This window comes from Numenius arquata, chromosome 2 (genome assembly GCF_964106895.1).
Source record: "Numenius arquata chromosome 2, bNumArq3.hap1.1, whole genome shotgun sequence".
In the NCBI taxonomy this organism is placed as follows: Eukaryota; Metazoa; Chordata; class Aves; order Charadriiformes; family Scolopacidae; genus Numenius; species Numenius arquata.
In genome coordinates this window covers 88,989,118-89,277,475 of record NC_133577.1, presented here as the reverse complement: position 1 = coordinate 89,277,475, position 288,358 = coordinate 88,989,118, and the positions used below count along the sequence as shown (strand labels likewise).

General features: G+C 39.0%; 2 protein-coding genes across 5 annotated transcripts in view; both read right to left on the bottom strand.

Annotated features, from left to right (window-relative positions):
* The window catches only part of PAWR (pro-apoptotic WT1 regulator), a 79,050-nt gene extending 2,331 nt beyond the window's left edge, over window positions 1–76,719 (bottom strand). The window contains exons 1-5 of the mRNA XM_074168903.1: window positions 76,222–76,719; window positions 35,009–35,137; window positions 14,496–14,530; window positions 5,675–5,822; window positions 4,201–4,305 (exon numbers count right to left, since the gene is read on the bottom strand). Of these exons, the coding sequence (XP_074025004.1) occupies window positions 4,201–4,305; window positions 5,675–5,822; window positions 14,496–14,530; window positions 35,009–35,137; window positions 76,222–76,719 (915 nt within the window). The remainder of the gene's footprint in view (window positions 1–4,200; window positions 4,306–5,674; window positions 5,823–14,495; window positions 14,531–35,008; window positions 35,138–76,221) is intronic.
* A 15,330-nt stretch (window positions 76,720–92,049) lies between these two features.
* Window positions 92,050–218,093, bottom strand: PPP1R12A (protein phosphatase 1 regulatory subunit 12A). 4 transcript variants are annotated; one of them, XR_012463706.1, is made up of 26 exons: window positions 217,740–218,093; window positions 170,492–170,622; window positions 152,137–152,255; window positions 140,845–141,004; window positions 138,856–139,000; window positions 135,861–135,935; window positions 135,335–135,423; window positions 135,048–135,205; window positions 132,245–132,372; window positions 129,278–129,394; window positions 128,637–128,852; window positions 127,442–127,536; window positions 124,299–124,421; window positions 122,300–122,461; window positions 121,695–121,871; window positions 118,531–118,621; window positions 117,401–117,598; window positions 117,044–117,212; window positions 114,888–115,006; window positions 114,099–114,164; window positions 107,401–107,558; window positions 106,589–106,693; window positions 105,628–105,675; window positions 100,905–100,955; window positions 99,017–99,178; window positions 92,050–94,439 (listed from the first exon to the last, which is right to left on the bottom strand). XR_012463706.1 is itself a non-coding variant. In XM_074166371.1 (25 exons), exons 1-25 carry the CDS (start codon window positions 217,974–217,976, stop codon window positions 94,353–94,355), a joined length of 3,108 nt encoding a protein of 1,035 aa, XP_074022472.1. In that variant the 5' UTR covers window positions 217,977–218,093; the 3' UTR covers window positions 92,286–94,352. The 4 variants fall into 4 exon arrangements, 3 of the variants coding, with proteins under 3 accessions (XP_074022472.1, XP_074022478.1, XP_074022486.1); XM_074166371.1 differs by lacking the exons at window positions 99,017–99,178; window positions 129,278–129,394 and adding an exon at window positions 108,627–108,643 and having other exon boundaries at window positions 92,286–94,439; window positions 107,401–107,542; XM_074166377.1 differs by lacking the exons at window positions 99,017–99,178; window positions 106,589–106,693; window positions 129,278–129,394 and adding an exon at window positions 108,627–108,643 and having other exon boundaries at window positions 92,286–94,439; window positions 107,401–107,542.
* Between the last annotated feature and the right edge of the window lie 70,265 nt (window positions 218,094–288,358).

Genomic DNA, 288,358 nt, shown 5'->3' with positions numbered 1-288,358 from the left:
GTGCAGGACCCTGCACTTGGCCTGGTTGAACTTCATGTGATTTGCACGAGCCCATCTCTCAAGCCTGTCCAGGTCCCTCTGGATGGCATCCCTTCCCTCCAGTGCGTCGACCGCGCCACCGAGCTTGGTGTCGTCGGCAAACTTGCTGAGGGTGCACTCTATCCTACTGTCCATGTCTCCGACAAAGATGTTGAACAGCACTGGTCCCAGTACCGACCCCTGAGGAACTCCACTCGTCACTGGCCGCCAATTGGACATTGAACCATTGACCACAACCCTTTGAGTGCGGCCATTCAGCCAGTTCCTGATCCACCGAGTGGTCCATCCATCGAACCCATGACTTTCTAATTTTTAGACCAGGATGTCGTGCGGGACAGCGTCAAACACTTTGCGTAAGTCCAGGATGTCTTTTGATTGAAGTCTGCAAAACCCTACTGTTGCCATGCTAGATTAAACATAAAACAATGGTAAAGGTTTTCTCTCTCTCATTCCTTCAAGTTGTTAAGCGGCGTTTGACATTCAGAGCCTATTTTCTTGTTCCTTTTTAGCGGGGTCAATCCAGAAGTATATGCTGAAGATGCTGTGTTTTATTGGTATCATAATTTTTAAAAGCCTCTTCAGTTTGCCAAGCCAAAATCCATACTACAATACTTTGCAATTACTTTATTGCTTTTGTAATGTGGAATCAAGAAACCATTAGCAGGAATGCCTTTGCCTCACAGAAGTACCGCTGGATGAATGACTTCCAGGAAAAGCATTGGACCACTCCGACATAACAGATACAAGAGACTATAACATCTAAACACAGAAAGTTTTGATGGATAGCTACTATAAATACAGTTTACTGTAACTGTAAGAAACACACTTTGTTTTCTCTCTTGTGTAGTTGGAAGGGACAACACTTTCAGTAAAATCATGGTTTTTTAGTTCAGCATACATAATACTGTATCTGAACTGGTTAACATAGCCATCAGATGCCTCAATTAAAGCACACCTAAAAACCTTCTGTTTAAAATACCTGTAATTTACTCAAAATAAAATAGTAAAAGTTTGTGAAATGTTTATGCTGCAAAAATAACATTCCAAAGATTACTACAAGTAAGCGTTTCTTGAATATGAGCTAGCAAAAATAACTACTGCAGTTTAAATATCTACAGAAACAATGGACCGAGAGATGCAGGTGTGGGTTTTGCCACTCTGAAATTTAAAGTTTCTTATTCAAAATTCAAAATTGCAACACTAATTTATGCAATAGCAGGAAAGCTTGGACTTCACATAGCAAAGGAACCAATAACTACACAACTGACACTAATTGGATTATAAATCCTGACAGACTCTCTCCAAACACCCATTTAACTACAATGACATCTTAGTGAGGGCAGAGATGACCAAGTGTAAACTAGTCAACAGTTGAACTTAGCCTACAAATATATAAATGTCTTGAGATGCCCTTCCCTTCAGACATTTGAGGCTTTTATGAAGCAATTACCCTTTTCTTACAAAAAACATGGCAGACCTACTTTTAGTGGCTAATGTACTGCAGTGAAAGAATGCCATTTATGGCAGAAAACCTCTTCCGTTTCTCTATATAAATGCAGCTCATGTTCTTTAAGTATCTTTGTGATGTACTGACTGATGTCAGTAGAAATATATTGGTACATTAAGTAAATATATATACTTAAAATGAGAAAACGTCTGCCAAGAAGTTTTCAGGATTCTTGGAAACACAGTTTTTCAAGCGTAACACAATATCTTTGCCAATCAAGGATGCACCCATGGTTACAGACTACATCTTCTAGAAAGAGCATTTCTGTAAATATGAGGACTGAGCAGTCAGAAAGCTATGCAATAAAATGGCATTTTAAGAAGTTATATAGGCTTTTTGACGTGAAATTCTTTCCATATCTGTGCAACTTAACATGCAATAACTGCATATTTTGATGACTAGAAAAGATGAAGCTATACCATGAATGCGTAGGTGGTCAAATTTAGAGACCCCTACTTAGATCGCCTTCCAGCAAAACTTTTTAAAAAGATCTCTGCATAAACTCACTAAGTGAAGTTTAGTCCTCAGGACATCCTTTTATCTGAGCAGAAGGCTGAAGATCACAGCTGCTCTTCCATGCAAAGCATCCCATCCTGATGCCAAATCTAGAGAATAACGTTCCATGAAGAACAGACACATGTCCAAGTGCTGGCTCTCATTATCTCAGTTATGATAATAAACCTTAGGCAAATATAACTGCCCTATTAACTTCCATAACCTGCTATCATGGGAATGATGCAGTATTTCTGTAGCTTTTCTTAATATTCTAAACCTTTTCTCTTTCCAAATTGACATGGATAGCCAATAAGCAATCACAAATCCAAGAGCTATTAAAAAAAAAAATAAAACCATAGCTGTTTTAATGGAAGCATCACTTGAAACATGGGTTCAAACTTTTGTAAGAAGACAAATTATTACACTGGTCATAAAGTCAAAAGGCAGTTATCTTGTCGTTAAGAAAAGTCCAAGGGATGCAAACATAAATAACTTGCACTGCAATTAAGCTAACAGACAATGTTATAGCTATGATAAATGCTGACCTGATGGAGAAAAAAAACAACACCCATTCTCTTCTGCATTTAAGAGAAGCTACCTAAGGAACACCAATAAGATGGCCTTGTAGATCTGATGGAAAAGTATCATTTTAGTCATTGCATAATAAAGAGGTTTTTGAAAGTACTATATTCTGTTTTACGTTTTCCTTCCACACAACAGGCAGAAATTGCTATCATACTTAACAGAGGCAAGGCACAGGCACCGCTTGGCTTTACTATAGATGTTCAAAGATGGTTTCTAGTCAGAAACTCAATGGATTTAATTTAGGACATCACACTTCTAATATAGCAGAAAAAGATAACATCCCTTCTAGAACAGCAAACCTCACAGTCAGTCATGGTCCTAAAACACAAGCTTTCAGTGATTTAAGTTCCTCTGATTTGTTCTTTCTGACCTCTGAGACAGGAAGTCAGGTGTGACCAGCAGTATTAAGTAGCTTTGCCATCCATTATGTAGAAGGAACGAACACCTGCCTTGACTGTAATAAGGTCATCAGCTTAGTGTGACAGATTCCTTGCAGAATCTAAGAACAGCATAAAGACCAATTCCTCAATTAAAATAGAAATCTCTCCAAAACAGACAAAACTTCATGTAAGTACATGATTAACTTCCAACTTTCTTTATAAAAAATAAAAGATATCTCATTTCCTTTCATTCTCTAAATTAGGTTGCAAATCTGTGAATGCTGTCCTCCTTTGTTATAAACGAATAGCGCAAAATGAAAGTTTGCCACTATGCACATAGAGTTATTACCTCCCTTCACTGCTGATTGACCAAAGCCAGTTCTGATTTTTTTTTTTTTCCTGAATTTTTATGGAAACGTCTGCACGGGACTAGTAGACACACATTTCCCTAGTACATCCAGGCTCTGCATCTCAGCCAGGAAGAGCAAGATGAGGTCACTAATCCACTCTATAAAAGAGTTCCAGTCTGCCCTTAAAATTGGGCCTAGTTAAGATTGGTATCTTCCATCAACTTTAAAACTTCTCTACCCCTCTTCTCCTGCCTACACACCTTGCCTGAGTGATCCTAGCCCGAGTCTCCTGCCCCCTGTCTTGTTCTGCAATACTTGGGAATCAACAACAAAGAGTATGAGAATGTGTGTCAGAATATAAAGCACTCTCAAATACTTTTAAGATCATCTAAACTATTATTAGTAATTAAAAGATGACTAAAATAAAATTTAATTTATAATTAATTGTCAAATAAAAGTACTGGGTAACAATTTAACTCAGAAAACTCTCAAAACCCCAAGTTAATTATTTCCTGGTATGCCAAGTACTGAATTTGGAAAGAAGAGGCAGTAAAGAACACTTGCTTTTATAGCCTTGTTCTACGAACATTTATAGTGACAAGAAACTTGGGTACTCCAATGACACAGAACTTACAGAAGTTAATCTTGACAAGCAGAAGTCACTTGGAAAAAATGTAACTTATTGACACGCCTCTTGAAAAGTTACACAAATACCAAAAAAAAACCCCACACTTAATTCTATTCTGACCTTGCCCAGTGGATGCAGGTGCCTGAAGAAGAGTACAGAGAATGCAGAGACTTTTATACCCTCTATATAGCACAATATAAGAAAGTATGTGCTTACTCTGTTTAATAAATCAATTTCTTCCTTCAGCTTTCCAATTACTTCCTCTTTGTCCTGTGTCATCTTCATTAATCTCGCATTTTCTTGTCTCTCCTTTGCAAGTTCCTAAAACCAGAATATACAATGAAGTTTGAAATTTAACTTTTGGTTTTAAGAGGAAGTTTTAAGTTATTACCATTTAAAACAAACAAAGAAGAAAAAGTCACGCACATGTAATTCCTTTTCTGCAGCAAGTCAAACCCATGTCCTCAAGCCCTTACATTTCAAGGAGCTAAAGAATCACGTTTAAGAAAATATTTTACCCACAGCAACCCGTGTGGTATCTCCGATTCCAGAGATAATGTTTTAATTAATATTTAACTTAAGCATGAACCCAAAATTGGATAGGGGCCCAAAAGAGAAGTAAGTAAATGTAAAGTATCAGCTCCTGAATTTGTTATATTGGGAGGGTTTGTCCTTTTTGGGGGGGCTCATGGGGTTTTTTTTAATACTACCTTTAACAAGGAATGAAGACTCACTGCTAGAACTGTGGGCCTGAATATGAGTAAAAATGAAAATGTCCATTAGGAATCCGGTAAATCAGGGTTCAGGATACTGAAAGAAAGCCCTTAAATCTTCCTCTATTTTCTATGTTACTGGAAGTTAAATTATTTCAGAATGAAGTTGATTTGGAAGGGAGGATTATGGTGTACTTCACTCAAATCAGGCTTCCCCAAGTCTTTAAAAAAAAAAAAAAGTGATTTCTACAAAATATGCTCTATCTTAATCTTTTCCAAGGAAGATCTATTCAAATTGTGTTTACTTAGTGACTTTCATACATAACGAATTCAAGAATATTTGGCAAGTTACTCACGAAAATCTACTTCAGAGAAGACAGAGAAGTCAGATTACACAGATGACATTATTTAGCAAAATACTATTTTAGGTGAAAAACTCAGCTTTAACACTATTACATTTTCCCAAAATTGTTTGTATGAAGAATGTCTGAAATAACGAAAACTTCATTTTAAACATGTATTTTAAATGTTTAAAACTTTAACAAACAACTGGAGAGCAATTAAATTTTATAATACTTCAGTACATTAAAAAATCCAAAACAAGAAGCAGATCAGAAACAGGCTTGCTAATTTTCTGAACAGCCAGTGAACCCTTCCTTCCCCAAGTTATTTGTGCTGTGTTGGTGTGTCATAAGGTATATATGAGAAGTACGCAGTGCACATATTTCTAAGTGTATTATCTTTACCTCAACTATTTCTCACTTATATACCAAATGAAAACTAAATATCTGTGATTAGAAAGTTCACATTCTTCTTAGTCTAACTCTTTATACATTTTATACATTTTTCTAGACGTAACTATCTGTACTTGAAGTGTTTAGCATCATTGCTACGTATTTTACTTGCAAATTTCCCCATGGTGTTTCAGAAGTACTTTATTTCAGATGTATGCCGTGCAGATGTTATGTGGTACTTACCCTTTCAAGTTCCTCAATTCTCTTTTCCAAAGCGTTACTTGGTATGGAACTGCCTGAAGAATTTGCATCCCTGCTGTATCTGCTGTAAGTTGTCCTTTCTGTTCGGGAATATCTATTTGGAGCATCATCTTCTGGTGCATTAGCTGTGCTACAAAGGCAAAGAGCAAATTAAACACTTAACAAAATGGAAATGATGGAAGTAACAAGTGCTTTCCAAAGCACTCAATGGGTCAAGTCTAATAAACTGCAGAGAACTTATTTCACAGCTCTTGTGTTGCTGAGAACTCACTGCCTCAGGGAGTCAAATACTTGGATAAGACAGCTCTCATCCTCATCAGTAGTAGAATATCAAGAGTAAAAACCTATCTGGTTTTTAAAGATTTAAAAGTTTTATGAATTGTGTGCATTAAAAACCAAGCTAAAAAACTTTATTTTAAAGAGCAAAGTACCACTAGGAAGTTTAAACCAAGCATCTTTTGAAGTAGATGAAAACATAAAGCATGAAAAACGAGTACACGTCCAAAATGTAAGAAGCTTACACATATCCACTGACTTTTCAGGAACTATGGATATGGCCTGTAAGGAACTGGAAAGCTAACCAAAATGAGAAAATGGCATGGCCCAACATATTAATTTCATGCCATTTCCAAATATTTTACTTCAGTACTTGGATACACAGCAGTTTGTCATAGCTCAGTTGGTAGGCACTCACTCATTAACTGGTGATATGTTTTTTTTTTTTGATCATGTGTCTATTCCTTAAAAATCACTGCCATGGAATCTTAACAGATAAGCACTGCAAATTCATATAAACTAGCTTTAAAAAAAGCTTACGTGTTCTCCATTTTGATTGCTATGTACAAATCCAGTGTTAATTAAAAAAAATATATGAGAAGTCAAGCATTTTCAAAGTCACAAATTTAAGTGTTCTTCCCATAGCTATTTCCTTCCTAATAGCAATGTTATTTACCTTCAGTGCAGAATCTAATGAATAATTAAGACCAGCCGAACAGAGTGCCCTGGGACCAGGCAGAAAGATACAGACCTTTCACTCCCAAATCCACTAAACCCACACTCCTTTGACTTTGAAAATATACAGCTAAACAGCCAAAAAATTAAAAAACCCTTGTTCAGTCTTCACCAGAAGAATTCAAATGCAGACACTCAAAAGCCACCTGGACATGGTCCTGGGCAACCGGCTCTACGTGGCCCTGCCTGAGCAGGGGGGGTTGGACAGGACACCCTCCAGAGGTCCCTCCCAACCTCAACCAGCCTGTGATTCTGCAAAATCACAAAGCTGAAACACATATACAGTGGCTTTGTAGAGTACTTAGGAAAAGAATGAAAAGCACTATGAGTATTCCTACAACAATTCCTTTAAAACGTAGAAGAGTGATTAATGTGTTCATTTAACAGTTTTGCATTTCATAACTCTAGAAAAACCCCGCTGACAATGTGCAAATCTAGATGGATACAGTGCAAATCAAAAGCAGGAGTATCTGGCAAAAGGATGTCTTTTTGTGGATATAAATATTGTTTTGCTCCAGTACGTGTGAAGTTTCCAAGGCACACTGACACAATTGTAAGGAATTTTGTAGCTTAATGTTATTACCATATTTAGCACTGTTTATTCTTCATCTAAAAGTTTTTTTAAAAAAAACATTTCTAGGACCGGATACGCATGTTGCAACACAACATAAGAGAAATATTTTAGCTTAACTCCATAAATTCTAGATTACTTAGCTTTCTGAAAGATGTGTTGTTTTGTCCTGTTAATGTCTCACAGATTGACCACACAAAAAAAGGCTCAATTTTTCATCACTCAAAAATGAAATCTTTTGCCAATACACTGGAGTGTCTCAACACAGGTCCAGTGAGTGATACTAGCAGATGCTCCCACAGGAAAGTTAGAAGAATGAATACCTGGATAGGAAGTGTTTCATTAATACTGAAAATTAAGACATTTTCTGTGTTTTCCCTGAAACTCACCCTCAAAAATTTCCTCACCTATTTCACTGGGAAGCAGACCCTAATCAACACATTCCCTTTCAGTATCTGCAAGTACGAAGGACATATCATGAAGACTTCTAGGAAACAGGATTTAAAAAAAAAAACATTTACAGAGCCACTAGTATGTAACCTAACACAAGAAATGTGTCCGTTACAAAGTTCATTATTTTGGCTCTTATAACCAAGGTCCAGTCCACAGCAACAGCAAAAAGGTACCATCTACCACATGGTAGACGTATCATTTGCAAAGAATGGAATTTTAGTCTTCAGATAGAATGTCATTATGCGAACCTCAAACGTGTAAGAAAAAAATACCTAGAATAATAATATCACTGAACTTGGTGCCTATGCTTTACTAAGAGAAAATACCTATCAACCAGCCCCAACAAAGATATCTCTATGGAAATAAACCTGTATATTTATATATATAAATAGATAAAGATCTATTTTATATTTATAAATATTTAATGACAATACTACTATTACTACTACTAATAATAATCATTATCATAATCATCATGTCCAAACTGAAAAGCTTTGCATACTCCCAAGAAAACAAAAAGGGTTTATGCCTTCTTTTGGCATGCATGTGACTGCAGAACCCGTTTAGTTTGAGACTGCAACTGAAACCTCACTTCCTCCACCTCTCAACTGAATATTTACAAATACTTACAATTTGGAAGTTGCTGGAATCTCATAAAAGGTATGAAAGAAAAGAAAGCCTATTGTCAGTAGCAGTACATTGGGTAAAAGTGGGCATTAGCACCAGATGAAAAATGATAGGGGTCTGAAGCTGAAAAAATTTAGAGTCACTGCTCAAGAATGCAGCTCCAAATGCATTCCACTTTTTAGCATTCAAGTAACTTACGCACATGACTGGTTCAACACTCACAGTTGGAACATCTAGCCACAAGCTATGACTGCAGGAAACAGTATTTTTAACATTATTTTTCAGGAAGAGTGTATGAGATTGTGTTTGTAGCCATATGTACACTGGATGAGAGCGCCCACCCTGAGAGTTACAAAGGAGAAAGCACCTGAATAGAAACATTCCTCACTATTGCTTCAAAAGGGCATGTTCGATAAGATGCTTAACAAAATTAAGACTTGTCGTTCCACTTACTTATTTTCAATTAGCCACTATCAAAATGTGTACTCATTTTAAATATGTATTCCTGTACTAGGATGCTGAAAACAGAAAACACTTTTGCAACTTAAGACAACTTGCTGCTTAAAGTTTTTTCTGGCTGTACTTAAATGAAAATTGTACAGCAAAATCAACCCACTCTTCTGTGTAAGAATACTATTACACAGAAACAAAAATTTGGTTTTGGAATGATGTTCTAGTCATCATTTCCTTTAAAATAAAACTAGTTATTCATACAGGGGGCAGGTTTAACAGCAATATTACAGAAAGGTGGAATAAATCTTGCTCCTTCCAACACATCTTTGGTTGTCTCAGTGTCTTCCTGAAGCACTGTCCAAACTGCAATTTCCTCCAATTAAAATCAACCAGTCAAAACCAGATTTCATTGATTTCAACTATGACACGTTTATTTTTATTGCCAGAATCTTGTAGCTACACTTGATTTGGAAACTCCTAATTAATTATGTCACTGCAATCCGGTGAGTTTTTAACAGCTGCTCTGGAAGAATGAGCAAAAGACAGTATTTTTATATAAGCCACCTTGGACTTCTGTTACTTCAGACTGCTAAGTCGAGTCGATGGCTTCCTGAGCTGAGCTAAGGGAAGGCGGTCTTGTCTTCTCGACAGCTGCACCTTCCTAGCCTCCTCCACTTTTCCTGGCTTTGGCCTTCAGGTGACCGAGTAGGAAACCGTTCAAGGAGCTGATACAGCAATCCAGCAAAAAGAAACCATCGACATCGACTTTCAGCCACGGTGGTTCCCTGAAGCATCACCCTGTCTAGCTGCGTGAGCACTGTCACAAGGGACAGTGAAGAACTGCAGCCGGCTCAACTTAGACCATCAAGAACTTCTGCAGAAATAAACCCTAAGTGTTTCTGCATTCTTGTAATAGCATCGGCTGAAAAGGAGATACAAAAGCCAAGAAAAGCACCTTGAGTGACTCCTGTCTATTTTAAGTGCTCATACCTTCACAGTCGTGGTCCTAACATAATGAGGTAGATGAGACAGTGCTTTAACAACCAGCCCTTGCTGCAAAACTCCCGAACACAGGCAAGTAGGCAAGTCTGGGCATGGTGTTATGAAACAGTATTTTGCAGCTGGATTTTTTTGAATTGGTGAGACCAAGGTTAGTGTGATGGAATGCAAATTGTTACAGTTCAAGTTTTTTAGTAATCTAAAAACACTGAGCAAGGTAAGTTCAGCAGCGTTCTTCAGAGCACCTCCAGTGAGTGCTCTGCAGCACTAGCTTCTCTTCTTGTGATCTCTTCTTCCTCATTTATTTTTCAGCTCTTGCACGAATGTTAAACTCGAGTACAATGTAGTCTCTTAGAATTAGTGGGCAAGGGTGTCTACCTGTTGAGTTCCATGTTAGTGTGCCGTACTATCCTAAAAGAGGGGAAAAAAAACCTCTCTGACATTTTTGTCTGGAAGCCATAAATCCATACCATATTGTATTCGTTTCCGCTAATAAGCAAACTTATAAAGGGAACACGCCCCTGAACCACTAAGAGATTTTAATCTAACTCTTTCTGTAAACTGATCCAGCCTGATCTGTCTGATCCATGAACCATGCAAAAATCTTCTGAGTTATTTTAAATCCTGATTTGCAAGGTTTTCTGTTCAATTCAAGACATTTCTACAAAGAGAAGCTAAACTGGTTCAAAATCTACAGACAGTCTTAAAAATAAGCTGCTAAAACAAATTCTCTGTGCTTATAAAAATATTCAGATGTGCACATACACATTTTGCTTCACTATTACATGCAAACAAACTTTTTAGTTCACAGAACGCAGGAAAAACGTAGTTCATGTTTACATGTAGATTACACTCACATATTTCAATAAACAGAAGAGAACTGGTCATTCTGTTGTTTGAGAAATCAGTGAGGACACCAACTATGCTGATAGCATTGGATCTGAATCGCAACCAGTTGTACGAATGGCAATGTGCTTATTGCTTTAAAATAACTACTCACAAAGCAGTGCAAAAACTGGTAGACCCAGTTAGGTAGACCCAGCAGTTTGGAATGGACGAGACGAGGCATATCACATTAAGAAATGCTTAGAGAAAAATGAAAGATGAGGAAGTTGATATGGGCTATTATAATTGAAGGATACCTACACATTTTAATCACATGAAGCTCACAGTCAGGGCAGATGGCTGATCACAACTCCCAGATACTCTCCTGAACCTGTCCTGTGGCCTTCACATCAGCATGGCCTTCAAGATTCTGCTCATGCTTTTAATAGATCCCACAGCACTACTCCAAATCACAACAGAACCATCACTTTCTTTTGAAAATATTTTTTGCAGTGAATCATCCAGCTACAAAGGAACTCCTCCAGAAACTTTTGGGGTGTAAGTGTGGAAATCTTTGAAGTGAATTCAGAAGACAGACTACAACTACAGACTAAGACCCTCATCCCAAGCCCTTGTTTACTTTACTGCATAAGGAGACAGGCTCAGTTTGCCCAAGTCAGCCAGAACAGAAGTAGAATAACACAAGAGCAGCCAGCAGAGCTCATTTGTAAACATGTCTTCCAGTCAATGGACACTCAGTGAACCGGGTTTCTCAGCAATGTCATATAAATATATAAACATGTAAATGTTTAACCATGGCTTGCTGCGTCCATATAAGGCAAAGCAGCCAGTGTGTCTGATTAAATAGGTAATAAAATCTGTGTAATTCCTTGAGGTCTACAACATATCGAGAACAGCAATTCCATGAAAACACACAGCACAGATCCTTCTTCTCTGATCTTAAGTCTCTTGTCTTGTCAGGTGCAGGAGGCTCAGTACCTCAAAACAGACATGAAAACAGCTATATGGGAAGGGAAAGGGAAGATACTGGAAGCTCAGGATTTATCAGTAACCCACAACTAGAAGTCCTGGAAGAAGATGACAGACGATGGAGAAAAAACAGGAAAAAAACACCAAGAAATCAGAAAAATAGCCAAGAGAAGACTAAGACCTCAATGGTTAAATATAAGGATGTAAGAGAAAGGGGAAAAGAGAGCAAAGGGTGCCTAACTGGGCCAGGAAATGGAAACCAGTGATGTGAAGAAAAATGCTGAGATGAAGAGATGTCACTTCTGATAAGGAACAACTGGGGAAGAGGGAGAAGGCAGAAGAGAAGAAGCAGGAGTAGTAAAGACAGAGGAAAAGGACCTGCATTCTTTCCATGGGGAGGGAGTCTATAACAGAGCCCAAGATTTTAGGTAAACATCTTTCCACTTTTGCTGTCATATGTCTATGAAGTCTAGTAACAGTCTCTTCCTCACCCACAAAGGGCTGACCACCTGCTGGCAGAGTAACATGAGTAACAGCTTCAAATGGGATCTCAAAGTGGTTGTCCCTATGTGAGAATGTGCTTTGCTCTCAGTTTGCTTTGAAAAGCTAAGGCAGTACACCCAAACTGTTAAAAGCACATTAAGTTGAACATATTTGAGGCTTCAAGCAGCTTATGGTCTCAATTCAGCCTTTTGGCATTCACATTCCAGTTCTAGGTGGAATCCCAGAACAGCCTTTTCAGTTTCCAAAAGAATTCTACTGTATTTGGGACTTAAGTGAGATCTGAGTGATGTGAATAAGAATTACTGTAGAGGAGGTGGTTTTCTATAAGACCTTCCCCTCACTGCAGATGTTGGCAGGGGCAAACAAGCCAAACGTTGTCAGAACAGAAGAGGATTCTGCTCCTGACTCCGTTAGCACTCACACCGGAAAGTGAAGCCACTGGGAGACATACTTTGTTCAAATACACTTACCTGAAAAATTACTTCAGGGGAGGTACGTATTTTCAAATATAGAGGAAAACCAACAGATACTGTTACCTCTAATCACAGTGAGCATTGTATACCTCATGGAGGTGCAGTTAGAATAAAACCCACTTAGTATTTCTGTGCACTGGACACTGAGCTGACTTCACAGGAAAAGAATGCTCTGTTTTTAACACGAGGTTTGAAGACTATGCAATGAGTAAGATAGATGGCAACATACATAACAAAAAAGTGAAGAGCAGCTCACAGCAAGTCTGATTCCTCCTGAATGTGATGCCAGTCCCGAGGAGGAAAGTTGACAAAGAATGTACATCCCACATATAACTAAAGCTGACTGAATGCAGACTGTACAAACAAGTCTTATTTTGGCATTTTCTGGCTTCGGAGTTTCCTATTTTTGCAATGCTAATCAGAAGAACTATCTTATTTTCAAATAAGCTATGAACGTGATTGTGCAAACTTCTATTTATTACTACCCCCAACACAACGAAGTTTTTGCAAGTGAGTATATACAGCATGTGAACAGAGTAAAGATAAAGTTTATGAAAAGCCACAAAGCACTATGACACACACCACTAAGTACTCAGCAGATACAAACAGCAATGAAATTCTGCATGAGGACTGAAGAGGGAGTGGAGACTGAACTAAAATATGTTTGATTAATAAGAAAGTAATAATGAAATTATACAGCTATTAAGGTTGTGACAGTAAGTCCACCCATTCTGCAATGACAAAGTGATTAAAAAAAAACCCCACAGCAATAAAAAGCATCACTCAGCCAGGCTTATGAGAACCCAGGAATATAAATATAAAAGACAGCACCCTCCTAAGAAATCTAAAGCATAAACAGGATAGGTTATTATTTTTTACCATGAGGGTGAAACACTGGAACAGGTTACCCACAGAAGTTGTGGATGCCCCATCCCTGGAGGTGTTCAAGGCCAGGCTGGATGGGGCTTTGAGCAACCTAATTTAGTGAAAGATATCCCTGCCCATGGCAGGGGGGTTGGACTAGATGATCTTTGAAGGCCCTCTCCAACACAAACCATTCAATGATTGTATACGTGAAGAAGTCTGAGGAATAGAAAATACACCAGTGAAGACTAGATAACTGTAGGTGTTCTTTGCACTTACTTCTACAGCCAGGATATGTATGCACAGATGAATTAACCACCTACGCATTTTACCTGAGTAAAGGATATCTAAAAAAGAATACATTCATGTGTCAAATAAGAATATGTTTACACAAATGCCTTGTTTCAGTTGATGTATTTTAGACCCCATGTTAACATTACATTTTCCTAGTAACTATGATAGCTGTGTTAGTATTAATTTCACATGGGCAAAAATTTCACACACTGGTCAGGTGCATCAAGAGCTTCTGAAATATCTTCCTGATTGAAGAACTTGAGTAACGATCAGGATAACAATTGGCTCAAAGACAACTAACCAATAGGACATGTTATATATGGGCAGCATCCCCTACAACTGAGACAGCAGTATAACGAAACCAGAGAAACTTCTTTCAGTATTACTGTGAGAGCAACGAAGTTATCTTCCTGTATTAAACTTCAGAAGACGGTGGTCCATAAATTAATTGTGAAACTAGTAGCTCCTAGGTAATGTGTAGTCAAGTTAGACATATACTTGGGAAACTGTTCTGCACTAGTAAGACCCAGCAAAATACTAGCTGAATTTATTTTAAAATAGGAACATAATAGAGGGGTTTGGGTAAGTTTGCTGCATCTCTTGGGTCCTTACCCCAAAATCAGACTATGTATCTACAGTAGCAGTATGATGGCCTCTACTACAAATACCCATTTGAGCAACTTCATTTCCTGCAGAACTAAATATGTAAAGAAATGTGTTGCGTGCAAAGATCTCATACCTTTTATACCTGCTTGAAACCATCCTGGAGGTGTCCTAAAAGAAAAAGAAAGGAAAAACTAATTAACATTTTTCATGTATTTGTATTTCCAAAATACTTTATCAGTCCATAGAAAACAAAGCCTGCAGTTAAGAGCAAGAAGCCCGTGCCTCAAACAGCTGCTGTACAACTCAGTTTTGCACTATTTTGCTGTCAGGAATAGACAGAATACCAGGATTATTGCCACCGTGTTACTGGTTCTGAACACCAGCCCAGAACCCTTAAACAACAGCTTCTGGTTACACCTTAAAACTGGATGCACCTACTCAGTTCCCCAGCATCCAGAGCACGCAGCTTACCAAACCAGAATACACCCTGCCATCAATACGCCTTCGCTACCACTACTAACACAAAACGCTTGTACGCTTTGACAGCTGCTCATCTACTTGTCCAAGAGCAGCAGAGCAAAACTGTTCCGATTCTTTGGCACCACTGCTATCCTTCTGGATGGAACAAAAACTGAAGCCGGCAAGTAGCCAGGGTTGAGACCCAATCAATTTATTACCTATCAGCTGGGTCACGGTAACTACAGGTATGCTCTTTGCCATGCTAACCCAGGTGTGGCAACCTGGCTCACCTCAGTTTCTCTCAGGCTATCCGAAGAGGTCCTCCCCTGGCATTTGCTGTTAAGCAGGTGGGCTAGAAGTCTGCAGGCAGATGTTGTCTGCACTCAAATGTCAGTGACTTGTCAAGCTACAGTAAACCAATTTTTAGATCGTTGCTTTCTAAGCACCTGCAGAGGCTTAATGCATTCTGACTACAAACTTAAAATACTCCTCTGCATCTCCTTTGATAGCTCTTTGGAAACGATCTTAACTGAAATTGCAAGAAACAGAATACATTTTAAATAAGAGCACAGATTTTAAATATGAGTTCAACAGTACAAGAGCTGTGCATCTGGCCCTTCAAAGATGCATACATGGAATACTTGCAGATTATGAGTTTTACCATATTTTTTCTATCTTAAGTCAAAGAATTTCATTACTTTTCAGATTCCCACAATGCAGTAAGATGATTTCACTAAGATTACATTTTGTTTGGGTGTTTTTAGGGTTTGGGGGGGTGTTCGTGTTTTTGTTTGTCTGTTTTAATTTGAAAAAAATTCATTACACTTTTATTCTGCCTCTGTAAAGATGGAAATGGAAACAAAAAGAACAGTGGGGGAAAAGGGCTCTTTATTGTTACACAATCCCTGAAAAAAACATCGATGCATTATGTACCAATGAGGAAACCTGAAAGAATATATTACCATCAATAATGCTATGCTCGTAGCTTCCCAATAGCAGACTGATCACAGAAAAATTAAGACATGTTTCAACTGGCAAACAGTGGTTCAGATTAGACAGAGTAAATCCACAAGTATTTTTCAGGATGTTGTAAGAACATGAACCGATTACTTTATTAGTCATAGACAACCCCCCCCCCCCCCCCCCCCCAAGCATCAGCAAACATTCGGTAAAAAGTCAGGAAAGACTATTTAAGGAGTTAATGAACTGAACAATTGCCTTCACTGGAAAAATAATGGCAAAGCATGAAATTCTGTGTATTTATGACACTAACTGCAGACAAAGGAATAAATCAGTTCTCAAAACAAGGTACAAGAGAAATTCCATCCACTCTGAAAATCCTACAAAACATTACACTACCTCCACGGATCAGTACAATATCTTTGTAAGTAAATAAACAAGCTAAACGAATAGGATAAAAGTAATATTTTATTAGAGAAAATAAAGTTGGCAAAAAATATTTGTATTACAGAAACTTCATCTTAAAGTGCATTTTATTTTATGAAGCATTTTCAGCTTTTGCAATATGTGCTACACCTTCACTAATATAAGCATAAGAACAATATTCAACAAAGTTAAGTTATGGGAATTATTTAAAGAAACCCACAAAGTGATGTAAAATTGCTGTTTTAACACTGATAACTACTTTATCATTGATGACAGCATCTGAAAAGTAGTAATTCAGAGCTATGAAGCAGCAACATAATTTCACCTCTAAAAGGGCAAGGATACATAATTTTAAATGGTACCAATTCTATTTTTAAAGTTTACTAAGGGTATGTTATCTTTTGAAAGGTCATGACAGTAGGGGGAGGTTTCTGAGGACTGGAAGGAGGTAAATGTCTCCAAATGTCTCCTGTCTCCAAATGAAGGAAGATCCAGGGGACTCCAGCCCAGTCCTTACCACAGTCCTTGAGTAGGGGATGGAACAAATCCTGAAGAACAAAAAGGTGAGATCAGCATGGATATATGAAGGGGAAATCATCACCCATTGACCTAACAGCCTTCTACAACAAGATGACTGGCCTAGTGGATGAAGGGAGAGCAGGTGATATTTATCTCAATTTCAGCAAGGCTTTCAACACCTTCCCACATAATATATCTATAGGCAAACTGCTAAAATATGGATCAGGTAAGTAGACTGTGAGGTGCAACGAAAAGTGACTGGACTGCCAGGCCCAAAGGGTTACGAACAGCAGCATGAAGTCCATCTGGATGCCAGTCACTTAGGGGTTGATACAGGCACCAGTACTATTTAATATCTTCCTTAATGACCCCAGTGATAGGACAAAGTGCACCCTTAGCAAGTTCACAGACTACACAAAACTTGGATGAGCAGTTAATCATACATCAGATGTCTGTGCTGCCACACAGAGGGACATTGACAGGCTGGAAAATGGGCTAACAGAGACCTCATGAAGCTCAAAAAGAAGGGAAATCCAAAGTCTTGCACCTGGGAAGGAATAATCCCAAGCACTTGTACATGCTGTGGACTGGCTGGAAAGCTGCTGCGCAGAAAAGGAGCTGGGGGTCCTGGTGGACACCAAGTTGAACACGAGCCATCAGTGTGCCCTTACAGCAAAGAAGGCCAATGGCATCCTCAGGATGCGCTGCCAGCAGGTCAAGGGAGGTGATCCTTCCCCTCTGCTCAGCCCTGGTGAGACCACAGCTGGAGTGCCAGGTACAGTTCTGCACTTCTCAGCATGAGGAGGACATACTGGAGAGACTCCAGCAAAAGGCCACACAGATGATTAAAGGTTTGGAGCATCTGACACTTGAAGAGAAGCTGGAAGTGCTGGGAATATTCAGCCTGGCGAAGAGAATGCTCAGGAGGTATCTTGCCAACGTGTATAAACACCTGAGGGGGTAAAGAAGATGGAGTCATACTCCACTGTGCCCAGAGAAAGGATGACAGGCAATGAACAGAAACTGAAATACAAGAAATTAGACTTAAACATAAGAAAATACTTTCTTACTGTGAGATTAAACACTGGAGCAAGTTGCCTAGTGAGGTTATAGAGTTTCTATCCATTATGGAGATAATAAAAATCCAACTGGCCACAGCCCTGAGCAATTTGCTATATAGCAAAACCCTTCATCTGTAAGGGTTGGACTAGAGACTTCCCAAGATACCTTCCAGCCTTAATGATTCTTTCTGTGCTTCTACTCTGCTCGTCTGATTTTCCCATCTGCATTCTTTTCTCAGCTAGTGAGTTAAGTGAGTTTAAGTCTCACTAACATCTGGCAGCTACAGAGGATTTCATTCTGCCCTCTCATACTGTTATCTAGGGACCTGCCAATCTGAATTTTTACACAGAGAGGACTGTAGCAGCCTGATTTTTAGCTTTAAAACAGTCAGCAATGGTCATTTGACTCTGATGCGTGTGAAGAGATTCAAGTAGTTTCATCTAATACATTAAGATACCTGTTCACTGTATATGCAAACTGAAATGCCGTATCAGTAGTATCAGTCACAGCTCTTGATGGTGATGGTCACAGAAACATTCTGGTTGTCCCATTAGCGATAGCCAAGTGGTTCTACTCTCTTTTTAAGCTTGGATGGAGAATGAGAAACACGTAGGTGACTGGGTCAAAATTTTGCCTAACTGGCTGTACGTACAACTCTGCCAATAAAGTGGGAACTCTGGTTCCCAGTTCTTACTTTTAAATCAGCTTCTTTTTCAGGAAAATGCTGAAGCCTTGAGGTTATGGCCATGCTTCCCGGTGAACATAAGCCTCTGTTTATGGTGAAAGGGAGAATTCACAAGAGAAGAAGAATTTGCATGTGACACTGCAGTCTAGTAGTGAAGCACACGTACCCTTGTACAAAAAAAATCTCTGGATCTTGGATGCTTATTTTCTACTCTAGACACCAAAGGGATGCAATGTATGCATTGCATACCCTCACATTTGCTAAGACCTTTCATATAGTAAATGCAAACATAAGCTGTAAAGCAATTCATATAACATAGACTTGTACATTTATCTCAACAGGAGACTTCTAAAAGTTTGGCAGTACTATTCAGAAAAGCCAGTTTTTCAGAAACAGAAAGCTGGGAAAGCAAACAAATGCTCAGGGACAAAGTACACAGCAAATACTCTCATTTGCTACAAATGACAGCTGTTAAAACTAAAAAAACCAATTAACTAGCCCTTTGTAACAGACGTTTCTACAGCAAGTATTAGTGGGTTCTATTTTTGTAGTTAAAACTAACTATGAACAAAAAGTTAAAAATACACATCTCTTGCATAAAAACCATTTCGTCTGATAACCAAATTAATACTGCAGATTTGGTAAATTGTGACTTTTATCATTTTGGATTATCTAATGTAAATGCAAACCAATCATCCCTTTAAGGTGATGATGCAAGAACCAGGGAAATACATTATTTCTGTTCTCACGTTATGAACGTCAGGGGGGTTGGAACTCTATCTTTAAGGTCCCTTCCAACCCGAACCATTCTATGATTCTATGACATACATCAGCATTGCTCCAGAAAAGTAGTCGTGCTCCCTTTTCATCGTGTCTACAGAAGTGTTTGCGCAGCCACGTATTAATGCATGACAGAGTGTGATCTAAGTGATAATACCCAAGGAAAAAGCAAAGATTTGTCTCATTCCACATGAGCTCCTTCATCTGATTCCCCACACAGCCTAACACACACACACCTGCTGCGCAAGAGAAAGAATGTGTAAGGGCAGAAAAGGCAGCTGAGACCACTTATATTAATGAAACCATTTACTGCCCATTAAATTTCTGTCAAACCAGGATGTAAGCAAGTTTGCTAACTCCCCTCTCTGCTCCTGGCTCATCTTGATATTTCATCTGGCCAATATAGAGATTACATAAACAAGCTGGTCATCAGGCTTTAAATAAATAGAGTCGTCTGTGTTTACAAGTGTCTGACAAAGATTTCCAGATGTTAAACCGACCCTATCATTACAAATCCGCTAGTTAAAATGTACTAACAAACATTGTTTTTAAACACGTACAAACTCTGGGCTCAGCTGGACTATGAAAACAGTTCACCGGAATCCCTTGAAAGACAATTTAAAAGTTTTGCAAACAATTAAAGCGAATTGCGTGGGTCAAATAAGGCTGCTGGGGTACGCTGGTATATAAACTAGCACATAGAATACATGCAGTGTTTTAGAATCTGACAACACACTAGTGTAAATTATGACTACATAACGATATTTCTGCGGCATGCAAGGTTAAATTTTTCCATATGCAATCCAAATATGGGCTTCCTACAAAGTTTCCTATACATTCTTCAAGATGTGAGCAGACAGAACTTCACTGCAGGGAGGAAGGAGGTCTATTGCTGGGGTTTCTTGCCTTTTTACATGTTAAGGAACAGGTAGATTCTATCTCCACCCAACCAATAAAGTTAACTCCATTCTCCTTCATGAGTCACGTCTTGATTAACTACATCTACTTTCCTGTTACATTCAATACAACCTTACATTGCCATTTCCCTGGAAATGGCAGTTACATATCTTCTGCAATGGAGACAAAGTTTCATTCAGATATTAAAGTGAGATAACAACTGAAAAGCAATTTTGATCCTAATACAAACAAGGAATAACTGCAGGTGTGAAAAGTAGGAGAAAGAAAGATGAAATACACTTCTTCCCCCTCCCATCAACATTCCCCAAAAGCAAGCACCTCTCAGGAGCAATAAAGTCACGGAGATACCAGTTACCTTCCATTCCTGATTCTAAACCACTTGGAAATTTCTAGATATGTTTTTTATGGAATGCAATACTAATTCAACTTTGAATGGAAATGTGTTCACCACTCGGGGTGGGGGAAATCTCCACTCATTTCTACAGAAACCATTCTTTCCAGAAGCACTCTAAGGTGCTTTCAAGAAGTTTACAGTGGCAATTATATCACTCAACTACTTGCTTCCCTTGTAGCTGTGCACTTCCTAGATCACTACTTGGACAGTTTACTTGCACATACAAAACCATCCCAGACTCCCTCCCCTTATTCTCCTAGCTGCCAAGATTTTACGTCTATTTCTGACATTCATTACATTTTATTTTTTCCTGGTGTGGACTTCCTAGAGATGACCTTAAACACTCTTTACTCACCCAATAAATCTCTTTTATATGCAGTCATTCTGAAAATGAGCTTTTATACCTAAAGCTGTTAAGAAAGCATGAAGTTATCACCACCTATTAATCAGTTACAAAATAAACTGAAACAGGAACCTGGTAAGATTAAACAAAAACAAAAGCTGACCTACTGTTCTTAAACGGCCTGACAAAATTTTTCGTATTTTGATCTTCCTTTGATTTGTACTCTGTCAAGTTGGAACCAACACATTTTAGGAGAGTCATGTTTAATTTACATCCAACTGCTCTTTTTAAAACATGCCATAATGAGTAACACATAACAGAATAAAACTTTGAGCAAGAAAAAGACATTACTGCATTCTAGAGATTAAAATGGAATTGCCAGAACTATTTGGTATTTTGGCAGCCAGATACTTAATTCCAGACCAGCAATACAGCACAACTTCTCCTGTGCGAAGCAGATGATACAGACAAGAGAGACCTACAAAAAGAACGTCATGGGGGAAAAGAAAAATTTGGTTTCTTTACCTGTACAAAAGAGAGGAAATTTAAGGTTATTATACCCTCTGGTCACATATTTCTGAAATACTGGATAATTGATTCAGATAAGCATTTTTAAAAGCAGAAAGGCAATGGCACTACAGCCTATACAAGGATGAAGCTTTCTTTAGGAAGGAAGCCGTAAGAGAAAATATAAAGGTAAATCCAGTAAGTAAATTAATCTGGTAAAACATCTGGGAGCATGGAGGGAGAGAGAGAGGGCAGATCCAAAGAGAAGACACCTCTACAGACATAGAGTAACCTAAAACCAAATTAGGACAGCACCACAAGTTACCAGTTCCCTAGACTGAATTTCCCAGACCCTTTCACTGCAGCCCATATGAAATCCATGCATCTCAAACAGGTTCCAAGCAGTCTCTTCTACCTCTTGACTATACAACCCTTTGGGGAGAAAAGCTATTCAATTCCTTTTTTCAAAAGGGAAATCCTGTGGGGTGTGTGTGTGTTTCCGGACTGTGGGTGAACGATGTCCTAGGTGAAAACACCACAGTTCTCTTTACCCGACAGAGCAGAGTCTCAGTGAACTACTGCACATCCACCATGCACGTGCACAGAGCCTGCTCATGTGCTGGTTTTGCTTTTCTGGAAATCAAGAGCAATGAAGACAACCACGCATAAACAGTTCTTCCCAAAACCTGCCAGGATCTGAGGGTATCTATGAGCTCTGCCTCAGCACTGGCTTCGTCTGGCTCCTGCGGTGACTCAAACATTCTCAGACACAGCCTGCCTGGGCACAGCACCCCGCAGTCATGGGGCATGTCCCTTTCTGAGCCCAGCCGAGGGGGAAGCGTGGGTCAAAGGCAGTCGAGTGCCTCGAAGAACAGCCAGCCAGGCTGCAGCAAGAGCAGCAACATCGACGTCTGCTGCAAAGACGCTCATGCTGACCTGACCTACTGAAATATATTTGTACCATGTTCTAAAAGTATTCTGTAGTACACACATTATCTGTCTCTAATTACTTTACAGGATAAAATCCAGCTATTCCAACTAATTATTGTTTGTCCAATTGTGAAGGACAAAAATCAAACATATTAGTACACCAATTATTAAACTGTGGCACATTTTAGGTCAGACTTATTTCATATCATGTTAATAGAATTTCAAAATCTTAACATAAGGGTTTTTATCTGTTCTTACATAATTCCATAGTTGCAAGAGTATGAATGTTTTGTATGAAGAAAAACCCATTAGAGTATGCAAGTTCATGGTGGTTTTTTGCCTAAAAACCATTATGAACTAAATCTAATGCCTAACATTTTGGGCTACTTCTTGGACAATATGATTTACAAATCTATTTGTATTTTTATACAAACAAATGCAGGATTTTAAAGTTTATTAGTTCTTATAGTTCACAGGGATCTCTTAATCAGTTTTAAAATAGATGTTAATAACACAAAATCCCAGAATGTTAAAGGTGATGAAAGGATGTTATATTTATATTACATATATTACATACTTACATATAAGTATTTTTATATAGTATCTTGTTAGATTGTAGCATTTTGTTTTCATGCTGATTGATAAACAGTCATGTGATTTTAAGTAAGACTATGGTATGTTTGCGATGTCATAGACATTTCAAAATTATTACTTGTAAAGCAAAACAAAACCAAATTATTAATTACAGATGAAAATTTGCTCAGAAAATGGAGACAACAACATGAGAGAAAATGAAAGAAATACAATGAAAATATGATTTCCACCTAGTGATCAGTCTATGTAGTGAGCTAAATCCCAAAGGAGAGGGGAAACAGAAAAAAAAAGATTGCAAAACCAAATTTCTGTCAGGGAGAAGTTAAGTGTCTTTAATTCTGTTCACTTACTTAAGTGAACCTTAACATTTTTATTTTTTTTTACAGCCTCATCTACTACCTTTAATTAATATGTAATTAGTAAGGACTTCAAACAAGAACTAACACAGGCATGCTAAAATGCCTGGGTGGAAGTGATACGTATTATCCCTGTGAAGCCAAAGGAGTTATGACTCATCTCCCTGTTTACATAGAGCCAGGAGGCCACGGAGAAACACTGCAAGAATGTCTAAGGAATCAAATCAGGCATCTAACAGGAAGGTAAGTATCCTCGATTCCCACCTATGAAGAAATCTATCAAGGACATTAGGTGGGAGGAAAAAATTAAAGAAATACCTGCAGGCAAAACAAGTAACTCCCAGGGAAGTCAAGTGTCATCAAGAAGTGTTTTCAAGAAGAAAACAGCTCCCAAAAATAAGGAAACAAGAAATACTCACTAAAATATATAAAGAAGAGTTTTTTCTTTATTTGTTATTCTCCATTTCTACACCCAAGCAATATTTGACACCAAAGAGCCAGCACAAGCATGTACAAGCAGGACAAGAGTTCGGGGCACTCAGAACAAAAGCAACGAAGGAGCTGATTAGATCAGGCTGACAAAGCCTGACTAGATCTCAGGTAACTCACTGAGAGAGCAGAGCTGGAAAAATCATCAGAAAGACAGTGATTATATCCAATATATGACCTTCATGGACCAATGTTGAATAGTCATAAACTGAAAATGTAGGCCTCCTCAAATTCCCTGAAAAGAAAGGGAACTTGGAAACACTTGCACAAAGCTCCCAAATTCAATGTGTCAGTCAGTCATAAAAAAATAAAGAATCAATCCGTTGCCAGAAACCTAAAGAACACCTCCAACATGTAAGCAGAAAGCACAGGATCTAAAGCACACAACTTGATGCTGAAACAGGAGAGCTTAAAAGACAGAATTCAGATGGACACAAACCTTTACAGCTCAGAGAAATTAAGAGAGTAGTGTCAGTTCTTAAGGGTCTTCTCCAACCCAAATGATTCTACAATTCCAGGGTCTCAAGTCACAGAAGAGCTAAGTCACAATATGAAACCCAGAGTAGAGATGATGACAGTGAAAATACAAACAGAATTTGCTGAAGTACATTATAGTATGTGTAAATATAAAATCCTGCATGGACTGATGTGCACAGCCCCTTCACAGCACACTACCCTGTGTCTACACACATACAAACAAACAAAACACAATTTCTCAGAATTATTTTCTATGGGGTTTGTCTCAGATTTTACAGATCATTATAACTTTTTCAACCTCACCTTTGAGGTGAGCTGCTCAAGAAGCTTGCCAAGCTGCTTCTTGACTCGTCAACACAGTGGTTTGCACACTATGTATTAGAAACACAACTTGTGATAAAACCAGCTTCTTCAGTGGAAACAGTTTAAAACAATGAACCATCCTGCCCACCTCTACTAGGTGCTGGTTCCAAGAAAAGAGAGGCCCAGTGAGTTTACCAGCAGAATGGGCCTGACAAGTTTCTACTAACAAAAGCGTAAATGGAGGCTGGCAAGCCAGGAACTACTTTATGGCCCCAAAGCCAAGTGACACAGTCGCCACATCCATACTCCAAAGCACTCGACAGTGGGTCTCCTCCGTGCCCCATGTAGTGTCCCTAAGAAATAATAATCTGTAGGCTCCACTCCCCGTTAAAAGCATCTGAAATAGTGTGAGGTCTGAACTACAGCCCAAAGTGGTGTTTTCATAGTGTGAAACCTAGGTCTGTGTTGCACATCCCAGCGTGTTGATTAAGGGCATGCAGCTGTTTCTGAGCTAGCAAAAGCTAGGAATGTCCTCATAGCACTACACAGGCAGCCAAACCTGGTGCTGTGATGTTCCTACTACATGTGGGGACTGGTTTCTGGCACAGCATTCCTCAAACAGTCCCCAAGTATGATACAGGAGAGCACTAAGGAACATGAACCAAAGCCATGCCAGAAAACCTTGCTAATAATTAAGCCATAGGCTCTATCAGCAGGGCAGTGGTTGAGCCCACACCCAGATCTTGCTCTTTTTAGCAGTTTGAACTTAGTCAGACTGTCTCCACCAAACAACTCTGAATTCCAGATTCCTCCTCCCTCCTGAGCCATCACATTAATTACACCAGACTATAAGGATGTAGAGAAGCAGGCTCCCCCCACATCCTCAACACCACTATGGAGCAGGAATATGCAGCCTCTAAATGCACAAGCACATCTGAGTAACTACCACTATGATACTCTAACTTAGTATGAATAACCTGAATGTATGATCCACCTTATAAAAATGTTTCACAACTATTACTATGTCTGTTTCTGCAGAGCTGTGTAAATTTTTGCTCATCTTTCTGCAACAGTAAATTGTCTCCCCTCTCCACCTGGCATAAAGACATTCAGCAGGGATCCCCTTGGTCCATGTAGGTTCTTGCAAAAGAGCATCTTCCTCCTTGTACATACCCTGCAAATACTTACAACTTCATTTTCTACGCTTCAGACTCGTTCCTGGAATGAAAGCAGTATTAACTAAAATTGTCTCTGTAGAATAGAATAGCAGAAGAGTTCAAGAATCAGGAGTATTACAGTATCTTACAGAAGCTTTTGATATCAGTCAAGCTGTGTCATCTATATGTACAAGCAGATATGGCAGGATGTCCTTCCTTTTTCGATAAATTTGTCTTTACCACAGGACTCTTCTTCCCACAGAAACCTCAGCTGCACTGTATCATTATACTCCAGGGGATCACCTTTTCTTTTCCCCAAGAAATTTTAAAAGAAGACTGGGAGGAGATACCTGCTTAAATAACATAATTTTTGACACCTGAACAGAATTTCCATATTGACTTTTTCAGAGATAAAACAATCTTCTCAAACCAGCACTCAGCTGAGTTAAAAGCGATGCCAGCCCAAAGAAGAAAGCGCATGGGAAAGTGGCAAAGAAAATGAATTCCTTCATATGAGGCCCCTGCTGACTGCTCAAAACATTAGCTGGGAATTCGAGAAACTGCTTTCTATTCCTTCTGGGCATATAAAAGCTACAAACCAGTGTATAACACCAACTAATGGACCTGCTTATACAATTCTGGAGCATAACTTGATGAACTCACTAGTGAAAGAAACAGTGCAAGAATGAAACAAATGCCTGCTCATACAGGCTGAGTACATGGCAGCAACATCTGTAGATAAGAAAAAAGAGAAGAAAAGTAAAGAAAGGGGGGAAAAAACTTAATGGAATGATCACAACTGAACTGAGGAGATAATACAAGAAAGAAATCACAACGTACACACATTACTTCCCCCTTGATCTGCACAAGGATTTAGAAAGCACCTGAAGAGCAGGCTGTGCTGAAACCCCTGCAGTTCCCAGGCACAGCAGCCAACCTAAAGCAGGAGTAAGAAGCCGCCACACCACCTCGTCTTCACAGGTTGAGGCTTCGATCAGTTTTAGTTTTCATGCAAGTCCTGTGATGAACAGTGCAGAGGCTCACAAAACCGAGTGTTCAATTATAAGAGACTTCATTGGCACATTTAACTTTATTTACTGGGAATGAAATGCATTCCTGAAACAAAATTTTAAGCTTAAACCACTTAGCCACCAAATTAAACTTTACTGAACACAGATGTTAAACACGTTCATAATTTTGTATTTCTTTCTAAGAAAAGCAAAGTTTGCTTGTCAAAGGTAATAAAATTTATGCTGACAATGACCAAGTACTAAACACTAATGATCCCTTCCACAAACAAACGGAAAGATTTCTCTTTTTGATCAGTTGTCAACTGCCATATGTTGATAACTGTGTATTAGTATTTCCCTACAAGAGCGGAAGCCAGATGACTCAAAGTAGGGATGCCCAACCTGCACCCTCAAGGCTACCCATCGCTGGCCAAACAACTTCATCTGGCTCGTAGCCAGTTTACAGCCACCCGCTTTCCCTCTGGGTCTGACATTAGTAACTGCTAGCTCTCAGCTTCTCCATTTCTTAGGGGCAAAGGGGACTGTGATTTCCCTGCTAAGCACTTTCCGAAAGCAGCAGTATCAGATAGCGCACACACCATATAGTTGAATCAGATTTGCTGAGCACATGCAGATCCTTTGGGAACGTAAACCCCACTGAACATGCATGGATCAGCAGCACTACGCATAGGCACACATATACTAAATTTGCTCACATAAGAGGAGAGGAAGAGGATTTTGGCAGAGAAACCTATGCTGCTACAACAATGTCTATTGCACAGCCCATTCGGCTGAGAAATCCAGACTCCACTGTTTCAAAACTCAGTTTCTATTAAAACACACACACACACAAAGTTTAACTAAAAACTAGCAATCTCATTTTTGCAGAACAACTCACTCACTGTCTTTAAAGCCTCCAGTTATATCAAATGAGACCATCATGCAACATTACTACTCCTAAACTCGGAGAAGTTACCTTGCGGATTAATTAAAAAAGTAATACATGGGGTGGGCTTTTTTCCAGCCTCCAATAATATAGGCAGAAAAGCATTTAAAGAAAACTAAGACTGCAAAGTCACCAATTCAGAATGGGTCAGAATGCTGTTGACTTAACGCAACTTTCACTCAAATTCCTACAACAACATGCATCATGATACTGCTTTCCTGACACCGCCACATGATGTATTTTTCCACAAGATCTCTTAGGTGGAACTCGAAGAAGAGCACTCAGCAAGCAGCGTTCAGTATTTTGCGTTCACTTGTTTTTCACGAAGTGGCCACCATGCCTTATTCACTGCCAGTAACATAGTCAAACTGCTCTGGATACAAGCCCATATTGCTAGATACTATTTGAGTGATGGCCTGATCATACATGATCATGGAAAGATGGAATTGCTGTGTTCCTTATACAGGAATAATTTAGGTCTCCCAAGCCACACCAACCATGGCAGTCAAACCTCTGAAGCACCTGGTTCATGTCCTGAACTGTACAGGTCAGCAAATTCCCTGCAACTGATGTCACTTACTTTAAAAACACTGCACACACAAGACTGAATTTAGACACAAATATATTTTTAAAATTAAGTGATATTTTAATACTTAAACAACATTGAATTTGAATACTTTTTAACCCATTTTTATGGGAACATTGTTAGACATACAGTAAGATTTCCTCACGAGTCTTTCTATTGCATTCACTATTATTGCTTAAGTGCTTTGCGAGTACTAATGACTCTTTCCATACTACCTCTATGAAGTGGATCAGATTCTTAATCTGCAAATAGAAAGCCCAAGTTGAGTATTATCCGGTAATTAACTCTCAAATATTAGAGTGTCACAACCTGATGCAGAATTACATACAACTTCATATACTCAAACACAGATCCTCCTAATTTACATATTTCTGTATTTTAATTTTACTTATACCAATATTATGATCACATTATTATGTAAAATAATCCCTGGCCTAACATCTGAAGAAATATAGCACAGAAAATAAAACACAGGCCTCAATACACTTGGGCATGCCCTGCAGTATGACTGCATTTTCTCTATGGACAGAAACTAACACCCAGTAACATCCTGACACTATACTTAATAACTATTACTCTTGAATGCACACACAGAGTTCTGCTTTGCAAGAATTACATGAAACCTAGATTCAAAAAATCTTCGAAAAGCGGTGGTCATGTATGAATAGATATGATTATCATTACCACATACTTTGTATAATGAGAGTAATTGCAAAACGATGCTGTATGACATTACACTGCTGCGCAAAATAAAAAGCCAGGAAATGCAAAATAGACAGGTATAAACTGCAATGCGAGTTGAGAAGCTTATTGGCAGCACACTCTTGGCATAAGATTCAAGTACAAAACTGGGGAAGCTTGTGTCGAGCAGGTTTGCAGGTGTGTGTCCTAACGGAGACACGCATAATAGCTCAGTCCCCTGCATTCCTTGCAGTTTGTCACACAGCTAAGAAGTCACTAGACTTTTATTCCCTAATTTTATTTTATTTACTGCTTTCAGCATAGCTTATAAGGTGCCTCTATTAAACATTTACAGCTTTGTAATGCTTTGTCTCACTGCCTCAGAAAATTTCAACGTGTTGGGTCACATCTAAAGTAAAGGATGGTATTTAAGCAATCTGAACTGCACCAGAGCACTTCCGTGGGAGTATCTTTGGACTGCGGTCCTTTTAGAAATTGCCTGCAATGTTCTGGTGAAACGTTAAGCTTTTTTAGAACAAAAGGTTAAAAAAAGATTAGACGTGGTTTTCCTTCAATTTTCAGAGACTCTTGGAGGACTTATGACTAAATGCACAGGTCATAATTAAATGGTCAAGCTAATAAGTTTAGATGACTTCACCAGACATCCAACCTATTCACTACTGGAGTTAAGTGCGATGAACCCAATCTGCTGTGGCACAATTTTATAATTATACCACAAGGAGAATGCTGATTATCACAGAATGGTTCAGGTTGGAAGGGACCTTAAAGATCATCGTAGTTCCAACCCCCCTGCCACGGGCAGGGACACCTCCCACTAGAGCAGGTTGCTCAAAGCCCCATCCAGCCTGGCCTTGAATACCTCCAGGGACGGGGCATCCACAACTATGTAGACATTTCATCCTATCCTCACCTCCAATCAACAAAGGTATTAGCTAATTGCTACACTGAACAGAATGATTATCCAAGCATCTATCACAAACTAATCTCCTGCAGAGAACAAGCTGCATTGCTGCTACAGAGAGGAGTGAGAGCAATCCAAGATACTACGGCGTATGGAACTTGGTGTCATGAGTTGAAAATGAGAGCAACTTCTCCTTTTGTTGTCTTGGATTAATAGCTCAACAGGAATTCAGTACTAAGGTCAAGCTTTAGCCTGTCTACGAATCCACATAATTCGAATTTATTTCAAGAACAGGATACAACATATAACATAAAGAGAAGGTTCAGTGCCACAAATGAAGTGACATTTTTTGTCTAACATATTTGCCTAGGGTTGACTGTGATTCAGTGCAGATGCCTAACTGTCTCAAATGTATCTTACAAAGTTGTATCTTGCATAAAATAATTTGGGAAGATTCAACATCTTAAAATTTCTTGAATTTCTTGTTGGTGCACAAGGCCTTGTATATGCTTACTGGTTTTGAGTATTGGCATAATAGTAGCATTTTTCCACTTTCTGGAATTCAGCTGGTCTTCTAAGAGACTTAAAAAAATCATCAGTAAGCTAATCATTTTTCCAGTCAAATCTTGTAGGTTTTTTGATGCATATTATCTTTATACTGAGTACATAATCTTCAATTATGAAAAAAGATGTTCATTACCCTGAACATAATTTCTGTCCAACTGCAAGGAAGCCATTGCTATCAAATAGTTCTGCACTAGTTTCAATTTTACAATTGCTACTAAGCAAGAGCTAGATTTATATCATTGCTAGGCTTCACTGATTCCTAAAATGGTAACTTTAGTAACTTAAAAGTAGTTAACTTTAATTATTCTTATCCTTAGCATTACAAATGTTTAGCTTATTTTAAAGAGTTCTAAGCTTCAATACATATTACTCTTAGCCTGCGTTCCCATGTGCATCAGTGAGTAGTCCACAGCACAGTGACCCACAAGCCGAGAACCACTGAAACGCAGCATTAAAAGCAGGAGACAAATCAAGCAAGGAAGTCAGAGCCAGGTGTAATGCTTGTTTTGTGTTTGGGAGTGGATTTAGTTGTTTCATCTGGTGAGGTGGGGCTTTCCACACTATCTTTTGCAAAAGTTAAGTTGTGACTGTAATTGTTTTTCAATGTTTATAATGTTGCCAGACCTATTATCTTCCATATTTCCAACATAAAATAATTCACAGAATCACAGAATCACCTAGGTTGGAAGGGACCCTTTAAGATCATCTAGTCCAACCAATGAAAAAAAAAAAAAAAAAACCACCAAAAAACCCCCCCACACACACAACACACCACACACAACCCACACACACACCACCACACCACCCAACACTAATCCATATCCCTGAGCACCATGTCAACTCCTCTCTTGAATACCTCCAGGGATGGTGCCTCAACCATCTCCCTGGGCAGCCCATTCCAATGCCTGATAACCCTTTCAGTAAAGAAATATTTCCTAATATCTAACCTGAACTTCCCCTGGCGTAACTTGAGGCCATTACCCCTTGTCCTATCATCTGTAACTTGGGAGAAGAGACCGACCCCCGCCTCTCTAGAGCCTCCTTTCAGGTAGTTGTAGAGAGCGATAAGGTCTCCCCTCAGTCTCCTCTTCCCCAGACTGAACAACCCCAGCTCCCTCAGCCTCTCCTCGTAAGACTTGTATTTGAGAATGTGATTTCAGCCAAGTAGTTCTGCTTCAGGAAAAATACTCTCAGGCCTCGTATACTTTTACATCTATTCGTAAACAAATCACGTATCTCAGTGCTTTGGATCAAGGACTTCAAATTCAGCCAGTTTTCAAAAACTGCATTTTGCCCATGAGAAGAATAACAGCATCTTCTGACAACGTTAAAATACAACTGAAAGATCAGGTTAAGGATTGGAAACAAAACATTATTCAGCAACATATTTATGCATCGTACATTAAATCAATATTGATTGTCTTTTTTCCTGTAAAATTATCACAGTAATTATTTATTTACCAATTTCATAAAATGATTAACAGAATGGACAAACCAGTGAACACATTTGTAACTACAGAAATGTATTCTGCTTAGTAGGTAGAACTAGAACAGATATTGGTCAATGGCAACTAGAATTGACCAAATTATAAGATCTAAAACATAAATTCTACTTTTAAGAACAGAATTAGGCTTAACTGTTGCACAGAGTAGAATCAAAAGGAAACTAAGTCATCACAGCTGAAATAACACTGCTGTCAAATTCTGTCCAAATTGGGCAAGTTGTAAGTCTTCTAATAAAAAGCGAGTTGACACAGTCAGTAATAAACTGATTAAGTCTGAGCAGCTACAACTTTCTAAGGTTCCATCTGTTCTGTACATGTGCCATCCTGGGTCTTTGCCAGATCTGAGGCCTGGGACTCTCTTCTGTATTGTCAGTGACAGGACACCCCTGCTGGGCTCTGTCAACAAAGAAGTAGTGCCTGTTTGAATACGGAGGTGACAAACTTGGAACTGTGTAGGATACAATTAATACAGACAGCCTGGTAAATAGAAACTGAGATTGCTGGTCAAGCAGAATAGAAAAATATGGATTAAAAAAAAAAAAAAAAGGGGGGGCATGGGAATACAGCCAAAGCGTTATGTAATAATACCACTAGTGGAAACTAAAAGTGACAACTTTCAGAGTATTTGTTGAAGTTAAAACAGAGTGAACACAATAAGAAAGAGTCTAACAAACAACTTGGAAAAATGAATGAGGATTCCTGCCAAAGTATCTGCAAAGACAATAGATCAAGTTATAAGAGGCGTGCTCAGAGGAAACAGTTTCTCTGCAGAAATATTTTTGTTGGTGTTCATCACGGAAAAGCATGGTAAGGATCTCCCATCAGAGCACTTCTTCATGGAAGACTCAAAGGGTCTGTTTCAAACAGAAGTGCTGGTAGAAATTAAAAACAAATTAACAAAATGAAAAAAAAAAAACCTAGTTGCCAGAATGAGAAGTTATTAACTCCTTAAGCTCTGAAGGAGCTACTGATGATACTGAAAAATATAACACCTGAACTACACAAGATTGTATATAATCTCTTAGTTTAAGCTGCCCTTGTACCAGTGACTAACATAATCGCTATCTTTAAGAAGATTCTAGAGTAGAGAAGAGAACTATAGACCATTAAGCTTGATATTTATACTGAATAAAGTGGTGCTAATAAGTCTAAAACAATTAGTGAATAAGTGAGTAAATATGATATAGTGTGAAAGAGTCGCCAGGGCATTCGTAACACAGTGACACTTCACAAATCTAGTGCAGCTTTTTAAGTCAAAAAATGTCCACAAGAGAAAGCTGGTTGGCAGCCTACTGAGTTTCAAAAAGGCATTTCCCAAAGCCTCTTAAAGAAATTAAGCCACACTGGCATGTGGAGTTAATGTCCTTCCACGAATAAATCACTGGTGAAAAGATAGGAAATAATGGTGGGCCCTGATGGGCAGCTTTTACAGTGGATGGAGTATCCAAAAAAGTTCCATGGGAATTTGCTCTGGGACCTGTGCTTTTCGATGTATTCAGGAAGGAGGTGTCTACAGATGCTACTCAGAACAGAGAAGATGAAGGTCAAATGTGAAAACATGCAGGATTTCTCTATCAGGAGTGGCTGGGAGGTGAAACAGGAGATGAAAATTAGGGTACATAAGCACAAAGTGAGACAAAAAGGTAAACATACTTCTAAATTTACATATGCATCCATCTCAAGCATGCTGTTATCACTCACAGATAATGCCAAAATGTTAAGTTATACACATACAACAAAAATAGTAAACTCGGTGCTCAGCAGACAAACAGGCAGATATCAGGAATTGTCAGAAAAGAAACAGAGAACGAAACAAAAAACTCCATTAAACCACTTTACAACAGCATGCTGTACTGAACTCTTCAGTTCTGTTTCCTGATCCCAAATAAAATATAGTCAAACCAGAAAAAGTACAGTATGTTACTGAATATCTCCTGTACAAGGAACAACTAAATAAAACAGAATTCTTCAGCCTGGAGAAGAGGCAGCTGAGAGGGGCCACGCTCCCTCTGCAGCACTAGGTCACAGAAAGAGGAAGCAGTTGTTCCCCACGTCTTCCACTGGGACACCTTGCTGAAATCACATGGAAACAGATGGCAAGTGACAGGTTCAACTTAAACAAAAGGAGACTGTTCTTCACATTCCAGGTAATTAAGCTGTAGACCTCTTTGCCATAGGCTCTTCTCAATGTTAAACACATCCATGAGCATATGAAAGACTGGGAAAAATTTTAGAAAGAAAGTGCATCCAGACCCGCTAAATTCAGTGACGTCTTCTCTCTGGTTATAGATGCTTTAAAAACTATCACCATGTGCTTGCTCTGTTGGTATTTGTTCCTCCTTCTGTATGTGCTATTGCCACTGTTAAGAGTCAATAGGCAGAGAGAGATGGACTCAGGCCTGGGTTTGCACATGTCCTTAGGTAATAGGAGGACAAACAAGATTGGTTAAAGAGACTAAGGGCACAAAAGAAAAAAGATAGAACACTTGCCACAGGTAGCATAGTATGGATGAGGGGTGTACTGGGCATAACTGGCAAGGTTTATCGGTAGGGAGGTGCTGCAGGACTGAGTGTAACCTGTAGCAAGGTGACTGGACAACAAACAAAAAAAAAGGGAGAAGAGGTTTCACAGAGGCAAGGGGTGTTTTCCTCAAAAGAATTCCTAGAATCAGTAATTAGAAGTTTGTTACTTGACAATAAATTAAATTAGGAAATTGGGTCCTGATTTGAAAAGTTTACATCCCATTAATTGAATATTCTAAAGCTTTTTTTCACTTGAATCTCCAGATTTCTCTTCCTATCATTAAATAGTAAGTTTTATGGAAAACTTCAACACTGCTACCTTCATAACCCCTAGAAAAATAGAGGATTCTGTTGTCAGAATCGGGTTTCAATGTGTTGAGTTTGGGGAATGGAACCTCATACTTTATTTTTAGTAATGTGACAACTCCTGAACTTCATGTTTGTTTCCATATAGGTTATAATCTACTATTAATTAGGAGTACAAAGAAGGTGGTATGAATTTTAAAACTGAGTAAAATATCAAAATGAGCAAGTGTTAAGAACTCACCTGTAGTAAGTACGAGCCAGAGGTATCTGCACTGGAACTTTCATTTTGTATCGTATTCTGTTGGGTAATAGCATCCTCCTTCTTGCGCTCCTTCTGCCCTGCTTCGTCATCTTCATATTCATCGAGGCTCTAAACCCAAAAATATTCAGTTATAAAACAGTCTTTGTACGTTGCATCATATGCTTTCCATATTTCACAAAATTCATGCATCAGTGAGTATTTTCAAAGATTAATTTCGTATTTCAGAAAAGGTTAATTAATTGTTTAAATGCTTTTCTTTCCATGGATATTGATATCTCCGATACAAGAATAAAGATTGACAACTAACTGCTTTTTCTTAATCACAAAAATAAGAAATAAACAGATCCAACTTGACAAAGCTTTAGGCAATGTTGACCAAGTTCAGTGCTAATCCTGCTGCGAGCAGGAGCTTGGACTACACCTGAGGTCTCTTCCATTTGAATGATTCTACAATCCCATTTGTCAGAAGCAATAATTTTACCTCTATGTAAGAGATTTTGAGGAAGTACAGAAAAGGAAAAAAAGAGTTAATTGTACACTTCACTCAACAGCTGACCTTTTTTGACACAGTGGCATCTGCTGAGATTGAAGTGCCAGTCTGAATCACCTATCTTAATTTTGCTCTCCTTGGTTTTGGTTTTGTCTTTGCAAATTTACCACTGAAAATTAGTCATTTTCAAATTAGTTGGATAGTCATTAATTACTAACAATTAACACATATATAACATTTTGGCTCTTCATCACAAATGTTTCATACCAGACTTGCTGCAATACTTGATTCAAAAGGATTAAGTTTCTAAAGCACCGACTGCTGACAGGTGAGAGACAGCAGAAATAAATAAATAATCGGTAACGCTGCCTCAGTTCTAGCTCAGAGCCACGCTGAGGCCAGGGTAGCAGTGTGAGGACTCAACCAGCTTTGAACTAAGTCAGCTTTGTCTACATTGGTCTATTAGTTTAACAGACACAAATTTACAGAAAGAAAAAGCACAATCTCATGTTTGGAAGACCAACGTCAAGCAGACTTGAAGCTCAAAAAAAATCTGACCACAACATCACAAGCTGTTTGCCAGCGCTCTGCATTAAAACAAGGGGTGTGTGAGACCCCGCTCCAAAAACCCAGGGAACTAACCATTCTAAGGTACCAGAAAAAGCTTCTGGATGTATGTGTAACAGCTTGAGAAACAGAGAACAGGGCTATAAGAGAAGAAAGATGCATGTCAAATTATTCCAGTGGAAGTTTCTAATGCATAAAAAAGAAAATCACTATTCTGAGGCTTAGATACTGACAATCTCTGACATCACCTTATCCAAAGAACACAAAACTAACCAAAAGCATGTAATGAGAATGCTGGAATGCAATATTTTTTAAAAAGAAAATCAGTGTTACTTACTAATTGAAAAGAGCACTAGTATATAAAAAAACCCTAACTGTGGCTGCTCCAAAGCAAACAGTATGGCGATTGAAGCGCTAGAAAACTGACAAACTAGAAAGCTATATGTTTCCAAAAGTGAACATAATAAAGTGAACATAAGTGAACCTGACTAAATGCCATTTAAATTCTCTACAGTAGCACTCATGGCAGAACCCTAATGCAATTTCACCAGTATACTTCTAATCCACATTGTAATGCAAGTGATGTAGACCTCTCTACTTCTACCACTAAGAAAAAGCATATGAAAGATTATTACAGCTGAATCATTACACATTTAAAAACACTTTCAGTGAGTGGTCTTTTCAAATAAAATAATTATAAATGAAAAAAATGAATTTCATTCTCTCAGGTCCATTTTTAACAGCATTTAAAAAACACTGTCATGGCACATTCTAGGCCGTATTGATCTTTAAATCAACATCCTCTACTTTTTATAAACTGTAAAGCTTAAAAAGTTTGGTTAACGTAAACTGAAGTCTGTATCCTAATTTATCTCATTATCCTAATAATCCGTTCTGAAGTGACAAAATAAGAAATAATGAGCCACTACTGCAATTAGAAATGGAGTGATCTTCAGCCCTTACAAAACCAGCCTTGTTCAGAAAGAACTACAAGACTCACAGATGGTCTCACATGAATTAAGACTAATGTCATGCAGATGAAGAATGATACCGCGTTAGAAAAGCATAAAAACTTTTGGATTGTTGTTCCAGCCTCCACGTTGTTCCTGTAGGAGAATGAGGATTCCAGACAAACTCAAAGGACAAAAATAGTTTGACATCAGTTTGGATAAGCTGCCTCTAATTACTGTAGGAGAAAGCCAAACTGGAGACAGAAGAGACCGGTAATCTTCACACACCTCAAAAAAGCTTTGGATCTTCAAGGAACAACATTCTTTAAGGAGAAGGATACAGCTCAAATTACAATACTGTAGGTAAAAAAAAAAAAACCCAAAAAAAACCCGAGCCTTTGTATCGACTAAGTAGACAACTGCTCCTTTCTTCACAAGTTCTCTCTTTCAGGTACATGCTTCTCATAAGCTTTCCAGAGACCATCAGTATTCCACAGAAATATTCTTTTCTGAATACAGTTACATCTGTAAGAAAGAACGCTCTTCTCTCTTTCGATGCAGGATCACCTGCTACTAACTATTCTCTTAGCAGTTTTGGACAGGAACAAAATGCCATCATCTGACATGAAACTGCCAGCCACAAAATCTTAAACTAAGCATTTTCAGTTCGGATTTGCCAGCGATTCATAACTTCCAAAGTTAAAGGCTTTCTTCCCAAGCATGGAACAGTTAGCCGCAGTTTACGTAAACCTCATTTGGAACGTACAACCTGCTTTGAAGGCTGCCGGGGCTTGCTCCCGCCCCACTTCCCTTCACCGGAGCAGGCCCTGAGCCAGCGGGAGCCAAGAGCAACCCGCAACAGAAGCGGCGGGTTTTTATTACTCGTTACAGATGAGGTAGAAGAGTCACGAACAGGTTGTTCCTCACCATTTGCAGCCGATGCGGCACACTTGGCCAGGGCTGCCAAAGCCCTCCTGCCCTAAAGCAAGATTATACTGGTTACTGTCGCTGATGTTCTGTGGTTTCCCAAACACAAAGGTCATGTTCCCTTTAGATACTGACACACACAGACATGCACATGCCCACACACTAATTTAAACAATGTCCGTTTAATGTCTGCTGAGCACGAGTCAACACGATAATACCTACAGAATTTTAACTTTCTACTAAAGTAATTAAGTTTTGCTTCAGTGACCATTAGCCTTAATCAGGAAATCCATTTGTTTTGACTCAAGATGAAATAAGCTGTCTTATGCAAAATAATACTTTATATTCAATATTCTGCTTATGTACTTCCCATTAGCTTCAGTCAGATTGCTAATCTTAATGCTATTTATATTCTAGGCTAACTTTTAGAGTAATAAAAAAATCAACGAAAGCCAAGTTTCAGTTGTCAGATAATTAATTATTATTGAAAAATTATAAACATACAAAGTGTGGTTACAGACTTTAAAAAACTTTTTTGTTCAAACTGCCCTGCAGCTGAAACTGCCTCAGCCCACAGGACGTTTCAATCAGATGCATTACTGCATTGCTCGCGTTGCGGGCTCCTCTCAAACACTCCACTTTGCTTTAGAAACCAGTGTCATGTCACTGAAAAAGACATAAATGCAGTAATTACTTCCTCTGTCAGTACAGCGGAGAAATGGGACTTGTAACCACCGAGGTGCAATTCTGGCCCATTATATAATTCTCTCTGTCCATTCCCTTCCCCCGGCTTTTTTATTTTGCTGCTAGGCACATACCATTTCAGATTCTTATTTTCCACTAAAATCATCTGAGTTTTGTAGAGCAGATATTCAATGTGACATTCCCACATCTGATCTTAATATACGGAATCCACAGAAATTCTTTAGGTTTTCTAGCATTTCAGTACATGTTTGAAGCTGTAGTATAAACATTTTTCTGTAAACCTCTAGTATGGAAAATACAAGCAGAATAAGATGCTTTCAAAAGAATCAGACTGATGAAGGAAACGGCCACAAAGATATCCCCGCATTCCAGCGCACCACCAGCCTGCAGTTTAAGGAGACATTGTACAAAGCACATTTCTAATGACTCCCTGCATTGCTTCCTATAAACATTTGTGCATTGCTAAGGACAAACACAAATTGGGGAGAGACTGTCTCTTCCACGAGAACAAGAGGGATTCCTACATGCAAAAGATCAGTTTCTGAGCGCACACGAGCTGAGTCAAAATGTCACTATCCCCATCCCCCTTCCTGCACCAACTTGCTTTTCGCCTTGCAGTTCTGCTGGCCGAGCACATACCTAAGAGCTTCCCAATTCATTTCATGAAAGGTCAGGCAGGTTAGCTTCAGCAGTTTTAATTAGCCTGGCTGATTTTGCCTGAACCAGATGCAAGCCCATTCAAACAATTTATTTCGCAGAACTCCATGGATGGTTGCGCTACATCAGCTTTTTGAAAATGATGAGCACTTGAGATAGTAACATATTTAACCAGTACAGCAAGATGTGCAAGCAGATACATACTCTCAGTAAAACCCTGTGTTCAACTTCACATTGGGCAATAAACAGAAGATCTACAACACAAGCACCATCAGTTATCTTGGCTTTTTTTCAGCTTCTTAACCATGCTAACAATCTAGGAGAGGAAACAAATCTAGGCTTCTTCCCGTTGCCCCAAAATGACTTTGAACAATTAATTTACCTTTTTTTTTTTAAATCAATTTCACTGCAAGAATAGTTTCCATGTTTAGTAAAATTTCAAAGTGCCCTACCACAACTTCGTATCCAGATGCTGAAAAAGTGCCACGGTTTCTATTAAATGTAAACATTTCCTAAAAACTTCCACTGTAGAAATACAAGACAAGATAGAAGAATTTCTTTTAACTCTGCAAAAAATGTAAGTAGGCAATTAACTATAACAAAATACATTTTGGGGATCAACATTATTTTTCCCTCAGCTGGCCATTGACAGAAGCCTGGAAAAGTTAACTGCAAACTAAAGACGACTATTTTACACATCATTTCTTTATAATCACTCTTCTTACTGCAGCACTGAGAACCAAATGCTTCCTCTCTGTGCACAGCTCTGATACTTGTTAAATACCATGGTCCTACCTTTTTGCACAGCATCAAACCTTTCTGTCGTCACCTCCCAAAACACACAGCAAATACAAGTAAAAATCCCAAACCTCAATGATTTATTACCTTTCCCCTTCAGAAATACTACTTTTAATCATACTTTTAAAGCACATTTTATTACAATGTCCAGACAGCATCCAAAATATTTAAGTAAAATGGGTTTACAGTAATACAGTATCTTATTAGAACAACAGTATAACTGGAAAAATCACATCTTTTTCACTACAAGCCTCTCATCAGGTTTAGCTCGCTTAAGTTCCTTACAAGTTGAAAAACATCCTTATAGAGGTGAAAAGAGCTAAAGTTATTCATAGGAACTATCTAAAACCTACAAACACTTTTATGGATATGGATTACCCAGTAAAACATTATATTTTCTTAAGAATAACTGACCTTAATTCTTATGTGAAGAGAGTCCAAAAAAGGATAATAAACTCGCACACCTTATCTGAATGATCTTTGTGCACTTCTAAAAGCCTACGTATCCAAATGGAGCGGTCCAATGTCAACAATGAGTATGATCACAAGCATGGATTTTTAACCCAGAAAAAGAATAAAGGCAGGAATCTTTGGTATCCAAGATCAAAAGAGACCTGAATGCAGCAATAGGTCAGTGACCAGCAGGTGGGCCGGAGCACAGCTGACTGCAGCCATAGGATGTGCTCATCCTTGACCAACAAAGCCAACAAAGCAAACCAAAAAGATGAGCATCACTTAAGAGATCAATGAGATGCACATCTTGCTCTAACAGAACTCATAGCATTCATGATTATAAGTCACATTTACATTTTATTTGAACTCTATCCCTTTCTCACCCATAAAGAGCATTTCCAACTGCCTGCTTTTAATACTTAATTATATTTCAGAGAAAATAGTTTTCAATCTCTAAATCCACTCAGAAATGTTTCTGGGGAAAAAAAACAACATACTTTTCTGTATTAGAGCAAAATAACAAAGTATTTTGAATTCTTTTAAAGCTTTAAGTAAACCATCAACTACATCAACACTAGAATGCCAATTATCTCTCCATTATAATAACAAAAAGCAGCTATGTTTGCAGTTTGTTATTCAGCTAAATACACTGTTTGGCCACCACTGTCTTCAAACATGCCACAAGAATGGCTTCAGAAGTCAAATGTTTAACTTAGACTAATCGCCAAAAAATCCTTTATCGCAAGGCTTGTCAAGAATGATTGGTGGAAATGCTCACTTTAACTACTTAGTATGTGATATTAATATTGAAGCCACAGAGTAAAATGTCAGGGATGCAAAAGAAATTGCGAAAGACAAGCTACCTAGCATTATTAAAATGCTTCTAGTAAAGAAAAACATAATTATGGATTGGCAAGCTATCCGAATTAAGCACCAAACTATTCAATACTACTCTTGAGGTTAGCATCATAGACCCTCTTCTGATTAACCATCTAAGAACGGAAGTACCAAACAGCAGAACTGACTGAAGATCCTTATGCAAAGAAGTTAAGCTGCTGGCACTTGTATAACGACTCATCCAAAAGAAGTACCAATGCCCTGCTCTTAAAAAGAAAACAAAAACCAACAGCAAATAAAGGGGGCTAAGAAAAAAGCAGCCAAATCATCGCCTTGCTGTTGGTATGACCTACAGGCAATTCCAGTGCACCTGACTACAGATATACACAGAAACACTAACAGGAGCCCAGATTTAGATACAGCACAGCTCTATACACTAAGAAAAGTGAGATTAAATGTCCCCCTCCTTTTTGAAACTTGGTACACTGCTCCTCTTACCTCTGTGTTCTAATCAATTTTTGCTACTGACAACACATCTCTTCCCCCTTCTGCTCATGGTTTATATATGGTATCCAGTTAACGAAGACTACATTCTCTACACAGAAATCACTAATAGCATTGAACACACAAATCTAAAAGTTATAGGAATGCTCCCAAGAAACACATAAACCAGGGAGAAAGGAAAAAAATAATAATCATAATTTTGCTCCAAAGTGGAGTCAGTCACCAAACCCATCTCCTTACCCTCCTAATTAACATTCTGAAATGATGCATCCTGCCTAATGAAAAGATCGAGAACCAGTGGCTGAGCAGAAGAAACCTGGCGAAACAAAGTTTGCCTCTTTCAGCCAGGAGGAATAAGAAATAGGTTTTGAGGATATCTGTACTATTCACAGAAGGAATATTTCTCAGTTTGCACCATGCCATACACGTTAGGAAAAAACAACAGCAGGCTGCAAGAACTGAAAAGAGAACTTGTCCTGGATGTATAGAAAACAAGCTACAGTATTCAGAGCACGCCGCTTTTCCTATAAAACTTGCTCCTGTACTAGATAGGATTCCTGGAGATACTGGTCTTAGAGATAGTGTAAACCGTCTGAAATGGGAGTAGTTCCCCCACCGGGAACAACGGCTGAACAAAAGCCACTCAAAGAACAGTTAGATAATGGAGTTAAAATGCCTGTAACCACCATCATTCTGACTTCCAAGCCATGTACTTCTGCCAAAACTAAGCAAATAGAAACAATGCTCCAAAAGAAAGAAAGATGCATTGTCACGTAGATAAAGACCATACAGATTGATCACCCTTCTATTTAAAGCCAGAAGAGCAGCAAGAGAAACAAGTCTTGGAGAAGATCCACACACTATTTTCAAAACAGAAGTCTTCCTTTAAATGTGACAATGTAATATACAAAGCATCCAATTTGTGTTTTCTTCCCTGGTACACCTATCTGGTACTTTCAAAAAGAAATAGAGATGACATCAGTATTTGAGTAATGTTCTGAAAGGAGATCAAATAGGTTAATCAGTGTACTGTATTTCTAAATATCCTGTCCTCTGAAGCATGACCTTTGTAGAAATTAATATTGTCTAAAAATTAAATGCAATTTGATATTCAACTGTTTTAGGTTAAGTACAGTGCCTTCATAGGTTTGATTAATTGACATTTTTCTTTTTTCTACCCAACTGAATCTCACTCAATGTTTACACACAGTGGGTGTAGGATTGATCAAACTAAACAAAGCCAAAGTGGCTGCTGACAACCAAGTGAGCACGGACAAGCCACGACAATAGACTCAGAACCAATTCCAAGGGAATAGGAAAATTTGGGCACAACACTTTTTTGAGAGTTTTACTGTATTTCTCATCTGGCAGTGGGATCTTCTGAATTAACACAAAAACTGATAAAAATATCAACCAGGTTCTCTTCTCTGTCAGTTGTTTCTTTTTGAGTCGTAATATAAATAGCTGTTCTACCTAAAGAGATATGAGGACTCTACACTCAGCAGTGGGGCAGAAAGGGAAAGGAACTACTGAAAAAGCACATTAAACAGGATAGGCACATATCCAGATAATAGCTGTTGAATTTGACTTTCAATAAGTGCTTTTGAAGCCTGCAACGTTGATGTCAAGAATAGAGACAGTGGTGATAGAAGTCATGCAGATAAAGCACATCTGAGGCGCTGAAGTTTGCTAGGATGGCAATTCCCAGAGATGATTAAAAAAGTTTAAGGTTGCTGCTACAGTCAATATTGTAACTATTTCTTGGGAGAACACCTCATACATACAAGTTAATCCTAGGAACAGTGCTCTGAAGCTGTTTCCCAACCTAGACTGCCGCGATCACCCTGTAGCTCTGCATCTGGAAGGAAGGCCTCTTCCACACAGGCTCTGCCAGCACTTCTTTTTTTTTAAAAAAAATAAATGTCCCGAGGCTCCTGAAGGAAATCCAGTCCACGTTCTTACAGTGCAATTCCATGTCCCAACAGCGTAAAAGTCTTCTGTCACAAGCATTTGTACCCCTGCTTCTTATGGAAACTGTGCTCAGCAATCACAGCTCTTTTGTCCCCATACTTTTTGAAGTCACTAGTGATGGGAAGAATGAGGGGGATGGTGGTGCTGTGTTCCAGACAGTAATAAATAATAATAGATTAGTATCTTTAAGATTGGAAAGTTGCACAAGTGCGGGGTTTATTTTTTTAATTCAAGTTTGCTAAGAGTGAAAGATGCAGATTAGCTGCCACAGTAATTCAAGGGTTAGACAAAGGAGGCAGTTACCCTTCCACCTGAGCAGTCAGCGCTGTATACAGCCCTGAACCAGCCCAGCAGGTGTTTGACTCTTCCCATTCAAAGGCTCTGTGAGGAACTGAGGGAACTATAGGATTGACTTACGAGTGAGGAGGAGAAAGCGTGGGAGACAGAAAGAGCTGTGGGAAAGGATCACAGAAAGAACATGCAGCTGATGCCTAGTGAGAGGGAGCTACGCAAGTAAACTGGGATTACAGCAGAAAAAATAAGCAAGCAAGCAAGCAAGGAACACATCTGTTTCAATTGGTCTGAGAAGCAAAACTACACACTGTATTTTGCTGAGGTCTTTCTGTCACTGTCAGAGTGATCTGCCTAATTTCCCCTGCAGCACTCACCCAAAATCTTTACATTGTGATTACCAGACGTAAGACACAGCTGGACGTATCCTCTCCCAGAAGATAAGGAAAATTAGGACTTAGGATGTGAGCATGCAGATAGACAAGACTTGGCCACTCAAGAGCATTTCATGTGCACACTTTGAGCTTACAAAACAGTGCCAGCAGGTTCAAGCACCTTAGTGCAGCAGCATCATTTGCATATGGTGACCTCAAAACAGAGAAAAACATGCATAGACACAAAAACAAATCAATCTGGGTGTGAGGAAATGTAGTACAGGATCGTAATGGGAGGAATGAGTCACGTCATACAGGTGGTTCAAACAACTGCACTCACTGGAACCTTGCACTGCTGTAATGCATTGCCTAAGAGATATGGTATTTCTACATCAAATCAAACCAGAATAAAGCAGGAATAAAGCAAGCAGGGAAAAAGCTGGATAAATAAAAGCCTATATTCCAAGCGCAGAAAAAGCTTGTACAAAAAAGGCAATTTTCCATTAGCTTTTTTAATTATTGAGTGACTGATATGGTTTTGGGGGGTTTTAGTTATACAGTTACTTGCATACAATATAGCGTAAGTCTTGGCCAGATCTGCAGCGAACAAGAAGTTCTTTGCATGTCAACAGATCTACCTTTTCAGGCCAGACTGCTCAAGCAAATCATTAAGATTTCAGCTTACAGGTATTTGTTTTCTTGATTCAAAACATCAACCATAACACGCATTTCTCAACTGCAAAATAGAAATAATGGGTGAAGTCCTCTTTACTGAAGTACTCGGAAATCTACCCATTAAAGACATCTGGGAAATTTTTTTATGTGCTGGCATGGATCTGTTCTGTGCTCTAGACCCATGGCACCAGCAAGGGTCTCCCTTGCTGAGGCACAGGATAAAAGGGCCATGATCCCCTCCCCCCCTATTTTCTAAGGAGCTTAAAGAGAGCCTAAGGTTAAGGTTAAGACTGATACACAAATTAACGTGCATCGTCTTCTCCGTGGTAACTGTTCACGCGCCTTGTTTTCTGTAGACCAAACTGTAGTAAACACAAGGTAATTCAAGCTTTACCATCCCCCAGTGAAAGAAAGTTAAACAATTTTACATCTCCTGTAGGTACCACCGGGTAGGAGCATTCACAGCGTTACCATGGAGCAGCCCTGAGCCATTCATGTGCCCAACCCGACAGTACAGGGGACAAGGAGAGGAATTAGCATGAGCTGACAACACTAGAGATGGGATTCAGAGCTCAATTCATCTTCTGCAATAACTTATCACTGCCAAATGATACTTTAAATCAAGAAAAAAAAAAAAAACACAAAAAACCACACAACTGGTTTTAAGGATCTGTATCACAAAAAAAAAAAAAACTTTGAGATAAAATGATGCTCCAGTAGGGGACTTCATGTTGTAAACAGGGAGGAAAAAAACCACCAACCACCAAAAACCAGCAACATCAACAAAATAAATCCCCCAGCCACTGCTACACTTGCACTCCAATCCAAGTAAGTAAGGAAGTATCCGAGGAGGAGTCAGGACTGAGGATTCTGCTGTTCACGTTATTAAAACGTGCTTTTAATTTTCAGACTACAAGCTAAAGCCTGTAATAATGTCACTTGGAAAACAGAAGGCTGAGCGAGCATCTGAGGGTGAAAAGGAATGTTTTCACAGGCGCAGTTAGTAAATACCACTGGCTCCTGCAGACATTCTTCCTTAAATGGAAATTAACGTTGCTTTAGGTTAGAAAAAAACCCCCATCTGATACAATAGAAGCGATAGGCTAGCTATTAACCTTTTAGCACCTGTGCTAAAAGACACAAGAATTAGCAGAAGGCTTTATATATACATTACTTTTTGTTCAAAAAAAAATATAAAATCCTTCCCCTTCCCTGCCACAGGATTCCTTTCTGCAGATTTGGAAGAGTAAGGAATCCAAAAGTCTCTCAAACACTATAAAAACAATGTGGAAATAAAAAGTCTCTCTGCATATCTGTGACTAACTGTATGAGGGCACTAGACAATTTAAAGAAAGGAAACTACTCCAGATAGAATCAGAACTGAACCTTCACCCTAACGTTGAGCCAAACTTTATTTGGACGCTGAAATAACTCTGCATTGCTTTGATTTTATTTTTACTTCTTATTTTTTATTTTCACATGTCCCCCTGCAATTGCGTTTTCCAGCCAAGAAAACAAGACTGTTCTCCCTCCCCCAAGATTCCTAACAAATTGAACATGACGGACAAGGGCTGAGGCTCCACAACAGCTTAAATTAGCCTGTGTCCATTCAGCCCTACTCCAGCTCTCCCTCTTTCCTGCTCCTGCACATGGGCACCCGCCATGCACCATCTCCATCTGAGCCGGACCACCTCCCCTGACGCAGGCAAGTCACGTCAGGGTAACTTACTAGCAGAAAACTAACCCTGTAAAAAGGGAATAGTCTCTCCTAACGCGTTGGTCTAGCTAACTATAGGATTAAATGAGTGCCAGAGTCCACACAGGCAAGGCAGGTAAAAACCAAGGGTCCAAAGCAGCCCTGACACGGGAAAGGTTAAACTCTCACAAAATTAAAACCTCAGCATTTCAAACCAGAGAAATACTCAAGTACTCATCTAAAAGCACATACTAATGTGAAACATAATATTAACTATTTTGGAACAGCGTCCCTGATAATAGTAAACACCATCTATTTTTAAGGAGAACCAAACTGTTCATTCAGAGTTCAGAGCTCAGATGTGTGGCCAAGGGCACTTCTTTAACCTGCAGGTTTCATGGGCCGCAGAACAGTCTTCCCCTTGTGACCCGCTCGGTTGCTATTACTGGAAGTAGCAAGAAGAGGACTGCTACGGAGCTGCAGGGCTCATCCATCCCAACGCAAGAAGTTTCACCACCACGCCACATAAAGACACAGCCCCATGTTATGACTCCTAAGGTAAACAGGCCCATCAAGAGTCACAGACAGGGGATTAACATGCTCCTCCTTACAGCCTGACTCCACACACAGTTTGGCCATTGTAACTGAAATAATTAAACTGCAACATAAAATATAAATGGATGGAGAGACAAGCTGGACTTCTTAGCCTGGCTTTTCCACCACGAACAGCATGAACTCAGAAATACCTACAGACTGGTCAAACAGCCCAGCCTTATCTTCTGCCCATCCTGGAGCCTCCATCACCCTGGCACAATGTTTAGCTGTTCAGGAAGCAATCCCACTGTAAATGAATTCCTCGAAACTATTATTGTATTATTTTCAGACCTGACACTTCCCTATTAAAAAACAGGTGTCCACACACAACAAAAGGGACAGCAGAAAACCGGGGCCCACTAGACCTAGCCTAAGTCCTTCTGAAATTTGTATCAAATTATCCCCTCTCTTAGCACAAATATGCAAAAATGTCATTAAAAGATGTATAACTTGTATACATAGCATTCCTTATATTAGTAATTTCTCCTGCTAACATATGCAAGTAATTTTAGGAAGAAACATCCATTGATATCAAGACCACAGAGATCATAACACAGCTATGCCCTATGTATGAAGGTTTTGGTATTCTCTTCCTATTAAGTAAAATTTTCCATTTTTAAATGGAACTCCTTTTTCTTAAAACAATTAGAGCTCCACCCACACTTCATGGTTTTTTTTTACTGTACTTCTGACATGGATTTGTAATAAGATAAAAAAGAGAGCATTTTACCAATTAAGCTGTAGTAGTTTATGCCTGAAATATAAATCTGGCCCAGGATTTTTTCTCGCTGTGAATCTGAAAATGTGAAACAGATTAACATTTGGCTATCTTTATTTATATATAATGGAGTACCTTATTAACTGGAGCTGGGATAGTAAAAGGCTCTGACTCTCTCCTACAGCTGCTTTTCAATTTATGGTTTGTCTTTGAAGACTGTTTTTAAAAACGGTAAAGAAGGAAGGAAGACATAAGTACATCTACACATCGTCATATCAAACACCCACAAAGGCTTCAACAGTCATTCACCACTGGTAAGAAATGCTGTAAGAAAGGATTTCTCCCAGAAGTACAGTTAACGTTATAAACAACTCACTGGCTCAGTGAGAGCAAAATATCACCTTGCCAATAGGATGCAGTCTGATTAACTCATGTATCTCATTGAACCTAATAAGACCTTGTTGCAAAAACAACAAATACATTACACAAAAAAAGAGCAAACAAAAAGCCACATACCAAAAAAAGCACATAGATCAGTCTGCCTAGAAAAGCCATCTTCATCACCGGAGATCTTAAAGAATACATCAATGTCAAATGTGAGGGATAACACAGGCACAAGGATCCTGTTGGGACAAGATGACAAACTAGATGATTCTTCAAGGTCCCCTGCAGCCTAATTTTCTAGGCTTTTATAACCGTAAACTCTTTGTGGGAAAACTTTCAGTGGACACACATATAACAAATAAGGATAACAATAGTGTGGAAGGTAACAGTATGAAAAAAGAAAAATAAAAGGTTGTTCTACACCTGCTTTGCTCTCAAACAGGTTCCTGCTCATCCCTGCAGTAAAGAATGCTGGGATGATCAAACGTTTCCCTGAATGAGAACAACTGCTCTCATGTCATTTTGGTGTACAAAATTTTTATTTATTTTTTTTTTAAAAGCACAGAATAGCAGTTCTTAAGTTATCTTAAGTATTAACTTCAATTACTACTAGTTTATCATATCTACTGAAGAAACTGTTCCATATCCATTTCCCTTGCTTATTTAGTCAAAATTTCTACCTTTCTTACAACCTCTGCCTTCCCATTAACTCAAGCTGTTCACAAGAAGACTACAATAGACTTCTGCGATGAAGGTCTCAAAGATCCAGTTAAAATCCCAGGAAAAAAAGATCTGCTAAATTGCACTGTCTCTTCTTTAGTCAAGAGAATTAAATAAAACAGATCTCCCACTAACTAGCCTGGAACTGGCATCCACTCAGCATCTGCTGATCTAGATTTATGCTCCTGGATTTGCTTTTTTAATTATAATAATAATTTTATATGCAAATTTTCTGAAAATTTCTATAGTATTCCAAGGTTTCTTAGAAACCAGTATTACTGGACCAGAGAGTACTTTGGTCAACTACTGAGTCAAGTTACCTGGATGTGCTCATTTCAAAATTTTTATCCTTCCTGGAAACGATCTAACTCCGTGGAAAACCCTCTTTTGATGTGAATACCCACTCCTGTTTCCACCAGGCAGAAAAGAGAAATATTTCTTGACAAGTACTCCTAATGGCAAGCACTCATCACTGTAGCATAATACTACCCATCTAACATGAAAGACAAACCAACATGACTTAGATTACAACCAAATAATTGCCTGAGGAAAAAATGGCACATTGAAGTGTGACAAGATCCTCCAAATGAAATACAGCACTTGGCCATTGCCATGCTACCAGACCTCTGAACTGAAAGGATTCATTTTAAGTATCCAAATCGAAACAAACCCCTTTTTTTGCATTGTAATGCCCTAACAGCACACCCAGTATCAGTAACTATACTTTAAGTGAGAAAGGCAAGCTAGAGGCACAAAACCCAATACTAACACTATCACAGCTGATGGCTGACCATAAATCAAATCTAGAGCAATCAGTCCCTGGCAGATCTCTCGGGCAGATTAATTCAGCTTCTACTTGAAGGACAGGTCCAATCCAACCTGTAGTGGTCACAGCTCTCAGTAACAGATGCTGCTGTGCACTTCCAGAGGAAAGATCCGAAAGCCACTGGTTAAACCATCTCATCTATCTGTGCGTGGAGCCAAGAGCTGGAAACACTGGGGATTTATCTGACTACATTGGCTTTGATACACTACTTATTTATAAGCTTTTTTAAAAGACACAAGAATTGTAATTATTTTTTTTCTTTTTAATCAATCCAACAGGTTTTTTTATTTATTACACTCCTACAGTGCTTTAATTTGTGGTTTTCTTCCAATGCCACCCTCCACTGAGCTGCACTACTGGCAAAGCTAACCATGCTAAGCTTCTAGTTACTCAACAGTGCAGACTAAACATTTACCTCTATTTGCCACAAAGCACATGCACTATTATAGTCTATTCTTATAGACAAAATTTTAACTGAAGTATTTGTAAAGAATGCCTATTTTGAAACACAGCTTTCAATTGCTCTGTGAAACCCTTTGGCAAGGATACTGTGCATTCCTAGGAGGATTTAAATTAAGTTTGCTGCAGAACAAAACCTGGGTTACGGATAGTAACTTGGATACAGTCACACACACACAAAAAAGAGAACATTCTCATTCCTCCTGATCTTCTTACTTGAAAAACACAACCATCAACATGCAAAGTCTGTTTTAATAAGACAATGTGAGGGGGCTTTTCGTAAGTGAAAAATACAGCAATACTGTTTCAAACCAAATGACACCTGTTTGTACTTCTCAAAACTACTACAGAATCTAAGTTTTTAAAATCCTACAATATTTGAAGTTGAAGCTGCTAGTTTTAAACTGATGTGGAAAGATAATTTTACATTAAGGCCTGGAATTCTACATCTCGATTTCAAATGCAATTCCTGATTTTTTTTTTCATAGTATTAGAGACATGCTTGTCTTAAAATGATTTCTTATTTGTTCATTCCAATCTGATTTTCCCCCTCAGCCTATCAGTAGGGAATCAGAATAAAAACAGGTCTTAACATAAAAAAGAAACTTAAAACAGTCTCGTTAAGTTAAATCTTCTCAGCATTCAGTTCCCATCTTCTAGGGAATCTTCATATACATGATAATTAGTTTTCTGAAAGGGTAAGGCTTAAATGTCATTTCTTTGTGTTGTAAATTCTAATTATTCATAGTAAATAAATTAGTGATACTCTTTTATTGCTTGAAGCAGTGCAGAAGCTTGAACTAATCATACAACTGGCAAAAATTAGGAGTTCCCAAAAAAGGAAGTAAAACTTCATTCTTCACATTCCAGTAGACTTTAAAAGGGCTCCATTAACACTAACGGGGAAAGGGCCAGTGACCTAGAATTTTACTCATGGTCCAAACTATTAACGAAGTCTGAAGAATAAAGAGTAATGGGTATTCAAAATCCAACTCCTGTGATGTAGCAGGAGAATGAATAAGCTGTGCTCTAATTTACTCTGACATGCAGCACATCATGGCTGCAGAAGCAGTATGTTAGAACAGACCATCTTTCAGGAGTCACATTCTTGGGAAATGGCTGATTCCTGGGGATTCTCACACGACCTTTAGTTTCATAGCAAAATAGTAAAAAAAAACCAAAAAACAATATAATCAAACAACTCTTCTTACACACAAGTCATAAAGAAAGAAAAGGAGTTGGGGGGCAGGGGGGAGAAGTGTTATTTGAGGAGGAGACCATAAAATCAAATGGATTTTATGACTACTCTAACATTACTATTGAAGACTACTGAGCCTTACCCCATCTGCAAATTTTACATTATGGACATCATGTTTATTCACTACTGGAAGACAGAGCCAATCTGAGTATGCCCCTTAAAAAACTACCACAAACTGTCAAAGAAAGAGACTTTTACGCATGTCAATAGCCAGCTCTTGTTCCCTAGCACACGTTTTATTGATAAATAAGAACAATGAGAAGTATCAGGGTGACAAAATTACTTTAAACTTTCCCCAAATTGCTTTTGGGCTCCACAACTAGGTCAAGCACTTTATTCATGAACAAGCCATTCCACACCGTTCTGATTAACAAAGCAAGTGCAGATTTCATTTTTGTACTGCCCAAGTATAGGTTTAATATCAGCATGACTAAAGAATCAAATCAAAATCAAATGATGGACCTTATTTTCAACCCAGGAACAAAGAACAACTTCGCCACCAGAAAGTACATATTTGAGGATTCATATTGCCCATTAAGGGACACCCATTTTGACACATAATTTAGAATTTGGCTTTCTGAAAGGAAACCAAGGACACCATTCTTGAAAACACCAAGCTGAGTGATGCTTCACAAACAGTAGCATCATTCAACTTCCAAAATCATCCTGTAAAAAAAAACCCCACTATGCAGACCAGTGTATATCTAAACTTCTCTTAAAACAGCTAAGAAAGAAGAAATGTTCTTCTTAAAATACTGTAGTAAGTATTTTTCCTTATCAGCAGACAGGCAGCAAATAATTTTTATCAAAACAAACACTATCAGAATGATTAAGATGCTGGGATGGACTTGAAAAGTTACGGTATTTTTCTACTGGTCAGAATAAACATTTAATGCTGTTTTCACATTCAAATTTAAACCTCAGCTATCTGTAACTGGAGAACAGATATATTTGTATGTGTGTTCCATAATTCGCCAAGATTATGAGTCTCCTAGATGGCTGCTGCGAGCAATAGCAGAATTCTTTAAAATACTAGAAATATGTGAATACATATCTATCCAAATAAACATTGACTATTTTTGTTACTAGAAATACTTTTGGTTCTGTTAGCAATTAAAATGCTTCAGTTTAAGGAATGAGGAATAACCTAAAAAAGTATTTCCTTCTTAGAATTACTGTATTGGACATATCCTTTCTGGATCCACCTTGATTCCATCCTTGAAAGAACAGTTGAGTTAAGCTCCCCAGGCCCCAGAAACATCTGGCAAGAAAAGGATCTCAGAAAAATGTAAACTTTAACTAGCTTCTGAAAAAGAATTATCTCTCTCAATGTAATTGTCTTTGTGTCTTTTTCCTTAAAAAAAAAAACCCAGTACTTCCTTCCTAAGACGATTCAAGCAAAATGTTTTATGATTCAAAGCTCTGTGCAAAGAAGGCTTCAGGCACAAATCCAAAGATGCATCCAAAAAAAAAAGTGCAGAAGCAAACAATTTGGCAAAAAAAATCCAAGCAAACAACTAACCAGATGCATTTGTTAAGATGAATGTGTAGAAAAGTTCTCCTAAAATATACAAAGCCGAAGTTTCTGGTTTGAAACAGCCAATTGATATGCTACTACTCATTAGGAGAATGGAGAAAGATGGACTATTTAAAATTTACACACTTTATCTGGATAGATGTATACTTCTTCCTGCATCATCTGCTTAGTAAGTTACCCACCTCCAAAAAGCAAGCTGCCCTATCCAAAGGTTTCTTTACTGTTCCAACACTTACTCTACACCCTACGTGCATATTTATACACATACATATACAGTCAAGTCACAACTTATATTACACACCACATGACAAGGACTGTATATTGAGCAAGGAATTCTGAATGCACCAAATCCAGTGAAGGTCAGGTTCCAAAGGATTTGTGAACCGATGGTTCACTGAAATCAGATCAAAGTTGACAAACTCAGAAATCTCGCTCCTTTGCATAAATTGTTTTCTGCTGTTTTCTGGCAATGCATTCACTTAGATTACATTTCCTTCTCTTACATATTAATTGGCTCTCTTCTTTTCTTGGCCTTCCGTTACGGAATTTGTCAGAGCTTTATTACTACTGAAAGTGGCAACTTTCTCAGATTTAAGAAAAAGAAGAAATGGGACTCATGGGTTAAACCACAAAATATTACTTCTACCACTACTTTCCCAATAAAGAAAGAAGTTATCAACCATATACCTGCCAACCCCGTTCGTTTTCTAAAGATAAGAGGCAATTTGCATGCTTTTCACATAGATGCTCTATAAATCCTATTCCCTGCGTACGGCTGTGTGATCTTAGTGAGAAGCCAAGGGACACATGGGTGCTGCCTTTAACTATTCATTTTGCATGGCACTGAAATAAGTCCAGTGAAGGCCATTTGAAAAGGTATACTGGATGTATGAGTCCAATTGTCTTTCCAGTACACGAGTAAGACCCAGCTCCAAAATTGATCAGCCTACAGTACTAATGACTTCACATCCATTTTCCCCCTGATTTTGAAAGGCTGCTTTCCTAGGTTCCTGAGCAGGACTTGTGAGGAAAGGTGATACAAATGGAGATAATACAAACGTGAATTCAGCAAAACTTCATAAACTGGATTTGAATTTGTCTACAAAACATATTGTTTATTGAAGTCCAAAAGATACCTACCACCATTAAACTAACTTATTTTTCACAATGACTGGTGTACAGCGAGGCACATTAGGCCAACTGTATTTTCATTATAAAGTAACTTCTCAAGATGATTTTCCCAAACAAGTAAACCTGCAGTCAATAACTAGAGTAAGCAGTGGGTGTACTGACAAAGGCAGATCTATGCCAGAAATTAACTGATAGTAAATATTTTATCAAAATTAGGAACCAAAGACAAAAATAATGAAAATATGTGGCCAAAGCATAGCAGCATAAAATAAAACTGGTAAAGCCTGCCTTGGTAATTAAGGCTGCCCTCAAATTAAGTTCAAGTAAAAAAAACCACACAGCTCAGTGTATTTTAATTTTATTTGGTTCTCAAAACAAAACGCACTTAAACTTCCTAGCAGACCTTAACATCTGGAAGTGACACGCCGATTTCTGTTACAGTACTCGACCTGTGGGTACAGCACGGTGATTTCCAGTGTGTACGCTTCACAACACCTTTCCCCCTCGCTATTTAATATCAAGCGATGACTATCAAGGGACATTTTATGGGGATTAACCAGGCAGCCGCCAAATGGCTGAAATGGGTAAGCGGCCAACGCCAATTCCTTCTGCCTCATTACAGGCACATTTAAGTATCTTACAGCATAAACTAAAGCGTAAAAAAAAAAAATTATTTAAAGACTCTCCACTTTGCTTTGCAGTTCTCCTTCTAAATAAAACAGTTGAGTGGGAATTGTTCCTTCACGTTATCTTTTGTCCTGGTTTTTGTGCTGTTGCTGATGACATGCAAACAACTTAAGTCACTCCAACAGAGAAGCAAGTGACCGTGTGAACTGAATTCCTGACAAGTTCTTGTTGGATCAGCTGATGGCAGCAGTAGACATTTAGCCATATTTCAGCAAGAACTGACTCAGCCATAGTGCCATCTTCAAATCCAACATTCCCTAAAAATCAAGGGATTCAATCCAACTGCTGTGTACAAAACATTCTGAGCAATAGATGAAATATTTAGAGGACAAGATTATGCTTTGAAAAATAAAAAGAGCCTTCTGGAGATACATGGCTTTTTATAAAGCTCTTAGAAATAAACCCACCTTTCAAGGACGGTTCCATCTTTTGAAGAGGATTGGTCTTCAAAGTAAAAAGCACTCATCTATAAACTCATTAAAATTATAAGCAGCAAATGCATTTAAGCAGAAAATAAGCACATTCTTGAAAAGCTTCCCAATTAAAAAAGCCAACCTAAACATCCATGATTACACTTCCACCTATTTATACCGTAGAGTTTCAAAGGTGTTAAAACATTGGAGCAAAAACAAGAGAAAAAAAAACCCTAAACCAACAGCAAATGTTTATTTTTTTCAAACCATTTTGCAATTTGCAAAGTGATTTTTAATTTAAGAGCAAAATCTACACATACTTTTTCATCCCAACACTACCAGTTCTGTGATCCCTTGTAACACATTGTCTGAGTGAAATACATTTAAATATCTCCAAAATATCCCCCTGCCTCTTGCCACATTCCCTTCTCCCCCTCCTCACATTTTCAGCTAATACTTTGACATTACTGGCCTCACTCAACTCAATCCTGCAAATTCCTGACATTCATGTCTTCTTAATCTGAAACGTAACTTGAGGAGATGGTTAACATTTGACCTTTGCTCTACCTCAGACATACCTGGAGACAAAAAAAAAAAAAAAAAAAAAATTGAAGGCATGCAATGTGCATTCACAGTCTGAAAGGATGTTTTATTTTAAAGTTCCCAGCACACAGTCTTTAAAAAACCCAACTCATTAAAACTTCAAAAGGTAATTGAATGAAAATTCCCCTAGAAGCATAGTTTTGCATAAAGATTGCAATTGTACTTACACGAAGAATGAAGACCTCAAGCAATAAATAAGAAATAAATCTGTAGAAGTATACACCCAAGAGTCATGGTGAATTTAAGAATTAAATGGCTACCATACTAATGAAAACACTCAATCTCATTTAATTAAATTGGATACTATGGCAGAGAATGAACAACAATAAATCATACATTGATTACAGAAGTAGACATGGTACCTAACAGGCTATTAAGAAAATTAGTCAGAAACAAATTACTAAGACAAATGGAGTATCAGGTTAGGAGACAAATCAGAAATAAAGCAGCAAGCTGCTTCTGCAAAAAATCTAATCTACCTGCTTGCTCTAAATGAAGCTAAGCAAATAGTCAAACACAGTTCCCCCTGCCCTTTTCTTTCCCCTTTAACAAATAAGTTTTAAAACTGAATCTTAAAGGTTATTCTAGCTTTTAACCCTACTTTTTACCCTTTTCCTACTTTCCTTCATTACACACAGACAGAATAAGGAGTTTAGAAGCTTGCTTGCTGCACTTTAAATGGATTATTCTCTTTCTTCCCCCCTTCAATAAGTGAGGATTTTTTTGTTGCTCTATTTTGGGAAAAAGATTTACTACGAATCAAATCCTCTCAACGATCAATGAGGAATGTTGTACTGATATCACATATTTTTACCTCAAATGAACTTGTTCGGGCATACAAGCTTCATATCCTTTCTCTTCTTTTAATTACTAGGGCATACGCCTGCCAGTATCTGGCAGTGCCAGAATTTTGAGGGAAGAAAGAAAAGAAAGGGTTGGAATACCAGGGATGAACATGATTGTTTAATGAGCCGATGTCTCTTTGCTAGGAGATAGTCCCCATTTGCTGTTATCTCTATTGGCTTCAGGCATTTTGTTTGTCATACAGTTTAGGCATGACTGAACATGCCATTTTCAGATTGTTCTTGTTAAATAAAACCTGCTGCTACCACTGATTAAGGGAATGTCTTTTTACAGACATGATGTATGACATCTAAAATTTTAGTCAAGTACTGAAAAGTAAAAAATAAGGTGAATAATTTTCTTTTTTTTCCCCCAAGAAATTTTCACTTACAATTGCATTTTTCAAATCAGCCTCTACCAAGCAAAATATTTTAAGGTACAGATTTCCGTAACTACAAGCCAAGTAAACTGCAAAAACTTTGTTTTCAAACAAGCTTCCCGTACATGTAAAAAAAGGAGCAGACAGAATGTATTTATTTAAAGTCTTCTTTGGAAGGGCTGCCTATCACAGAGAAAACATGCCCTTCATGATTCAAAGCTAAGGCCCTTCCAAATCAAATCAGCTGCACTTATTTCGGTTCAAGCTTAGATGCAGAGCTGATTTCAGAGTCAGGTGGCCATCTCCACACACCAACATCTGTGACCTACCACTGAATTCTTTACACTTCTTTGTCTGGACAGGCTGCTTCCCGCCTCACCCAGTCCACTCTTGTACATCCCATTTACCACACCAGTACCATTCCCTCTAAGCTCACTTCTTACACCCAGCCATCTATTGAAGTTCATAGCATGCTGACTTACAAATAGTTTGTACATGTGAAGAGAGCTAGAAATGTATGGTTTGTAATGTTAACATTCTAAATTTATTATTCTAACACTAATATCAGCAATATGTAAGCTGCACTTAGTAACAAATGAAAGATGACTTCATTTATTTCTCAAGCTCTTCTTCAAACACAAATCCTAACACTAAAAAAATAAAGTATCCCTCCCCCACTATACTGTGATATTTTAGGGGATTAATTCATTATTAATTGAATTAATTGAAGTGCAGCTTCCTAATAAACAGTGTCACAGTGGAAGAACCATCCCTGCATGAAAGAAAAATCTGAATTTGTGAAGCTGAATAAAAGCAGGTCATAATAGAAAAAAATCCACTTTGAACTGTGGAAAAATAATTTATAGGTACTACTTCCTTTTTGCTAATCAGTAACTTTTGATACGAATAAAATACTAGCCCAACAACAGATCCTGGTTCATACAGTCCCTCCAAACTTCAACCAGAGTCCTGCTATGCAGAACCACTGACTGTGGCAAACTAACCAAAAAAAAGTCTCCTTAGCTTTTGTTTCAGATTTAGATGACTACACTAAACTATTCATTACATAAATACTACCAGTTCGATTTCTCAAATTCATGGGGGAATAAAGAGATATACATTTAAAATTTTACATTTTAAATACTGCTCGTATAAACACAACCAAGCAAATTTTAGCTTGGATTCATATACATTTATATGAACTAAAATTTTGGTCACCTGTAGTTTAAGAATGCCTGTAACATGCTTTCCATTTCAGAACCTTTAATTAAAAAACACTGTATACACAAATTGACTGGAACACACTTTTCTTTCTCCCTTCTGACACTCAAATTTTGCCACTTTACTCGCTCTTTGCCATGTGCTCACCCATTCTTCCAACACGAGTTTTGTCTGTCACATACTAGCTTTGGAAAATTAAGGGAGAATCCGGTTATCTGGTTATTTCAGATTTTAAACGGTTAACAGTAACCGCAGCCCAGCTTGTTTTTTTCCAGGATTCTTCAAAAAAGTTTATCTCAGTCTCAGAATTATGAAGAAACCCAAAAGGCTCTATAAACACAATCTCGTATGTATGTATGAGCACTGGATACATCACGCATTCAACAGACAAAAAAAGAGCAAAAGAAAATGAAGATAAAAATAAACCAAAGGACGACACAAAAGAAAATCATATAGGAAACATTACCAAAAAAAAAAAAGTTTCTTCACGTTAGGTTATTGACTAAAGTTCTGATGTTCTAGCAGCAAAGAGAATTTAATCTGTTCTAATCTTCTATTTCTTCGATTTATTATGGTAAATAAAGTATAATGATCAATGATGGCAGTAATGAAGCTGAGACATGAACTTGTGCATTTGAACACTTAGTAGCTTTTAGTTTTCTTGTTAATAAAACCTATTACAGCAAGGGTGACGTTACTCAGATAAATAATCCATTCTTATACCTGTTTAGTGAGCTGCCTGTTATTTCTCGTGTTAATCAATTCTCTACAGATACTGCAACCAGTAGTCCTAACAGAAAAGAAAATCCACAAAACTGTCTCTTCTAAACTATGTCTCTAGTTGGCTATCATTCCTTATCATCTGCTTTTTTTAAATATCAGGACATTTGTGATCTTTGTCGAAGTTCTGTAATGTATTAAGGGATCTCCACATTTTTTAATTTATCCTTCAGTTTAGCCTTTTTTGTTATTTACTACAACTCCAGTAAATCTACTTTTTTTAAAAAAATTAAAAACACCCAAACAAGTTTAAAGAAGGTTTTTACAGGCATATTTTTAAAGGGGCAGAAACACATTTTCAGGTATATCTTTACCATTCCATTCTGCCAAAGTGGTACAAGAGACATTCCTTGTAGTATTGCTGCTTCCAAACCAAGGTTTGTGACACACAGACCTCAAGTACACGACTCAATGCAAGATTTGCACTGATTTAAAAACATAGCTGTACTTACGCAACGTAGTGGCAAGTCACTAAACCCTCTTGAAGTGGGAAGCAACAGTGACATCCAAAGGTCCGAGAGTCAGCTTGAACATCACTGCATCACATTTGCACACCCACCTTTCCCAGTACTTCTAGATGGAGCCACATTAGGTCAGCGTGACTGATTAACCACAAGTTCACCAGTGCAGCAGGACCACCACGGTGCTCCCGGATCAACCTAAGTGGGATCTCAAAGCAGAACAACAATCCTCAACCTAAACTCATAAGCTGTACCAACTTCCACAAAGCTGTAGGGATGTCTACACTCATCATAGCGGAATAGATAATTAACTGATAGTTTACAGTGTAGAAAATTCACGCTGCGGATCTCAGTTTCCAGTCTCTCTGAGCCAGCTAGGAGAAAGTGCTGAAAGCTTTAGAATGTATAAACATGCAAATAATCTCCAAATCTTTCTAAATAAACAAAACACACACAAAAATTTATGAAGAATCAAAAAGGGAAGCAGAATGGTAGCTGGGAATATAACATGTTAATATACCCATTTCTAATTTTTTGGTTTGAGTCTCAAACATTCTTGCATCTTATAAAAAATGTAACATGCTAGGAGAAGTGGTTTCTAGTGTTGAGCTGCTTAGCAACACCTGCGTTCAAATAGCCTCTGGCTAAGTTTGACAAAAACTGATCTGACATATGACGAGCCCAATTTTTTTTAATCAAAAGGAAGAAGCAAACCCACAAAATGGGATTATATTAAAACACCCATTTATGTTTTAGACTAAAGAAGACTGTCAGATAATGGGATGCTCCTCAGTTTCTGCCTCAGGCTAAAAATAACTCCTACATTCTGCTGTAAAAGTCAACTGCCTGAAGTGTCTTTATTTCATGCAGAATAATTATGATGCACATCACCTTCAATAGAATACAAGATATCTTCACATGCACTCACTGTACAAGTTTTCTTAATTTTTAGTTTACTTCCCTTTTCACAAAGAATTACCTTTAGGGTTTCTATGTTTTTCTAGCCATAGGAGTTCATTAAGAAGTATTAAGGACTCTGTCCTTTTTCAATTCTTTTGGTTAGTAACAGATCAGAAGAGAAGAGAAGAGAAGAGAAATAGGCTGAACAGAAAATTCTTCCACAGATGTGTTAGGACCAACTAAACTCTAACTATGCCATTATTCAGAAGTGTCTGAATGGAGGCCCCTAAATATTTGATTGTCAAGTGCGGGCTCCTAATTTAGTTGACAAGTACATTCCAAGTGCCCGATTCCAATATACATCACTGGAATGCTTCATTAGAGAACTTATCACACCAAATGCATGCTACTTACTTAAACATTCAGATGCAGACCTCCAAATTTGAAAAATTATCTCATTTCTGAGTTTACCAGGGTATTTAATACCTTTGTGAAAGAAATGTGACTTCTTTGTGAAAGAAGTGCTTCATTAATATGACATCATTAATGTGAATTCATTAAAGTGACATCAATATCATCAGACTTCCAGCAACGCTTTGCCACTGTAGTACAAACTTCCCTAATACCCAGGTCTGTAACATCCTTCAGAGTGTGATTGCATGCTGTTCCCATCTCATTTTTTTCCTCCTCAAAGCAGAAGCCTACAATGTGTTATGCTCAGATTTCATGAAAAGAAAATGAGAAATCTGTAAACTAATAATGTAAGGCCCAAATATATCATTTAACCTCTTCTCAGCGTACTACAGCAGTAATGAATGTAATTTAAAACAACAAAAAAGAAGGTTTTTTGACATCAAATACTAATGTGGAGCATCTCAATTCACCACATTGCCTTTTTTTCTTAAAGGACAAACCCAAAGGACTGCTCTGCAAAACCTGTCTGTGCAGTCAGTTTTTAAATCATTCAGCTTGTCTCAGTATCTTACAGATGTTTGTAGCTTTTGTCTGACTGAAATGACAGCGTCATGCAATTATCCTTTGAAGCACAACATTACACAGAAAAAACTAAATCTTTCATCTTGGAGTTAATACATTAATTTAAGTAGCGCTTTTTCACATAAGGATCCGAGATCTTTTATAGGTAGGAAGAAAATGGAAAAGCTAAACATGGCTCTGTAACGGACAGAAGTTCAGCAATGATTTAGAACAGGTCTAGAACACAATCTGCTACAGGACCGAGCACTTCCAGGTTCCACTCCACCTCCCACATTCCAAAATACCCAGATCTTTACTCAAACCAGACTTCACAGAAAACTTCCGATTTAAGTATGTAAGAAGTTACATGACTATTTACATAAAAGCCTACAATACCTAGAAAAAAAAAGCCTAGGAAAAAAAAAAAAAAAAAGAGAGAAAGATATGCTTTTGACTTTCTGTTCTAGAGGCAACTCCAGTAGTAACCAGCTTCAGGAAAAATTACTCATTGTTAAATGGTACCTCTGAAATTATAATCGTTTGAGTAACAGTATGAAGAATAGAGCAAACATGCAGGGATCTTCCCTGGGTTCCAGGTTACACGTGCTGAAATTGTGTTTCTACATTCTAAAGAATGTGTGCCATATAACACGGGATGAGGAGAAAGGCTCTGAAAGGCTGAGAGAGCTGGGACTCTTTAGCCTGGAGAAGAGAAGGCTGAGGGGAGACCTTATCGATGCTTATAAGTATCTGAAGGGTGGGTTGAAGGAGGAGGGAGCGAGACTCTTTTCAGTGGTTGCCAGTGAGAGGACGAGGGGCAACGGGCACAAGCTGGAACATAGGAGGTTCCACTCAAATATGAGAAGAAACTTCTTCACAGTGAGGGTGACAGAGCCCTGGAACAGGCTGCCCAGGGAGGTTGTGGAGTCCCCTTCTCTGGAGATTTTCAAGACCCGCCTGGATGCAGTCCTGAGTAACAGGCTCTGACATGCTCTGGGCAATCCTGCTTCAGCAGGGGAGTTGGACTAGATGATCTCTATGGTCCTTCCAACTCTAATTAAATTCAGTGAAAAATTCAGTGAAATTCAGAGAGCTAATCAGTTAACTAAGGTATTAGTAAGGCATTGCCAAGTACTGTTGTCTGACCGGTGATCAGTATGACTTTCGATACTCGGCTTCAAGTTGAAAACATAAAAGATTGAAGTCATGCTACTATTTCAGGTGGGATTTAGTATACAAAAAAATTAATAAGCCCCATCAGCACAAATAAAAAATAACTGCTGCCAAACTAAGAACAACTACCTTAAAATACTTTTTTTTTAAAAAAAGGGGCTAGTAAGGCTGACCTAGCTCTGACTTGGCAAAGCATGGCTTAGTTGATCAATAACAATAATGAATATTTCCCAGCTTAACCTGCGAAGATAAAAAAGTGCTTTTATGGAAGAAATTGAGATTATATTTCACATCATTGACTAGTCTGTTCATTGCACTTTGGAAGAATTATTCAGATGAAATTAGTTCTAAAAGCTCTTAGAGCAGACTAAGAGTTCTTAGAGGCCTTTCTAAATGGCTAATCACAGTACACTGCTCTTTGAAGAGCTTTTTTGAAGTTAGGTTTGTTTAATAATCTGCTTCAGGGTACCAGAACATTAATGAGCTTCTAAAGTTGCAATAAAGGTCATCTTTCATAAGCTCAAAAGATCTTGAAGAACTTACTTATTTTTTAAATTCAGGAACATATCAAATTCAAAAGCTTCATATTCCTGGTCAGAAAAACAACTGTTCTTTAAAAAAAAAAAAGGGGGGGGCGGAGGGGAGGGAAGAGAAAAGCTGCTTTGTAAAAAAAATAAAAATTATTTAGCATAACAGTTTCCTGCTTCTAACCTAAAAAAAAGTATGTAAATACGTACCTAAACACTGAAGAGGACAAGAAGAAACATGCAAATAACTTGTTTCTCATTTGCTACCATCTAATTTAGTACTCAGTATCAAAAACTTCTCTACCTTTTCCAATTATAAAAGATGTAGGTCAGCTTAATTTCCTTTAGTGCTGCTGGCTCCAAAGAGGAGGTAAAACAAGACAAAAAGCACTATGTAAACAGTTAAGAAACTATTTTAAACCAATGACCCATTCAAGAATGAATATCGCTTTTGTTTATTTTGCCACTTCAATCATTAGGAGCTAGCTTATGTAGCTCTTATCCATGTACAGTTTGTAAACACAGGAGCCTCAGTCTGTACACGTAGCAATTTCTACATACAAGCAAAAAAAATTCAAGTGATTGGCAATGCTCAAGTAATTTTCCCCTTCCTCTCCCTAGAACAAAATACAGAAGTGAAAAGACAAAATATACAAAAAAACCAAACGTCAACATTTTTAAGCTCAAGCCAACTGTTTATCTGGTAGGGCCTGGATACTTCTAGATGTTATAGCACACAGGCTTCTTATCTGAATTACTACACAAGTAAGAGATTGGGTTTTATAACTAAAGAGGACATTACAGAAGAGATGGTTATAGAAAATAATTTGCTGTTTTGTACTAAACAACCACATGCAGTTGGTTCAGGTAACAAGATATTTATGTTTCCACTTCAAAGGTCTTTAATAAGAAACTTATTTCAAAAGTCTGCCCTTATTACAAATTCTGGTAAACTAAAAGGACCTGGTTAGTGAGGTCACCTGAACTTGGCTGCACAAGAACTTTTATGAGGATCCAGAACTTCTCATTGAAAGTGGTACAACAGTCAGGGCCTGTATCTTAAGAGAAGAGCATATAAAAAAATGTCTTAACCAGTCTGGATGAATAACCTACTTCCAAAAACAAAAGCCTACCAGGGAACATGTGGTGAATGGATCAGCCAAAAAACCCTTATCTTCAGATACGGTTCCACAGGAGCTTAAGCCAAGGTTTACATCAGATGAACCATCTTCCTCAATAGATAAACCACAAAAATCTAAAAGTTAAGTGCTTGCACAGAGCGAGGAAAAGCATCACAGTCCCCCTCCAGTAAAAAAAACCAGTCCTAAGGGACAGCAGTAGATTGATGGCTGTAAGTAACAGGTTGTCAAACAAGAACAAGAGAATAGACCAGAGATCCTGGCAAACAAAACAAAATTAAATTAGAAAATGCCTTTTAGTCATTATGACAGCCTTGCTCTAGAATAACTAGTGAACAAGGATCATGCCATGGGGATAACAGGTACCACATTAGGTTCTTTGGGGGAAGAGGAAGAAATTATAACCATAAAAAGGTGGCTCATCATATATAAGGGTTCTTAGAAACGCGGACTTCATTGCCCAATGATTTTTTTTGTATGCTAACAGTCTACACAGGTTCAAGAGGAGACCGAATGAGTACTTGGCAGATAAATATATAGAAATTAAAATGAATTTAGTAACCTTCATCTGTTGCTGCAAGTCTTCAAGATGAAAACTGCCAAGAGGCTAGAAAACTAATTCACAGCAAATACCTGATAAGATTTCTACATTGGTTTTCCTTACTCTGTGTCTGTTTATGGCCACTGTAGGCGCAGTGGCTAGGTGGCTCCTAGTCAGATGCACTATAACCACTCTTATTTTCTTGCAGTGCAAAGAGGAAAAATTAAACTAGAGCTTTACAAATCCATTAAATGCACCTTATTTGCATAGAGTAGGAAGAGACTGGTCTGGGCGACTGCAGGTTCCAACTGAAATCCTATGTTGGTGATTGGAACTAGATGATCTTGAAGGTCCTTTTCAACTTAAACCATTCCATGATTCTATGTTCCTACAAACACTAGACTGTGTATTGCATGGAAAAAAAAAAATATCATAAAATACACTGCAGACAAGTAGGACATGCATAGGTTCCTGTGACTCGGAAAAAGAATTAGCAAGGGCAAAAAGTGCTGAGAGGAGGAAAGGTGAAAGATGGGACATCCCAATTGCTGCTTGCTTGGCTTCTGCCTACCACTCTGGTCTCTGCTCATTGATGTACTTGTCTTAGACACTATATACACAGACAAACAGCAGTTACTCTACAATACTTTTTCCACATCTGTGTGCTGTATGCATTCTGCCTGCCCAGCTATCATGCCTCTGTGCCTCAGATCTCATTACAGCACCTCTTATTTCTGCTGAATGAAGCATACCTAGGTTGTTGCTCTGCCAAAAAACAAAAAGCATCTTTTTTCCAGTTGTCCCAGGCAGCCACCAAGTATAGAGCTAGGCTCTTTGCAGCAGTGCATGCCAGAAGACAATGGACATAAATTTAAAGGAGAGAGGTTCTGACCAAAAGAAGGGAAAACACTTTCATAATAAGAACAGTCAAGTACTGGAAGGGTTGCCCAAAGAGGCTGTCCTGTCTTCATTCTTGGAGGTTTTCAAGACCTACCTGGATAAAACCTTGAGAAACCAAGTTGGATTAAGGACCTCCTAAGATTCCTTCCAGCCTTAATCACACTTAGATTCAATGTCTACACACAGAAAGCACTCAGTGCTGCCCCAGACAATGCTTCTACAAGTCTCTCACCTACTAAAGTCTCCAACTTGAAGATTCAAAACATTAGTTACCTATAGAGGCTTCAGATCAAGAAAATTAATGCTATCTCATTTTTGATGAAGTACTGCAGAACACACTGTGCGAAGCCCATGCCTAGCACATATTTTTTGTTTCATAGTTTTGTTTGAAGGGTGAGAGGTAAGGTAGATAAAATCTGAAGTTGACACAGTGTTATTTTGTTTCTCTGAGGGTTTTCTGTTTGATATGTTTTGTTTTGTTTTTTAAGCTTACCTTCACCCAGGGTGATGTTCTCGTATTAGGCACAAAACCTGGCCACATTTAAGATGACGTGATTATTACATGGTAAGACTATACGATAGAGTTGCATATGACATTTGCAGGCCTAGAGTAAGAGACCTAAATGTTCCATCCAGTCCTTCCTAGGAACATGCAAGCAGACCAAATACAATAAAATCTTGAAATAAAACATCAGGGTTGTGGTTTTTATTTTAATTTCCCATGACCTTGTGAAGCACGGGAAATAGTCATCCACCTACGCTCTTCCAATTGGAAAATCTTTAAATACACAATTCCAACTTTAAAAAAAAAAAAAAGTAGCAGAGAAAAACCTACATGAGCTTGCATCTATGTAATGAATGCAAACCAGATAGTTTTAAGAAATCAGTACAAACTTATGTGGAACTGAACACTTAACAGTGACCTTTCCAGAAGTGCCCAGTACATTTCAAGCTACAGGAGGATTTAGAAAACAACTATGCTCCAGAGATGCAATGAAAAAAGACGCATGAGAAGTTTGTGCCAATAGATATTTTGCATATTAATTAATATTATCATATTTAATTTCAAGTTGGGGTGAGATTTGCTTTAACTTTTCCTTGTGAAAAAGGAATCTATTCCCCTCAGCCCCTACTGTGATATACAGAAACTATGGTTTTGGCACAGAAAGTGTTATTTATCTTAAGCAGCACAGATAGATCTGCTTAAACTCAGTTGCCATCAGAGATGCGCGAATATTCAAGTTCCATAAAGCAAAACTGAAATAGGGTAAGCTATAGTCTGCCAGGCGTAAGTCAAGAGTTGGATGGCTTTTATGGGATGGTTTTTTGCTTCTCTCACATAGGAGGTAGAGGGTTATTTGTCTTGGGAGGTTTTGTGGTTTGGTTTTTTTTTTAGCTTGGTTCTTTTGAAAGTAGCACATCTGGGATATAGTACATTCAAAGCACAAACACCCTGCTGGAAAGTTATAATGCAAGTCTGGAGAAATTATAAAATAATTCACAAGGCTTCTGGTAATTTATGAATGACTGCAGAAATTAATCCATTCATGGTATTCACTACACTGTATCCTCAGAGGAAGTTACATGTGTGGAACTAAGTGGAGAATGGTTGCATTTTTTATTTTTTTTCCATTTTTTAAAATTAATAATAATTTATGGAAGCAGTACACACAAATAAAAGAAACTGTTAAAGACACAAATGACAAAGAAATCACAACCCCCAGTCTAGACAGAAATCTCTCACTCTTTTTATTAAAAATGCCCTCTCCCTTTTTTGAGGGAGTATTCTTCAGCCTACTGAACCTACAGTAGAAAAATAAAAAAATAATTATAGACTAATTTACTTTTAGCTTTGGAAATTAAGAACTAGAATCAGCACAGTTTCACTAGAAAAAGTCAAACAAAAGTTAAAATGGGGTAGTCTAAAATGCTGTAATTTTTTCCTTCCAGTGAAGAAAACAAAGATGAAAGTCTAATTTTATCCTACAATATATTTTGTATTTCATCATTTATTCCAATGATCTCCTTCCTGATGTGTTCAATAAATGAGTCTCTCAGTGATTAGTTCTGAATATTCTGATTTGGGATGAATAAGGACCCCCAAAGTCATGAAGGCATTTTGAAGACAAAATTCCAAATGTTGAGGTTTTAGAAGCAGCAACTTTGGAGCGCTTCTCCATTTACTCTTTCATTTGTTCAACCTTCAGGGTTTACTCATTAAGTTATTATTTCCTCCACAACTATGAATATTAGAACTTACTTTTGAAAACACTATTACAAATACCCAAGATTGCTATTTAATCCCATTACCTTCAGAAGACAGTTCTAAATAAATGTTCCAAGAGATGAGATAACAAAGGTGGATTCAACTGGAGAATGAAGCCAAAGCACCAACTTATTATTCATCATTCAGGGTAGTTTCATTAAAATATTATGAACTCCTAGGGCTTTATAATATTGTTTAAAGGTTAAATAGTTAAATATCAAAATACCATGAGTCTTCCACAGAAAATCTATTTTAGTATTACTCTTCCGAAGTATTAATAGCTTCGTCTACCTGAGATGAAGAGAGCAACAATATGGACTGACCTCTTGGTATCTTTCAAATTGCTTATTCTTTTGTCCTGAAGCCTTGGAAAAAGCAAAAGTTTCCCAGCACTTTTGAAAAAGAAACTAGAAAACCCTAAACAATTTCTCTCACATAGACTATTTTAATGATTCAGCTGTATTAGTGTACACAGCTCTCATGTTTGGGTTTTCTGCACCAGCAATTCCAGAAACTCTGAAAGTTTCCTTCAAAGGTGAAGAAGGGCCTTTGACTTGGCAGTAACCCTGTAGTAACCTTTAAGCCAATCTGGTTAAATACAGGCCACAGAAGTGTACTATTAGGTGGTGGAAAGCTGGCTGCATCTTCAGGCTCAAAAGGTGGAAATCAATATTATAAACTTTAACTGGCAGCCAGTTAAGTGGTATCCCTTAGGGGCTTTACGCAACACCTTTACTAACAACCTGAACAATGGGATGGAAGGTTCTCTAAGCAAGTTTGTGGCTGACACCAAACCGGTAGGGACGGGTTGAGAGGCTGGAAGGCAGAGCTGCTATTTAGACCAGCCTAAACAGGCTGAATATATTCAAAACTTTACCAGACAAGACCCTAAGCAATCTGATCAAAACTGGCCCCACTTTGAGCAAGAGATAAGACCAGTCGACTTTTTCAGAGATGCCTTCTAATCTATATTACTGTTATGATTCTTTTCCTATTACAGTGTAACGTACTATACACCAATACTGAAAAATCTTTAGTACCTAGCTATAAACACGTGATCAGACCGAGGGGCAGGTTGTCTATATTTGTCTCTTGTGATGAAGTTTCAGCTACAGTATAACCTTACAATAGTATTATTCATATTTAGGATACAAGTTTAAATCTCTTGAAATTAACTTGGAAGTTATTATATCCACATTTATAGGTCTGAGCCACTAGTTTCAAATAGCCAAAGCAGCAGAAGTTTCTTTTTGATTTGTAGGAAACCACCAACCTACCATTTAAGTGAAACATTTCTAATTTGAGGCATTTTTATAAAACAACAATAATTAAACATTTTCAGAGCAATTACTTGTTACAGTGAAGTTAGATACAACTTTTGAAAAAGCTGTCAGATAAGTATTTTTTAGCAATACTCGGCAGCATGTTCACTTCAGTGCAATAACTGGTCATAACAGCACTTCTCTCCCTGTGCTTTTCAATGAGACTGAAGTCACCCAACTTCCACTGGAAAGCAAGATGCTTCATACATTTCAGTGCAAAAGTAGACAAACGTACAGCTGGCAGGCTGTTTCCGCTCTTTGCCCTACAACATTTTTTCCAGGTTATCTTGTCTTTTAAGTAAGCTTTAGGAACAAACCACGATAGGATAAACAGTGTTTCAGTCTTCAGTACTCAAGAAAGAGACTAGACAAGAGCACAACGGAGTATTTATCTTTAGTCAACCAACATCTACATTTATTTAAGGTTATTGGCTACATGACAGACTGGCAAGAAAAGGCAGTAACTGGCAAGGCTGAACATTAACAAGCTTTCAACCACCAATTACAACCTAAACTAAATACTTCTCTTACTTGCTGTAGAATTCAGTACTCAATAGAAGAGGAAATACTTTACTTACATTGCATTTATTTTTCCACCTAGTAACTGTATCATTTCAGATGATTCACCCCAAAACATGAGTGAAAAAAACCCAACCATATGATGTTTTCCAATTACACCTAACTATTAAAGGATCATTTTGAAAACCAACCTTTCCAAAATTGCACTTAGAGATAAATGCAAAATCAAAATAATTCAGAGAGAAAATTAACGTCTTCTGATACTTCTCCATCCCTGTCCTTCCCACTCCAGTAGGAACGAGTGCTGAACTAAAAAGAATTAAGTATGTGAAACAATCGGTACTTTTTGGTTGAATCTTGTGAATTCCAGCTGTAGGTACTGGTCTACAATCTGCTTCTCTACAAAAACAGCTTTATTAAATTCAGCAAGAATAAAGTTATCCATATCACCTCTTACAGAGAAAATACACTACTACCATATATATTTTCCATCAGAAAACTACTGTACTATCTAGCCTTATTCCAAAACAGTGCTGTTCTAGGGTATACAGACCCTAGGTTTGGAAGATGCACATGCAGTGATTTAAAAGTTGCTACAAGGCTTCCGGAATTGAAAATAAATTTAGAAATCTGTAAAGTTACGTGATTTATTTGACCAAATATCTCCCTTACCTGGCTAACTGTCAGGATACTAAAACATACCGTTAAACATGTGGGTGTTGAAAAAGAACAGGTATATAAGTTTATCATGTGCTAAAAACAGATGGAAAGAAAAAAAGAACATGCCCTTGAACAGGTATTGCCCAGAAGACTGGTCAAAATCAGAATTTACAAAGGCATCAACAGCAAAACAGACTGCATGTAAACAATCTTGGTAAGATCCTTTTACCAAACTCCGAGAAGGCTTATATTGCTTCTTTCACCCTGCCAGATTTGAAGGAAGAACCATAAATGGAACTGTAAGAAGATGAATGTCTTCACTAGACAAAGCAAACAGGATGATGGCCTAACATGAATGGTCATCCAGGTCAAAAAACATATTTCAGACTTCCGTCACAACACCCATACCTCTGTATGGATGGTAAGGGTATTAGCAGTCAGAAATGGGGGGGAAGGAGGATGTGTGTTCCCATATTTTGAACAACACTTACTGAGACTTTTTTTTTTCCCCAAAAAAGAAGCTGTTTTACCAGAAAACGCACAGAGATGTTGGACAATGCAAAGGCACTACCTTATCCATATGAAGAAATGGCTAGAACTGCTCTTTCATTTAACTTAATCTTTAGGTAGGGAATCACTAAGGAAGATACTGCAGAAGGCAAACTTCTGGTCAAAAGAGTTCAACCACTAGAACAGGATTCCGCGGCTCACTCTTGTTTCCAGCCGTTCAGGGAAGGATTTCAATTACTTTACAACGTACCCGGTAATTGCTACGCTTGACACATTTGGCATTTAAAGTTTCCTTAAGTTTTTCCAACTGGAACACAGCAACATTCTGTCAGTACGCAATTCAGCATGCTGGAGTATTCCAGTAGCAGGAACTCTTTCTTTCCCCACAGAAAGAGCTCGTTGCTGTCTGCTTACTTAAAACACCGCTATTTGGTACGACGCTAATCGAGCACCACACAGGCAGTGCCTTCTACAGAGACAAGCAGAGTCCTAGCTTCTGGAGTGGTTTCAAGAAATCATACCCTTATAGCTGTTAACAAGAAGATAATTGCTGAACCAGACTGTCTGAACATCCCATGCAGATTCCACATTTGAATCACTTCTACCTTTTCCACTCTTAGTATCTCCAGTATTTCCCACAAACAGGTCAGGAGACTGTTGTGTCTCGAATCTGGCAGCTTCACATGCAAAATATACGGATACGAGTTCTTGAACACCTTTTTAAATCATTCATCACCCTGTTATTAACAGAACACTTCTGAATTTAGATGACTTCCACCTGGTTAGGTGAAAATGTAAACTTTGTTCATAAGCACACATTAAATAAACCCCAGCTATCTAACTGTCCTTCCTCGATGGACCAAAATTTTGATTATATATACACTTTTTTAAAAAAGGCAACCACAAAACCAGTTGTCATTCTCCTGGTTGGGGTTCAGAAAGAACTTACCCACAGTTATGCCAGCAGAATCCTCCAGTGTAAACAGTTACAAAAGTAAAGCTGCACTTTCACCAGTGCAGCTTGTTTTGCTTGGAGCAGGACAGAAGAATTACTATAACAATACAAAACATAACTCTTATCCTATATGTGGGTCCTCACAAAGCACTGTCAGTGCAGCGTAACGGGAACTCTGTGTGTTTCTTGGACAGATACTAGCACAGCTGTAAATGAGAAAAATGTTACAAATAAGCTTCACACCTGCATCAAGTGAATACTGAGAAACACTGTTGATTAAACATGGCTAAAAATGGTTATACAGCTTAATATTTAAAAAAGGAAACTCTCACGTAGTAGTGATAATTACATACAATTTAGTTACCTTTCACAACCTGAAGAACTGTTATGAGGCAACAAAACCCAAATCCTACAGCACTTAATATTTAGAGTGAAATTGACTTTTAAGATTCAACAAGCTCTCAAGAAACTACTTTACAACCACTGAAAGGGAAAAAAATCTGCAAGTATTTCAGAAGCCATTTTCAAAAGCCACCATTACTTAGATAAGCACTAGTGCTGAGAAGATAAAAAACAGCCTTTACTTGTATGGCCTCTAGTCAGACTGACATAAAGTGCCACTACTCCCAACCTGTCACCGTCTGTTTTCACAGCTTCCCCTACAGTTTCTGTCCTCCACCAACTTCAATACAAAATACATTTTAGACACAGGACTCTTTAAGACCTGGATCTATTGCCTTTCTATTGAACAGAAGAGAAATTAATCATTAATGAATAACGATCTGCTAGCATTTTTCATGGCTATTTGAAGATAACTGAAACAACCGAAACTTTTCCTTTCCTTACTCTACCGCCTTTCATATATGATTAAATTCTCCAGCTGCATTGCAACTGAAATTAGAGCCTACTTCTTTGGGATAAAATCTGGTTTTGTATTCCAATCTGGGCCGAGAAGCTTCTAGGCACTACGTATCATCTATGAATGCATTTTGTCAACAGTTACCCATTTTAATTTCAGAGTATCAGAATTTCCTCTTATCATCATTCTCCACCATAGCGGCAGGCTGATCATAAAAGGAAGATGCTTAGCATAAGATGGCAACTGCTTTCTAGAGAAAGACTATTTTCTTGAAAAATAAGACAATAAAACACCCAATAAATCTCTAAAAAGAACATCTCCTGAAAGTAATTTTAAACTATAACACGCAGAGCTATGAGTGCTAAGTGGTTAAATTCAGTATGTACTACTACCAAGTCACTACGGCTGGAGCACCTCTCCTACAAAGACATGCTGGGAGAGTTGAGGTTGTTCAGCCTGGAGAAGAGAAGGCTCCGGGGGGACCTTACAGCAGCCTTCCAGTACCCAAAGGGGGCCTACAGGAAAGATGGGGAGGGACTCTTTATCAGGGAATGTAGTGATAGAATGAGGGGTAACAGTTTTAAACTGAAAGAGGGGAGATTTAGATTAGATATTTGGAAGAAATTCTTTACTGTGAGGGTGTTGAGACACTGGAAGTTGTGGATGCCACATCCCTCGAAATGTTCTAGACCAGGCTGGATGGGGTTTTGAGCATCCTGGCCTAGTGGGAGGTGTCCCTAACCATGGCAGGGGGGTTGGAACCAGGTCATCTTTATGGTCCCTTCCAAACCAAACCATTCTATGATTCTATAGCATGGTAAAGCTAAACCTAGCATCTAATGAGAAAGACAGCAAGAAACTGCAGAGTTGAAGATTTTGAACTTCATTACTCCAACAAGTCACTATTTACATCGCAGCCTACTTTTGCCTGAGAACTTGAACTGACCATGTTGAATCAGTGCTTTAAAATATTTTCTCATAAAAAAATAGATATATGAAAGACAGCACAAGTAAATACTCTGCAAAACTTTCATTAGTATTCACATTTGACACTGGACACAATTTTTGAAGCTGTGTACCATCAGGAATGATCTAGTGTTCCCTAGTTAAATAATTCTTAGGAATGCTTGTGGTAATGATTAAAAACATTTAAGAAATGTGAAATACTGAAAAGAGATAGCTTTGCATAAGTATGTGCCAGTCAAAAATGCAACGTGTACTAGTTTTCCCAACAATACCTTTATTGGGGTATTATTATACACAACAGGTACCTACGTTTTAAATTTGACTCCAAAAACGTGATGGAATGCTTAATTGGTAGTTACAGAAGTAATTAGTAAAAAGATACAAGAAGTTTCCAAGAAGTGCCAACGCATGGTGACAGGTAGCAAAGTTATTAGGCCCTCAGAAATATGGGAACAGGCGAGAACTTGCTTCTCAATGCCTAACTATGTTAACCTTAGTAAATAAGCCATCCTTAACAATGCAGCAGAAATTACAGTAGCAAATTCACTCTTAAGATTCTAATGGCTGCTGGGCAAGGAATGTGTTTTCCTGGAAAGAAAAGCGTATTCTGAGCAATACTTAAACAAAACAAGCAAAAACCCCAACCACCACCGAACCAACCAAACTAGCAAACCCCAAACCACATCACCCAAAACCCACCAAAGGAACAGTGGTTCAGAAAACTAGTTCAAAGAACTAGGACACTATTCTCAAAGAGCGAAAAGAAACCCACCATTCAAAAACCAAAGATAGATGATGACTGGAGCTGGCTACACAGCAGAGGCGCCTAAAATCTGATGTCGTACACTGCTTGCTGCAATGTGCAAAACTGGTATTAATCGGGCTAGGGCTAGCTGACTTAGGGAAGATACAGCTTTTTAAGAACTCCTATAGAAGCAAAGGGGGCAGCTATTTAGTGGGCTTTGTATAAAACCGACCACAACCTAGGAAGCTTGCATACTCTGAAGCCACAGAATTGAAGAACTCGCTTGTATTCCTCACTTTCCAAAGCAACAACATTGAAGACCTATGCCAAAACCCTTCACCTCAAACTAAAGACTATGCAAGTAATTATTCTCAAAACACATTATTATAAAGATTTCTACTGCTCCTAAAACTCATTCCTCACCTTCCAACACCTTCTCGCATGAAAGCTTCTGCTGTGAAAGCGCCTAGGATGTCACAAAAAAAAGGATTAGTGACTTCAGGTATGGAAAACATGATTTCATGTTTTCCTGCTGCTTTAGAAACAAAGATCTTACTTTCCAGTGTTATTTTAATAATCCATAATGTTAAGCAAAAGAAGAACTACAAGCTTTTTCTACAGAGATGGTGGTCATCACCATTAGTGCAAAATTGTAGACTAAAATCCAGCTCTGTTCAAAGTTTCCTGTGGCCTTTCTTATTAACTGCAAAAAAGCTAAAAAACTTAGTTATCATTCTTCTGAATTCCTCTAGGAGTATTATAAATCAATGCCAGATTTTTATACTAGTAGCAAACCACAGAGGACACTGGTGTTGGCTGATAAAAATATCTTCCTCTGCCTTCAAAAAAATGCTCTTTTAAACCACTACATTTTTTCCAGTGCAGAAAATTCTTTTGGGTTCCAAACTGAATAATATTTACACCTGAACGTCTATTGAGAGCCGATAAATCAGTTTTCTTTCATTACTATTGTTTTGACCGTACTTCAACAGACACGTGTCTCGGTTTGATCTTCCAACAGCCCTGGAACTTACCCTCTGCCAGCGAGAAGACATTAAAGAAATCACAGGTCTTGACAGGTCTAGTTTATGTAGAGTAAATGGCACCTCGTCTTGTTTGGATGCCGCACGACCACAGTGTAACCCTCAGACTGCGTGCAGGCCTTCTGAGGAAGTGCGGTGTGGGGAGAAGGCTCCGCCACCGCGGCTGGCCCATGCCAGGAGCCCCGCCACGGGCGAGGTGCGCTGGGGAGAACCGCACCGTCGGGCACCGCTGCCGCCCCCGCGGGACCGAGTGCCCCCCCCCCAGCCTCCCCCGCGGGCTCACCTCGGCGGCCGGGATGTTCACCACACCTGTCGACCTCCTCTTCTCCCTCAGCTTCCTCTTCTCGATCTGCCCCTTCCCTTTCCTAGCGCTGGGGCCCGAGCTCTTTCCTTTGGCGGCCAGCTTCTCCTCGCCCTCGGGGGAGCCCGGCGCGGCGGCGGGAGGGGGCTTGGCGGCAGGTTCAGACCCCCGCACCCCGGAGAGGGCCGGCGGCGGCGGCTCCTTGGCGGGGACGGCCCGGCTGGAGAGGCTGAGGCAGTTGAGGGCCCCGCCGGCGGGGGGCGCCGGGCGGTCGGTCGGGGGCGCCGGGCCACCGGGGGGCAGGTTGTTGTTCAGCTCGGCGGAGGAGGCGCCCCCCGCGGGCCTGGCCTCTCCCCCGGCGGCTGCCCCCGCCGGGGCCGGCGGCGCCTGCTTCGCCCGCATCTTCTCCCTCTTGGCTTTCCACTCCTCTAGAAAGTCCGTGGTGCTGCCCCCAGCGCTGCGGTAGCCGCCGGTCGCCATGTTCCCGGCGGGCTGGACGGCGAGAGCGCCCCACCAGCACCTCTGCCGCCGCCGCCCGCCCTGAGGCGGCTCTGCTGCCGCCCGGAGAGGAGAGGTCCCGGCGGGGCGGGCGGGAGAGACGGGGGCGGGGAGAGAGACTCGGAGAAGCACAAACACCCTGGAGAGAAACAAAAGGGGAGAGGTGAACCGTCCCGCAGCGCTGCCCGTCCCCGTCCCGCCAACTTCCCTGGGAAGCGCCCCCCGCCAGCCCCCGGGGACGGGTCTCCATCACCGCGGGGCTCCCGTCGCTCGGACCGCCCTGCCGGCGGCTGCTCCCCTCACCCCTTCGGCGCGGTGCCCGCCTCCCCCGCTCACCGACGCCCCGACTCCCACCCGCCCGCCGCGGCCACGACGCCCGCGAAGCGCCGTCCCTCGCCCCTGGGGCCGGAGCGTGTGCCATCCCCCCCGCCCCCGACGCCCGCTTGCCTGCCGGGGGACCGTGTTCCCGCCCGGGGCGGGGCGGGGCTGGGCAGGGAGGCGGCCGGCGCTCACCTCCCGCTCGGCGGGGCCGCTGCTCGGGCGCTCCCCAGCGCCGGCGGCACCAGGTGAGCGGCACCGCCTCCCGCCGTCCCGGAAGGAGCGGCGCGGCCCCGAGGCTTCCCGAGCTCCCCCTCCTTCCCTCCCCTTTCCCCATCGCGGCGCGGACAGAGCCGAAGCCAGGGCGGAAACTGCCGAGATGGCCTCAACAATGGGGTGAGGGCGGGGAGGCCCCGCCCGGCCCGGTGCGCTGCCCTCCGCGCCGCGACCTGAACCGCGACGGCTGCCGGGTCCCGCCGCCGCCACCTGCCCCGGGCTGCGCCGGCACGGGAAGGGGACAGGGACCCTGGTGCTGTCGGCGGGCGGGAGGGAGGCGATGGGGGGCACCGCGGACGCGCGAGGAGAGGAGAGGGACGCCGCCAACCGCCTCACCGGCGGCTTTAACGGGCGGCGGGCGGGGGCTGCCGGAGGCGGCGGTCCGGTGCGTGTGGTGTGTGTGTCCCCGCCAGGGCTCCGCTAAGCCCGTCCCGCACCTGCCGGCGAGCTCTGCGGTGAGGGAGGGCTGCCGAGGGGCCGGCCTGGCCGCGGGGCAGGTGCCCGGGGCTCGGGCCTGTGGCGGCGCGGCTCCCCGCCACCGCCGTGCGTGGAGCCCGGCTTGGCCGCGCTTCGGCTGCCGTGAGGGGACAGAAGCGCCGGTTTGGCCTGGGAGCGCGGGGACTGCCGCTGGGTCTCCCTTCGTCCTGTCACGGGGGTGGGTGGGTGGGAAGAGCCTGGGGTTAATTGCTGCCGCAGCCTAATAACTTCCTCCCGTCCGCGGCTGCGGTGGGCACAGCCGAGCTGTTCGGTGGAGTTTCGCTCCCGCAGGCGGAAGGTTGGGAAAGAGCCTCGTGTGTTTTCGTGATGGTACAAGAGACGAGGATTCCAGGGGTTTCCGCCGGTCACGCTGGAAAGACGGCTCGTTTATAAATAACGCAGCCTTCAGTGGGGAAGCCTAACTGGGTTAAATATTCGGGAAAAACCCACGTGCAGTTGGGTTTTGCTGAATTCACTGTGCCCTAATAGCATCCCTGAAAATTGATCGTGGTGTTTTTGGAAATAGCTGCTTCCAGTAGATTTGTGGCTTGCTTAATCCTGCCTCGTAAGAGGTATGCTGAGGGAAAGGAAGGGGTGTGTTGCTGCTACCTTTCAGCAGGCTCGGGGAAAGATACAAGCTTACATCAGGAACAGAGGAAATCCATCCAGCCTGGGCTGACATAGCTGGGAGCATGTTCTCGCCTTTTCATCACCATTTTTCTCTCTTTCAGATTCAGTCCTGACTTTGTCTGCCTGGCTAATAAAATTCATTGGGAGTTCAGAATATAAACTTCCCAGGAGTTTGTGGTTTCTTTTTATTTAGGAAAAAAATATATAGATAAAAAATATCTAGGAAAATGGAGTCCCAAATATCTGGCACTAGGCTTTCTGCACCCTGCAGCATAAATAACAGGCTTAGTCCATGCACCTCTTTCACCTTAGGTATGTCTACCCTGTTCTCTTCCACAGCAGCGGGCACTGTCTCACCCTACCAAACCTTCTCTGCCCTTCCAGTGATCATTCATTTACTTGGAGTTTTCACTTAACTCGTATCTCATTTCTGCTTTTGTTTTGGGCATGGGTTTTTTTTGGTGAGAGGATTGTTTTGATGGGGTGTTTAAATGTTTGTACATGTGGAAGTTAAGGTATCAGGATCCTCAGTGCAGACAAAGTCTTGTCTCTTTCAGGCTAAGGGAAAATCCCCAAACGAAACAGGTTAGTTGTTCTGTGTTTTGCTGGAAAGCTGTAAATAGGCAGAAAAGTAGATGGTGAAGACATAGTTCTGTAGTAGGTCTACTTTTTAATACTCAGCAGTACAAAATTAGTAAAGTTGGTCATATTTCTGTTTGCAGATCAAGGGCTTAACTGAAAGTTGACCCAACAAAAGCTTTGACTAAGCACTCTCCTGAAAAAAAGCATGCTTACCTGCACTCTTATCTGTAGTGTTCTTAAGTTAGAAAACTACTCAATTGTATTTTTAGAAAACACAATTTAGAAAAAGGATTCTTCATGTGAATTCTTGTCTGTCTTTCCCATTCTGTCATTTTTTTTCCTTTTCTACAACGAAGAGCCTTTCTTGAGAGAATCATGTAACTGTGACAATACCAGTATTACACCCCATGAGCAGCACAGCTGGCCAAAAATGAGTAAAATGAGTCAGGTTAGAAAGTCGTTACTTATAGTATGTTGTGCCTGTGGAGAAATATAGCGATGTATTTTAGTTCTTAGGATGACCTCAGTTCTCCATTACCCCAGGTCTCCCCAGGGCCCCTCTCTGGGTGGCAGTCCTTAGCAGCTAGCAAGGCTCAGTAGATGCACTTGCCCCACTTCACATCTTATCTGCCAACCTTTCTTATGTGTAGGAGGTGCCATTGACAGGCTTTAGCCACATCTACCGTTGCTATTAGATTTTTATTTTTTTTCCTCTATAAAAAAACATCGTGGCGTGGGGTTTTTTTAGTGCCAAAAAGGCTTTGTGTTCCTTACAGTCTGTTATATATTAACAGAAGTTATGTTGTGGTGAGTGAGGTTGGGCTTAAGTGCCCAATACAAAAATGCTGACTGTCAGATGTTTGCATCTCAATAAGGTTGTCTGTGCTGGAGAGCTTTCAGGGATAAAGTCCCAAATAGTTTAAGTATCATGCTGCATGTTTTTCTCTGCCACAATGGAGAACAGCTTAGTAGCTTGCAAACATTTTTAGAACAGCACTTTTTTCTTACAAAAAAACTCCAGGATATTCTTAAGGCCTAGAAATACAATTCATTTTATTAACTGCATTTTAAGCTGGCATAATGACAAGGGTCCCTAAGCCTTAAGATAGTGGGTTTTATATATTCATTATTATGGAATGAAACTCTCCCCTAGAGGTAAAATCACCACCAGGATTGGGTGGGATCATCTTGGTCTCCTTTGCCAGGCAAAAAACAAACACTTCATTTTTCAATTTAGAATAAACCCCATCATTTATTCTTAAAATCTTGAGGAAATGAAGTGCCTTTTGGGGTTGGGCATTTTAAAGCTGGTTCCTTTGTAAAGGGTTGCAAGCTAAGATTTTTGTAATTTCTTCTAGAGGTTCAACCAAATTATCCAGCCTTTTAAAGGTTCTGTGTACAAGTTTATCTGAGCCATAATCTTTTCTGAAGTGGCAGTTTTCAAGGGCTGGAAAATAAAATAATGAACACAATAACATATTATTGACTGAGGAAATTAAGGACAACATCCAAATTCCTTCCCAATGGCTGTTTGTTCGTTACCATCGGGCTTCAAGCTGAGCAAACATTTGTTATGCCCACTGGTGCTGGTGTCCTCCCCACTGAAACATTCCCTCCCTCTCACACTCTTCAGCATCTCTGGAAGCTCTCCCCAAAGCCTCTGTTGAGATTACTGTATTTGCCTGCCTGTCTCTCCAACACACGTACTCTTCCTTCAGCTCCGGACTTCATCCTGCCTCTACCTCTCACCTGAACTTCCATCAAACTCCTTCGCTTCGTGCACCTATCTCCTGCTTCCCAGATCTCGTCCCCTTTGAGGTCCATTCAGTCAGCGTTCTTCAGGTTTCTTCTCCCAATACAACCTTTTTTAGTCACAAAATTGTTATACCTGCTTTACCACTTGTGCTTTATTAAGCTTGCTCCCGTGCTGTCCCATTAAATCTTCCCACTCTGCTGCTTTAAATTTCACCTGCTGGATAATCCTCACACCTATCGCTGTACCCCGACTAACCTATATACCTACTTATTTTTGCACTATCCTTCCATAAAAACTTCTCTGCTCAGAGTAGTTGTGGATGCCCCATCCTGGAACTGTTCAAGGCCAGGCTGGATGGGGCTGTGAGCAACCTGGTCCAGTGGAAGGTGTCCCTGCCCATGGCAGAGGGGCTGGAACTAGATGATCTTTAAGGTCTCTTCCAACGCAAACCTTTCTGTGATTCTATGGTAAATGCTGTTGCTTAAAATTGCTCTGAATTAGCGAAATCTTACTGCCACCTTTTTGTAGAAATACCTGTTCTTCTTTTTATTCATACAATTTCAAAAACCTCTCTTTTAACCTTTCACATTAAATCCCTTACCGTAACTTCCCTCTAACCTTCCTGTGAAATCACCTATGCTCCATGACCTATGCTCCTTTCTAATGTCAAACCTCCCCTGGAAAGTAAAATAATCCTCAAACGTAGCACTACTATCCCTCTTGACTCTTCGTTTTAACCTTTTCTTACTAATCTTTTCCAAGCCAGTGCTCTGCTGTCCTGCAGCAGGACTTGCTCTCCTCTCTCTGACCACTCATGCTGCCTTAGACCATGTGTCTAGGATGAGATAAAACCAAGTGAAATGCACTTTGCAAGTGTCTTCCACCTTGTACTCTTTTGTTACTCCCAGTTATATTGCTAAAAGAACATTTATTATCTGTCAGAGATGGTCAAAAGAATTTAGGTGGTTCTCCAAGGTCTTGACCATTGGCCTCTTTCCTACGACTTCAGGAGGTTCATTTGTAGCGGATGTCAGTGAAGGTATGAAGCTGTGCGGGGAAACGCGGAGATGCTGGTAGTCTCATATCTGGCCAGTGAAGCGATTGCATATTTTATCTCTAACCAACTTCCTTTTTTTTAAAAGTATGTAGTGGGAGTTTTAATTTCTGTTTACATCTGTACTGTTTGCTTTCAAATTCTCTCTTAATCTGTGGTTTATCTCTTTACCTACCAAATTCTGTTATCGCTTGGTCTTGGCTGTTTTTGTGTTTTTGTCTAAATGCAGATAAACTGCTGTCCCTTGCAATTTAATACCACTTTCTGCTACTTCTGAGCTATGCACGTTATCTAATCTGAGAGTCTTAGCCTATCATCATGGATTTTTATGTCCTTTTCTTCCAGGAATTAATTAAATTACTCTTTTTTTTCCCCTCACTGGAGTTTACTGTCACAGTGCTGACCTTCTGGCAAGGTTTTCCTCTCTAAGGTTCTAACAATTAATTATGTTGTAGTCGCTGTAGCCAGTGGTTTGACTAGATTACTTTGTTATGACTTGCGCCTGGAAACTCATACAAATCTGACACTCCCACTTTTACTGAAATATCAATTTTATCCTATTTGCTGTGCTACTGAATTGGATACTTAAAACTTTTTTTTTCAAGTGCTAGGGCCTGATTTGAAATCTTGCATGTAAATGCAACAAATTTGTGAAATAGCTGGATTTATCAAGAGGTGTTAGCGTACAAGATCAGTCCTAGAGTCCATCTTCCAGTCTGATTTCTGTATGTGTTTTACCATTCTTGAGCTCTGCTATCATTTGGCCAAAAATAACTATGTAGTTTCTTTGAAATAGAATCATAGAATGGTTTGAGTAGGAGGGATCTTAAAATTCATCTAGTTCCAGCCCCCCTGCCATGGGCAGGGACACCTCCCACTAGACCTGGTTGCTCCAAACCCCATCCAGCCTGGCCTTGAACACCTCCAGGGCATCCACATCTTCTCTGGGCAACCTGTTCCAGTGCCTCACCACCCTCACAGTAAAAAATTTCTTCCAAATATCTAATTTAAATCTCCCCTCTTTCAGTTTAAAACTGTTACCCCTTGTCCCATCGCACACTCCCTGGTAAAGAGTCCCTCCCCATCTCTCCTGTAGGCCCCAAATAGTTTGGTTTGACAGACAAACTAGTGTTGGTTCTTGCAGCAAAGTTTATTCATCTAGTGGACAGAGGAGTGCAGTGTGAAAAGGAAAAAACTAAACTGACAGAAAGAAGTTTGCTTGGTGTTTGAAGTATCTCATCTTATAGTGTGGGAAATTAGTGCAGAGATTGCCATCTGTCTCCAGCTGGCAGTTGTTGGATAAGGATGACAGTGGGGATGGGAATGGATTCAGTATCCCAGCTGACTTTCAAGTCATCTGGTGATGCCTTCAAAGGCGCGATGAGAACGTTTTCTGCCACAATTCACAATCTCGCTCTTTAAGAGCTCTTTAAGAGGTATAAGACAGTGAGGTATAAGATAGAGAAAACGCAATGCTGACAAACCTCGCAGGGCTTGGTAGAGAAGGGAGGAAAGGCTGGATGCTATAAGGCAGGCTCTAAATAGCCTTAAGGACCAGTTTGCAAAAGGCATGGAAGAAAATCCCCCTGATGGTAAATCAGCAGGGCCAGGATATGATCACAAAAGAAGTACTAGGAGGAGACAGTTTATGACCCTCGCTTTTGTGTTCACTGTGGAGGAACCTCGGGAGCATCTGGCAGTGGAGCTCTTCATTAAGGAGGATCCATCGAAATCAAAGTATTGGAAAGTAACAGAACAAATCAAGAAAGTGAAAAATAACGAATTGTCAAACTGAATGGCACTGATAAAGTAGCAGATGGAATTCAGCATAGATAAATGTAAAGTGACTTACGTTGGGGAAAATTTTCTAAGCTAACAAGCTGCCTAGACATATTTGAGCAGCGCTGAGTCTGTCAAACTAAAATGCTCCTGCAGAGCGGCCATGCTGCCTCACAGGAAGAATACCAGGGAGCGTAACGCAGAGGAATTAGATTTGTCTGTATGCTCAGTCATTAGTCCAGCCTCCATTGGTCTCCTTTTGAGAGTTGTCCTTTTGGGAACAAACTACTTTCAGACAGAGGTGCCTCTGGTATCTTTGTATTCCTCCACAAGAGAGAGAGCTCATGTAGTCTTCCAGATATGTAGCCTTGGGTGTTTTCTGTGGCATGTCTTTGTGCCACATTGTCCTCTAGACACTCCTGAGTTCTCTGGCATATGCTGCACGGGCAGTTGGGCTGCCACCATCTTGCTGGTGGGGGAGTGTCCTGGTTTCAGCTGGGATAGAGTTACTTTTCTTTCTAGTAGCTGCTGTGGTTTGGATTTAGTATGAGAATAATGTTGATCACACATATTTTTTTAGTTGTTGCTCAATAATGTTTCCATTAGTCAAGGACTTTTTCAGCTTCCCACAGAAGATGAGAGGGAGCATAGACAGGACAAGGTGGCCAAAGGGATATTCCATACCATAAACATGCTCAGTGTATAAATGACAGTTGGCCATTTACATGCAATCTGTAATCGTTGCTCGGGATGGGCTGGGCATCTGATCATCGGGTGGTGAGAGCAACTTGTGTTGTATCACTTTATTTTTTATATTCTTTTACCATCATTATTACTACTATTATTATTATCAACGCCATAATCTTCCATTACTGTTCTATTAAACGGTCTTTATCTCAAGCCACAAGGTTTTTTCCCCCTTAGAGCTGCCAGCTTATCAAGCTGATGTGCCACCTAACATACTGTCTGTCACCCTGGTAATGAAGCTGACCGTGCCTATTCATAGGACAGAAATAATATTTTAAATTGCCCTTGAGATAACCTTAAGTTAACTGAATAACACTACCTTTGTTGCTTTTTATATTTATGATACGTTTCTAGCACCTGCAGAGTTTATTCATTCTTCTTAAAGACAGCATCCTCTGGCCGTACTCACACAGGTACAGGTAACTCTCATTATAGTTTAAAACATTGTTAAACAGATTTTGGTCCGCACCAAAGACAATTCAGTTCCTGTCTTTCTGTATCCCCAAATGCAAGCACGCAAATGAATAATTAGAAACCAAATCCAGTGGTTACTGGCTTACTGTCAGTTCGTGTCTTGTTGGTACTGGTTATAATTCATAACCCTTCAGGGTGCTTTTTTTTTTTCCTTTTTAATTAACAGCCCTCCAGCTCTTACTTTGATTTGTTGAAGGACCAATACAAAGTCAGTAAAAATGAATGAGGTCTCTTGATTCTCAGCGTGTATCTCTTAGTTAAATTGTTACACGGCATCCTTTTGCTCTAATCTCATGCAGGTGACGAGCTGCACGCAGTAGAAGAGCGCAGCGGGCACAAAACTATGTCCCAAAAGAGTCATAGTTCAGGCTGACGGATCTCCTCAGCTGACTAAGAAACTTGGCCTTCACTGAAATGCAGTAGATGATGCATGCAGAATTTAGTGTGATGGCTTTTTACAATGCTTTGTTTGAGCTATCCGTTCATTTGGCGATTATTTTTCTCCCGCACCACAGTATTCCTAAGGCCTACTGTGTTTCATATGACGGACCATAACGAAGTTGCCTTGTGAAAGGAATCGGGCAGATATTTCAGGAATTTAGTACTGGTTATTAGTAGCAATCATCTGGATGTGTCCAAACCAAACACAAACAGCAATCAATCAATGGCTGTGACATATCAGTGAGTGTAAGCAGAGGAGGGGGAAGCACTTGGAAGAGTTCAGAGTCAGCGCGTATGAAACCAAACAGGCTACAAAGGGAGAGAATAGCTTAAAGAACATAAAGAATAAAGCGTACTTCCTATCGTTAAAATTCTGTTGATATTTTATAGTATGAAACTATTTCGATACTATATGGCCATGCTGTAAACATCTAGGATGAAAGCTTGGGACTGAATTTTTGTGTGAACAATTGGAACAAAATCTCTGTGTCTACATTGTAATGATTTTTATAAACAAATGTGGACAATGCTTAAAAACCAATTTTGTTTTGCTCATAATACACTTTCTTTGCTGTTTCAAGGTGAAAACTACTAAAGTATGTAAGATGGCCAGCTTTAAAGATGTTTTGAAAAGGATTTTTAACTCAAAAAGTTACTCGAATGACAAGCTGCGTACTTTGTCCTGCCCACAAGCAAATCCACAGCCAATGCTCAGTTTATACTCTTTATTCCCAAATTAGGCATTAGGACCCAACAGGCATCCCCTTATGTGTTTGCTTTATTGTTGGACACTGAAAAAGGGATGGAAGGAAACTGATGGAAGAAATAGTGAATGGCTGTTTGCCGGCAAACAGGGTGGAAAACAAGGGAAGAAGTTAAGACCTCTCACTGCTTTCACCCTGAAACCTTTCAGAGGTATGGCAGAGAAAAATATGAAAAATAGTGTTAATTCCTGAGGAGGGGAGTAACTGGATTGAGTGGGAACAGGTGGCTTCTAGAGTGCTTAGTTTATGGTAAAACCACCCCCTTGGATTAGAGAGAAACGAGAGTAGGTGGAAACTAAATGGCTGGGTAGAGACATTCCTCCTGAGTAAAGATTAGATTATCAGTGAAAAAAAAAAAGATCCAGTGATCAGGAAAAGATTAATGGGGTGTTTGAAACCATTAGGGATGTGTGCTTCTGAGGAGCTCGGGGTGAGGCAGTGCGAGGAAAGGGGGAGTGGGAGGTGAGTAACAGAGATGGAGGGAGAGCACGCAAAGTGTCGAGGCTGCTGAGTTGTGGAGAGAGGAACTGTGGACAGCGGGGCAGTCAATGGATGATACATCAGTAGAGCAATTAGCTCAGGAAGAAGTGACCAGTGATTAGGTCTGAAGGGGGAGAGAAGCAGCAAATGAGAAGAAAATGCAAGAAGCAAGCAGAAGGCTGGGAGACGGTCTAAGCAGGCAGAAATAGGCAGCAAGTACCAGAAGGACTGAATGAGAAGTGCTGGGAACCGAATGTCCAAGGAGGGTCTTGGTGATGTGGGTGGCACACAGGAGTGACTGAGAAGACTGACAGCTGAGATGAGCAGAAGACGGAGGAGAGCCTGTTCTCCTCAGCAGCTGTGGCACGTCTGTAAGCTTGTAGTGACTCGTTAGTAAAATATGAAGGGAGTTCTTGCACTCAGCGTCTGCCTGTAGCAATTCTGACTGCCACTCCCCAGACACAGGGAAATTCGGAGTGCTCGGGATCCCAGGGGAGGTGGCTTCTGGGGTCTTTAGGTTATTGCGGCCATCACCCCGAATAACAGGGAACATAATTAGACCTCAAAGCCCTCTCTTGCACAGAAAATAATGATACATGGTGCCTTAGAAGTAGGACAGAACCCTGTCTATGCAGAGCTGAGGAGAAAAGGTTGAGAAGCCTGGAGAAGGATGTGAGTACGTGGCGTGCTGCACGTTTGCAAGGCAATGAACAGGGAGGAGAGACTGAAGGGGGCAAAGGGAGGACTACAAGGACCTCACAGTGCTCAAGGACCACAGAGCACTCTGCTTGCAAAGCGAAGCAACACGCTTACGTAGTGACCATAGCGAAAGGGGGTTGAGCACGAAGGAGTTAACCAGTGTTTTGTCACTTCAGCCAAGTCCGGTGCTGCTATGAACTACTGGCGTGACAACTGCTGATACGGAAGATTATTTTTTTGCTTTCCCCCTCTCTCAGCTGTAGCAGAGCCGTCGTGTGGTGCTCGGCGAGTGTCTGCTCCTAGTCTGTAGGACTTCACACCGTCCGGGAGTGCTCGCTGTGCAGTGGGTCCCTCTCTGCGCTCACCAACGGACGGATCCGTTCCCCCAGGACCTGGTGGCCAGCCCTCCTTGGGTTACAGTTTCTGCCTCCCGATGGGGTGGATTTCAGCTCCCCAGCCAAACCGAGAGCTCTCTGCCATTCCTGGGGTTTTAAAACACGCACCTCCTTCCGCAGGCTTTCAGTAGGAGATATTTCAAAGGAGCCCTTGCCGTGTTCAGACTAACGCAGCGCATCCCTTGCGTCTAAATTAATTTGTGATTGCTGTTCTCTGCCACGCTTCCCCTGTCACACTAGAACTGGCTTAACTTACAGCAGAGGCAGAATTTCCTGGAGTCGCCGTCGCCTGAGCCGTTCCTACCGACCGGTCTCGGGGAGGGGGGGGCGTGGGAAATGCAAGGGAGAAGCAGACACCGAGCGGGTCTCGGAGGCCGTGCCTTGCAGCCTGGCTCAGGGCTGTGCCATGCGGTGGCCCCTGGCCCCGCGGAGAAGCCCGGGAGGAGCCCCGGAGAAGCGAAGCCGTCTGGTGCCACCTCCCGGCCCAGCCGCCCGCCAGCGGCCCTTCCCCGGGCGGGTGCGCCTTCCGCGGGCTGGAAACCCTCCTGGGCACCGTTGTTCCTAGGCAGAAACCGGGAAAGTAATATTAGCACTTAGTCCCTGAGTGACAGTGCTTCCGCCTCCCCCGCCCCCTCATAATTTTAAATAGAGTCGCTCCTTTTTTATGCGCGGGATTAAAAAAGCATAAAAAAAGCCCGTAGTGAAAGCCCTTACTTTCAGAGAGCGCTGGCATTTTGTGCAGGGGGAACTGAGGGTGAGTTACTGGGCAATGTACTTAACATAATGCAGCGCCTAGAGCCACGGATTAAGTGGGAGGAAAGAACTTAGTGTAATTTTTTTGCGGCTTTTCATAACAGCTGAAAAATAGAGAGGTGAGCTGGTACCAGCTGAAGAGTGACGCCCGTGGTGTCAGCAGTTGATGGACAGGTGGATTTTTTAAACAAACTCACATTTTCATTACATCTTTCTGGGCAGTGACCGGACTGCGTTCCTAGATTTGTGTTTTGTGTAAATCTTGTGTAAATGCGTATTTTGCACCAGCTGACACAATGCGGTCACGCTCTTTCCTTTGGAAGACTTGGGGTGCGGGTCCGGGTGACCACTCACAGAGAGAACAGTAGCTTTATTTTAGCTGTAACATAGCAACTCCCGCCCGTCAGGCCTGTCCTTTTTTGAGGCAGAGACATATCACGCAAACAGGGGTCTGTAATGTAGACACGAACGAGGGTAACAAGGCTGGTTTCTGTTTTGGGGAGAGATGAGAGGGCAGGGGGGGGCACAGCGGCCGGGGCTCCCACCAGAGGCGGTGACAGGACAGCGAGATCTGCAGCAGCGTCTCCCCGCACGGGTTTGCTAAAAGAGGGATTCGGCCCAGCGAGTCTCTGCTCAAAGGACTCCGTAGTGGAACAGGTGGAGCGCAGAAAGAAGGTACCGAGGAAATAAATACGTTCTTCTCACTCACCTCTCCCCATGATTTTTTTTTTTTTTTCTCCAGCAAGTAAAGGGAAAAGACCACACTGGAAGAGGAATTGTTGCTGTCTCGGGTAACTACTTCTGCTAAGCTTTAATAGGTTTACAAAACAGACGCGTAGAACCCAAGGAAGAAGGGTGAAATAATTAGAGTTGGAATGTGGGGCTTTTGTCCCTGCTGTAATTATCCCTGAGCCAGATCAGAAACATTAGACACCCAACAGGTGATGTTTTTAGAGGAAAAAACCAAACAGTTCCTCCTTTCTCTAAAGGCTACATACTTTTCCTATCTAATCAGGAATACAAAATGGGGAGGTGCTGACACAAGCACGAATAGCCGATGACTTCATCAGTGTGGCAGCGGCTCTCCCCTTACAGCGTGAGCACTTCACTGGGGTTTGGGAGGTTTTGTATTGTTTTTTAATTCTGTCTTCCATGCGGGAACCTGCAGCCACCTTAGTTTTACTTAATCTACGCTGAGGTAAGGCACAATGATACTTGCTATTACTCGCTAACGAACCCCTACTGCTGCTCTTGCGATCAAAACAAATGTCAAGCAAGTAACTCCGGTCACCAGCATTTCTTACCCTTGTTATTAGTGGCTTTGACCTGAGAACTGGAGGAAGCTGAATCACCATAGCGAAATGTTAACATTGTGTACATAACCGTGACCAGCGAGACCTTCTTCTGAAAACCTTAAGCAAATCGTCTCTTCTGTTGCCCAACAGACAGAGTGGCTATTCCTACGTGGGAAAAACCTGTAATTTCACAGAGGCGACCGGCAGAGCCTCAACAAAACTATTCTAAGATGTAAAGCAGGTGGGAAAGCAACCCTCTGCAATGCAGTTACGGTTGCTTCTCCACCTTCTTTGAAAATTCTGTAATATTTGTACAGCTGTGTTTTTCTTTTTTAAACTGTGCATTATTTAGTGAATTTGCCTCATGTTTTGCTGTGACAGTCCTCTGGACTGTAGCTGTAAATTAAAACTTCAGCTGTAAAACCTATCAGCCTCTCAGTTGCACAATTAAGGTGTCAGAATTATCTGCTGCCCACACCGCATCGTGTCAAGTTAGAGAAGCTGAAGCTACCACTCAAAGGAGAAAAGGGACTTTCAGTGCAACTAAAAATGTGGCTGCCTACACCTTCCATACAAGCCCCAGCTGCCAGGAGCCCTCAGCCCCCCTTGCCCCATGGAGGGGCCTGGTGCTCTCTGGGGTGGCCCAGCTGGAGCTCCTGGGGCCCGTGGCTGCACAGCATCACAGTGTGGCAGATTTGGCCACCTCCATTTATGCTGCTGCCACAAAGACCACGAGCAACCCAACAGAGACAAGCGGGCGGGCGTTCCTTTCTGGAGGAGCCGGTGTGCTACACGGGTGGGCAAGACCTCAGGATGTCCGTAACGGAACGCTAAGGTGCCAGGTGTGGAGAGCCAAGCCATTTCCAGGATCATCCAGATCAAGAAAGAGTCAGTGTAATGATTATTTTCATAATCACAGTGTCATTTAACAAGAAACTAACACCTCCTCTGAGCAGCAGAACAAGGCAGAAGCAAGGCATAATTTATACTATTGCTAACTTTGGACGATTTTTCTCTGTTCAGATGCGATGGGTGCCTGATCTGTGACTGCTGGCCAGTTTGGGTCTGATGTGTCCCCTACCTTTCTCCATATGAACTGTTCATTTTCTGACACGGTGTTGCCTTTCCACGTCCGGCACCGTGGCATACTTGCTTCTCACCACCAGCTTTTCTTCATGTAGATTTCCTGTTTACCATCATATGGATGTTTTTGGCATTATGTGGCGCCCTCACTCTTGCCTATAAACCAGCTAGCAGGGGTGGGAGCCATCTCGTCTGGAGCCCATTTCTGGATGATAAAGATGAAGGAAATAATTAACATTTCTCCCTTGCACATCTAAACCAGGTATCTTCAGCTCCCCCACAGCATGCTTTTCTTTTCTATAAGATGACATGTAAATAGTTACTTTTTCTAAAAAAAGAAATAAGAGAACACTTGTTCTATGGTAACACGTTTGCTCTTAGAAGACCATCAAATGGACAGAGGCCAGGAATATTCAACAGGTAAGATTAATACCCATCGGTTTAACGCTCATCTGAGCGCAAGCCAAAGTTCAGCGAGGAAGGCATTTCCACAGGAGAGGAACACCGAGACTCACATTTTGTACTTGGTGCTGAGCAAAAAAAAAAAAAAAAGAACCAACCTACAGAGTAAAAATTATAACTGGTCTTTTTGGAAGCTGCAAGGAAATAGCAGAAGTCTGAAAATGATAGGTAGGAAGAACTGGGGAGGTCCAGAGGGAATTGTCTATGATGAGGGAGATGAGGTGCCAAAAAAATGAAGTTCTAGCTCTAAAGTCTTTTCTTCTAGGTAATCGCTACCGTGTGGAGCCATGCTGCCCCCGCCCTCCCTGTCCTCTGCTGTCCCACCTGTGGTCACTCCTCCTCCCCAGCTTCTGGCTTCCTTCATGGCTGGGGCTGGTTCCGGGCAAGCCCTTTCCCTCTCACCTCTCCAGCACCAGCTACTTCCATGCTTCCGCGTGTATTTGATGTTAATTCTGGGACATACAGAAGAATTCTGCGCTGGGACAAGTCCCCTGAAAATCTAAGTCGGTCTTTTGAATTACCATTTAAGCCATTAGTTGCCTAAGGAAGCTCCCCAGAGCCAGCAGGCAACAGAAATGTGTTTCTCATATGCAAACTGTCTCCTAAATAACAACTATATATAATAACAATAACTAAATAACTGTCCCCTCCGCTACCCATTTTGTCTCCGTGGCAGCTGGCTTTTCTGGGGATGTGTTTGATCTGCAAGACGATCAGTACAGTGTGATGGTGACACAAGTTTAGCAATCGCTTTGTGAGATTCAGTTAATATCACGTAAAAAATGGTTCTCAGATTCTGCACACAGACAGGTTTATGTAAAATATATAAACATTTGTCCAAGTTGTTACAGATTGCATAAATATGGCATTTTTACTGTTGCATTTACAGATGTGCATGTACAATGATGTGCAAATAATCACAATCTGATTACAATCTTTGAAAGGTACTTGAACTTTGCATCCAAGTACCGCAATGAATGAAAAATGCCCACCAAAGAATTTAAATAGCAAACTTATAACACGGGTTAAAGTCATAACAAATCTCAACGTCTTCTCAGTAAAACTTTCACACATTTAAAATAGTTTGTATTCATTTTATTTGTATATGTCAAAATACAATTTTTTTTTTTCCAAAATAGTGGGTTTTGCAACTAGTTTCATGCAGATACAAGGTCTGCTCAGTACTACCAATAAAATCAATATAGCACAGTAGCCATTCATTTTTTTAGATATAAAGAATAAATAACCTAAATATAAAACACTAAAATATTAGAAACACGTATTTAATCATTCACAGGCACCCAAACTTTACCAAATATAATCCAGAATATGCCTAACTGTCTTGTAACAGAACTCAATACGTTGCAGCCAGTCAATTCTTTCCTGTTAGCGTAAGACAACGGAAGTCCCTATGGTTCAGACCCACCTCTCATACAGATCAATGACAATAAGATACCTCAAACTATCCGTGTACCTTTAAAATCAAGAATCCTGAGCTTGGTAGTAAGAGCATAAACCTTACATCTTCAAAAAACCAATCAACAGAGAGAGGACATCATGTCTTCCTTACCAAAACGTATCCCACCCCCGTAAAACTAACCCCCACCCCCCAAGTAGGCAGTAGAACACAATGACCTTTTTAAATGAAGGGGTACAAATTCACATTTAATATAGTATACAATATAATCAATAATACAATAGCTACTACAAGCTTTACAATGTACAATTTTGTTTTAATGGCTGATCTGTTCAGTGGTTTTAGGCAATAAACTATGTGCCGATAGGATGTCGTATTTTGAATGGTTTAGTGAAAATATAAAAGCTGTTTCTAACAAAAGCGATTTTCACTTAAGTACTTTTGTTGGTTTTAAAGGCCACTGAAATGTATAAAATGGTCTGACACGGTGGTGGTATCAAATTGGATGCCTTCTCACATGGCAACAACAGTGCATATAAACATGAATGTGAGTGTAATGGGTTATGTTTTTTCAAATGATTTAGTACATTACTTTGGCTAGCACAACAGGTTTGGACAGCACTCAGATAAATACAGGTATGTGAAATGTAGTGAAGCAGTTATATTTATGCAACTTTTTTATTATGGTGAACACTATCAAATGAAAAAAAAAATGGGAGGAAAAGATAATAAAGTATTTTATATAGTTTAGACCTTTTGTAAGATAGGGCTCCATACAATGTACAATGTCTAAATTCTTTATACCATAAAAATTAATGAATTTTGTTAAACACACTATTCTGGAGTAGCCTAATTTGCATTAACAGACATTTGCAATAGGGAAATATATTCAAGCATGCCACGTGGTGGTCTGAAAAATCAAACCAGTACACATTTATATATACAGCATCACTCAGTACCTGCTCAAATGAATGTGACGATTACACAGGATCTAACATCTTTCACTACAAACTTCTTTTTTTTTTATTTTTTAAAGTGACCAATAAAGGCAGAAAACAGGACTCTTAAAATACTTCTAGTTTCAACTGACTTTTAAAGCATTTTGTATAGGAAATAAATGCATATTGCACAAACAGTGAAAGCAAATGTTCCACCAAACATCTCTGTTCCAGGTGGTTGGACAATACAACTCTAGGTAGCTACACAAATATGTAATTTAAAGGGGTGTGTGGTCTCTGCAAATGGTAAAGCTGTGAAAACACTGTACAAGAAAATCTGGTACATGAATAATTAGAAGGGAAAAAAAAATCCAAACGTAAGATTTAAAGAAAAACTGAGTATAGAAAAAAAACTGGGAATCGTGGCACAACAAAAACATTATTGAGTAACTGTCTTCTGTGAGAGCTGAAAGCTTTTGTTGATGTAAAAGTGTTTATGTACAACTAAGGCTTACTGGTTAAATATCTGAGGCGTATCTGGCCTTGAACACTTTCCTTATTATGCTGTAGCTGTAAACAAGATTTCTCAGTCATTTTATCTTCTCAGCAGCTGCATTTTAACAGAAACAATGATCTTGATACAAAAAAAACACACAGGTAAGAGGGCGTTTGGCAGGATATCTGAAAATGACAGTCTCCAAGGGATCTTCCCACACTTCCAGTGACTGCCACAGTATGGTCCACTGGAGTTACTAGTGATGTGCAATACCGTTATTTGCTGCTGTAGTAAACCCTTTATTTGGAAAGTTTGCTTATAACTCTGATCAAGGCCCCGTTTTCATCTTTTAGCCTCTGGTTGTCTGCCTTCAGGTCTGGTAGCATCTATGGAAAATGAAACACGATGGTTATTTGCTGTTACACCCCAAGTAAAAGCAGCAAGACTAGACAAGCACCAGGGATAAAAATCTTTATTCAGCTTAGGCATCTTGGCAGTTCTCCCCCTTCACATCAGCCGTTCCGAAAAATCTCACCTCTTAGCACGATACAGTTAAGAGTTACAGATTAGAAGTTTTCATTTGCTTGGACTAGATGCACTAAAACTCAGTGGTGCAGATGACAAGCCTCCAACAAAAGCATTTATAATAGCACGAGGAAAGTAATTAAATGCTTCGAATTTCAGTGCAAAACGAAGAAATGTTAATTGCCAACAAATTAGCGAGCTTTGTCTATACTGCACTTGCAGAGTTTCAAAAAAACATGCTGTGGCTAAGCATATCTACCACTGTGCCCTTGGATGACTTCATCCTGATCAGATACAGTGTGATTCATTAGCTCATAGCGTTAATCTTCCCACCACTTCCAAACTGGTGTTGGAGCGCACATCCTATAATTTGAGATCATCTCCCTCAATAGCACAGTTCACACAAGATCAGATCATTGAAAGAGATCCCCGAAACGCCGGGCTGCATACTCAGGCACACACGTTAGGAGCTGGCAAGTTAAGGCTGCCACAGGAGATGGGTGACAGGCAAGCACAAAAGCCGGAAGGCAGAAGCCAGGTGAGGTGAGATTTGGACAGGATCAGACAGGAACGGAGGACACGTCAGTGCACAGAGGTTTGTGCTGGGAGAATAGAACTTGTCAGAGAAACCAGAAGTAAACTCAGCAGTTCTTCCTATCTACATTCACACACTGATAACAAACTGCCCTTAATACTCATGGCTAAATTACATGTATGGTTTCGAGCAGCAGGTTTGCACAGGAGGTAACAGCTTATTCCTGCAGAGCGGTTATTCAGTAACCTCAGGTGCAAAGTGCATGCAGGAGGCCTAAGTCCAGCTGGTGACCTGTGTAACAACTGCTACATCATTTTTCATGATGAAATTTCTGTGCCACTAGTTCTGTTTTCATTTTATTCAAACAAAATTATGCTTTCAATATATTCAGAAAATTATAATGGAACAGAAAGAACCGAGAAGTTTAAAAAAGCAGGGTTAATTAGCTGTGCATTACACTAGACGCTTCATTTTCTCCAAGGAAGTCCTGTCCACACTCAGTTCACCAGACTCTTCTTACTCTCAGAGTAAAACGTGATGGTGCACTGAAGATAACTGAGGCTATGGGATCTCTAGTTTATTTACATGCCAATATCGGAGTATGTGAAAAGAAGACAACAGGAGATCGTAACAGGAACAAAGGTGGTCTCCACAGTTAGAGTAAGTAAAAATCATTCTGCTAACCTGGATTCCAACTCTGGTCCATGGTGGAGCTTAGGGCAAGGCACCTAAACCAAGCTCTTCACAGAGTCAGAGGGAAGCTTCCAGTATAGCTGAGTTAGATCTGTGCACTTAACAAAGAGCGCTGCAAAATGCTGATTGCTTTCAAAAACCGTGTCAAGGTGTTTAAATTGAGCAACACAAGTAACCACTTGGCAATTTTCAAGTATTATCTGCATTAAGTTTTCTAAGCTGTGAAAACCAACTACTGTTGTTTGAGATACACGTGCTAGGGATCATACCCAGATACAGGCGCGTGTACTATGCATTTGTGCACGCACCTGTAACGTTAGGATAAACCTGGGGTTGTTCAATGACATGTATCTGCAAACAATGAAACAGCCATTTGTTCAGGCAAAGCAACTAACACCTTTCTTTCCTCATCTTCATTATGTTAAAGACTCTATAGCAAAGATCCTGGGTGAAACCATAATAGCCTTCATGCAGCTGTGCACAAGGAAGCAAGGAAGTCTGGTTTTGTTCTTGTTAATTGCGTATCTCAACAGGTGTTGCCATGCATGGCTTCCAATGAAAGCCCAAAGCAACCTTCACAGTCCTCTCTCCGCTTATTGACCAGGGACCTGCAGCCAATAATGCTTAATTACATACAGGCAGACCCACAGACTGGTGTATCTTCTGGGGAACTATTTTAACCAAAAAGCCGCTGCTCAAATTTAGAGCTTTAACATAATCCAGTACCATTACATGTCTGCAAATCTCTGTCAATAGATTTTTAATCCTGATTAAAGTAAAAGGTAGAATATATATTAAGAAGATATTTTCTTTTTTGTTGTGAGTCTGCTAAAGAATCAGGGAAGACTGGTAGGAGGCAAAAGCAGTTATGAGTAATAGGAAATTGATCAGGAAGGATAATCTCAAGTAACCTAAAATACTTATGCTTCCCATCTACACTAATCCCCACATACTTTAAACCTAGCCAAAGACATACAGTTTTCTTGGAGCAGTGCATTCCTATGGTACTCAAAACTTCTCATGAGGTGACACCACACACCTTTAATGTGCAGAGGCAGGAAAGGAAAGCTTTGCAGTAAATCCAGTAAAATTACAGTTACACAGGGCACTTAACACTTTCAATTTCAATTTGCTTCTCACTAAAATAGTGAAGTATCTTCCTGTGATGAGATTCTTGAATAAGATTACAAATGCAGTACTTTGCCTGGCTGTATTATACAACTAGCTAGTAACTTTGCAGTGCTGTAGTTGAGCAAATAATTACTCAATAATCACCAGATATATGTGAAGCCAACTCGGATCTGTACAGTAATACTAATGTCTGTGTTTGCTGGAGGATTTAACAGTTTTTATATACAAAACGCTTTGTAAGTTAAGATTATAAAAAGCTCAAGATCTGTTAAGGTACCTGTTCAGATTAATCAGGCACACTGCTAGGGTTAAGCTACCCACATAATGTCAAGTCTCCCCGCTGGGTTTCTGTTGCTTTTCTTTTCCTAGCCTAGCTCCTCCAGCTCCACAACCATCTGCTGTTGAAAACTCCCCCTACAAAAAAGGAATACTGAATAGTTTTCTGTGGGTTAACACCCTGAACTGGCTTACCATGGTTAAAGGAATGCCAGTGCTAGCAAAAAAAGGCGGTATGGACGTGTGGCTGCAGACAGCAGTCATTAGATTCGCTCAGCTGCGTTGAAACCCCACATTGTCAGCTGAAGCTGCTGTACGACGGGCTGCCCAGCTCTTCCTTCGCATGCAGCAGTATCCTCCTGCTGCTTTCTGCGTGTTCGTTTAATGATTCAACAACGCTGGGGCGAGATGGATATCAAGCAATGTAGCAAATAAAGGGATTTGTTTTCAGCCAGGTCAGGGAGCTGACTCGACTCGCTCAGCAAGGGTTAACACAAGGGAACCTCGAGGAATGCAGGGCCTGAACCAGGAACAACCTTTCTATCCACATCCTATTGTTAGACCAGCTCCAGGAAGACACAAAGCCAAAGGATAAACCTTCTCTTTATTTCATGCCTCATAGCGGGGAAAACCTGAGATGGGACTTTGTGAGCAGGAATGTAAGAACTATACGCTTACTGCCTTGCCTGTAAGCGGGAAGGGGGGTAGGGGAGGGGAAGCAGTTTAGCAAGAGTCACTGTGCAGAAGGAAATTATCTTTTTTTCACCTACAGATCTTAAAAGCTCACTGAAACCTCCACCCTATCCAGTTGTTTTATATAAGAGGAGGAAGAAAGGCACATAGATTTTGTTCCACGTCAAATTTTTGAACCTTCAGTGGGTTTCTGAAACATCCCTGCAGTAACACCAAGGATAACAAACTGGCATTTTTTTTCCAAGATGAAACTCAAACCAGTTCATACCTTTAACAGAAGGGGGCTAAACCAGATGACCCAGTAAGTATGAACCAATCTGACACACTAGGCAGGTTTTTTTGTGTCTGTGTTTGTACAGCGTTCGCACGATAGGATTCCGGTCCGCGACTGGAATGCCTACATCTATAGCAATATAAATCAATAACATCGACTCAGGGCTGAAACTGGCTATTTTAAGGTGTCTAGATAAAAATAAGAATTGGCCAGAACCACATGGGAAGTTAATACGTGAAAATATTAATCGACTTGAAATTCCAACACAATTCTGAAAGAAAAGACTTAGGTCCTCTCTAAACACTAAAACACAAGAAATTTGAGAAATAAAGTTGGTAATGCAACTGGTCAGGAATGCACAGCACTGAACCACTTCTCAAACATTCTTTAGCTGAGCCTAGATTTGTATCAATTCTATGCACTTCAATTATACTGCAGTAAGAAAGCTTAATTCTTAATTTCAATTTTTTTTTTTTTTTTTTTTTTTTTGAAACTAGAGGCAAATCTATCTGAGCATTTACTCAAACATCAAAACGAGGGAGTGACTTCAGCCTATCCCAGTGGGAACTCAAATCCTTTCGATTGTTGCCAAGGTTTTAACATGTCAAAGGTCTCCTGGATCACTGCCAATTTATCTTCAAGTAAGGAAGGACAAGCTTCAGTGCTAGTAGGGACAATGCCACAACATACCAACACATCTGGGACACCTGTAGTCGGTACACCGGACGCCATGCTTTAGCCACACTTCCATAACCGAGCAGCAGCAGGTCAGTTTCTGACACACAAGTGTTAATACTAAAATTCTACCCAAGCACAAACTGAACGTCAACACCTGCCTGGCTACACAAAGGAGAAGGAAGAAATTACAAGTCCACAGGGCGCAGTTGCCTACAGGACCCTGACAGCTTGGCAACCACTCGGGTCAAGGCCCTATTCTCAGTCACCAGTCGCTCATTTATGTGTCTCAAAGATTGAATCTGTTTTATTTGTTGCAGGTTCTGCAGGAATCAAAGAAATAGGAGTGAAAATGAGAAAAACAGCATGTATATTATGTATAAAAGAACTGGAGATGAGCAGAATTGAAAGAAAACTTAGAAGAGAGAGTCCTGTTTAAAGTAGATAAGTCGCTGTGAAAGGAAAGTATCAAACAAGTGGCACATTCTTGAAAAGCAATCTAAGAACCAGCAGTGATTAGTCACAGCTTTCCAAAACAGTTCAGGATACATTAACAATGAGAGCTATTCCTGGAATTCTTTACTTAACATCCTAATTGCACAAACTAAATCTCCTATTCAAAAGTCGGTAAATAATGACACATTTAACATATACTTTTACACGGCAGTGCAACAAATGATAGGAAGAGTATCTAATCTTTAATTCAAAACTTTCACATATTGCTTATTGAAAATAAGCTTTTGAAAAAAAGGCAATATATTTGCATTCTCTGTTTTTCTCAGAAGCCCAACCTTCCCTAACGGTAATTTACAGGCTGATGATAGAAGCACACATCCTGTCTTCCACTCTTAGACACAGTTATTTTCCTATTTTTTTTTCCTATTTTCCAGTTTGTTTTTCTACGTATTTCACTTCTAAAGACCTCTCTAGGAACGAGAGACGTTGTGTCCTCCCTTACAGCAAACTATCTTGGCCTGAATCCAAGGGAGCTGGAGGCATCGTGGCTGCCTTCTGCCTACATCTGCCTGTCTGTTTCAATTATTTCAACGAAACTCCGTGCATGTATTTTAATGAAAAGTATTTGGAAGTTAATACCATTTCCAAGCACCAGAGGGAGCTCAAAAATGATTATCAAAAAATATTAATCAGTGACAAATATCAAATGTCAAAATTCTTTAAAATTTTGGAGTGCAAAAATGTTTTCTATTTCATCATGTTCCAATAGTTTTCTAGACATACTTTAAATTCTACCAGTTGGGTTGGCCCTCTCCAGTATTATATCCAAGGACATAATACAAAACAAACCTGCCAAAGTTCTCACCCTTCTTAATCATATCAGAGGACTTAACATCGATAAACCAGGAAATGAGAAAAGTCTTACCATGACTGGTTGAAAACAAAGGCCAGAAATGTATTAAAAAAAGTATTTTCCTTCTAGGATTCAGTTTATGCACAGTTGAAAAACAGTAATCAGTGCATGTGGTAAATAGTACTTACTTTTCAAGTCTGAAATGTATCCACTGCTTTTGATTAACTAAAACTGTGTTATTACTCACTCTATACAAACAAGAGTTTTGATGTTGGTAACGTGCTAATACATAATTAAAAGAGCATGAGATAAAGGTTGAAGCAACTTTTAATGCTTAAACATCTATGAAATTATATGCTACCATTATTTTTAAGCTGTAAGTGTGTATATATATATATATATATAAAATACAGAGTATAACATCAAAAACATAGATTGCAATTCCATCTTCATTAGATGAAGATATGTTTCACTGCAAGCATCTCTGAATGTTTCTTGTTAGCCAATACGGTATAGAAGCGTAAGTCTCCGTGCCTTCTTCAAAGTCCTACCTGTATGACTGCTTATGCTGGTGTAACAGCTTTGCTATAAGCTGTATCACGAGGGATTTTGAAACACAGCTATAACTTAGTTATTTTCTAATGAAGTTACAGAGACCAGTAACACTGCCAGATGACACGTTGCCCTGACATAGCCATACACTTTGTTATTAATAGTTTAACGGATAGTAGTTTACTTACTTTCAGTTCCTCTTCCATTTCAGATATCCTTCTTTCTAGAGCTCTTCTTTCCTAAATCAAAAGATGTGTGTTAACACTGAACAATGCAATTTTTAAGAAATTACTGCTTGTAAATACTGTGGTAACAGTGAAATACTTCAAGTTTCAAAGATCATACAACCAAAAGCATAGTGTGGACAGGAAACTTGTGATGGCAGTGATATATAGAAATTTTGTCAATATGGAACTCTAGTATCTGAGGAGGAAGAGATAGAGAAATTTACATCAAGTCCTACAAAATATACCCCTTCCTTTACACAAATTTAGACAGGTCATAAGCACCATTTGTTCGGATTTTTTTTTAATCATGAGCTAGGCTTCCGTAATTGCTTAATATACAAGAAATGCAGAAAATGATCAGAAGCAAACAAGAATATTAAAGAAGAAAGAAGCACAAAAGTGTAAGCTTTCACAGACAGCAAACGTAGCTGAAACATCTGTCTCAGCTCAGTGGGATCTGTCCTCACTATAAACTGCAACGTAGTGTAGATACACCCAAATTTACATTAAAGGAGCTCAGCTGAGTACCAAAGAAATGTAGCTATGTAAGACTACCTGCTGCTTAAGCAAATGCTTCCTGAATATTTTCTGCATTTCTAGTATAGTTTTTTTTCCGTTTGTTTTTTTTTTTCTACCTGAGAAGCAGGAGAAATTATCCTTTATAGAGAACTTCAGGTTGTTTTGATTATACTGACTACAGAACCCAAGCCAGCTTATTGGAAGTCAGCCTAGGGTTTTCTGTACTATGCTGCAGTCTGCAGTGCAGACACACTACCGTGCTTCAAAATGACGTTATTTTGTTTAAACCTATTTTTCAACACATCTGACAGGTGAATAGCTAATGCAATAGACTTCAGGGGTTTATAGCTTGATTGCTTGCTTTCCTGTGTCAGACAATGCAGTGTATCTCATTTAAAAGCAGCTGCGGTACTCTACATTCAGATTTTTCCAAAGTGTGAAAGGCAAAAGCAACAGATTATTGCAAAGTGGACATATGCATCTGCATACAACGGTGTTACGCAAACAGCAAGCAGCATTGACTGAAGTGTGTAAAACTTTGGTTAGATCATACCGCCCAGGAGATACTGACTCTTGCCGGTCACCTTTCAGATATAAATCGTTTGAATTTAGTTTAATCATAGTGCAGTTATACCCCAACATTTTCCCATTTTAGCAAACAACTTTAAAGGTTTATCAACGTAATAGATTACTGCAGTTGTTAGTACTTAATGTACTTAACTCCTTTCAGTTATCACTTTTCCCATAATGATACTGACTGACAGTAATGGGCATAGTAAGTACCAGCGAGTTAACTGCAGTAAGCAAGTGACTAACAAAAAACCCACACCATTTTACATTACTTAGAATTGTACCAGTTACCTACTGGCTTTGTAGAATAACATGTATTATCAGTGCCCTTATATTAATCAATATTTGACAATTCCTGTGATTACCAAGAGAGGAATGATCAAATAAATCTCAAAATTTCAGATGGTTAAAAATCATTAGTCCTTTTGACGTATTTGTTTAACTAACATGTTGAGCTTGACTAAGAAGAGCTATTAGCAATAAAAGCCAATTAAATATAATCCTTACTTCATTAACTTTGTATACTTCACATTATATAAAACAAAAAATGGACTGGCCTAGATATAAGATTTATTGTAAAAACATCTCCTTCTGATTAGATGAAGCTATGCTTCTCTTTTTCCTGAACTGCTTACTCTTTTAGGAGCTGGCTTGAGGAATACCAGCAAAATAACACATTACAGTTTCACTGGGAAGGTTTGTCAGTATTGTTTGATTAGTCCCTGGACTCAAAGAAAGGGTTTGCAATTTATGCAGTCTAAAATTTTATGATATACTTCAACAACTCTATAAGGTATGCCAAGGAACATTCGCAACCCTCAGAATGAAAAAAACCCAACACTCATGCTAGTCTCTCAGCTTATAAAATACAAAACCTCATTTGTATTTATCAAAGCAACAAGGAACCACAGTCTTGGTGCAGTGAAACTGAGATACAGGGATACACACAGGTCAATAATTGACCCCAAAATTATAAAAATATTAAAAAGTAAACCCAGATGTATATGCCTACATATATTCGTAAATTCAGTAAAACCAAAAAATATATCTCTCCACAACCCAAATTCCCAGACAATGAATTCTAAATTTGGGGAAAACTGGTTAAAGGTATCTGCAATTCTGAATTCTGATCCAGACTGAAACACAGCAGTTTGAGTTTTATCATCACATCATATGAAATTCTGCAAAGGGCTTTTACAGTACTTTTTAGAGTGACAGGTCCTTAACGAAACCCTTATTTTTGCCTATGTATTGCTAGGACCCTGCATCTGTGATCCGATCTGCACCCCCATCCCCATGGAAATCACCCCTTTCTGGTAAACAGTTCTCAAGTGAACAATATTGACAATGCATTGCCAAATCACATCATGGAAACCCACTTCTGAAGGCTGAGTTCAAATAAAATTCAAAGCCAGTATTCTCTAAGTTTTATTACTGTGCAATTCTAGGTTTAGTAAATGTTCCCATCTTCTTTACTGAAAAGGTATGTTCCAGCTTGAAAATGCCATAGTTCAATGATGCCTTCAGGTTTTTCTCTGCCAGCCTTTTATTTCATCCAATTTATTCTCATTGCTTTACTTTTCCCCTCCCCTTTTCTTCATGTAATGAATGCAAACATCTTAAGTTTTATATTTTATTTTAGTGAACTCATATACTTGGAAAAGTATACTCAGAAAATCTCTACAATGTTTCTGCCTTTTACATATCTATTGTTACAAAAAGGTGTCTCAAAAATTGTTCTTAAAGATCCCCAATCTGACCTGAATTTGGTCAGCTTATTTCTAGAGATCAGCTATTGATGACTAGCAGCTCGGAATGCTGCTTCAGTCACTTTCAAAGTGAAAATAACTCCAGATTTTAACAATAACAAGGAAAATACCATCACAAATAAATTCCTGTTTTAAATTCTTGTCTTTAAAAAAGTTTAAAATTATAAAATACAAGGAACATCTAAATCTTGTGTAAATCATGTTTCAGCCATACAGCATTACCACTAGTTTTATTTTTTTTACCTGCTAGCTTTAGTACTAGTACCTTTAGGAAGAGTAACATTTCTGAAAGACATTTTGTAATTGGACTAGATGATTGTTGTAGGTCCCTTCCAATTGAAATAGTCTATTCCATGCCATGCTATTCTATTCCATTTGCTGTTGGGCTATGTCTTTACAGAAAAAAAAGGTGCAAGAATTTCTAATATAGTCAATTGTTTTAATGCCATGGCCTATTCTGGGAAAAAGCAAAGCAGTAATTTAAAACTGAAATAATGTCTAGCTCTGCAGTACTGAATGCTCTGCAGTATGGAACCTACAGAGCAATGGACACAGCTAAATCTATGAAATAATTAAATGTCCACTTGTGTGGCCATGATAGCAGGCAAGAAACCAATTAAAGCTGCTGATGAAACTTTTCTACTGATGAAATCTCTGTATACAGCAGGATGCCAAAAAATCAAGGAGAAATAGGTGCTGAAAGGTCTCTGCAATTACCTGGAGAGATTATTATGATAAAGATAACGGAAGTTCAGGAGGTGCCTGAGAGCATTTCTACATTTCCATGTGCTCCTACAAAATCTACCAAGTGTTTGTGTATACACCAGACTAGTTTGTAGAACTAAAAATTGTTTTCTAAACCTCAAATACTGGAAAGTAAACATAAAAAGCTAGTGAATGTGAAGTTTACCAGGAATAAATTAATGTTTACCATATCACTTATTACTATCAAAGTCCATTTAGTTTTCTTCCTGTTTAAGTGTCTACTGTGTGACTCCAGGATCAGGGGAGGAGAAAGGAACGTGGACAAGGTCATGAAGCCAGGACGGCAACAAAATCAACACAGTTTGCTTTATGTTACTGTGGAACTAAACTTCTATAGGGGAGGATTTTAAACAACCATGAAACTACAGCCTAAACTTATCATGTGTCCAACTTCTGAAATAATTCCTGTAGCCTATCTCACATATGGATTTATTACATGACTCCTTTCCCATTCAATTTAGGGTTGTCTCTGACCTCGATACCCCTGTTCCCACACTTCTTACTCATTCTTCCCCTCCTGCCCCATTATCATATTCCCTCTGGAAAAAGTTACAGTACAGGGAGAGAGACAGATTATAACTAATTTTATATCACTAGCAGGTCTAAGGTCGCATGTCTGTGAGGTAGAAGCAGCTACTTCATTACCAACAATAATTGGTAAAACAACATGCATGCCTCTGGAAAGCTCTGAGGAAAAGTCTCTGAATGCTGGAAATGCATTAGAAGATGAGACACTCTGAATCTGCTTAACCCTCTGGAGTGCCAACATTGTTTTGGATGAGATGGAACAAGCGGCAGATCCCTGGAGGGCAGTGGGACTTAGAACCTGGTCGTCACGAATCAAGAGGGAACCTGAAGGCAATTCTTAAGAGTAATTCCATCTATCTCACAGTATCTCACATTCATTGCCACTTTGAAACCTAAAATCCCCAAATCTTCTAAAAAATGCAAGTTATAAGAAAGGCTTCTGTTCCCACTAAAATATGTCCAAGCCAGGGGTTGCAAAACAAACTAAAAAAGCCTGAATTGGAGTACTTAAGAGCTCCTTGGCAGAAACTCACCCTTTTCTCCATTTCCAAGAGTGATCTGTCAGCAAATCTTTCCTGTCTCTGAAACACAAAATTAATAAAGACATTGGTACTTGTTCTTAAACAACATGAAACTGAGGAATAACAATTCAATTGGGTATTTTAGTATTCTGTCCGAAGTACGTCTTCAAAAGCATTTTAAAGTGTGTTCAGGGAAGTAACACTGAAATAAAGAATAAAGAAGAATGAACTGGATTTATCACGCACTTCCTCGGTGACCATCCCTAAGCAATTTAATCACTACAGAGCCTTTGGCAAATAGGAGTAATATAGTATTTCTGTCTAACAGCATTACAAACCAAACATCTTTTTTAATGTACTTCACTGATATTTATGAGGTGCAGGTGGAAGACATTTTAGTACCTACACAGGTAAGTTGTGGTAAATGTGATCTGAGAATAGGAAACATTCTTTCTACAGCAATTTAGGATGAATTTAACTTTTGTGTACATATTTGGTATTACTGTATGCAGCACTCTTATCTGACAGCAGTTATCTGTAACTGGAGTGCACTATTTGCTCTTCAGTTCTAAGATAAAGCTATCTAACCAGTCAGGAAGAACTGGCAGGTTTATGCCAATCTGCCAGCAGGTTTATGAATTAATCAATCAATCCCAACTGACACTTTCAATATAAGCTTAGCAGTGTAGAAAGTGTCTATCCCTACCCTGCAAAGAAATTCCAGATACATGCTGGCCAGAACCACTACTACTTAAACAGGTAGGAGGCAGTCTCACACACATTTTGCTCACAGCTGAAGACCAGAACCCTGTGCTCACTTCTGTTTAGAAACAGAGAGATACTCTTCTTCACTCCCATTTTTGGATAAGAAACAAAGTTGATGCCTAGTAAAGAGCAGCCCATACCCTGGGATGCTTCTAGTTTGCTTATGTACCTTGTCAGCCAAGTACATGCTTTTTTGTTTTATACAAACCTGAGTGGTCTTCTCCAACTGTAGCTTAAGATCTGTAAGTTCCATGTTGGTATCATGTAACTGTGCTTTCAGTTTTTCATTTTCAGCTAGAATCTGTTCATAAAGCTAAAAGAAAATATACATTAAAAAAAATACCAAATAATAATTCAGTGAGATTACCTGAAAAATTTAAAAACCACGATTGAGCTACATGTAAATGAACAAATACGTTAATAATCTAAAAAATAAAAAAATCAGTTATAGATTTTAAAGACAGACAGAATTAGCAAGCACTTTAAGGAACTGTTACCAAATATTTCTAGAAACAAGCAATTTTGCATAAGGAGCACATAACTTACTATACATGTATTAAAAAAATATTTGCCGCTTTTTTTGCTTCAGACTTCACACATCAGACACCACAGTAAACTTTTCAACAAAATCCTCCTCTACTTTAAAGCAAGATCTAAACAAATTTTTACACTGTATGTATGTAAGGTAGCAAACATATAAAAGAAAAGGCTTCACATATGTATAAAGCAGTTTTAATGATACAATCAACAAAAAAAATAATATGGTAGTATTTGTCATAAAAAATACCCAAATGTATCTTTACTCCCCTGGATTTCTCCCTTGCCTTGAAGAGAAAAGTGCAAAAGCCAGGAGCAGTTTTGTACTGTGTATTTTCCCCCACTGTACCAGTTGTTCTGCTCCCCCATTCAGCTGAGTTCCTTTAAGCAGCATTTGTGATGAAATGTGAGATTATTTCCAGACAATGTCTGAAAAACAGTAATGAAGTCCTGTTTTCACACCAAAGCTATTGGATCAGATACCTTCTTAAAATCAGTGCTATCTTCTTTTTCTAGTCTACTGCAGTATGGTTTTCGATCTTCAAGGTAACTCTGTGACCCCGATCGCCCCTGCGCTGAATCATAACGATCACCTGAAGACATGCTGAGGGATCCCGTATCATACCTGTAAAAGAAAAGTTCTTATTTTTCTTTCCCTTTGTATTGAAGCTGAGACCACACACTGTATCAAACACTGCGAGTTTCCCGTTACCCAGCTAAAAATAGCCAAACGCTATTATATATTTTAGTTAAGCCACTACCTTCTACTTCAATACAAATGTAATTTTCACATTCCCTCAGTACTTCAAGATCCTCTTGTGCAAATGTTTTCAAATTGCTCAGTCTGCCAAGTGCCTGCCTTCTATGCAGAGAAATCTTTTAAATCAAATTATTTAATTCAAGAAAATATTTACATCTTAAGGGATGTAGTAGCTTAGATACTATAATTATTCTTTATTTCTAAAGAAGACCTATTTTTAAAAACCTTATTACTTTAATTGAAGGGTTTTAAAAAAGTAATCTCTGAAATATCAGCCTAGATTAATTCCCCAAGTTTTATTACAGAAACCAAGGAGATTTCCAAACTATTTGTTGTGAATGCCACTATTTAAACAGAAGCAGCCTATGAAACAAATCTTCAGTAAATTCTTTATCCTATTAATCACTAAATTACAACCAGTATTAATATTTTCAGCACAGATGGAACATAATAAAATCCAATAATTATTTGTAAAGGTCTAAAAACAAACTAAAACTTTTTAAGAAGTGATTGATATTTCTGCATTTCCTTTTAAACAAATCTTAAGGAATCTTGAGATTCCTTAGAAAACTTTCAGTAGGGCATTCTAAAAGAGGGGCAACAAGAACTTCTTGTCTTCTTTGTAAAAGCTGACTTCGTGCTGAAAAATCTGTAGGTAATGGTACTGTAGCCACTGTGTTCTGTCCTGCCTTCTTGTAGTGCACTACAAATACAAAGTCCACTAAATTCCCCAGATTGGAGTATCCCACCCACACATGGAACAAAACATTCAGTACTGTAGCTTTACAACCGTATTTCATACAAATGTTAAATATCATTAACGCCTTTTAAAGCTCAAACACAGCTGACTACTGGGGTTAAGCTGAATTTGTACATAAAGAATTTAAAATGAGAATATGTGAATAAAAAGTGTAACAATTTTAAATTCACTTCTTTAAATTGCACATACCTTGACAGGCTATCACTCTGAGGTGGGGAGAGAGAAAAAGAATAGATCAAGTTAATAATTTAATTAAATAAATATATAGCAATCTGTGAACAAGTATAGCTAAACAGTTGTGTTAAATGCATATGCTATCCAACAGTATGTGTTATCTGAACATTGTCAAGCTTCAATTTTGTTATGTCTGGAACAAAAAAGAAATATGTGCCAGAATGTGCTTGCCAAAATATGATTTAAAAGGACGTTAACATTACAGTCTAAAAGTCCAGACTGTCCTAAACACTGGAGTCATTTCAGCAGTCGGTGCATTCTGCGATTTGCCTGCCTGTTATCAAAGGCATCAGAACTGCGTTCCCTGAATTCTCTGTTCCTTCCTCCTCTTCTCTAACATTAGCAATAATGTTTTGATAGGTCAACATAATAATGACTTCAGTTCAAAACAATAATATAAAATATGCGATCACCTTTTCAACATAGATCGATGGCAAACAAGCTCCTATACCACCAAGATAAGGAAGTACTTCTTAGACTTAAATGACATAATTTCATTTTTTATATTACTTTAATTCATTCCAGATGAATCCACAGGCACAAAGTTCACTCACTCTACTTGACAAGCAAAATTTAATGAGAAGTGATGATTTAAGAGCGAGGGAGTACCCCTCTAAGCATTACAACAGTCATACAGACCTTTTTCCCCTCTGAGTGGTCAATACAGATTCATCATTTATTCCAATTACAATAATTTTGAGTGAAGACATTTCAATCAAGTAACTCTACTGATGTATTATCACCTGGACATCCTCCAATGTTATTCACCTAGCCGTGGCTGAAGCTTTCCCCATAGGTGGGATTTTTTGGGGCAGTGTGGTTTATTTGCTTTCCTTTTTATACGGAAATCATATTTTTTCAACTTGCATAGAGGAAAATAGCTACGTTCTCCACAATATACTCCATTTCCCCTCTGACACCTTGCAGTGCATTTACTACACATAGGATATCAAAAGTACGTCCTGTAGCCTAACCAATTCTAACAAAACATAGCTATTTTCTGTTAAGAGCACGAATAATGCTGAGAACTCAAGAGATTTTGTAGAAAATGTCACAGTTAGGTGGCACACGCACCTATACATGAATAGTTTTTAAGCTACTGGCCACAACAACATTAACTTCCACCTAAGTATGAGTCTTATCTTGCATTATCGTATGTTTAAGTAAGATCAGTGTGAGATTACAGAATTCCACCATGTTATCAATGACCTACAAAAATCCCTTTTTCACTGCTTCCTTCTCACCTCAACAAAACAGAGGAAGCTTTGTCTGTAAAGACTTTAGGTATTCTCTTTTTACCTTGAAGGAATGCAGTGTACAGAAAAATGCTAAGCTGATCCTTTTAACCTTTACCTACAATGTAGGACAGCCACCCCAAGAAGTAAACCATCCCTACACTATTTCTTAACAAATACACTTTCTAAAGGCTGTTTTTCTTCGCTTCTAGTGGGCTCCCCATGGTGCCATGGGAATGTGAAACCCTCCCAGATCTCCATTTCCCTGCTGCGCTACAGCTTCCAAACGGAAAGGCAAATTATTAAGTAATACACGGACTATGTTAGGAACAAAATTTTCCAGCCTACACAGGGGGACAACAAATGAACAGGTGAGGCAAGAAAACACTAATTACTAGAGGTAGGAAAACACAGACACAGCCCATTCCGGTTCTCCTGGCTGAGGCTGGGAACCTGGCAAGTTGGACAAGGACTCCATAATCACCAGGAAACTGTCTATCAGCGTTCCCTGAATGCTGTGAAGCCTTGCTCCCGCTGCTCAAGCACCGTCCAGCCTCCACACCTCACTGAAAGAGCAGCACATCTCTCAAGCACATGCCTGTTCTTGTTCTCCTTACTTTTCACAAAAAACATTTGGAACATTTTTTAGCACAGTCTCAGCTGTTTTCTTTCTTTCTTTCTTTTCCCCTTCAATTTCCATCAGTTCAGCTTAGTCACAATTTTTGACATTTGACAAAAAAAAATTCTGAAAAGGTAGAAGTCTACAAACTTTGCATAAAGCTTGAGGAGAAATGATGCCAATACAGATATCTCCGTGCAGGAGATAGATCTATCTCACAGGAGATAGATGTTCCTCGTACAGTCACAGGACTGAGCAGCCACAGTTACATTGGCTACACAAGCAGTAATGAAAAATTAAGACATATATCCTTACTGACACAACCCGAAATAACACGTACTTCTAACCCTATGCCATTAGTCTATACAGACCATAAGGGGGCCCCAAAAGAAACTGTGTATCTGAAAATGTACACTAAACTTCTAGACAGGCACATCACATTTTAGTGAGCTTAGGATAATTACTGGTAATGGAAATAAAACACCAATGTCAGGTGGAATTTTCTTTACTGTTACCAATCAGTGTTTCTGTAAAACTGCCACAGCTGTGAAACTGAGAAACAAATTCCGAGTACAGCATTTAATGAACATACTAATTTAATAATGCTAGTTTCTCATGTTTATTCCCACAGAATTATAAGACTTAATGACATTTATTTATCCTAATATTGCTAGCTTTGACCTTTCAGAAGTCACATACCTGATCTCTGGCAAAAGAAAATTTCAGTCCATTTAATTATAACCAAACCATAGTTGTAGTACTTGTTCAAATTCTTATTTCTTTTTTTTTTTTTAAATACAAACTGAAAAACAGCCTTCACAGAAACACTTTTTAACTTATAATCTCTCAGTTGTCAAAGTGATCTTCCGACTTCCTAATTTTTGAACTGCTATCCTACAACTTAGTTCTAAGACTATCCTTCTTGCAGGAACACCAATCTCCTATAAGTAACATCGCATTTTTTGTGCAAATTGAAAAAATTCTCAGCTTTTTAAAAGCCTAAAAAAACAAGCCTTAACAAAATTTAAGAAGCCTGAAAAAAATTTCCTTAGAACAACTTCCAACTGTCAAAGTGCTCAACAAAGTCTGTCTTCTCTTTAAGAGCTCTCCCTTATGGACAAATGATCAGCTAAGAAGTCAAAAGACTGTTCTGAAAAACTGAAGAACAAGAAAGCACAAACTGAAATCTTAAGACAGTTCCTTCAAAGACCGCCGAGATAAGTAAGATAATAATTTTTCTGGTTCCTTAAAGATTTCAGACTAGAAATTATTTTGTCTAAGGTTCTTTAATTTTCTTTGTAGCATGCGCTCATTTGCAAGGCTTGTTCTTGACCTCCTCTCTTTAGTTTAAATTCCTGAGTAACCGCCAAAGCCCTTGGAAGTTTATAGTTACCATCTTCTACCTCTGGCTTGTAGCTTCACCAAGCAAAAAGAACAACAGCAGCACCACATAAGGGAGAAACAAAGAATTTCAGTATTTCCGAAGTTTCTGTCTTCTGAATAGCACTACATCAAATAATCAGCACAACTCAAAACCACATATATTTTCTGAATGTCTTTCATTATAATTCTAGTTTATTCATATATCTTCCTTTTCTCTTCCCAGAACTGAAAAGGATTTGCGAGCAAATAACCATGAGTATCTACAATAAAGCATGCAAGATGTATTTAAAGTTACAGTAGATTTAGCAACTGCAAAAAAGGAAAGTGCAGTTTCTTTAGGCATTTAAAAAGTAAGCAAACCCCACACTTCTTGCCATGGATTTGGGAACAAATTGCCTATTAGAATGGTAATGATCTATTCCAGTGTTATTTTTCTAAGGTGGCAAAGTACTGCACTGTCAAAAGTAATATATTTAGTTTTCAAGTTATCACTGTAAATGCTAACTAGTTGTTTATCAAAGACAGGAAGTTACTTGAAACCTACATCATGTTTTAAATCTTTGATAAACCATTTGCATGCAAAGGAAACAAAAGCATAATATGAAAACAATGAAATTCTATACAAATTTTGAGATATATTATAGTTAATAGGATTATAATAATTACAAGGCTTGGACTTTTTTTGCAATTTTGACACTATACTGGAAATTCCACACTAGGTTTGACAGAATTTGAAAAGAAAACTTAAAAACACATGAAATGCTTATTTTTCTATTCAACTCACTGTTTTCATATTTTCTGCAACTGATGGGACAAAACAGCTTGTATCAATAATGCAAAATCAATTTATGTCACTAGGTGAGAGTGAACTTGGTTCACACACTCAATTTATTTCAGAGCCCTCCGTGAACTCAAATCTGGTATTATATATATTACTTATAATGAAATCAAACTACCAAAGTCTTTTTTGTAGGAAGAATACAGGCTAAGAGAATGTTTTAAGTCCTAAGTCAAGCCATGATTAGGCAGCCAATTCTACACTTCTCCACTATCCCAACCCAACATGCCCACCCTTTTAATCATAGATCATATTAATAATTTTGGGCCTGATTTACCACTATTTCACTGCAGTTTTATATAAGTCTAATTCTATCAGGAGCACCACATGCACATTCTACCAAAATGAATTTTTACAGAACAGAATATGAAGTAATTACAGATCTAAGGATAATGATATGTACTACTGGAAGGAAAAGAAACAGGACTAAGCATTTATGCTAATGGGACACGGAAATAAAAAAATGCAGCAAATCAAAACAGCACAGAATGAATCTCTTAACTAAAGTATTTAAGAAAGGTGTAATGGAAGCTTTTATAAAAAGGAGAGAGACCTCATTTGAGTTTTATTCATCGGTAATGAACCTGTAGTGTGTAGTTTCTGTAGTGTGTTACTCCATGGTTTAGGTCAAAAGAAATAGATTCTGCTACACCATTTTATAGTACAGTTTAAGTCACTACTTCGCTTTTAACCCCCCTCATCCCACTGTCACATATCAATCAGTTTATAAGGACTTTTTCCATCAAATCAAGCCTATTATACTGTTTTACACTGACGTTTTAACATAACTAATAATACTGAAATAGGATGTTCAGAAATCCATTTTTATTCAATGGAGACATCACATACATTGTGTTCTTCAACCTTCTACACTTCATTACATTAACTTCTCTTATTATTTGTTAATTACATTATTGACACCACTGGGTTTCATTTTAAAATGTTTTAATTAGTGTGCATAAGTCACTAGACATAATTTATCTGAAAATAACAGAGCAGATGGAACAAAGATCCTTGCAAGGTAGAAACTGAAAGCACCCTCCAGTAACTTGCTGCAACATGTCCCTGACCTACGTGTCAGAAATTGCAGCTACATTTTCTGGATGCTAATACTACATAATCAGAATGAAAGAGAAAAACATCACTTTTAGCCATTGCTAATACGTTAAAAATTGTTATTAAAGCCTGCAAAGGAAATAGCACTCAACTGTAGCCAAAAATTATTAATCAGAAAGTACTCTTAAGAACTCTACCTTATATACTCTCTTAATTGAATCCAACTGCAACAGAAATTTTACAATCAAAATGCATCTGTTAGGAAGTTAATAAACTAATTGTCTTTTTAAAATTACCTGAGTTTCTTTCTTATTTGTTCCTTCTTCTGAATCGGATTGGTGTTCCTGTTCATTTTCATCACTCTGGTGAAAGAGGTGGGAGAGGGAAAATAATTAAAAGCTTAATTAGCTTTTAATTTAACAGCTTAAAAGCTGTTGAAAGCTTACTGAGATTTTAAGGCATTCTAGACTTTTAATGTGAAAACCTAGGAGCAGTAGAATCCTACCTAAAACATACAGAGAATATATGGGTTATAGGATGAAAATTCTTGAACAAGTACATGTTTTCAGCACCAGGAGGAAACAGAACTTTGCGTCTGGCACAAGAAAATCTTGCTTTTACAAAATTACTACTGAACCCATGACAAAGAAAAGTGAAAGGGAATCGGCTGAAACATCAACTATAACCCTTCTAATCTGACAGCAGTTCTTTCAGTTATAAGTACGTGGCTACTTGTAATGTACAACGAGTCTCATTCTTAAAGCTTTGGTATGCATGCCATAGAAAAACAATTGTTTAATGATTTTTTTTTTCCTTAGAATATGATTAATTCCTATTAAGTTATGGTTATTATAGTATTTTAGAATTCTTTTTAGTGTTATCAACACAACTTAGACTTAATTTTGATTTTGCTCCTGAAAGCTTCAAAACAGAGAATACATAGCTTGAAAAGCATCAGTTTTTCCAGAACAATTAGTTATGTACTGTATTACTCTAAACTATTCTCTGTTTTAAGAATACACTATACACATTCAATATCACTACAACTTAAGCTTATAAATCAGCAGTAGCAGTCGTTTACTTACATCTTGAGTCCAAAAGGAAACTCCTGTAGATCGTCGTTTTTCTCTTGGTCGCCGCCTTTCCCTTATAGTCTTAGGCTGTGACTTATCTTCTTCCTTTTCTTCCTCTTTTTTGCCCCCTTCTGTTAATAACAACTTTCTTACTCACTGTATGATACAATCTAATTTTCTGAAAATTTTCTGAAATAATTGTCTTTAAAATGCTTAAAATTATTTATTTTTTTACCTGAAATAAATTCACTAAAGAGCTTCTTACCACATACAGTTTGCTGTAATATACATTCCTCAGAATATAGCTCCAAAATACTATAAACATTGTTCCAATTCTTGAACAGCAACTGCAAAATACTAATTCCATCTCAGCCACCCAAACAAAACGTTTCAATGTAACAGTATTACACTACAAATTAGATTTAAAATTCAATTTTCAAGTGTCATGTAATAATTCTAAACACCTGTGTCAGTAGACATATAAAAGTACAAAATAAGAGGAGATAATTCTTCACCATTCTTCATCAAACAAGATTTTTTTTGCTTACATCAAGAATTTGATATTAAAAAATCCGAACTTTTAAAAGTCTGTTATGCCCTCCTTGAGAGTTCCCCTTTTCATCACAGCTCTCTCCATTTTTGCTCTAAGGAAGAATAAAATGGGATTTCCTAGATTAGATTAATACTGTATTATGTATTTCCTTTCTCTTTCAACTGCAATTCAAAACCGATATAATACCTCAGGATTGTGTTTGTTCCCCTCTATGTTTACCAGTAATTTGTATCAAAAAAACTATTAAACAAACCTGCCCAAACCAAAGCTATTTACCTATTATCCTTCAGTCTATTTAGTCTGCTGTTCTTTTATTAAAGAAGGAAACCATAGATTTGAGTTCAGATAGAAGCATCACTTATAACTTTACCATCACTAGTCTTCAGAGGTAAATAAACATTTTAGTGTGAAGCAAGAATTAAACAGAAAAGAAGGAAATACAAATATTCATGGTGAACATACACCTTTCCTATTTAAATAAATAATGATTTTACCTCCAAGCTTTCAGATGGTAATGTATTTCTCCTCCTAAAGTCATAATTTGAAAAAATCCCCTGCTGTAATATTTACCCATGAAAATCTTTTCCATAGAGCAGTCTAGAAAGAGCTCCCTAGAGCAAGCATGAGTTACTGCAGAACCTTAATCCAAATTTCAGTTCATGTTAGGACAGAGGGAAAAAAAATCAGAAAGCGTATCCCTGAAGCTTAGCCCCAGTAACTTCCTCAGAAAACACGAGTATAGGGAACATGGCAATACTGCTATATAGTAAATGGAGATCTGTTCAGTGGATCATTTAATCTGATCCTCTGTATAACAAAATTATCAATTTCAATCAGTAATCCTATTCAACTGATCATTAACTTGAATTAAAGTATTTCTCCCAAGTCAACAGCAGCAGGCCTCTGAGAGAGAACAGATCACCGTGTATGTCAACAGCCTCCTCCTTCGACAGCCAACCAATCAGGCACAACATCTCTGAGAATTATAACAGGTGATTCACATTTGAAATGAGGGCAAAACCTCTGTGACATCAGAGAAAAGCTTTTTTCTGACCTCTGAATCATGCATCTGATCCTTATCTTAAGATTACATAAATCATCCATAAATTCCATTAAATACTCTGAACTACCGCCGCAAATATCCCCTTCCCTTTGTTTTCAGCTGCTCATGAAACCTTGAGAGGTCCTTAGGGTCCTTCAGTGTGGAAGGACTGAAACAAATGCTGTTATTCAGCAATTATTTAATCAAGTAAAATTCCTCCTCAATACTTGGAAGTATTTAAACTCTGAAATGTGGTATTTTATAACTGTTGCTGTGTTAAAGCAGAAATGACAGCACTATGTGGATACTGAAGGCAGTATACTTGACGTCTCTATGACCCACCAATGAAAAACACAGATTCACATACTACATGGCTGCAAAACAACACCGAGTACAGAAAATCTTTTTTTCTCTCTATATGCAAGTTTTGGAATTTCTTACAGATGATGGGAGTAAGATACATCTCCAGCGGTCTTACGTATCACATCCCATTTTGAACTATCTTTAGAAACATAAGCAGCCCTCTGTCAACAAAAACAACAAAAAAGACCCCTTCAGGAACAGTACTCCTACCTCTCTCACTTTCCTTTGTTCCACTCCGAGAATAGGCAGAAGTTATACCTATAAGGCTGTTTGGTCTATTTAGTTGACTTGAAGTTGAAAGAGAGCTAGTGGAGGTGGAGAGCGAAGAGGTGGATGATGGAGTTGTTGAAGTTGAAGTTGGTCTATAGCGATGATATGGCTATTCAGCAGAAAAATGTAAAAATTAATTTACCAAGATTAAACAAATATAAAACACAGGATATTAAAACATTTAAATAAATAAATATATCTTAAATATATCTTATGGAAATACCAAAATTAAAATATTATAACTGGAGTTAAGATTCATATAATTTCTCTACCTAAAGAGACCCATCATGAAAATACCTCTTCAACAGTTCGGGAATATCTTTGTCTATAATCATCATCTTTAGTTTCAGATTCTTTCTTTTCTTCTTGTTTTTCTTTGTCTTGCTTTTCTTTCTCTTCTTTTTCTTTTTCTTCATTTTCCTGTTCTCTGGTTCGCGTGGGACGACTTCTTCCTATAGTTTTTTCAGCTTCTTGAAGATCTGTCAGTGTTACGCCCTGTGAAAACAGCAGTCAGCAAACGTTTCAATATATCACTCATATTAACATAGATGATCACATTATAGAAATACATATTTTAAAGACAAAATCCAGCATAAGAAAATTATTTCTATCTATTAAGAAATAAGTTTTACCTATGTATTCTACCTATAAGTCTCTCTCTCAAATCTTGGAACCAAACATCCCTCTTTGATTAGTGGCAAGTGTTTGCTGTAATGTGAACTACCACAGATTCTCCAGCAACACAATTTTTATCTGAACTAGTACATAAAGATCGTATAGAAAATCATATAGAAATCATTTAAGAACCCACTAGATCCTTCCAATATCATCATAAGCAGACTAAGTATTTTTGAAAGAAAAGACTTCCTTAGTACTCTTCTGTGTCCACATAAACTAGGCTGAATGTATTTTTTATATGCCATGGATCTTATAAGCTATCCAATACGTTGGTCAGCTTAATCACGTTAGCTTCAATAGTCCATGCACTAGACTTGAAAAAAAGACTTAGAAATGGAAGTAAATACAGTATGCTATGCCTATATTAAGTCTTCAGCTAGAAGCATATAGCTGTTAGTTCTTGAAGAATTCAAATTCTTAGATTTAAACACCTGTGTAACATCAGATACAATTACTTGAATGAGCAATTTCACCATAATCGAAAACTTCCTTTCACTGGAGGAGCCTATGCTTTCAAATTTGTATTAAGTCACTCTACAGTGATTATAAAAAGCAACTTTCAGTACATGATGAAGGGACCTAAAGCTTTCAGGGCAGAAAGGGAAAAAAAGAGGCTTTATTTCATGTGGTACAAGTTGTTTTATACCAGGCAGACCCACCAGTTTTTACTGGGAAAACAAAACTTCACTGTACTCAAGGAGCTACATGGGTAAGCTTCCATAAATGTAGAAGCTTTAATAAAACTATACCTGCGTAGATCTTCTAGACTGTCTTGCTTGCCTGGATCTAGCTTTTCTTTGGGACTCTGACTCTTCATCCCGTACTGGAGTGAGGTATGATCTAAAGAGTTAATCATAAAAAAAATTAGCAAATGGTAACTTTTGTACAAATGCATTAAATGGTCAGAAAAAACTCCACAACACAATATGACTGAAAACCAAAGCAGCTGGAAGAAAATCCTTAACTACGTAAGATGGATTACACTTTAGACATTTCACCTCAATCATATAATGATCTATTCATCAAGATGGCAGCCTTCGATCTCAATTAAAATATGCAGTGCCTTCCTACTTACTTTAGATTTCTTTTTACCATTTACTCTAAATATAACAGGCTTTTTTGGTATTTCATTAGTCTACTAACTTAGGGGTAGAAGACTTCAAATTCAGTCAGTTACACATTTGTACATAAAACATGTATCTCTGTGTGTGTATTAACTTTCAACATAACTTGTAGGCTTTTAGAAAAAGCTAAAGGTACTGCTAATGCAGAAAACCTAATTATACCACCTATTGCACCAGAGATTAAAAAATCTCTGAGGAGGTGGTTACCATATTTTCACATGAATCATCCATGCTTTGAGTACTCCAATTCCCTTTGAAAAAACTGTGCTTTAAAATTAATCTTCGTGAAACCCACAAAAAACCTGCAGAGTAAACAGGTAATTGTAATCATACCCAAAAGGCATACAAGGACATACAAGGTCTGGACTCTAATTTAAAGAAATTCTCCAATCTGTGTAACTGGGGTGAAAAAAAAAAAGAGATACATATACACGCATAAATGTGTATATATATATACACACATGTATGTATGTAAAACCATGATTAAAGAACTTAAAAGTTTTTAATGCATTTGTTAATTTTCTATTACAGAATATTCTGGGAATGCTGTTATAATTTAACATTTTTAAAAAATCCTTTGACTAAGAATTAGAAAAAATTGAAAAAGCAAAATCAGAAGGTTGCTAAAAGGTTGCTTAAAACATAAAACCTCTCTGAGCTTCTTTAGATCATAAAATTAGCTAACCAGTGTACATATTCCTAGACTCCAATAAATCTGAAAAACTTTAAACCTCACTGAGGGAAAATGGAAACTCTCAGCTTGCCAGGTGCACACTACAGCTGCTGTCAGAGTAGGAAGTGCCCCTTTCCCTGGCATCCCTTGTTTGTGCCACACAGGTTACCTATGCAGTATTATTAATGATACAAAGATTTAAAGATTCAAGTTTGTCATTCTTTTCCCTGTTTCTCTAAACCAATTAAAAAAATTAAATAAAGAATATAGCTTCTTCAGCTATTCCAAAACGATGCACTATTACATGCTTTGTTACTAAAAGTACTTTATGATGTCTATATTTTTCAAATATTCTTTGAAATAATATTTCAAACATACTTTCTAAATACATACTTTCAGTCTACAAATATGGATTAACCAACTTCATTTCTTAAGAAAATATTTAGCATATATTTCATATACATACAAGTTTTTCATGTGCATATAAACATACATAGATACAAACACATGCACATATATATATATCTGTATATATAGATAGATATGCATGTGCTGATATCTAAAGCACTAACTTCTCACACGCATGCATTCCAGTTTTGCTTATTTCTAAGATGTAATGGATAGTTTAATAAGCCATCAAGAATACATCTGCAACAGTATAATACACAATCAGCCCGGAGTCTGGTAAAAATAAGGAATTTCAGGCCAATTGCAGGTATCTAAAACGTATGTAGTATATGCGCATTAGTACACACACACTAGTAAGAGCAAACATGACAGCAAAAGCCTTAATTCTAAATTTCCTTGCTTTTCTAGCTCATATGACACTGAAATAGCATTTGCACTTTAAAATTGGCAATGCTTTTAAAAAAAAGATGCATTTTGTTCATTTTTCTTTATCAGGTTCAGTCAAATTTTGCTATGGAAAATGCAGGTCCTGACTACGGTTGTTACTGAAATGGGTTGCAAGCACATGTGGGCACCTCCTAAATCATGGTGGGGAAAAAAAAAAATAGAAAATTCCCATTTCGTAGAAGTTATTTCATCTCAGTTTTGGGTACGAAAGGAAGACTACGGAAAACCGACTATCCTAAATAGGCCTAAAAGTATAAAGAATCTCTAAGTGGTTTTGCCACCTTAAGTGAACCAAAAGAGTCCAGGTTTCTTCTGTAACAACGAACATCTTCATTACCTCTGTGAACATACAGAGCTACGCACATCTGGCACTGATACAGGAGCTACAGTTCAAAACTACTACAGGAGCAACACAGAAATCTGAACTTCCATTTCAGCAGAAGGGTTAAAGGATAAACATTTATAAATATCCAGAAGAACCACCACCCAGGGAAAGCTAACATGAATTCGCAACCTTATGAAAACTTATTTTTGCTTCCACAAATAGCAGGTAACAACTCTTTATGGAAACATAAAATGCGCCTATCTTAACTCATCCGCAATGTAACTATAACAGAAAAAACACTGTATTCTTAAAATAAGATTTATATCAGATTCTTAACTCATTCTTCATACTAAATAATACTTAAACCATTGCATTTACAACTGCGTATTATGTTTCAAATAGAAGAGAGTCTAAATGACGCAATGAAATAAACAGAATGTGTTGGGTTCAATACTCTTTCATCAGTAGTGCCAGGCATATAAAATGACTGAAAAAAATGCTCTGTTGTAACTTATTAGCACACTGCCGGTGGCACAGTAGCTCAATCAGCAGCAATGCACTTGTAGTAAGTAATTAATTATTGATTTTCTAATTTTTAATTCAGCATTTTTGCAGTTTCATTATGGGTATTTTTAAGAGGACTCATTTAATCTATTAACGGAAACACAAATATGAAAATACTGCATACCAAATGAGAACCCAAGGCCAGTCAAAAACACAGAATATCAAAGTTTAAGTTTCATGAATTATCTCTGCCAGTGTATTAAGCTCTTGCATAAATCGAGGCACAGTGCTAGTTGTTTCAATACACAGGAAACAAAACCACTGCTTTACATACTGTACCATCCAAATTCGTAACCAACACATTCCTGTAAATAAGAAAAAAAAATATAACTTTTGTATAAGAGCGACATTACTCTTAGGACCTTTACACACCTCCGTCTCTCCCTGACCTCTGACGTTGAGGACACAGTGCCAGAAGTAGCTGTAGTCATGGCTGTGGTAGTGGCTGTAGCATTTACAACAGATGGTGCAACAGGAACGGTCACTGCCGTAGGAACACTGTCCTTTTCTTTCTCAGTACTATCCTCAGCCCACAAACGATTTGAGGTACTACAGCATAACAAGCAGCAACACAAAAAAAAAGAGAAAAGGAAACAGCTAAACAATGAAAGCACTTTACTAAACAACTAGTAACATGTAAATTGAGGGATGGATTTTTTTTTAAAGCAAACTGAGAAATGTCTCTACTATGAAAGCTCAACTTGAGCTATTAAATTGAATAATTAAGAATTGAACAGTTCACAATAATTGAACTCTTCACCCTTCTGTATTCTTTTATGTCAACATGGCTGTCACTTTACAGGAGAAAGCCATTCACAATTTTCAAGCCAAATTGTATAAAATTAAAACAAATTTAACAGGAAGGCGAAAAAATCCAGAGCCCCAGGATCTACTAAACAAGAACGCATGCACGTACATAAGCACACAGTAGACCTGACAAAAAAAAAGAAAAAACAGAAGCGTGCTGGTGCCATTACCTGCTTTGTACACCTGCTGAAGTAGAACCCGTTGTACTCTTTGTAGTAGTGTTTGCGCTGGCAGGCAGTGTTTTCTGAAGACCAGCAGAAGAGGTAACTGTTGATGCAGTACTTGGAACATTAGAACTAATCAAATCATCTTGTCTTCTACCAAAGGAGCCACTGAAGGAGACATGTACAATAAACGCATTGTATTACTTATCTCTGCTCATTAAAATATTACAAAGCTATGAATGATCCATTAAATTCCTGCCTGCGTCTTCTGTTTCTCAGCTGAGTCTTGGAAACTTCCGGAGCAAAAAGAAGCATTTTCAAAAGCCATTTTCTTCACTATTTCCTTGACTAAAACTTTTAATTTACAACTTCAGAGGGCAACAGATGTGTCCCTTAGTCTGGACCATTTCTCCACAAGAGGAGATAAAGAATGGAATCTCACTGGTTTATGTATGACTGTCTTGATCGCATCTACTGAAGTATTCATATAGGACCCCTAATGTCCCATTTTTAAACTGCTGTTTCACCCACACTGAATATCTCAGAAAACGCAGAACTTTACTTCACAGCTTGTCATAAAAGAAAATGTCTTCAGTATCACTCCTCTTACCATTTTCAACCAATTAAATGTAATGCTTGCTTTTTTTTTTTAAACTTCAATCATTCCCAGAAAGATTAACCTCCCACTCATGCTTTTTCCTTGCTCTTCAAGTTGTAAAGAAGATCCAGTGGTTTCCACATTTCTATTCATTGGTTCTGGCTGAACAAATTTTGCATTACCAAGTTAGGATGTTTGCTCAGGACTAAGCCTCAGAACCCACAGTTAGAACAGATAGAGCATCATATTGCTAACTGCAAAAGATTTAAGGAAAGATGCTTCTTTGTCATTCTGCAATTGATCATTTTTTCTGTTACTATCAATTCTAAAATGATAAATAAAAAAATAATTGTACACAAACAACTAAGGAAATGCATCATTACAGCACCACATGCAATTTAAAAGTGATGAGTACATTTTGTTTGAAGACTGGAGCATAAATACTGATAAAAGCCAACATGAGAAGACTGTTCACACAAATCAACTCTTGGTATTTTCCGTCCAGAACAGGGTATCTGTGCAACATCTTTCCTAAACCTACAGTTAGGAAAATAAAACTTGAGTTTTATTTTTAAGGCAGGAGGTTAACAAAGATGTATTACACTCTACGAAACAGCCTGACTGACTGCCCCTGACAACATCAATGTCAAGACAAAGAAAAAGGTTAAATACCCATCACCATGTGCATCATCAGCACATATCAATATGCAACTTAGCTACCTGAATGACAATCTTTTCTTTTGAGCTACTCAATTTAGGTAGTTATTGCTCCACTAATTCCAATGAAGAACTTTAATAGCTACGCTGAAACTACACAATGGAGTAACGTTAATCATGTATATATTTGCAGGATATGATTCCTTCTGAGAAAATTCTGCAAGATAAGAACCACACACACCTGAAAATTATTTTCATATTAATAATCATTTACTTTGCATTCAAGTTAGTTTTACGTATGCATTCTATAATGCTCATACTCAAGGTGCTCTAACATTATGGAGAGCAGCCCAAGACCTCTGATATTGTCATGCAAAACCAAGGTTCAACTGAGACAATATTTTTGCCCTTTTCAGATATCAGGCAGAATTACCTCTATTCCAGCATTTAGAATAGTTATCTTTGGCTACTGAACTATTCTGGAAAGAGTCAAATGAACCTTAACTGAAATAAACAATGGAGAAAGGAAGCATATAATTTTAATTATATAGCAGTTGCTGCAAAACTCTGAGCTAGTAAAAATGGTATAGCTTTAAAATCAGCACAAGTACATACTTCGCAATTATTCTGAACATTTTAACATGTCACCATTCAATTTTAAACTGTCCTTACAAAGTGATTCAGTACATAATTTTTCTTTCCATTTGTAAGCTTATTTTGATAAGAAAAGACAAGGGAAAAATCCCACACCTTCTTTGATAACTTGTGTTTAATGATGTAGGACCTTCATTCAAACTGTTTTTCTTGACATCTTCCTCCCATTTTCTCCTGGTGTAGGAACTGCCACCACGTATTGAGCTAGCAGACGAGTCCCTGTAAAAAAGATGTTATTTAATCAAACTGATATTAAATAAGGTGGTTCTTGAGGCGAGCTGAAAAAAAGTTTCACATTAAAGATCAAAACCCTGCATAACAGACTTAAAATAAACATAACCACTCAGAACGGGAAAAAAACAACCTTTGCGGACAATCATTTTCAAGCTCCTATGGAAAAATACTACATTTACACTAACGCTGTTAGGAATGTAATAGAAAAGTAGCATCAAAAGAAAAACTGCTAAAAAAGATTTCATCAACATGAAATGGACCATCAGCTTTTATCTGTGACCATTGCTGCCTGCATTTTTCTCAAATAAGGAACAAGAGACTTTTCTGTTTGCTCCTGAGATTACCCAGTGCAGTAAAGGGAAAAGTACTCGAGTTTTTTAGGAATTGATTTCATGCATTTTTTTTTATTCTTGGATGTTATAAGAAGAAGTTCAAAAGCTGGCTAGCCATTAGAACTCACGATACTGTAGACTAGTGTAAACAGGTCTGCAGTAGCCATTCCCGAGTGGCCTGTCACATATCACTAGCTGACATTACTTTAGTCATAAGGAATTTCCAGCCTGTTGTTGCAGTTTATAGCATGAAGAAATAACCTTGCAAAAATCTATTCAGAAAAACTACCCTGAAAACTGATACTGAGATGCAAAAAAATGATTTTCTAATAAAAATGTCACCTCAAGATTTGAAGTAAAGTTCAGATAGAAAGAAAAAAAATGTCTTTCACAAAACTATACATAAAAGGCAACCAGGTGTGTGAGGGAAAATAAAATTTTGTAAAGATGTATTTTATGTTCAGATACCTTTGTTCAGAATGTACCTCTTTTTGGACAAAAATGTATGCTAGCACTGCTGTGGTCGGAAACAACTTTAGAAAAAGATCAAACACAAGCCAATGCAGTGTTATCTCTTCCCACCAAAGCGAAACACAAATTCTCAGATATCATCTACCACAGAAAGGTCCTGCTGTATGACAATTTTTTTATAGTTACTGAAGGCTTCACTTTGCCAGCACTTTTGCTGTAGCATGGGCTACTTGACTGAGGCTGGGTGCCTGAAATCTGTTAATCTGAAAGTCCAACTGGGATTCATCTTGAAGTCCTTTCCGTGACTCACAGCAGGATGTTAGCTGGATTACACTACATCATCAATAAGCCAGACAAGCAGGTGTTCAGACAGGTAGAACAAGAACCCAGCATTAAGCTGAGCAACACGGACAGAGATCTGGGACAAAGGCAGAAACCTTAATAATTTATTAAAGGTACCTGTAGGGCTGATGTTTAAATTCTACATGTCAAGAAGGTCAGAGTAAATGTCAAAAATCTCTTACGGCTTTAATTAAGTAAGCTGGGTTGACTGCCATATCATACATCAGGCAAAGTATTGGTGCCTAAATAGGCTGGCCTAAAAGCAGGCTTCATCTCTGGTACACCAGGGAATACAGACAGTTCTCAGGTCAGTAGTTTGGTCAGCACTGGGACTAACAAGACTGATGACCCCAGCTCACCCAATGCACATGAGGAAAACCATGCTATTGCTGATACCCACTTTTGGAACTGTGTCTGTGAATAACTCATGACAGTTAAGACTGGCATGTCAAAGACACAAATAAACCTCAACACTGAAGCAAAATGCAATCCCTTTGTTAGAAGCAGTAACAGCTTCTAAGACATAAAATTGCAATGAAATATTTATCCCAATCTTAAGGTATCATCTAGTTAAGACAATTTTGGAGTACAAGAGTTTTTGAGAAGATCTCACAAGAATAAAAATTGAAATAATAATTATTTCTCTCAGAAACAAACCGAAACTGACTAATAAATGCAGCCTCAAAGAATATAGTACCCCAGAGAAAGATAAGCACAACCAGAAACTCCAACCTGCCCTGATAGAGAACTATAGATTAAAAAAATCTGGCCAAGTAACATGAGAGATGCTAACAAAGTAAGCTGAACTTTAGGGGAGCATGAGAGCTGGAATATCCCTGTTTCAAAACAGAATTTGTCACCCAGAGACTAAACTTAGGCAACAGTATTCTGCATGCATGAGAAAATCCAGTATTTATTTTGTGTTGAAATCAAGCATTCTCAAGAGTAGCAACAAAGAAGCTCCTCTTCAGACACAGGAGATTTATCAGTCTTACAGACAATTATTACAATAGCACATTTTGAGCAATGAGAGGATTTTCAGTTCAGGTCATCCAATGTTCAGCTATTTAGATACAATCCAGCAGAAACAAGACATTAGGGAGACTTCTAAGTTTTGTACTTGTACACATTCTATATTAACTCAAGAAAATGTCCAAGTAGAACATCAATAACGGAGAGATGTGGAAAACGGGAAGATTCTGACAATATAAATATGCCATGAAAGAGCCCCAAGTCCTAACAGGTAACAAGCCTACGCACCTAAACTGTTTGTTTCTTTTATACTGAAAGGTACAGAAGAAATAGCAGCAAAAGAAGTAAAAATCTCCAAAAGAAGAAGAAAGGTCAACATATAAACAAGAAAAATAGAACAACTGCTTTTGTAAATTAGCTATGATTTTTGTAAATCATTGCTGCTGCATGATATGGTTTTAAGCAAAGACTGTAAGAAACATAGTATTTTATTGTTATCAAAAGTAATAACGGAGCCCAGTAGCAGCACTCCATGGCTCAGGACAAAGCAGTAAAATGCTTTTAGCACCGTTCAGTAGCTTAGTTTACCACTTCACATTTTGGATTTTATTTCTTTTCTCCCCCAAGAAGACAACACTCATTGCCCAGTTCTGCTCTTGCCATATAATAATTTGGATTTTAAAAAAGGTAATTACAATTTACAAGGTCATTATAATTTACAATTTACAAGATCAAAAACCTTCAGGAATTGGAATACCCTATGGATTAACATATTCTATAGAGCAGAATAATGCTATAAATTAGCATTGTCTTAAAATCTGTAAGTTTGTCAGCCACTCTAAAATCAAGTAATTTTATATTTAACAGAAATTATAACTTCAGAGTCACCTGTTTTCTTTTTCATCAATGTCAGAGGTACTGGCCAGTCGTCTTGGTATTGTAGGTGCAACATATGCAAGTCGAGTTCCTTTTCCATCTTTCTCCTAAAAGACATGTGTTTTTTACTAAGTGTTACTATTATTGATTATACTGCTATTGGCTCGAAAATTATCATTATGAAAACTTCAGCTCTATTTATTATAGAATCATAGAATCGTCTAGATTGGAAGGGACCTTTAAGATCATCTAGTCCAACCATCAACCTAACTCTGATAAAAAACCAAAAGAAAACCATACAAAAAAACTCCCCACATTACTAAACTATGTCTCTAAGTACTGTGTCAACCTGTCTTTTGAAAACCTCCAGCGATGGTGCCTCAACCACTTCCCTGGGCAGCCCATTCCAGTGCTTAATGACCATTTCTAGTGTAAAAAATTTTCCTAATATCCAGTCTGAGACCTTTTGTGACCTTATTTGTGACCAATATGAGACCTATTGTGACCTTATTACACAAATGAGTTTTAAGCTTTAGTTGAATATCATAATGACTACAACAGGAAAAGAAAACTGTTTGTTTTCATTCTAGTGATGCAAATGACTTGATTTCTCTTTTTTCTTCTTTGCTGCAGTACAATTCCAACACTGACTACTGAAAGCAACTGTTTTAGTATTTTTATACAGTATGGTATGGTATTATTCTTTATCATGAAAAGATCTAAACATTTGTACTTGAAACAGAACCACAAGTTCAATGCTGTTCAGCTACCTGTTCCAAATTAGTCCTTCACTTGGTTCACTGTATTCATGTTTAATCCTAGAACTAAATTTTTGTAAATAAAAAATGACTATGGAGTACAAAAAGAGACTCCTTTTTATAGGATGCCTTCAACATCACCCCCCAAGTGATGCCAAAAGTATCAAAACTCTGATCTCCTTTACCTGTAAAAACTACTACTAGCATTGCAAGTCCCGAAAAGGGAAAAGCCCCAGACCTATGTACCAGGTCCTCAGACAATGAAGGTACACTTTTAAGGAGATTACACAGAAGCTGCATAATTTAACTTTTCAGAATTTTGGTAAAGAATAAATGTGTAGTACAGTCAATAGAGGAGAACATCTTACTTCTATGATACGTCACAAACTTCTATACTAAGTAAGGTAGGTAACTTCCTCAAAATGTTGTTTCACACTGAAAACTATTACCTTTTCTTTGTTGTCCAATGAAGAGGAAAGTCTAGGACTGGAAGCAGAACGCATAACACCTGCAGAGTCCTTTTCTTTCTGAGCTTCTTTGGAAGCAGTAATCTCTGCAAGTGCACCATAACTACCAGTTTTTCTAAGACCTAACCTCCACGAAGCAGGAGATTCATCTTTCCTTTCTTCTTCTTTGGGAGAAACCTTGGTTGTAGATGTTGGAAACTATAAAACACATGCAAATGAATTTACATTATTAATTTACATTACCTGTGGTAATTCATACTCCTTGTGGAGATTTGAAAACGCATCTGTTTTAAATGATCATATTATTTATTTACTTATTTACAATATTTATTTATTTATTTTTATTTATTATAACATATATTATCAAGTGTTGAATTTGGAGGGAAGTTGTGGTGAGAGACAACCTACACACTCTTCTCTTAAATTAGTTAATGAGATAAGAAATGTAAGACTGGTCAAGGTATATTACTCCTCTAAAAGTTAGCTTAGAAAAACTCACACTTTGTAATACACACTGTGATCATGAGATGCAAACTTAGAAACATGCAAATCCAGTATCAACATTTTGATTAAATATGTTATTTTGCAACCTGTACACAAACCTGTGCACACCAGAACCTCACCATAGATTTTTCACCCTTATTGGGCACAAGAACAATGCCAGTTTTGCGCAAGCCCTGCCTCCATGATGCAGGATCTATTGACTCCACGACAGGCATGATAGGAGGAATGAAATCATACTAAAGCCAATTAAGACAAGACAAAGATGAAGATTGAAAGAATGGAAAACAGAAACAAAAGGTTGTTTTAAAACCACATAGTTTGTTCCTATGTTTATGTTATGTAGCTCTTCATTACAGCATAAAATACCAAAAAGCAGTAAGAGACTTAAAACCTTAGTAACAGACTCTTATTAAACACAACACAGCATGTTTAGCTAATTCAGAGACAGAATTACAGTTTGCATAAACGAGGACAGCAAAGCCTGTTGACCTAACAAGGTCCATGCCCTAATTGCTCATATGGCTAAGAAAACTGGAAGACTGACACTAACATACCTCTTATCTTCTTATCGTATTTCATTCATATCCCTTAATCACACACATCCCATGCTAGCTTAGCTATCAAACCCCTCACTTTGGGAGCTTCACCCCCAAACTCACCTTACTTCAGCACCCTTAAACAGAAAGCAGCATTACTGAATGCTGTACAGATTGAAGAAAACCCAAATTCAAGCTTAGTACATACACTGCATCTGCACCACTTGTGAGCAACGTACGTTTTGGCCATCTATGGTGTAAAAGCGTAAGAGTAGCTGCAGTAGCACAGATGGTGCAAAAGTAGGTGCAAGATCACACGTACACTGCTGTTTTACCTTCATTAGTAAAAACAGTTTAAAGCCTTTTTGTTCACTGATATGAGCTGCAACTGCTTCTCTAGATCACATGTACATACTATGTTACAAGATGGTGTGTTGATAAAAATGTACATTTATTTTGTAGCTACAGAAGGCCCTGAATTTTTCACATACAGTATTAGAACATTAACTACAGCTGATTTTCAACCTGCACCTTCTACCTTTAAGACCAAAAGATAAGCCATTAATTTGTGCATAATAAAATTAGAGCTAAATGCCAGTGTATTAATGATTTATAAAAGAATATCATTCAGCTTAAAATCCTACTTATTTCTTCTTCTTATAAAAATGCTCCTTCCCCCCCTACTTCATCATTTAATCACATACCAAAAAAGTTACGTCTATTTGATCATTCAATGCTAGAATATCGAGCTGCACCCTAGCCAGCAACAATTTGGTAATGTCCTATGGCTGAAGGTCATGTAGCTTAGAAGGCTTTTGCATAATACAAAATAAAATGATTGGAACTTCATGATGAAGTTCAGAGAATTACAAGAAAAATGAAGTGTTTGAAGTGTTAGATATCATAGAATCTCCAGTGTGCAAAGAGAATTGAGTAAAAAAACTGGGTGGAGAGCACATCAGTTAAACTGCCCAGCTGTCACAAATGCTTGTATTACTGAAGTGATTTAAAAAAATAAACGATATAAAGTAGGCCTATTTCCTTGCAGTAAAATTCACACTATATATTTGAATTCATTCCAGTTAGACACTTAGCAAACCAGCAATTCCTCACAATGTCTTCCCTCCCTCACGCATTTGCTATGTTTTGTGTGGAGAACTTGTGGCTCTTAAGTTCTGCACAGCTCCTGAGCAATTCAAATGCAGCTCCCATGACAGGGAACCATAATTCCTTATTGAGCCAGCAGGAACTGTTCAGATTAATGTCACAAGATCACCCGGGAATCTAGCTGCCTGCCCAGCCACAAAGCTCAGCGAGGGGAAACAGAAGTCATTCCTGCTGGTAAGCCATGCCCACAATTCCCCTTTTGCTCTCACATTTTTTTTTGAGATGACTCTTATTTTTGTAAAGCAGCTCTTGGAATCAGGAAGGTTGGACCAATCCTATTGTACAGTGTCACATAACATGATGCTGTTGGGCAATATATTTCCTGCATCTATTACATTAAAGCATACTTTGTAAAGTGAATCATCATTAGGTTCTATTGTGAATATGAAAGTAAAAAGTAAAACTCCAATAAGCTCTCGGGAGCTAAATACAACACATGCTATTTGCCCAGCAGTACGTCTTCTCTACTGTGGCTTCGGTATATCATGGCTACCATTTCTCCTGAACACACTTTTCAGAAGCACCAGTAGAGGGTTACACTTCGATTATGATGTGTATAGAGAAGTTGTAATGATTGGCAAATGAAGCCTTACTGGCTTACTGTCCAGTTTGCTTTGATATTCTAAAAGTTTGACTTGTATACCACCTTCTGACTATTCATTATTATCTACTGCAATTTTTTTCTCCAGGCATACATATCTTCCCTTTAACAAGCAAAACTAAAATTAATTCCAAATAACTTTTCACATCAAGCTGTAAAAAGCTTCCTGCATGCCATATGGCTTTGCTAGGTGTGTTTTTGAGCTGTGCATTGAATAAATCACGTCCTGATTCTCTAGCTCTTCCATGAGGTCCTAAACACATTGCAATCAGGAATGGGACCTGTAGCACTTTCTACTTCTTATTTCAGGTGTCATTTTCAACTTCTCTGCCTAAGCACTAACTGAATGCTTCCAAGCACTCCTGAAAGTACCTATCTCCCTGTCTTATCAGAAATACTGGCACAGAGAGACACTGAAACTGTAGTTTCTAAAAATTTTGGAGGAGCCTGGCATAGAAAAGACTTTCAAAAAACGAAGTTTAGCTTCAGAAAAACAAGAACTCCACTCACTGTGCAACAGATTTTTGCTTTTTAAAAGGATCTCATGTTCAGCTGTTTCATAGTTCTGCATTTTAGATCCCTGTTTAGAATCAAAACCATTCAGAATTTTAAAAAAAATTGAACACAGTTTCTGTAGAAAAACACAAAATATTTTAGAAATCTGTGCACATTTTCATTAATCTACTGGATAACCCAATCCACTTTTTATAAAAAAATCAAAAAACGCATGCTTAAACAGAAGAACGGAAATTTAAAATCATGAAAAAGGCAATTTATTTTACCTTCTTAACAGGTGATGTAGGTGCCCCTTGGCCACCGGCTACTGAAGGTGCTGTCACAGCTACCGATGCTGATTGTGTACTTGTGGTATTTGCATTATGAGTTACAGCTGCCAACGTTTTGGTCTTATCTGCAAAACAGTTACAAGATTTTAATTTTCATTTGTCATTTACAATTTCTTCACCTCTACAACACAAAGTTTAATTTGTTTTTAACATATTTGACAGCCAACTTTCAAAACAGGATTTTATTTGTTCCTCAGTGTTCTCCCCCTCACTCCCAATCCGCATCTTAGGTCTGTCTTTTTTCCACAATGGTCATGCATGTCACTTTTTTTTTTTTTCTTTTTTGTTATGCAGCAAGTGTTAAACACTCAGAGATGCAGCGACAAAGCTATGGAATCGTTTGGGTTGAAAGTAACCTCGGGAGGTCACCTAATTCAACCTCCTGCTCAAAGCAGGGTCAATATTGTGTACAGACCAGGTTGCTCAGGGCTCTGATGAGTCAGGTCTTGAAAACCTCTAGAAACAGAGATTCCACAGACTCCCCAGACAGCTTGTATTTTAGTGGATGGCTAATGACCATAAAAATTTAACACTAGGAGGTATTTTTGCATGTAAGAGTTAATTTGAACTAGAGAAGAGGCTAATTCAAAGTAAAACGTTTATTCTTGGATAACTGTGTATGCTGAGTGCAAAGAAATAATTAACTGCACAGAGAACCCAGCCAGGGATTCCGGTCTCTAGAATGAGCTGAGGCAGGGACTTGCCTTCCAGAGCTCTGACTTTCCATTTGCTTCATTCCTTCTTTGTCCTTTGTTTTTCCTACTTAAGTTTCACTGTCTACCTACTCTACCCTCTTCTGCTTTGTCCTTCCTGCCCACATTTCTTCCTCTGTCCTTTGTCCATGTACCTTAACCCTCTTACACAAACATGCAGAAGATGTCATGGTTGTGATCCACGGTTGTCACTGCACTTGCCTGGGCTTCATAATCTTACACCTCACTTCTGTGTCACCTATTCGAACTGAACGTTAAACACTAAACTACCTCAAAGAAAGTTAAAAAACCTGAACTGCTGAAAATTTTATTTTTCAGCTTGTTTCCCTATCCTTTAGGAGATGCTAGCTTCATATTCGTATTTCCCTTCTTGGTCTTACAGACAGAAATGTATTTATTTTTAAACTGTATTCTCACATAATCAGTGAAACATAATGTAAATTTTATGAAAACATTTCAAATATCCCAACAGAATAGAAAATACAGTTTCCAGTACTTCACAGTATTGAATGTTGTTAAAATATTTTACAACCAGAATGCTTCTTATAATCTTAAGATTTTTCACTAGGAAACTACCTTAAGCTGAATAATGCAAAAAAAGGGAAAGTACAAGCGTGGAATTTAGAGATGCAGCTCTACAGGGAAAAGCTTGAAGTCTAGCTTGCCAAATAAAGTATGATAAAGCCTTGTTTATATTAAAAACCCCAAAGTTTACATAAATTAATTCTTGTGTCACAGTCAAATTTTCCTGGCACAAACTATCTACTGGTAACGAAGAGAACACAGTTACCAGAGTCATAAAGTTCAGGAGACATTACAGTTAGCTCAGCGACTGAGAAATTACTACATGTTATATATTACAGGGGCTTTGAGTTTATCAAAGCTCAATCTCTGTAAATAAGGGATGCAAGTGTACTAAGGTGAAAGATAATTGCAAAGCGCGATAGACTTTTTTCTAGCTTAACACTGAAATGGTGTATTTCAAAATACAAAAATCATTAAACTATAATAGACAGTTTGGTTTTGCAACTTATTTTCATTTCTGTCTACTTTAAATATTTATGATATAATGGTTAGCTCTAAAATCTCTCCTTAGTCTTATCTTTTCAGGTGAAGAAATTAGAAAGAATGTTTTAAAATGAGAACTGACAGTTCACCAGAAAGGGTTACTTATTTTTAAAAGTGTAAATATAAAATATTAACAATTTCTAATGATATCTACGTATTGTATTGCTGCACTGCAATTCTAAAATTCTTCACTAGGATTGAACATACATCTTTAAACACTGATTGCCTGACATTTGTTTTCTGATTTGAAAGAAAAAGATGCTATGCTGTTCTTACATCATTACTTGCTTTAAGAGTCTGATAATCGTTCAAGGAAAAAAACACGTAAATTTCATTGGAGAAGTAGAGAGTAATGTGTTTCTTTGCAGACATTTCCAAACTTTTTCAAAGAACCTTCCTCTTAAAATGAAGTAACTGTTAACATTAAAATAGCACCTTTAAAAGTTTATTTCAGTACACACTGAAAATATATGCACCATTACTTTATGAACACCTGAGCCAAGATTGCCAGATTAATTGGTAATTACTTCAGGATGGCAAGAACAAATGAGAATGTTTGCACTTCTGTTCCAATCTCTGTACCAGTTCCACAAGCAAACGCTGCTATGAAGCCTTCATTTCTGATTTCATCTTCTAACTTTTTCAGTGTTTTCTGGCATGCTACTTAAGGCTTCTATTATTCAAACTATTTAATTAAAAGCATCAATTGTCAAGTAGCCAATCAAATAAATAGGTTAATATCTTTAACCTAAATAGCGACCAGTGAAGACATCTGTTTGATATCTCTGTTATGACTTGACTTTAAATGCATATAAACTTACTTTAAAATGATGGGAAGCTTAGTGAAATGCAGAAGAATACGTGAAACTTAAGATACTTAACTCTGTATCATGTGATATTAAATAAGTAGATTTATAAAATAAAAAATTAAAAGACAGACAATACTCCAAGTAACATACCTGTCTCTGCTTCGGATTCTGAATCGTCATCCTCTTCCTCTTCACTAGAACAACTGGATTCATCCTTCTTTCCCTCTTCTTCCTCATCTGCTTTTTCTTGCTCCAGAGACTCTATACTAGTTGCATTCTTTTCTTGCTCCATAATCAATGTCTCCTTACTGAGTTTGAAAAGAAAAATACTTACTAAGCCCCCCAAAATTTACTAACACTCGGCAAGCAGGACTTTCTGACAGCTTGTAAAAATATTTCTTTTACTAAGAGTTTATAATTTTTCCTAGTTTACTTACTTTTTGAATGTTTTCTGTGTCTGATTATTATCCATGTTGGCTGTGGATTCAATTAGGGGAGACTTCTTTTCCCGTTTTTCACTATGAAGCTTTAAAACATACAGAATGATGCAGTTAAATTGATAGAATGGTATCAGTGAGACAAAATTACAAACGGAGGGAAATCTTTAACTAGTACAAACACTAGAACGTGTATAAGCTTTCAAAGGGTTGGAGTTCAAAATTCTAAAATCTCAGAAACCATTATTCCAAGTAAGTAGCTCATTGTTGATGCTTCAGATCATAAAATGCCCACTGGACAAGGCAACTAGAAAAGGACCTTCTTTCTTCCAAGGAATTTTGGTCACCATAATAGACTCAGTAAAGGCACAAAAGATCTTCTGAGATGACTGTGGCATTACCTGAATTGGAGCCCTAAATCAAAGATTTGTTTTCAATCTATATGCTGCTCTGAGATGCATACCATAATCATATTTATAATAAAGTATAACATATATCTATATATCTTTATATACAGAAGGCCTACCAGATTCTGCTTCTTTTGCAATTCTTCTAAATATCCTAGAATATCTTCATCTGCCACATCAAATGCTGTCTGCCCCTGGAGAAGGGGAAGAAGTAAAACACCATAATTGTACAGCAGAATTTAAATATAACAGATTACAATGCCTTATCACATGATGACGCAGGTAAGGAGAAAATTCAGAGAGAGAAATTAGAAAGTATAAGCCAAGCTCTATTACAAACTGTTAGTCTGTCAGTAGTTGAAAACAAGTCTGCAATATTACTTTTCTCGGGTAATTGAAACCAAAACACCTATACCTGATGAGTAAACACGTTTTTTTTACAGATAAAAACATGACTTCAATAAAATTTTGCTGTCCTTTGAAGGAAAAAAAAAAAAAAACTATCAAGGAAAAGAAAAGTAGATTGAAAGAATACGATTCTCATAATATTAGTTGCAAACAACTATTCCAAAGGCAGCTGGATGGATGGATCCTGAACAGTTCAGTATCCTGTCCATCTCAGACTTCCATATACAGCTTGATTTTTTAAAGTTTGAATTATTTAAGCAAGCTATACTGAATTTAAGTAGTCGTGCTTTCACATTCTTACAGTAAAATGGCATTTTACATTTTACATTCCTTTTTATAAAACATCTGCTACAACCATTTGTCCTTATCCCCCCATAGTGTATAATTTCCACGGGACATGTACTTGAATAATCAGATCAACACGTGATTCACTAACACAGAGTAATGCTGTCAGTTGGAATTTCTTCAGCTTGCCATATCTTACATCTACATAGTCACTGCAACTCTCAACTAGACCAGATGCCCACGGGATGTGAGATTCTATCTTTAAGGTCTGAATTGGAAAAGATCTCAAAAATTCCCTTCTTCATTTCTACTTGAACATGAGAAGGGCTGAAGCTCACAGTTTCAGAAAGAAAGCCTAACTTACTTTGATACTGTAATACAATATTTTGTATTTCTAAGTTTGCATTCAAATATGAGAAGGCTGGAATCTAGGAATCTAAGTCCTAGATCCACTGGTATAAGTGCAGCTGCATCAATATGCTGAGTGGACATACTAAAATGTTGGGAGGATCATGACAAAATCAAGTAAGTACTTTCGTACGATAAACAACAATAAAGACAGAGCTGTCATTTAAAAGTGGCCACAGCAGCTTATAAAGATAATCAAAGGTGTTCATATTTGTCTCTGCTTATTTCAGTTTCTCAAAATGCTAACTAAAGGCAAACATATTCCTAATTACACTGTGAAGTCTATCTTAACTAGTTAGAAAGGATGGACTTTCAAACCACTAACTTTCACATCCATAAAACTTCTGACCATACAGCAGAAGCACGTGCACCTTTCAACAAGCATTACCCAAAACACCTTGAGGTCCTCTGACATTTGCACTATTCCATTTAGTATAGCACAGTACTAACCCAGAAACTAAACACCAAAATTATCTCAAGTTTATGTTTGCATTATGTCTACAGTTTTTAATCTGGCCTTCTTTTTTTAGGTAGCTATTAAGTATGTTTATTTTCAAAAAGTATGAGCTAGACCTACCTTGACCTCAAAAATCACTTTTCAAAAAAACTGATGTAGTTGGAAGATTAACACTAAACCCAATCCATAAAAGTTAATACCTGAAGTCAAGTGCCTAAACAATAATGGCTGAGTTCTGTGAGATGCTAAGCATCTACAACTGAAATCAAACCCAGAGGAGTTCCAATCTTCCTATCTCCAAAAGCAAAAATGCTTACTAGCGTACTTAAGAACACAACAGCCAAAACTCTCCTAGCTTGCATAGACAAGCCCATACACCAAATAAAACAGCTTGTATCTCTCTGTACCTCCTTTATTCTTATTCTTGCCCAAGTTGAGCTGAAAATACTTTCAGGAGAGTGCTCTCTAGAATACCACCCTCCACATTTTCACAACCCCAGCAAAAAAAATCTAACAGATAACTTGATAAACTGGCTTCAATGAATTGCATCAGCTTTTGATTGCCTGATACAAAATACAGTTATTGCAGCTGGTATTTGAAGTTCTGTAAGCATTATAGAGAAACAGAGTTGAAGCTATTTGAAACTTAATTCCAGAATTCACTGATTTTACTATAAGCAACCTCAATTTCTAAGGGAGAAAAAGACTAAAAAAGTTAAGCAGCAGTAGCTTTGCCCTTATCCAAAGTAAGTACTTGCTAATTCATTTTATGTATCTGCATATTTCCCTACTTTATTTTAAAAAGTTCATGAAAAAATTCAATGAAGAATCCATCTTGAAAGTTGGGCAGGTAATTTACATATACAGTATTGACAGAAACTGGAAACAGATCAGACTATCTGTAAAACGTACCGCAAAGAGAAGAAAGGGCTTCAGCTCTTACACAGTTGAATGAAAAGTTTTGGATCCTTGCGATGCCTATGCGAATCATGAATATATTTCTATCTGTTGGGAGCAAGATCTTGCAAAGCCAGCAAGCTATATGGGCCTTTGCGTACAAGTTGAGGAAATACAGCATAGGAAGCATTCAAGTTATATCTAAGGAGTCCAGAGATGCCTACAAATTTCTTCCAGCACACCCAAACCAGCCTATAGCGATAACTCTTTAGTCTGCCGACACAAGCTTATTTTAAAACAGTACCCAAAGGCATCAGCATTGTCTTCAGTGATCAGATGAAGGCCTGTATGCAAATCCATCGAGTCACTGATTTTGTAGCTCTGAAAAGTCAATAAACCCATTCTATTTTGAATTTCCGTGTCAAAGATCACATGGATCATTTAACGTAGAACTAAGCATAACGTGGGCCTAGAATTTAATTTAGACAATCAGAGAATTTAGTTTTGAACACAAACATGCTGTTTTGACAAAACATGCATTATTTAAAGCTCCACGTACAGTAAACAGCAGTTTATCATCACTTTTCTTACCCTGGCTTCTAAAGTCACTTTAGAGACCAGAACTTTGTATCTTGACAAGGATTACATAAAAATCCTACCACTTTGTTGACAGCCTCCATATCACATAGGTTTTCCACTAAAATGCGACATGCTTCTTCTTTACCCCAGTGAGCAGCAGCATGAAGTGGTGTCCAGCCATCATAATCTTTAATATTTACATCGTAGCGAGCCTGTATTAAAAGCCTAAAGAAATGAAAAGAATTAAATCTTGACACTGCTGACAGGTATAAATAAATTGTCGTAAAATCATAAAATTATTCTACAATACTATGTTTCTCCTTTTCATCATACATATTTTAGTTGGGCTGTTGACAACTGATTAATTTATTTTCTTACAGAAACATTAGCCTTTTCATTGTTCAGTAGGCATATATATTTTTAAGGAAAATTCAAGAAAAACAGCCTTTTCCATTTTCTTCCTTATTCACTTCCTCTTCATTCAAAGTCCATTGTTTCTACACAGATATTTTTCTCTACATTTGCAATAATAGAGAAAAGCCCTTTCAAGAAAAGGTGAGCTGTAAAATGTCAAAAATTGTTAGATATAGTGTTCTTATCTAGTAAATTATTGAAACCTCCTCCAATTCTAATATTAGTTGCATGAAACTTGCATCTCCTCCTGTCATTAACATTTGATGTTGTAATGGTCCAACGTTCACATGCCTCAACTGCTCTCTGAGATGGAGCAGAGCTCCTCAAATAGAGGACCTGCTTTTCAGCCTGCATTCAACACTCAAAGTCGGCATGGTTCTGATGTGAGTGTCAAAGTGACAACAGACACTTAACCTGACAAACAGTTTTGTGTAAAGGGCTATCAGCTCTCTCAAACACTGTCCATAATTACTAAAAATCACACAATCGTGAAGTATTCTTCTGCAAAAATTCTCTCCACTTCTCAAGAGCCAATATTCTTATAGTAATACCCTCCAATGAGTCAACTTTCACACATGTTCAGCTGCGAAGTCTTGCAGACTTGCATCCTACACAGAGCACACATTTTGATAACTTTGAAAATTGCCTGCACATGTATTTTTCCCCTCCTACGAGAAGTACATGGACTGGACTACAAAAAAGACACTGAGACAGCAGAAAAAAACCCCCCATTTATACATAACATTTCCTTCCAGACACGTGATTCTAAAACAAAAATTATTCCGTTCCAACAGAATAATTTCACTTCATCATGTTGAACCATCAGGGTTTTTTGAAGCAGAACTCTCATTCAGTAAATTGTATGTAATGGTTATAATTATTAAAAAAGCTTTTTCATTCAGCTTCTGTATTGACAAACTGTTACAAGGCTCTGCAGACCTTAAAGGCAGCAATACTTACACAGTCAGGGTGTATGCTCATTTTCACTCATGTTACAATATGTAACTGTTCCTAGTACTGCTAAAGCAAATACATTTACAATCACAGTAAAGCAATTTATTATTAAGTATGATTTACTTCAATAAAAGCAGAGCTTTGATGAAAAACAAATTAACCTCTGTTACAGTATATTCTTGTATTGTATTCATGAAAAGCTACCTGTGAATTAGGGATACACCAAAAGCCTGAAGCTTTCCAGGAAATATTTCAAGAGTTATGATTTTCAAAAACAGTATCAAAAAAGCAAAATTAAATTATCTGTTCTTTAGGTCTAAAAACCTTTAGTCTGGATTACAAACTCTGCTTTACATATGGAAATAAATATGGTGTCTTGAAAATATGCATCAACCAGAATGCTAATCAGCATTAACAAAAGGTAGTGGCTTTAGAAACAGGCAAGTTTTTTGTAAGCTTTCTTCTTTCAAGTAAGTATGCAGACTCAATATGTACACTGTGTTCATCTTTCGAATGAATTAACATATAAAGCCAACAGCATCATGATTTACAAGTGTTTGAAAATCAAACTTTGAGGAAAAGATAGTTCTAGAGACCGTTATTTTCCGAGATACAACCCCTTATCAATCTTATCAATTCCAAGCAGCATTACATCAACAGGACAATCAAACATGAAAAATTTTCATTTAAACCACACTTACTTTAAGACTTCTGTATAGCCCTTCGCAGCAGCTACATGAAGTGCTGTACCACCAGATTTTGCATGCCTGACATCATTTATATGGCCACTGTTGAGCCACTGTCTCGCATCTCTTAACATTATTCGTTCTTCTTCTTTTCGAGCTGCCTCTATATCAACCCCTAATTCAGACAAGAAGGGGGAGAAGGGAAGAGAAGACACAAAATAGTTTAGTTCAAACTCTTGAATTATGTAACAAATCTTATACTGTGTTTATGTAATACAATAAAATAACAGCTACATAATATCAATAATGTTCACCATTAGATATTAGTATTTTTTTGAAGATGAGTCCCAAGAGGTTATGAAAACATCCATTGCTGCAGGACACTTCGAATGCATAACGCAGTTTTTTCCTAAGAGAAGGAAAAAAAAAAAAGTGCTACTAAAACTGGCTCTTTAATTTTAAGAATGTCTACCATCACAGCAATAATCACTGATGTGACCTGTTAAAAAAAGCAAAAAATTATATTTTGACCTTCTAAGCATCAAAATATACGTCTGGCCCGATGTATCTGTAGAAAGTAGCCACAATGTTTTTATGAGGAGATAGGTATGTGAAGAGGAACAGTCTAACTTCTCAACATTGATAATAAGAAAGATGGAGATGTATCTTCCATGTTTTAGAAAGAATTTCTGGTTTGTCTTCTATCATTGTGAAACACAAACCTTATATTCAAATAGCCAAGCCTTTGGAAAACTCGCTTCATGTCTCAGGTTAAAAACACCACCACAAAACCACTGAAAACTTTTTATAGTATGTTTCACAAAAAATTATCATACACTGATGAAAAGGGAGGAATGCAATATAACATTTACAAGCATACACATCAAGTTGAACAGATTGAAAAAAAAAACCCCAGACCCTGAATGGGGAAAACAAAGCATATATTTGCAAGCATTTCTTAATTACTACCACATGGAGTGATCCAAAGAACACAGCAGGAAAAGGATCTTGAAGAGAACTATGCATGAGCATTGCTCTATCTATGCTGGCTGAACAGTGACAATTTCCTGAGGAAAACGGACTTGGGAATTGTGGTCACAAAGAGCACAACCTGTATCTGGGTTGACCTCTAACAGGAAATCAGTGGGCCAATCTTCAGCAAACTTATTTTATGTGTAGGATTTGTTTAATCTTAGACATTGATATGCAGGGACTTAAATATAATATATACTGTTCTGTCTTCTGAATTTGTAATTTCTCGTGGAGCAAAGAATTAACTGGGACATAATAAAAACAAGTGAAATCTAGAAACAGCTAGGGATGTACTAGCTAAAACCACAAACCTCAACTGTAGCCTACAAAGCAGAAGTTAAGATAAATGCTCCTTGACTCGGATCTAATTTTGCCTTCTTTCAGTATTTCCTGCAGAAGCTTCATCTGTCCCCAAACCATTTTTCTCCAGCAAACTTGTTTCTATAACTCCCCTAACTGTCCAACAAAATATAAAGAAGACTGCAAATAAGACTATGCAAAGCTAGAACATCTTTTTTCAGAACTACTCTACACAAATAATCTTAATTAATTTTCAAAGTCTATAAAAGTGGTCCTCATTAAAGAAAGTATTAATATCGCAACATTAAAAGACATAGATAATACAGAGATGATCGTATGTAATGCAGTGAATCATTCTACTATGCGAAATGTGATAAAACAGATTAAAATAGAACAGATTAATGAAGGTCTTACCAATCAACTGGCAACTAGAAAGCCAGAAAACACACTGACAAACTGAAAGAATTTTACTGGCACTGCTGAAATACCCTTAAGGCAATGGATAGCAGACCGATATATCTACTATGTTACAGATGAATTAGTACTTCACAGATGCTGCAATTCCCCAAACAGATGCTGCAATTTCCAACAGATGCTGCAATTCCCCAAACCACCCCGATATCTGTTGGAAGGACAACACAGCAGGGCACGTGAAATCCAGGAAGTTCTTGGAATGTGTTAATGATAACTTTCTTCTTCAGATGATCGAGGAGCCAACAAGGAGAGAAGCCGTGCTGGACCTTGTCCTTATCAACAAGGAGGGACTGGTGGGGGATGTCAAGTTCAAGGGTAGCCTCGGCTGCAGCGACCACGAAATGGTAGAATTCAAGATTCATAGGAAAGCGAAGAAGGTGTGCAGCAAGCTCGCTACCCTGAATTACAGAAGAGCAGACTTTGGTCTCCTGAGAGATCTGATTGGCAGGGTAGTGTGGGAGAAAGAACTGGAGGGGAGAGGGGCCCAAGAAAGCTGGTTGGCATTCAAGGATCGCCTCCTCCAAGCTCAGGAGAGGTGCATCCCAAAAAAGAAGTAGTCAGGCAAAATAGCCAGCAGGCCTGTGTGGATAAACAAGGAGATGCTGGACAAGCTCAAGACCAAAAGGGAGGCCTATAGAGGGTGGAAGCAGGGACGGGTAGAATGGGCAGAATATAAAGAAACTGTGCGAGTGGCCAGGAACCAGACCAGGCAAGCGAAAGCCCAGGCAGAACTAGATCTAGCCAGGGACATCAAAAACAGTAAGAAAAACTTCTACAGATATGTCAGGGACAAAGGCAAGACCAGGGAAGTTGTGGGCCCTCTCCGGAAGGAAACGGGAGACCTGGCCCCCCAGGATATGGATAAGGCTGAGCTGCTGAACAACTTTTTTGCCTCAGTCTTCACTGGCAAGAGCTCTAAGCACATTGCCCAAGTCACAGAAGGCAAAAACAAGGGCTCTGTGAATGAAGAACTGCCCACAGTAGAAGATCAGGTTCGAGACCTATTAAGGAACCTGAAGGTGCATAAGTCCATGGGACCTGATGAAATCCACCCATGGGTCCTGAGGGAGCTGGCGGACGAAGTTGCTAAGCCGCTTTCCATCATATTTGAGAAATCATGGCAATCTGGCGAAGTTTCCGCTGACTGGAAAAAGGGGAACATAACCCCAATATTCAAAAAAGGAAGACCCAGGGAACTATAGGCCAGTCAGCCTCACCTCTGTGCCTGGCAAGATCATGGAGTAGATCCTCCTGGAATCTCTGCTAAGGCACATGGAAAATATAGAGGTGATTGGAGACAGCCAGCATGGCTTCACCAAGGGCAAATCGTGCCTGACAAATCTGGTGGCCTTTTACAATACTGCCACAGGCTTGGTGGACAAGGGCAGAGCAACAGACGTCATCTACTTGGACTTATGCAAAGCGTTTGACACTGTCCCGCACGACATCCTGGTCTCAAAATTGGAAAGTCATGGGTTTGATGGATGGACCACTCGGTGGATCAGGAACTGGCTGAATGGCCGCACTCAAAGGGTTGTGGTCAATGGTTCAATGTCCAATTGGCGGCCAGTGACGAGTGGAGTTCCTCAGGGGTCGGTACTGGGACCAGTGCTGTTCAACATCTTTGTCGGAGACATGGACAGTGGGATAGAGTGCACCCTCAGCAAGTTTGCCGACGACACCAAGCTCGGTGGCGTGGTCGACACGCTAGAGGGAAGGGATGCCATCCAGAGGGACCTGGACAGGCTTGAGAGGTGGGCTCGTGCAAATCACATGAAGTTCAACCAGGCCAAGTGCAGGGTTCTGCACCTGGGACGTGGCAATCCCAGGCATAAATACAGGTTGGGCAGAGAATGGCTGGAGAACAGCCCTGAGGAGAAGGACTTGGGGGTGTTGGTGGATGAGAAGCTCAACATGAGCTGGCAGCGCACACTGGCAGCCCAGAAAGCCAACGGGATCCTGGGCTGCATCAAGAGAAGTGTGGCCTGCAGGTCACAGGAGGTGATTCTACCCCTCTACTCTGCGCTTGTGAGACCCCACCTGGAATACTATGTCCAGCTCTGGAGTCCTCAACACAGGAAGGACATGGACCTGTTGGAACGGGTCCAGCAGAGGGCCACGAACATGATCAGAGGGATGGAGCACCTCCCCTATAAAGACAGGCTGAGAGAGCTGGGGTTGTTCAGCCTGGAGAAGAGAAGGCTCCGGGGAGACCTCATAGCAGCCTTCCAATATCTGAAGGGAGCCTACAGGAGAGCCAGAGAGGGACTCTTTGTCAGGAAGTGTAGTGACAGGACAAGGGGTAATGGTTTTAAATTGGAAGAGGGGAGATTTAGATTAGATATTAGCAGGAAATTCTTTACTGTGAAGGTAGTGAATCACTGGAAGAGGTTGCCCAGGGAAGTTGTGGATGCCCCATCCCTGGAAGTGTTTAAGGCCGGGCTGGATGGGGCTTTGAGCAACCTGCTCTAGTGGAGGTGTCCCTGCCCACGGCAGGGAGGTTGGAACTTGATGATCTTTAAGGTCCCTTCCAACTCTAACCATTCTATGATTCTAATTATAGAGCAAGAAACCCCTTGAAAATGACGTGCCCAAATCAAAATTTCCTGAAACGCAGAAAGAAGGAATGCAATTATGACATGCTTTTGGAAATATAACATGTCATTTGTTTTGTTTGCAGTAGCATATGACAGTGCTAGAATAGAGTTTGCTTCTTTTTTATTATTCTTCCATCAACTTACACCGTAACAGATATTCCCTGATTACAAATATGAAAATAAAAAAAATTTAATTTACAAAAGAAAGATCAGCTTAAGTCAAGATCATCTTCACTACGTAAATCTGGTAAAACTTTATGCTAAGGACAACTGAAAAGATAAAACTTTACTAAGTATCATAAAATAACTGAGGCAGGTTATACATTAAGTGTTTTAAGCAGTTTACTGAACTCCTAGACCCATCCACTTAATTAACTAAAACAATCACTTCAGTCTTGGCAATTTAATAAAAATTAACAGAATTACGTTTTATCAGAAACTGATGAAACCCCATAATCTGAAGCCTAAGTATGCAAGATGCAGGAAGATACAAAAGATTGTTGAAGCTAAGACTAAGAAGAGGAAAAAGCTAAAATCTACTTGTTTGAAAGAAGCTGTGGTAAAAAGTAAATACATGGAAGTTTCTAAAACTGTCTCTCTCAAGACAGCCCATGACAAAATAAATCTGAACAGATTAAATTTCACATATCTAATAATCTTTATAACTCTGACAGGTATGAAGAATGACAACCAGGAACTTTGAATCAATAACGTATTGAGAATCACGTATTCTCGTTCTTCTAGAAGGCTCCTACATATTGAAGTGTGAACTACTGCAAACTCTAACTTCCTTGGGCCTTCACAGCTGCTTGCCTTTCGGAATGACACAGCAGTGCAGATCAGCAGATCCTGGGAAAATAATTCTCTAGAGTCCAGTCATTTACATTTACAAAACACTACTGCGCAGATAAATGGTTTATATATCATCTGCTAGTCACACTTATGTCCATCCCCTTTTTTCATGCCTGAGGTCTGTGAATCCTTATCAGCATGAGTAACCTTCTCCACCTGAAGAATCTGACGTAAATTCCTATCAGTGTAAAACTGTTCGTGCGTGTGGCTGGTCGTTTTGAGGCGCTTTTGTATAAAGGAAGGACAGAGGAAAAAGTTCCCCCAAACCCTCATCTTGAACTTCTAAAGGTTAATGTCTGAGCATACTTTCCCAGAGAATTATGTCAAAATAGCAACGTTTTTTCAGAAAAAGTAACTAATACTGAAAACAGACTTCTATCAATATCAAAAATAATTGCATTTCTGAAGCCCACACAAGTTATAACGGCTGCAGAGGACTAACGGCTGCATCAATACATTATTTTACAAGACAGTAAATTTCTGATCATATTTCAACAGAAGAAAGTACGAGAATCTTGCCAATTGAAATAAAACATCCCACATTAATAACTGGCACGAAAAAGGAATTAAACTCTGTGTCATAGAAAAAAAAGCTGCTCTCTGAGATAAGCTAAATACAACTCCCGTTATTAACTACAGAAAACGGCACGTGAACTGCCTTTATTATACCTTTTACGGACCTTTCTCCTCGCTTTTGTTTCCCAGCCTCTATTAAGATATCAGGGAAAAAGAAAATGCTCGTCATACGTTTCAAACACTTTCCACATACGGCCCATAGATGGCAATGCGTTGCCTCCCAGCCCAGCTGCAGCCCCAGATTCGCTCACACTACCCGTCCCCTTAACCTCCCTGGCAGCCTAACAGCTCCTTAAATCATTAATAATTTATTGCTAAACGCTTTCATTTTTTTCTGATCAACAAGTGTTATTCAACAGTTCCAAACAGGTTTGAAAGCAGCGCCCCGTTCAGTGAGCGTTTAATGAAATTCAGCATAAATTTAAATGCTGAATCATTGTTTCGGGGCTCCTCAGCCATATAAAGGCATGTTTTATAGATACTGCGTGGAAGAGCAACCCACTTTTTACTTCATGTAGCGAATGTTTATATACAAATGTAATAGTTCGCATTTTATCCACATAAACAAAGCTGAGTTAAGCAATACATCCGACAGAGTCTCGTTACATTTACCTATAATTAAGAATGAGGAACATTTGCCTCTCCTTGGAAAAGGAGAAGCGATCTCTCTGGGAGTTAGTGAACAGCCACCATGCTGTATTATGAACTCCCGATTCACCTCACGTCACCTCTCCCCGCTAACTCACCTCCCGAGAATGTTTCCTGTAATTCAAAATAACTGCTTAAGCAGTTAAAAATAATTCTAAGAGGCCATCTGATGATAAACAGCTAAAAAATCACTTCAAACCATTAAAGTTAACCCTACTCGAGACCTGAGGAGAGGCAGCATCTAAAACTGGGCAGGGTTTGCTGGGCCTAAAGCCACGGCTCTCTCATGGCTTTCATTTTCACCAGTGCAAATGAAAACTTTACACCACTGGCAAAAGACAACTTCCACAACCACGATATGCGGAAACACTGCAGAGTAGAAACATACAGGATCATATCGAGGAACTGTAAATAATAATATTTTTAATGGAGATAAAGAATTATGTGGATTGCAGTGGCAGCTATATACACGGCCCGCGATAAAGGTATCAGCTATACGGAGAAAACAAAACAGGTCCTAAGAGAAGTTTTTTGAATAACACAAAGTAGTTAAAACACATAGTATGCAAACAGATGAGTTGTTCAGCATTATTTTGGAATAATTTCCATAAAACATCTATTTGTAAAGTGTTCATAACTGTGTCAAAAAAAATCTTTATACCTTACCTGAGCATGTATGCAATTTATCTTTTCACAAAGTAGGAAACTAAACTAGGTTTTAAGCTTGAAAAGTAATTAAGCCAGTAATATTCCTTTGAAGATTAGGGTAGAAAAATGCATTCCTTACTCTTGGAGTGCTATGGCTTCAGTTCTAGGACAGTTAAGACCATTGCATCAACAGGGTCCTGCTCTATGCCCAGCAGAACACAGGGGACCTTGTCTGGGGATCTGTGGCCCACACAAGAGGACACATGAAATGACGCCTGAACCAGGGGTCACAATTCAGACGTGTCCCATATGGAGATCAGAATAACTGAAGAAAGATAGGTATTGGATAATACTACTATAAAAGCTCTCTTCTTTCATATCCTACACTCCTCACAACAGAACTTGTAAAACAAGAAGTTTAATTTGGATCACTGACCATCTCCTCTCTAGACAGGTCTGATTTTGGAGCCTGAATGCTAAAATAGGATGAGCAAACACTGCAGATGCTTTGCTTTATTAAGCCTGCAATGTCCCACAGAGATGAACTGTGTTGTATTCTACAATTTGTTTCTGGGAATTTAGTTTCTCCAGAGGCTCCGTTTTTGCCCTGTCCTGTAGTTAGACATGTCCTTAAAACATAATTTGATACCTGCAAAAATTGGGCATAAGTACAAACAAACTGATGATCTGTAGGAGGCTGAACAGTCACACAACCAGAAGGCTCTGTTTGAACTTTTCCTATAAAGACTGAGGGTCTGCAAAAGCAGCAAAATGGGTGAGCTAAAACGGTGATTTTCCTCAGATTTCTAACAGAAGCATCCAATGTCGTCACTTTAACATGTCTGAAATCACAGTGAACCTGACTGATTTTTCCAGGCAATCTTCTGCCACCAAACAACGCTGACTGCTGATACCTGTATGTAGGAAGCCATACTCAACAGCTTTAACTAAGCAACACAAAAATGAAACTATAATGAATGTAGGAATAAATACACATGAAAAGACTGCAAGGCAAGAATGTTACAGAAAACATTTACTTAAATTTCACGCTGCATGTTTTACCTACACAGAATAAGATTTTTTGGCACTCAGGTTTGTTTATTTCCAAAATAAATAGGCTGATCTTCCACTACCCAGTAATAGTGAGACAGGTTTGATCATTTCACAGACCCCACAGTTAACTTGCATTATCAAAACGGCAGCACTGCTTTATTTTATACATGGAGCAATGCTAAAGCTGTAGAGATAACTGCATTCAGCCACACGTATAGTCAAAGGTGAAACTGTCACAATGCATCAGTGTTAATTCCACATTAAGATAAACAATTAAGTTCCTATTTTAGAGCTATTAATTTCTCTAGACGCGACATACACACAATTAGGCACTTTCCAAGTGATCATGATAATGGCTAAATAATCATTCTGTATATAAGATTAGCTTTATACACAAGTTAAGGATGCCATCAAAAGCATGATTAAAATCTTATTGCTGAGACAACTGTCTTGTGATTTAGTAAGATAGTATATGACAAGTGCACATCCAGATTCATCCTCTTTCTATTCCATTCTCATCCACAATCATTAAGTATGAATTCATCCCTGCAGGTAAAAGCCCTTAGGTTCTTACACCTTCAGACACAAATTCAGAAGGAGGGATGCTGCACGTCTTCTTCCTTGCTTCTGTGAAACTGCAACTCCTAAGTGGTCTAACAGCAAAGCAAGCTAGGTAAAATTCAAATATATATATAAATGCATTCTTTTATATATATATGTGTAAATATATATAAGTAAAATTTTTTATATATATATATATATTAAAAAAATATATAAAACCATAGGTTTTAGTGTCCTTTTAAGACCAGGAAGGCAGACATGCCATCAGGGATGTTCACAGTGTGGTCGCTCTTCAGCACAGCATCCAGTTCCTGTTCTCCGGAGAGGGAGGTCAAACCATTTTGAAGCACAGCACCAGCAAGTTTTTTTCTCACCTGACACGGTGCCTCATTCAACCAATATATTTTTCAAATCATCTGAGAAAGACCAATCTTCTGAAAATCCTTTAGCTAGTCAGCAAGCCAAGTGACATAAAAATGTAAGAGGAACACTTGGAAAACAGGTTTTCTATAGCAAGTGAAATTTAGTATTTTAAAACAATCTGAATTATTCCTGTAGAAGCTAACAGCTACACTGTGGGAACACCTACATTCTTCTCAGACTCATAAAGATAGTACCATAGATAGTTTATGGTAAGCTTTAAATATGAAATATATGTAAACCATACTGAAATTTTCAGTGAATTGTGGCATTTAGTTTAGGTTGCCAATGCTAATTTTACGATTGGGCTGTTCAGAATAATTAAATTTGCAAAAGAATAAAAATTAGCATGTAATGTTGAATCTCTGCATTGTAAAAATGTACATAAACCCCCTATATAACAATTTTTTTTTTTTTTTTTCAAAAGCAGTAACATATAGATAAGGGATTTTGGAAGACTTCTCCTCCCAAATAATGTCAATTTTACAAAGAAATATTATAGCCAATTAGTACGGCACATCAGTAAAGTAAAACATTTCAAAAAGAACCTTAAAGAAGTTAAGCCAAGGCATATTCCAGAAATAACTCTTCAGCAAGGACTGATGGTACTGTTAGAAAAGAGAACAACAACTGTATTTCTTCCAAATGAATTAAAATAGACAAATGGTAGTACAGACAAAAAAAAAAATCATAACTATCTCATCTGATGTTCTTTGTGTGTTAACTATAAGAACTGTTAATCAAAATCCCATTAACACTACCAAATAATTGGATCAAAGCCTTTGTCAAATCTACAGCCTACTGTTATGTATCAGTAGGTATCTCTTATTTCCCTGCATATCATGTCATCCACTTTGAAACAGGTTTAACCATGCAAATTAAATCAGGGCAAAGCCTGAAGGACTTACTTGTTTACTGTTAAATTATGTAAATCTACCTGAGAGAGATAAATTTAATACTACAAAACCCCCAACATTTTCAAGGAGGAAAAAGCCTTTTAAGAGGTGGGCAGGGGTCTAGAAGGGAGATGCAGTCCCCTAGCACACCCTCCCACAAAGCTCCATCTTCACTCTGAATGTCATCTTCGTTCAATATACAATGTAACTCAGATCAATCAACCCAGCTCTTAAACTGGGAGTTCTGGGCCAGTAGTGCATTTCTATTGAACTCAAGGTGGTCAACAACTGAATATTCTTTCCTCTGTGGAATGGAAAAAAACAGAAGCTTTCAAAGACCTTTCACTGGAAAACCCACCTGAGGATTGGAACATGGAAAACAGCAGTGTAAAGAGTAGGAAAAAAGGAGGGAAAACCAAATCAATGTGTTTTTTAAAAGGCCAATTTCTCTTGTAAAGACACCACTGCCAGTACTAGCAATTTTGTACGAGCAAGGTGCATAAATTTAGGGCATACGTTTTTAAATGATGATGTCAAAACTTGATACCTATTTATTTAGTGTTACACGAATGCTCTCAGAAGAGTAAACAAAACAGGGTGGAACTTAAAGGTTCATGATAGGTTCTGAGGCCTAAAACAAGTGCAATCTAAGACTCCTTATGCCAAGACTAGTTTCAGATGTTTAGCATTGCAGAAGGGCATTCAAAAGGTCAGAACTAGACACAAAGGGTGATTTACAGGATACAGTAGAGTTGTTTACTCTTGTTTTAGTTATTTTAGGCTTTCTTGTAGTCAATGGAAAGAAACAGTTACCTTAGGGTTGGATTCACCTCATCCTGACACTTCAGTCTCTCTAAAAGTGCCTATTTCTCTCCTCTCTAAAGCGAGAGTTTCTTTAGACACATAGAAGACTACAGATAGCTGCATCAATACATTATTATGTACTTCTAGATATAGACGTCTATATTCCAGGTGCACTGAATACCATACTATCTGAATACCACCTAAATTCTGTTAAGTGAATGCAGGAATCCAATCAACCCCTGGGTTCAACACTTCTGATCTCTTTCTTCACAAGAGGCTGGGCTGAGTAAAAACACCTGGAAGACAGCTTGAGCACTGTACATTGTATTGACAAGTCTCTTTAGAAAAAACAAATCAGTGACTACAAAATTTCTAATTTAGCATAAGGTTTCAAAAATATATTTACTGTCCAATAAACAAAACCATGCTTCCATAGTCAAAATTACCTTGTCTATTTACTTCATTCTGAAGCAGCTCTTCCATTGCCTCTTCTTCAGCAATATCTAATGGAGTGTCTCCTTCACTATTAACAGCTCCTACATGTGCTCCTTGACTAATTAAATACCTGCCAATTGAAAAATAAACTGTAAGCAACATAGTAAAGCTGATGCAAAAAAAAAGCAGCCACTAGAATATCATATGCAGTGGGTATATACATGCACACATACAATTCAGAGAAACAACTATATTAGGTATAAGTAAAAAATCTCATGACTCTACAATCCCTGAACATCTGCATGTCTTTTCACCATAATACCCATTAATACAAATAGCACTCTGCTCTTCAGTTTGCCATAAGGACTCCTGACACATTTAAATATATACTTGCAAGAACTGAAAGAAGAAAATGGTTAAATGATGAACAAACACGAACACAAGGCTAAGAGAGGTTGAACCACTGATTCCCACAAGCTCCTCGTATTAAACCACTCTTCCTAGCACTTCCAAATTCAGTGGCACATTATGTTTCTATACTTTACCATACTGGTGACTCCTGGTCTCTGAGGCAGATGTTAATAAAACCAGAATCACCTCTGCTCCTAAGTGTTCATAAGGTCAGCTCTCGGTGGGGAAAGAGGTGATGGGAGAAGGGAAGCAGGACTTCACACTGTATTTCAACCCCACTGCTTTCTTACTTAAAGTAGTACTGTCTCAGGAGTCAACAATCCAGACAGTGGAATTTATTTCTGAATTTCAAATTAAGTCAAATGGATCAATTCCAACAATGTCACAAAAGTTCAAGTTACTTCATTGTATTAAACCATAAGGCTATCATGTTATTGAGAACCTAGAGCATAATATATAGTCTGTTTCTAAGCAGAGAATGAACAATAATTAAAACATCAATACAGATCAGTCTTACACCTTCTGACTATAACATTTCCACTTCCGTAACAAATTCAACAGTTTGACCCATGACAGAACTCTACACAAACAGAAAGTAGCAAACATACCTCCTGCTTTGCAGAGCTTAATTTACACTTTCCATATATTTGAGAAAAAAAACTAATCAGGAAATACTCAGACCCAAAGAAGTAGTAGCTATCCATTCAGTAACAAGTGTTATGAAATCGAAAGTGCTTTCTTAACCTCACTACTGCAGAAAGGCAAATTACGCAGGAGCCAAACACAAAATTAACCCAACACTAATAAAAATGCTTTAAAGTATTTCTGCTTAACTACTGCCAATTAACAGCAACAGATTCCAGATCTAGGATCATATTTTCCTTATCTTTATTCAATAACTCAGCATCAAGTACTCTCATACATTTCTATTTTTTAATGTATGTTTTAAATAGCACTTGTTATTAAACCACTGTAATTACATCAAGAAGAGGAAAGAACTGACAGATCGCAGAATGGAAATGACTTCCCAGAAGTGTAACCGTATCTCCTGGGATATGCATCATCAGTTGCACCGCTAACTTTGATGCTGGTAGGCGGTCCCGGTTTTATTCCGATCCTCTTAAAAGAGTGCCGCTGTGACTCTTATCTCTTTCCAGTTTACATATTTAACTTTTGAGGGAATGAAAAATTAATACAAAGTAACAACATTTCTTAAGAATACCAGTTGCACTGTTTTAACAGTGGCACAGCCTTCCAGATCGCACACCAGATAACTGCTATCCCGGGTGTCTGCTAAACAGGCAAAACCAGCAGTGGGGAAACGAACTTTCTTACAAAGTCAAAATGTTGATCCAAAACCAAAGTCGACCACTGACAAAAATATCTTTATAAAAAAATGCCAAGTCAACATCCATGTGCTTTTAACCTACTTCTTCTAATATAGACATGAAAAAAGTGATGTTTAAAAAACCTGATTTTTACCTGTTTTCATATAGTGTCTATAGAGAAAAATTAAGCTACTTTCATAAGGAAAATACATATCTCATTGACATGGTTGTATTTGGCCAACCGGGTCAATAACTTACAGATGTGATAAAAGGAGCATTGCCTAAGAAAGTGTAGGGAATGAACAAAAGGCTATAGTAGTATTTCAGAAAGTTATTACTTAGATATATGAACAACTTCAAATGATCCTTTAAAGTAAGACTGCAAAAATTAAGCTGCTTACAGACCAAAATCAGATCAGCAGAGCTAGGGGGATTAGCAGGGCAGGAGAAGTAGAGTTATCTGAGTTCCCCTTTGCACGTGCTTACGTTTTCCTTACGTCAGCAAAGGAAGGTTGGGTGAACCTGCCCTGAGTTCACAGGATTTATAGGGACGGAGATGGAGAAAGACGGAAGGCAGCACGCTCCTCACCAGGGAAGTGAGAACGGTCTTTTCCCATCCTTCCTTCGGCCACTCCAACGAGGCCTCCCCTCCACTTTCCCCACCAAAAAATTAATAGTGATTGCCTCACGCAAATTAACAGTGAAAGAGCAATACTCAGTAGAAACCATATTATTAAAAATCCAAATATTTTAAAAACACCTTCTAAGCCTGGTAGTGAAATAAGTTTGTTCTGTTTTCCTCATCATTCAGTAACAGATGATCCTGTCCTGAAAAAGTTTATGCATTTGTTCATTTTCATTTACAGTAATGATAGTTTCAGCAAAGCAACGACAGGGTTCAGATGGTGCACGAAGTCAGGCCGGTGCCTACAGGATTATACGTTTTATTAGGAACCCTAGTGCTACCAAGGGAAAAGGAAAGCAATCATTTCAGATGTGCAGGTAACTTGACTCTGCATCACATACAGAAAGGGAACAGATTTGCTAAACAAAACCAACAGAACGATGCTCTGAGTTTGTAAGGAGTAGCTGAGCAGAAGCCAGTACCAGAATAATCCCAAGAATCAGAGGGCTTTGTTGTTTTTTTAAAATTTACTTTCCAAACAAATTGTACTTCAACCTAAATGTAAATTACAAATGATAGTATGACTTCAAATATGGGTGTGTTTGACATTTCACTTATTCTGATAGCACATACTAAAATCTTCACATGCAACAGCATATTATTGTATGTAGGTATGTCTGGATATTTTAAAAATCATCCATGTTTGAAAAAAAACCCAACTCGCAAATAATTTTATCTTTATTAAGCAGGTGTTACATTCATCTTGAAATTTCATCTTTTTAAAGTAAACGTAATGTAACTTGTATGTCCTCAGCTGATACTTAATTGATACAGCTACATGTATGCAGTGAAAAAGAAATTAGAGCTGTGCAATAAAAAGTCCAGAACCATGCTCTTTGGCACCATGTTCAAAAAAGGTGCTTTTTGCAAACTTGGATGCAGTGGAAAAGTAAAAATGTATAGGACTCCTACTGTCACCTACTTACAAAACCTTTTGCTTAAATTTGTGTCTTTTGTAATTCATTTGTTGCAAAATGGCCATGTTCAATAGACAGTTACAGAAGAATTAATTTGGAAAACCCAACGAGAATTTATATAATATTCTGGTGAGTGCTTATTCGAAATGTAAATAAATAAGAAGGAAACAGTAGCTTGATCCATACCATACTTATTTTGGGGAGCTAAAGCTTTCAAGTGTTGATATTGAAGCTAAAGGTATCTCTTTTAGACACTCTTGTGGTCTAAGTACAAAGAATTGCAAGTACCCCGGGAATACTAGGAAAGACAAGAGTAGGAAAATAAAATAAAATTGTTCCTGATACTTTTGCCCTGATGTTTCCATGACAAGCATTACGGGTAAGACTGGAAGAACAAGTTTGCTTTGTGATACCATTGTTTTATGAAGGCAAAAATACTTCTATTTGAAATTTGTCTTTCAGCAATCACTGCTGTATATTCCTCAATAGCTATTAGAGACTGAAATTAACAACTCTGAAAAAAAAAAAATATTATTTTCTCTCATTGGACACAAGAGGAAGATTTTTCACAGTGAGAACTATCAGCCATTGGAACAGTCTCCCCAGGGAAGTGGAACAGTCTCCACAGTCTCCATTGGAACAGTCTCCCCAGGGAAGTCTCCCCAGGGATTCCCCATCACTGGACGCTTTTCTGGACAGGGTGTTGGGCCATCTTGTCTTGACTAAGCTTTTGTCAAGAAAAGGTTGGACCAGATGATCCCTGAGGTCCCTTCCAAACTGGTATTCTATGACGGTATGATTCTCTAATTATTATGAAACCAAGACTATATCCCACCATCTTATGAAAAGGTATGAAAAATACATTTCAATACCTTTCATAAAGGTCTCAGTATCTCTGAGACAATAAATAACAACCCTCTGAGATTACTGTACAAAAGCCAAACAGTCCACACCAAAACCAAGCTCAGAAAGTGGAAGTTAAAAATTTTACCTAGCAACTTGGCCTACACTCTGAATTAAAAACAAACAAACAAAAAACTCCTTACAGCTGACTTGTGTTTGTGTAATATATTAACAAAATTTATAGAGACACAAAGTAAATAGAGAGTAAAACACCTCTCTCTGAAGACAGTTATATCCAAACTTGAGTTTTATTTGTGAATTTAGGAAGCATTTACTTGAGAATTTGGAAGACGCTCAAACTTTGGTTTTACTTAACTTTGTTAGCTGCAGACAAGGAGATACGCTGCAGATAACACTTTAATATTATTTACCTCGGCAACAGAAAGAGGGGCATATGTTTACATTCGAACCTTGCCCCAGTTCACGATATCTGGAAACAAGTTTGTGAAGTCATTAGGGATATAATTAACTTTAAGTACTCGCTGAACCTGAAGGTCACCAGAAGGGTGGCAAGCACAAGGCAGGGCAGAGAAGTGGCCACTGAATTGATTCGGTTCGTTAAGAATTGCTTACCGAGCTCATTGGAGACTAACTAGTGAAAACAAGAGGTCCCTTCAGATGAGTCAGAAGACAGGTTGCCAGCCTCTAACTTCTAAGATGTGAGGAGAGAGACCCTCCAAAAAAATCTCTTGCTGAATAAAGGTTCAACATGATATATATACATTTAAAATAAATTTGTTCAGTGTGGCCTTCCAGGAAAACATGGCCTAATTGCTAGCAGGGACACCAACCAACAGCACAAATGGTCTCCCAACAGCTTTCAGCTAATTAGCAATTTCAGCTAAACCCTGCTGTTTTTTTTTAAAATCCATAGATGGTGTAGTTCAAATTAATTCCATGAGTGTCTTAACTGAGTGATAACAGGGAGCAAAAGACAGAAAAAGTGTCACTGTGTTCACGCAGCTGTGCAAGCCATCATTTGAAGAAATAAACAATGGAAAAAAAAATCCGCCCCACAGTCCACAGGATGTAAAAACAAATTCCAAAGATATGCAAGTTTTTCATGTCTTTTAATTGCCTTCTTTTAAAATGCCTTTCAGAATTATTTCAATGATTTTTTTTAAAATACAAAGTACCAATACACTTTTAAAAGTACATCTCTGTAAATAATTCAAATTACTAATAATAAATCTGGCCAAACAATTAGACCTTCAAGAGACATTTAACAAATAAAAAAAATTAACATTGCTGTTTCCAGACTTATTTTTTTTAAGTTGAAGTATACTAGAACTGTAACACCTGATCCTTTTCAGACCTTCTATTGGTTTGAGTGTCTGGGAATATTTCTTCAAATATTTTCTCACCACAGAAAAGTTTCACTTCAAATTTAAATTCTTAACAATGTTGTTATTAACTCAGACAGAAGTAGAAATGCTACCTCAAGCTCCCTAGCCCCTCTCAAAAGTGGTTTTGGTTTGGGTGTGGTTTGTTGTTGGTTTTTTTTTATTTTTTTAATTTGTAGCAAAAATAATACTTAAAGTCCAGTCAAGCAAAGGTATATCTACCTACATATACAACATATCAAGAGATAAAATTACTGCTTCTATGTGATTCTTGAATTTTTAAGGTGCACTTCTCAAAATAACATATTAAAGGCCTAGCCTTTTGCGCTAAATTCTGTTATCACAGAATCATAGAATCATTCAGGTTGGAAAAGACCACTGAGATCATCGAGTCCAACCATCAACCCTACTCTACAAAGTTCTCCCCTACACCATATCCCCCAAGACCATATCTAAACGACTCTTAAACACATCCAGGGATGGTGACTCAACCACCTCCCTGGGCAGCCTATTCCAATGCCCAACCACTCTTTCTGTGAAAAATTCTTTCCTAATGTTCAGTCTAAACCTACCCTGCTGGAGCTTGAAGCCATTCCCTCTTGTTCTGTCATTAATTACCTGTGCGAAGAGACCAGCACCAACCTCTCTACAGTGTCCTTTCAAGTAGTTGTAGAGAGTGATGAGGTCTCCCCTCAGCCTCCTCTTCCTCATACTAAACAGTCCCAGCTCCTTCAACCGCTCTTCATATGATTTGTCTTCCAGGCCCTTCACCAGCTTCGTTGCCCTCCTCTGCACTCGCTCCAGCACCTCGATATCTCTCTTGTATTGAGGTGCCCAAAACTGGACACAAAACTCCAGGTGTGGCCTCACCAGTGCTGAGTACAGGGGCACAATCACCTCCCTTCTTCTGCTGGTCACACTATTTCTAATACAAGCCAGGAACGGTGGTACCTAGTACACATATACCCTGTGTCAGTGGGCAAGTTTCAAGTCAGTTGAATACGAATGCAGAGCACCCAGTACCCAGCCACCCTTCAAATACTCTCTCGTGCACCCTCACGCTGTCAAACTCATTTTTAAACACATATTTCAAAATCCACATAAATGTAATGAGATAAAAAGTCACAATTTCACTGTTTCTGAAATATATATTGTAACCGTTGTACGCATTTGGCAAAGAGTGTTAAAATGTGCACACCCTGGGGCAGGTCTCGCAGGGCACGGAGGAGCCCTGCTTGCCCCGGCTGGGGCCACCCGGCTCTGCACAACCAGGGATCTCCTCGCCCTCTTCAGTGACAACCTACAGATAATTTCCCTTGTCCCCCTTTCTCCACAGCTGAGATACTCCTGCAGTTGTCTTTTTTCTCCAATCTGTGATTTTCAGAAGAAAATGAAGGCTCTGTGTTCAGTACTGGAACCAAAGCTGTACAAATCTGATTGGGCCAAGAACAGTGTCTCCTGGATGATTTTAAGACGGATGTAGAATAAATCAAATGACTTGAAAAACAATCAAGTCAAATTCATAGGGATGTCTTACTCAGGCACTCTGCAAAATGCCATCCCACGCTGTGCCTCAACCTTCTGCCTCTAATCATTTAGAGCTGAATAGAGACTGACATAACAAGACAGGCTTCTGTGATGGCATTTAAATTAAAATCAAATCATGATAAAACTCAGGCACTTTTAAGGTTATGTTTCTTTGCAAATTACAGAAGATTCTCACTCCCATCTTTCTCTCTTGGAAAAAAAAATGCTGCAGCACTTTCTAAATAGGAATGCTCCCCCTATGAGCAGCAGCATCAGTCAGCAGCTACACAAAACACCAAGTTAAATAAGACCAATTAGGATTATTTGGCAAAACTAGATAATTATTTCTCCTGATATATGTGAGTGATGATTTTAAGACAGCTGATATCAGCAAGAGATCTGAGGTGAATTTATGATTTTCTCTTGCAGAAGATGAACTGAGAACTTCAGACATCTAGAGACATTTAAAAAAAATTAATAAAAAAATAGTTGAGAAACAAATGGCCAAATGCTTCTAAGCAAATGGGAAGTGACATTTCTTTTCAATTTTCACCAGTCGCATCCAGATTTCGGCATATGTCTTTTTCTAAATTATGTACCAGTTTGAAAAGACCTTTTTATATCCTTCAATATGCAAGAGCTCCTCCAGATAGCAGCAAACCCAGCTCCTGACTCTCCCTCGTGAAGCTGTTACAAAAAAGCATCTTGGACAGACACACACATCTTTGCTTCAAAAGTGTCAAATACTCCCAAAGTTATTGAAGTAGTATGCTACAAAGATGAGAAAAAAAATTGCCCCTACGCAAACAGCACTTTCTGTCAATTCTAAATACTGTGCCTATATGAAAAACATATTCATGTTTACGAAGGCAACACTCTTCAAGGTGCCAACACAGCACTGAGCTCTGCACACAGCTGGCCATCCCTAGTCTCCACTGCAACTTGCGTGCCCAAGGAAGCACAGTGACTAGAATCACATCTGTTTTCCTTCTTGGTATGCAGAAGCATGGAAGAAATAGTGTAGATAACAGTATCTGGTTAGTCTTAGTCCTCCCATGTTCCAAGAAACCTCTGAAAAAATCCAGCAATAAGCTCTAGAAATATTTGTACGTAAGTGGCCACCTAAACATTAATGGCGCAAAGATGGAATAGGAAAAATTCCTACTTGCAGCATATGAAAAGCAACTAAGCCTTCATATTTTATCATATCCATATAGAGGAAAGGCATGTGAGAGGTGGCAGAGCAATGTTTAGGTATAAGTAAACAGTGACGGAGAAGAGAAAAGTAGGAAACATGAAGAATGCTATATAGGGAAACATATGCTATAACCTATTTAAAAAAAAAAAAAAAGAAAGAAAGAAAAAAATGACCTGGAGCCTGGTAATGCCAGGATGAACACAGGGCAAAACCTTCAGCAGGAAAGAAAGCAAGCAAGCAAAACAAAAAGTATTTTTAAACTGCATATCAAATGTTAATTTCACTACGCACTTGGTGAACAAGTGTTTCTCTCCTTTACTTAGAAGTCTTTAAAAATTAAGGAACACTTATCCTTGCTAGTAAGAGTATGTTGATTTCCAAGCTGAGGCATAGGAAGTTTTATAGCAAATGCTGTCAAAATTCACAAAACTTCCTAAACAAAACAAAGCTAAAAAACCCCTCGATTCCCAAAGAATTAACCAGACCAACACGTTTTGAGGTCCAACACGTTTTGAAGTCCAACATTCACAAAAAGTACCAGAAGTGTTGAAAAATTAAGGTCGGACAACAAAAATACATGTTTTGTTGAGGTTTTTTCTCCATAAAGACTGATTTATCTAAACCTAATTATCCTTCTTGCACTCTATAGTGCAAAAATGAAGGTTGAGTTTGAAAAAATATCATGTTGCAGCTGCAGAAGAGTACATACACTAACTCTAGCTCAGGATGCTTTCCTGTAGCAACTCTCCAAGCATTTGTGGTGATTTTCGGAAGTGTCATCAAGGTGAAACATTGGGATTGAGTTACACTTGATAATGAGAAAAGATACCAACAACACGGAGGCAGAAAAGGAAGAGGAAGAAGGAAAACCATGCTGCTGCCCACCTTCTTCAGCTAATTCCTCATCTACAAGAGGTGATCACACCACTAGCTCACTGTCCTTCCTGCCTTGTGCCATAAGTAACGTTATAGATTTGGCTATAGCAGCACCGCAAATTCTGATTTTTAACTGCTGCTTTCTATTTCAGTGGAAGTTTTGAATATGGACCTAACTTAACAATCTTATTTTCCTCCAACAGCCACGTGTTGGCATTTACATCAGAAAAATTTAAACCAAGATCAATTCTTTTACTGTGCTTAAACAGATATTAGCATAGATATAATCGCTACATCACAGAACTTATCTTGTTTGTAATTATATTACGCAATATTATAGTGAGCAAATCTCTCTATGAAGCAACATTGGTATTACAGTGCAGCTTTTAGCATCACTCAGTAGTACTGAACTCGGTCTCACCCCTCATCAGGTATCAGCAATCTGGAATTCATAGCAGTTGTTTACCTGTCCAGTTCACTTTGAACTTCCTTGAAAACACATTTCTTCTGAAAGAAACTCTTACTCTTTATTTAAATTTGATAAGCAGTACCTCAGTTGTAATCAAGAGGTTTCGAGTAATTCCTTTTTCATACTTTTTTCCTGCTATACCTGCTGTTTATAGCAAAAATACTGTATTTTTGTGTCTTAGTATCTGAATTGTATCCAAATAACTCATTCTCATCAATGCACAGCAGCCTTATGCCTCTAGAAATACCACACTATATTTACATGGATTTCAGAAGAATTCAAGCAGCTTTTGTCCTGCCTCAGTCATGGATAAGACTAGAAAAATACACACAGATTAGGATCGCTTGCACTGAAATGACGTAGTTTAGGATATCCAACAAAAGACACAGCTGTAAGAAAGGATAAGTAGGCCATAAATTGCTTTAGTGTCATTAGAAAATCTACGATATGCGGCAGAATAGGGTCAAACTCACAATACGGAAAAAAGCTCAAAGAAAATAAAAACTGAGATACACAGAAGTGACAACCTATATCACACCCATGTTTTCTCCTAGAAAAGGACTTTATTTTGAATTTAATTAATTTTATATCTGGTAACTGAATAAATACTATATTCAGTATTTAATGGAACTAACAATTCCATAGATTCTATAGTGTAAAAAGAAACTATCACCTCCTCTCTCTAAACCAAGAATTTTTAATTAGTTGACGAGGCCTTCACAAGTGACATTATACCGTACTTACCAACACTTGCTCAATTCGAAACCTGGTTGCTCATGTATCTGAGCTCCCTCATCCAGGGAGGACCTGATGCGTTATGTTTCTCAGGAGTCTACCTGAGCTCCCAGGTTTCCATATGTATCACTCTTCAATATGTCTTCTCTTCCACATGTATCACTCAGATGCTCATATTAACTTCAGAGTTCGTAGGTAAGAGATCTACTCTGAATTGTTCTCAGAACACCAGTGAAACCAATGCTCTGTGATAAACAATTAAGATCTTTCCTGCATATCGCTTCTCAAGGCATGATGGTTTTTTTAGACGAGCTGCATTTTTAAACTCTTTTTCAGCCAAAAATCAGAGTGCTCTGAGCTTTACACTGGGCATCAGTCCCTTGACCTTTCATTAGCTCCAATGAACTGCTAAAGCACATTAAAAGAAAAAAAGATACTTTCCACTAAATCATATGTCTCTGAAGAAGGTATTTCTGAACTTCAAGACCTAGCAGATTTACCTTTACAAGAACAGAAACGCGATACACTTACTAACAAATATTTAGGGTCAGAAGTAGAGATGCACACAGTAATCCAATCTGAAGAAGGCAGCTACACAGCACCCACTGTCCTTGTGCATCCTACAGTGACCAGCTCTCCTCGACTCCCGCAGTTGAACAAACAGGCATCAAATCAGTTAGGTCCTATAATTCCCTCTAACCCATTGACCATATCTTACTGTTTATTTCTGCCAGCTATTTTTTATCAAAACATCAGATCACAACTACACAGTACAAAAGATTAAACTCTACCACATAATGATACAATTTTAAAAAGGGAATTTCACCATCAACCTAAATAACTTAATTAGCATTGCATTATTCTTAGGACATACACACATGCAGCAAAAACATGCTGAAAACAGTATAATGCCACAATACATTTTCATAAAAGAAAATGCCAACTGATACTAGCTCACTGATCTTCTCCAAGTAACTCTATTATTTTCTCTAATGGAATTTAGCTTTTTCCTTGCAGATATTTTTTACATTGCCAATAAAGAACAAGCATGGCACTTTGACTGGGGGGGGCAGAGAGACTACCATACTAGCATATTTTCTCTTTTAACACTCTCATTAACACTTTTTCCCAATCTGTTCTTCCAGAAAGAAACAAGGCAACAAATAGAAATGAATTAACTGCAACAATCTTCAAAAGCCTGCAGTGACCTTTTCACAGCTCTCAAAACAAACATTGCATCTTTACCAGTGTCAACTTGTAAGAAGTCAGTCATTCTTCTAGAAGAGCTGCTCTTCTTTGGCTGAGAATAAATCTTCTTTTCCTGCTTTTATTTTGTCATGTTTGTTTCATAATATATCCTTCTGAAGTCCTCTTCTCATTTCCTGAGTTGGCTGTACCAGGTTTTATCTTTGTTCCTTTTCCTTTTAATTCTACTTCTCCAGTTAACGTTTCCTTGTGCCATTTAAAGTAACATCTTGAATCCTGACAAAAGCTTCATTCACCTTGTAGGACCTTTATCAGACCAAATGCTGTATCAGTTTGCATACTCAGTTTGCGTGTGGTTTACATCAGACCATCAACTTCACCGTGCTATTCATAAATCCAAACTTCCGTTTACCCTCCAAAGATCCATTTTTCAATCCAACACTAATAACATCGCTTCATACTCAGATAAAACCACAACTAGGAACAAAGCTAAAGGAGATGGGAGCTCTCCCTGACATTGTTATCAGCCTGCTTTGCCTAAATAATGTCTTGCTCTTCTAGGGTTATGCTAAAGAGTTTATTAAAAAACCTCCAGTAAGTAACAGCTCCAGGTACTCAAGTTATCAAAAATTAGAGAGAAATGGATTAGAAACAATGGCTTTGAAACATATTTTGTGGCACAACCACCCTTTCACCCTCATGGAAGAACACTGGAGAGTACCAGCTAATTCAGGCTCCTGAGGTGAGAGATGAAGGCGAGGACTCCACCTCAGCAGAGGCAGCCCTCCACAGCCAGGCTTCTGATCAGAGGCACAGGCTAGGTCTGAAAAGCAGCCCAGACTTTTTTTTTTTAATACCCACATATCTATGCCAATGGCTGCTGGCGAGCCAGGTCAGCTCACTGATCCAAAAGAGCATAAACCCTCCAAACCCCCTGAAGGCTAGTCTTACCCTTATAGTTCCCACATTGTTGTGTGATCATTAGATAATGCAAGAGAGGGGGTAAGAGCCTTAGGAGGAGGGAAAATCAAGGAGAGGAAGGAACAACTGCGTATTTCTGCAGTAGTCTCAAGTTAGATCACATGAAGCATATTGTGACACTGCACAATATGCTTCGCTAGCTGTGGCCAGATGAGCGCTGGTCCCATCCTTCTACCATGGGCAGGAATCACTACCCACCACCCAACACCCACAGCAGTCTCCGCAAGGCAATTAGAGCTGCAAGTAAATCACCTATCACTGAATATCTATGTATTCAACTACAGGTTTGCAGGACTATCTCTCACTCCTCCGTGACAGCGATCACTCAATTAGTCTTAATGGACTGTTCCTAAAATAGAGAGATCTCGGGACCGTGTCTTGCTGAGGCTTCAGCAAACTAGTTTGGCTGGGTTCACTTTCAGGTATCTGCAGTCTGGAAAAACAGACGGGCGTCAGCAATAAGGCAGTGGTTACACACAAGCCTTTTAAAATGTGCCTTAAATATTGGGGGAAGGAGGGGATACAACATAGAAAACATTGGGCAGGAAGGAAAGTGAGTAGAGCAGTAGAGTTGCTCAAGCTGCTGGTTCTCTTCCTAAATGAACTGAGTGAGAAGGCTCTGAACTTAAGAAGTTTTTCCCTTTCTAACTGTAATCATATGCTTCAGCCTTTAAAACTTATAAAATAAAGCGTATTTTGAAACTGTGCTAAGTCTTAGGGTCTGTATAAGTAAATACATGTATCAGACATGCCTCCCAAACGTAAAAGAAACCATACTGAGTTAGGCCAAACGCCAATTTAATGTTTAGCCAAAAGCGAGCACATCTTCAGGGGAAACAAGAACACGGCAAATACATGCTACTTTTCCTATAATACCTTTCCAGTCTCCAACTATTTTCCTGCATTTGCTGAACCAGATCTGATTCATATGTATCTACTGTGCATTTGTATTTTTTTATGTATCAACCCTCAGTGGACTTCTCGTCCCTTGAACCCATGTGAAATTTTAGTATCTACAGCAACATTTGGCAAACTGTTACTCAGATGTACTACATGTATATGAAGGTATAAAAACCCTATTCTTCCTTCAGGGGACATCTCCCTCCCCCTTGTTTTTTTTTTTTTTCACGAAAGTGTAACTGTCACTGACTTCCATGTTATTTTTGAAAAATGCTCTTCTTATACTTGCTGGAAGATGCACCTTCTTTCATTCTGGGGAAATGAAAAAGCATTCATATTTCAGTAGTAAAACTCTATTATAGCCTCTAAGTATCTGCAAACAAGTTTCAAAATACATCAGCTACACATTCACAACCAGGCATGGTACAAATCCCACAAGAAAATGTATTTTTACCACAAACTTTAATTCTTGAACAGAAAAGAAATTTCTACCATTTCAGATTTCTTTTACATTAATCTGGTACAACACAAAACAGAGACAAATAAGAAAGCAAGCATTTTAAAATTCTGTTTCTTAAATGATACTTTGCACTACTTCTTCTATTACATTTTTTGCATTCTAAAATGAAATTTGTTTATTCCCTGACAATGAAATAATATACAAGCTTTTAAGCTGTACAAGAGATCAGATAAAAAAAAAATCATTATATACACCAAAGTAGTTTTACAAAGGTGAATTTAAGGGTCGTACCCATTAAATACCATCTTGAAGAAGGCACGCAAAATTTCTGGTGAAGTCCTCCTGCATTTAAGTTTGTTTCCACATAACCATAATTTTTCAAACCATTTGATGCTGGCCTTTTAAATTCATACTAACACACTGGAGAAAAAAAAAAGGCTCCTTTGTGTCCAGCTTTCTGTAAATGAAAAGAAATGGAGAAGAATACAAAAAGAGAACATGCCATACAAAATCCACCTGTTTTGGTAATTTTGAAGAATTTTAATTTAAAACATGTTCATACTGCAATTACTTGTAAGCTAATTCACACAGTCATAAACTAGATGAACACTGACTTAAGTAGGCAATTCTAAAATTAAACTATTCAAAGAATTTCCAGTAAGCTGAAGCACTCCCAGCATTTACACATCTCAGAAACAAGAGAAACAAAAGGAGCAGTTGCCCTCCATGGCAGAGTTTTTGCTTTTACAGCACAACTCTCCATCTGCAACCAGCTAACACCTTATTTCACACTAAATGATGTTCTCTTGCTGTATTTCATCTGAAGTGGGTTTCTACAAGACTAACATTTCTTAAACCAGAAGATGCATTTTTTAGAGGAGACGGGAAGCATCTTCAAGAAAAGGCAGCTGTTCCAAAGGAGCAGAAAACTTTAATGGGACGGGAGACGCTGCTGGGAGAAGATGCCACAGGACTGGTGAGCACAGTGGAGGATGACAGGGACAGGGAATACAACGTCCACTGGCCAGACAGCGTGGTTAGCGGAAGCAAAATAAAAACTCCAATGAGTAGGGGCTGTGCCACAAATTCACTCATCCCACCAGCAATTAGCATGGGACCAGCGGCAAAACATGGCTGAAGTGGTGGCTCCCTGAGACGTCCAGGGTTTTTTTTCGGAGAAGCTCCCTACCACCTACACATCCTACACTTCTCCCAGATCTCCAGCAAACAGGTGCACTCACTCAGGAACATCTGAGCAGCAGCAGGTGCTACTTAAGAAAAAATGTGTACCTTAATAGAGTAAGAGAAGGCGAGAGGATGAGGTGTTCGGTGAAAGCACAGCGAGATGGGAAGGCTCCTGCACTGATCAAATAGGCAGGCACCATTCTGTAGTAACACAGGAATGACTCCCAGTCATTCCCATTTACTGTACATAATAGGAAATGGGTGTTAGTAGCTAACGGATGGGATGTGTAGGAAGAATATGCGACCTGTTTGTGTATGGATTCAATTACAAAGCAGTCTGAACAGAAACCTTGCTCACTCTGTAAGACAGTACATTGACCATCCCAAATATAATCCTATGCAGGAGAAGAAAAACTATGATAAAGATTGTACTATAAAGGTTTGTAATGATTAAACGGTTGGGTTTTTTTCATTTTGAAAGCAGAACCAGGGTTTCATATCCCATCAGCAGATGTGCGAACTCCAACACACTCCATTCAGTTTTATTTCATAGACTCTTACCCTAGTGACGAATCATGCAAGAATTACCATGCAACATGAACAGAACTTCTGCTTTCCTTCCCCCTCTTTTAAGCCTAGAAAGTGATGTACACACATACATGAAGAATGTTAAGGCTGAAAGGTGAACACAGTCAACATAGAGAGGACATACTTAGTGCTATGAAGTCCCTAAATTACATTCTAAGCATCGAAATGCATTTCGTAACAGAAAATAGCTCTGTTGCTTTCTTAGATATAATTTCAGATTTTGAGACATGAAAACCTGAAATAATGAAAGTCTGCCATCATGCTACATTTTTCTTATGAATTGTAAAATTGTAAGCATTGTAAACAAAATCAATATATTATCTAAATTTGGATATTTGGAGGATTTTACAGATTGTGCTATTTCAAGAGAAATAAATTCTAGCTATTTACATCTGAAGAAAGCCCTAAGAAGACTTAAGATGGCAGCAGAGGAAGCAGAAATAGATTGCTGAGTTTCCAACTTGAGAAGCTCTACAAAGCTGTGCAACAGGCAGTTCCACAGCAGAAGAAAGGGAAGCACAGGTCAGACTCTCCCAAGCCCTTCGTTAACAAAGTTTGGAAACACCAGAACCCATGACTCTTCTCCCTTGTACCTTGTAAGAAAATAGGAAACGAACAGAAGATGTTCTGCACCAAAATGCTAGTCCGTATCATATAGGACAGAAAGATTACAAGCTATTAGCTGTAATCTTTTCAGATCTATATATATAAGCTCTATAATTCACCCAAAGTAAAAGCTCCCTTCCATCAACCTGAAAATTTAGTGCTAAAAATGAAACATGTTGGATATAGACAAAGAAACACACAAAGACACATTCTCATGCTTCCCAAGAAAGACGTATTGTCACTAAAGCAGATGCCAGACCCAGTGTGTACTATGGGCTAAATAAAAATGAAATTTCTAACCTTTGACAATTTATTCTATCATCCTGTCATATTCCACCGTTTTGCCTCAGCTGCAAATTCTGCTGTCAGTTTTGTAAATTATTTGAAGCTGAGCTCCTGGAGAAGCAGTCTGAAGAAAATCTAAACTCTGTGGTCCTCACCAGATATAAATATTGCTCCATTCAGGTCAGGTTACCCTTCTCAGCTGTATGTAGAAATTCATTTCAACAGCTTATCTTCAAAAGTCCTTGCACCTTAGAGACACTGCTCTTCCAGCATCTTAGATGACCCACATCCCACATGATTATACTCCAATAACTTCATTTTTTAAAAAAAAAAATCTAAAGAGAATATGCAGACAGCTCCTATACCAGTCTGAGAGAATAAATAACAGTTTATAGTCTTCAGCGATATTATAGACTACAGATACTCAAGTCAATAGTGAAAAACTGTCTTGTGGACAAGGGACTTCGTTCTCTCTCTGCCGAACATCTCCCTGCTTTAGGCTGCAATGCCAAACCAAGAACATTTATTCAACTTTTCCCTAGTGTGGAAAAAGGCAGGTGTTTTACCTTCACTAAACTGAAGAAAGGCTTATATTACCTCAGTTTGTAGGGAAATTCTTGTCATAGTATAGCCAACAAGTAAAGACTTCCAGCATGCATGCAAGATTACAGCATCAAACATCAACATAGTGTAGAAAGGCAGATTACAGAAGTCAGCAGTCACACAGAGTCCCCATTATAAAAAGGATACACAAAGCACTTCACTCTATGAACACCCAAAAAAAGAATTTTCCAGTGAAAACAATATACAAGAGTCTCCAGAATTGTTTGTTTCCCTTAAGATTCAAACAATTAAACCTAGCAAACTCACAGAACATCAATAAACGATCCTCGCAACTTAAAATTTCCATCTTTCGCCACTGCAGTTAGTACAGTAACATTATTATGTGATAAAATACTATTTTGTATTTTATCCAAGTCTCACACTGGATCAAACATCACATGAGTTTAGCAGAATTGATGAAGTCTGTGTTTACCTGAAGGTCCTCCAGAAATACACTATTACCTTCTTTGCTGTGAGAACAGCATACTGAACAACATATGCTAACTATTTTCTCCAATCAGTCATTACTTCAGGTTAAGACAGACAGCCTTTGGAAAAGTTTGATTTTAGCATATCTTCAGTGGCCCTCAACAGGCTTCAAGAATAACAACAAAAACACTCCTGGAATTTAGTACTGAGTAAGCTTTAACTAATACCATAACAGGCTTCTAACTTCAACTGTAAGATTTTGCTCCACAGCCAAAATAATTAGCAAAAGTCACCACTTCATACCACACCTGAAAACCAAAAGTTTCAAGACTGCAAACACAATTGCAAAATTAATCTCCTACACATAAATTTATCCTGGGATGTTTCAGACTACTAATAAGCGTGAATTGAAACTTTCTCCCCATGCCTCCACCCCCCCCATAACAACCTTTCTACAGAAGAAAATAATTTTTAAAAAATCATCCAACAGTCACGAAGAGTCTTAGATGTTTACATCTTACAGCTACATGTAAGAAAGCTAAAAAGAGAAAATGCAATGCACAAATGGTTAGATATACAGCACACTTCACAACCAAAACACATCATAAAAGCATCCTCTCTCACTACACATCCCAGAGGCAACTGAAAAGAGTGCCATCTGCTGCAAGTGCCCCTCTGACAATGTATTAGCAAAATACATGTATTTCAAAAATAAGAGGAAAAAGCCTTACTCTGCTATATCAAGATATCCACAGGAAGCAGCTGCATGTAGAGGTATCCAGCCTTCGTTATCTGGTTGATTAATATTTGCTCCATTTTCCACCAGAAATTTCACCATATCTACGTTATCGTCTATACAGGCCTAAAAAGAAAGAAAGATTTAAGAAATAAGTTCATATTAAAGGTGTTCTACAATATTGTGCATCTTTAAGCAACATCTTCAGAAAAAAAAGGTAAGTATCTTAAAGTCTGATGAGGGAGTAGGGTTTATTTGTTGGGGTTTGACAGCAAGACAAGAAGAATTTGACAGAAAAGCAGCAGGTGTTACAGGCTTGTGAAAAAATCCTTAAATAAACAAATTCAAACAGAGTTTAACAAAAACAACAAATATGATTTCCTCAGGTAAATTTGTCTGGTTTTCTGAGAAGCCATTTACAATCCCCACTGCAACCTTGTTCTCCAGTATGAAGCGGTTCCCTTTAATAAAGCCCCCAGGCCCTTGCCCCATCCCAGGCCCAGCTCAGTCACTCCAGTGGGTATCAAAATTGAATAAACAGCTACACTATGAAGCAGAATTGTTGTGACCAAAAGATGGGGAGCAGTTTGGAAAACAATACCGTAATGTGGTTCCAATTATAATGCAGTTGAGACTAAGGAGTATGGAAGGGGACGCTACGTTGCATTTCAACACCCCCCTGCTGTTTTCTACTGCAGCATATCCTATACCACCATACGTCTTTTAGGAGTCAATTAATCACTGCTGTTTATAAACTTACTTGAGGACCAATTTGGCACAATGCAAAGATATTATCTTTTGTGCACATGTCTTAATTACCAAGCAAACATTGTTGCCCAGATGCAGAACTACTGCTGTTCTCCAGATCTCCATCTTGACTGGCTCCTATTTTGCGTTTCTTCTCTGCGTTTGAGTATTTTTCTCACAGGGTGCTCAGTGAGTTTTCTTGCCAACTTCCATACTGCTGCCCTTAAAAGGGCAGAGCAACAGAGAGAAAAGTCCCTCTGCATTTCAGGACAGCAAGGACTCAGAACAGCTAGACCCCACAAGACTGGGATTAATTTTTTAGCTTAATAAATCAACAATACTGCATAATCAGAAGGCTGAAACGAAGACTTTTACTGCCAGACTCCTAAATCCTTCTAGAGAATTATGCCTCTAATTAAATGCAATTAAGGTATAAATTTTCCTTTTCAGAATACTTCTACAGCAATAAAGACTGAAAATTATATACTGCTTTATTATGGTAAAAAATCTCAGATTTCCTTATTTATGCAATTGTGCCTTCCAAGGTGAATCCCAAAGCCTTCCTCCATTCTGTAGTGCTGAGGGAACAGTCACACCGTGAGAGATGTGTTGCTGCCCCGTTTAAGCAGCCAAACAAAACCAGCAAGAAATTATCCCTCTTTGACCCCATTTGCTTTATTAGGTATGAACTTAAGGCTTTGTTTAGAATGTAACACAGAATTGTTTCAACAACGAGCCTCATCTGGACTTGTTCATCCGTAAACTTGCTGCTAGGCTGCAGTCCACTGCTTGCATTATTTGTTTTTCAATCAAAACCAAAACCACGTTCTTGAGTGAAAACATTCAAAAACCTTCCTAACTTTTCAAGTATTCTTGAAAACTGCTTTCCTAAAGGATTTTTTGAATTATCTTCAGTCATATCCATCTCTAACTCTAACTCAGTAATTTTTTAATAAAATAATTGATGAATATACTCCAACAATAAAGACTACAAATTCCTCCAGCATATTGTCTTCAATTTCTTCCACCTATCATCTGCGTACAACACTTACAAGCTAGTATCAAGCTCTGAAAGAAAAGAATCACCTCTCTTTGCAAGGCATTTTGTTACTGAAATGAAAAGGAACTAAATGCAAGACATCAAAACTCAGTTCAGGAGGAAAAGAAATTCAAGAAACACAAATGTTTATACTTAACACAAACATTACCCTAGCCATATTTCACACATACCATATATACATTTTTTCTGGATATCCAAGTTGCCTGACTATTGATAACCTATGTATAGCACAATATTCACCAATTTATTATAAGGAAAATAAAGTCATATCAGAAAACTCTGAAATTGCCTAAGCATTTTTAAATATAAATCTTTTAATATTACATCTCAATATGCTGCATACTCATGTATCTTTAAATTCTATAAAAGTCATAATCTGTGAAAAAAAGGATACCTTAAAATCGATTAGCACTATTAAAAAAAACCCCAAAAAACACACACACAAAAAAGCCAGACCATCTGGTTGTGACAGAACCCAAGACAGAGCAATCCTTGCCCGTTTTTCAAGTATACATAAGAAAAACTGGCAAGACATACTCATAAAAATACCGTTGCTAAGTGAATCAAAAGCTTACATATGCAGCACATTAAAAGACATATGACTAAGTGGCTAAAAATATTTGACCAAATTTGGGCAGTTTATTGTGCCATACATGGCAAGAATCAGGAGAGCTCAAATACACTTCTCATGTATTATCAGAGGTTGCACATTCATGACAAGCAAAGATAAACAATCTGTGAGATTATATATATTAGGATGATAGAAGAGTAACTATTAAGATAATAAAAGAATTTACTTGCATATGCAAATGGCAGAGTAGTAGCATTACTAGTGATCACATTTGTGAGGCTTAAATAATGTTCCTCATAACTGATTACACAATCTGAACAACTCTTCCAATAAGTTTATTATTGGACAACAGGTGCCACAGAAGCTGAAGTTCATGAAATGGAAGACAGCTGTATAATTTAAAAAATATGACCTTTGAGCTTCCTCAAACAAAAATGACTTAAAAGTGAGCCTTGTACCTGAAATATTTTATAGAGAACTCACTGCACTGTGCCCTCCAAGAAGGTTATTACATTTCTTAAGGCGAAGAAAAGCAAATGCAATTGATCCTATTGCTGAAGAACACAAATATAATCCATCCTTGTCCCTTTTTTCCCCTTAACAGCACCACAGGCAGGTGTTTGACTGACCCTATCACTCTCAGCACTTTCCATATGAGAGACACCTCTGACTATCAGTAGGTACCTTAAGTCAGAAAGCCAAGAAATAAATGTTATAAAAAAATCTTTATCTCAATGTTTTTCCATTTCTACTCCAATCATCACTGCACTATCTTCATAGTCTCTTCTAAAAGCAGTATTTATCAAGTGCCAGAAGCGTCTCTGTTGTTAAAGACTGACATCTCAACCCCCAAAAGAAAGCTTGTCAGAACACTATGATAAACTTAAAGCAACAGCCTCCGAAAAGTCTGCCCTTCTAGACCTCAGCCTGAAAGCTATTAGAAAGGAAAAAGCAACGTACACACAAGTCATAAATAACAAAGAATTCCTCTGATGTTACAGTAAATCAAAAAGATAAATTCCCACAGTGACTTCTGTCCCAGTCTCTGCACCAAGGATAGACAGCCACAGCCCTTCCCTCTTCCCACGTCTGCTAAAATCCTTCTAGGATTAATCTTGGTTCTTGGCGTTCATCTCCTCATCCCCAGTCTCTTCCTTCGCGGTCCTTAGTTCCCACCTAGAGCCTCGGCTACCACTTAGTGAAACAACAGGTCACCAAATCTGTAGAGCGCACACACCAACCAGCTCCTGGGCGAGCACAAGAGCATGGGAGCTCAAGCTCTCCTTCATCTATGCCCGGTCTCTCAATCCCATTCCCAGCCTCCACAAACTGGTACAAAGGCAGCATTTCTGCATGAAGCACTCATTACCCTGCCAAATTTGATGGAAGTTAGCCAATGGGCCCCAAACAGAACAACAGCTGGACAGTGCAATCACATAAACCTCGTTTCCTTTGGGAACTAATTTAGCAACTAGGCTAATTAGTCATAAAGGAAGCAAAACAAAGCAAAGTTGATAATACAAAGTCTGGTTACCTCTTCTGATAAGAACAGAGATGAAATCTCAAAGGAAGTATATTAAGGCCCAGGAAAGAAAAACGCTTTCTATTTGTACAACCACCTGAAACCTGGACTGAAAAAAACCAGCAAAGATCAACCGCGTGCAGCTCCCACACAGACCAACCCTAGGTAGCTCCAACTTGTCCTGGAAACAACCTGCCTATGTTAAATGAAACAACCTTTTAAGCTTTTCCCAGAAATACTTCCTGATCACTCGGAAGGCGATCACCAGATGCCTGTTGAACATGCTGAATTTTAACTGTATTCACCACGACTTTGTATACCAGTGCGAGTGGCACGTGATCCAGATGGCTGTCCTTACTATCAGGTGTTAAATACATAGGTGAAGGGTAGACCTAAGTTAGTAAGTAACCTTAAAAATAGACAGCTTTCGAAGAGCTATCTAGAGTGCTTGGTCCCTCAGTGAGTAACCACCCAAAGAATTCAGCAGACAGCACTCCTCCCCAGAAGACAGGAAAAACAAGTTTGTATTTTTTAAAAAAAAATCAGAAATCTCATAGGGAAAGAGACAAGCAATCAGTTAGACTGCTGTCCCACATGCTTGCAGCAGTTATATAGCATGTACCTTACACTGGACTGAATTTTAATTGTTTTTCATCAATGATGAGATCTAATGAGGTAATGCCATCTAATGAGGTTTAAACATTTGATATTTGACCAGTATTTTCTACACAGAGATTAAACCTGCCCTTTTACTGTTACCTGATTAGCATCCTGACCTACTACACAAGTTAAGATATTTTGCCTCTAATAGCAGAAAATAAACATTGTATATTTAACCTCTGTCACCACACTTCATTTTTCCTTATTTACTCTTAGTACTGAGAGGAGTCAAAAATATGAACACAGAATAATGAATTAGACCTAAAGGGATCAAACAATCCAAACAGCCATTCTGAATCCTGTGGGAACGCTGGAAACAGGAGAAAGACCTCACTCAGTGGCCTGGAGAACAGTTTATCCCTTCCTTTGCTTTATTTCGTGAACAGAGTCCAATGGAACTAAACAGGACATTAACATTTTTGTTAACATACCCAAGAATCAAATCAAGGGAGGGCATCCACACCTAGCAGCAGAGTAGGTTAAAAGCGGTTCCTGTTCTCTTCACCCTAGATTTCTTGTTCCCTCTGCCATCACATACCACACCCTTATAGCTATGCCAACGTGCTTTGCTGAACTGGATCTGAAGTGGATCAGAAACGCAATTAGAATTTAAAATCAAATAAATAACTAAAGGACAGCAATAAACTATTATCTTTATCCGATTAAAGAGGAATAATTTGGTTAGATTAAAATGTTTTTTAAATTCAGAGAAGAAGCCTTGTTCTGAAACTCATCTTTGTGTCCTAATTCCACAATCAAAACCCCAAGACTTTGTTTTACTGTGAAATTTCATCCATTACAAACCCTGTGTTAAAGCTTCTTGTTTCAAACTGACACTTCAAAGAACACATTTCTAAATTTGCAACCACTTCTACCACTCTCACTTTTAAATTTACAACGCATTTTAGCCTACTTCCTCGTTTGTAGAGACTTCCTAAGGAAATCGCATTACTCACTCTGTCTACCTGGCTGTCCTCCCTCCAGCAATTTCAACTGAAATTCAGACAGAAACAGAGGTTGCAGAGAATTAAATTCGCTACTTGTCATGAAAAGGTGGTTTAAGGATAAGTCCTCTGAAATAATGCTCCCAAAAAGCAGGTCACAGCGTGAACTGAAAAATTACCACTTCTACCTGGGTCCTCCCCCTGGTCCGCCAGTGAGCTCAGCACTGCCAGAGAATCCCTATGGTTTGAAAATCAGTCTCAATCCGCAATGATTTTTACCATCATGAGGAAAGGTTTTCTTAGGAGAGAGGACATTACAGTTCACTAGTGACATTGTTTATGAACATCTTCTGGTCATCTTCATTCTCCTTGGGGAAAAAAAAAGAATAAACTTCCATATTGCAATTCTTTTATATTTTTTCTTTTTCTTTCAATAAACTACTAATTGAGAAGGTATAAAAAGAAATTTGGCCAAAAAATCCAAAGCAACCTTGAGCAACACTCACCACTTTTGATAGGTAACATATTTATGCTGCACTTTAATTATGAACGCAGCACAAACAAGTCAAGCGGCAGTAAGGCGTATGAAATGAAATCTTGAGCTGTAGCTAACTTCCAAGCTACAGATTTGAGGTAACCTGGCAGTTACAGCCACTAGAACAAAGGAGGAATATTTTTTGGACCTTCAATTTGTTTGCCAGTCATTAATTCAATGCTTTTGTACGAAACATAACATCTTAGGAGTCTAAGATTAGTAATGACAATGTCCTAAGACTCACTGACTATTCGGGAACACTTCCAGGATAAAGGGTAATAAGAATGACCAACAAATTAAGTCATGAAATAGAAGTGATTTTAAACTTATTTACTATTTAAGGAATCACTAGAAAAGCACGTATTTTACATTTGCTGAGTATTCTTTTTTAATATAGTTCATCCAGGGTGGAAAGGCTGCTGTTGATGTTCACCTTTACAGTAAGAAACAGGATAGTTTTGGTGTTGTAACAGAACTTCAGGCACTAATCTAGTATTACGGATGACAAATATTGCTCAATTATTAAATTAAGTATAATGTTTCCAATGTTCATTTAGCCAACCCACAAGTCACAGCTTCTATTTTTCTGTGAGCTGGGGTAATACCGGATATCTCTGCAGAGGGACAAAATATTAGCATTACATATTTTACTTTTTAAAAGTATGTTTACTAGTAAAAATGGAAGGGCTTACCATGCAAATATTCTTGATAAACTAATAATACTACCCTTTTGCTACACTACTGTTATTTTGTTTAACTTGTTTGTAAATAATGTGTGTGAGGCGTGTGTGTTATTTTCAGTTAAGAATGGCCTACTATTTAAAATCCTGAAGAGTCAGTCCATACAAAATTGTTAAAGTAATAGTTTCCATATCCAATAACTCAAATTAAATAATTTCAAGAGCATCTCTTTGCTTCTGCAAGTTCTGGCAGTCTGAACTTTATTGTTTGTATTTCTCTCACCCCAGAATATGAGTCAATCCTGGCATAATCTTCAACGTCAAACCCTTTCCCCCACTGCAGGGCAGCAAATTTTTCTCCAGAGAATCTTCTTGGAAACATTCTAAGTGTAGAAAATGAGAATCCTTTAGACACCTGCAAAAGCAGCTGGGCAAGACGCTCTCTTCTAAGGAGAAAACATTACTTGAAGCTGATGCAACGTTTCATGTCCATTCAAGTCTCATGGGGAAGGCATGCAGAGATTATTGAAACTGAGCACCCATTAACCATCATTACTTAATTTGAATGCTGCAGAGCTGTCAAACATTGACAAAAATAGACAAATCATTCCAGAACTCAAACTTCTCTAGCTATTAATTCCACATCATGTAAACACCTTGTCATATACACGAGTATATCTCAATAAAAGTTCACTTAGATTTTACTGAAGCTCCAACAGAGGGATAAAACCAGGAGCTACACAAAACTGGTAATCGTTTAGCTCAAATAGTCAGTCAGAGCATAATGTAGTTTCTGTACTACAATTCTGCCTTGTTTTCTCTGTTACACTGAACTACTAAATTACTTACATGCCCTCAAGCTTTGCTAGTTTGTAATTTGTAGTTAAATCTGTAAATTTAATTAAGGGCACAATTCATGAAAAACACTAAAATCTATCACTGTTGAGACTGATATAATCTACGTGTTATAAAACTGATTTCATAGGGACTTCCCACTATTTAAACCCTAACGAATGCTTAATCATAATTCTTAATCAGGACTTTAATAGAATACATATATTTAAGTGGCTTTAGCATGTATCAAGTAGAGATAGAATTATTGTCCTCTAACCTCCCACCGAGATAAGTAAGGGGGAGAGTTGGCCATAACATGTTATTTACTATAACCAGAGATGCTACCATTCCTGTTAGCAATCCCAGTAATGGATGCAGACTCACTCTGACAGACATTATGTGAACAAAACAACCCAGTCTAATGCCTGCTTTTCTGCTCTTGCTGCAAAAGAACCCTCAACTATTGCAGGCTACCTAGTATTACATGCAAATCTACTTTCAAATAAATATTTGTTTTCTTTTTTAACTGTGTGCAAATCTATTTTCAGGAACACTTGAAATTCCCACACTAGAGCTTATCTCTTAATTAAAACTACCATACTAAATATTTAATGTTAAACTTTACAAGTATTCATTTATTTCAACTCAAAGAAAACTCTCAAGATGACCTGCCAAAAAAATACCTGGAAAAAGCCTGCCAAAAACCCCCAAACAAACCTGGAAAAATGAGATATCATGGAAAAAAAACCTAGCCCTTACAAAATTATTTTAGAAGACATCAAACCAAACAACATTCAAAGACTAAAATACTGATACTGGAGCAGTTCCTTTTGCCTGAATGCCCTTTTCTCTCCCAGCTCAATACACTGACACGAAGTTGGTGAAAATACTGAACACAAAGAAACCTTCACCTAAACTTCACACAAAGCAGGATCTCCCTTACAACTCATGGTGTTAAATATCTGAGAAACTTCTGCTGTTCATGCTGGCTTCCTTCAATTTAGAAACAAAAGTAGTACATTCTGTGGAACAACAGAAGTTGCCTTTAAATGTAGACTCAGCTTTCTTAGTCAGCTTTATAACCATGCTACAGGTGAAAGAGCATGGGTTTACTGAGCGAAGTGGAGAAATTAAGATCTGACTGACAGCACAGTATTACAGCTGGTACGATGCACAAATCCACAAGCTGTCTTGAACCCTGAAGGCTTAGGCAGGTAGGTATGTACAAATTACATATGACATTCTCATTTTAGGTACATGTTGTTGAAACCTATACCATTTGTCCAGCAGCACCAAATCTGTCAATTTGGGAGGTAAATCCAGAACCGCATTTCAGACTCATTCATTTCACAAAAGGCTTTCTCACTCTTCTGGCCCATGCCTTTGCAGTTTGCTTTCTGAGACAATTTCAACAGTTGTGGCTGATGCACCGTGCTCAGCAGGACATATATATACAACCCTCCCCATTTACCTCCTGATAGGCACAGAAGCAGTCTTTATTCATTGAAAAGAAATGGGTTTTAGGAGTAAACAAAATTTTCATACTGTAAAATACAGTGCCATTATGCAGCTATGCTTTCATTAAGTATTTATTGTTATAATTTTGACAGTCATTACTTTTCATGGTCATGCAATGTGTAAATGTTAAATTTGAGAAGGAAAAGACAGTGTCTTAGAGTAGATGTATTTCTATCCCAGCCAAATTTAAGAATATGCCAATCGCATTTCAAATACTTACATTTTCTCATCAGCAAACAGCTGCTTTTAGCATATGGGCAACTAAATAAATTCATGAGTTGAAGTAGCTTTTCTATTTAAAATCCCTTACATACTGATACCCTCTAATACACTTTCTTAATCAAATTAATCATCTAGAAAAACAAAAAGGTATCAACAAAACTTACGAGAAGAATCTGTTTACATAAACAAACAGGTTTGTTCACTTCCAAGTCCCCTGGATTTAATTTAAACCACATGTGCCAAGTTCCCCTGTTTTCCTCTGGTTGTGACTGTCACCTCTATCCAGCTCCGAGTTCTTCGGAGAGGAAAAATGCACACTGCTTTGGAAGAAAGCACATCTATCAGGGCTCCGCTGTGAACTCTTAAGGGCGACGTTGGTGATCTAGTCGTCAACTGACATTTAATCTTCTGCTTTAGCAGGATCTGGGGGAAGTTCTCATTGCTTTCTAATTTTAGCCAAGTGAAGTGGCAAAGCTGAGTAGAATAAAAGCAATAACACTGAATTTATTGATAACCCTTCATCCCACCAAGGGAAAAAAAATATATGTGTTGATAGAGCATACTAAATTAACCAAGACAGACTCTGTGTGTGTACTTTCCTACTGCACATTATTGTTGACAGTAAAGAGCATCTTTAACAGAAGAAACCAAGACTACAGGTACAAAAAGGCACTAAAACACTCAAATTTACAACTACACACCTATGAGGGCTTCATTCAATTAGTGCTTGCCATGTGTGGTTTTATCGTCATCATTATACAATGTATTAGAAGTAAAGCATATTTTTAGTAAGCTGATAAGGCTGATACAGGGCTAATTACCTCCCTATGTAGGGGAATCTATGTAAATAAACAACTTTTTTTTTTTTTAAAGAATGGCTTGAGTTGGAAGGGACGTTAAAGACCATCTAGTTTCAACCCCAATTCAATTTTAACATAATAGAATAAAAAAGTACATGTTAAGTATGAATGATACATCAGTTAGATTTATATATATTTTATATGTAAAAAAATTAATATAATCGTGTCATACCCAAGAATTTAATTAGAAGTAAAAGTGGCATTCTGAATTGCTTAAACATTAATCAAATTGTCTTAAATGTGGTAAATATATTAGTTTATCAAAACTGCATTTTGGACACAAAACCAATTAAACAAAGGTATTATTACATATAAACAGGAAACGTAACCAATTGTTTCTCACCATTTTCCATTTTTAAGGAAAGAATATATTGCTACACCTACTTTCTATTCCTAGACTTGGTAAAGAAAAACTATCATTCTCTAATATAAATCCCAGTAAATTTTTCAATTTATGATCAAACTTATGATTCACTGAATTGACTAGATAAAATTGGAAAGCATTTTCAGTTCTTTAAAAAGTTCTGCTAAGACTCAAAGCTGACTTAGGCTGCAAAGTAGCAGGTTCAGGATTTAAGTGGAGCATTTCAACAGTTTCACTAAAATTTTAGTAGAAAACCAAGAACTGTCTAAAAACCAATTAAATAGAGTTTTAGTGAAATTAGCCAAAAGCAAATTAGCCAAACTTGTTACAGTAAATATCAAACAGTTGCTCTTTCTTAAAACTGTAACTTATAATACAGATTTTATCTCTTCAGACCATAACAAGGTGAGAAACCTGCAGCTTCCAGTGCCCAGAACCTTTCAGGTATCAGACAGCACCTTTGACAGGTCTACCAGAAGGAACATCTCAGTGCTCCTCAGGACAGCCCTAGCTCCCAAGCGGGGCAACACAGACATGTCAATAAACTTCTGGGATAACCCTGTTTGCATTTTAAAAGCCTAAAGACAGCACAGGATGTTTTACACTCATCAGTAGTGCATATGCATTTTAACTTCACTTTTCAACAGCAAAAACAACAAGCAGCTCTCCGATTTTCCTTTTTGGAGAAAACTGGCTGTGGTCCACACATACAGACACATAGCTACATTTTAAAACAGCTCAATTAATTTCTGACTTCAGAAATATATTCAGCATACAAGCTAATGAAACTGGCTTGCTTTCTGATCCACCGAAAGTTTGAAGGTATCACTCAGGGGAGAACATAAGGTATAGACAATACTAAAAAGTTCAGTGTCGGCTAACTTCCATATACAATTTCATATTCGACATTGTCAATAAACACACTGCATAACTTGGAACAACTTGTCCAAAGCCTTTTTTCTCATTTAATCTGCACAAAGAAATGTCACTGTGATCCCCCAAAGGTAAGGTAGTTGCATCAAAGGTCACCAAGACTCAAATAAATCCTCTGCAAGGATAAAATCAACTCAGAATACACCTAAAGCCAAAATTCAAGACAGACAAGGCACTTCAGGAATCTCATCGAAGTTAAATAAGGGTGAACCCATGCTGTGCCTTTGCTAAATTTGCTAAACAATCTTCTAAAATAACTTACATGAAATACATTTCCATGTTTTAGTAGAGTTAACAAAATGTTTGTACAAACAAATAAGGAGATGACAATCAAATGCACTACGAGCCTCTGTCAAGTATAAAGAATAAAAAAAAAGTATTCAACACCAAACTCCCTGTCTCTCAAAGGCTAGCTATGCAGCTGTTCAGCTACACGGATACAGTTTGCAACTTCTAAAAAAGGCATTTTTGCCACAGTGTAACTTAATACTCTATTTTCAATAGGCTAGCCACATCACGAACTTGCTGAGCAAACTCTCACTGGCTGGAACGGAGGAGAAACCTGGCGCTCACCGGTGTGCGCTTCCTCTGCAGCAATCCCAGCCCCACCTCCAACAACTATCTTTCCACTGTATCCTAATTTTTCACCCGCACAAGAAAACAGCCATGAGTACTTCTTAACAGAGATGTCTGACAATTTATCTCCAGCCGCAAAAGTAAAAACAACATCCACTTTGTGAACCTTCTCTCTCCCAAAAGAGCAGGACAGAAGCACCAGCTTCGACATCGGACTCCCTCTGGTCTATCTAAACAGGAAATACTTTAGGACAGTTGTCCCATTAGAAACTCATTATGACAGATTAACGAAGAAACTGCAAGTAATCACAAGTTCCTAGTAAACCGCTTACATCCCAATTATGCTGAAAAATGGACAACGGTCAACATGTAAAATAATCTAAGTTTATATAGACTCATCTACAACAGTATATACCACTATATATACACAATGCATGGTATTTTAAAAGGGCCAATTTTCAAGTCCTTTTTTTTTTTGAATGAGTATCCCACAGACCAGAAGCCATTATTGTACAAAGAAATTTGATTAGGAAGTTACAGAAGTACAGAGATAAAGAAAAGGAATGGCAGCAATTAAAAATAAAATGTTTAATGAATAAAACTGTGAAAATCACTACAAAATCAGAATTTTAAAAATGGGTATAAATAGTATAAACTTTAAGTAACAGACAGTAGAAATTTGGAAAGGAAAGCTATGAACATCAATGAAAAAACACAGCCAGCAGGGCAGGAATACTAAAGCATTTCTTAATAGGAATGGGAAAAAACTAGCAATGATATAGGGCACATATATATAAATGATACAGGAGAGAGAGAATTTGTCAACAAATGCCTCCCACTCCCTGGTTTGAAAGAAGCAAAAAGTTTTATTTGTCCTGCATAATGAGGATTATATAGCTTCTAGTCTACTAGTAATAAAGAAAAATGCCAAAAACCCTACAGTTCACTATTTAACTCAGTAAATCTTGGTAATACAAACCACAAGTATGCTCAGGCAGCTCTCTAGTCACTATTCAAGAACTTAAGGCAGTTTCAAGTTTGCCAATATTTATTTTCTAAACAGATCTTGACATACCTGGGAAAGAGCAGAGGACTGTTAACACTGTACCAGCGCTGTACTGTACTAACACAGATGCCTAAATAAGTTAACTTGTCAGCCATAGTAGATAGAATAAATAAAAAACACACATAAAAAATTTCATGTGACAGATATCAAGATAACTGAGGTTCATTGGGCTTATTAGCAGGAAGGCAATACAGTGCCAGCACAGTTATATTACCTCAAAGGCTTGCTTAGCTTCACCAACACCACCACTGCTCTTCTTGCACCATAGAGCCAGAGCTGGTCAATGCTGAAGGACCCCAACTGACACACACTTGGAAGACCTGGGGCACCAGCAAACACAGCTGTGAACCCACATGGCTCCAACAAGGCCTTCTAAGCTTGTAGCCTTGCCAGATGAATGTTGACTCCACCCAGGGTAACTTCGTAAATCTTCATGAAAGCTTATTAGCAAAAACACCTTAGGTGCAAGACTTGAACACGCTTCCTCATGAGAGGACACCTTTAAGTATGTCTCCCCAAATCTGAGTTAAACAGATCCCGCTTTTTTTTGGCCATAGTAGCCCCTCATCACATCAAGTATCAAACACTAACTCCGTTGTGCGTTTTAGCACACAATGCATGAAAAGCCAGCAGAAATTGAGTATTTTTGAGAAGCAGTTCTCTAGACTGCATCTGCAACCAACGTTGCTATTCTTCTCACGGCATTAAAGGGAAAAGCAAACCAGACTCTTCAGCTCCATGTTTACTCTGATACAGGAGGAAAGGAAGTTATACACTGATTTTTGGTCAGTATGAGAGTCAGTATACTAAGAATTTTACACCTTTGATCAGTATATTACAAAAGCAGCTTCTTTTTCTTCAAACTGTTGCGTGTGCTCCAGTACCAGCAATGTCTCCAGCCTTTTTCTGCCTTATTTGTTTTTACGCTAGGATTCATATTATACCACCTTCACCACTGCCACCAAACACTTATCAACAGCAGATTTGCTGCATCTCATGTGGCAAAACTTAAGGACCCTCCAAGTCACAGCTGTGGTCACTGCCTATTCTGTGTGGCACGACCTGCACTGCCTGAAGAGGTCTTGCCTGCCATCCCCTCCTTCTCTGCAAACGCCTAGGGAAGAGCTAATAAAAAGGGCGAGAATACAGCTGTGTTTTCTCCATCTTCTACAAGAGCCTTTGGTCCTCACAAACCAAGTTATCTCAGTGTGTAAAGGTAAACCTGTAGTCTAGCAACCTCTAAATTTTCCACTCCTCACTAATCTTCCAAAGAGCAATTTTACCCAAGCAAGCAAGCACCAGGAAAATACTGTACCTAAGATGAGCAATTGTAACCCATAGCATACATGCCAAAATCAACACAGCACTCATGTCATCTGCTCTTTTGCCAGAGCACAAGGAATTCATACATTCTTACACATGCTGTGGCAGTTCATCTCTAGCTTCTCAGTCCTGCAGGCCAGATTTTGGAAGCTCTGACATCAGTTTCAAAAGAAGAGGCACTAAAGAAACGTGCCAGAAAACCAAAATATTTCCTAAAAAAGGTTAGGTACTTATGCTTACTACTTCATAAAGCATGTGACTTTGCAAGAAGCTCTCACTTGAGTCAAATTAAGGCATTGATGTATTTCTTCCACTGTCTTTCGCAGCACATAATCCCATTTTTAAGAAGTTAGCAGAAGATACCTTTGGTAAAAGTTCTTGTAGTCAAATGCTGATAAAAACACTTTAAGAAAGTATTCTAATTGAGCTTATAGGATCTTCTTCCTCTGCTACACTTGATTTTAGGCCATTATACAAAAATGATATTTAAGTTGATAATAATTAGACCCTCACTTGAATATTCTGTGTTAGAACCTCTGACATTCAGAAGATTGCAATGTTTCAAAGTACTCATAAATACCATCCCTATTGGATAATTTGCATTTCTATGTTTCAAGATTACTTTTAAGCAGTATTCTGCTCCTTACAGGAGGTAGCGTTATAAAACCAGCAAACCCTAACTCCTTTGAGCTAACAGAGGCTAATCACTCAGGGCATGATTCTACACGAGCTCACTGTTGACAAACAGGGAGGTCTCGGTCTCCCTCCTCATTCTCAACTGCACACTCCCAAAAGCATTTGTCAGACTGTCCATTAGCCAGTTTAACTCACCAGCAAGTCAGAAACAACCCTTTTTCTCTCCCCACCCAAAAAAAAGAGGAGGGGAAGAAAACATCATGGTGGGAGGAAGAAACAAGAGCACACTCTTTCAAGGCAGCAAAGAAATAGTATTGCCTTAGTCGCACCAGGAGCTGCAGCCACTTCGGACTTTCCTTCTTAAAAAGGATTCTGGAGAAAGGGGTAAACCCCTACATTTCTAAGCAGGCAGTAGTAAATCATTTGTGTTCAATCCTAACTTCTGAGAGACTGCTGACATCTTTCAATTGCACCAGGACAGAAAACGCCTTCTCTTTACCAGGACTGTGTCAGCTTGAAAGAAGTAACAAGAAGCCAGAAGTCTATTGTTTACCTGACCTTAGCAGCATGCACGTCATCTGAAATTAATCATAAATGTTTTAAAGTCTGCTTCTTGTACATCAGACTGCTAGTTAAAGATGATTATTATCAAAGAGCACAAAAATGAAAGCCTGGTTGAAAAGCACACTGGATTCAAGGTCAGTCATAGCAATGCGACTGACTTTACTGACCGCATTTCCTCCACAAATACATACAAACAAGTGCTAAAGTAAACAGGTGGAAAAAACCAAAAAATTAAGCAGAACTACTAGAGAGAGTCCGGTGGAGGGCTACAAAGATGACCAAGGGAATGGAGCACCTCTCTGATGAGGAAAGGCTGAGGCCTGGGTCTGTTTAGCCTGGAGAAGACTGAGGGCATCTCATCAACGCTTATAAATACCTAAAGGGCAGGTGTCAAGAGGATGGGCCCAGACTCTTTTCAGTGGTGCCCAGCAACAGGACAAGGGGCAACAAGCACAAACTGGAACACAGGAGATTTCATCTCAACATGAGGAAGAACAGCTTTACTTTGAGGGTGATGGAGCACCGGAACAGGCTGCCCAGAGAGGTTGTGGAGTCTCTTCCTCTGGAGATATTCAAAACCCACCTGGATGTGTTCCTGTCCAGCCTGCTCTAGGTGAACTTGCTTTGGCAGGGGGCTTGGACTAGATGATCTCTGAAGGTCCCTTCCTACCCCTGCCATTCTGTGATTCTGTGATACGGAGAAAATATACACACTGCCTGAGCATGGGGAAAGTCTATGTGCTGCAGAATTTCGGCAGGTAACCACTCACTGGCCCTGGCAGGGGCAGAGCAGCGGCAAGGGCAGGGGTAGGGTTTGACAAGGAAGACTCCAAGTTTCCTGATTTCAGACAAACGTACGAAGATCCATCTGGTTTCACTATTCAATCACTCACAACCCATGCTGCAAACTGAAAGCTCCTGCAAGGCAAACTGTTTTTAAAACTGGTTCTTAATTTATTTTCATGAAAGATCTATCCGTCTGGCTAAGGGCTATGCTCCAAATACCTCAGACTGCACAGTAAGAAACTACCTCCATCTTGAACAGAGAAACCCACTCCCCAGCGTGCCAGAAAACTACCTTCGCTGCCTTGAGCTTGCTTTTTCTCCTTTATGGTGCACATCTCTACAAGAATTCCCGGAAGGGAAAGCTGTTCTGCCAGCTTAATTTACACTATTCAATTAGCCAAAACGTGCTTAAGCTTTATGCTTCTCTAAGGACTCTACTTTGACATTATATATTCATTTATGCACAGGCCTATATATAAGCAATAGTAAGGCTGAACAGCCAAATACTTCAGGACCAGGAAACGCTTTAATTAATGCTGCCTAAGCCAAAGCAACTGGCCCCACAATTGTATGACCTCTGTGCAGTCCTACATGATCACTATTTCCCTTTGAAATAGTGGCCAAAGGAACTTTGTTTCATTCAATCTATGAGATGATCAGTGCTTTCATAACATGCAGCTATTCAAAATTATGGATTGTTTTTCACTGTTCAGTGTTGAGCCTGTATTGCTCAAATCTTGTTCCAAATGGAACTCATTTTCTCACGGACTCTTCTACCTATCAGTATTTACCACCATTCAGGTACATAAGCAGGATTTTCATAAAACCTCTGCCACAAAAGTTATCATTTTATAGATGGTAAACAGACAAAAAGGTCATCATAAGCCATATTCCCTGACTCAACCATTCAATTTGAAATACTGTGGAACTGAGGTTTAAGGATATACACCATTTCACACATCTAAAGAAAAGCTTCCTTTCATTACACTTACAGCCACTAGCGCATAATGTTTGTACAGATTTCCCCGCAGTCTCCTACTCCCTATACCATTCTCTTCTTTTTTCCCCCCACTGACAAAGCAGAAGTCCCATGAACAACAGCATCTTTTATCAGATGTCCTGAACTATCCCAAGAGCAAATCCTCTATACAGGCCCTATAATCTAGGTATGATGACATAATAGAGTATTAAAAGGTTAATGCGTGTTAAGTCCAAGCACAGATTTCATGGGCAACAATAATTACCTGATATCCAACACACCAACACCCGAGTTCCATTATTTCAGTACTCCCAGCATCAGCCTTTTTTCCCCACTTCCTTTTCCACACCACCATTTAATTTTCCTAACTCTCAGTTTCATCCTGACAGCCAGCCCACATCTGACAGCTTGCTTTTGCCTCCACTCTTCTGACTCACTCCTACATCCCTACTCTATTTTTGCATCTTACAGCTTCCTCCTCTGTGCTAGTGGAGGCACAGAGGTCACAGCACAGATAGTACTAGTGTATCTCTAAATGAATTTTAAAAGTCCACAGCAAAGTGACATCTGTACTGCTTCCATGCTCTGAATTATATTCAAAATTAACTTAGACGTATCACTGTACAGTAGTGCAGGTTTTCTTTAGGACTTGGTAAATTCTGTTGGATATCATCTTTTCTCTGAAGCACTCTTCTGGTGAATCTGAAAATGTTTGAAAAAAGGAGTTCTGAAAAATACTAAATAGCCTCCAAAATGCTAGAATATTAAAAACACAGATCCATCCAAGAAGACTTCTCTTTGCTTCTCCCAATCTTATTAAGTATAAAAACAGCCAGGTGTCATTTGGCAGCTACAACTGACAAAGTGCCCTACCATGGTGGCAAACCCAACCCTGAATGGCTGAAGAAAAAAAGACAGCATCATCCTTTTTTACAGCTCTTAGCTGAAAATAGTAAGAGAAGAGACTTTGTAGAGATCCAAACTTTTGATCAAAGCTACAGACTACATTCCCGAACAGGAGGAACTCAATAGGCCAGAAGTCTACAGCCCAGAACAAAATTACTTTGATGACCATGTAATGAAGGACTACAGAATCATAAGTAATATGGAGAAAGTAAATAGGAATCAGCTGTTACCCTTTCTGCTAGTACAAGGAGCTGAAGTCATTACATGAAACTATTAAGAGTTGAGACCAAAAGACATCAAACAACAAAAGCTGCTTTTTTGAAAGCTGATCGGAATGCCCCATATCAGCAGAAGCAGAGATGACTTATTACTGAGCTCAGTAGACTGGCTGTTCCTTTTTACACAAATGAGGCACTGCAGCTATGTGATTAACTGAAAGAGCCTTAAAGGCCTTAGGCAGCCCAGATATAGAAAAAAACCTCTCTTCCCTGCAAGTCAAATGACTACTGTGGCATTTTTACTGTGTACCACTCTCATCACCATAGGTAAGCGGCAAAGTGCTCTGGTTTTTGTTTTCTGCAATAGAAAATATGTGTTTTTCATTAGTATTCCAAACAAAGGTACTGATGTTCTTGCACTCTTAATTTATCATACTTCTTGTAAAACAGGATTCTGTGTATCTGAATAAAGAGATATGACTAAGTTTAACAGTCTAGCCTCTCATTCAGGAGGGTTTTTTAAACTATAGGTATGTAAGTTACCACAAGGAGAATTACAGTAAAGCTTATGTGCATCTTCATACTTGAAAGTAAATACAGGGTAGCTTCCTTCACTGCAAACATAGTCATTTTCAATGACTGATGCCGCCATACTCGGATGCTCTTTCCAGAGGAACCTGAACCAGATCTTTCTGAAGCAATCCCTTAATACGCAAGCCTCAACAGGCGCTTGTTTAAACTGTTAGCATCTATTCAAGCAGTTAATAAACAGGTCAAACACACAGAAAAAAAAGCATACTGGTTTCTGTCGACCAAACTTTGTTTATAACAGCTACAGGAATTATCACCAGTTTACAACAAGCTTGGGTAAAGCTTATCTGATGGCAAAAGTTCATTATGCAACAAAGCTGTATTATCAACGTGCTACTATTCTTTATTAAATTAGCACTAAATCTTTAGTATACAGTCACTGCAACAAAAGGAATTTCTTCTACTAGCTACATAGGCTCTTGCCACATTTTTAGTTTTAATAATTAGCTACTGTGCTACTGAAGGAGGCCAAGAAAGAGGGTATTATAGACAAAGCTAAAGCCAGCTGGGCTGTTTTTTTTTTTTTTTTTTTTTTGCTGTTGGATCGCTGCCTTCATTTCACTGAAACACTACAAAGCAAGTTGACCATATAAGGCACTGGGATTCCCATGGAAAATGCTTACACAAATCAGACCCGTGCAGTCTTTTCAGTTTATATATTATAGTTAATGTGAACATTTGCAGTACCTCTTTAAAATACACTTCAGAATTAAATCTTACAGATATAGCATTATTTTTGCCTTAACTGAGTTCATGTAAGTAGCCTTCTAGAAGAATCTACGGCATAACATTCAACTGAATACATTTATTTAGGTAATACTAGACTAGATCGATTTCAAAATTGCAGACAGCATTCATAAACACAACATCCTTGATTTTGGTGAAACTGAAAAGTACCAGAAAAGCCTAATTCGCAATTCAAGGGTCTGACAGCAAACGAATCTCCCTGCCAGCCGCTGGCTGCAGCCTGCATTTATCAGAGGCAGCGACTTGCTGCATGGAAAGATTATTTGTAGCCTAGATTCCAACAAGAATAACTCTAACGAGCAAGGGCTTATAAGGAGATGGTAATACACAGTCTACAGAGAAAGGGCAGGGAGAACTGGAGAAAGCACCATTCTTGAACAGGCGGGGGTGGAAAATAAAGAGGACTGCAGGGCTTCCACTTCAGCAGAGCAGGGGAGCTTTCGAGACGACTGAAGGAAAACATTGTCGGTCTCAAAGAAGGGGTAAGAAAGAAATACATGCAGACTCTAGGGTTAGACAGACAAATACAGGAATACAAAAAGTTAGAAATATGTGCCAGCATGACAACACTATCTTCCTAGTGCTAGGATTTTTATTTTTTTTTCAGACGGAACCGAGCACTTAGATGTTGGGAAGCAACACTTCTAACACAGTACCAAAATTACTAGAGAACTCTGCCATTCTTCTTAGATGCTATCTTCACTTAGTATTTGCATTTATTAAAAGGTGAATTAATTAATATCTTTTTAGGTATGAATTTCACAATGAAGATGCAATTAATGCATTGTGAGAACTCAATTTTGCCAATACATTGTACAGATTGGTCAACGCTGGGTTTTCTTTTCAGACAAAACTTCACAGTATTCTGTATATCAAACTACCTGATCTGTTAAATTAACTAGGACATGTGCACCTGCTTTAGCTGGGACTAGGAATGTAATTCTTCAATCAATAGTCTATTGATTCAATAAGGCTGAAAAATGTGTCTGCAGATTAATACAATCTGAACAGAACTATTCCTTCAAATAAATTCCAGCTGCTGCCAGGTCTCACCGCCTTCTTGCACCTCAGAGAATATACTCCATCTAACAGATATTAATCTCTGTACTAATATTAAAAATAATACTCAGCGATTTTTGAAAGCATCCCTACTTCCTCATTACCATAAGCACTGGTTACCAACTGCCTGTATGACAAAGGCTCACGTAGCATGATGCTGGAAGCCAGTATTTTCGATGCAGAAATGTCTACCTAAAAATCCCTTTCCCTAGCAGAGAAGTGAAATTTTAGTTTGCTGCTAACATATCATGGGAATAAGATATGTTCAGTGAAACAATGTGCAGTAATAACAAATACTAATTAGTATCAGTCGCCAACAATTCTACCCATTAAATACTCAAAATCTAAGTGCTTCCTCCACTGCATATGGCTTATGCTATTAATCTTTAATAGCTGTTTTGGAATTCTCTGACATAACCCAACTGCTTGCAAACTGAATGGCAATGTCACCAATCTGTTGGCTACTATTCCAGTCACTCACGTTAAAGAATCTGTAAAACGACCAGTAGTGAGATCAACTTTGTACACCCTCCATAAAAATACAGGGGTTTCAGGTTAATGTAACCATTTACACAATATTGTCTACAAAAGCATCTGAGTTTTTCCTGCAAGCACGCTGGAAAATTATGTTAACTATCAACATACACACCACCCGCCATAAAGCGTAACCAGTCATCACACCACTACAGCACCCCTACATATAGCAATCCTTGTATCTGAAAATGAAAGTAAACTTCAAAGATTTTTCTTAAATTTTACATCCCCTAGGTTTGCTCTCATTTTTTTTTAATTTCCTGAGGAAAAGAGGAAAACTATGTTTCCACTTCCCTCAATGTTTGAATTTTATGTAATTATTAACTGGCATTATTAGTTAAGGCAACAGTCAAAAGACAGGGTTCTGATTTGGAAGAGCAAAACCATTTACAGAAGGATGAACCTTCTAGTCTAAGTACAATACTGATTTATATTTGTATCCATAACCAGAATACAAGAGCCATAATTGATAGATGCAAACACCTACCCACTCATTGAGAACTTTAAGCAGACTTCCGAGTATCAAAAGAACACATGGGTTTTTTACCTCAATGCAAAAAGACAAATTCAGAATGGGATGGGCTGAAAAAATAAAAAGTTTATTTAGAGAGATAGTCCTCAAGATTTGGCACAAAACATAAAAGCAGGAAGATTCAGAAATCTGGCTTCTTTCTAGGGAAAGGCTAGTTTGGGTATCTGAAAAACAAACGCTTCAAGCTCTAAATCTATAAGGCAGGTAGGATGCACATCTTTGACTAAATAAGATTTCAGCTATAGATTTAACACTTCTGGATAGCGCTATGGTCTTCTGAGCATTAAGCTTTAAAAAGGATTAACAAATCCACAGCTTTCTCTTCTCACGAGATATTTATTTAATACACTGTAGCAGGGAGTATCTTTTCACAGTCATTTAATATAAAATGATGGCTACCACTTTAAGTCAGAACAGAACTTTCTGTTAAGAGACAATTTTCCTATTAAACTATATAAATATATATAGATAGATCTCCTGAAAATGCTGCTTCTATTCCAGTTGAGGTGTGAGTTACCAGAAAAAGTTTCAAAAATCAGTTAAGTCCAGACGTCCCAGGAGTAAGCTTTCACTTAGTTTCCCCCCACATCCCAACGGACTTGAAGATTTTGCTCGTAACTGAAGAGGACTTAACCATATAGCGTGGTTTCACATGGTTTCAACACTTACTACATTTAGTACGGAAGTTCAACATCAAAATCTAATTATCAGGAACCAAAGATAATCCTGAACCAAGAAAGACAGAAAAATGAACCTAGAGAAAATTTTCTGGGCCAGATCTCTATGAACTTTAGGTCTCAATTTTGCCTCACATAGGTATTAAATTAAAAAAAAATGTGAGATGTTTAACAATTTTAAATCTCACAGTCACCAAGATTTATATGATGAATAGTACAGGCAATTACACCAGTTTTTTCTATTTAAAAAAAAAAAAAGTGGAAAAAGCAGCAGCGTGTAGCCAAATAGGAGCCATAATCAGTTTTATTACAGAAACTAAGTACATACGTGACCACAGCATAAATATGCACACAAAGAGAAGAGATGACAAATACATTTCTGTGCAAGATGAAATTTCGGTCTGTTCTTAAATTTGCCCCCAACACTAACCACCCCTGAAACCTATGTGCCACACTGGAAATCAGAACCATCTCTATTCAAGTTCAGAATTCATTTGGCTAGCACTCCTGCAAATTAAAAAGATCCCTTAAGGAGCTGTAAAGCATTTAGATTTATGTGATTTTATCCACAGAGAGGAGGTAAGACTCCAGTTCTCAAGATCTTATCATTGGGTTGTCCTAAGCAGTAATTTAATGGACTGCTCAATTACTTTTTACACCAGTATTTTAGAAGTTACTGCACTCCAACTGCAAGCTGCTCTACCACGTGACTTGCCAAGTGGACAAATTAAACTTCTCTACACAAGAGTGAACGAGCATGGGAATGTACAGGAGCTGTCAACGAGTAAGTACTGTGCTTAAGTAGGCGTTTAGTCTAAAATAATGACAGCACTGTACTTCAGAGTATCTACATCCATACCTATCTAAAGCAAATGAACGCTTAGTTCAGAAAAAAAGTATCATTATACCAAGCTACTTCAGATAACTTTATAGTAGCTACCACTGTATTTCTGCTCTGCAGGTTATCAATTTGCTAAAAGCACATTTTACGTAGCCTTGGACTCAAAAAGCCACATATATGGGCTCTCCCTAGAAGAAATATCTATGGAAGTGTAGTCATTCAATTCCTATGGGCACCCCAGAGATTGCCTCTGTAGCAGGTGGGATTGTGAGCTTTCATTTGGAAGGACTGTATTCAGTATTGAGACACTTGTAGAATTCTCTAACAGTCCTGCACTAAATATCAGGCTAACACTGAAGCAATATAGCCTTAATACACCACTGGCCTTAGGAATGGCAAAGAAAGCATCTACTGCTCTGCTGATGACTTAGCCTTGTTAGACTAAATTACGTAAGGCAAAAACCAGCACAACCATAGCATGCTGCAGACATATGAGTACCACGAGGATGTCAAGGTCCTCTGCAATGTGCTAGAAGGCAAGAGGGAAAGGGAAATGAGATGGCAGGTGAGATTTTGCCTTTCCAAGTTAGTCTGGGCTATAGATTACTTTCTTCCCATGGCAATAACTAATGTCTGAGACAGAACAGGTTGTACTTAAATATCCTAAGCTGCAGTATACATGGAGTGGAGTTCTACACAGACAAAAGCTGAGGCTGCACAGTCTCTCTGGACCTTCTTATCCAGTCACTAGCAGTCATTAGCTTAAAATTTTAGAATCAGTTCATATCTTGCCCCTTCCTCATTCTCCTGCTGCTGCCTAGGAACTATGAGAGGAGAGGATAATTGATTAACAACAAAATTCAGCTCAGCAGTCTTCATGATCACTTAGGAAATGAATGGAAATTCAGGTCAGGGCAAAACGAAAGCATACACCCGTCTTGGTTTAATGAGTGACAATTTAGAAGTCTTAAGCCTTGTCAGGTCACAAAGAATAACAAGTACTCTTCTTTCAAAACCTATGAACAGCTGACCTTGATCACATGCTAGGGCAGTGCTCATCCTCATTCTTATCACTAACTTGCATCTCGCAACTGTGGAGGACAGTGTGAAAGATGACGATGTTGCAGAACACAACCGTCGCTTTCTGAGGTCAAAGCCAAGGGAAGTTCAGATCCAGACTAGTTGAATCTAAATCCAACTCAAGTCACTTTCTGGCCAAGTAGCTTCCAGTAACTTTGCAGTTGTTCTTTGTATCTTCATACAACATCATATTGCTGATACATTAATCAATAAAAGAACATGCACATATATTTGCATTAAAATCAATGCAGATGTTAAGTTTCAGAAGAAGAGGTTTTGTTTTAAGAGAGATATGAGAATCAATTCTCTCAGCCCTAATGAAAAGCAACAGGACATCAGGGACACCACCAGCAGTACACTTATGAATGGATGAGGTTATTACCCAAGTAGAAGAAACAGCTGAGCTGTGTCAAATGCAAAGTTCCCACACACAAAGATGGCAAGCCAAAACAGTGGTGAGACAGAAGATACTCACACCACCTTGCTACTTTAGAGGTTTGTGTTTGACCGTACTATTCCAAAAGCAGAGCATATAATTATCCAGCAGACCAGAAAAAAGTACTTTGATATTGGCTGCAGTAAAACAGGTTTAGGTATTACCATAGATGGTTCCTGTTGCTAAGCAATTTATTTAGTTAGAACAGATGCAAACCGTGTGCTTAGATAAGAGTTATTTATTCCAGAGATGGGGAAAACAATGCCTTTGCAAACTAGAAAGCTGCAGTAAAGTTACAGCAATGTATAGTTTTAGAGAATCTAGAATATGTGATTTTAAATGTGAGTATTGAAAAAGGAACCTGCAAGTATACCAAGAAACAGCTGTAGAACTTGGCCCCAGCTGGGCAAGTCTTATGGATAATTTTACTAAAGCTGTGGCATTACAGGAGTTCAAGCGTTTCCAGGTGTAAAAGCAACATCCAGTTCTTGAGCCTGTGCTCACTACTGTCTACAGTAGTATCCTAAAAAGACTTGTAAATAAATTAATCATTGTTTCTTAAATAAGCATTGATAATTGAGGTTTTCAGATGAAGGTGTCAGACATAGATTAATAGCGTTCTTAGAAAAGTGATTAGAAATATTTGCTTAAGAAGATATCAAGTATAACTTGAATCAATTTTATCACAAATAGGACAACAAAAAAGGATGAATTCTATTTATTTTCCCGGTGTTTTAAATCACTGTGTTCAGGTGACTGTAGAGTCTAACAATGAGACTAGAAAATGTTGACAGACTCAAATATGGCCAATGCCTACAAAGGTAACTCAAAGCCCTTGCTTCAGAACTTCCCTGTTCTTATTTGGAAAGCTAATGCTATCTAGGGAAGAAGTCTACGCACACTTGTCCCTTAAGCCACCTACGTAATAAAGACATCATTCATGCAGGAGCCAACATCATCAGAGATTGGATGTGAGAAGGTAAAAGGAGTGTAAAACTGAGAATTATGACCTTGAAAAAAGTCAGTAAGAAGTTTCAGAGTAAGGTGTGCTTCATTTTCACTTCCTCTTGGGAAACCAGGTGACAAAGCCAGTTTTCTGTAATTTGGAGCTCATTTGGATCTCATAAAAACAGGACTTGGTTCCTCCCATGTTATAAGCATGTTTAGGGAGCATTGAGGTAACGAAAGAAGTTCCTATAAAATAAACATCTACCCAATTGCAACATGTATTACAACACAAGTTCCAGCTATTGTTTTGGTAGGTACCTGCTACGTGTCTAGCAATGCAGAGTATAACACTGCAGAATATAACTAGGTAGTTTAAGCAGAATAATCTAGTTTTTAGTTTTACTTTGGGCAAAGGTACAGCTAGAACAGCTTGAATTAGACAGGAAATCCAAGGAAAGAAGCACCTTACTGTTAATCTGATTAATGCCATTCTTTATATGAGACATCTATGAACTAGCCTACTCATAACTATGAAGTAATAAGTCCCTAATTACAGCAATCTTCCCTATTAATGCTTAATATTTAAAATTAGCCTGTACTTAATGTCTTGAACTGAAGATATGAGGTTTAAATAAAGGTTAAATGTGGAACTGTAATACACGATTCATCTTGCTTATAAGGAAATCGCTTATTTCTTCCATTTGAGATTTATTTGATCTACATCTCAGAACTCTGGCATGTAGACGCAGAACTGCAGAAGCTGAACAGTTGATGGCCCTCATGTCACCAGCAGCCTCCTCATTACTCCGGAGAAGTATGCGCTTATTGGCACAATCAGCAGAAGACAAGCAAATTGGCACCATCCTTATTCTTCAGGTTACATTCTGAAGTGTGCAGCATGAGTTTCCTCCGTTAAATTATACCTTAATCACAGATAACTGACTTGCATTAGCTTATGGTTCTTGAAATAAGGTAATTGACAAACTTTAGAATACCTAAGTCTGAAATATGCTTGGCCAAACCGGGAAATTTTAGTAAAAATGATACATGAACACTATGACTGAAGAGCCTGTGTAACTGGAAAACCAGCAGAATAGACTGATCCTCACCTAGTTTATGAAGTGCTTAAACTTAGCTTCTGTTGTAAGGATTACTGTTTGCCTTTTAGCTAATTTCTGTTTTCAACTTGTACTGAGTCATTTTTTCCATTACTGCAAGCTACTTTGTTTTTATTGGATGCTTGCAGTCTAAGCACGTTCAGAACATCACAACTTCAGAACTACGGTTAAAGCAAGATAAAATTTGCTGAAATTAACAATTAAAGTGAGCTTGAAGCAAGAGCTTATCTACTTTAAAAAAAAAAATCCTGCACAATACTTAAATACCAAAATACCAAGTTTAACCCATTCCTGCTTTGTCATCAAGTAGCATGTAGTAACAGTTCTATCACCTTTGGACGGATTTTAGGGACCTAACTTTTAGATTTTTTTTTTTTTTACCACCGGGGATCTTAATTTATACCATCACAGCTGCTAGAAGGTAATCAACTGTGCAGTTTTAATTTATTTCTTTAGAATCTTGGCTTTATATAAATGAAAGCTTAACAAAAACTACAGCCTGTTGAAAGATCCCTTGTCACATTACAAAGTCTCTGAGCAGCAAGATTTCATGTTTGTTTCTTTAATAGCTATTGCATTAAATACCTGCATACAGTATTACAAAAAAAACTGTACAGTTTACAGGTTCAGATAATTTCACATATGTAACAGCATTCCAATTTTCAAAGAAAACCAAACATGTTTAAAAGCTGCAGTAAAATTGCCCTAAAGAAATTCTAAATATTCCTATCTAACTGCTCCAACTGAATTCACCAGGTAAGGAAAAAAAAAAAAGCAACACACCACAAAACACAAACTGAACAGTGGACACTTTTTTTTCCCCTCAATATTTCTATAGTGCCCCTTGATTCACAGGTACAGATACAAATGAATTACAACCTACCGTTGACTGAACAGTATAAGAAGTCAAAAAAACTAACATTAAAACATAAGCTAGGGTAACTTTATGTATTTGATCACACTGTTCCTCCCCAAACTTCATCTACATCTTCCACTATGATGCACTGTAGAGCAGGAACGTCGTCTTCAGAGGTCTGTACAAAGCCCAGCACAAGTGAAGCCACCGTTTCATTAGGAATTTCTGCTGGGTGTGTACGTCAGTCAGATCATGGGAGAAAAGCTACTGAATACAGCAGTTACCATGTAACTCCCTGTATTACTACAACACCTAGGAGCTCAAGACATGGACCAGGATCTCCAGAAGAATCTATATCCACATCTGTGGAGCAGTTCGGGTTTTCTGGAAAAGGTTTCTGCTTCAATAGCCAAAAATCTGAGTGTAGCAAAAACCAGGAGCTTCCAAAAAGAGAAAAAAAAAAAAAAGAGAGCATTAGTTAGCACGCCACCAAAAGTCCTGAACTCCACAAACAATACTGCTGAAGAACTATCCTGGGCATCTAAATTTCTTCATCCATTTCTAAGAATGATTATTCAAAGCAGACAACCTAAACCATACTTTCATTAAAAAAAAAAAAATCCTCCTGCTCAAACTCATTTCTCATCAAGCCAGTGCTTCTTGCCTCTTCTCTTACTCATCTATTTGCATATTTGTGACTTTTTTTTTTTAAAAAAGGCCAATCTAAAACATAGATTGCTGCAAACTCTAGAAATGTAATGCAAGATAACCTATGCATTAAGTATTTGTTTACTTATACAGCACTAAAGTTAAGAACTGCATTTCACATCGCTGCTTTGTGGAACAAAGAATAATTTGCCATAACAAAACATGTTACTTTCTTTTCAAATCAAATCTTTTCTGTTTGGTATGCTGTTGCCATTCCTCCTCTCCGCTAGTCTCTCTGCTTCCTACGTTCTGCTTTTCAGCACAGACCACTACAACTAATACACTTAAGATGAACACAACTTCTGTCCAGGCTAATTTTGCAGTAGGTGGGAAGATTATAACAGATGCCTACCTATCTGCCAAAGAAATAAGCTCTTAGGTCCAGGAATATGTTGGGCAAGGCATGCCAACAGACCGAAGCTTGCATTTACTCTGGAGAAACAGACCTAAGCTTCCCTTTAGACTGGAGAGAAACTCCTTACTTGGACTGAACGAAACAGGAAAGACCACGCCACAAGCTATCAAGGTCAATATAATACCAGACAGCATTCTCAACCTGTCTGTCTGATAAATGTACATAGTTAAGAGCAGAGCAAAGATCATCTTACTCCTTCCAGTAACCTTGGGGGAAGAAGGGGAGAGAAGGGAAAAAAAAAAGAAAGAAAATGGCCAACCAGAATATAATAGGAAACACAAGATTGTTTGGTACCCAACTGCACTAAGTACTCAGTCTCCATACATTTACTTGCTTTCTATATCCAAAGACTTGAGTAAGTTAGAATTCCTTAGACCCTATAAATCAAAAGCCACATAGATTAAGAGGTTTGTTTTTTTTTTTTTTTTTAAAGTAGTAGAAGACAGCCCTCCCGTTTTCATTTCACCCATTTCACTCAGACAAAGGTTAGGCAAGTATCTTCCAGACACTTCAGTGGCAGAAGTAGTACAGACTACCACTATGCACTCAACAGCCAGCATCTAAAGGAGCTTTATATACTTTAAATACAGCCAACCTCACATCAGAAAGTAGTACCATGTTCACTGTGTCTACTCCAAGAGAGCTGAATCAGCAAGGTTGTGAAACCCATGCAACAGCAGCAGCTTCTTGTCTTCAAGGCCCAGGAGAAGACTTTTGGGTTTTTTAAATAATTTTAAGCAAATTGCAGCTCTGCTTTGTCTTCCACCTTCTTAATGATCTTCCAAACCAGCACTTTCCACTAAAAAGAATTCCTAGTCTGACCTGGCTACTTGGAAAGGATCCTAACCATTCTGCATATGTATGCCATTGTATTAGGTTTTTTGCGGCCCTAGGGCACAACTACAAGGGCCCTTTAAAAGCAAGGTTTGAATAAGGCTATCAGGACTGCAGTTTAAGGAAGCTGCATGATTTTTCTTCCAGTTTATGCAGGACCTTGCGAACACGTTAGCAGAACTGTTTTGTAGTTTGCCTGCATATACTCCCAGCTCTGCTTTTGCTTACAGGCCAGATTTTGGTCAAAAACAAGACCTGAAGGAGTGCTAGTTGCAAGCCTTCATCAAAACCTGAAATATACAGCAAGCTTTCACACAGAACTGAAAATTTCTACATCCATTAGATGATGGTTTTGTAAGTGGTCCCCCAGGAACGGCACAGAACACTAGCAGTAGTAGTAATACAATTTCACCCTGTTTTTGTCTTTAGTTTCCAAAGATAAACCAAGGATGGCACAGTAAACCTTCCATCTAGGCAAGAACATTTGTTCTGAGACACAGCGGAGCAGATTCATGGAAGTGTCATTTATAAGCACGTAGTTTATGACTTCTGCTTTTAATAGCCCTTTTAGTTCACCAATTCCGCGCTGACCTCTCAGACAGCAGGTAGTCAGGATCACAGCTGCATGCATAGCAAAATGTGCATACAAAGTTGTCAAACTATCCTAGTTTCCTGCCATTCAGTCTGTAAGAGCTGATTAAACCCAAATTAACAATAACTCCCTGCAACAGCAGCCACAGGAGCAAAGGTTGGGGGTACAGCGAGAGCTTGTTGTTTTAGGGGAGGAAAGGGGAAGAAGCTAGGGAAGATGAGGATTATGAAGAAAAGACTTATTAAAAAAACCACAACAAAAAACAAACACCACTTCAGATATTAAGCAGTGTCCTTATATAAACACGTGCTGGCTTTATTGAAAAGATCTTTGAATCACAGGTTGGAAGCAAGTGGTAAATACTAGAATCAACTGTCATTTCGTTGTTGAACAGAAAAGTTATGAATTTGCCTCAGTATGTGTCTCCTGGAATTCACAGCTGCTTGGCTCCAATTTCCATCTGCAAAATGAATAATTTCCATTTTAGGAGACCAACTTGCAGGAGGTCAGAGCAATCTGGCTATCCTTGATTACACGTCATGGTTGGTTACAAGCTGAAGGATCTGCTTGTGCTAGTACATGCACAAAATATAATCTGAGTTCATCACAGCAAGTGTACTAAAATTTCATCAGCTGAGGCCAAAGTTGCACTGAACTTCACTACTGAGATTCAGCTACTACTGGAAAATTTAACATCTGCTTCTAACAGTTCTAGCTCAAGTGTTGGATAAAATTACAAATTCAATAATCCCATAACACAATAATGGTGGTTAAGCATTTTGGCTTCATGCATTCAAAAACTTCTCCTCTATCTTCAAATTCAGAGGCATGTACAACTCGACATATGTTTCCTGGTTAGCAAGTGCAGAACATGCATCCTTCTTCCCCGCAGTCCTTTCAAAGAACCCAGAAAAAAGGATTACTGGCTTACAGGACTTGGTGGAAGTACCAAGTGTTTTAACTACTGGCATAATATGGGAAAGAATTATGACAATACAGAAAATTCACAATTCTTTCATCATATGGGGTGTGTATACTGAAGTCAGAGGTCAAACCCAATGCAAACATAAGTTAGGAGAAAGTTAAAGCCTGTCGATTCGAACACTCTTCCAAAAAAAAAAGTTACTGCTGACATATTTGCTTGAATTCCCAAGCTCAAAGAGAATGCTGTAAAAGTTTATTGCATCAAAGATTCAAAGACATAATTAAAACCAAAATTGAAGCTTTTGTTTTATGACTGAAGAGTACTGTCAACCAGCTAAGCACCTGTACTGTTAATCAAGACTGCCAAAAAAATAGTAAAAATAGTATGAAGACCTAGTAATAGCCTGGAGATATTACAGGTTAATTACACCACTACTATATACCTGAAGGTTCTAGAACCCACCTACCTATCCAACCCTGAACTCAAGGGATGCCACGACAGTCAATAAACTATGTGGCACGGAAACATCTCCTCCTAATAGCTGCAAAGAAAAGCCATTCAATGTTAAGAACTATTCAACTGTAAACTACATTTATGGTTAAGTGGGAGGGGAGAAAAAAATACACACACTTACACCATAATCAGCACAACAGCCTGTTTTAAAAATACACTGCCATTCTTTGGGCTAGAAACTAGAAGTTATTTAAGTGGAATCGACAGATCAAATTCAGATGCCTCCAAATACTTTTAAAACTAGACAAACAAACAAGAACACTATGAGACTGCTCTTACCTATAACCTCTTGATACTTGCTGATAAAGGATATCTATTTCTGTTGCAAAAGTAGAATTTTTCCTCACCAGAGTTGCTTAGAACTGCAACATCTTCTGCACAAGTTTGTGAGCTTTACTTCACATTGCAACTTCTACAGCCCTTTCCGTAACCAGTCCAATCTGATATTTTGCACTCTCTCATTCAGTGAGATGCAGCACTTCCCTTTGATTCTTGCTTTTGTGGACATTAGCTGTGACAGAGTCAAAGAGATAAACTTCACAACAAGTCAAAAGCCTCAGGTTAAACAGGCCTCTCAGAACACACGCTCAAACACAAGATGGCAAAGAAGCCAGAACTACTGGCTCAACTGCAAAAACACTCGCCTTGCTGGCTAAAGAGAGGATTCTCTTGGCATGATGGACTAAGTCCATTTAGCCAGTAACTTGCTGCCTAATTGTACTTTTCAGTTTAGACATTGTGCCAACCTGAAGGTATAATTTTACAAATTAAGTGCTGTTCTCATCCACTTCACTCCCCCAAAGCAGATGGGGCAGACAAATTACCTTTCCCTAGTTATTCCAGCAGGCCACCAACAGTTTGCTACTTGCCCTTCATGTATCAGCATAATCTCATAAGCAGCAACCTCCCTTTATTCAGCGTTCTTTTCTAAATTGGCAACACTATTATTGTTGTATGACTAAAGTGTTTCATGGAAGGAGGAAATCATATTTTCCTCTATGAGACTGAAAACTTCTTGCAGTACTCACTGGAGTAGTTAATAAGGTTTTCCCAAGCATTGTGTTATCATGGAGTCAGGTTCAACCAACTGACAAAACACAGTCACTGAAGTATTTGGAACTTTAAGTCTTATATTCAGAAACAAAGAAAACTGCAGAAAACCCACATATCATATTGTGCCTAAAGCAGGCAAATTATCTGCATCTTAATGTAAGAATTTAAGAAATTCTTCACCCAGATATTAAGAAGGTAAATAGCCTAACGGAGTCATCAATATTCTCAGTGAATCAAGATTCAGTGGAAGTGCCAGAAGCATTTCACGATCTACACACAGAGACTGACAAAAGCAAGAGTTCACAAAGAATCTTTGGTTCACTTCATTAGTTTTACAGGAACAACTCCTCGCATTCTGCTAGTCCTCGCATTAAGCGGAGTTAAAACATTACAGAGAGAGAAATTTACAGTGCAGTCATGGGTTTGCGATGTCATCTTAGGTATCCTCATGAAGTCAAGAGGAGAGGAAATGTAAACATCCTGTACCTGAATGTTCCTATCAAAGAAAGGAAACAAACCTGCAACAGACCTTTCTTGGAGGAAGAAATCAAAGCAGGGCACGTGCTGGGTTTCTATAAGCATCAGCACCTTGTTTAACTCTCTGTACATGCAGACTTGAATTCAGAGCCTGCTTTTATAATTCTAAAAGCACAAATAACTAACCAGTGATGCTTATTTATTGAAAGTTATGAGGCAAAAGAATTTGATTGCTGAGATCCAGTTTCTGTAACACGAGCAGAGCAAGGAGACAGGAGGAGAGAAAAAGGGACAATTTACCTGGATTAAAAAAAAATAAAAATAATCCTGGAGTTCACTGTTCTATCTTATGATCAGGGGAATATGTAATATGGGTGTCATGAATCTGACAGCTACAAGAGATAAGTACGTAACTATTGATAAAAAAGCTAATGATGTCATTCCTAGTTAAGTGACACTCCCCAGTTTTACAGTCTATCACATGAGCTCAACTGCCAAACCCCTGAAGCCAGAGTTTAAACCATCTTTGTTTTAAAAATTGAAGGTTCTGGCTTACAGTTTAAACAGTTTTAATTCTCAAGTAATATTTATAGTTTAAGCAGCAATAAAGCAGTCCAAATCAGTCGACTTATGCTGTTATTTGTTTACCTTCCAAGTATTAATAGAATGCAAAGCATGTTATCAAACACATTATCAGCAGTGAAAAATGGCAAATCAAGATGAACAGGAAAAACACAACAAATTTTCCCATATTCAAGTCATTTAATTTAGCTATACAAAATAGTATTAGATGGTTGCAGAGAAGAACTGAAAAGTGCTTGAAATCCTAGAAGAAATAAATTTAGACAGAAAAGCCTTACACAGTCAGAAGAGTTACCATCTTGTAGAGACTAAGAACTTGCTATTGTATGTGGAGGTAAGCAAACAGCTGCTGAAATACAAAGTCCCCAAAGGATCAAAAAAAAAAAAAAAAAGAGGGAAATTACACATCAGCTCTTCAAGCAAACACTTTTGAGTCATATCTCTGTGCAGTTGATAATAAACTCTGTGACTAAAGAACCTATGGCTCTGATGTCAACAAGGCTGCTTAAGTGCTGTTTGGTCTTTTATTGGAATCCCCATAGCTTGCATACCTTCAGCTTTTACTGATGCTTTTTATTTATACACCGTATTTTGAAAAACAAACTTAAATGGAAACCCATCTTTAATAAGACTACTACCATGTAAGCTTTTCCATGCCAGAATTTTCTTGTTTTCATGTTTTAATCCAGCATGTACACCTGACATGACAGGTCACTTACTCTAAAAAAGAACATCAAACAATTAATACCATCAACAGCTTTTAAAATCCACTGTCTTATTATTTGTCTTAGTAGGCTTGTCTGGCTTTTGTAAAGTTTTTAAGTCAAACTGAAGGTCACACCCAACAGCTAACCTTCCCTCAGAAACTGCTCCATACACGTCTGGAAAAACTCCCCTATTTCCATGTTGCTTGTGCCAGAGAGTCTGCTAATGATTAGGCTCCAGAAAGCTACAGAAGCTTGTTCACAGGTACAGCCACTCTCACATGGTTAGGCTTCTTGCAGCAAAACCAGGTGGCAGCTCCAGATGAATTTAAATTGATTTTAATCCCTCACAATGTGTCATCCAGTCAATCCATCTGCTACATCAAAATACAAAACTTCACCCAATGCATTGTGCCCTCCTCCTTTTGAATTGTGTGTACTTTTTCTTTCCTCTGTTGCACTGAACATGGAGATGAGCATCTCTTCAGGTTACTGTACTGTTCTGCTTTGGTGACAGGAGGGGCAATTATGCTAGAATCAAGAAAAGACTGAAGTCACAAAATGGTTACAGTACTCTTATTTGAATTGCAGTTGGAAATCTGTAATCCTAGGCAGAAATCGGAAGTTCTGAGAAGGCAATGGCACTTGGCATAAGGAAGCGGCAATTACTGTAACATTCTGGACACAGCACACTTCTCAAACTGGACAAACTGAGTTCATACGTCTAAATCTCAATTGATGAATACAGAAGGCAACAACTTAAAGTGGCAGTTATAGGGGTCCAGTTATCCTACCAAATATACCCAGGTACTCAATGTTGTAGCTGCTACTTAGGTTTCATGTTTACTTTACACAATCTTTATCAACTATGAACTGAAAATGCTGATTAAGAAAAAAACCCAGAACTCAATAGTTGTTTTACTGAGGAACTGTATTAAACTGTACTCAAAACCATATTAAATAGCTGCAATAGTCTTTAATAAAGCTTGTTCAAGGTGGTAGTTTTTCTTGAACAGAGAAGGGAAATGACATGTTTAAGCATGAAGTTCTTACTGAAGGCAACGTAACATTCAAAAACTTTGGGGAAGCCTCTAGCCTTAAACAAGACCAAAACCAACAAACTAAACATGAATACTAGCTAATCTATAACTAGCAAGAAGATAAATCAAACAGTCCTTCTCAGGCATGCTAAAACTACCACAGAATCACCTGGCACTTCCAAGTCTACAATGCCTGTTTCTCCAAACAGAACTTCCATCATCTGTGGTGGTTTTCGATTTTTAAATTTTGCTTTTCCAGGGACAGGGGGGGAAAAGTACTGTTTAAGAATTTAGATACACTGAATGGACTCTAGCAATTAAGACTTATTTTATATGTGTGTATATATATAAATAAAGTTGTCTCTCAAGCTGCCACAAAAGAATGACATGATAAAAAATGCAAAGGGACAGCTAAAAGGGAATGGGTTTTTCCTCCCAATGATGTAAATATCTTCTCTTGTAAATTTGCCTTCATGAAAAGGGAAGAGTTACATTTGGCATGCTGGTATTACCAAAGAGGTAAAGTAATCTACAACATGACACCATCACGTAAACTGAGTATGTGACACTAAATATTTTTCCCAATTAATGGTAGTCAGCTACATACAATTATCACTACATGAAGTTCAGTCTCCTCTATGGGGAGAAAAAGGAAAAGATGCCTAGTCCGCGTTTGGTTTTTTTAAAATAAACTCCTCATGAGACAGCATTGTCTTTAACATTGTTTAGACACTAGAACAGCACATGTATTCCAAACTTGACAGCCTTATAAAATTAGGTTATCGTAGCTATTCATTAGTGCAAAGTTAGCCCATTAGCAAGGAATTAGTCAGGAATTACTACTTTTAAGTGAAGAATAACTACATACAGAGGTTAGCACTAAAATAATCTAATTCAAGAACAACTCTCTAGAGAAAATTAGGGAAAGGATAAAATCCCCCCTCCTCTCATCCTACTTGCAGAAAAGAAAGTAATACCTCTTTTAATCAAGAATTCCTATATACAGGCAGTCAGAGGTTGCCTTTGAAGTTTCCATACTTCACATCAGTATCTACAGTTGCATCCAGCACTGCTAAGTGTTGCCAAAGCATAAGTTTCTCAAGGCAGCCTCTTCCTGGATTCCGACTGCAGCTCCTCTAACTTAGGTCTTCCTTTTCACAGGCTATCACAACCTATAAACTAATTTAGACACACACCTCCCCAGTTTACATTCAGGATGTTTATATCTGGAGCTATTTGTGTGCCAAAATGAGAGTTTTTCTTCTTATCCTAGAAGCAGCAAGTGCAACATTTCCAGTTTATTTGCAGCAGTCAAATCTTGTAACAAACAATAGAGAAGGTACTCTAAAAAATCCAAATGCCACTTGAGCTTGCTAACACAGACCTATATCGACACTTGTTTTTACAATGTTATGGAGCGCAACATACTCTTCAAATGCTAAGAAAACAATTGGAAAGGAGCTCCCTCACCCCAGCATCTTATTACATGGGTCAGTAACTGATAAAACACTTATACAAAATATGCAGTATGTCTTCTGGCATTCACACTAAGTCGTCTTGTATTTTTCTTTGAAACAGTAGTTTTTAAATCACCACTGCTATATTCACCTACAGCTATGGGTAAAATTTGTTTATAAAATAACTTCATGAGCTTTCTTTGAAGTTACATTTGACAGATCAGACCAAAGCCAGGTACACTGTGGATAAAGTGTGACACTGCAAATTGCAGGTAAAAATATGAAGAAATTATTTCCCATAAAACCAAGTTTGAGGGCAGCTCAACAAAAACACAGGGCAATCATATACTTGTCATTGGCCTCCTTCACTATTTTACAAGTGTTAAGCACAAGGGCCACTAAATCTGTTAAGTTACTCCTTCACAGAGCTGGGGGAGCTTGCTTCTCTTACTAAGCGTACAAATACACAATAAGCACTGTGACAGACAAGTATCAGCATTCAATACCACTGTTATACATGTAGAAATGCAGCTGTACAGAGACACAAACGCCAAGCATTTGGCTAGGGTGCCTGCAGGCAAGTAGAAAATGAGTGACCAGAAAGCTACGTCCGGAGAGATTCACAGAAACCCACCGTCAGCCACAGTGTTAGTGCAACCCACCCTCTCTGCTCTGCTATATTCAGAAGTCAATAAACTGACGTTACACAAAAATTCTTACAGAGATAAAGTGTCAAACTTTTATTTTCCATTGAGTAGGAGACAAAGTGCACACTCTTCATGGAAAAAAAATCTTTATCATTAGGACCCAAAATAATTTAAGTTGCACTAGTTTAACAAAATAAAAGTGGTAGCTAATTGTGAAGTATGGTAAGCTTTCTAAAAGCATTGTTTTATAGGGTTTGATAAAAAAATAAGATTATTGCTTAGCAACAAGAGTCCCAGTCTGGCCCACAGGCACAATGCTGTCACCCCAATCTTCACTTTTCACTTTGACTGAAACCTAAGGCAATTCATTTTTGCCCAAGCTCGCAGCAAGTTCAGTACCATGCTGGACTGACCTGAAAACATTTCCAAAGAACAGGTCAGTAAAACAAGTTTAAGAGTTGTTGACTTTTTGTAACTATATTAAAAAAATAGCTTAATGCTACAACAACAATAAGCAGGGTTACTTCTATTTTATAGAATACAGGGAAGGTAGTCAAAATTAAGACTGATTGAGGGGATAATACCAATAGCTTTGGACTGTTTCATCTCCAAGATGGGGCAGGGGACAGAGTTTTAGAAAAACCCTCATTGATTTAATTAAGATAATTCACTTAATTAACCCTACTCATTCAAGTATAATTGCATACATTTGTGAACATACTGCAAGTAAGAACGCTTTTGTGAAAACTTGGGATGACATGCTTTGCAGCTTTAAAATAACAGATTTTCCACTTCAGTAACAGAAGCATAGGTTTTCAATCAAGAACGCTATAGCAAATTTCAGGACATTAGTAAGCCAACAGTTTCAAAGCCAGAAGTCCGAGACGGTATTTTGTTTTCAAAAGGGGCCCACGAGGATCCCAGATTTGACAGAGGAATGCAGCTTCTCAGTAAAAGCTTCATCCAAGTTAAGTGTTTCAGGAGGTAGCACTGACCACACGCATACATCAGCGTACACACTTGACATCTGTGCTCACCTTTGGTACCAGATCAAGATTTTGTCTTTTTGCCATAAACAAATAACCAAGTCAAGTGTGATATATTAAGAAAAATACTGTTAGATAAGTTCATTTTGTAAGTCTGAAGCAGAACTATTAACAAACACATTTTACATTGCTAACGTTCATTTTGGTCATTCTGTGAAAGAACCAAAACAATAACAGGAAAATGAAATTCACAAGAAAAGTGGCACACATATATATATACACACATGTATGCATATTTCAGATCCACAACAAAAGGCCAAGACTTGCATGTAATCCCCTGATGTAGAAACCTCAAGTATGTATATAGAAGATACTTTGGTTACTCTTTTAGCTTCACAATCAGGATGGTAAAACAGCAAAGCTAAGTAAATAATCACCCCAGAACTAAAACTTGCATACTCATCACTACTGACTGGCCAACCGATTCTATCAAAGCAAGCTGTCATAGTCTGAATTCAAGACCATGAATTACAATCATAACATGGGAAAATAAGTCAAAGGATATTTCACACTGATTTTTTTCTTTAAATAAAATCAGTGAGACTTGGCCCTGATAGAAATGGTTCCAGCTTTAAACATTCTAACAGCCACAGCTTACAGACATTTCAGTATCAAAACAGCCAGTTATAGACCAATGTAAAATTAAAGTAATCCAAAGTTACAGCACTATAACAATTTATATGTTGTCTTTAAGACAAACCTACTTACATACATAGGCCCAAAATGAGGCAGAATTTGCTGGGCAAGTTTTTTTCAAGGGTTTCACCCTCATGTTAAAGCCAACTCCACTCCCCACTGTTTGACAGACCTTTAGAAGCCATTAGTCTAAGAAATATATTGTTCAAAGACTTCATCATATTCCTCTAATTTTGGTTTTGTGAATGAGTTGTCAAAGACTCAGTGTTTCTAGGATAAGCACAGTGGCTGATTCAGCGTTCTCAAAAAACAATTGAAACAGAAAAGCTGGATACCAGGTCTTGTCAAAAAAAGCATTTAAAAAATAATCCAGAAATACTTTCCCTCTACTCCTAAGTGCCCTGGTCATCTTTTGCCTTCTTGTTTTTATCCTTACAGTCTTAAAATTACTAGAAAGGAAACAGCTGAGGAATGCTGCCACTCTTATGCCATGCTTCTTTCCATTGACTGTCATTTCAGGAATGCATATAGGAAAGTAAAGCAGCCTGGAATGTCTCCACCCATCCAGCAGCATCAGACGCTGCCCAGCTTACCGACCGCTCCACTGCCTTGCAGCTGCATTCCAGTTTGCGTTTTTATGGTTACCCAGATCAATGAAGAAAGATATATTGTTAGGCACCAATATAACATTTGTTAGGTACATGTCCTCAGGCGCTGCATGTCCTATATGCATATACTCTATACTGATACTATAGTATGGCAGTAACAAGGCTTAATTTACAGTTTCTTGGTTGCAAGAGTCCCAGAAGGCTGTACTCATGCCATAGTAGTCCAAAACCATTACCACATTCTTTTCAGAGTATATTAGTTTATCTACATCTAACCTGCCTGAATATATTCTTGGAGAAAATGTAAGTACTTGCTAGAACACATGCATGTTCCTCAATTCCACATCCTGTCAGCCCAGCCTCACTAGTCACAATTACACAGAAAGAGGCAAGCAATTTGCTGGGCTCTCAGTTTTTTAAGAAGATTTCAGTTAAGTGTCCTACTAGCCCAAGTAACAACTTTGAGAAAGAGAGCAAGTGAGAATATGAGTGAAGGGATAAACAAGTAAGGAACTGGCCAAGAGCCTGTCAAACCATCTGTTCCAACTGAACATATACCCTTAAGCCTGGAATACGGGCACCCTCGGTTAGAAGACCTAATCTGTATCTCTATGAATGATTTATACCAACTGCTTGTGTCTCCTAGCCTCAGATTTAGCTAACAAACTGAAATTTAGTAATGTGCTAAAAAATAACACGCTTGCTGTTACAATGCCAAGATCAAAAAGGCCTGAAATCAAACGTGTTCACATCTCTTTTCTTCATACATACAAGACCACATCTCATCTACTCTTACAAGGTTCTTTTAATGATTTATTATGAAAAAGTGTTCTAACAATATGCCAGAATACATAGAAAACCACAGATAAAGCTTTAATGTAAAAGCAGCATTAATGCTACAGTGAAATTCATAGTTATAGACCAGTAGAAATTGTCCCTGAATGTTAGCATCAGTGAATACTAAAGCCCTACCAGCTGAATTCATCCTTACATTGAAGGTAGAACTCCTCCTCCATGACTAGGTAAGTTTAAGAAATCTATCAATTACACTAACACAGTAACTTGCTTTAAACACTTAAAATAATTACTGTATGCTGGGATTCACTTGGGTTATTTTATTTGTGCAGAAGAAACTTCCACAGCAATGAAAACTGCTGTGTAACCAGACACAGAAATTCCAGGTTCAAGCTTGACAGACCATGAAGAGGCCAAGCGACACTTGGAGATAACAAATGTAAAAAAGGTGAAAACATTGTTACTTGTTCTTTTATAGAACACCAAGCAGAACACAATTCTTTTGAACGCAGCATTTAAATTTCCACTATTAAAGTATGTTTTGAAGGATTACATCTTCTTTTCTTCTTCTTGCCCCCATTTCAAAGGGAAAAAAAAATAAGATCTTAGATGACAAGATCAGTAAGAAGTTAAACAAGTACCTACTGTAGAATCTGAACCTAGCTACTGTAACTATGGAGAGAAAAGATCTATGGCCCACACAAGTACCAATTCCTATTACAAAGGGGATTTTAAACAAATATGCCTCTGTAGTCTAATTACTGAGTGAAGTCAATCAACATTACACTTATTTCACGACTCATTTTCCCTGTGCTTTGTTGTACAAATAGAGAACTAAAAAAAAACGGGGGAAAAAAAAAATCAGGATAACATAATATAAGCTCAGCAAACAACTCAAAATTTGCAGTTGCACATTATTTACAATGAGAGTATTAGGGGGTTCGGTGAATGGGAGGTTGTTTCCCCTCCAAACACCGAGATTTAGGCATCAGGTTCATAACCTAATAGAAACATTTAAGTTCTCTTACTTGATAGTCTTGAAAAATTAACAGGTTTGCCATACACACCACTATTTTCACCCTCCAAAAGAGGCAGCACAGAAGTCATAGCTAGGAGGTTACCAAGATAGCTTTGAGCTATTTCCATACCTTCCTTACCCTTGGTTATTGGGTGCTGCTGCTATGATGCAAACACCCTAGAGATTTAAGACTGTAGCAACCTGTTCTTTGCTCTTATGACTTGACATGCTCCGCATGCTGTGGCCCCAGCTCAAATACATGACCTGTGTTATCATTCATCAAAAAGGATCCCGACAGCACAGCCTTAATGCCCTCTATCAAGTTCTAAGTCAAAGAGATCCATTGCTGGTAGATTTTATGGGCCTTCTTCATTACTCTTTTCTGTTTGAAAGGATGTCGTAACAAGGACGACAGTTGATGCCAACTGTAACGATACACTTTACCGTATCAGGTACTATGAGCATGCCACCAGGAGTCCTGACAGAATTTTTCACATAAACTATTGCAGAAACTCCCACAAAGGAAGGTACTTGCTATCCAAGAAATAAATCCCATAGAACCCACAGGAAATACTAGAACAGCAGTAACTGTCCTTAATCAGTCAGAAAGACTACAGGTTCAGTGAAACATGCTTGTGAAGAGTTTCTCAGCATCTTTATTACTACTGAGGGATCAATGCAGCAGAGTCCTGCAGCAGTGGCATCAAATCAAAATTTCTGTTTAATACTGCATACTGCTATGCCTGCAAACTAATACATAACCATGATGTGGGTAAAACAGTCTCACCTTCATATTCAATCTAGTACTTGAAGAGTTGCAGAAAGACACTGATATTTGCAACAGAGAGCACGCCTTTGGGGAACTTTGCTTAATTAAACTGTACTTGCCCTGGGCAAAAAAAAAAAAGCACATGAATCCTTCATTAAGGATAAGGAGCCTCTCTTCCTGTTTAGCCTTCACCAGTGACAACACCTACAGTACTCAATGATCCCCATGCAGAAACAGTCAAGACAATTTCCCTTATCTTACCTCCAAAGCAGCACCCTCCCCAGGAAGAGGTGAGATCAAGACAGCAGGACATGTTCCTTTCACGCTATATGGTGGAATTAGGCCGCAGCACCCATCTCCCTCACCCAGAGAGAATGAGGCCAAAAACCAGGTTACCGCCTCCTAAGTCTGAGCAGCCTCAAAAAAAAAAAAAAGCAGCCAAAAAGCAGGCTGCATAAATTGTCATACCTAACCGCAGCCTAATCTCACCCGCCTTCTTTATCAGGAGCAGGCAGGTACTCCACAGCACACACCCCATGCTCCCAGGGGAGCAGCTTGCACAGGAAATCCAGCCTTCCAGGAAACTGGACACATCACGGTCCCTCCCCGCCACAAGCAGCCTTCCCATGGTACTGCCCAGAAAGGGTGGGCTCCTCTTTCCTGTACAAAGATCTACATAACTTTTAGACAAACTCCTTTCGGTCACTTAAGCAATAAATACTAATCAGAACCAGCAAACCAAGTCCTTTTTCACAGAGGGCAAGGAAAGAGAGGAGAGAGTCCAAACTCTGATCCTAGGCTTTCAAGAAGATAGAACTGACTCCTGCTCTGAATAAATATGCCCGTCCCTAGGAGGGACAAGGTTTTATGAAAAACAGTATATAGTCTCTTCTTAACATTATTTCAGAACATGCCAGTTTTCCCCTCACTCTGCAGAAACTATTAATCTGTGAGGTCACAGCTCACCTTTGGGCTTTTTTTTTTTTTTCTCAAGTTCTCCTTACATTCAAAAGTTAAGGCAGATTAGAAAAGCTACACTATCTGTAAATCAGATCTCATCCTATATGACAACTGTCTAGGAAGGCGGTATTTAAAAACAATCAACTTTAACCTCCACTAGATTAACGGAACAACATCTGATTGTAAATTTAAGGTCTAATTTAAAAGTATTCTGGTCTTAAAGACACATATACACAGTATGTATATAATGCAGGATATCGCAGCAGAATATTGCATATACCTCCCACAGAAAAATGGTATACCCAGTTTCGTCCTTTGTGCTGAAGGCCTAACTTGAACATACGCTAGAACAACTTAAGAAGAATGACATTTGAATCCAACATTACATACAGGAAGAATAATCATCATCTAATGACTTTTTTTTTCCCCTTCTGCAAGATTTTTAACTCAGAGAAATTTAATTGACACATCCTCAGATGCTCATTTGCAAATATAAAACAAAGTCACTCATTGGCAGTGTCAAGAGATGAAGAGAGTAGCCATGTATATACTCTCCCCCTTCCTCCTCTGAGCTATGAAGCCAATTGCAGTTTTTTCTTTCCTGTATGCATCAAGAGGAGACAATTCTATGTAAAGCTTTTAGATGGCGATGCCACTCTACCCCACTGACAAAGGAAAACTTCAGCTAATGGCTTTAGTAACAAAGCTTGATGTTCCATTAAAGACCAGACCTGAAGTTCACCAGAATTTCAGGATTAGTACTTTCCCCTCAGAACTTCCAACTACCTGGGCTGTGGAAAAGAAAACAGAGCTTAAGTCCCTTCCTATAACTGCCGTATCCAGCAGGAAAACCAAAGGCTGAATAGTATATGAAATATTTAATTCTATTGCTATTACAGACATATGTATTTGTTCTTAATAACCACAAAAAAAAAGTTAGATACAAGACAAAAAGGAAGAGTCACTGTATCTTTGCTGAGATAAATTTATTCCTGTGAAGTAGTAAAGTCTACACGGGATCTGACAGACAACACACAAAAACCCAACAACCAAATAAACAAAAAACCACAAAGGAACAGCAAACCACAGCAGTCTTAAACACAACAATGTGGACTTCGATACAATTGACATCCCTCAGTCAAAACTGTCAGGATGAGTGACAAGTGTTTGAAGAGTTTCCTTTGGGAACAGATACAGCTTTGTTCCATGCCAACATCAAATCTGATTAAATAAATTCATGACTGCATCATATAGGTTCTGCACCTTTTATATGCAGCATTACAGGAAGGTAAGATTTATTGATAATAACAAAGTTAAACCATTCAGAGTTGGTCATGGGCAGGGGTTTGTAATATGCTTTTTTTTTATATAATAGTAACATTCATTTACTGGACTGCCTCAAGTGGATTATAACTTCACAATTGATCTTATTTGCTTTTAATATCATAAAACCAGAAAAGGCTCTTCAGTATCACTAGATGGGGGGGGGGGGGGGGGGGCGGGAAAAGCAGGGGAGGAGGAAAGTAAGCAAGAGTTTTAGCATCTGTTCCCTTAGACTTTGCCCTTCCAAACTGCAAGCTGACTACAGGTAAAAAGAAGGGGGGCATAAGCTCAGAATGACCTTGATGAAAGCTCTCTTGTATATAGTATCAAAGACATTTTGAAAAAGCCATCTAGACTTCACAAACAGAGACAGCATCATTCGTCTCCTATTCTAAAAAGAGCTAAACCAAACGTCATCCTTTCCTACCAATCACTGGAGTACGCTAACTTGTAGACCCAACAATCTAACCAGTTAAGGTATGCTTTCTAATACAGCACACTCCTGGAAGCATGAAGCAATCTTAACTTGATTAGAGAAGGATAAATACATAAAACCTCACTACTGCATGACAGGCTAGCCTGAAGTCAGGTAACTGTGCTGCAGTAACATGCTGACAGGCCTAACCACAACACACATTCATTCTTCCAGTTCAGTTCACAACTGAAAGTAAACCAGTACTCTTTGCAGGGCTGCAAGTGACAACTCATACACAGGAAATAGAGCAAAGAGTAGTAGAAATTTACATTATATGTTCAGGAGGGGATTCTATCCAGTACTATGGGGCAACTTATGCCTTTGTAGAGCCTCACACCCTTGAAAAATCTACATGGGATGGGTAAAATACATTAAACAAAAACGAAGTGGTGAATTTAAGAAAAGCACTATATAACAATGTCCTAATTGCCTCACCTAACTATTCTGGGAAGATTTCTAATTGATCAACCTACATCTCATCATCATTAAGATTTCCCCCCTCCCCCCCAACTACTGAACAGCTTTCAAGCTGCAGAACAAGCAGCTAGCCTGTCAAAGATCATTTTCCTGCTTTTCGGATATCCAGAAAATTAAAAATTGTATGGAAGCTTTTAGCCTTCTAGAGAAACAAAAACTATTCAGGCAAACCCGCATTATCTCTGGATTGCCACAGCCTTTCCTTATTTGGCTAACGTTTTGAGATTCCAATCAGACTGCTATGAAGTTCAACATGCACAAAGCATCCATTTTGAGGAAACTTCACAGCCAGTTTCCCTTCCATTCCCCCCCACACACACTTCTACCCCAAGTGAAAGTTATCTCCCTCAGCACCAAACCCCCTCCCACATACCCACACCAGAACAAAGCAACATGGATTCGGGTGTGTTGTGGTTTGTTGGTTTTTTGTTTTGGATTTTTTTTTTTTTAACTGCTCTCCAACGCAGGAAAGAAAACTGGAAGAGCCCTGCTCCCCATAAAGTTCAGCTCTCACACTGCGGCAGAAGCCATCCCTGAAGAAAGCGAGCAGCCTGTTATTGATACATGCTTCTATATTGGGAACAAAACACTGGTTCCCCTTAGAAACCGGGGAGAAATAGATGATCCCTCTCTCCGCCCGCACACACACACACACACACACAGGAGCGGGGTTTAATTGCCCAACCGGTACGACACCGAGGAGACGGGGACAGCGGGAAACTGCTACCGGGACCCCGGGCCGGGGGAAGCGCCCCCCCTGGGGCCCGCCCGCCTCCTCACCTGCCGGCCGGCACCCCTCCGCCGGGGGGCACCTGTCCCGGCCCCCTCCCGGGGCTCCCCCCGTCCCTCCCGAGGGCGGCGCTGCCCACAGGGGAAGCCAGGCGAGCGGGGAAAGCGAAAGAGGGTCACCGGCACCTCCCCGCCGAAGGAGAGGCCCGGCCGCCCCCTATCCGACCCCCGGCCTACGGGGAAGGGGGCGCAGCCTCTCGCCCCCTCCAGCCCAGTCGGTCCGGGCCGCTCCCCCGCCGCCCGCGAGCCTGACTCCGGTGGCCGCCGCCTCCCGCTCCCGGCCCCTCCCCGCCCCGGCGGAGGGGAGAGCAGCCGCCTCCGGCCCCTTCCTCCTCCACCTCCTCCTCCTCCCAGGGGGGCACTTCGCCAGCCGGCCTCGCCCCCCCCCCCCCCACTTCCCCGCCTGCCCGAATCCCGGTCCCGCCGCCGAGCTCCCCCCCGCCGTCCCCTTGCCGGCGGGAACGGCTCCGCACCGACCTGGTGGAGCGCGGTGAGCCCGTCCACATTGGCGTAGTTGATGTCGGCGCCCCGCTCCAGCAGCCGCAGCACCTCCTCCGTGTCCCCGCTGGAGCAGGCGGCCAGGAAGACGGCGCCGTCGTCGAACTTCACCTTGGTCTTTTTGCGCTTGACCACGGGCGGCTCCAGGTCGGTCTCGGAGCCGATCCAGCGCTTCAGCTGCTCGTTCCGCTTCTGCTTGGCGTCCGCCATCTTCATACCCCGCTCCTACCGGGCCCCCTTTCGCTACCGCCGCGCCGAGGATAGACTATATACCGCCAGTATCCCACAGCGCACCGCGGCCCAAACTCGCCCTCGCTCGCTCGCTCACCCACCCAGACGGAGGGCGCAGGGCGGGAGGGAACCGGAGGGGCGGGGCGCCGGCGGCGGCCTCCTTAGCATAATCCCGCGAGATTTCCCGTCGGCCGGGCGGGGAGGCGGGGCGGGGGGCACGGTGCCGGGGAGGGCGGGGTAATGCCGACGCCACCGGCTCTGTCGTGAGCGGGGCGAGGCTGGCTCGGTTTGCCTCATGCCGGGCCCGTGAGTTCAAGAGTTCAGCCGAAGGGTCACCGGCGTTCCCCTGCCCCCTCCCGGGGCGGAAATCGCCGCATGGCGCCCGCTGCCTGCCCGGGCCTCGCCCTCGGGGCCTTCTCCCGCCGCTGCGGCCTGGGTCTGCCCTCGAGGCTGAAGAAACACACTGGGAAAACGAGGAGGGCCTTGCCCATAAAACGGCCGTCACCGAAGGGTGACCGGGGACATAGGTCTCCAGAACGAAGTGTGTGGGGAGAAGGAATGGGACAGTTATTGAGGCGTCTGGTCTAGGCCCAAACCCGAAAGCCTTCAGGTGTGCATCTTCTGGGGGGTTCTGCAGTGGGAAGCTGGGGGCTACCAGGCCTACCTCTACAGGGCAGCTTGACTATAGGTGCTGCTGTCCCTGTCAGACACCTCTGCATCACACGCATCAGCGTTCCTGCCTGCAAGCGGGGCAAACGCAGCAGCTTGGAGGAAGGAAATGGGGCAACTTGGCAAGGATCCCCTGATTTGGGAGGTTAGATGTGTCCGCGTTAGGGCAGTGTGCTGTACAAAAGCACCCTCCCCCATTTACCCCAACGCTTCTGCATGACAGTGGACAAATCCCTGTGCTCGCTGTCCATTTTACTTCCATTATTTGCAAACCTGAGGTAGCACATATTTGCTGTTTGGAAAAAAAACAAGTAGTTACAAAGCATACAGCGTTTGAAGATACAAAGGCTAAAATGTATTTGTTCGGAGTTGTGATTTCTAGGAACCAAGCTATTATACATAGTAAATGTTTTTCCATGAGTAGCATGTTTTCTTTAGCTAAAAGCAGTGTATATTTTGTTTTAAATTGAATCATCTCTGGGGGTAAATGTGGTTTTAAACTTACTGGAAAAAAAGCATTATTTTCAACTAATTATAGGACACAAAGTATAGTTTGAGAGGGTCACCAAACCTCATACACTTCAAATTTTGCATGGTTTGTTCTTTTCTAATTCTAATGTCTCCTTCTTACAGTGAGCAGTCTCATGGCCTACTCAGGCTTCTTATTTCCATTTTTATTGATAAAAATGTCAGTGGCATTTTGCAAGAAGTAGTAGTCATAAGGTACCTGCAGCAATGTGTTGTTTTTAATGTCTTTCAGAACAGATTTTCATCTGGAGACATTTGCATCCGTCAGAGTTACTCGTACAGCAATGCACAACATGCAGTGAGAGCACTGACAATAGGCAGGCGCCATGGGATTGTGAACAAAAGACAACATCTTGTAGTAAAGATGAAAGATTGGCCAGAGAAAGATTTGCTGTCTAAGTCGGTGGATGAACGATTACCCAACACCTAATTTTTACCTTCCCATTGACAGTCTGACTATCCAGAGGTACAGTTTAGGGTCCTGGGTTTGAAAGTATGGCTGACTGCATAATGTACTTCAGAAGCAGTCTTTGCCATGTTTATTACTCAACACGGGTGATTGAGTTGTGCTTTGGCATAGCGCTGGTACCATCGGCCCAGTGTGGACACTTACCAGGTTGGAGCTTGGCTGCATCAACTGACTCGGGTCTAAGGAGGGGATCTGTGCAGGCTCCAGCCGCCCTCTGTGGTCTTGTCCTTGTGGGAAAACTTTGTTGGGGACAGACTCAACCCAGTGCCATTTCCTTAGGAACTGGAAACTATAGCCCAGAAAAAAAGATGACACAAGAAAAAGCTGAGTCCTTCTTCCCCAGATGTCTGTGATATTGCACATGTACCCTCCCCTGAGGGTACATACATACACTGATTTCAACAAGCAATATTTAAATCAAGTGCTTTATTGCAAAGTAATTCTAGGCAAATTGATAGGCACTTATTCAAAATGCCCACTCTTAGGAATTTCATTGTCATGGAGCCTTTTTTTAGGTTTCCATCAGGAGGCAGGACTTCAGTCCCTCTCCTTGACTTCGTTCCTTTAGCTCGGCTTTTTATTTCTGGTCATGGATCCTCCTTTATCTCATTCAGCTCACTCTCCTTACCTTGCTAGCGAAATGCAGAGGTTCTCCAGCTCAGAAAGCACACTTCTTTCTGTTTTAAAGACCAGATCTAATACCTTCTTTTTGTTCCTTTCTCCAAGGCATTTTTCATTGATTCAGCTCCAGCTTGTCAGAGAACTTCAGCAAATATCTTTCCCTACTCTGTAGCTATTTGTATGTTCTACATTCTTGACTTTTTCTTTGACTTTCTCATTTTCATTTTTTTGGGTTGCACCTCATTTGGGAGTTATGTTTGAAGCTTTTTACAGACCCCACAGGCAATGTATAATTCATTCATGTGCAGCCAGCTGACATACAGTTATTCCATATATATATGTATGGGGTGTATATGCCTTTCCCAGATAGCTGTGTGCTCTGCAGTAAGTTGGATGTGGTCCTTGAATGTGATCCGGCAAAGTATATGGTCTTCCTTAAGCAAAAAGTAGAGCTGCCATTCATGTAAACTGGTTAATCTCTGCAATTGTTCACATTTTCTGTAGTCAGCAAAATTCAGAACAAGAAGGGAATAATGATAAGAGGAGTAATAATAATAATAATAATTCTTAAAACTTATTTTTCATTTACATGTTTTTCATATTTCGTGTATTACGTAAAAGTTTGTAATTTCAATAGCAAAGGCATACTGGGCCATATTCTTTACTCCATCCTAACAGTTTGTTATAATTCAATTTCATTGTAAAATCAGTGTAGCTGAGAGGAGATGAGACCATCTATGGCTTCCAATTCAGTACTAATTGAGATAAACATATACAGTTGCCAGTAATATTTGCTGCAGAAATCTGATGTTCTTTTCCAGTTATCTACCGAAGCACGGAGGGTGAAATTCATCTGTGCAGAGGGTTAGAACAAACCCCGTATATTAAAGCTTGCTTTGAAGACTATATTGAAAGTGAGTATAAAATTTGTCCTAAAACAGTCATTACTGTAATGCAATATTGCAAGATGGAATTGGATAACTGCACATGTGTGCGTGTGTGTTTACAAGAAGAATAGTATGCTAACAAGAGATACTTACCATTTTAGGTATCTGATGTGTGTAACTTACGGACACACTAAGTAGGCCTAGTTTTATCAGATTGTTTTGATACATCTGTACCAGAGTACCCAACACATTAGATGTGCTGCGAAATCCTTTGTGTGTGTATACATAGCACTAAAGATGTGCTAGGTATATTTTTTTGCTATATGTAATTTTCCACATAGAGATACTAGCACTGAATTCAGTAGGAGTACTTTTTTCTAGAGATAACCCTGTAAATATTTGCAGAGACAGCATCTGTGCATTTATATATTTTCAGTTAACTTAATGGCAGGCTTTGAGGGATCAATAAAATGATTTAGTGATGAGATTGTTATCAGTCTGCTTTCTGGGTTTCCATTTGTTCTTAAAAGCATTACAACCATTGTTGAGAGCTATTTCACGCAGGCTTCTGGACCACAGAAGTACACAGATGAAGATTTTGCACTACCCAAAAATAGTCAGCTTCTGGGATGTAGAATTTTTGTTCTGACCTCCTAAGGATAATTGTTGTTTTGTCTTTCATCTTGAACAGCAACAGACACAGTGTGGCTTCTAGACGTTTTATCCTAGCATTTTTCTCTCCCCAGTGAAGAAAACTAATGTATCAAAGTTAATTTTGTCAGCTCCAGCTCTGGGAAAAATGGATAGTTTGAAGAGATAGTGACCAATACTGTATATGTTGACATAAAACTTTCTAATGAATCTTCCAGCTTTTTATAAGAGTCACAGATTTTAAAAGGAGAGATGGAATAAGAAAATATAGATGCTTTTTTCAATATGAAAAGGCCATGACAGAGATGCTTATCATAAGAATAAGCATTTATTTCATTTTTTTATTTGATAGTCACAGTCCTTTCTATTTTTAAATCTGGTGTGTTCTCTACTCTTGATTGTGTGACAAACCCACACAAGTAACAGCGAAAACTCTGGTACATTCCACTCTGGTACATATCCAGAAAAGAAGAGATAGGAAGACTATGCAGAAAGCGCTATCAAGATGTTAAAGTAAATTATGTAAGAAACAGACTTCTTGCTCTTTGATTTCTTCAGTTCTGAGTAAGATTCTTACACAGAAACCCCCCATTTCAAGGTGGGTTACTTCTTGATGCTGCATAATCCTGAGTCACCAAAACCAAAACTAAAACTGCCATAGCAACCAGGGCACGTATTTATAAACTGTGCAGTTCTGAATCAGATTTGCAATGGTGTATTCTCCCAGCATCGTTCATGAGCTTTACACAGATTGCTCTCGCCATATTCTTGGATGGCAATGCAAGCTAACATTTAAACTTGATTCACAGAGCGATTCTCTGACATACTGCTACGTGTACCCATCTGTTAAACGGGCATTCATTCTACTGACAATTTCCATAGTGCATGGGTTAAGCTAAAAATAGTTGTCTTGGCTAGTAAAAAGTAACACCATGTCCTTTAGAAATAGGGAAATACGCTTATTTATAAAATTGACTTTATAAAACTGTTCTTTCTTTCAATTAAATTGAAGTTTTGCCTAGTCACTCCATGAGAAAAACACAACTGAGCCATATGTTGTGTGACAGAGCTATAGGCACTCTGTTTCTTTTCAGTCTCTGCAGCCCTGGGAATGCTGCACGTATATGGGTGTAGACATGGTGTTAGACACTCTGCCGTTGACAGTTGTCCATTTTGGCCTCTTGTTGTTGAGAACAAATATCTTTGCTTTATTCTGCTGTCCAGAAGGCTTTTATGAACCTCCCTGTTCAGCATATCTGCAGGTAAAGTGTTTCTTTCCCACTATTGTGTGTGGCTCGAGTCAAGGAGCACACTGTTGAAACGCACCATTTAATACTGAGGGGGAAGGGAATGACCTGTCCCTCTGAAATGCGTGCAAGATGTTCCCTGTGAGCTGCATTCTGAACATATCACAGCTGAGAAACATACTTTCAGGGCTGCAGGAGGACGATTTGAACAAAGACAAATGAAAGACATCCTGTTCTAGCTTCTCACTCACAATGCAAATACACATACCCTGAAGGGTTATTGACAGCCGTGACACTTAGATTTCTGCCTTTCTGCTACCAGAAGGTATGTGAATTTCCTTTTTAAATGTTTGTTTCGGTATATGAAAGTGTCCTTTCTCTAACTTGAGGTTTAAAAATACTAAAATCTCTGTGTCGCTGAACAATTGGCTTGGCTCAGATTTTGGGCATCTAGGAGTATGCCCTGCTGCTCATGGTGCCTACAGGCTCTATTTTTATGAGCCAGCAGGGCATATGCATAACTGCGTGCTCACATCATGTTTAGTCTTAGCAATGTAGTGACATAAGTAACACACCTTATGTGTGTTACACATAAAACACTGACAAAATTAATGTCATCCTGTAACAGCCATTAGAAGGAAAACCAAGTGGTTTTTTTTTAAAAAGAGGACTGGCTGATAGTGTTCATCTAAGACCTATTTCTCTGAATACAACAGAAACAAGCAAATGAAGGCAGTTTCCTTGCTCAGAAATCACTTTTTCTAGTAGTTCAGTATCCTAATAAACACTTCTACTATTGCTTTGCGGTCCCTTCTATTTGATACTAGTCCTGTATTTGCTACAGAAAGTTACTTCTGTAGGTAGCTCCTCAGGCTACGGCTCAACACATCAGACTTCATCCCAAACCATCAAGTGACTCCTTTGGTGGCCTCCTATTGTTCCTTAGCACAAGGCCATAAAGAAATTGAGTTGCTTCATCCTGTCGGTTCAAAAGAAGAGTGACTTAATTGAGACAATTAATCTCCGGCAACATTAATCTGCATCAACCACTAATGTAACACTAAGGTACTCCAGAGGCTTTAATGTCTCTATCATGAATGCACAGAGATGTCACTTCAGAATCTTCTTAAATGGCTTCTGGTTTGACAGGCTTATGACTTTCAGCCTTTATCTGATGAAATCACATTTCCTAACCATTCCTAAATTGATTTGCTGGCCTGCAACTCCCCCATTCAGTCATCACGGTAACTCAAAAGGTCCACTGACAAGGGACCCATAAAAATCCCTTTTCCTTTAGCAGATGCTTAAGGTAACTCAAAACCAGCTTCTACCCACCTCAGTATTACTTAGTCACTTAGTGTAAGATAAGGAAAAGTCTGTAATGTCTAGATTTTAGCCAATTTTTTCTTCTTTCCCTGAACATTTTGGATTTATGACACAGCCTTCTCTTTGCCTGAAAGGCATCTCTTCCAGCATTTTCTCAGAGATTGAGGCTTCACTAGATAACGGAGACATTCAGGCAGGTTACCACCAGGGAAAGGGCCAGTCTTCCTGACTTTGTACTGTCCATTCGCTACCCCCAGCTGCACAGACACATTCCCAACCTTTCCTCAGGCTTTGGTGTTCATTTGACACCTGAGTTGTCTACACTAGCAGACTTTTTACTTCTTGGCGTGGCTAGTTTTCTGCTGGTCTAGCAAACTGAGCAGATTCATCAGAGGGTGACAGAAGGCTTCCAAAATATATGGGAGTGCGTGGCCTGGCCTGAAGAAGGACACGCTCACTCTCCTCAGAAGCAGGGCGACGTTATAGGGGTAATGGTTTTAAATTGTAAGAGGGGAGATTTAGATTAGGTACTAGAAAGAAGTTCTTTAGTGTAAGCGTGGTGAGACACTGGAACGGGTTGCCCAGAGAAGTTGTGGATGCCCCATCCCTGGAAGTGTTCAAGACCAGGCTGGATGGGGCCTTAAGCAACTTGGTCTAGTGGAGGTGTCCCTGCCTGATGATCTTTAAGGTCCCTTCCAATTCTAACCATTCTGTGATTCTATGATTATGTAGGCTCAACCACCAACGAAATCTCACACGTAGTTCTAGCTGTGTCCATTAAGTCATTATTTTTCCTCTCTGGGGCATTTCTTTTAATGTTTTGGTGTTCTCTGGACCTAGATTCTGGCTTGTGGAAAATAAATCTGCTAACAAGAGTAAGGCAAGTGAGCACTGTCAAGATAACTCCCCACGCTCCTTTACCCACCATTTTGTATCCTCCGTGGAGGTAATGTGTCTGTGTTTCACTTTCTGTTTGTTTCCACGTGGCAGCTAGCAAATAGGGTTCTGTGCAAACACGGTAGTGAGTGGAGAGCTAGATCATTTTCATATTAAATAATAAAACAAAGTTTCTCATCCTTGGCAGTCTTCATTTTAAAAAACAACAATTTTGAGAGGACACACTTAGCACACGCTCAGTCCTAGGAGTGCAGCAACAGCAGCGTGGAGCAAGCCAGGACCCCAACAGAAACTCACCCTCCAGCCACAGCCAGGCAATGCTGATGTGCATCTCCCATGTCCACCTGCTCCTTCCTCCCAGGCATGTTTGAGTCAGATCAGACACTTGGCTCCAGGTTGCATTAAGCATTCCTTGATTTGTATTTTTATTTACGTGCACTTTGTTGCCCTATCCCTCTAATGGAACTGTCTCAAGAAAGTAAAGGCTGGTCCTAGAATAGTTCTACGTTACACTTATTTTAGGACAAATGGGTGGGTAAATAGATGATGTGAAATGACATTATTTAAACTAGATTAATAACAGTAAGATTAACTTTCTGCTTGCATATGTAATTATAGCTTAAAGATACAATTTTAAAATTTAGTTGTTTTGAATATTTTGATTATTAATCACAACAATTACTTATTTGGACTGTGGGCTGATAGATAGAATAACTAAGAGGAAGTTGGAACATTTCTGGCTCTGCATCTGAATTTCAATTTTACGTGGGATAAATAACTCGAAGTTCTTAATTTTGCATTTCTGATCTCAGTTTGTATTTAAACCTCAAGAGCCGAATAAAAAATTTTGATAACATTAATTAGAACCTTTCTACTGCCAGTATTCACAATGTAAGATTTAAAAGATTTAAGTTAAAGCCTTAATAAAGATATAGTAGTCTGCTGGAGGTAAAGCACCCAATGCTGCAGCTTCTTTTGCAGTGGGAATTTTGATTGAGCAAGGAGTGCTCTGAAAAAATGCAAGCGCTCTTGGGTGTTAGAAAACACTTAAGCGATTTCTGTGCTAAAATGTCTGCGTTACAGTTCTATGAACTTCTATATTTAAAAAACTTAGGTTTTGCATAATTTTGAAATTGTACGTGGTATTAAATCTTAGGATCTTGATACAATCACAGTGTTACTCCCAGGAAAATAAATGGCCCATGATTACTTCAAAAGGAGAAGGGTCTGGCCCTACTTTCTCATCACATTGCATTTAGATAAGATTGGAGAAGAGGCCTAACTACCACAGAAAAGGAAACAATGTCAAAAAATTATTAGCTTAAAGTACCGTTCCGATATTTTATTTCTTTAAAAAATAGATGATCCATACTTAAAATTCAAAATATATGTCACTGCATTTCTGCATTGCATATTTCAGCAGATCCTTACGTTCAAAGAGGCACCAGGCAGTTCCCTGCACAAAACAGGAATATCCTGCAACCATATCCTGTATATGATCACTGTCATATAACACTCACACTTCTCTGCAGCAGCAGTAGGCACAAAGAAAAACACATTTCCTAGCATTTTATACTGCAAATGTATGCAGCTGTTTTAAGGACAATTTCTTCTAGAAGTGTAATAATTGTATAGGTGACACATACACAGGTCACATTAGGCACTTGTGCTGTCTAGAGAATTTCTAGATGCATTAATTTATTTTTATTTAAAACAGTCAAGGCTCAATTCAGGAACTCCTACTTGTTTTAGTGAGTTTGTATTAGCTAATATCCCACTGAATCCCACTGGAGTTTCTTATGCAAGTAGATGATTTCCAGTGTAAAAGTTCCAAAATCTGAAATTTAATTATGTGTTAACTTACGATGGTGTTATACAACACACAGGCAATTTCCAGCCTGACTATTTATTCAGGTTAAACATATTATAGCAGGCCTGGAATCGCATTCCCCTGTTATATAATGTTCACACTTGAGCTTTAGTAAGGAGATGAGGATCAGGCCTCAAAGAAGCAATTACCCCACGCAGTCCTCGGACATGGAAAGGTAAAGCTAAATATAACATAAAGAATGCCATTTGCCCATACAGTGTTAAATGAGCTCCATACCATAATCAAAACATGGTTAAACAAAAACAGGCAGTTACCTAGAAACAAAAGCACAAAAGTCTCTGTTTCTATCACATGCCTGAAAGCGTTTATGGTCAGATCCTGCCACTGTTGCTCACATTGTACAGTACTTCTGAGCCTGTCCCATTGAGGGACTGGGGTATTAAAAATGATACAGAAGTTAATAAATACTTCATTTGCTTTTAAAACTGCCATAAAACAGGCACCATTTATATCCAATAATTTGCTTTAATGATTGCAGTGTACAGTGGCTTTGTTAGGTTTGTGTTACCTGGCTTGGGTATAAGCTATGCAAGCACAGAGCTCAGCCTAAGATGCAAAATTGTGGTAGTCTAAATTAAATCTAGCCTAACTTAGTTTACACTTGAGCTTTATGCAGCTCTGGGTACGCTGCTACCAGTAGCCAAGGTAGTTTTAAGGTAGCTCAAGAGCGTTTTTGTGGCATCATCTGTATCTGTTGATGTTTCATCTGCAGGTGTGGAAGTTACACAGGATCAAATCATCAGCTGATGTAAATTTATTGTAACTACACTGGATGAAGGTCTGAACTTCAAATTTTAGTACTTTAGGTCTATGGTTTGGGTTTCACTTATACATATTTTGAGAAAGTCCAGAGTGAATCTACCGAAACAAGTACAGACACCTAATTCACAAAAGTATGCTTGAGACTAGAATTTGGTAGATACCCAAATGTAGTGAAATACAGTTGCTATGCCTCACCTGAATGGCATGGTGAACATTGATAATGTTCTCAGGTAAATTAAAACCAGCTTTTAGATGAGACAAATTTAGTAGAAATCTTTCTGCCTGGCCCTCTTTGACCCACACAGTAGATTTCTGTCTATCTGTGTGTCACGAGGGATGCTGCTCGACATCTGGGCAAATACTTGAGACATCTACACAGTCCTTCTCTATTTATTATTTATATTTATTCCGTACCCTGAAAGTTAGTATAGGTTTACACAGTCTGTCTAACTGAGCAAGTATAGATGGAGATGGATTCGGTCTGTCTATGCTCCAAGCTGCTGTGTATCTTGTCTGGAAATAAAAGAGCTATTCCTTTCAGGTAATGTAGGTGTACATCTCCTAGACCAAAGCTAGCTTGTTTCTGCCTGGCTTGGAGCACTAGTGAAACAAGGTGTTGTCTGTCTGCACCTGTCCGTGTAGACTGTTATGACGGGACATGGGTGTTGCACACCTCGTAGTGAGGCCCCAGGCTGGAGTCTGGGTGGAGACAGGAGCCAGGTGATGTAATTAAGGCAATCTGAAATCCAGAACCAGAGACATATAACACTCATTAGCCTAACAGAGCAAGGCAAGCATAGGGTTGGATGTAGGGTTTGGCACCAAGAAGCCAGGGTGCTTGCATGCACCTTGAACATAGCCAAACTTCAGATGGGGCCAGGAAACCAGGGGTGCAATTCAGAGGTGGGTCCAGGAGAAGGAGCAGAACTAGCAGCCACAAGGACCAATAGCCTGGGTCAGAACTAGGACTGAAGAGGTGGCAGATGCCAGCTGGATCCTGAACGCTGAAACCAAAGACAACAACAGAGACCAGGCCTAGAGGCAAGGCAGAGAAACAGAGTCCAAGCCATTGTACTTGTTCTCGGGACATCTTTTGTGCACACCCTATCTACCAACATCTAATGACATCTGTCTGCTGGCTACAACACCTGTTTTGGAAGCTGGGTCCACTTCCTGAGGGCATAGCACCCAATGACTGGCTGTGTGAGGGAAGAGTCATCTTGGCTAGTCATTGCACAGTCATACCTAGAAGGGACTGCATTTATTAATTTTAATGAACTTAGAGCAGGACTGTAAGGAAATCTGTGGAACATTTGTTTCCACACAATATTAATCAATATAATGAGGTGCAATCATGTAATCAGTCCCATTGAAACCCGTAAGGCCTAGTAGGTATGCATATGCTTACATGTACACTTATTAAGTAAGCATATGCTTATTAAGGCCTCTACTTCAATGTAAGCAGGAGCCTTAATTTTTAAGGGGATGAAAGGATGTAATAAACAGTGGAACCGGGCATTTCAGTACCCCAAGGGCTGAAGGTGGTGCAAGAAGATGGGTTAGCTTTCTGGCATGTGTGCCAGTCAGTATAATAAAACATTTTGCTGCAGAGGTGTGTACGTCTTTGCACAGCACCTGTGAAATGACTGCCAGGAGATTAATGCTATATAAATGCTGATATTGATGTTAATCTAACCAAAGAAATACAACAACAATGTTGTCTGTAGCACCCATTGCTCTCGTGCAGGGCAAGAGAACTGGATGCCAGTCTTTTTCCCTTGGTGCATCTGCTTCTAGCTGGAAAGCTGTGAAGCTCACACATTCATGCGAGAAGCTGGGCTTCCACCAAAGTGCCATTTGATGCTAGGCCAGCTCTTGGTCCTTCAAAACCAAAAGGCTTTTGGCCTTTGCCATTTAGACAGTGCACCACTTCATCCCCAGCTTACCTTTAGACTTATAAACTATTAGCAAGACTAATTGCTGTCGGCAATGAGATGGGTTTTTCAGGATGGGATGTTCTTACATAACTATAAATGTACATGAGAAAGCCTAAGTAAAGGGAATTATCCACATTTGCTTGTTTCTGTCAGATACCTTCCTCAAACAGAATTTTCTTCTTCCAGTGACATAAATAAGATTGTAAAATGCACCTGCAGTAACTTATCCTCTGGATTTGTTGACAGTGATCTTTGTTTAACCCAGGGTGGGTGGGTGGGGAGAGCAACAATTTCAAATCATTTTCATATTTCTTCCACATTAAATAAGGAAGTGAAAAAGGTAATGTCATATTTTACATTATGTTTAGGATATGTATCCAAAGCAAATGTGAGGTTTCCAGTGCTTTATGTTTTTTCAGATGACTTTATCATGTCCCAGTAAACAGATTGCGATTATGTATTATCCTTGCTCTAGCTGGAAGCTTTGGCAGGTCTTTTCTTTTTGAAGCAGGTGCTCTCCTGTTTGCTATTTATCAAGTAGTTTAAAAAGGAAAATTTGATAAAGCTTTAGGATTATTTTCCTCTGGTTCTACAATCTAAAATTCTATTGCATTATGTTTAAGAATCACACGGGTTTCTCCTGAAATAACCATGTTTATTTTCAGTTCCATGTTGTACAAAAAGAATTGGTTTTCCATAATTTTTAATGCATTAAAATGCATTAGTTGAGTATTTTAATGCACCATTACATTATAGAGGCCCTAATTCTTTTTACTGTAGGGTTGATTCTCTGTTGCTATGTGTTAGAGAGTGCTTTCCACAGTCTGAGTTCAGTCATCAAAGTTAGGTGATCAGAGTTGCCCTCCAGAAAGGTTTTTCTCTTCCCAGTGACTATAGAGTCCAAGGAGACTGCTAGCCTAAGATGGGTGCCTGAAGTCAGGCAGCGTTAACATCCCCCACTTCACACTCATTTAGACCAAAAAAATGCAAGCACAAAGTGTAGTGAAAGGACTGGGCTTCTGGAGGGATAATTTTATACATTCCCGTTACATTTTCTTTGCATGCCTGTAAATGGCTGGACAGTGAATCAAGCTTTTTCAATTACCTCTCAGCCTGCAAAGAGTCTCATTGACGATATGCAACTGATATGACCAAAAGAAGCAGAATCCAAAGGCTCACCTTGCAGAGAACCACCTGTAAATAGTAATTATTATTTGCAACTTTAGCTACAGCTTTTGGATTTCCACAGCTTTCACTGCTGATCCCATGCTTTGTAGTTCTGTTTTGGAAATGTGTGAGCTACAGAACCTGACTCCCCGTTCAATACTCAGTAGTCAGCTACCAGTGTATGCTACCGTGTGTTAGCACCACGGCCACATCTACATCAACAAGTAATTCAATGCAATAGGAGCAGATCAGCAGCTGGAAATGGCTGGTACCAAATCCTACATTTATATTCTGTATGTATGGGCATCTTACCTTAGATCAGATTCACTGTGATGCTTGAACTGTTGCTGGGTTTATACTGTGGGTGGTGCCTACCAAACATATGCTTCAGAATCCTTCAGCCCCGATTAGGCTTGGAGCACAGTAGATATACTTTTGAAGTAGAAGTTACAGTTTCATTTCCCCCAGAAAGAATATCTTTTCTGTGCACCAAACCCACTCTGCAAACCAAGCCAGCACGCAGTGAGTAGGGATGATCAGAGGATTCACTTCAAATACTCACTACTATTCTGAACAAAAACCCTGCTGGAGGTGCAGCTCCTCAGTACTGAAGACTGTTCCTGCTCCACTGTAAATCAATGACCAAATCCTCAGCAGGGACAGGACCGCTGGCTTTTATTAAAATGCACATAATATTACTGCACATCTGGGTGATGAACTACATCACTCTGCTATTTCAACCCTCCTAAAGTTTGTATTTAGAACAATAGTAATCAATTGGAGAATTGCAGTTTTTCACTTTATTTCATTATGTGACATTAATTTGTGTGCTGTGGATATAAATCAGCTATCCTGGGTCTTACATGTAGGAAGAAGAATTCTGTTTTCTTTTAAAGGACTGAAGATAGATGCTTGTTTTCATTTTTTAGAAGCAAATAAGACATTACAGAAGTTGCTGTGAATATGTGAATGATGCTAATCTAAAAACTTGTATTTCATTGGATATGCTCCAAATAAATAATCCGTAGTCTTCTTATATTTGTAGTATTTCAGAACAATTTGCTGCTGTCCCAAGGCACGAACTTTTCGGTCTGACAATGAGAGCATTTAATCTCCAGCTCACTTTAAGTAGGTTCTTCCAGCTCAGAACAGAGGTCTGGCAACAAAAGTCTGTTTTAATGCCATAGTGGTGAATGATTTAGTGATGAAAGTTTATTTAACTTGGCTACTAATAAAAGTTATTTTTCTGTAACTTTAAAATTTTAATGTAAATAATAAATACACCTGGTCCTTGTGCAGCCTCTGTAGCATTTGATAACTGCTTTACAAAAGCTATCATGGCTATTAAATCCTTGGAAAGAGGCTTGAAATTTCACGTTAAAAATATATTATCTCAAAAGCTCTGTGTTTACCAAAAATGTTGAGTTTACTAAGAACTTCTAAAGAAGAGTAACAAAAGTAAAATGGAAGACACAGAAAAGAAGGTTAGTTTTAAAATAATTCAGGTTAGTAGTACAGAGCATGTAAAATTTCTGAGGTTTTAGAAAATCAGGTGTAAACTAAGATGACCCAGACTGGCAAAGTTTATTTAGAAACAGCATCCATATAATGAGTATAATTTGAGGATTGTTCAGAAGCACTGGAGATGCTGTAAAATGAATCACAGTCTCATTTTCTCTACCACATGTTCCTTAGATAATATACATGAGATGTTCAAGGGAGGTGTGATAAGACTAATACCCCTTTTTGCTGGTAGTTAGTGTCCTAAATCTGTTAAAATGCTAATACTATAGTAGCTGGCAGAAGAGGAAGATCCTGCTTTACATTATAGTGCATGGAGGTGCTTGCTCACTGCAGAGATTTGGATGCTTCTCTTTAGAAAGAACTAGAGAACTATTTTTGGTCTTTGGTATAACTGTCTTTCCAGCATTCCAGAGATGAGTTGTATTTCAGAGTGGTCTGTTAAGGAAAAAGTCTTTGGGTAGAAAACAATTACTTAAAAAGAAACTACTGTTGAGGAGGTGTTGTATATGCCATTAGTGCAAAGAAGCTTCAGTTGCTTCCATGGAGTTACAGTGATAGTGACTCAAAATGATTCAGCAATTGCTGTTTCATAAGAAGCAGAGATGAAGAATAATTTAAAAAAAAAAAAAAAAAGGCCATTATTTGAGCTGGCTTCCACAGATTTAAATTTTAGCAACTGTTCTAGATGGGTTTGTGGAGTGAAGTCCGTCTTTATTGAGTGATGAAGACTCAAATTAGAGAAGGTTGCAAGAATTGCTATTATGTTGGTATGTCTTTGCTTATAATTAATGTGGACTTCTTATTTGCCCTGAAAGCCAGACTTAATCACTCTTCCAGCTCAGCCCTCTGATGCCTTCCAGCCTGGCCACTCTGTAGAACTGGTACATGAGATACACTTTGCCTTTTCTTGTTTCATAAAACAGTCCTTTGGCAGTCAGGCATTCAAGGACCTAAAGAAAGGCAGGGAAAAAATTCTCTTTTGAGTTTCACTGTTGAAGGAGATTTTTAAGGCTGATCCTGAGCAGTGGCTACATAAGCTGAGATATGAAGACAGGTTTCCTGATAGATGTAATTAATGTACCAGAGTCTGTAGGCTGTAGACTGCAAACAGTAGAAGCAGAAAGATATCTTGTCAATTTGATTGTCAGCAGCCTGGTTGCCTGCCTAACTATAGTTTCTGTGGTATGACGATGAATAAAGATTGGCATATTTTACAAGACATCTTCAGAATAATGATGAAGGCTGCTAACATTTAGCAAATCTTATGTGGCTACTGTTGAATATAGATAGGCAAGGTCTGGCCACCATGATTTTACCAGTAGAACTACCCCTACTTTGGCATTTACTTTCATATTGCAATATGAAGTCTGGTTGGTAAAATCTCAAATGTTTGCTGTTTAAATATAACTAACTGACATGTATTCCCCTTTGATCCTTTTCCATTAGTGCATGTCTGGATGCTGCATTAATCCTCAGTGAAAGCCTTCCTTCACCAATGATGCCTATCTTCCTAGAACAAGGACTGCTTATGTTATTGACTTGAACTCCATGGCCCAAAGTCACAGCAATACATCTCAAAGCCCTCCTTTCTCTCAATTATAATTCCCAATGTGTTTTTAAAATGCCTCTTTCCCAGTACTTCCACCTCTAAAGCATAAAGGTATGACTTGGTGCAGATCTAAAGAAAAAAATGCCACTCGAAGTCTAGCTCCTCAACTTTCTCAGGAAACAAGCCCTGAACTTCCTCAGTCCGTGTGAAGAAGAATCAGTGATAAGCTTGGCTGCAGAACAGCTCCAGGGATAACGATGAAAATCTGGCAGAATTATTGCTCTGAAATATCCCATAGCACAGGTCCTTGATCCATTTCAGTCGATTCCACTGACCCTTTGGCACCCTGACAAGCCAAATATCAGTCAGAACCACAAATATAGTCAGTTATCTCATCACTGTTGACATTCATCAGTCCATTGGTCACATCCTTCATGTATTCATTATACTGGGATTTGCTGAACTGTCCTGAGTGAGCCATCTAAAGCAAATTAAATGCTTCTAAGAATATCCTTATGGAAAACTTTAAAGACTTTTCTCATTTATAGTTTTCTCTTTGCTCATCAGATGCTTCTCAGTGGCCTTCCTGTGCCATACTTGAAAAGCAAGTACAGAAACTTAACTAGAAGAAAGAAGAAATCAAAAAAAGGAGGACATTATCTTTGCCTTGGTCAAGAATGTGTGGAAGCTAAGAAGTGAAGGGAGTATCTTTCCAAGAGAGGGTGGACAAACCAGAAGGTGGTTCAGGAAGCATACAAGATGTTTTGCAGCCCTTCAAATACTAGAAGAATGTATTACAAAGCATTAGGATGCAGAAGAACCTAAAACTTGTTCGCCAGAAGCTACTGTACCATATGGATGGTTTTGTGATCTAGGATACTGCCATCTTCTGCCACATGATAACATATTATGGACAAACCAGGTCTTTTCACTTCACCACTTGTACACTAAGGAGAATGATACTCTAATCTGTGATTCATGTAAGAATGGTCAGTATCTTGAATCTTCTTTATTCATGGCTTAAATCTTTATAAAAATGTCTCTGTTTGCTATGATTTCTTATGTAGAACATGATTTACTTTGGCTTTCAAAACTGACATATTCATTTAAAATCAGCAGTTCATTTAAAGTCTATATGCAAGCCAACTACAATGACACAAATTAGCACAAAGCAGATATTCCCCTGATTCTGACATACCGTCAAAGCATGCCCTTAAGGTCTCCTTCAGGTGCATATCTCCACAGTCTGCTCTGATTATTGCCTTTGTGTCTGGCAGTTCAAAATCAGCAAACGTATTTCTATCCCTACCCCCTTCTCTGCTAACATTTCCCTTTTTGTTTTACAAATATTCTGTAAAATGCAACATTCAAATATCACAACAAAAATATTTTGGCTTACTTAGACACAGTCTAATTATGAGGCGTTTCCAGCATCAGTCTGCAAATACACATTAAACAGTCATTTTGCATGGCAATGCAAAATGTTCAAGCTATGCTCACATCCTTCTTTGCATCCCAGTGGCTCCATGATGAATAGGAAAAATAGGTGGTTCCTCAGGAAGCTTAGTCTGGCAACAATACCAATGCGAATGTGCCAGTCTAGGAAGAAGTCCCCCCTTAAGCTTCAAAAAGCTTTAAAAAAATCCTTTCATTATGAAAACTTACCATGGATCTCCCCAACCAGTTGTGTTCACAGTAATGATCTGTCCCCAGTGATCCAATAACATTTTCACAACCCTGGCAAATTGGCTCTTTTTCTTTCATTCACACCGTAAAGAGCAGGCTGTGGGTGGCCTGATATTACTTCCCTCTAAAGCACAGTTTGGGAGGCAAATTGCATTGTCTTCCTCTGTTACTTTCCCTATATTGCCCGTGGTCACAATACCATGCAGACTTGTTAGCTTTGCAGTCTTGCATGAAATGCCTTAGATCTTCCAGCTTCCATGTAGTTGTTGAAAAAACAAATAATAGCCTTCAGCAGGGTAAGTGTCATCTTTTTTTCCTCCATCAAAGCTCTCATGATGCAGCAGATGCCAAGTTGGAGGGCTGGGGCTGAACTCTCCAAGAGGGTTGTCTTCCATAGTCTCCTCCTGGTCATTGTCAAGGCTCATACGACAGTTCAGCCTCACTTCTCATCACTTGTTTTGCAATGCCTGTAGCTCACTTACCAAGCGTACGTGTTATTTAGATGCCAATAACATTCAGGAACTAATTAATTGTCCAGTCTGGTTACTCTCACTGCTTTACAACCAGTCATTTTAGTAATTGTTGAAATTCTGCAAATAATAAAAAAAACAAAACCCGCTGATGTTACGTGTCTCTAGTACAAAAACATCTATTGACCTGCATACCACCTGTACATCTGTGCAAACCAATGAAGAGAATGAACCGTGACAGGAGAAAGCATATGGATGTTTCAGAGGAAATGCAAAATAAGACAGGAGAAGCCTACACTTGTAGGAAGTGTAGGCTGGTTGGTCAGAACTTTTCCCCATAAGTCCCATCACAAACCTAAAAGAGGGATTTTGGACTCACAGCACTGCCCCAAGCTGCCCCCCCGGGGCAGCACCATGGGAGGTGGTGGGGTGGGGGACGCTGGGTCGTATCACCCTGCAGGGTTCCCTGGGGATGCCACCACCGGCGCAGGCACTGGTGGACAACCCGGTCTGTCCAAACTGTGTGCCAGAAGTAGCCCCGGCGGGTAAACCTCCTCCTGCCGACGTGACCCCGAGTATTTGAAAATCAGCCAACTACGCGTAGCTGCCATTCGCTGTGTCTGAGAAGCCGAGCTCTGCCGTAACAAACAGAAGGTGTTAAAAGAAGCACTTTACTACCATATTCATATGGTTTCTCTCCAAAGTACATCTGCAGCTGCAGCTTGCTCGTACATGCAGTGTTGGCCTTGTAGGCCTCAGGGCAGCATTAAGGCTGCCTTTCAGTAGTGGATGTATTTCACCTCCGTACTTCCTACATTTCAGGAGCGCGAGTTTCTGCCATTTTAATGATTCATTTCCTGCTTCTTAGAGATTTAATTCCTGCAAGGACAAGGCTGGTAGGTAGCTCAGGGAGTATTCTTCTCCCCAGCCAGGAGCTGTGCAGCTGCTGCTCACTGCCCCGAATGACTACCCCAGTACAAACTCACTGCTTGGAGAAGTGAATTTTTATATGGCTTATGATAATTTTTTATTGTAATGTTTTCTCCTAGTGCGGTTTCTCTATGTGCTAAGTTCAAAGCATATATGATTAGCATGGGAACTACCTGAGCCACAGTCTGACCTCCTATGTGCTTAAGAGCATGTTAGCAAAAACATAGTGATTTTCTAAACACGGATTTTGGGGGAGAGTATAATTCTGAAAATCAGACTAAACTTGGCCATTTAAGCTTCTCCAGCATTAGCTACATCAAATTTCAAGAGCAACAGGGATGAGAAAAGCTTTTTATTTCACTCAAAGTTGCCATCTTTGAACAGTAAGTACCGTTCTGTCTTTACAGAGATTATCAGAGCAGCAGTGTTGCGTTTGCAGAGAGTGAGTTCAGGCCACAGACTGTTGTCTTTAAGAGGAATGGAAATCTTCTGAAAGTATTTCAATTACATCAATTTAAAACTGGCAGTGAAAACATATTCATAAGTCAAGATAATCTTTGTAAAACATTCGAGCACCAGCATATTTTACAGTGTTTTTCCTGCGGTTAAAGAAAGTTTGTGACTTTTAACCAGAACCAGAACAAAGAATAAAAATCTGGTTTGCAGGAGACCTTCTGCTTGCAGAGACAAATGTGGCAGCCATTATGCACTTAGCATTAATCACACTCTGTTTTGTCACTAGTTACGCTGAAGACTGGGATGTTGGCCAAGGCATTGGGGTTATTCCCCTTTTCTTTCCAAAATATGCCCTGAAATCTTCAACTTCCAGAAACCCTAGGTCAATATCTTGTTTGAGAGATGAAGCCACTAATTGTTCAGACTTCTGTCCACAGCATCAGAAAATGAGGTTTGAAGATGACCTCTCAGCCTAGGGGCGAGAGGGCCACAGCCTGAGCCATGCTGGCACACGACCCCACCGCTCTTGCTGCCCAGCAGCCTTGCCTCCACTCTCCGTGCCAGCATATGGTCTCCATGATGTAGCACTTAGTCCTGCTCTTAATGGACTAAGTCTGCCCCTTTTTTATCTATACCATTACAAGAACAGCTTTTTAAAAGGTTAAAGGTAGCACATTGCTCTAAGCCCACTGTTAAGAACAGGTGAAATGGATAAATAAGTCAGAATTAATCAAGGGGAGGAAATCAATTTTATAGTGGATATAGATAAAGGCAAAGAAGTCTTTGCTATTTTAAAATCATAAACCCAAAAATAAATCAATTGCTGAATGGCTAGAGCAGTGTTTTGGTACATGATTAGGCAGACAGACTTCAAGAAACAAAAGGAATAAAAAACTTATTGTATCGGTGGTTAAAAAGAACTTGCCTTTCATATTATAGAAAGGCCCCTAAGGAATTTTTTATAACATATACCAGTCATTATCATTGTATAACATATACCAGTCAATTGAAAATTGTTTCTATCTTAGCCATCTCTAAAGCTGTATTACCCACCTATGTGGATAATTTTTTTCACGTTGAGCGAACAGAAAGTGAAAAGATTGTTCAATCTATGTATTTGTCTTATGAAAGGGAAAAGATACAGACAGATTGGATGGATGGATGGATGGATGGATGGATGGATGGATGGTGGGCTAGATACATACACACAGACAGACAAGCATCCAACAAGAGTCACTGAAAAAGAATGAGTGATGGAGCTGAAGCTGGATGTGTGAGGAAGCCTTAGCATAAACTTAGTATATACTTTGACAGATTTAAAAAAAAAAGAGTTGGAATTGTGAGACAGAACATTTGTGATAGAAAATCCTTTTAAACTCTTAGGTTTGCATGTAGGGGCAAATGTTTCCCCTGGGGCAAAACCTGAACAAACAGAAGATGTGCAGGTGTCAGGGTGGGGCTACAATAATAATCCCTGAGGGCCGTTGCATGTCTGTTCCACAAATACTACGTTTTTAGGATTAAAGATGGTTAAAAAACTTCTATCAAGATAAATTCCCTCCAAGAGAAGATGCCCCCTTGATAACAGGCTTCTGTGAGAATGATCCATTTTTATTGATTTTTTTTTTAAAACCTGGGTTTCAAACGTAGTTTCAGTTAAAAAACATTTCCTGACCATCTTGACTGAGGAATTCACATCGCTGCAGGCTGCCTGTGCAAGGCAGAGTGACCTTTAGAGCAGCAAAGGCCCAGACTGGGCTGTTTCCCACCCCCTTCTGCTACACAAAGCCCTGGCTGAGACAGTGACAGTGCAATTCTGGTTTAGCTCTGCCTGGCACCTGGAGTTGAGATCTATGGAAAAATGCTGATTTGAACTCGAACTATTATCCAGGGTTAGACCCCAAGTTACCTTGTTTTTCTTGCTGTTTTAACCTGTTAGTTAAGTGAGCTTAGCTGTTAACAAGACACTTCTTTTTCCCCTGTAGCCATGCCGTAAGCAGACAGTAGCAAGTTACCTTCTCAATGACTGCACAATACTGTTACAGTCATGCAATTTCTTTCAAGGGAAATTAATTTTAGGAAACCACTTAATGTATTTGCATGCATCTTATAATACATTTTTGGCATGGAAATGAGGAGCCAACATCTTACAACCAGCTCTTTGCTGAATAAAATCACTAAAAAGTTGAGAACTACTGCTCAGTATGCCACTGAACGGACTCCAACAGACCCTACCCTTTTCATAGATCATAGAATTGGCAAGGTTGGAAGGGACGTTTAAGATCATCTAGTCCAACCATCAAGTTTTTGGAATATAAACTTCTGTTGGAAACACATAGCAATAGTTTTCTTCGTTACATAGCTGCTACAGAGGTTTCCTCCTGGTGGAGGTTTCCTCCTACCTGGAACCAACCCTCTTTCCTGAAGGACATCTGAATGGACCTTCCACCATGAAGTTTACCTGCATGGCAGATGAAGGGGGAGGCATCTCCACTGAAGATAGCCATGGAGTTATTCAGCAAGGTAATGTAAGTAGCAATTAAAATGCTATGAGGAAACTTTTAATTAACAGCCATCAAGAAACCAGACTCACATTTTCCTGTAACTCTTCTGAGGTCAATGGATTTGCTTCAGATTTATGCTTATATCAAAACAGACTCCTTTCACTTAAAAATGAGATATCCCTCATAAGTATATATGAACAAAGATGTTTCGTAATAAAGATCTCACATAGGTAGTTGTGCCTCTATGTAAGAGCACCGATCTTAACCGAAGATGCAGAGGAACGCGCAAAGTTAGCTGTATTGCTTGCAGTGTTATAGGCCGTCCCAGAGCAAGGTCAGACTCACAGTTATGCATTAGTATGATTTGTTATGAAAAGTGGCATTTAAATATTTAAATGTACCAGGTCCTATGTGTTTAATTTCATTGTTTAATCATTGCATAGTTTCCCAACTAAGTAGTAGCTGGCACAGTGTGGTGGGCTGCTCTTTATTTATGTGCTGGTGCAGCTTTCCAGAGCCTTTCAGTGTTGGGGAGGCTTTTCATCTATACATTATTCCTTTTTTGCTCTTGAAGCTCTGCATCAAGATATACAGGATATGAGCAAACTTTTCTTCTGTGGAACATGGTAAAAAAAGATAGCCCTGTACATATTCATCAGTACCGATGCAGAAATCCTTGCTCTTTTAGAGTGCAGCTATAAACCCATAGTTAATGTGTCATGCCAAGAGAGAAGCACACAGTATATCCTACATGTATATCCTACTAAAAATAACAGGAGTTGCATATATATTAGTGCCTTGCACCATGCTAAAGATGCACTTTGAGGCATTTAAACAACATTTATCAGGTTGTAGCTACTGTATAAGATAGCTGGCTACAGCAAAAACCATAGATGGCATCCCAGCTGTCTCATTGTATACGCTACCAAACCTTTCTAACATCACATGTTTTATACAAAATAGGCATCCTCACTGAAGGAATGGGATTGCCTGCTAAGGATTACAGCCATGTTGGTGTCCAATTTAAACACACAGAAGGTTAAACAATTGAGATCAAAATGTAAAACCAGAAATATTTATATTAGTATTGCTGAGCACCAAAAGCTTAATAAAGTGACGTCATTGATGCTCCCACATTTAAGTTTACTATGAAGTTTACAAAAAAAGCCTCAAGCTGGAGGGATGTAAGGACCAAATAAATTGAGGCAGAGGAAAAAGACAGAACACATTCAAGAAAGAGACAAGAAAAGAAAGTCAAATATCATAATGCAAACATGTAACAAACCTTTGGAAGTAAGCTACTTGAAAATCCATGCTAAGCAGTGGGACTTTGAATATTTATTCAAATACTTATTTCTATTCCTGCTTTCCTTACATGACCAGTGAGAGACTGTTCCACAGGCCACCTTCTGCTGGAGCTGGACATAATGGTGCTGAAGCAATGCACATTATGTATCTCTGTGTGTCTGCAGGTGTAGGTTTGTGTATGAGTACTGCTTGCCCTGGAAGGAGCTCCTAAGCAAGCCCTCTTTTCTCCCAAGAAGGTTGCTCTAGCTTTCCAGAGGAAAATCTGAAAAAAAAAAAATATCCAAACAACCAACCCACCCTGAAATGCGACCCCCCTGTGCCTTGTGTTTTGGATAACTGTTTATTAGTATAGTGATGCACGCTAAATTTTTTCTTGCAGTATTGGCATTTGCCCATCTTAGAACTGGTACATGGATTTGGCTAATAAAAGGGATATTTACAAACCTGATTAATTAATAATTTCAAATGTGCTCCTAAAACTTACATAAATTTATGCTGTAATTCTGTCTCCAACATTCCCTCAGTTTATGTCACCACAAAAGCCCCCACAAGGCAGTAAAGGCATCTTATGCACAGTTCACATAAGGACAAGTCCTTTTCTTCCCTCCCAGTGAATCCTTGATTGCACTGTAACTAATGCAGCTTGCTGCATAGTTTTCTATAAACTGTGTGCACAGGCACAAGATTTGGGTAGGGCCAGGGCTTGTTTTCTCACAGAAGTTGTGGGTTTGTTAGTTGATACAAGCCAGATTAAAGTAGAGGTTAGACTGTCCACAGATATGTCAATTAAAAAAACATCTTGAGTACAATTTGTTGTTGAACTGGTACATAGCTTGACTGAACTGGCCTCCAGCTTTGGCTTTGGGAGAGTGTGTTTATGCAGAGGGAGAGTTCTTTGCAAAGCCACGCACACAGGCTTGTCCATCCATTCAAGGCATATACAAACTTAGATGGAATGAAATTTATTTTTATCTGGGAAGACGGAGCTGCCCTGTGAGCGCACAGCAGTGTCCAGCTGCATCAGGCACATGTGCAGGTGGTTGAAAATGCACCACTGGAATGTATACCTAATAAATTTACTGATATTTGCTACCACATGGATAACATAAAAGGCATAACATCTTTTTTTTTTTTTTTTTTTTTAAAACAGGCTGTTATTAAACATCTCACAAACTATGCTTGCAACTTGCGTATTCAGCTATTGTGAAGCCAACCTTTGCTTTGGCAGTCGCCTCTTCTCTGCCTAAACAATGCAAAGAATTAGAAGTATACAGTCATAGAAAACAATGTCAGTAAAATGATGTTTTGTTATTATCCATGTTCTCTCATCAAAAACAGCATAAAAAGTATTAATAAAACCCAAGTGTCCAGTCCTTGGTGACCTAGCAGTCCCTAAAACCTGCAAAGATTGTCCCCAGAAAAATTCTTTCGAAGATGGAGAGTTCTGCTTTAGATTAGATTGCCTGGTCCTGGAGCTCACAACAGCCCTACTGAAAACAATTAAGTAATTTATACTTAGAAGCAACTGTGACCTTATCCAGACAAATACCTTCCCATTATTAGAACAAAAGAGACAGTATGTTATTTTGCTTTCTCTAATATTATCTACTGTAGCGGTATTTTTTAAACTATGGGAAATCAACTAAAAAATAATGTGTTGTCTAGCAACAAAGAAAACAGACACAAACAAAAAAAGAAACAGTGATAATTCTGCTTGTGATATTGTATATTTCTACCTTCAGGTAAACTCAGTAAAACTAAACCAACAAACAAGTCAAAATGAACTGGCAAATCAAGCTCCCAAGATTGAATTGATACCAGGGCTCTGGGTCAGTCCAAAATTGGTTGTGGGATTTTTTTTTTTTTATTTTTTTTTTCCCCCAATTTCTAAAGCATCTCAGATTCATTAAGTTCTTCTAAGGATATCTAACTTTATAATTCAGTCTTTTAAATTTAATCATTAACTTACGGAACAAACATCCATTATTTTCCCCTTCAACATTTTTGCTCTTGAATGAAAAGATTTTAACTTTTCAATTTTATCTAAGCTGGCCTATGAAAAATGGTCGTCCCAGAATCAGGGATATCCTGACACGTTATGTGGTTTTCCGCAAAACTTAGTATTTGTATAGACACATATAATTTATGTCATGATAATATGCTAAAAGGCACAAACAAGCTATTAAAAACAATGTTGATATAAACAATTTAACTTTGCAAGATATAAATAGAAAAAATGATGAAAGAAGGGAAAAAAAACTATGTTGAAAAATACAAGGATCAGTTAAGATCCACTGAAGTCAGTGATGGTTATAGGCATACTACTAAAAGGAAAGCGTTAAGGCTGAGCTGAAACACCTAGCGATGTGGCAGGTCCACACTGCTCACTCACTGGCATGCTCCTGGAGATACCTATGTGTGAAGGAAACCATCAGCTATGCCCTGTGCTTTAAATTATACTCAAGCATGTTATTTTCTTCAATGTAGAGAAGCTCTACTTGCGCCTGGCTCCAAGCCACCTGTCTGCCATTGCAGTCGTCACTCCTGGACAGAAAGGATGGTTCAGGTTGACAGCTAGCATGGTCCCAACGTGCACTGACTGCTGCAGCATCGGGTGGGATTGGTCGGCAGGCCAAACTCAGGCTTCTGAGAGTGATGTGTACACACAGAGCTGGTTCTCGAGCACCTCTGAATTCCAGAAAGCTCCTGAGACAATGCAGAGACAGTGTAAAAATATGTATGTGTTGTCCTCGGTGAGAAGTGGATTTGAGACACAGAATTCTGTTGAGCGAGGCAGAGTAGTGCCACTTCGATCTTTTTGGGTGGCTTCAGAAAACCTGGTTGTTTTGAAGGTACCGTGAATGCAGGAAGTGCACATACAATCTCCACCCCCTTCCACCTCTCCCACACACATTTACAGTTACATATGTAGAAAACAAGAAAAATATTCAGAGAAGCAATGAGGAAAGAATTTTCTTCATGTTTGCACCACAACGTCAATAGGGGTGGAGTGAGCTCCCACAAAACGAGCACCGGAGAGACTTGGCCTTGCTGTATTCAGTTCTGGAGTGTGCCCAACACACAGGGCAAGCAGCACTTGCTCTCGCACCTTTATTACAGAACTCTATCATCTCACTGAATTTTTTCAGGCTGAGGAGGAAACATTCAGTGCTCACACCAAACCCCTCTAACTCGCTGAGTTTTGACTTAGCCAAGACATTTAGCAGCACTTCAAGTTTTGGGAAAAAAGTGGCAAGGGATGTTAATCCCCTAAAATCATTATTTTTTGCAGATATCTCAGCCTTAGGAATACATTATGTTTAAAGAAATTAATGACATCATAGAATAAAATAATATTTTCACCTATGATTTCATTTGTTCGACCTGTATGTTGTCATGCCATACGCTCATCTACAGCATATAGACCTGGTGAACAGGTGTCAAGAAAGCCACACAGACATCTAACTAGATATTCAGAGAATTAAGAGTAATTAAAAGATTTGAAATAAACTGTCATCGACCATGACTTTTTTGGAATTCCTTGTCAGTCAAGGTGTTGTTAGCAGGTGTTGTAATCAGCATATTAAAAGAAACAAAATTAGCAAATTGTAGCCAGACAATTAAGAATGTTACTGAGACCTCATCTAAAACAGCAGTAACTCATATCTAAAAATCTTGTAACTATCTGAACAGCAGTAAACAGGAGGACTTTGAAGACCTAACATTGTCTTTGAATGAGAAACAGTTTTGAGCTATGAAAGTGATCGAGTTGCAAGAAGGCCCTGTCAGAACTAGTGAATGGAGTAAGTTGTTGTATCAACATAAAAGAAGTTGTGGTGTGGGCTTTGGCATCTCCGTACAACACTCCTCAGTCAGAACGAAGTCCACGACTGCTGTACTGTTTACCCCATGTCTTGGAGATTCCCAATGTGCCTATTCTGCAACCGCTGGGACGGTTGCTGAAAGCAGTATTTTCCAGTGTGCTGCAACTGAACTGTGAAATGGAGGTCAAAGAATGGATTAAAAGATGCAGTAGCAATGTTAGTAACTTCCTTTCTCTGAGTGAAGCAAATGACACAGTCTGCTCTGGTACATTGTGATCAGAGTTAATGACTTGTTTCATGCTGTTGCAACCAACTAGCATAACGAACAAATGCAAAGCATCTGAGACAGTTAAGCGGTGGATCATGTGCATATTTCCAATTTCACCAATTTGTTGTGTTCCAACAGTTTTTTTACAGCATCTTTTTTTTTTTTTTTTTACACACAAAAAGCCATAGCTGATGCCACTAAAGATCTTCCTGGCTTTGTAAAACAAAGAATATATTTATTAGAGGCAGAACAATGAATTCCATTTTTATCTTGCCAGTATGAAACAAATGTGATTATGATGATGATCAAAAAACATTCAGTTCCTCACTGTGGTGTTTAACATATAAAGACACTGTTCATATTGCTTTTCAGCTATATTATTTAGGTTCCAATGTAACTCATACACCATCACTTTCAGATAGGCCACCTAACCAGGACACTAAATGCCAAGGCCTCGTATCTATCTTTACTGAATTTATCAACTATTTAAGCAATAATTTAGCACTTTTTATCTAGAGGCTAAAAAAATAGTTATTGCAAAGAAATGTTTGGTAGTTTGAAAATAAAAATTAAAAGCATAGAGTAGCCCATAATGCTGTAACCTACATATCTAAAGTAAAATGTAATTTTGCTTTTGTCATAGGGAAAAATGAGTATTTGGCAAAAGCAGGCCCAAATAGGAGATACTACATTCCGTCTCTGTGCATCCTCAGAGGATAGCAAAGCAAGGAGTAAGGAGTAGCAGCCCCTCAGGAATTGTCAAGAATAATTTGTCTATCTAATTTCCTTTATAACAAGGTAATGGGCCCTGCAGGCTGAAGATTGAGTCATTGAAGCAGAAAATAAATTCATCAGAAGAACATAAGAGAAGAGGAATAATGAGGTTGGGTCAGACCAAAGAGTCCACTTAGTTATTAGTATCCTTAGTATCCTGTCTCTGACAATGGCCAAAGCAGTTGTTTATGGAAGAATATAAAACCAGAGCAAACACATAATGATGCGTCCTTGGTATATTCTTAATTTTCACAGCACTCCATGGCTCAGGGATTAGATGAGCAAGAGGTGATATCTTTATCTCATCTACCTTAGTGATGTCTTTCTTCCAGAAATACATCTAATTGTCTTTTGAAGCCATCTAGTCTTTTGGCAATGACAACATCCTGTTGAAGATTGTGCAAAAAAGTATTTCCTTTTGTCTTCTTTGTGTCTCATTGCTTGAGTCCCCCCTATTTCTTGTGTTGTGTTGAACCATAATTTTCTTCTCACCTTCTCCACACTATTCGTGATTATATAAATTATTATATTCACTTCCAGCATCTTTCTTCAAACTCAGCTCTGATCACTTCTTGTATGGAAACTGTTCCATGTCTTTCATCTCTCTTTTTGGTCACCATGTAGCTGTTCCAGTTCTAAAATATCCTTTCTGAGGTTGAAGAGGGTGATTCAAGAGGTGGGTACACCGTTGATTTAAACTACAGCATAACAGCATTTTCTTAATTTGTTTTCAGCTTCCTTCGCTTGCTTTTTTGCACTCATTTGCTTGACTGCCACTGAGCTGATGTTTTCATAGAGCCATCTAATATAACTCCAAGGTCTCTAGAGATTGCTAGGCCATAATACTGAGTCACTGCGCATATAAAATGTCTGTTTTTCCTCCTGTGCATCATTTTGCATTTATTAACATCATCTACCATTTTATTGTGCAAGAACACAGTGTCACTAGATCCTCTGTAATTCTTTGCAGGTAGTTTTTCTTTCACTCCCCTGAACAATTGTAGTCAGTAAACTTTGTCACCTTATTCTCTTCCCTTTTCAAGGTCATATATAAATATATTTCACAACAGAAGTCCTAGCACAGATCCCTGTGGAAAACCGTTGGTGAACTCCCTCTGTTGTAAAAGCTGGACATTTATTTGTATTCATGGTTTCCTATCTTTTAACCCATTACTAACATATGGGAATAGAGAATTTAGTTTCTTTAGGAGTTTTTTGTGAGGGCCTTTTTTAATACCTTTTGTAACAAATTAGAGCCCCTCCTGGACACACATTGAGTGAGGCCTTCAGAGAACACTAAAAGACTTCTGAGGTATGAATTCCCTTTGCAAAACTTGCTGTACTTACCCATCGACTTGACTCTTAATTCTTGTCTTTCACATTTATGCAGTTCAGGAATGAGTCATAAAAGTATATGGCTCCTTACCCCCATCCACTCTGGAGCCATTGATTATTCACCAATTTATATTTTTGTGAATGGTGAACAACTGTTGAGGCAGCAATTTCATAGGAAAGGAACTAGAAATTATGTTCAGTAACTGAACAATGCCTGGCTATTACAGAAAAAGGGAAAATAGCAAACCAAGGTGTATATACAATCTATGGCCATGTTCTGCTCAGCACAGGCACAGCCTCAGTTAGGGCTCTGTGTTTAGTTTTTGTACCCTTAAAGAATTGGAATTAGAACAATAAAACATTTTTAGGTTTCCAAAAGATCGTAATCTAGGAGTAAAATGGAATCTATTGATGTTGTTATATCTAAAAAGATATAAGAAGATGATTGTAACAGTCTCCAGTATGTTAAAAAAAAAGTTGCTGAAAAGGATATAAAGCTAATGCATAAGAGAAAAGGTAGTCAACAAGAAAACTTCAAGTTAGGTACTAGAAAAATATCTAATGATTTCAAACATGAACGGAGCACTAGAATAGATTGCTAGGGAGGTTGTAGCATTCTTATAATAGAAAAACTTTAAAAAATGATTGGACAAACATTTGCCAGAAGTGACATACATATTGCTGATCCGTATCTTGGGAGAGGGGCATAGATATTTAAGGAGATTTTCAGTCCTACAGCTCTGTACTTGGCCATCAGAAAAACCTAACTTCTAATTTAGGAAGAGTGTTGAACAGTTGCTTTATGTAGCCTCCCTAAAGAAAGGCGCACCCTTCAACCTCCCAGAGAAAATATCCATAAATTCCCAAATCAGTGGAATTAGGTCCGGATGTGCTTTACAGTTCAAATACGCTGTTCCTGACACTGCTGCTACTTGAACTCACTCTTTCAGACACTACCAGACCGACTTCAGTAGCTGACTCTTTGGTGTTCAGGGTACGGTAAACAAACTAGGGTGGGACCTATTGCTGCATATGTACAGTATTATGGAGCTCAGCATCACTGCGTTATCTAGTGTCATTGCAAGCTGGCATATATTCAAGAAAGAATTGGGAAAATACACCATAAAAATGATTTTTTTCCCCAGAAAAATAGAATGTATTGTCCACAGGCAATCCAGGGGAGAAAATCGCCCAGTGGGTTTATTCACACTATTCCAAATTCAGTCCATTCCAAATTTTGGAAAAGACTGAAACGGAGATGTAGCAGGCTGAATATGCCGCAAGTTCCCAGAGAACAGGTTAGCCCAAGTCATATCCTGTGCCCTTCTGAGCCTCAGGACCATGCTGGAAGATGACGCAATTTGTTGATCTCAGTGATTATCATTTTAGGAGTGGGAACTGCTACGAGTAAAACATGCAAAAATATTTTTTTACAAGTTATTCCAGGGAACATAAGAAACTAAACAATGTTTCTTGCTTTACTGGAGTATGTTTCTTGCACAGGAAAGGTCCTATTATTATGTCACGTTGTTTATCATCTCTGTACTGAACAAGAAAGTGGAAGGTTTAATTTTTTCTCTCCAGACATATAATCCTAGAAACAATACAAGTCTTTAAGCCTGTCTTATTCTCTCCCTCCTGAAGAGTGGCCTCGTGGCACCTGCTGCGAGACGTTAGATTTCAGCGCTGGTTCAGAGCCCACCACTGCCCCTGCCCACAGTGATGGAGAACTCGCTGCTGTAAATGGATTCGGCAATGCAAAGATCATGGGAAGCCGTATCCCTTTGTTTTTAATTTCCTCCCTAAGGGCAATTTGTTCCAATTAGTGTCTCAGCTAGCAATTATTGCTGCACAGTGCTCTGATTTCTTTCTCTCTCAACAAGCTGATTCAAAATCAGAGAATCTCACGTGTGATGTAATATATACTCTGGCCAAGTGCCCTTGCCATAAAGAAGATCCCTTGCTGGGGCTCATGGCAGTGCTTTCTGGAAAAGATCTTTCCTCACCATCAGACTTGGTTCTCTCTTCCATGGATTCACAGGAATCGTTTTAAATGATAGCCTTCCTTTGCTGTAAGGGTATGTGTACCTAATGCCTATGAACGAAACAACCTGCCACAAATGTGTATGAATGATTTTTTTGTTGTTGTTTTTACTGCTTTGTCTGGCCGGGGTCTCTCGCCGGCTCTTGGAGGTAGCACAGTGCCGTCCACGGGTGTGGGAGTCTCACTCACAGCATATACCAGCTCCTCTTGTTCTGTCCTGTTTTCCTAAGGACAAACCCACCCCAAAGTTATGTAATACCTGGTTTTGTCACATATTTGAAAATCCAGATACATCGGTACACACCGCTATTTCACCCCAAAAGCTTCATGTGAATATCAAATGTTAATGATGTAGTGAAGAGTCTTGCCAGAACTTTATGTGATCTGTTTCACTCTTCTGACATTGGACAGTTTATTTAAAGGAAAAGGCTGTGTGCTGATGGAGAGCTAATCATGGTTAATAATCCATTTTCCATATAAATAATCATGAAAAAATAGATGACAAATTCAGCTGCTCATCTTCTGTTATTGCCTGAAACTGTGCAATATGGCAAAATTTAATTTCCTGAAGGTACACTTGCCTATAATTTCTTTGGCTACTAGATCGTGCAAAATATCTTTAAACATTATTGAGCAATGCTCCATTATCTGAATTACAGTGTATTCATGCTTCTACCATCCTCATGAATACTTGCTAAGAAAAGTTATTAAAGAAGACACAGCTGACAATCTTAAAGCTGTCATTTATGAACAGGTAAGCAATATTCCTTTAATACTCTATACAAATCCCCTTTTTTAGGGAGTCCATACTAGAATTTATGTTTTTTTTTCGTTTCCCATGAAGTTAGACTCTTACTGAGGTGAGCTCCTGGCAAGCATGCATTTACTCCCTCCGGGCTTATTAGCAAACAAGTCTCCAAACGCAAAGTGCAGCCCAAAACTCCCTGAGGTCAATGGAGAGACTGCCATTAAATTCAACGGGTTTTGAACCAATTAATCCAAAGAATAAGATACATTATGCGGGCCACGCTAGGATAGTTTTGAATCTGGATTCCTCAGTCTGTGTTTTGCATGGAAGCACCATAGGCTTCAATTATACGACTGGCTTCCACCAACGTAAAATTCAACAGCAGCAGAGGGTTTCTGTTTCCAGGGGACTAGAGAGTCTTAAAGCTTTATTCTGGTGTGGTTGCAAGTGATCATATAACACATAGAGGATATGGCTGCTAGATGGGATGTGACAGCCTGACCCTGTGTTCTCACCATGATTATATCCGCATCTACATCTTTTAAGACTTCATGATGCCTACAGTCATAGTTAAAGCAGTACATTTCCTAATTAGGCATCAGTTTGCAATCCCAATAGGGATAAGTGATGAGTCCCATTGGTGGCTCTTTTAAGTGTGTAAAGAATGAATACTACTACATACAATAAATATTATCAAATATAGAACTTTAAAATAAGATAACAAATACTGTTCTTTATTTTCAACGTGTATATGCCTTGTACCAGTGACAGAGCAATAATTATGTGAGGTAGTGGAACCTCATTTACTTTTCTAGAGTGTTTATAGACCCAAACCTAAAATTAGTAGAGCAACTGTAGTTCACAACTTGTTTTGAAATGAGTATTTGGGAGATCTGTGGAATACAGTCTAATATTCAAATCCATAGGGCAACTGGAAAATTTCATTTGACTTTCTGGATCTTTTTACCCCAAATTGAGTGTGACGAATCTTTTTTTATTAGAGCCTTCTTAGCAACTGAGAAGCCAGAATCTGGATTGTGCAAGGATTTCCATATTGCACGTATGTCAGTCACGCAGTAAGACTATTTGTGGAGCAATAGAGTTCATGTAATTTGTAAATACAGGATGATATGGCTCTCCATTTATAAAAATGAACCAATCAAATGGATAATAGGACTTTAATAAACACCTCTCAACATTTTCCTTCTAGCAAGAAATTATGAAGTTTGATATAGAGTTTTCTGGTCCCAGAGGAGGTACCAACTAAGCTACGTGAAAAGAAATTACATTTTTATAGTATGGCTTGTTTGTTGTGGCAGGAAAGCAGATGTTAGTCAACTGCCAGAATAAAAAGGCTTTGATATAATTATCTGATCTCGAATTGCAATAGACATAAGGAATGCTCTAAAGGTGGTTTACCGCAGATTCAGTCCAGGTATTCATAGAGAAATCTGAGTTTAGCGATCTGGAGCTCTAGTACATTCATTACTCACTGTGCATTTGTAATTATTTAGGCTGATATGAATTGTGTTAGGAGTGACTGTATATATTTTAGTATTTAATATCATCTCCCATACTGAAAATATTTCATAGCAACTGTTCTAACAATGTATTGCTGTTAACTTTGTAGGACTCTGGCGGCTTAGTTTCTAGCCAGTCTGCTCATCTGGAGTGTTTCACCTGAGTTTCTTTTAAGTGATACTATTTTAATTTGAAGTCACTTTAGGCTTCTTGTTAAAGAGAAACTTGAAAGTTAAGATGCAGTTTTTTCAGTCCCCAGAAGAGGCCGATTCTTATGAGTAGCCAGCAGTCGTAGCCTGATTCCTAGCCCACATCTGGCCAGAGAAACATGCTGCATCTGGTCTAAGGAATTCTTACAGTTTTCCAAAGTTCCTAAGACCTTAAACCATCTCACAATGATTAACTCTTTTTTACATATGGTTTCTGATTTAGGGCAGACCAATGGCTTTTTTGTCACTTTGAGTGAAATCATCTACTAGAACCAAGGGAGGAAGTGGGAGTCTGCTGAAAAGATGATGTCTATTAGCTGCTCTCTGATGCCCTAGGTGGACAGTGTTGGGGGACAGAGTAAAGCTGCCCAGGCTGATAGCATGGTGACTTGTGCCAGGGACAGTGGCAGTGCTGAGAGCAGATGACACCTTTAAAGAAAGGTTCTGCTGCTAAATGCTGGGAAAAGGCAATGTTGTAACAGGTAGGTGGAGTACAGAGGGGGTTCCTTGTCTTTTGTGATTCTCCTAGCCAGATGAAAAGGATTTCTGGCCTGGAAATGCCCTCTGCAGTGACATCCTAAGTCAGGACCCTCTACTTAGATTACAGGGAACCTAAAAATAGAGCTTCAGCATGGCTAATGGAAATGCCAAAAGATAGATTTATCTATCTGCCCTGTTCCTGCCATTGCACTTATGCCACCTGAAATGGCCATTAGCTTTTTGGTGTCTGCTAGGTAAAATCTTGAACAAAAGGAAAGAGAACATCATAGAAGATGTAAGTTCTTGAGGAAACATTGGAGGCATGTTTGGTGACAACTCACTCAGGTCACAGAAATGAGGTCTTGAGGGTGGTTCTGATTCATACTGGGAAACTTTCAGCTAGTCTAATCCTGCAAGGATCAGACCAGCTCTTAGTCCTCTGCTGGTTAATTAAATAAATGCCATGAGGACACAAGACTCCAAAATACATGGGAACATCAGTACCACGTTGTACATCAGTAAGTTCCTGCAGTTACTGTGTTTGTACAGGACATTTTGAAAGCGTACAGAGGCCAGAGAATATTCAGGTCAGATACTATTCCCAAAGTTGCGCTTAAAGTCTCTGGGAAACTGGTGATGCAATGGTCTGAGGAGACATGACTCTCTTAAGAGAGAGTCACAGCTCTATTAAGTGAGCAGATTCATAGCTTATAGCAGAAGGTTGATCCTGACTAGCAGAAGGAGATGTAAATAAGAATTAGTCCCTAATCTGTTTGGTTCCTCAGCAGTACGGCTCTTCTGATCACCTGGCTGAAAGTAAGAAGAAGATACAAAAATCCAAATTAGTCCATACTTTCCTGGAGAAGATTAGCACAGAAAGAGATAGAAGCAAACTTTACCTAAAAACTATTTGGTACTACTCTAAAGAAGTGACAAACCTTAAAGTAGCTCCTTATCTTTCTCCATTGACTTTCTTAAAGTTGAAACATTGGTTAAATATTAAAAAATTAACTCAAATTATGCATATAATTTTCTTCAAAGAGAGTGGTGCTGATCAAAACCAAGAAGCCTGGCACCACTCTTCACAGATGAAAAAACATAACCCATTTGGCGTACGGGTCCCTGAGGACTGTCAGGTATCATATTCACACAACTCTCTGGGCTCCTTTGTTTACTTGTTTGGGTAGCTTGGCTTACGGCCGTGCAGCAAAAGCACTAAATATAAAGCAATTTATGTAGTCAATTATATATAACATTAAAATCAAACAGATGTATACAAAGTAGAGAACTTAAAAATATATAATAATCTTTACCAAACACAACAAATAACAGGAGGCACAATCCAAGCTACAATTATCTGGGTCAGTTAAATTATATATTATAGCAGCTTCAAATTTCTTTAAACTAATTACAAAAGTGATGATATAATATGCCTGTGATTCTGCTGTCACTAAAGGTTGCTCTTGCAATAATACAATTCTTACTTTTTTCTCTCTTTCATTTTATAAATGTGAAGTAGGCAAGAGTAAATAACTTCTCTAAGTAATACAGAGTTTGTGGAAAAAAAATGGTTACTTCTCTGATGTCATCATAACATAATAACAAGTTAATGTTAATACACAAAGTATGTTGTTTAATGCCTAGATGCTTCTGTCATGAGAACCATTTTCTGTTTAAATGAGAGAAAAAATACCTGTGCTATTTCTTCTATAACATATGGAATAATATAAAAGGTTTTGGTTTGACAATGTGATTACAACACAAAAATTCTTGATGAAGAAGTAAAAACCATACCTGCAAATACTGGTAAATGTCTAAATGGGAATGCATTTTAGAGCTCTGGATCCTTTAGACTATGGGCACTCTTCCTTAGTTTTATGCTGGTGACTGCTTTGTGACTGCACAACAATTGCATTTAATGCCTATGAAGCTAAACAGAATCACCTTGATTTGTATGGCACCATGATGGATTGTCTAGACTGTAAAAATGGCATGCATCTAACTACATTTAAGAAGTTTGCCTACTTACAAGCCTAAAACTCTTATGAATATGTGTTCAGAAGGCATAAACCATGCAAAGGCTGGCTATGCTTGTATCAGTAAATTACCATATTAAACTAAACTAAGTTTTGGTTTGGTCAGACCATGATATCCACTCCAGTAAAAGAGAAATTAAGAAAACTACCCTCCCTCACCAAAGAGGTGATCCTCCAAAGAGGGACTGTGTGTGGATTCCTTGTGCAGAGTAAATCCCTAATGATTTGTTTAAACAAATGCATTTTGCTCTGTATTGCAACAGATCAGGAATACATGGTTTCAGCTCTTCTCATGCGGTAGTTCTCATGGCCTAAGTAATAAAAACCCTATAAACTGTGTCACAGTCTTTGTGGGACTTCTGCATTCTGCCATTTGGAAACATGGCCTAAGCTGGAAAGCTCCTTCCCAGATAGGTCTGAGCCAGCTCACGTCTAAGTTTTGTTTTCATCCTCTAAAGACAGGGGGAGGTTACAGAGTTCTCACTGGGATATGAAGTTGCCAAAATAAGAGGCTGCCCATGCATGCCATCAACGTCCAGACCCACATTACCATTTAATTTACCGTCATGAACAAAGAATATTCCATGAGGTGGGGAACTGAACCTCACTTCTCGTTGTGCAAGCTGCTGACAGTTCGGAGGAAATCCAGATGCATTTGCATGGAGTAAACTTCTGTAAACATGTTCTGCACTCCAGCAAAGAAATAAATGTCAAGGTAAGCTTGGCAAGCAGCAAAAAAGGATGAGTCATATTTCTCCAGTTTCATTCCAAAGATGCTATCTTTCACCTTCCTCAGTACTGTAGTCACAGGACTGACAATGTTTCTGCTCCTTTATGGGAAACAGTATTCAAACACTGTGGGTAAATGATTTAGTGGAGCCCCACAGTCATTTTTCACACATACTTTGTTTTCATTACAAAAATCTGGAAGGAATAAGTTTCCATATGCAGCAATCAATGTGCAATTGCCTATCTAAAATGTTTATAAGTCACTCCACATCCATGCTTTTAGCTGATATATTTATATTAAAATATATAGGATGAAGTAATTCTATGAAAGGGTTCTTGTTAAATAATTAATGGAAAACATTGTGTCCATTTTGCAAAAGAAGAAACTGAGGCAGCATCACTGAGACCACATTTCCAAGCAATCATGAGCTTTGAGTTGTTTAACTTCTGATTAACCAAACTGACATGTCTTGGAAACTCATTTTCAAGACTGCTATGCACTTGTTGTTTCAATTATAGTCAACAGGATTTGTATGCAGGTCTGAAATTCAGGCCAACAACTCAGAAATTAGGGAATCAGGAGTGGAAGGCCACTTCTGAAAAGATTTGCACCAGGTTACATGTGGTGTCTGGGACACAGATCAGAACTGAACTCAGTCCCCTAGCTCTCAGTCCAGAGAATTAACAGAGTAGTTATCATTCCTGCTAATGCTACTGATTAGTAAGTATTTTCCTAAAAGAAGCATAGCCAGTACTTTCTGTCTAGCTCATCCCTATTCCTTACTGGTTTGTTAATCCGACTGCACCAAATTAATATTTTTTCTCTGGAATGATTGATTATTCTCACTTTAGTGAACAAAAATCAGTACATGATACAAATATTTTGATATTTAAATGGAGAACCCAGCAGTTTATGAAAATGTTTCAGCTGAGTTCATCAGTGGTTTATGTTAATCAGGTCTCTCAGGTGAAACTTTATGTATGATGTATTCCTTTCCTGTTGCCGTTTCTGTTTTCCATTAAATTTTTAAAAGCTGAGATACACACAAGAGTTTAATGTTTACAAAAAGCAATGCAATTTGAATATTTACACTCCTAATATCCCAGAAATGTGACTTTTTTTTTTTTTTATGGTATCCAGGTAAGATTTTCTATATAAGGAGATTCCAGGTTACTGTTTATTAAAAATTACTTTATGTTCTTGGCCCGATTCTTCTACCATTACTCATGCAAATAGTAATCCTTGAAAATGCAATGGAGATGTTCGGATGACATGGTGTTATTCTGCCTGATTAGCATTGCAGAATACAGCTGGGTTCATTTTTTGTGGCAAATTTCGACCTAATCCCGATGATATAATCCAGATATAATCTGGATTATAAAAGCATTTGTGGTCTGTTGAATTCACCAGCAGGCTGGAGATTTCTAAGCATGTCAACTTAAGACAATATAAGTTTAAATAAAGCTCACCATTTACAAAGGAGATGGAAGCTATGCTTTAATGCGTTCTTGATTATTGCTTACGTACATCAACATGCATGCTGATGCACAGAGAAGACATTTATTTCCATGCCAATAAACAGCAGCAAACCTAACAGCACCAAACAAGCCAAGCCACCGCATTTTCATTCAGTTCTGCCTATTGTCTGTCAGAGCTAAATGCCAGAGGTATCCTGAAAATCCATTCCGAAATTTTATTGCAAGCATCTCCAAGCTAGTGATAGGAACACTTCCAAAAGACGCATCTTGGCGTTATTGCTTTAGAAATGTCTCAAAAGCAGGTTTCTGTATTTGGGAGCGATTTCTGGTTCCTATTGGTTATGAAGAAATCAGAAAGATTTCTTACAGCACCGGCTCTGGGAGCTTCACTTGTAACCATTTTCAGGCTCCATAGGTAAGTACAGATGTGCAAGAGAGAAACGCTAAAAGCAAGAGAGTTACAATTTTGGTTCAGAGGAGCTCTGATCTTATCTGCATAAATTCATTCAACTTTGCTTTAACCACACTCAGCACTGTGATTCCCTCAGCTGTGCCTGTGCACATCCGTTGAAGTCACGGGGGTGACAAGACTACAGCTCAGGAAACTATCAGCCTTGGGATGATAACAGCCAAACAAGATCTTCCCTTACATCTTCTGTCCCTCATCACCTTCTCTCCCAGCCTGCCTCTCATATATCTATCTCTTCCTTTGCATTGCCATATGGCAGTTGCTATCAGTTTCCCGCTTCCTGCCGCTCTCTCTCATAGTACCTTTGTCTTTGTTTTTTTAAACGTTGGAAGAAACAAATAAGTGAATTGGACCTGTCAGATCCAGGCATATTGGGTAGTGATGCCCTGTAGCCATGAGATGTGTTTACTGTGTCCTCCCTCTGTACCCCTTTCCCAGTTACTCAGTCTCAGATCAGACTTCTGGGGAGGGAGTCCTGTCTCCTGACTTCAGAGGTGAACCCCTGAGCTAGCCTCCCATCATTCTGCCTTATAATAACAGAAAGAAATAGGTGCTTGGGGATGTGAATCATCTAATGCATTTTAGGTTCCTACCTTTGGATGAAACCACTTGAACCTTAGAAGACCCTCTTTCTTTCCGCTGACTGGAAGGGCAGCCCAGATAACAAGCTCAACAGCTGATGGCCCCATTTGAGATACTTGTATTTGGTCAGACAGATCTTTAGTTGTCCTACCCCATGTAGACTGGAGGAAGCCAAAGGGAATTTGAAATAGGGAGACAGTGAAAACCACAATTCCAGCTCTAAACAGAAAAAACCACCCCAATTTATAGTTGGCAGTACCAAACAACTCTCTACTGTTGCATGTTTTTCATGCAACTGACCTTTTTAAGTTGGCAATTTGTATGTTGCACATAAAGCAAAGTTTCAACAAAATCCAAATCACCAGAGACTGTAATCCCCGAAATGATCTGGTAGAAAAAACTTTTACACGACAGGTTTGGCTTGATGATTTAGATGTTACAGCTGCCACTCTTCATCCAGTTTCTGAACACTCAGATTGAATTTATGGCCCTACAAGCATGGAGGTGAGGAATCATAAGTAAAATAAGCACGCTGATTCACATGAAAACTATGTGCCAAATAAAGCCTTAAATCATTTTATGCTGCCTGTCATTCAAACATATTTGACTGTCATCCAAATTGTTGGAATTGTCTTTCATACAGAAAAAAAATCTGTTTATTTTTAGGATAATTGGAAAAGCAACAGGTTATCTTCAAATTAATGAATAGGTCCAGTTGTTTTTATAAGATTAATAATATTTTCCATTGTCCCTCCCTCCTTAACACCTATCTTCATTGCCTAATCATTCACATACTTTAGTTTTTTGCGTTTAGATGAGTCACGAAGTGCACATTACGATGATAAATGTATCATCTCTGCTTCCTCTTAGTGTTAGCTCAGCGGTGTGATTCACACCATAAACCTATTTTACTCATTCTGTTCTTTGTTGTTCATAGCCTTGACTCTGATAACAGCAACAGTACCGCTGGAATCATATGTTTTTACTTAAAAGCTAACATAAAGGTTTTCTCTGCTTTCCTTTTTATAAATTCAGTCTGGCACTTTTTCCTCTACTACACAAGTTATTCACATGAAATCACAAATATTGTAATGCAAGCTGGAGAGCCTCACCTTATATATGAAGGTGATATTTCCCCTATATGATGCTATTTAACTGATTTATTTGAGTTAATTAAATATTGTAAAAGATATTTGAGAAGCTCTTTCTTTCTTTTACAGCTTAGGCCACGTTTTCAAGCTCAGCTGGGACTGCTTTCCAGTGCCATGTTAGAAAATCGATGCACCTTCGGTGTGTAGCCCAAACAGCATCACATTTGGGGCTTTCTTGCCCAGCCCCATGGGCTATACTTATATTCACACCATCCCTGAAACCTGGAGTATGTACTTTGCTTCTCCGATTTCATGTAACAAATGAATTTGTAAGAGTTCTGAGACTGCAGTGGCTGATGATCCTGACCGAGCGCAATTACGTGTGTCATTAAAGCAACGTGTAGCTGAGGCTTAAAATTCTAAAGATAGTAGTACATCCTTACGTGTGCTTGTGACTGAATAGTAGGGGAGCATAAAATCTTCCTTAAGAGGAAGTTATTGGAAAATTAAACAAAAAAAAGCAACAGAGTATGAGTTGTTTTCTGTGTAATCCTTTCAGAAACAGGAGGCTCCATCTTAAAATTAAATGGCTGATTCACCATGAAGGTGAGCTCAGAGGAAGACAAAATGATTAGAAGTCGCTGGTTAATGATGAGGTGGAGAGAAAATGGTGCGATCTTTAGAAAGTGAACACAAAATCACATATACATGTTGTGGGAGTCTCCGAAAACAGAAATATAACCTTTTTCTGCTTCCAGCCTTAGAAAAGACAGGCAAGTGCAGTGACTGTTCCCTGTAACTACAGGAGGTCCATTTTTCTCTGAAAACAAATAATTTCAAATAAAATACTTTGCCCAATGATAACCGATAACCGGTGGCCTGCCTTTCCATTCGAGGCTGAACACATGCCAGATTTATTTGAAAGGGGCTTTGCAAGGAATTGATGTGGGAGTGTGTTGTGGTTTAGGTTTAACCAGGACAGAGTATGTGTCATGAAGTTGTTAAGAGATGAGGGGAGCAAGGAGGGGCAGGCGGGGAGTGGTGCTGGGGGAGACTGGGAAGCTTCCTAAACTGACTTCTCCCTGGCAAATCTTTATCTGGTGCTCCAATGGGACAAGACCTACTGAATGCAAATCTGCTAAGGTAACTGTATTGAATAGCCCTAGACCAGTTCTTGCTCCAGCCCTAGACTAGGAAATGGCATGGCAATTGAGTGATGTCTTTTTCGCTTATGCAAATGGCAATCTTACTATTAACTTCAATGGGTCAAGACATACAGTAATTAAAGCACCTGTTGGCACTTGCTCTTTAAATGTCTTTTTTTGACCACGGATCTTTGAACATCTTTGGTAGCCATTTCATTCACGATGTTTAAAATGTGATTTTCCATTTTCATTCAAGGATGGAAGTTGGAGTAAGTTTTGACATAATTCAAATTTCCAGGGCTAATTTTAATGTTAAGATTAAACAAGGAAGCGGTGTACTACTTGGAACGCTCCTTTCCTTGGAAGCCTAATTCACAGCATAATGTTGAAGAAAGAGACTGGGACCATCTAAACACTCGCTGTCCTGTTGACCATGGTTATCAGCTGAGAACTAGTGTATGCACAGTACAGAATGTTAGTTCTTCTGGAACAGCTTACCTATCTGCAGCTTTTTTCTTTTTCTTTTTTTTTTTTTTTTTTTTCTTTCAGGATGACCGTTTCCTGCTCACTCTGGCTTCGGAGGAGCGCAGCGTGCAAGAGCAGCTATTTCCATACCTACGAGCTAAACCTCCCCTGCGACGCCTCGCCGGCCTATCCCACACCCACCCTTTCCCCGGCGAGCTGTGCCTCCATCCCTCCGTCCCTCCCTCCCTCTCTCCTTCCCTCCTGAAGTGGAGACACAGCCTTCTCCCACCCACGGCCCCGGCTCCTCCGGCGCTCAGCCACCGCTCCGCAGCAAGTCCGACTGGATCTGATGACTGCCAGAGACTGCCCTTCGGCAGCCGGGCCCCAGAAGGTAAGCGCCGTGACTGAGAAAGGCTTCTCCCAAACAAAATATGACTTATTCATAGGAAGAGAGCACTCGAGGGAGAAAAATGTTAACGTGATACGAGACAAATCTCACTTGAAAGGTAGGCAGGCCTATGCCTTCCTTGGAACCCCCCTTTCTGGATGGAAATGCCTCTGAAGAACTTCACTTTTCTTAGCTTCAGAGGACATATTTTTTTAATAATCAAGCAGCCCCTCTGTTTTCTCTGTCCACGAGCTCCTCTTGCCAAGCTCATCTGGTGAAGAAACTAATGGACACTGGAAACATTCCTCTGACTGCCCTGCTTCATGTACTGCACGCTGCGCATCAGCGCGAGAGGACTCCCTGTTTCTAAAATTGAACTCTCTCTTTATCAACAGCCTCATTTACCGGGACACTGAGCTGGCAAATCAGATGCACACAACTTGCTGGGCTGTGCTGCCTCCAAGCTCTGCCTTCCCGCCACATGTGCTCTCCCCTCCGAGTTCACCGCAGGTAATTCCATCTGTGAGTACTCGTAGGTGGCTGGCTACCTGCTTTCACGCTGCTCATTGCCCTGGGAATCTGGGGAAAGCTCTTGAAGCTGTTTGTCTCCTTGCTGCTTTGGCAGGCCACGCCATGAGGAAGGGACATGTAATATTCAAAAAGATAATGAAGCGTCTCCCAAGATCTCTATAGTAGATTTTAAAACTGTTTAGAAATCTTCTTGGTTTGTGTTTCTTTTAATTATTAGTTGGCAGCAGAACAATTATTCTATAATTTGCACTCACATAGAAATCTCAAAAGTATTCATAGATGCAGATGAACGGTGTGTATATATATAATAAACAAAACCAAAATTCCTACTTCATTTTGTGTGTTTTAAAATTCTGCACATTAAATATGAATGGCATTATCTAAAGATATAATCTAGGGATTTCTTTTTCTTAAAAGCAGTGACTATTATCTTGCTTCAGGAAGTAAATTAAATACTTCAGAATATAGGCTATCTTTCTGAGTATAGAAAAAATGGGTGGGACAAATATTTGCTGCATCTTGTATTACTCGTAGGGAGTAGTTGCTTTCCTTATGTCATTGCAAATGATATAAACATGTTATTACTTGCTTGTTGGCATACAGGCTAGAAATAAACTTATTATCTATTTAATATATGTCCTTCCTGCTGGATCTCAGGTTTCTATCCAATGAATTCAAGAGTTACCCTCAGCTTCCAGGCTGTGAGTTAAATCTCAGCCCCGCAAATGTCAACGGGAGGTTTGCCATTATGTTAATTGGGACCAGGATTTCACTCAATGAGTAGTTCTTGGAGAAGATCTTAAATACTGTGTTAAAAATCAAACGAGAGAAATCTCAACTTACAAGTATGTAAGGCATTCGTTTCTATCCTAGTGTAAAATTACTTGGTCAATACCCAGAGGCAGTTAAATTAAGCTTCGTTAGAGCTTTTACTTGCTGCTAAAAATTCAGCAACTCACATCTAGAATAGATTTTGTTTTCACTAAGAGAGAAAAACACTCCAGATATTTAGCTTGTGACATAGCTATCATTTATCTTAGACCATGCAACAGTCTAGAGTAGACAGCTTAAGTTGCCAATGTCAAAGGTTGGTTGTCTTAGAAGCCCTTCTGATTGTGCTAGAAGGTTATGCATTAAGTTGTGCATCAAGTTCTGTGGAAGGCACAGCATGCAGGCGTTTTTCCTGACAAAACAGATTAATACATTAGTCAAGGATTTCTGTCTCAAAAAGCAATGTGTAGCTTCAGAGACAGCCGATCGGTAGTACTCTTCAGCTAAAGAAATTCAATTGCCACTTGACAGCATGAAGATTAGTAACTTCTTAATGCACCCAACAACGGCATCTTGAATTTGGAGCTTACATCGGTAATACTATAGCCTATGTGTAGTACACAATAATGTACAACGTTTCACAGATGCTACACCCCTAGCCATTAGGCTTTCAAATGGAGCAGGAAGAAAATAATATGAGCTCACTACATAAAAATACAGTCTTGCTATGTCTGCATAAACTTTTCAACACAAAAGCAAGCTGGGATCATCGGCGGGGTGAAGAGAGTGTTCAATGCAGCACCCAGGCTGTGCAAAACCGGCTTGAAGCCAGCTTTATTTTTCTCCTGGTTGTGGAACCCTGTTGGGGCTGGTGTATAGCAGGGAGTTTAAAGGCTAGCATAGATGCCAGCAGCCTCAAAAGGGCTATTTTAGTAGCCAGGATTATTGGAGCATAAAGGAACCACAAAGCCCTTGCTTTCTGACTGCCTTGTGCCAACAGCGCGCAGCGAGGGAGCGACAGAAGATGCTTACAGCATACAAGGTTTTCGCTGTTCTCGAGGAATCTCTTCATGACCAACTCCTCTGGGATCCCGGACTCACACAGATCTGCCTTGATTTACCAGCGCATTGGTGTTACAGTTTTGGGGAGACAGCTGAAATGCTGCAGATTACATTTTAAAGACGTGATGCTGACAAATTAAGTTCAAAGTCTTAGCCGGGCCCTTCCAAGTGGCAGCTCTCCAGGGCTGGACAGTTATAGCAGTAACTTCTATAAATCTTTTCAGAAGCTCCTTGGGCTTCAAATACTTCCAACATTTCGTCATTCCCTTTAAACAGGGAAAATTGCCCAATCCCTTTTTGGAGGCCAGCATAATTATACTCTCGGAAAACAATAATAATAATAATAAGTTTAAAAAGCAGAACAGTGTAGTTCACAGCACGTGACAGAACTAGTTAATTCTCACAGTAAATACTGGCAAAAGTGTTAATACAATGGTTGTTTTAGATGCACTCCTGTAAATTCATGTTGATGCAAAGAAGTGCAAAAAGAGCTTTTGAGAGATTTGTTTGGGACTCTTCTTTGTAGCTGGGGAGTAGTTTAATTTCAGATATAAAACCTCTGCCAAGTTGAGTACGTCTTGCTGTACACTGTGCATTTTTTTATTTAAACATGTCCCAAACAAAAACAACTGGACAAAATGTTTTTGTTGCTTTACATCTACTTTTCCTCCGTGATATTTGCTTGCTACCTCTATCCCTGTTAATTAGCATTCTGGAATATTTTGGAGGAAAGAAATGTGAATGCAAATGTCAGAGAAGTCTCTCCCATCTAGAACATTAAAACTGATCTCATTACAAGAGCCAAAAGCTCACAGCACAGCTCACTAGGCAGTATGAGCTATATGTTCATGCAGCTGGATACCTCCATGAATGATTCAAATACAGTATCACTTGTTTATAAATGAAAACTCTCCTGTGAACTCACTCTTTACAGTAAAGCCTCCAGTGAAGGCATGCTTTTTTCCTGTCATGACTGAAGTCATCTTGATAAAATTTAGCATCCCTCCTCACATACTGTATGTATAACAAAAGAAAACAAACCAAAAGAAATCAGATGACAGAACCTGGGAAAACTTTACAGCGTTTCAAAAGAAGAAGAAAATCAAACTGATGAAGATTAAAAAAGAAAATGAAAGGAAATATCAATCTGGCAAACTGAACAAATGCGATGCACTATGTTTGGATCCTGTTACGTTTCAGACTCTCAGAATACCTTCACTTGGCAGGGCACTACACTGCCTATCACTCTTAATGTATTTTTTTTCACACTGATACATGACGAAGGTGATTTTGGTGTTCACACAATGTCTTAACTGAATTCATTCACCTTACACAAAGTCCTCTTCATTTCCTACATGGAAAAAAGGCAACAAAGTTAGTGTCATTTACACCACCTTAATTGAATGCTCATATAAATAAGCTGCTGAATTTATACCAAGTTTTCAGGAAGGTGAAAATCACAAAAAAAGAGCAGATCCAAAGGACTACTGGACGTGAGAGGCTTTTCCTAAAGCATAAATTGTTGCATATTCATAATTTCGGTTTAAGCAGCATCTTTTGATTTCTACTTATAGGTGTGATCTAAAAGAGAAAGTGGGTTTACTAAAAAGAGAAACACCCTGTCCGGGAGAAAACAGATCGTAACTGGACGAAACCCACAGGTGTGGCTGTGGTGCTGGCACGGGAGCCATCGCAGGGCTGAAGAAGGCCCAAGGCCAGCAGAGGTGAGGCCCTTCCAGGCAAAGCATGTGGGAAGTGGAGGATGGAGCTGAGGGAGAAGATACCTCTGTGAATTAAAAAGTGGATGGTGGCTTTGCATGGAGAAGAGCAGCACTAGCAAAGAGCGGGACCAAATCAATTAAGGCAATCAAATTGCCTTGATTTTAACAAGCGATTAATTATATATTGAAGTGGGTTTTTTTTTGTCAGTGAAGAAATTGTATGTGTTCCTATGAACTAAAAACTGCACGTTTATCAAAGTCTCAGCGTGATTTACGCAGCAACCTTAAAAAATAAAGCCTGTGTTTACAAGAGGAATACTCAGAGAGCCAAGGTGTAAGGCCTGTGAGGAAAGAGGAGCTTTGCCTGCTACAGTACTTAAATACTGAATCACTTCCAGTAGCCCGTGCCAGGCAGTCATTCTGATCCATGTAAGCTCTACCAGTATGATCTGATACGTCAAGAGGCAAGCAGGTTACATCAGTTGTTGCGATCTTATCAGAACACAAAACCCGTGTCTCTTTTTTTTTGTGTTCAATGCATCATTTCCCAAACTATTTTTCTTGTGTTCCCTTCCCAGATGAACTTTTCTATTCATTGCCTGCTAATTCCTCGATGCAATTAATGTGTCCCTGCATAATTCCTTTAGTTCATTACCCACCGCCTGAGCATAACCCTAGAATTTGTTTAGCTGTCATTCTAGTAGCCTGCAGGCTACTTCAGTCATGAAGAGAGCAATTCAGTTGCTTAACTTGGGTGCCTGATGCTACTTGAGAAGCTCTGGGGTACCTAAGCCACCCATTGGAGCTGACAACACAAGAACCATGGGAGACCTACGTCCCTGTTGAAGAGGGCGGATGACCTTTGGTTCATTTGAAGTTACACAATGTGCCTACATTTGGGTAACCGGCTTGAGCCTCAAGAGCTGATCATAAACATATTACTGTGCCATGGAACGTTCAACTTAAATATAAACCAATATTTTCATGCCTGTTAACTTTTCCTGGTGCCGTACATCTCTTCTTGCAATCAATTCTCCGAAAAGCAATTAACTAGTAATTATGCTCTGCCTCATCTCTAGCTCGTGTAAAAGAATGTCAAGTACAGGAAGCTAGGATAATGTTCAGAAGTAAACTGTTATTTACACATTTATTCATTTGCCATATTAAACATATGCATCATTCAGTTTCTAAGCTTGGGTTTCAGTAGCCATAGAAACTGAAGAAGACTAAAAATGGCATCACTTATTTCCTTTTTTGTTTACTGATCTTTAAAAGAATTCCCAAATCTGCAGTCCTGTATTGTATTATATGCGCAATTGCTTCCAATCTAATTTTATGTCAAATATTGTATATAATTTAAAAAACATTATCAGGTACCTCATATCTCAGCATTTTGTATTAAAACTGAAGCAATGGTTCAATTGTGGTACTATTTCATTGCACTTAAAAAAATTTGCTTTCCTTGGTGACTCTGTCCACCTCATGAGTAGATGTTTTCATATACCGTGTTCCTACTTTATAGTCCTGCTGTTTATTCATTGCTTGCTACATACCGTCCTTGACTGCTGCTGAAAATGATGTTTGCAGGAGGAAATAGATCGTAAAGTACTGATGCTAGAGAAATACTTAGCACCTCAAAGCTGTTCCTATGGCAACTGAGGCCCGCAGAAGTACTAGAACATCTATGAAACCTCATGTAGTTTGCAAGCATGGCATTTTTGCAAATGCCGATCATTATAACAGTACCATATTATACCTTTTTTTTTTTTCTGTTAAATTTCCTAGACATACATAAAAATGTATTTTTAGGAACAGACTTCTTTTGATATCATGACTGATTCATTACCTAATTATGCTATTGGCATGCCAATTGCCATACAACATTACTACTAGATTTACAGAATCAAATCATGCTAATATTAAAAAAAAGATGTTTGCTAGTCATACATATTCAAGCATGTTATCTTGAATAAATTAAGTTTTTAAATTAAATGTAAGCATCTAGGATTAAAATTCTCTTTTATTTTTCCTAACAGCTTTAAAAGTATATAAATCTAGTTAAAAAATAAAGCTTGTATGGATTTTTCTGTGTGAGTTTCCTCCACTTTCTGAAACATTGCAATAGATGTGAAAGTCCTGGTCTGGTCCAGGAGTCTGATGTGAAACTCGAGGTTGGCCACTTATGCCTGGTGTATGTCCGGCTGAGCTCACCCCCTCTGCCCGGGGCTGGTTTCGAGGTGCTGCACAGCCCCGATACCAGGGTGCAGCCTGGTCCTGTGTCTGGGTCCTCCCTGGTGCAGAGGGGAGAAAGTAGCAAAAGCAGGGTAATCAGAAGTTCTCTTGGCTACGAGGTAACTTCTTCCTTCATTGTATATACAGCACTTAAATACGCAGAAAAATAACCATATGACAAACCATAGGGATGATCCAGGCTGAGGGTGATCAGTCCTTGCTCCAGTGGTAGCTGGAGTCTCAGCAGCAGCAGCCGTGGTAGCGCCCACCTGCAGGTGGCTTTCCTGTAGATGTATCGTCAGTGTCTGTGTCCTGCTTGCCCACAAGTTTGAGCCTGTTCCAACTAAAGTGTACATGGAACCTGCTGCCTGTCCAGATGCCACTGGCTCACTCTGTCTGAACCACCCGGCGGCGTGCTCAACGAGAGCCACTTGTCTTACAGGTCAGGTGAAGGGAATTTTCCATATTCAACCATCCATCTCCAGAAGTGCATTTCCCTCTGTGCTCTCATGAGATTTGCTGTTTTCCAACACAATGGATCTTTGCTCTGCAGCTTTAGCTTTTCTGTGCACCAAGCCTTCATAATTCATGCAAGTTAAAAAAAATAATTTTATCTTATGCTTCAGTTGGTCCCCTGTCCCAGGCTGTTTCCACCTCAATAGCCAACCACTGAAATTTAACATTCAAATTCTTCCTGAGAAATAGCGGCGAGAGTCTTGTCAGCAAAAATGAATATCCATGCAAGGAGCTTCATGATACAATGATTTTAAGGTTATAATTACTTGACAGTGTTCTTCTTTCTCAGCCACTGAAGAATTCACCATCAGCGGGGTATGTCAGGCTTTCTCCTAGGACTGTCTTTTACTAACAGAATTCAAATATAAGAAAGTAACAGAACAATGAATTCTTGCATCACTGTGGTCACTAAAGTGATATTTCAGGCTATGTTTCTGTCCAGCCTCCTACCCGAGCCTGAGTAGGTGACTACAGTCACCTTCAATGTGATGGCCTTATAAGAGGCCTTATACATACCATTCTTCACCGAATACCCTACAGGAAATGATGTGGATTAAGGTCTCTCATAGAACATTTCCTGCTTTGGGGTATTTTTCTTACAAGGTGTTTTACCACTATTGTCCTCAGTTACCATGATACAACACAGAGGAATGGCTAATACTCAGAGAGATTTGTCTGGAAATCAAAACGTAGAAGACACCGAGTGCCGTCCTCTACCATCACTAGCACTGCATCAGAAATGTATCTATACGTAAAAAGCAAAAGACCTTAAAAATCAAGGTTTTGTTTTCTAAGAGTAAAGCAAAAGTGACATCCAGTGGCCTGCAAATCCAGACAGATTGTTTGGACTTCACATTACAAAGGCATTGCAGAATTTTTCAAAGGCAATTTCATCTTCTTTGCTGACTTCCATCAATTTTCTTTTCAGTAGCCTCTTCTATAAAGTTATAATTTGGCTTAAAAAAATAAAATCATTGTGCTAGAGTGGTGAACACATTTGGTTTGAACACATAAGGTTCTCAATAACACCACAGTGAATAAGAAAACATTTAAAGATTGCATATAAGGTCAAGAAGGAGAAAGATTAACTTCAAAAGGATTTGAATACTTCATTCTTGACACTGAGCCTAAGCTTTACAATTGCTTTCTAAAATTAGATCAATGTGAGTGTAGACATTTTATAGGCAATTTTATAAATGTGAGTAAATAACGAGCTTGATAAGATGGGTCTTCTGGCTAACCATTTCCCAGACCACTGCAAAGAGGTCCCAACTCCACAATGTGCTAATCATCTCCTAGGACTTGGTAAAGCTCCATGGCAGGCAAGGTCCTTCTGCGAGGAGTGAACCATGCAGCAAACCAACAGTTCAGAGCAGAATTGGAAGAGCCACTCAAATGCAAACACAGTGATAGGAGGGAACCGAAACCCCCATAGATAGGAGTGAAGGGCATCAGCCCATCACCCCAAAACCAGGGCAGGCAGGGAAGCACTAGGCTATGACATTTTGCAAACCCAGACTATTTTGCAATGTGCTCTTGTCCTGTCTTCTTAAGCAAGACCGATTTCAGATGGATAAATCTGCCCATATAACTCTGCTAATGCACTTCTGTCCAGAACTGCTCATGGAGCTTTTTTTTCTATGAAGAGATGAGACACAAGCAGTTTCCAGTTGCTGGATCTCTGCCTTCTGGTACTAAAAGCTATCAATACACACAGTAAATCCAAGAAAATAAGTGGGAGAAGACAAAAAGGAAAAAATACAATCAAAAGGTGGTTGTACACACATGGAAATGAACAGTGAAAGATGATAATAAAAAAGACAAAAGCAAGAGGCATTGCAAAGGTGGAAAGCTTATGCAGTTGCTTTGTCATCTTTCCTGGAGCAACCCCTAGTAACAGGAAGACTATCAAAATACCACCGCACAGTCACCTTTTTCTCTTAGTAAACCAAGACCTGAGGTAGCCACATTTTCTCACACGCTCTCTGTCCCTCTCTTAGATTTGTCTAGTCATCATATTGGGGACAGTTTCAAAGGCGAATAGACTGTCACATCAATTTTCCCTTAGGATGCAAATTTACCTAAATGAGGAGGCCTCTCTGTATTCAATAACTTTTAAAAACAGTTGAAGGAAAGTTAGTAAAACATTAACTGGAGTTATTTTGAGGGCAAGAGGCTCTAGAATAGACACATTTTGAGCAGTGACAATCTGGATCCAGAAAGACTGCCAGTCAAAAATCAAATGAAAGGAGCATGGTAAGGAAGCAAAAAAGGTCCCTTCAGAATATTTAAAGAAATAGAAATATCCTTGATCCTTCCAGCTTGTGCCTCTTTAGCAGAAACTCTCAGCTGCAGACTCAGACGACTTGGGAAGCAGCTGAACTGGTGCTGGTGGCTCCTTTTCCTGATGCTGGGGGTAACGGGAGACTGAGATTGCAATGGTTCCTCTGCAGTCGCCAGCGCAATCCTATCTGCTGAACAAGAAATGCATTTGATGAGGGATTGGTACTTTTCCATTAAAAATAAATAAATCACAGTTCCTTTTCTATTGACACAGCAATCGGGCACCTCTGTAATCAACCTTTCCGCCGATGGATAGTCTTGTTTGGGTATCTTTCATTGGCAATGCAAAGCTAAAAGAGGAAGAGAGTTTAACGAGGACACAGCCACCAAATCTGGCAGTGTTTCCTTTGAATATTTTTCTAAGGACTTTGTCCATATGAGTTCTGAGCGCAAATGCCAAATGACATTCAGAAGAAAAAGATTAAGCTGATAAAACTGTGCAGCGGCTTTTTTCTACTATTTTGGCTGCCTGTGGTACACAAATTACATTACATTTTTTGCTTGATTAAAATGAAAGGAAGTAAAAGTAGGTACTAGCCTTCCTTTTTAATTAAACTGATTAAAAAGGATCGTCTGCGTGTTTGTCCTTATTTCATATTTCACCAGTTCTCAAAAGGGCTGTGCTACAAGATGGGATATCTCTAATGAGGTAGCAATTTTTTTTGCAGGTATCTCCTCACTTTATCTGGATGTCTTATTGTTAATAGTCTCCTCTGCCCAGGCAGCTGTGCCTGTGATAGCAGAACAACATGTTCCCTCCAGTACAGCGTGTGGAGTTATTTCATGTCCAACCAGAGATAAAATGTAAGCTACTCAAAAGGAACTTCCAAATCACCCTGTAAAAGGAAACTGCAGAGAGACAAGCTGCTGGCAAGAGGAGAGATGAAAGGGTTATGTTAAGGACTTACAGACCATATTTCTCTTTCACCGGGCTGGATTATGCAATCTGCCAGGTGCAGAATACTTGCAGTTTCTAAGAGCTGAGCAAGTATTACAGATATGTGCGGAGCGAATACCTTCATTTAAATGACACGCTGGGAAAACAAAGTCATTTTGCATGGAGGTCAGGATGTGGAGGGAACAGGTGGCAGACACAGATATTTTGGAATGGCTCTTCCACACTTTGGAGCATGCAAGGGAAGATTTAATCTGCATTGTTACAGGGGTCGGTGGATATTTCCCTTCCTTATTTAGACATATTTACTGAAAAGGGAGTGAGACCACCTGGTAATATACTTTTCAGCTTAAGTATTCTTGCAGGGCAGGGCTGTGGAGAGCTGGAGACCAGCCCTGCCACAGCGTCACTGATGGCCCCAGGGGGCTGAAATGGGTCCCCGGGCTGTGGGCAGGCTGTGGGGAGCCCTGGAGTAGGCTCAGAGACCCCTAAAATAAAGAAACAGTTTGCACTGGATGCCAAAATTTCAGCTGGCTACTTTTGAATGAGGTTAATCCCCCATATCAGATCTAGGCTTACTCTGCCTAATGCTTCAGGATGAATATTATCAGGCAACCTTCTCACTAGCTGATTTGGGAATCTTAAACTTACTTAAGTGCTTGTGTTTTCTTTACCCTAGCCCTTTGTCACTTGGGTGATTTGTGCCAGCCATCTGGTAGCAGATGTCCTTCGCAGAGAGTTCTGCAGCAAAAAGGCATTAAACACTTTAGCCTTCTCAGCATCATCTGTTGAGACCTTCCCTCCCTTCGGCGCAGCAGACCAAAGCTTTCTCAGCCTTCCTCTTACCACTAGTGCAATTACAGAAGGATTTCCTGTTGCTCCTTACAGCCCGTAGTCTTTCTGCTTTCCCCCTCCCTAATAGCGTGTTGCTCTCTTACTGTTGCAGCCACGCTGGGGTTTTTAATGGTCGTCTTCTATAGCCGGGTGGGTAACAGAGCCTCCTGCAGCGGTCGCTCCTCTCCCATCCTCTCTTTTCCCAATTTACTTGTTTCCCTCTGACTTCACCTATCACCCTCTGAGGTTGGCGAAATCTGCTTTTTTTTCCTGAGTCTCTATTGCCTCATACTGTTCCTCTTTTCAGAAAAATGGGGAACTTCGCAACTTCAGAAACGGCCCAGGCTGTCCCCATCGTGATCTCTAAACTTGTTGAATAGTTAATCCTGGTGTATTATTTTTCCAAGTACTTAAAGCACTTCATTACCACTCCCATCCTTTGGATGTAGAAATGTAAAAGCACTCAGAAATCAAAATAAACATCGCGTCTCTTGCTTTTATGTGCTGAAACAGTTGTTCACTGATGTGGTAGCGTTGAAGAGGACAGAAAAATTTCTTGTATTTTTTAAAAATGTAAGTCACCCTTAGTACAATAGACTCTCAGTTCAAAGATAAAGATAAATACAGCTCTCAGGTCTTGCATTCTAATTGAGCAATATGTTGCAAACATGAAAACTGCAGACAGCTTTTAAAGAATTTGTTTGTACTTTCATTTTGATTCTCTTCAAAACTGCACAATAATTTAAATCTAAATGATCTCACCCACATTCCAGTGAAACCAATGGAGAATTTCTTGTACTCGTTAGTGGATTTAGCTATGACTGAAAGTATGGAGCAAAATAAGATGTTCGGTATTTTAAGTTAAATCTCAGTAATCAAAATTGGGATGGATATTTTTATTTTTTGTTTATATCCATAATATTATTATGTTTATGATTACCATCTCTTATTTTGTTGGCTTTATAGAGAGAGTGTTCTTAAAAAAACCCTGTTATTAAAAATTGTGACTGTCTAAAATAGCCCTCTAAACCACAAATAACAGTGTTTTAGCATTAGCCTTAGCTTCATTGTCTTTCTGAGCAATTCATACTGCTTTAAAAGCTTAACAAACAAATAAAAAATCATGATAAACAAAAAATTACCAAACTATCGGTGTAATTCTGTACAAGCATAGTTCAGAGCTAGGAAAAGATGAAAAAAAATGGAGAAAGTAGAGGACTATTAATGTCTTACTTATTTTCCTCCCTTCACGGGCAAGGTGAAAAAGCACAGATGATGTTTAGAAGAGAAGACAAAGCAATATTTTTACCTCCTGCTCTTCATTTTCTCAGTCAAAAAAGAATTCCAAGGCAAAATGTGGACTAACAACCCCAAAACTCTGAGCAAAATTTGCATGAATATTTCTAAGTGCAAAAGCATGCTTTTCAAAATCAGTATATTGATGAAAATGAAACTATATCAGTATTTTTATGAAAAGAAGATCTTTGAAATTAAAATACTGGCCAGAAGCAAAAATTACTTCTAGTATGCCATGAACTGTTTGCATCTGGGGATACGCAATGGCAGCATCAAGTATTTCCTGATTTTTGCTTGTTTATTTTGGGGAATCCTTTGCAAATGGAACTCGCACCATTCTGGGCAAAGATGGGGCAAAGTATGGTCCTGGGATGGTGTATAAAGCTGTTTCACCCAGCATTGTAGAGAGCAGCAGTATTTATAAAGGGTGAGAAAACAGGCTGATAAGGATTTAGCTCAGAACTCCGAGAGGGACGAAGCGTGTGAGAGAGGTGTGCTTATTTCAACAGATCTTGATTTAAAGCAGAAGGAAGCTGGTGGCTGAGCAGCCCGGCACCTATTCCCCAGGGCAGCGAGGGGAGCTGCGTGCGGTGCCGCAGCAGTGCTGTGTCTTGGCATTCCAGCTCCTGCTCCCAGACAAAAGGAGCTTTCATTTAAACGCAGAGGTATTGAGTAACGAGCCCCCGCACAGAACAACAAACCGAACACAACTGTCTCGAACAAGGCTCTCTTAAAGCACGGGAAATTTGCCACAGCCCCATGATTTATCATTTTAATTGGAATAAGACTGATTCCATCAACGACTACAGAGCAGCACAGCAAGAAATGTATGTTTTTCTTTAGCAGCTGTTATTATGCAGGATAGACAAAGAGCTAAGGTAGGGACAAAACCCCTTTTCAGTGTAAACAGATATCCATCTAATCTGTAGAAGACGTGTGCAGGAGAAGAAGGGAAACAGGATCTTTCAGATATAATCAATACTGATGAAGCAAAATCATGCCTTTTCCACAGCCCTAATATGGCTACAGCCAGCCTTCCTCACCTCTCACAAATTTCTGTGCTAGCACTGCAGTGATTCCCTCCACTTCTTCTTGGCGTATTTGAACAAGAGTTTTCAAAGAGTCATTCTTTGACCTTCCCAGGTGCTGCCTATTTAGAGGTTTTTATTCTATATGCAGTAAGTTAAGCAGGGATCAATGAGGACCACGACCAAGCAGGAAAAAACAGAATGCAGCTGGTGTTTTCACCACAATAAATCAACGATTTTAATCTTATGCCTCAATACTGATATAAAAGACCATAATAATTAAGTTTAAGGTAATAATTTTAATTAATAAATATCATAGCCTAATGCTTATTTTTCCTAATGTTTCATAGCCTTTGTGGAAATGACACATCTTTGAGCAGAGGAGCAAAAGTCTTAAAGCAAGTTAATTTTTAATGCAAACTGGTTTTCTGCTGTCAGAAAGATCTCTAATGTTCCGCTGTTTCTTAAACTGAAGGTCACTGTTCCATCCTCTGAATACATACTGACTTCAGAGCAGACAACCTAAGATTAAAGACCTGGCCATCAGACGGTAATACAAAACTATGGAAGACAGGCTTCCACTTGAGGACTCAGGGAGATGTGTGTCTCTAAGGGCAATCTAAAAAATCCCTAGCAGATATTCACCTGGAAATGCTTGCAATGGTCAGCAATGGTCAAACGACAACTAAAAAAAACCCAACAGTGACTGTGCCACCAATCCAAATCTGAATGCTGTGATCAGTTTTGGTAAGCAGTGGAAGAAACGCCTTAGAGGTGAGCAGCAGATGCTGGCCGACTCTCCTGTGAGAACACCATCTGGATTGATGTTTGATGAGAACAAATCTTTCACCTTGGGAAAGATGCATGTGAAAAAGACATCCTGGGGTTGTCTTTTTTTTTTTTTTTAACAATGCAGAACTAAGGGAACTGCAGATTTTGTACTTAAAAGTATAAATGAGTTAAAAAAAATAGGTGAGAGAAATTCATGGAGTGTGGATCCAAAGCTGCTTATTAAACAGGATAATCCATATGCAGTTTATATTGGAAAAAGAGCGAATTGCTAGCTGTTCACTGGAAAGGCCAGGAAAAGGGAGGAAATTTGTTGGTTCACACCTTTTTTCCCAACTTTTTTTTTTTCTCGAGCAACCATAGTTGGAAATGGGATACTGAGCTGTTTCCTTAGCTATATGTGAGTTGAAAATAAGAAGTATATGAATTTAAACCCCTGCAGAAAAAAACCATTTGTATTTTCATTACCGTAAGACAGCTCCCACAGCTCAGCTGACGAGCTGTCATTTGTGAGTGATGAACCCTGTATACTTTTGTCATCCCATATCCTTCACTGTTGATTATTAGTAGCTTAATGCAAGAAAGAATAATTTTTTAGTTTTCAAATCTAAATTTGTTACCTAGTCCACACTAATAGTACAAACATAATCAAGACTAATTCAATGAAACAATTGGGTTTTGATTAAATAATGTCATGTAGAAACATCAGACAATTAGAAACACCAGACAATTAGAAACACCATTTCCCAGAGTTGCGTTCCCCTCTAGTCCTGGTAGAGACTGAATCTGATTGTGTAATAATTCATAATTAAATACATTTCTGTTAATCATTTCATCAAAAATACTCAGTCAGTGGTCAGTAGTAGGCTAAAGGGTAGGAGGCTGACAGTTGCTGTCATGGGTTTGCCAAATAGGAAAGCAGGAAATTGCCAGACCTCCCTTCTTTCACATCTCTCCCATGCACAGGGGACAGAGAAGAGGTATCTTTTTCCCATGGAAAAAAACCCTTACATTCTAAACTACCTCCTACACTTTCCTGTGAGTGAAAACTCCGAGTGCATCCTGACCAGCTCTTGGCTCCTCACAGTTACCCACTGTCAACTCAGAAATCTGCAACACATTAAAAAAGCACAAGTTGAGGACAGCTCAAAGTAAAGTGAGTTAAAATGATAATAAATATTGCAAGGAATATAATTTTAATTCAATAAAGCCATTCCTTTTTTATTCAGTCCTTTAGCAGAGTTTCCATTCTGAGATGCCAGAGAAGCAGAAAAAAAAAAAAAGGAAAAGTCAGGGAGAGCTTACATTAAAATATGGAGCACCTGGGTTTGAGCATTTATGGTCTTCTCTTCAAAACCTAACTCTGCAAACAGCATGCGAGTGTAATGTGCGGTTTGAGAAAAAAAGCTGAATAGAAATAAAAATATATCACATCAGTCAATCTCTATTTCAGGAAGTGATGCAAGCAAAGTCCGTAGCGACGTGTGCCTCCCAGAAATACTCTGCCACCCACAGCATTGTGTAACTTTCCTGTAGCATGAAACACGGTTGGGCTTAGCTACTGTTAGCACCAGTTAATTGCACCCTGTGCAACCTCGCTGAAAGTTAAAACAACAACAAACAGATGATGTTATTTCCCTCCCTCTGCAAAAGCGGCTCCGATTAAACTCCTGTTACAAAGCCCTACGACAGCAGAAACAAGTCCTGCAGTTTCTGACAGGAAAACTGCCTGCTCCACATCCCACCGAAGTGATCGGAAAGGCTGGTTTGCTTGAGAGATGTTTGTGTTTTGGATCTTGCCTCTTTCGCACAACTGGTGCTTCTCTAATTTCAACTTTATTGGTTTTTGTTTCATTTCTCTTATTTGCTCTCTCATCAACCAGTTTTCTTTTTGTTCCTTTCCAGTCACAGTTTCTAAAACTGAACAAGGACAATGTATGGGCAGGTGACAAAACTCTACACCTGACTGTTACTTTTAGGCAACACTGATGCAATGATTCCAGCTGATAAATGACTATATTACATCATTATTAAATTGGCTGCCACCATCATAGGTTTTGCATATAGAGCATCCCACTGCATTACCTCAAACCTGATACTTTCCTTGCACATCTACACGGATTATTTCCCAGCAGAGTTAACGGCTGCCTCAAAACTATTGCACAAGCGAAGTGGCACTAGAAAAGAGCACATTATTTGACGTTACTTATCCTGCTCTCGGGACATTGGGTTGTGTTTTTCAGCTGCCTTATTCCTGGGAGGCCACAGCTTCCCACCGCCGCTGCAGAAGCGGTTCATCTGCTCTTGCTTTCTTGCTTTCTGAGCTGGGCTGGTGGCAGGAAGCCACAATTGCTCCCTGTGTTTATCTCTCCCCATCTCGCAGCCCTGACAGAGCGAGTCTATTTGGATAGCAAGAAGCTGTGGTAACTAAGCAGCCACAAAATCTAAAAGGGACATTTCCCAGCTACTTGCACTGCTAAGGGTAAGTGCAAAACAAGCCCTTTATAATAGAACAAGTATATTTTTTTAACGTGAATGGGGTGAGGAAAAGGAATAACAGGTTTTGTGTGGGTGCTTTACTTACATAATCTTAAACTAAATCTTCCAGCTTTAGAATAAAAACCCTTCTTCTTCCTAGAGACGGTTTTCACTGACAATGATACTGGCAATAACTTCATATTCCAGTTACAATCTCTACATAGTTCATCTTGAGCACTTCTGTGGGTAGTTCAGAACTGTGCACAGCCCGTGTCCCTTCTTTCTCTAGAAAGTAGCTCCCATTTCCTCAGGGAATAACAAAATGCCTGCCTTTATGAAACAGCCAGACCCACTTAACCCCTTCCTGGCATATTTAACACCTCACCTCTGGAAGGCTGGCAACGCCAAGAGGCGTTGCAAGTAAATACTGCCAGATAGTTACAGCAAACATCTGAAAAGGTAGGTTCATAATGCAAGCTTCAAACCCAGACCTCAGCTTGCCCAAAGGAGGTAGTGCTCAGACCTGGGACTTTGGTTCAAGGTCACCCAGGGGGTCAGGAGCAGACTCAGAGGGCAGACCGGGACCAGCATTGCTCCTGGACCTGCCTCCTGCGCTCACACCACTTCTGTTATTTTCATTTTTTTTAAACAAACAATGCAAGTGACCGCAACAGTCTCCAAGACTAACAAAATGGCCATGAGACTGCTAGCAATACAGTTGTTATACTATTTCCAAATGGGTTACTAGAAGCAAAGACAAAATTTTACATCAGCGGTGCTCCTGAAAAGTAAGATTTGATCCTAAAAACCTCACCACCGATTTCAGGCGGTTTTCTGCTCTCACACAGCCAAAGCGTTCAATGAGATCAGGGTCGAGTTTTTGTGCCTCAGGCACCATTATCTTCAGTGGACTTGTGTTATAAACAATTAAAAGTACCTTTTAAAGAAGAAGGGGCTATGCCTGCCTTCCTGCAAAGGTAAACTCTGCCAAAACTGTGTGTACCTGTCCTCTGGACATCCTGTCCCCAGCGTGGCCCAGCTGGGCCGTGGACGATGCTCGGCCTCTCCGCGGGGGCTGGGGACGGCTCTGAGGAGGTGTTTGTGCATCCTTAGTTTTCCCAACTGATGGGCGAGATTTCCTGGTGCATTCTGCCTGCCTTTTATTGCTTCAGAGTTGCAGAGAAGTCGTGAAGTTTAATTGCCCAATTTAGCAGGCTTTTCATTGCTGGAGTGCCACAAAGCAGATTGAACAAACTAGTGAAGCTGGCCCTTTTTTTTTGTTGCTGTTGTGTCAGGAAAACATGAAATAGGTGGGCTAAATAACCTAAATACAGAGGTGGGTCTACTTGTACAGGAGAGCATGTGTTTCAGCGTTGTGGAATGAGTTACAAGCTAGAACCTCAGTCCCTCCCGTTCTCCTTACAAGATGGCAGAGGCAGCCCCAGGTGTGCTAAGCAAAGCTGTCGGGGCTGCGAGATATAGGGGGAACACAGAGCAGCTGGGGCTTCCTGCCGCTCTCCCAGGGCAGCAGAAACAGCAGATTCAGAACAAATCATGGAAAAAGAAAAAAAAAAAAAAAAAGCATATAAGCATCAATGATGAATTGCAAATGGACAAGTCTAAAGTTTAATGGAGAGTTTAGTGAAGGTGGCCATAGGTGAGGGCTCACAGCAGCCGAGCCCGCAGCTTGGCCTCTCACCTCTTGCTTGTCCTTTACCAGGTCCTTCGGGCAGCCCCACGGCTTCTCTCCCCACCCACCCTCAGTGGGTTCCTGTTTCTTTTCAAGCCTCTTGGTTGTGGGGTGACGCCGGATGCACGTGCCTAAAGAGAGGAGAACAGCAAACACTTTAGGGTGGTGGAGGCCCCTAGAGACAATTTCACTACAAATAAACACTGCAGTTACCTAAACGCCAGCAGGCATCTCAGTAAAAGTGGCTTCATGTTCAAGCAAGCTGCCTGATTACTTCCAGGTTATTTTTTTTTGTAATTTACCGAAGCAGTTTGCTGACAATATAAACTATTGGCTAGAGCAGTGTTTCTCAGACTGCCAGCTACCAAAGGAGCCGTGGGAGAGTTCAAAAGGACTAAAACTCACAAAAAGTTAATCAATTCACAATATTTTTATATTAAAATGCCAACATTTAAGGCAGTAAGATATTTTTCTTGATAAGTAGGTGGTATCCAAGGCTTGCAGGATTTTCACAGCAACAGACCAATAAAAGAGAAATTCATGCCTGCAAAAACAAAATTAAAAAAAAGTGAAACAGACCCCATTACCAGCCCCCAGCTCAGCCCCTGTGGGATGGTGCCCCGTTGGTGGAGCACTGCCTGTGCTGGGATCACCCTCAGCTCCCGGCTCATCCCACCTCAAGGAGCAGCCCCACTCCTCCTGCTCCCTGACAGTGTCAGCCTGAAAAGCATTGTTTTTTGGATCTGTGTCAAAGTTTATTACAACATTTTTTCAAGCATTATTTTTTGAGTTAGTGAAACTAATGTAAATCAGCTGATTTCTAGTAGATCTTTAGCAGGGATTAGTAGAGACGGACTTCAGTTAGTGCAAACACACTTCAGTTTAGCTCCTCCACTATGTAATGACAGGGTTTGAGGTGCAGTTCTCGCTCAGAGGTGGTGGAAAAGCTAAGGGAGCTTTAGCATTCACCTCCATGGCAGCCGGCAGTAACGCCGACCCGCTGTGATCCCCCCTTTCCATGTCCCAAGGACACTCACAGCTATGCAGGGCTGCACGTTAGCCCGGCTTCGCCCTCCCCATCCCCTGCCACCCACGCACACTTAGATCAGCACTGAGTCTGTTCCAGGCTTGTCACAATCCTCTGACAAAGTAGACAGAGACAAAGGGATAAAGGATAAGGAGTGAATTAGCAAGGAGGGGAGAGATGGAAGGAATACGTATGTGGACTGGGAAAGGGATGAATAGATCATTGGCAGAAAAGACTCCTACCGTGGTTTTCAGTTGCATTTGAGAAGGCCTTCAGTAACAATACCTTCTACAGGACCCCGAACAAATGGTAGAAGTCACAAAGGTCACTTTAAGTGAATTGATTTCAAATCTAGCTCAAATTAGAAAGGTTGGAGGTGTGATCACTAGATAGTTATGCAACGGTCACATGGGAAACGATCAGTTGGTCCTTATAGTGCAGTTCAAGTGGTGTGAGCCGGCGCTGTGAAAGGTGTAAACCCCTCTGACTGACCTAAACTCTCTGCCCAGTCTTTCCTCTGGAGAGTTAATGCAGGAAGATCAGAAAGAAAGTCCATTTCGAGATTACTTTTCCATTCTCAGAACAGCCTGCAGAGTGGTTGTTTCTTTGGGAGGTTTGAGAAGGAATAACTACATATATTCTTTAGAGCAAAGTTACATCATTTGGGCCAGAGCTACCTATTGAGCACTTGTCACATTGTTACTTAGGGACATAGGCCACCAAAATTTGAAATCCAAACATGCGGACATTAACAGAAACCCAGAGACTTTAGATAAAATGTGCGTTGCAAACTCTAAGCAGAGAAGTTAGCACTGACACTGCTTTATATAAAGCAAGATTTCAGTTGCTACGGTTTCCAAATGGACACATTTTGCACACAATCAATAAAGGCACTGAACTAAAATTAAATCAGGAAGACTGACGGGGACTGTGCCGCTTCTGATGCTGAAGGCGAGGGCTCTGTGCAGTCAGAACTATTGGTTAGTTTGCTTACGCCTTTGTATTCAGAGGATTTGATAATTGCATAGAGGAAATCCATGCATACACAGGCTGAGAGCAAACACAGACGAGATGGTCATTTTTTGATTTTTCCACAAATGATAGTTTGACTCTTTGGGCTGTTGAAAGGCAAGTATCATGTCAAGCTCATATAACTGCAAACAATTATGCTCAAAATGATAAATCGCTATTATATTGCATGTTACTATTTTATTGAAGCAGGATTGAAATTACGTCTATTACATGTGAACTGTATGAATGATGTTTTAAAAATTAATGAAATATGGAAAATCTCAAGTGTTCTGTTACATTAATTAAAAAGGTATAAACACCAAATACATTCAAATCAAACTCCTACAGATTTGAAACCTGATGCTGCCTATGGATAAAAAAAATAATTATTTATATCAGCTCCATACGATGTGGCAAAAATACATAATTATCATTAAACTGATTTTGGGACGATGGAAGAGTGTGAAAAGTTATGTCGATGGCTTATCTATCTAAAATGTCACTGACCATGGAATGGAATTATGTGGGAGAGATTATATGGGACTTTTTTGTCAAAATACTTTAACTCTTAAAATAAACCACTAGCAACTGAGTCCAGAATGCATAATAAACAGACTTAAAGAGCTTTTAACTCCAATCTTAAAAAAAATAAAGGAAAAGAAGAAGTGTTTATATAAGAATAACAGTTCAGAGTATCTTTAAATCCAATGGAATACATTCTTTCAGTCCTTAATACTCTGCTGCATTCGTCCCAAGCACAACCTTGGCCTGTCTGTGAGATGCTTGGCCTGTTCGCTTTCGGCCCCTACCAAATAATGGATTTGCTAGAAGAAAGAGGGCTACTCCTCTCAATACAGAGAGCGTGCCAGATGGAAAAGAAATGTTCCAAAGGCTTCCAGTGATAATGAAATGGAAGTCCTATTTTCAAAAGTTACAGATACTTTAAAAAGTGTAATCTAATTAACTTTCAATTAGATATAGACTATGAATCTATGTCATTCTGCAAACAGATTTAGGCTCCTAAGTTACTTAAAGGCAGAGGCTTTGTATTCCTTTGGGAGTTAGGCACCTAAATGCCATATACATTTTAAACATTTTTGAAACCTGGAGTTGATTTCACATCTAACTACTGATTTCTGTGTGGTATAACATCACCAGAGTTTGTATTTCTGCAATTATGTTACTCTCCAAATTCCTTCATTTGACAAGACTTTGCAAGCTTGCATCAACAGTGTCTTTTACTGTATGGGGCTACAGGCAATGAATATAGAATCACTTAGGTTGGAAAAGACCTTTAAGATCATTGAGTCCAACTGTAAACCTAAAACTGCCAAGTCCACCACCGTACTTTTCCCTTTATTTTGATTGCCATAAAATTAGTAATTTTGATTTTTAAAAGTATGTATTTTCCTTTTGTTGTAGTTCATAGATGCAATGCCAGTGCCATCATTTCTATCACATTTATTTTAGAAAGATAATACTTTCCAGGAAAAATCATGAGGTGGTCTTTCTAACGTTTTGATGAGCCTTATACTTTTGCTACCAGTGAAATCTTTTATCTGCTCTGTATTTTCAGAATATTCATAGCTCTACTGAGCAGTCATAACCCTTAAAGAACACTTTTATAAAACCAACAGCTGAACAAGAATAGGAGTAAGATTAAATTTTCAGCAAAGCTGAAATTTGGTTGGAATGCAAATAGGAAGAGAGTCCAGAATGGATCTCTGTTGAAGAGGTGTTTATAATTTAGGTGCAATTCTTCATCAGGAATGGATGATAGAAGTTCATTCATCTGTGTTTTTTAAACTACGTTAAGAAATTACCAAAGCAATTTTTTTTTCTTCTTAATGTGCTAATCACAATATATGTGTCACTATGCCACACCTACGTTAAGATTGTGGAAATACACTTTCCAGAAATACTTTTTTCTAAGGTCAGCAGGAAGCTATAGGTAGCAACATGAGAAAAAAAAAAATCTGGCTCAAAAGCTTCTGTGAAATTATGATCTAAACACTTGAAAAAGTTAAGAGACTATAGATGATGCTATGACTGCTGTGCTGCTGAAGGCTACTGCCTGAGCAGTAAAGTTTTTAGCCTCAGATGTTGACTTTGCACTGAAATAATCTGGAATCCACTTGTTGTTTGCCATTCTGTCAGAGAACTGACCCCCACCAGACAGGGCAACAGTTTCTTGGAGCAGCTGAAGCACGGCTGAATGAGTATAGATGGCAATTCACAAAACAGGGCATTTCAAGGGACCTTGAGGTTTTAACAGTTTTTGATGAAGCAGCTTTTAAAAGCAAAGGAGAAGTCAGTATGCATATACTTTATAGCTAAGACAAATGTACTTTCTGGGTTTGCAGTAAAACTAAAACCAACGACTAGAAGGTAGTGTAGCTAAGTTCATAGGTACTGAAAAGAAGAGCTGGATCCTAGTTGGAACCCATCAGCAACAGCCTACAATCTCTCTCTTACTTTCCTTTATCACTGCTCAACTCCTGTGTTACATTTCGTCTTCCTTAGACTCTAAATTCTTCTGAGCAAGGACTGTATCTTCCTATGCAATTTTATGACCCGTAACAGAAGCTGCTCATAATCCTCACTAAAGCCTTTGGATGCTACTGCACCAAAAAGAAGAAATGCCATGTACAAGAACAGCAAAGAAGTAGCCCAATGATGTAATTATGATGATATTTCTATGGAAAGGACAATAGACTACTTGATGAGACTTACATTTGTATGAATGTTCCAGTCCATCATCATAGGACATGTATATAATTCTTTTACTTCATGTGTGAAATCTTCTCTTGAAGAACAAAGTACCTCGCTAAATGTGAACTTTGTCTGCATAAATAAAACCATCTGGTTTGCTGTCTAACCATCTGGTTCGTCTAAAGTTTATAGTCTCCTGAGTGTTATTCACAGGCCCACATATGATCAAGCCTCCACAGACATTTTTATTTGGTAAAAGCTTTCCCACAGCACTTTATTTTTTCTATCTGTTTTTGATCTTGTAAAAAAATGTCATTTTAATACATGTGTTGTAATACTGCATGTGTTTGTGTTTCTGTGAACTGCGTGTAGATCTCCTAGTGGGCAGATATTACAGGCTAGATTCTCTTGGGAACAGCGGAGGAAAGAACTACAAAAGAGCCATTTGGAGATACCAGACCCTATGACTTCTTCACCGCTGTCCCTGAACAATGGGCTAGGTGAGGGTGGACAGATTACTTTAAGATGCATCAGCTATTAACAAGTAACAAGGCACTGAGAACTGACCTCTGTCTCAGGTCAAGCTGGTAACAGGTAACAACCACTTTCTCAATGCTATACCACAGGGGGACTCTGCCGGGTTCGATGAGTCCATAATTCCTGGCAGCACGCAGCATCCAGATAACCTAGCCATATTCAGCCCTGTATGAATAAAATGTATTATTATTTTCCTTAAGTGCTACAAGGTGGAGAGTCACTACATTTCTGCTCACTCGCTCTGCTTCATAAACACAAGATTTTCCATTCGGAGCCCTTACAAAGCCTTGCCAAAAGGGCTCAGTCTCCTTTGGAGTTCAACTGTTCCGATTTCTGGAGAAAATGCCTCAGTTCTATGGTAGGTCAGTAAGTACACAACAGTTCACGAGCTCTGATACTTATGCCTTATCTGCCCTCCTACCACAGGCAATGGAAAATGTCTCACTTGAAACAACAAACAGATTCAAAATCAGAAATAGAAATGACCTCAGTAGAGATTAATATAACTTCACAGAAACCTACCACTTTCTGCTCTGAACTACGATTGATGTTTCAGCAAATCAAGCACGTGCATAATTAATAGTCTATTTCTGCAGTCAGTAACAATAATTGCACCTTTTGATCTACCTAGAAGATAGCAACTTTCTGTACACATTACAGTGAAAGTGAGTTTTAAAGAGAAATCCACAGATCATGGAATGTGATATCATATTTGTAGTCTGAATGTAATTAAACCTACTGGGGCAAAAAGACTGTATTTTAAAGATGTGCAAAATAGGTGCCCATTTCTGTGCTCACTCTTCCCCAAATTTCTTTAACATGGAAAAATAGAAAGGATGCCAACAGGCCTGCGGAAGCTAAGACCCAGGACAACAACTCTTGCTGCAGAAGAGTTGAGAGAGGGCAGCTGGATCCCACTGGACCCTGCTGTGTTTAGCTTCTAAAAAAGGGAACTAAACTGAGAAGCAGCCTCCAGGGGCAGCAAAATACAGCAGGAAGCTTGGAGATGCTGTTCTGTTCTAAAAAAATAAATTGTTTCATGTACATGATTCTATTTACTTGTTAGCTTATTTGTGTAGCTTGGGGGTACTGGGTTGTTGCCTGGTCAGTTTCTTACAACTTTTGATTCCTGTTGACATATGAAAGTGTGAGTGTATGAGCTCACGCACACACACTTAAGAGCAGCTTCTGTACAGGATGTACAGGAGAAGAGTTTTAAGTAATTCTAATTTACTGTCAATAAATGTCACTAAAGGCTTGTATAATGCAAGAGAGGTCAAACATAGATGAAGTCATATTTCAAACCTAAGTCCTAGATTTTTAGATTTTACCCTTTAATATATGGACAGATTCTAAAATGAGTAGTTAATACACTATCACTTTCCAGCTAAACTACGTTAACAGATAATATAAATTTCCAGCCATTGTAAATAGGATGCATGTTGTAAATTTAAGTCACAACATTTTTCAGATTCCAGCAACAAGTCAGGTAATAGAGCTAAAACAATGAGCCTTGTCTATCTATATGTTCAGATCCAAGATGGGCTTTGTATTTCTTTTGTTTATTGTACTGAAAGAGCTATCCTATTCATTCAAAACTAAAGTCAAGACAATCATTAATTGTGATTTTTCCAAGTAGCAACACTAAAAGTGGGTCCTGAGTAACCCATTGTATTGCTAATTATTTACATTCAATGAATTTCAGTCTGAATATGCCTATTACTGTTTCTACATTCGAGTTGGCTTGTGTTTTTAATCTCAGTGTGACATTAACATTTAAATCTGCAAAGAGGAGTCAGTATTCACACCAATCATAATACATATCCTTATATTCCAGATCTTACGCTATAGAGCTGCCTTAGAGAAGGATAATTAAACCAAAATTTTTGCTTTAGATTTTAAATACTTTCTTAGGAAAAAAATATTTATTCGTATGAAAATCTTGTGTGATCCTTATTTGTTTTCAGAACGTATTTCCAAGAGCTGGGAAGATTTGTTTTCTGGCATGCATCAAATATTTTTCCATTGGTCACAGCATTCTTGCACTAATTGAGTTTAAAAAACTCTTCAGCTGCTGCCTGGATGAATATGATCTGTGAAAAGCAAGCACCAGAAATAATGGGATCCATTAGCTAATTACACTTTATCATCAAACACATCCCAGTTGCAAAATTGTAATACGAGAACTATATTCTGGTATCCCAGATCTTTCAGACTGTAAGAGCTGCCATAAAAAAAAAAGCATGTCGGTATCTTCTTTCCTGAAATACTTCATATTTCTTAGTGAAGGAACCCACTGATTTTCAAAAGGTATAAATCTGTACAAGACAGAAGCCTTCTGAAGCGTATAGAGATGATTTGGCTGTCTGAAATAAAAACTTTGGGGAATATGCTCTGTTTATCATGCATGAAATATGAACAAATCTTCTCCCTGGTTAAAATTATCCACTCTGCTAAAAAAAAATATATCCTACAATGTGTAATTCAATTGCAAGTTGGGATGTTTTGGTAGAAAGCATGGATTTATTTTTTTTAAAAATGTGATTATGGACAATGTAAAAGAAATGTTTCTTCGCATTTCCCCTAAATGCCCCTTTACTTTAACAATGCTTTTTTTTTCATTTTCTATCACAACATACATAGAAGTAACTGACCATATTTTGCCATAGCTCTCGCCTTTCTATTAACATTTCAGATATTACATTAGGAAGATAATCTCACTAATTCTCACACTATTCTACCATGGAGAACATTTTCTCTCTTTTAAATAGGAGGAAATTTAGAGTCACATTACAGCTGGCCTTGTTAACATATTGACCTTGACTCTTTGTTGTCTTACACCCTCGGTAGCTTCTGTGTTAAGTGGAAGCTAAAATGCCATCCTCTTGGAATGTTTACCTTTTGAACTTACATGTGAGTTTGCTTTGAAAGATGACAAGGTCCTAGTGGAGAGCCAACATCATGATTTCACATGGAAGTCCAGTCACTTGCTAGTTTAAATTCCAAACTACGTAAAATGCCAGAAAAAAGACCCCACACAAACACATAAATAGCGAAAATCTTCAATAGAATGGACTCCTGCATAGGGATGCCAAATAAAATCTCTGTTCACATTCAAGTAACAAACAAGTATACATCTAAACTTCATTGGTTGTACCACATCAGCCTGACAGTATTAGTGGGCAGTGGCCTGCCACCCAGGTTTTGTACTGCAGTTTTCCATATGCTCCAGACTGGCAAATTTCCAAAGGAACAGACACAATGCTGCTCTGCTCAGCCCTTCTCACTGACTCTGCTTGGTCCACCTTTGCTCATCTCCTGCCATTCCCTTCCTGCCCTCCTCCCCATGGAGTCATGTTATCTACACAAGCTTTGCGCTCCTTTTGCAAAGTCAGGAAACAACTAGAGACATCGTCAGAGATATTCTCCTATAGCGCTATACCCTGCTGCCATACCCTAGCTGTTTCCAGCAAACTGACTGAGCAGCAGTTCATGCGCCTGCTCTGTGGGAGGAGAGCAAGTCATAGCAACATCTTACCCCACAGCCTGCAATGAGGTCAAAGCAGCTTCAGTGGAGGATGTCAGGCAGTGAGAGACTCTCAGTCCCATACAGCCTCACTAAACACCCATGTAAAAGATTTAGTAGTTGTAAGATCCTTTTTGTTACAAAGATACACAAGAGATCATCTGCTAGTACAATCCAGAATCACTGTGAAGTCAAGGACTTACACTTGAATCAAATCCAAATATTTTTCCTCCTGTTAAGAAAAAATAAAAACGCCGATCAAGATGGGTTCAACCCCGTCAGCTTTCTCTTGAAATGCTCTT

Excerpts from the sequence above, each read along its gene's own strand:
- PPP1R12A (XM_074166371.1), bottom strand. The coding sequence starts at position 217,976 with ATGAAGATGGCGGACGCCAAGCAGAAGCGGAACGAGCAGCTGAAGCGC. Across the intron at positions 141,005-152,136 it reads GAATGAAGTAAATAGACAAG|GGGTTGATATAGAGGCAGCT; the intron begins GTAATTTTGACT and ends TGTCTGAATTAG. Across the intron at positions 135,206-135,334 it reads ACACAGAAAACATTCAAAAA|TAAGGAGACATTGATTATGG; the intron begins GTAAGTAAACTA and ends TTTCAAACTCAG.